The sequence below is a fragment of the Phocoena sinus genome, chromosome 15 (assembly GCF_008692025.1).
Source record: "Phocoena sinus isolate mPhoSin1 chromosome 15, mPhoSin1.pri, whole genome shotgun sequence".
In the NCBI taxonomy this organism is placed as follows: Eukaryota; Metazoa; Chordata; class Mammalia; order Artiodactyla; family Phocoenidae; genus Phocoena; species Phocoena sinus.
Window position 1 is genome coordinate 84,085,593 of NC_045777.1, and position 257,286 is coordinate 84,342,878.

Genomic DNA, 257,286 nt, shown 5'->3' on the forward strand with positions numbered 1-257,286 from the left:
GAGTCCACCTGCTGATGCAGGGGACGCGGTTTCGTGCCCCGGTCCAGGAGGATCCCACATGCCGTGGAACGGCCAGGCCCGTGAGCCGTGGCCGCTGAGCCTGTGCGTCCGGTGCCTGTGCTTCACAACGGGAGAGGCCACAAGAGTGAGAGGCCCGTGTACCCCAAAAAGAAAAAAAAAAGTAAAAAGAGGGCTTCGCTGGTGGCACAGTGGTTAAGAATCCGCCTACCAACGCAGGGGACATGGGTTCGAGTCCTGGTCCGGGATGATCCCACATGCCACAGAGCAACTAAGCCCATGTGCCACAACTCCTGAGCCCACGTGCTGCAACTACTGAAGCCCGCGTGCCTAGAGCTCGTGCTCCACAATAGAAACCACCACAATGAGAAGCCCACACACCGCAACAAAGAGTAGCCCTTGCTCACCGCAACTAGAGAAAGCCCGCACACAGCAAAGAAGACCCAATGCAGCCCAAAATAAATAAATAAATAATAAATAAATAAAATTTTTTAAAAAACGTAAAAAGAACTCTTACAATTCAATCGTAAGAAGATGAACCACTCAACTTAAATAATGGGCAAAAAAAATGAACAAAAATTGAACAAAAGAAGATATAAAAAGGCCACAGGTACGAGAGTAGATGCTGAACATAATTTGCCATCAGGGAAATGAAAATTAAAACCACACCAATATACCACTATACATCCATTACAATGGCTAAAATTCAAAAGGTTGTTGATGAGAAGGGGGAGCACCTGGTGAGACTCCCATTCATTGCCAGTGGGAAAGTAAAATGGTACAACTCCTTTGAAAAATAGTTTGACATTTAATCCATGACATAGCAATTCCACCCCTAGAGAAATGAAGACACATATGCACCCAAAAACGTGTACTTTAATGTTCATAGCAGCTTTATTCATCATAGCCCCAAACTGGAAACAACTCAGTGTCCATCAACTGGTGAGTGAATAAACAAATTATGATATATCCATGAAATGGAATACTATGCAGCAATAAGAAGGAATAAACTGTTAACACACGTAAACAACATAGAGGAAACTGAAAAGCATATGCTGAGAAAGACTTGTACAATGAAAACTACAAAACGCTGCTGAAAGGAGATATAAATCAGTGGAAACACATTCCATGTTCATGGATTGGAAAAGGGTATTGTTAACCTGTCAATACTACCCAAAGCAATCTACAAATTCAATGCAATCCCTATCAAAACCCCAATGATTTTATACATTTATTTATTATTCATTTTGGCTGTGCTGGGTCTTAGTTGTGGCACATGGGATCTTCGTTGCGGCATGTGGGCTCTTAGTTGCAGTGTGCAAACTCTTAGTTGTGGGATGTAGTTCCCTGACCAAGGATTGAACCCGGGTCCCCTGCATTGGGAGCGCAGGGTCTTACCCACTGGGCCACCAAGGAAGTCCCCCAATGATGTTTTTTACAGACAGAAAAAAGCCATCCTAAAATTCATATGGAATCTCAAAGGACCCCGAATAGCCAAAATAATCTTGAGAAACAAAAACAAAGCTAGAAGGGTCATACTTCCTAATTTCAAAACGTACTACAAAGTTACAGGACTCAAAATAGTATGGTACTGGCATAAAGACAGACATGGAATAGAAATAAACCTTCAAATACTTGGTCCAGTGAATTTTGACAAGGATGCCAAAACCATTTAATGAGGGAAAGGACAGTCTTTTTGACAAATGGTGCTGGGAAAAGTGGATATCCACATGCCAAAAAATGAAGTTGGACCCTTTTCTAACTCCATATACAAAAATGAACCAAAGACCTAAATGTAAGATCTAAAACTATAAAACTCTTAGAAGAAAACACAGCAAAATCTTTATGACAATGGGGCTTCCCTGGTTGCCCAGTGGTTAAGAATCTGCCTGCCAATTCAGGGGACATGGGTTCGAGCCCTGGTCCGGGAAGCTTCCATATGCTGAGGAGCATGGAGAGCCCGCTCTAGGAGCTGTGCTCTAGAGCCCGCGAGCCACAACTACTGAGCCTGTGTGCCACAACTACTGAAGCCCACACGCCTAGAGCCTGTGCTCCACAACAAGAGAAGCCACCGAAATGAGAAGCCTGCGCACTGCAGCAAAGAGTAGCCCCCCCCCGCCACAACCAGAGAAAAGCCTGCGCACGGCAATGAAGACCCAACACAGCCAAAGATAAAGTAAATAAATTAATTAAAAAAAAGAAAACCTACAATGAGATACCACCTCACTCCCATTAGGATGGATAATGTTAAAAAAAACAAGTAAATAACAAGTATTGGCAAAGCTGTAGAAAAACTGGAACACTTGTGCACAGTTGATGGGAATGTCAGATGGTGGAAAACAGTAGGATGGTTCCTCAAAAATGAAAACTAGAATTGCCGTATGATCCAGCAATTCCACTTCTGAGTAGTAGGTACCCAAAGGAATTGAAAGCAGCATCCTGAAGAGATATTATATTTGTACACCCATGTTCATAGCAGCATTATTCATAATAGCTAAAACATGGAAGTAGCCCAAGTGTCCATCGACAGATGAATGGATAAAAGAAACGTGATAATACACACAATGGAATATTATTCAGCCTTTAAAAGGAAGAAGATTCTGACACATGCTACAACGTGGATAAAACTTGAGGACACCATGCTAAGTGAAATAAGTCAGTCCCAAACAGACAAATACTGCATGATCACACATACATGAGGTACTTCGAGTAGTGAAAATCCTAGAGACAGAAAGTAGAATGGTCGTTGCCGAGGGCTGGGGGGAATGGGGAATTGGGAGTTATTGTTTAATGGGTATAGAATTTTGGTTTTACAAAATGAAGAGCTGTAGAGATGGATGGTGATGGTGGTTGTACAACATTATGAATGTATTTAATACCACTGCACTGCATACTTAAAAATGGTTAAGATGGTAAATTTTATTTTATATGTATTTTACCATAATAAAAATAACTAAAAAAATGAACATATGCTGAACTAAAGGAACCAGACACAAGAGTACATGCTTTATGATCTCATTTATCTGAAACTACAGAAAAAGAAATTCTAATCTAAAGTGACAGAAAGCAGATGAGTGGCTGCCTAGCTCCAGGGATGGGGGTGGTGGATTGATGGGGAAGGAGCACGGGGAGTATTTTGGAGTGATGGAAATAATCTCTATCTTGATTATGGTGGTGGTTACATTGGGCATATAAATCTGTCAAAACTCATAGAAATATACCCCTATACTGGGTGCATTGTGTTGAATACAAATTATACTGCAATAACATTGATTTTTTTTTTTAAGCAATGGGCCAGAATGGCAGGAAATTACTACTTCTGAAAGCAGACAGAGTTCAAGAATAATTTCCTCCATGGCCAGACTAATACAGCCTCATCTCGATAAAGCTGATGGCAATACTTACAGCTCTCGGGAACAAAGTGATGACGCACAAATTATGAAAACACAGTCCTCTGCTATTATAAATGATTTTATAGGTCGCAGGCACATTAAACTAATTGTAAACAGAAAATGAAATCAAGGGAACAGTGCTGTGATGACTCACAGAGGTGTATGAATTATACCACAGCTCTCTGGAAGGTTCAGAGTAAGCTGGTGTGTGTTTCACACCTTCTGCCCTATTGCATGGAAGTACAGCCAGTACAGTTGATAGGAATTTCCATAGAAGAAATTTCCATGCTTCTTCCCAGGAAAATAGCAAACCGTCACTTGACAATAATTTTGTCTGTAGTAGGTATCTTTTTCCCTTTCTGATTCTTGGTGCTGGTTAACATTGAAAGCAAAAAAAAAAAAGTGACTCCTCTTATTGATGTAGAACTTCATTTTTCCCTCAAACTAAAAATGTGGAGCAAAGATCCCTTTATTTCTGACTGGTCATTAACTATTCCATTCTTCTCCCTCTCTTTTTTAAGCAGGGAAGTTTTATTATCAAATGTAACCTTTCTACAAAAACTCAGTAGTATTGTAGTAAGTATTACTGCCTATCAAAGTCTTTCAGAGCTTTGGGCAGACAGCATCTTAAGGCAGCAAGTATAAAGAACTGTTTTTCTGAACTTCAGTGCCAGTTATCACCAACTTTCACACAAAATGGATTTTGTTTCTTATTTTTATTTTTCCTACTGCAGTTAAAAGTCCGTTGCTGGGGCTTCCCTGGTGGCGCAGTGGTTGAGAGTCCGCCTGCCGATGCAGGGGACACGGGTTCGTGCCCCGTTCCGGGAAGATCCCACATGCCACGGAGCGGCTGGGCCCGTGAGCCATGGCCGCTGAGCCTGCGCGTCCGGAGCCTGTGCTCCGCAACGGGAGAGGCCACGGCAGTGAGAGGCCCGCGTACGCAAAAAAAAAAAAAAAAAAAAAAAAAGTCCGTTGCTGGTCAGTGAAGAGGGAATGTTTGACTCTCAATTCAAGGTGTTAATCCAAGTAATGCAAAGTCAACAAAAACAGCAGCCATGTAAATCTGCATGGCATTGAGGCCAAGCTAAGGACATTATGAGTAACTCAGAGAAACACATGCATTCATACAGATGGCCAGTGGGCACATGAAAAGATGCTCAACATCGCTAATTATTACAGAAATGCAAATCAAAACTACAATGAGATATCATCTCACACTGGTTAGAATGGCCAACATCACAAAACCTACAAACAACAAATGCTGGAGAGGGTGTGGAGAAAAGGGAATCCTCTTGAACTGTTGGTGGGAATGTAAATGGATACAGCCACTATGGAGAACAGTAAAAAACTAAAAACAGGACTACCATATGACCCAGCAATCCCACTCATGGGCATATACCCTGAGAAGACAATAATTCAAAAAGAGACACATACCACAATGTTCATTGCAGCACTATTTACAATAGCCAGGACATGGAAGCAACCTAAATGTCTATCGACAGATGAATGGATAAAGAAGATGCGGTAGGGGACTTCCCTGGTGGTCCAGCAGTTAAGACTCTGCGCTTCCACTGCAGGGGGTTCGGGTTTGATCCCTGTTGGGGAACTAAGATCCTGCATGCCACACAGTGCGGCCAAAAAAAAAAGTTTTAAAAAAGAAGATGTGGTGTATATATATACAATGGAATATTAGCCATAAAAAAAGAATGAATAATGCCATTTGCAGCAACATGGATGGACCCAGAGATTATCATACTAAGTGAAGTAAGTCAGACAAAGACAAATACCATATGATATCACTTATATGTGAAATCTAAAATATGACACAAATGAACTTATCTTTGGTACAGAAACAGACTCACAGGTATGGCAAACAGACTTGTGGTTGACAAGAGGGTGGGGTAGGGGTGAGAGGGAGGGATTGAGAATTTGGGATTAGCAGATGCAAACTATTATATATGGAATGGATAAATAACAAGGTCCTACTATATAACACAGGGAACGATATTCAATATCCTGTGATAAACCATAATGGAAAAAAGTATGAAAAAGAATAGATATATATGTATAATGGATCACTTTGCTGTACAGCAGAAATTAACACAACATTGTAAATCGACTACTTCAATCAAATTTTAAAATAATAAATAAATGCCCACTTGCAATCAGCAAGGAGTCAAGCCTGCTGCTTGCTGTAAGGATTTGGCTTCATTGGCTCAAATTTTTCACTCCACCAAAATATAGGGCACAGGCCCACTGTCCAATCATGTTTGCTGAAAATACTGCCGCCTGAGTACAGACAAAGGTTCCCTGAAGTTGCTAGAAATTGTCTTATTTCTGACGGCTTCAGGATCACCAGACATCTTTCAAACACTGGGCTAGTACACTGTATAGTTCACAAAGACCTGAATGCCCACTGAGTAGTATGCCGGGGATGGCTGCGGTGCTCGTGGGTTCAAAAGCACAGAGGGCTGATAAATGGCAGCTTCAGCAGGAGTAACTGCTGCAGGAACTGGAAATGTGTAGGAATGGGGAGACAGGCGTGGGAACTTACATGGCGATGGGGATAAGTCACTTCGATTTAAAATGCCCCCCATTAACACAAAGCTCATCTCCTCAGCTGAACACTGAAAGACTTCATATCTGTTCTTTATGGGGGTTTTTTTGGGTTTTTTTTTGCGGTACTTGGGTCTCTCACTGCTGCGGCCTCTCCCGTTGCGGAGCACAGGCTCCAGACGCGCAGGCTCAGCGGCCATGGCTCACGGGCACAGCCGCTCCGCGGCATGTGGGATCCTCCCCGACCGGGGCATGAACCCGTGTCCCCTGCATCGGCAGGCGGACTCTCAACCACTGCGCCACCAGGGAAGCTCTTTATGGGTTTTTATGACACTTCTTTTTTTTTAATTTTACTGAAGTATAGTTGATTTACAATGTTGTGTTAGTTTCTGTTGTAGAACAAAGTAATTCAGTTACACATATACATATGATAATTCTTTTTAGATTCTTTTCTCATATAGGTTATCACAGAATATTGGGTAGAGTTCCCTGTGCTTTACAGGAGGTCCTTGTTGGTTATCTATCTTATATACAGTGGTGTGAGTATGTTCAGCTCAAGCTCCTGATTTATCTCTTCCCCCACATTTCCCCTTTGGTGACCATAAGTTTGTTTTTGATATCAATAAGTCTGCTTTTGGGCTTCCCTGGTGGCGCAGGGCTTTTCAGCTCTGCTGCTTTGTGGTTCAATGAGAGGCCGGTATGGGCTTATCTGTGACATCTCAATAAGATGGAGCAGCATCATTAAATAAAAAATAACAACGACAATTAACTGAATCTTTGGAAGCACGTCCCATCAGATGATACCACCCTCTTTCCTGCTATCTGCTGGCCAGCTGGTCATACCTTCTTATTCATTGATGATTTTAGGACCTGTCTTATTCTATGCTCTTCCCCTGCCATTTCTGACATCCTTTTAAATAATCTATCCACACCCAGGCCTCTTAGTTTCCTGATTCTTCCCCTTCAATGATCGAGACTTTCTCTCTACCTCAGTCACCCATTCTCATAGTCACACCCTAGGCTTCATCATTACCAACAACTGGATCATTTCCAAGACCTCACCTTCAAGCATCCCTCTCTTTGATACCCTCCTATGTCTCTAGCTTCTTTCTTTCCCCTGCATCTAAGCAAGTGGCTGGAGAAAGACCCACATCCTTGCTACATGGCCTCATTTTTTTTAATGAATTTTGTTTATTCTTTTTTTAAAAAATAATAAATTTATTTATTTATTTTTATTTTTGGCTGCGTTGGGTCTTTGTTGCTGCACGTGGGCTTTTCTCTAGTTGCGGTGAGCGGGGGCTACTCTTCGCTGCGGTGCGCGGGCTTCTCATTGGGTGGCTTCTCCTGTTGCGGAGCACGGGCTCTAGGCACATGGGCTTCAGTAGTTGCGGCACTCGGGCTCAATAGTTGTGGCTCGTGGGCTCTAGAGTGCAGGCTCAGTAGTTGTGGTGCACAGGCTTAGTTGCTCCGCGGCATGTGGGATCTTCCCGGACCAGGGCTTAGAACCTGTGTCCCCTGCATTGGCAGGTGGATTCTTAACCACTGCGCCACCAGGGAAGCCCTACATGGCCTCATTTTAAATGTATGATCCCAGAACTCCAGACCAGCAAGCCTCTGCATTCTGCTCGTCATTTCACCCTCCACTCTTTTTCCTTCACCAACCTCCAAGATCCTCTCCCTGACCTCACTCTCAGCTAACGGTCTTCCTTCTGATTTCACTGAGACTCAGTTCCATTGCATTGAGTCTCTGAGCAGCATTTGGCACTACTGATAACTCCCTTCTCAGGACATTTTATTTCCTTGACCTTGGGATACCACCCTCTTCTGGGTTTCCTCCTCTTTCACTGCCCTTTCCTTCTCAGCATCCTCCTCTAAATCCTAAATGCTCAAGTGACCCTGGCCTCCCTCAGCTGTCCTCTCTTCTCTATCTACAATCATTCCCTAGGTATAAGTATAGTCAGTCCTGAGGCTTTATATATTATATATGTCTTAGTGAATCCCAGTTTAAAGTCCCAGCCTCAGGGCTTCTCTGGTGGCCCAGGGTTAAGAATCTGCCTGCCAATGCAGGGGACACGGGTTTGAGCCCTGGTCCGGGAAGATCCCACATGCTACAGAGCATCTAAGCCCGTGTGCCACAACTACTGAGCCTGCGCTCTAGAGTCTGCGAGCCAGAACTACTGAGCTTGCATGCCGCATCTACTGAAGTCCGCACGCATAGAGCCCATGCTCCACAACAAGAGAAGCCACCCCGATGAGAAGCCCGCACACTACAACGAAGAGTAGCCCCCACTCGCTGCAACTAGAGAAAGCCTGCGTGCAGCAACGAAGACCCAACAGAGCCATAAATAAATAAATAAATAGATAGATAGATAGATAAATTTATTTAAAAAAAAATCCCCAGCCTCTGAGTTCTGTCTTTCTGAAGCTACACTCATAAATCTAAATTGCCTATTTTTTCATATATTAATTTTTATTGAATTTGTTAATGTTACAGTTTTTGCACGGCCAAACCATGCCTGAGAATTCAGAAAAAGAAATGGTACAACAGACAGCCTCGACTACAATCCTGCAGCCTGTAGAACAAAAACCACATTCACAGAAAGATAGACAAGATGAAAAGGCAAAGGGCTATGTACCAGATGAAGGAACAATATAAAACCCCAGAAAAACAACTAAAGTGGAGATAGGCAACTTTCCAGAAGAATTCAGAATAATCATAGTGAAGATGATCCAGGACCTTGGAAAAAGAATGGAGGCAAAGATCGAGCAACTAAGCCTGTGAGCCACAACTACTGAGCCTGTGCGTCTAGAGCCTGTGCTCTGCAACGAGAGGCCGCGATAGTGAGAGGCCCACGCACCACGATTAAGAGTGGCCCCCGCTTGCCACAACTAGAGAGAGCCCTCGCACAGAAACGAAGACCCAACACAGCCAAAAATAATAAATAAATTAAAAAAAAAAAACACCTTGATTCAGAGACTTCCCTGGTGGTGCGGTGGTTGAGACTCCGTGCTCCCAATGCAGGGGGCCTGGATTCATTCCCTGGTCAGGGAACTAGATCCCACATGCATGCAGCAAATGAGAGTTCACATGTCACAACTAAGACCCAGCGCAGACAAATTAATTAATTAATTAAAAAAAAAAACTTGATTCGTGTGTTTTGATAATTTCATAGAGCGGGTTGGAATTTTTAAATCTCCTGCAGGTCTTCAGAGTTCTATGCCATTAAATTACAGTTCCACATATTCATCTTAGTTCATTCCTCAATAACATAACTCCCAACAAAATTATGCTGGGAAAAATGCATGCTTTTCAGAGAAATGTGTGGCTCAAAGTCTGAGAGATTATTTGTTAAAAGATTTTTGGTTCCCAAATGAAGTCTTCAGATTAACCAAGAATCCTTTGTTTCTCAGTCATCAAGAAACAAAGGATCTACTTGCATATTGATATGTCTACTTGAAGGTCTAGTTCGCAATGTAACATGTGCAAAACATGTTCACTTCTCACTCCAACCAAAATCTATTCCTCTTGATTTTCCCCATATTTGTGAATGGCACCACCATTCACCCAGCTGCACAAGCCAAAAATCTTGTAGTTATCCTCAACTCCTTTCATTCTCTCTCACCCCACATCCAATCCATCTGCAAATCTCTGTTTTACCTTTAAAAGAAATCCCTCCTCCGACCATTTCTCATCACCTCCTCCCTGACGGTACTGGTCCAAGCCATGCTCTCTTATCATTTAGAATCCTGCAATAACTTCCTAACTGGCTTTCCTGATTCTGGTCTTGGAAAACACAAGCAAATCAACTCACGTCCCTGTTCCCAGTTCTCTAGTAGCTTCCCATCACACTTAGAATAAAATGCAAATTCAATTTAAGACCTACGATTTGGCTCCCGACCAGCTTGCCAAGCCCATTCCCTACCACTCTACGTCTCACTCACCGCACTGCCATGCAGCCACACAGCATAACGCTGTTTTTCTAACACGCCAGGCGTATTCCCATCTCAGGGCTTTCGGCCTTTGTATACCGTCTGCTTGAAGTGCTCTTCCTCCGGGTGGTAACCACAGCTCACTCCCTCACTTCATTTAGACCACACTATTATCCCCATCACTCTATCCCTTCTTTTGTTTTATTTTTCGTGTATGTGTGTGTGTGTGTGTGTGTGTGTGTTTCCAGAACACTTCCTGTCTAGGCTAGTATTTTAGTTGGTTAGTTAATTAGTTCACCAGTTATTGACTTCCCAATAAAACATAAGCTTCATGAGAACAGGGACAGTCTATGCCGTTTTGGCTCCAATTCCTAGACCAGTGCCTAGCGTACAGGAAGCCCTCCGAAATGTGTTGCATGAATGACTTGCCAAAGACAACGGATGCAAATAAATGCATATCCAGGAGATTTCCACGGCTGCCCGCTTCACGCTTCACGCCCTGGAGTTGAAAACTCCAGGGAGACAGTGACACCTCCTCACGGGGTTGAGGGGCTCTCAGTTCCTTTCGTCCTCCCGCCTAGTGGGGGAGTCAAGACTCAGCGGGCCGTGAGCCGGGATGGAGGAGCGGACAGGCGTCCCTCTCTATGGTGTTACTCCCCAGACCCCTCCTCCCTATCACCCGGCGTGCCTCTATGGTTCTTCCTGTCATTAGTCGGGAGGGGGCGCTGTGCGCAGGCGCGAGGTGACGCCGCGGCAGGGCCGGAAGGAGCGCAGCGGCGGCCTCGGCTGCGGCCACGAAGCTGTCGTGGTGCTCCTGCGGACTAGAAGCTGCGGCGACAGAAGCCGCCGAGCCTGCTTCGAGAGCCGGCGAGGTGAGTGGTGAGTAAGTGTCGGCCGCGGGGCGCGCCAGCTATTCGGGAGGCTCTGTGAGGCTAGTGGCGTCTCAGCCCGGCGCCTCCATTGAGCCCGTGGGTGAGGGTGGGGGCGGGGGCTCGTTTGTGAGGGGCGGCGGGGGGCGCTGGCCGGGCTCAGCCGCAGCCCCGACTCGAGCGAACCCGGGGCCGCGCGGCGCGCCGCCTAGCGCCGAGCGTCCGGAGCAGCGGGGCTAGCGGCCGAGAGGGAGCGATAGAGGTGCGGGCGGCCGGCGGACCGTCCGCCGCTCCCGCCGCTTCGGGAAGTTTCGCGGGCCGGTAAATCCGAAAGATCGAGTTTCCTCGGCGGCGCCTCACGGGAGGCGGTGGCCGTGGAGCCGAACGCGGCCGGGGGCGCGCGGGGGGGCAACATGCCGTGACTTTCATCTCCGACGCCCTGGTCCGGGCGAGGGGTGGCGGGGGGCTGACGGGCCGCGGTCCCAAACCCTCCCGACTCGGCTCTGGAGGGGCGTCTTCTCGAAAAGGCGGCCACTGCTGCCCAGCCCTCGTGAGGCCTCCCCGAGTGTGTCAGAACTCTGGGCAGCGCGGGGAACGCGAACCCGACAAATGTGCCCGGAGCGCCGAGCGGCGAACGAGGCCGGTCTTCCCGCGTGAGATGTGGCCCGAATACCGTGTGGGACGATTGTCGAAAACTTCGGGCCGCTTCAGTCCCGTGACCAAGCTCACCGAGTGCCTGCAAGGTCCCGGTGATGTCCGCTGGGCAGGGTTCCGACATCAGCGAGCCGAGGGCTCTGTAGAGAACTCGGATGCGTCGTGATAAGCGTCTGGGTAGGGTTGTCCCAGGCTTTTTAATTTTTATTTAGTTAGTTTTGACTGCGCAGGGGCTTTCTCTGGTCGCGGCGGGGTGGGGGGCTACTCTTCGTTGCGGTGCGCGGGCTTCTCATTGCGGTGGCTTCTCTTGTTGCGGAGCACGGGCTCCAGGTGCGCGGGCTCAGTAGTTGTGGCTCGCAGGCTCCAGAGCACAGGCTCAGTAGTTGTGGCGCACGGGCTTAGTTGCTCCGCAGCACGTGGGATCTTCCCGGACCAGGGCTTGAACCCGTGTCCCCTGCATTGGCAGGTGGATTCTTAACCACTGCGCCACCAGGGAAGTCCCTGTCCTAGGCTTTTTGATGCAAAGAGAAGATGACTTACCCTGCTGAGAGAGGGCTGGGCAGACTTTAGTATGCTGGCCTACTGGAAGACCTTTAAGAAATGGCCTTGCTTCGTTGGTGTTTTGTAGAAGTAATTTATTGCGGCTGGGGGTAGGGAGTGGTTGAATTTAAGGAAATATTTGGAGAGCCTGGGGCCAGATTTTGGACCTCCCCGTAAACTTAAATAGAGGCTTTAGATTTTTCTCCTGAAGACAGGCAGCAGTTAATAAAAGAGAAGTCTTGCAGCCCCTTTGGAGAAGTCTAATAAAGGAAGTTGAGATGTGAGTCTGGGAGACTGAAAGTTTATGAAACAGGATAGATGAGAGAGCCTGTGTTTACTAATTCTGATAGTTCCTGTTTAATGAGGGTTCACTAAATTCTAGGTTGTAGTTAGATCTTTACAGACAGCTGTCTTTAGCCAGATGCTGTTCTAAAGATTTTCCATATATTAACTCTTTGACGCCTCAGTGCTGTGGGTTTTGTCATTATTCTTATTTTAAAGAGAAAGAAAGGGAGGTGCTGAAAAATAGCTTACCTGGTTGCAAAGTTTGTAAAGGTTAGTCAGAGCTGGTACTTGAACCCAGTTTGGCTCCAGAGTTCATGCTCCTAATTATCCTGCTATACCTGTGAACTTCTTGTTTGTTCAAAAAGTTCTTCTGGAATGTTTACTTTTGCCAGGCTGTGTCCTATGTCCTGAGGCTGTGGCCTCTCCCATTGCGGAGCACAGGCCCACGGGCCCAGCTGCTCTGCAGCATGTGGGATCCTCCCGGACCGGGGCACGAACCCACGTCCCCTGTGTCGGCAGGCGGACTCCCAACCGCTGCGCCACCAGGGAAGCCCAGGAATGAATGTTTTTTTAGCAGAGGAGATAGATATTAATCATAGCTTCCTAAATTGTAGATTATCATTGTGGTGAGTACTTTGAAGGAGTGAGAGGTGTGTGAACAAACAGTGGGGTTAGTCCAGAAAGGTTTTTCTCTGAGGAGGTGACATTTAAGATGAGGAACTGAAGGATGAATACAGTTAATTTGGTCAAAGAGAGGCAGTGAAGAGGAGTAACTCAGCCAGAGAGAAGAGCCTGAAGTGGAAGGCAGAAGCATGGAATGTTCAAGGACCTGAGCCTTGGTGCCTGCAGATTGGTGAATAGGGGGAAGAGGTATGAGGTGGGGCTAGCTAGTCAGCAAGGGCCATATGAGGCAGTGTTTCACAGGCCATGGTAAGGATTTTGGTTCTACCATGATGAGATCTGTGTTTTTTTTAAAAAAACAAAAACTCAATGCTATGTGAAAATTTATCCTAGGGTGTAACCTGTAGACAGTATTGGGATAGAAGGGACAGGATATCACGAGTTCACAGAGGATTCAACTGTAAAAATATCATTGAAAACATTGATTTCTCCCCTTTGTGGATGAGTATATGCTTGCCTATCCATCCCAGTTTCTTTTTCTTTTCTTTCTTTTTTTTTAACATCTTTATTGAAGTGTAATTGCTTTACAATGTTGTATTAGTTTCTGCTGTATAACACAGTGAATCAGCCATATGTATACATATATCCTCATATCTCCTTCCTCTTGCGTCTCCCTCCCCTCCCCCCCCCCCACCCCCCCCCCACCCCCTAGGTGGTCACAAAGTGCTGAGCTGATCTCCCCATGCGATGCAGCTGCTTCCCACTAGCTAGCTATTTTATGTTTGGTAGTGTATGTATGTCCATGCCACTCTCTCACTTTGTCCCAGCTTACCCTTCCCCCTCCCCATGTCCTCAAGTCCATTCTCTATGTCTGTGTCTTTATTCCTGTCCTGTCACTAGGTTCATCAGAACCTTTTTTTTTTTTTTAGATTCCATATGTATGTGTTAGCATATGGTATTTGTTCTATTTTCTGACTTACTTCACTCTGTATGACAGACTCTAGATCCATCCACCTCACTACAAATAACTCAGTTTTGTTTCTTTTTATGGCTAAGTAATATTCCATTGTATATATGTGCCACATCTCCTTTATCCATTTATCTGTCGATGGACACTTAGGTTGTTTCCACATCCCAGTTTCTTTTTTTTTTTTTTTTTTTTTTTGTGGTACGCAGGCCTCTCACTGTTGTGGACTGTCCCATTGCAGAGCACAGGCTCAGGACGTGCAGGCTCAGCGGCCATGGCTCACGGGCCCAGCCGCTCCGCGGCATGTGGGATCTTCCCGGACCAGGGCACGAACCCGTGTGCCCTGCATCGGCAGGTGGACTCTCAACCACTGCGCCACCAGGGAAGCCCTCCATATCCCAGTTTCTGAACCAATTTTCAGTTGACAGTTGATGAAAAATCTCAATGTTATATATTAAACTCTGTAGCTTCCCCACCGAAAATTTTGAATAATTTTTGGTTTAAAACCTTTTGTATTGTAGAAAGATACTGATAACAGGATTTTTAGAGCTCTTTTAAACTGCTTAAACTCCAGACTAATTGTTTGCATATTATCTGTAATTATGGATGCTATTTTACTGTAGTTTTTTCATTTTATGTATTGAAATTAATATGCATTGCATTTTCTTATTCTGAACTCATCAGCTTCCTTGTTCTTTCTTAATAGTATCACCATCCTCCAGTCACCTGATCTCAACATCGAGGTCAACTTTGACTCCTTGTTTCCTCATGCCCTTCATGGCCAATTACATACAAAAATCCCATTGAATCTAACCTCTGTGGTCAGTATCTTGTATCTTTTCCTCCCTCTGCTTACTGTTACCTTTAGTTCAGACTTCACTGGCTCTTGCTTCCTGGGTTTCCTGCCACTAGATTACACACTGCAGCTAGGTTGATTTTCCTAAAGCACAGCTCTCTGCATTGCTTCCCATTGATTAGAAAGTAAACTTAGAGCTCTGCTTCACTTACCTGTTAGCAAACCACCTCCAAGCCTGGTGACTTAGTATAACGGTTTTATTTGTTGGCAGTTTTTTGAGTCAAGAAATTGGGAAGGACTCACCTGAGCCTTTTTCCCCCCACACGCATGCTGTCAGCCAAGGTGGCTGGGACTGGAGGATATACTTCCAAAATGGCTTCTTTATTCATACGCCTTGTCTGAGACTGCTGGAAGACTGGGTTCAGCTGCCCTTTCCCTCTTCATGTAGTGTCAGGGCTTTCCATGTGGTCTCTCCATCGGGTAGTCAGACTTCTTACATGGTGACTATGGGTTTCAAGAGCCCTAGATGGAAGTGCTGTTCTCTTAAAACTAAGCCTGGAACTGGCAGAGCATTAAGTTTAGCTTAAATATTGCTGTCTCCACTAAGCCTACTCTGACTGCCTGCCCTCTTTCAACTGGAATAGTCTCTGTATTGCACTAATGGGTTTATACTTTGTAGTATACTTAATTGTGTGCATATTTTCTCTCACTGATGGAAGTTCTTTGAAGCAAGATCCATGTTGGATTTTCTTTGTGTTCCCCATGATGCATAACACAAATTCTTTATACCATGTGGTGAGCCTGCAATAAACATTTGCCAAACTCTTGTAATGTATTTTAATTTTAAATGTTAATGTAAATAATACCAATTTAGTATATAAAAATATAAGGAAGCAAAAAATGTAAACCTATTACTTAGAAATAACCGTTATTAACTTTTCTGTGTTAATTTAATATTGATTACATATTAGTACAGGATTACAAAGAATGGCTACCTAAATGTTAAGATGAGAAACTAGTATTGGAGTTAAAAGCGATAATCATTTATAGACACTTAAAAAAATATGCTAGGAAGAGGTTTTGTGGGTGCTGATATGACACGGGCATGTCAGCTTCTCTCAGCCTGTGCCTGGCTCTTCTTTGCCCACCTTTCTCTAGAACATTCAAAGAGTTATTAACCCACTAAATTTGAAACATCCTTTATTACCCCAAAATCAGTGTTGCAGAAGTGATGGGCATATTTTTGGAGATTACTCTGGAAAACAGGAACACCACAAAACCCCAGGACCATACAGTATTATATTAGGAGCATCTGGAAGGAAAAGTGGAGAAGTGACATGAATAGAAGAATTGAGAAGAAAATGATTTGTTAGAGACAGACCCAAGGACCCTGGTCACAAGGAAGCAAAGATGCAGTTTCGGGAATCATAAAATTGTGTGAGAGAACCATGGGTGATTCCCATCTTTTCCCGACTTCCTTTGTTCTCCAAATTTTCTATAATGGTGTAATACTTTATAACTGAAGAAAATCATGATAAACTGATTGTTGTCGTGTAAGCCATGTTATTTGACTCTGATTGTATATGGCTATGATGAAGAGCTCCAGTCTCTGGCAGAAGAGTATGTTTTTGGAGCCACTCATTCATTCAACAACTGTGAGACTCTGGAAGTACAGCTATGAGTAAGACATAGTCAAGGGCATATGGAGAAAACAAAATGCGGACTCCTTCTCATCATGTGTTGATTCATTCATACAACGAAGTGAAGGGGATTAAAATAAAAGATCATTAGGACAGTTGTGGGAGGTGGAAGAGAAGATAGAAGAATTGTCATCCAATTTTCTTAAATTCTTATAATATTACTACATAAGATTCTCCACTGAGTAATGAAGTGATGAAATATATCCTAATTTTTAAGTTCTAATTTGGAAGCATTAATTGGTATATTTGACTGTAGAGTATAATCATAAATGTGTAAATGATTATTTGTATAATTAAAAGCAAGAGGTGACAACTGAAATATTCTTTTATGGGTGGCATTTCCTATTTCTGAACTCCACTTTGGTGTCTGATCAATAAGCAAAAAGACATACATAGCTTCTTGCTACTTCCAAAGGGAAAACGAAGTTTCTTATAGAAGGAAGTAAAAGTTTTACTGTGAATAGTTGTAATACTAGTGAAAAGTAGCTTGGAAGAGGAGAATAAAGTTCTCTCTCCACCCCTCTCCCCCCGTTTGGTTGTATTATCAACATAGTAGTAGTAGTAGTAGTAGTAAACACTGCATCTGCTGTTTCCATTTCACAGGTAATAATGTCATAATGTGACACTTGCTATTTGCCAGTCATTATGCTAAACACTTTATATACGTTTAACTCAATTAATTTTAAAACAAATAAAGGAATTAGGCCCAAGAGATTAAGCAGTTTATGCATAGGCACTGATTCACTAATTGGTGAAACCATGGTTCATACTTAGGCCATCTGCTCTGAGCCCAGATGAGAGGACTGAATGTCAGGGAGTTAAATGACCTTTACAGAGAAGCTAGTCAGGAGTAGAAATTTCATCATCAGTCTTCTTTTCTCACTGCAGCTTGGGGCCACTGTACTTGCCATTCATGAGGAATCTTGCTTTTAAAGCATCACTAGTAATCTGCTTAACTACAAGCTTGACAGTCTAACTAAATTAGATATAAAATAAATCACATTTTCCTTTGATTTCCAGTGTAAAATTGAAGGAACCTAGTTATGGTAAAAGAAGAAATAAGCTTGGTTATTGGAATTAAGTGTTCAAAATGCTTTTTAAAATTTAATTAATTAAATTTTGGCTGCATTCGTTGGGTCTTCGTTGCTGTGCATGGGCTTTCTCTAGTTGCGGCGAGAAGGGGCTTCTCTTGTTGCAGAGCACAGGCTCTAGGCGCCCAGGCTTCAGTAGTTGGGGCACGTGGACTCAGTAGTTGTGGCTTGCGACCTCTAGAGCACAGGCTCAGTAGTTGTGGTGCACGGGCTTGGTTGCTCCGCGGCATGTGGAATCTTCCCGGACCAGGGCTTGAACCCGTGTCCCCTGCATTGGCAGGCGGGTTCTTAACCACTGTGCCACCAGGGAAGTCCCAAAATGCTTTTTAAAAATTGTATTTGATGGGACTTCACTGGTGGTCCAGTGGCTAAGTCTCCGTGCTCCCATGGCAGGGGGCCCAGGTTCGATCCCTGGTCAGGGAACTAGATCCTGCGTGCCGCAACTAAGACCCGGCACAGCCAATTAAATAAATAAATATTTTTTTAAAAAATTGTATTTGAAAGAAAAGTACTTGAATAGGTGCAGTTGAAATTTGATACCAGAGCTCTTTCCATTATACCATGCTATTTATAAAATCAGTAGCATCATTATTGTTATTTCAAGTGAGATACTTAAACTTATGCTTGGGTTTATAATTTTTAAACATTGAGATACCTATGTTCAGTTATAGGTACCAGAAAATTCTGTTGTAATACTTAAACATAGTCTTGATATAAAATTTTATAGTATCTTAAGTTGGGAAAATGATGACATTATTTGACTATCTATAGACATCATATAATAAGCCAGGGTCTGGGGCCCACCTCCTCTGAAGTACATGATTTCTCACAGGAAGGCAAAGAAAATTGAGATTTTCTTAGGAAGAAAAACCTTGAGTGGGTAGGTTACAGATAGGATCTTGGAACTAAAAAGCCACTGTAGCAGTTATAATTGTCCCCCATTGGTTTGTTCTTACTGATTTTCATTCTTGTGATGTCTGTCAGAGTAAAGCAAGAAAATGGTTCAAAAATCAAACTACAGAAAGAAATAAAAGCAATAATTCTCTTCTCTTGACCCCCAAATACTGTTTCACAGAGGCAACCACTCTCTTTTTCCCTTAGGGTGACTTTTTTCCCTTATGGTGACTTTTTTCCCTCTAAGTTTTCCATTGTTAAATACAACACACACACAAAGAAATTTCACCCCAAACAGCTAAGTTTAGGCCTATGCCTAAACTTTATCTAAATGGAGGCATTCAGTATATTTTCTTTTATGTCTGAATTCCTTCACTCAACCATTATGTTTTAAGATCCATTCATATTGTGTGTGACTACAATGGCTTGATTCTTGATGCTGTGTATGTTTCAGTTGTATGAGCATACCTCAGTGTATTTGTCCATTCCATCATTGATATGAGTCCTTTTCAGTGTTTGGCTGTTAGGAATAGTGCTGCTGTGAACATTCTTGTGCATAGACCTGGTGCGTATAAGTGTACATTTCTGTAGTACAGATTTTACAGTGGATTGTTGAGTCTTCCAGGATTTATATTTTCCACTATAATTGATAAACTATCAAGGATTTTTTTTTTTTTTTTTTGCAGCATGTGGGCCTCCCACTGCCGCGGCCTCCCCCGTCGTGGAGCACAGGCTCCGGACACACAGGCCCAGCGGCCACGGCTCACGGGCCCAGCCGCTCCGCGGCACGCGGGACCCTCCCGGACCGGGGCACAAACCCACACCCCCCACATTGGCAGGCGGACTCCCAACCACTGTGCCACCAGGGGAGCCCTCAAGGATTCTTTTTTGCACAGTTGTGGTACCAGTTTCCTCTCCTACCAATAGTACATGAAAGTCCCCATTGCTCCAAATCCTCAGCAACACTTGGTCATCAATTTTCAGGCTTCTAGCAATCCTTATGGGTATGCAATATCTCATGGGAGTTTTTTGCCCTTTACAAATAAAACAATATATAAAACATGTATGGCTTAATGAATTATTATAAGGTGTTTGTATGTACTACTTAGGTCAAGAAGTAGATCATCCCCAAGCCTCCTCTATGCATGCTGTCCTGAGCATAATTCATTCCTTCCCCCTGAAATTAACCATTAGTCTGATCATTTTCTTGTATTTCTTTATGGGTTTTTCACCTGAGTGCATCCCTATATCTTTTAAATCTAGGGTTTCTCTTCCATTCCTTTAATTTTTCCTTATAATTTATCTGTTGTTGAACCTGAATCATTTGACCTGTTAGTTTCCCAGCGCCTAGATAGGTGTTTGTCAGGCTTTAAAAAAAAAAAAATCATTCCTCCCTGTAGAGCCATTTTAGACATTTTTTCCTGATTCTCCCCCATTAAATACTAAGGAATAAGATTTTGTTGGGTGGGATTGAATTTGGGAGGATGACAAACCATTGTAATATATAAGATATTTTTACCCCCTTGCAAAATTGCCCCCATTGAGAATACCTGATCTAGATGGCATACTTAACGGTGTAATTCAAAAATTTCGTTTTTCAGATAGCTTCTATTCTAAAAATTAGGCTGTGTCCAGATCTGATTGTTTCTGTCAAGACAGTAGATAGTGTTCTTTCCTCAGAAGGCAGTTATGTCTTACTGTCTCTATGATGTTAGAGTCAATGATATTCAATGTCTAGGTCCAGTAATTTTTTATTTTTTTATTTTTTTTTCCCGCTTGTGGGATCTTAGTTCCCTGACCAGGGATTGAACCTGGGCCACCAGAATGAAAGTGCTGACTCCTAACCACTGGAACGCCAGGGAATTCCAAGGCCCAGTAAATTACTGAGGGTTGCAAAATGGTGATATTTTAATTGAATTTTTAAATTAATACTACAGTAATTTTATAAAGAAATGATTTCCTCATCTGCTGTTTGGTTATCCAGTGATATAGTTTATATAGAAAAGGCAAGAAAATGCCTGATTCTTTGCCTTTGTTTTACCAGGTTTAAAGATAATGTATTGGTTGACCGTCATCTTCTGAAAATGACTTTTAAAAAATTATGAACACTTTCATTTAACATTTTCCTAAGATGTTTGTACCATATCAATTATTATCTTTACTGAAGTTCAAAATGTTCCATCTTTGGCCAGTGGAAGCCTCTTCAGGAATTTATTCTGACAGGATTCAGTCTTTGATAAGTAGTCTTTGATAGCTTCCTTGATATGTGATATGACAAGATGTTCCATGTTCATTCTGTATGATTCCTGCCCCAGACTTGGAATTAGTAATTTGTCCCAAAAGCCTTCATCTCTTTCGATGAGAAATAGTTTTTCAAATAATCTGGGCACTATGGATGTTCATTGCTATAAGCAGGTCTTGTTTGAAAACTTTTTTTTTTTTTGGATGGAAGTAAAATATTTTACGAGTTTATACTAATATTTATAATTAAAATTCAGGACTATAGTGGTTTTAGTTAACTTACTTTATTGCTTCTATATTATAATTCCTTTTTACCACACTAAGAATCGTGATTCTCAAGGACAGAGGGATTGATAGAATTAGAATATGCTATAACTTTGTTTTAACACAGCCAAAAGTGTCAAAATGAAAGTCTCAGAATGTCACCACTAGCATGATTACTGTAAACAACTTTAAAATCTTTCATATGCTTCCCCTCCCCATAATTTTTATAATTGTACTGTATCATTCAATCTCAGTTATAATTTAATCTTAGTACTGTAAGTAATTATGTATTTCATGTTTACCACTAGTCTTTGTGTCAGTGTCTCTCTGGTCGTTTTGGTTGCCTGAAGCTTGCTTTTCTGTTGATTCCTCAGGAAAATCTTGTAGGAAGTTCTTGTACATTGTTAAGTTTGTGCACTTTTTTCTTAAAATTAGTTTTGCTGGATATAAAATCTATGGCTCACGTTTTTTTCTAAAGTATCTTAATCTGTTTACGAGTGTCTTAAAGCATCACTGTAAAAATCTGTTAATAATCTTAATTTTTTCTGTTATAATTCTCAAGCCCAGATGCTAAAGGATTTTTTTCTTTCTTTCTTTAAAGTCCAGTAATTTTACTAGAATGTGTCTTGATGGTTGTCATTCTGGGTTGCTTTCCTTAGGTATGTACTGTGCTCTTTTGAAATGTAGCTTTAATATTTTTACTTCAGGAAAGTTTTTTTTTTTTCAGTTACAGTTTTTTGTGTTTTCTTCCCTTTCAGTTTATTCAAGAGCTCCTTTATCTCCTTTTTTCTATTTAAAATTTTCCTTTCACCTTTCAGTTCTCCTAAAGCAGTATGTGTTGTGTTTATTAACACTTGTGTTTCTTCTAATTTACTCTGCATTCCTAAAACACTTTATTTAATTTCTGTTTCTTTCCTGAGATATGTCACTTCATTTCTGAGTTTTTCTAGTTCTGATTTATGTTGTTATTTTATGTCTTATATTATTTTCTTAGTGACCCTTAGGTGGTTATATCTTTCTGGCATGTTGTTATTGTTTATAGGGATGTTTTGCTTCTTGTTTTTCTTACACCTTTACATGAGATTTGACATCAGTTCTTTTCTTTGTTTAGTGAAATTAGCTTTTTTGGATGTTTAAAAAAAATTTTTTTGGAGTATAGTTGATTTACAATGTTGTGTTAGTTTCAGGTGTACAGCATAGTGATTCAGTTATACATATACATATATCCACTCTTTTAAATTCTTTTCCCGTATAGGCCATTACAGAGTATTGAGTAGAATTCCCTGTGCTATATCCAGTAGGTCTTCATTAGTTACCTATTTTATATGTAGTAGTGTGTATATGTCAATCCCTGTCTTCCAATTTATCCCTCCTCACCCCCCTTACACCCTGGTAACCATAGGTCTGTTTTCTACCTCTGCAGCTCTGTTTCTGCTTTGTAGATAAGTTCATTTGTACCCTTTTTTAGATTCCACATATAAGCAATATCATATGGTATTTGTCTTTCTCTGTCTGACCTCCCTCAGTAAGACGGTCTCTGGGTCCATCCATGTTGCTGCAAATGGCATTATTTTGTTCTTTTTTATGGCTGAGTAATAGTCCCTTGTATGTATGTACCATGTCTTCTTTATCCATTCCTCTGTTAATGGATGCTTTCTTGGACTTTTAGAAGGAGATGTAGTTTAGGATAACTTTTTCTAACTTCACAGAGCTCCTCTTCATACAGTGTTCAAAATATGGCAGCTTGCTTTTTGAGACTTTTTGATTCTGTTCTCTGTTTTTATCTGGACCTAACTTCTCTTTCCTTTGTCTCTATCTTACTCAGTTTAACTGTTCCCAGCATTTTCTTCTCATAGGGCTGTGTCCTGTCAGGGAGCCCTGGTTGATGAGTTTCAAAACTTCATGGATCCTAGACTGCTATATCTTTTTCAGATCTTACAGGGTCAGGGCCTCCTTGCACTTACCCACTATTGAATTGAGCAAAACCGCTTCATAGTATTAGCTCCTTCTTCACATTGGCCTGTGTGCTTTCCAGTGAATTCCTGTCGGTTATTTGGGGTTATATATTGATACTATTCTCAGGTTTGAATGGTACCCTGTGCTTTCTGAGGCACCAGTGATGCTTCAGAAATTGTGTGGCTCTTGGTGGTTTGTCCTCATGTGCTTGCAGTTTGGAGTCTGTGGAGACTCCTTTGTTTTGTCTTGTTTTTGTGTAAACTGGAATTTTTGTAACCAGGGAATTTTTTTCTGTTTTTATTTGAAAATTTGGGGAGATTTAAAAGCTATGGTGCCACCATCACTGCCATCTTCCCAGAATTTATTTATTTGTATTTGGCTGCTTTGGGTCTTCACTGCTGTGCACGGACTTTCTCTAGTTGCAGCGAGTGGGAGCTACTCTTCATTGTGCGCAGGCTTCTCGTTGCGGTGGCTTCTCTTGTTGCAGAGCACGGGCTCTAGGCGCACGGGCTTCAATAGTTGTGGCTCACAGGCTCTAGAGTGCAGGCTCAGTAGTTGTGGTGAACGAGACTAGTTGCTCCGCGGCATGTGGCATCCTCCCAGACCAGGGCTTGAACCCGTGTCTTTCGCACTGGCAGGCAGATTCCTAACCACTGCACCACCAGGGAAGCCCCCATTTTTCAAGTTGTCTGATCCTTCTTTTCCTTTTTTTTTCTATTTTCAGTTAACATGTAGGAGTTCTTTATATTTTCTGGATAGGAACCTTTGTCACATGTATTGCAAATTTCTTTTCCCAGTGGCTTGCCTTTTCACTCTTAATAATTTCTTTGGTGAACAGAAGTATTTTATCTTAATGTACAATATTTCAGTCTTTTCTTTGGTGGACAGCCCTTTTTATTTCCTGTTTAAGATATATTTTCCAGCTCCGATTTGTGCAGGTATTTTCTTATGTTATCTTCCAGAAACTTTATTATTTTACCTTACCATTTAAATCAAGAGTTCACCTGAAATTGTTTTCATCTAAGGCATGAAGAAGAGGTCTAGTTCTTTGATCTTTCCTGTGCTCCCAAAATATAGTTTTCCAGTACAGTGTCATATAGTTTTAAAAATCATGTTTATCCATTGCTCTGCAGTGCTGCTTTTGTCATAAATCAGTCATCCATATGTGAATGAATCTATTGGTCTATTTTTCTCTTCTTTTGCCAATACCACATTGTCTTAATTATTGTAGCTTTATAATAATAAGACTAAATATCCAGTAGTATAAATTCTCCATGTTTTGTTTTTGTTTATGAATGCTTTACTTATTCTTGGTTCTTTACGTTTTCCTGTAAGTTTTAGAATCATCTAGTACATACCCATTTTTTAAATCTAAGGCTGTCTTAAGCTTGTAGACCAATTTGGGGAGAATTGACATCTTTACAAACTTGAGTCTTCCAACCCACAAATGTGGTATGTCTCTCCATTTATCTACTCTTTAATTTCTCTCAGTGATGTTTTACAGTTTTCTGTGTAGAGGTCTTACACATTTTTCATGTGTTCATCCCTGTTGATTGTTTTTGATGCTACTCTTTTAAAATGTGTTTTTGTCTAATTGTTTCATACTAGTTCATTTTTTGTATATTGGCCTTGTATCTAGAGATTTTGTTTTTCATTCATTCACTTATTCCAGTGGTATCTCTGTGTACAGTTACACATACAGATATACATAATTTTGTTCTCTTGTAATCTTCTAGTATCTTTATTGTTTTCTCTTTCATGTAATCGATCTGGAATTGATGTTGATGGGCGGTATAAGGAATGTATCAAGGCTCATTTTCTTCCCATATAGATATCCACTTGGCCCAGCAATGTTTATTGAAAAGGCCATTCTTCCCACTGCATTTCAGTAACACCTTTGTTTTTATGTGGGTGACCAGGTGTATGTGGCTGTGTTTCTGAGCCCTCTGTTCTATTTTTCTATCTTTGCATCAGTACCACAATCTTATCTGCAAATAATGCCACTTTTATTTCTTCCTTTCAACCTGATATTTTATTTTTTATTGCCTGACTCTGCTTGCTACAACCTCCAATACAGTGTTGATAAAAAAATGGTGAAAACTCTTCTCAGTTTCAGAGAGAAAGCTTTTCAGTGTTTCACTCTTCGGTGTGAGGATTGCTCTAGTGTTTTTGAAATGGCTTTAATTAGATGAAGGAAATTCACTTCCAGTACCAATTTGCTGAGAGATTTTAGTCGTGAATAGGTGTTAATCTTGAACACTTTTTTTTTTCAACTGCAGTGACTGTAGTTTTCTTTTATTCTAGTAATGAACGTTGCATTGCTTTGGTTAGGATTTTTCATTTGTGTTCATGAGAGATTCTAGTCTTTCTAGTCATGTTCTCATCACCGTTCAGTATCAAAATTGTGCTAGCCTCGTAAAATGATTTCAGAAATAATGTTTGCTCTTTTTCTGTTCTCTGAGTTTTTGTAATACTAGTTACATTTCTTCCTCAAATGTTTAGGAAACTTTACTGGGCTTGCTGTATACTTTGTGGGAAGGTTATTAATTATTCAGTTTCTTTATTTGACAGAGATCTGTTGAAGTTTAATTTTTTTGTTCAATTGTGGTAAATAGTGTCTCAAGGAGTTTATTTCAGTTAAAATTTCAAATTAAGTGGTATAAAGTTATTCATGGTATTTTTTTATATTGTAGAATCTGTAGTGATGTCTTCTTTAACATTCCAGGTGGTGGTAATTTGTGTTTTCTCCCTTTTTTTCTTAATCGTTCTTAATAAAGGTTTATCAATCTTATTTAATCTTTTTAGAGTTTTTTGTATGTTATTAATCTTTTTAGGGAAACCTTTTTGCTTTGATTTTTCTCAGTTTTATGTTTATAATCTGTTTCAGTTTCAGCTCTTACAAGTTTTTTCTGTGTACTTTTTCTGGGTTTAATTTACTGCTCTTTTTCTAACTTCTTGAGATCAAAGCTTAAATCAATGATTTTTGGGTTGTTTTTTCTTCTCTAAAGTATGCATTTGGACCTGTAAATTATGCTCTCAGCACTGCTTTAATTCCATCCCACAAATTTTGATGTGTTTTGTTTTCATTACCTTTCACTTCAGTCAAAATAGTTTCTAATTTTCAATGTAATTTTTTTAACCCATGGGTTGTTTAGGTTACTTAATTTCTAATACTTAGTAATTTCCAATTTTTCTTTTACTGACTGTTGTCATACAACACATGCTGTATGATTTCAAGCCCAGCACATTTGTTGAGGCTAGCTTTATGGCTCAGCATGTAGTCTGTTCTGTAAATGTTCCTGGTGCATTTGAAAAGAATGTGTATTCTGCAGTAGTTAGGTGGAGTGATCTATAAATGTCAGTAAAGTCAGCTGTTTGATAGTGCTGTTCAAGTCTTCTGTCCAGCTGTAGGTGTGGATTTGTCTTATTTCTTTAAAGTCTGTCAGTTTAAGCCATATATATTTTGAAACTGTGTTATTAAGTTCATACAGGTTTAACGTTGTTATATCTTCTGTGAGTTGACCTTATCTGGATTAAATCTCCCTACTCGTTTGTAATAATACTTGTAATATCCATTTTGTCAGATACTGGTGCACTCATGCAGTTTTTTATGGGTTTTGTAAAGAGCAGGGAGATAAAATAGTTAAAAAGAAAATTTCAACAGAGAACTAGAATTTATTTTTAAAAATCAGATGGACTTTTTATTGACGTATAGCTTGCTGTACAATATTATATAAGTTATAGGTGTACAATACAGTGATTTACAATTTTAAAAGGTTATATTCTATTTATAGTTATTATAAAATATTGGCTGTATTCCCCGTGTTGTACAATCAGTATATCCTTGTAGCTTATTTTATACCTAATATTTTGTACCTTTATTTCCCCCTACCCCTATATTATTGCCCCTTCCCCCTTTCCTCTCTCCACTGGTAACCACTGCTTTGTTCTCTATATGTGTGAGTCTCCTACTTTTTTGTTACATTCAATAGTTTGATGTATTTTTTAGATTTCACATATAAGTAATACTTTACAGTATTTGTCTTTCTCTGTCTTATTTCACTTAGCATAATACCCTCCAAGTCCATTCGTGTTGCTGCAAATGGCAAAACTTTGTTCTTTTTTTTTATGGCTGAGTAGTATTTCACTGCATAAATATACCACATCTTCTTTATCCATTCATCTTTTGATGGACACTTAAGTTGCTTCAATATCTTGGCAATTGTAAATAATGCTGCGATGAACATTGGGTTGCAGGTATCTTTTCGAATTAGTGTTTTTGTTTTTTTCAGATAAATACCCAAGAGTGGAATTCCTAGGTCATATGGTAGTTCTATTTTTAGTTTTTTGAGAAACCTCCATGTTGTTTTCCATAGTGGTTGCTTCAGTTTATATTCCCACCAACAGTGTACGAGGGTTCCCTTTTCTCCCCATCCTCTCCAACATTTGTTATTTGTGTTCTTTTTAATGGTGGCCATTCTGACAGATGTGGGTTGATATCTCTTTGTGGTTTTGATTTGTATTTCCCTGATGATTAGTGATGTTGAACATCTTTTCATGTGCCTGTTGGCCATCTGCATTTCCTCAGATGGACATTTTATAATTAAGAACTACGGTATCTGAAATTAAGGGCTTATTAGATGCGTTGTTAACGTTTGATGTTTGCTTTCTATCCTTTTACTTTAAATATTTCAGTTTTCTTGTACTTACACTGTTTATCTTGTAAAACACACTTAGTTGGGTTTCATTTATCCATTCTGATAATCTGTTTTTTAATTGTAGTAGTCTGTTTATGTAATATAATTTCTGATACAGTTGAATTTTTTAAAGTTGTACAGCATAATGACTTGACTTACATACATTGAAATGATTACCACGATAAGTTTAGTTAACATCCATCCATATAGATACCAAAAGAAAAAAGTTTTTTCTCCCTATGATGAGAACTTTTAGGGTTTACCTTCTTAGCAACTTTCAGATGCACCAGACAACAGTGTTAACCTTAGTCCCCATGCTGTACATTACATCCCCAATACTTGTTTATCTTATACCTGGAAGTTTTACCTTTTGACCACCTTCATCCAATTCTCCCACCTCTTGTAAACACAAATCTGATCTCTTTTTCTGTGAGTCTTTTTTTTATAGTTTTGTTTTTTTTTGTTTGCTTGTTTTTAGATTCCACATGTAAGTGAGATCATACAGAATTTGTCTTTCTCTATCTGACTTATTTCACCTAGTATAATGCTCTCAGGGTCCATCCATGTTGTCTCAGATGTCAGGATTTCCTTCTTTTTTGTAGTTGAATAGTATTCCATTTTCTTTACCCATTCATCTGTCAGTGGACACTTAGGTTGCTTCCATGTCTTGGCTGTTATAAATAGTGCTGTAGTGAACATGGCAGTGCAGATATCTTCAAAGTATCGAGATATTTCGTTTCCTTCAGATATATACCCAGAAGTGGAATTGCTGGATCATGTGGTAGTTCTATTTAAAAATTTTTGAGGAACCTCCATACTGTTTTCCTTAGTGGCTGTTCCAACTTATAATCCCACCAACAGTGTACAAAGGTTCCCCTTTTTCCATATCCTGCTAGCATTGTTATCGCTCATAACAATGAGTTTTTGAATGAATGATAACCATTCTGACAGGCAGAGGTGATTTTGATTTGCATTTCCCTGGTGTTTAGTGCTGTTGAGCACCTTTTAACATACCTGTTGGCCATTTGAATATCTTATTTGGGAAAATGTCTATTTAGGTCCTTTGCCCATTTTTAAAAATTGGATTATTTTGGGTTTTTTGCCATTGATCTCTGTGAGTTCTTTATGTATTCTGGATTTTAGCACCTAATTAGGGGTTATGATTTGCAGATACTTTCACCCATTCCATAGGTTGCTGTAATTGAGTTTTTAATTTACTTTTTGAAAAATGTTTTTTAGTGCCTTTTTTTGTTTATTTTATTTTAATTTTTCCGGTTTAATTTTACTTTTTTAAAATATACGTTCCATTTGTTCTTTGATCCTTTGCTGATCTTTTGTATGTTCTTTTGCAGTAATGGTTTGTTTGTTTTTTTGCCGTACGCGGGCCTCTTACTGCTGTGGCCTCTCCCGTTGCGGAGCACAGGCTCCGGAGGCGCAGGCTCAGCGGCCATGGTTCACGGGCCGAGCCGCTCTGTGGCATGTGGGATCTTCCCAGACCGGGGCACAAACCCGTGTGCTCTGCATCGGCAGGCGGACTCTCAACCACTGCACCACCAGGGAAGCCCCAGTAATGTTTTTTTTAATTTCTATTTTTCCTCTTCTGTTAGCTTTTTTATTTATTTATTTTTTATAAGTTGCTATAGATACACATTTTTATTTTATTTTTTTGACTGCATGGGGTCTTCATTGCTGTGCGTTGGCTTTCTCTAGTTGCAGCGAGCAGGGGCTACTCTTTGTTGCAGTGCGCGTGCTTCTCATTGTGGTGGCTTCTCTTGTTGAGAAGCACAGCCTCTAGGTGCGTGGGTTTCAGTGGTTGCAGCACGCAGGCTCAGTAGCTGTGGCTCGTGGGCTCTAGAGCACAGGCTCAGTAGTTGTGGTGCACGGGCTTAGTTGCTCCACGGCATGTGGGATCCTCCCAGACCAGGGCTCAAACCCATGTTCCCTGCATTGGCAGGCGGATTCTTAATAACCACTGCGCCACCAGGGAAGTCCCGTTCTGTTAGCTTTTTAGTTATTCTTTTTTCTTTTTATTTATTTATTTATTATTATTTTGTTGTTGTTGTGCTGGGTCTTGGTTGCAGCAGGTGGGCTTCTTAGTTGCAGCTCGCCAGCTCCTTAGTTGCCACTTGCCTGCTCTTTAGTTGCAGCACATGGGCTCCTTAGTTGTGGCACACAAACTCAGTCACAGCATGCATGTGGGATCTAGTTCCCTGGCCAGGGATCGAACCTGGGCCCCTTGCATTGGGAGTGCAGAGTCTTAACCAGTGTGCCACCAGGGATGTCCCCTTCTTTTTCTTTTTCTTTCTTTTTTTTTTTTAATTTATTTTATTTACTTACTTATTGGCTGCGTTGGGTCTTCATTGCTGCGCATGGGTTTTCTCTAGTTGTGGCAAGCGGGGGGCTACTCTTTGTTGTGGGACATGGGCTTCTCATCGCAGTGGCTTCTCTTGTTGCAGAGCACGGCCTCTAGGCACGCGGGCTTCAGTAGTTGTGGCACGCGGGCCCTAGAGTGTAGGCTCAGTTGTTGTGGCGCATGGGCTTAGTTGCTCCGCAGCATGTGGGATCCTCCCAGACCAGGACTTGAAGCTGTGTCCCCTGCATTGGCAGGCGGATTCTTTAACCACTGTGCCACCAGGGAAGCCCCTATTTTTCTTTTTAGTGGTGTTTTCACGATAAGCTTAGAATGCTACCTTGACCAGGTATGTGGGAAGAGTTTTGATATTCCCTCATTCTTAATGTTCTTTTTTTTTTCTTTTTCAGACTCTTTGGAACAGGTAGTCACCATGTTCAGATATTAGCAAGCACATAGCTGTATGTCTGAATTGGAAAATGGCAGAGGGAAACAACAATGAAGAGGTAATTCACTTGAACAACTTCCACTGCCACCGGGGACGAGGTAAGTGTTCTCACTTTCTCTCTTTCATCATTGCTTTTTCCCTTAATGTTACAGTTATATCGTCTTTGAAATGAATCTGTTCTGCACCATGTAAAACCCAGAGACGTTTCATTTTTATATCTCAGGACATCAGGTTTAAATGGACTCATCAGACTAGAATTTTGTGTTAAATGGTGATTCCTGCTGGCATGAATGGAGTTTAAGAACCTTCTATCACAAGTAGATTAGATCTTAAGAGGTAGGAGTACGGGAACTGTGGTAGTTCTCAGTTTTTGAAGGAATAGTGACTGCAGAGGAGTGCACCTCCAGGCCTGTGCATTCTGAAAGTACTGAATCTGCTGCTAAAGCACTTCTGGTCCCTCATACAATACTTAATTTAGTTTTTGCCAGAAGATTCTGGTTTAGCCTTACAAGGAATTTTAGGACGTGTATTCTTTGACTTTACAGTTTAAAATTAGGGGAAATTCATTCATTCATAAAGGAAAAGAGAGCCTACATTTCTCTAAGATTCCTAAATGCATATGAAATTTCCTATCAGATCGTAATTCACAGTTACATCTAGGCTAAAAGGAAAAACGTTATGCTGATGAGTAGGAAAAGATCATAAGTATAAATTCCATGGAAAAAGTTATACCATTTTTTGTGTGTTTTCCCATTGATAATATTTTGTGCTTATGAAGACTTTTTTTTTTTCAGCAGAAGGTAAATTATATATATAGGGCTTTCAGATAATTTAAAATAGAGCAAATTTTATTAAGCAAATAAATTGAGAAAAACAAGTTTCTTTAAGCTATGCAAATTATGAAAACAAAAGAAATACTGAATTTTTTAGGATTTTATTAATGTGTATTCTAACTTGGTAGTGATTGTAGCCATAATTTATTGTGATTTAGGAAGTTTTAAATCCTAGTTGTAATTTGTATGTATGATTATTTCCAAATTTTCTGAACATGTATATCAAATAAATGTTGTGATTCTTTTTTTAACTGGGTCTTAAATATACTTCAACAAAGTCTCTTTAAGAACAACTAATTTATTCTGGGAAATTATTGGCTTTAGAGGTATATTTTTCTTTTGGACACGTTTTGTGTATTTTGCACCTGTTGTGAAGAATTTTGTCGTGAGGAACTATACACATTTTAAGTGTATAGTTCAGTGAGTTTTGAAAAACGAATATACCCATGTAACCACCACCTCAGTCATGATGTAGAACATATCCAGAAAGATTCCTATATGTCCCTTTGCAGGTAGTCCTCACCCCACTCCTGAACTAAGGAAACCACTGATTTGCTTTTTGTCACTATACAGGTTCATATAAATAGAATCATACAGTGTTTACTCTTTGTCCTAAATTCTTCCGCACAGCATAATTTTTTTGATTCATCCATGTTGTTGCATGTATCAGTAATTCAATCCCTTTTAATTGCTGAATAGTATTCACCTAAAATTCTGTATCCAGTGAAGATAGCCTTAAAAATAAAGGTAAAATAAAGAAAAGTTAAAAGTACAAGAATAAAAAAAAAGATATATTATGCAAACAGTAGCCCTCAAGACAGAGCTGTTAAGTCTGTATATTATTAGATAAAGTAGACAATCCAGCCAGAAGTGTTAATGCAGATAAAGAGTTCTGGGAAAGATAAGAGTCTGGGAAGATAGAACAATTCTAATCTCTACAGAGTAGTAATATGGTATCAAAATATACAAAGAAAACATTGACAGAACTAAAAGGAGAGTTGGACAAATCTACAATCAAAATGGGAGATTTTAACATGTTTCTTTCAATAACTGAGAGAGATCAAGCACACAGAAACATTTGTATAAATATGGAACACTGGAAGAACACGATCAACAAACTGGACATAATAAACATATATGGGACTGCCACTGTACTCGGGACAGACCCGGGCGGCTGAAACCCTGTCTGCCCTCCAGGCCACGCACCAGGTGTTGCTGTCTCTAAGCTGAACCTGGTCACCTTCTTTGAGCAAAGGGCCCTGGAATGTGAAGAAAAGGAGACAACAGTTATACACCCAGATTGTGAGTACAGAGAGACCTTCAAGATGGCAAAGGAGTGAGACGTGGAGATCATCTTCCTCCCCACAAATACATCTACTTGTGGAACAACTCCTACAGAACACCTACTGAATGCTGGCAGAAGACCTCAGACTTCCCAAAAGGCAAGAAACTCCCCACGTACCTGGGTAGGACAAAAGAAAAAAGGAAAAACAGACAAAAGAATAGGGACGGAACCTGCACCACTGGGAAGGAGCTGTGAAGGAGGAAAAGTTTCCACACACTAGGAAGCCTCTTCACTGGCAGAGACGGGTTGTGGGGGGGGGCGGTGGAAGCTTCAGAGCCACAGAGGAGAGCACTGCAACAGGGGTGCAGAGGGCAAAGTGGAGAGATTCCCACACAGAGGATCGGTGCCAACCAGCACTCACCAGCCTGAGAGGCTTGTCTGCTCACCCGCTGCGGCGGGCGGGGGCTGGGAGCTGAGGCTTGGGCTTTGGAGGTCAGATCCCAGGGAGAGGACTGGGGTTGGCTGCATGAGCACAGCCTGAAGGGGGCTAGTGTGCCACAGCTAGCCGGGAGGGAATCCGGGCAAAAGTCTGGACCTGCCTAAGAGGCAAGAGACCATTGTTTCAGGGTGCGCAAGGAGAGGGGATGCAGATCACCGCCTAAACGAGCTCCAGAGACATGCGCAAGCCGTGGCTATCAGTACGGACCCCAGAGACGGGCATGAGACGCTAAGGCAGCCGCTACAGACACCAAGAAGCCTGTGTAAAAGCACAAGTCACTGTCCACACCTTCCCTCCTGGGAGCCTGTGCAGCTCGCCACTGCCAGGGTCCCGTGATCCAGGGACAGCTTCCCCGGGAGAACACATGGCGCACCTCAGGCTGTTGCTACGTCACACCAGCCTCTGCCACCGCAGGCTCGCCCCGCATGCTGTACCCCTCCCTCCCCCTGGCCTGAGTGAGCCAGAGCCCCCAGTCAGCTGCTACTTTAACCCCGTCCTGTCTGAGCGAAGGAACAGATGCCCTCAGCTGACCTACACGCAGAGGTGGGCCCAAATCCAAAGCTGAACCCCAGGAGCTGTGCAAAGAAAGAAGAGAAAGGGAAATCTCTCGCAGCAGCCTCAGGAGCAGTGGACTATATCGCCACACTCAACTTGATGTACCCTGCATCTGTGGAATGCCTGAATAGACAACCTCATTCCAAAATTGAGGCAGTGGACTTTGGGAGCAACGATATATATATTTTATTCCTTTTTCTCTTTTTGTGAGTTTGTATGTGTATGCTTCTTTGTGTGATTTTGTCTGTATAGCTTTGCTTTTACCATTTGTCCTAGGGTTCTGTCTGTCCGTTTTTTTAAATTACTTTTTAATTTTTTTATTTTTAATAATTATTATTTATTTTCATAACTGTTTTATTTATTTATTTATTTATTTATTCTCCCTTTTCTTCTGAGCTACGTGGCCCACAGGGTCTTGGTGCTCTGGCTGGGTGTCAGGCCTGTGTCTCTGAGGTGGGAGAGCCAAGTTCAGGACATTGGTCCACCAGAGACCTCCTGGCTCCATGTAATATTAAACAGCAAAAGCTCTTCCAGAGATCTCCAACTCAATGCCAAGACCCAGCTCCACTCAACGACCAGCAAGCTACAGTGCTGGACACCCTATGCCAAACAACTAGCAAGACAGTAACACAACCCCACCCATTAACAGAGAGGCTATCTAAAATCATAATAAGGTCACAGATGCCCCAAAACACACCATCGGTTGCGGTCCTGCCCACCAGAAAGACAAGATCTAGCCTCTTCCTCCAGAACACAGGCACCAGTCCCCTCCACCAGGATGCCTACACAACCCACTGAACCAACCTTAGCCACTGGGGGCAGACACCAAAAACAATGGGAACTACAGACCTGCAGCCTGCGTAAAGGAGACCCCAAACACAGTAAGTTAAGCAAAACGAGATGAGAGAGAAACACAGCAGATGAAGGAGCAAGGTAAAAACCCACCAGACCAAACAAATGAAGAGGAAATAGTCTACCTTAAAAAGAATTCAGAGTAATGAGAGTAAAGATGATCCAAAATCTTGGAAACAGAATGGAGAAAATACAAGAAACATTTAACAAGAACCTAGAAGAACTAAAGAGCAAACAGACAATGATGAACAACACAATAAGTGAAATTAAAAATTCTCTAGAAGGAATCAGTAGCAAAATAACTGAGGCAGAAGAACAGGTAAGTGACCTGGAGGATAAAATAGTGGAAATAACTACTGCAGAGAAGAATAAAGAAAAAAGAATGAAAAGAATTGAGGACAGTCTCAGAGACCTCTGGGACAACATTAAACACACCAGCATTTGAATTATAGGGGTCCCAGAAGAAGAAGAGAAAAAGAAAGGGACTGAGAAAATATTTGTAGAGATTATAGTTGAAAACTTCCCTAATATGGGAAAGGAAAGAGTTAATCACATCCAGGAAGCACAGAGAGTCCCGTACAGGATAAATCCAAGGAGAAACACGCCAAGACACATATTAATCAAACTATCAAAAATTAAATACAAAGTATTAAAAGTAGCAAGGGAAAAACAACAAATAACATACGAGGGAGTCTCCATAAGGTTAACAGCTGATCTTTCAGCAGAAACTCTGCAAGCCATAAGGGAGTGGCAGGACATATTTAAAGTGATGAAAGGGAAAAACCTACAACCAAGATTACTCAGCAAGGATCTCATTCAGAGTCGATGGAGAAATTAAAACCTTTACAGACAAGCAAAAGCTAAGGGAATTCAGCACCACCAAACCAGCTATACAATAAATGCTAAAGGAACTTCTCAAGGAAGGAAACACAAGAGAAAGAAAAGACCTACAGTAACAAACCCAGAACAATCAAGGAAATGGTAATAAGAACATACATATCGATAATTACCTTAAATGTAAATGGATTAAATGCTCCAACCAAAAGACATAGACTGGCTGAATGGATACAAAAACAAGACCCATATATATGCTGTCTACAAGAGACCCACTTCAGACCTAGGGACACATACAGACTGAAAGTGAGGGGATGGAAATGGAAATCAAAAGAAAGCTGGAGTAGCAGTTCTCATATCAGACAAAATAGACTTTAAACTAAAGACTATTACAAGAGACAAAGAAGGACACTACATAATGTTCAAGGGATCAATCCAAGAAGGAAGATATAACAATTGTAAATATTTATGCACCCAACATAGGAGCACCTCAGTACATAAGGCAAATGCTAACAGCCATAAAAGGGGAAATCGACAGTAACACAATCATAGTAGGGGACTTTAACACCCCACTTTCACCAATGGACAGATCATCCAAAATGAAAGTAAATAAGGAAACACAAGCTTTAAATCACACATTAAACACGATGGACTTAGTTGATATTTATAGGACATTCCATCCAAAAACAACAGAATACACTTTCTTCTCAAGTGCTCATGGAACATTCTCCAGGATAGATCATATCTTGGGTCACAAATCAAGCCTTGGTAAATTTAAGAAAATTGATTTCGTATCAAGTATCTTTTCCGATCACAATGCTATGAGACTAGATATCAATTACAGGAAAAAATCTGCAAAAAATACAAATACATGGAGGCTAAACAATACACTACTTGATAACCAAGAGATCGCTGAAGAAATCAAAGAGGAAATCAAAATATAGCTAGAAACAAATGACAATGAACACACGGCGACCCAAACCCTATGGGATGCAGCAAAAGCAGTTCTAAGAGGGAAGCTTAAAGCAATACAGTCCTACCTCAGGAAACTAGAAACATCTCAAACAACCTAACCTTACACCTAAAGCAATTAGAGAAAGAAGAACAAAAAAACCCCAAAGTTAGCAGAAGGAAAGAAATCATAAAGATCAGATCAGAAATAAATGAAAAAGAAATGAAGGAAACAGTAGCAAAGATCAATAAAACTAAAAGCTGGTTCTTTGAGAAGATAAACAAATTTGATAAACCATTAGCCAGACTCATCAAGAAAAAAAGGGAGAAGACTCAAATCAATAGCATTAGAAATGAAAAAGGAGAAGTAACAACTGACGCTGCAGAAATACAAAGGATCATGAGAGATTACTACAAGCAGCTATATGCCAATAAAATGGACAACCTGGAAGAACTGGAGAAATTCTTAGAAAAGCACAACCTTCTGAGATTGAACCAGGAAGAAATAGAAAATATAAACAGACTAATCACAAGCACTGAAATTGAGACTGTGATTAAAAATCTTCCAAAAAAGGGCTTCCCTGGTGGCGCAGTGGTTGAGAGTCCGCCTGCCGATGCAGGGGACATGGGTTCGTGCCCCGGTCCGGGAAGATCCCACATGCCGCGGAGCGGCTGGGCCCGTGAGCCATGGCCGCTGAGCCTGCGCGTCCAGAGCCTGTGCTCTGCAACGGGAGAGGCCACAACAGTGAGAGGCCCGCGTAAAGAAAAAAAAAAAAAAAAAAAATCTTCCAAAAAACAAAAGTCCAGGACCAGATGGCTTCACAGGCGAATTCTATCAAACATTTAGAGGAGAGCTAACACCTATCCTTCTCAAACTCTTCCAAAATACAGCAGAGGGAGGAACACTCCCAAACTCATTCTATGAGGCCACCATCACCCTGATACCAAAACCAGACAAGGATGTCACAAAGAAAGAAAACTACAGGCCAAGGTCACTGATGAACATAGATGAAAAAATCCTCAACAAAATACTAGGAAACAGAATCCAACAGCACATTAAAAGGATCATACACCATGGTCAAGTGGGGTTTATCCCAGGAATGCAAGTATTGTTCAATATATACAAATCAATCAATGTGATACACCATATTAACAAATTGAAGGAGAAAAACCATATGATCATCTCAATAGATGCAGAGAAAGCTTTCGACAAAATTCAACACCCTTTTATGATAAAAACCCTCCAGAAAGTAAGCATAGAGGGAACTTACCTCAACATAATAAAGGCCATATATGACAATCCCACAGCCAACATTGTTCTCAACGGTGAAAAACTGAAACCATTTCCACTAAGATCAGGAACAAAACAAGGTTGCCCACTCTCACCACTGTTATTCAACATAGTTTTGGAAGTTGTAGCCACAGCAATCAGAAAAGAAAAAGAAATAAAAGGAATACAAATTGGAAATGAAGAAGTAAAGCTGTCACTGTTTGCAGATGACATGATACTATACATAGAGAATCCAAAAGACGCTACCAGAAAACTACTAGAGCTAATCAATGAATTTGGTAAAGTAGCAGGATACAAAATTAATGCACAGAAATCTCTTGCATTCCTATACACTAATGATGAAAAATCTGAAAGAGAAATTAAGGAAATACGCCCATTTACCATTGCAACAAAAAGAATAAAATACCTAGGAATAAACCTACCTAAGGAGACAAAAGACCTGTATGCAGAAAACTATAAGACACTGATGAAAGAAATTAAAGATGCTACAAACAGATGGAGAGAAATAGCATGTCCTTGGATTGGAAGAATCAACATTGTGAAAATGACTATACTACCCAAAGCAATGTACAGATTCAATGCAATTTCTGTCAAACTACCAGTGGCATTTTTCAGAGAACTAGAACAAAAAATCTTAAAATTTGTATGGATACACAAAAGACCCCGAATAGCCAAAGCACTCTTGAGAAAGAAAAACGGAGCTGGAGGAATCAGGCTCCCTGACTTCAGACTATACTACAAAACTGCAGTAATCAAGACAGTATGGTACTGGCACAAAAACAGAAAGATCAATGGAACAGGATAGAAAGCCCAGAGATAAACCCGCACACATATGGTCACCTTATTTTTGATTAAGGAGGCAAGAATATACAGTGGAACAAAGACAGTCTCTTCAATAAGTGGTGCTGGGAAAACTGGACAGCTACATGTAAAAGAATGAAATGAGAACACTCCCTAACACCATACACAAAAATAAACTCAAAATGGATTAAAGACCTAAATGTAAGGCCAGATACTATAAAGCTCTTAGAGGAAAACATAAGCAGAACACTCCATGACATAAATCACAGCAAGATTCTTTTTGATCCACCTCTTAGAGAAATGGAAATAAAAACAAAAATAAACAAATGGGACCTAATGAAACTTAACAGCTTTTGCACAGCAAAGGAAACCATAAACAATATGAAAAGACAACCCTCAGAATGGGAGAAAATATTTGCAAATGAGGCAACTGACAAAGGATTAATCTCCAGAATTTACAAGGAGCTTGTGCAGCTCAATATCAAAAAAACAAACAACCCAATCCAAAAATAGGCAGAAGACCTAAATAGACATTTCTCCAAAGAAGATATACAGATAGCCAACAAACACATGAAAGAATGTTCAACATCACTAATCATTAGAGAAAAGCAAATCAAAACTACAATGAGGTGTCACTTCACACCAGTCAGAATGGCCATCCTCAAAAAATCTACAAACAATAAATGCTGGAGAGGGTGTGGAGAAAAGGGAACCCTCTTGGACTCTTGGTGGGAATGTAAATTGATACAGCCACTATGGAGAACAGTATGGAGGTTCCTTAAAAAACTAAAAATAGAACTACTATATGACCCAGCAATCCCACTACTGGGCATATACCCTGAGAAAACCATAATTCAAAAAGAGTCGTGTACCACAGTATTCATTGCAGCTCTATTTACAATAGCCAGGACATGGAAGCAACTTAAGTGTCCATCGACAGATGAATAGATAAAGAAGATGTGGCACATATATACAATGTAGTATTACTCAGCCATAAAAAGAAATGAAATTGAGTTATTTGTAGTGAGGTGGATGGACCTAAAATCTGTCATACAGAGTGAAGCAAGGCAGAAAGAGAAAAACAAATACCTTATGCTAACACATACATATGCAATCTAAAAAAAAAATGGTTATGAAGAACCTAGGGGCAGGACAGGAATAAAGACGAAGATGTAGAGAATGGATTTGAGGACATGGGCAGCGGGAAGGGTAAGCTGGGACGAAATGAGAGAGTGGCATGGACTAATATATACTACCAAATGTAAAATAGATAGTGGGAAGCAGCCGCATAGCACAGGGAGATCAGCTTGGTGCTTTGTGGGATGGGGAGGATGGGAGGGAGGAGGAGAAGAGATGGGGACATATGTATATGTATAGCTGATTCATTTTGTTATAAAGCAGTAACTAACACACCATTGTAAAGCAGTTATACTCCGGTAAAGATGTTTTAAATAAATAAATAAGCAAACAAACATATATTGATTGTTGCACCCAATGTGTTTACCAAAATTGACATTTTGAGCCACAAAACAAGTTTCCAGTTCCTGCACTGCTGGTGGGAGTGTAAATTGGCACAGACAATTTGGAAAATTGGTTGGCATTGTCCACTAAAATTGAATATATGCTTTCCCTGTGGCTCAGCACTTCTCCTAGAATGTACCCAACTGAAATGAGTCTATCAAGATACATATACAAGAATGTTCATAACATCATTATCCAAAACAGGCAAGACTGGAACCAACCCAAATAAATGTCTGTCAACAGAAGAATAAGTAACTTATGATATATTCATATAGTAAATTACATACAGCAAAGAAAACTACATACTGTAACATGCAACAACATGGATATATCTCAGACATGTTGTTTGCAAGGAAGCCAGAATCAAAAGAATGTATTTTCAGGAACTAATGTGAGTAGTTTAGGCTACTATTGTGCAGGAAATGTATTTACAAACGTTTGTGATGGTCACTCGGGTATGGGCCTTTTGTGTTAATTCATAGCCTTTGCTCTGTTATACTTTAAAATTTTAAAGTATATTTTTAAAAGCTAATGTGTTTATATGTGGTACGTTGGGGAGTATCTTGTAAACCATTGGGCTTCACTGTAAGGTGATAGGTTTAAAACCACCTTTTTCGCGGGGTGCCCCACGGTGGTTGTCTGTGTGTTTTTCTTGGGCCAATTCTTCCAGAGAGGAATCTACAGTGTCTTGAATGTGGAATCCAAGACTGTTTGCCAGCATTCAGGGAGCCAAGCAGCAGAAGGCAGCCAGGGTCTTACTCATTATGGCTGTTCCAGTGACACCCCTTTCCTCTCTTGGCGTGGTGTCTAGTGACTCGCTGCCTCAGTGGCTCTTCAGAATGGACCTCCACAGTGTGGGTCTTCTGGAATGGCTGAGTGGGAAGGTTGGCAAATCTTCTCCCCAAAATCAACGGTAAAATTAGACAGAATTGTCTAAAATAACCTTTGCTTTTTTTTTTTTTTTTTTGCGGTACGTGGGCCTCTCACTGTGTGGCCTCTCCCGTTGCGGAGCACAGGCTCCGGACGCGCAGGCTCAGCGGCCATGGCTCACGGGCCCAGCCACTCCGCGGCATGTGGGATCTTCCCGGACCGGAGCACGAACCCGCGTCCCCTGCATTGGCAGGCGGACTCTCAATCACTGTGCCACCAGGGAAGCCCTAAAATAACCATTTAAAGACTGGAAATGACCAAAGGCATACAGTAATTGAGAACAGTTATTCAGGAAATCTACGATTCTGCAACATGAATTAGGCCACCTCTGATTGGCCGCCCCCGCTGCAGTCTGTGGATTTGAGCCTTATCCACTCTTCTAGAGCTCTTGTCATGTGTAAATCTGCTGTTTTCCAGAATTTTGTTTAGATCTCTTGCTGGCTGTTATCTCCTTTTCTCTTCTTTGTGTACTTAAGAGGTTATACTTTTTTAAAGTTCCTTTACTATCATTTTAGTAGGGTTTCAGCAGGTGATGGTGATAATCACTTGGATTCATTATGCAGGTTTAAGAGAAATCCTCTATAATGTACTTCCGCCTGCCCTCAGTTCAGTTGGTTGTTTCTGTGTAGGTAGCATTGGACTTAAAATCAGGCAGCTTCCCTGTGTGTCAAGTACTGTAATAAACAAGCATTTTAGGTAATACAGCTATTTGAAGTAGGCAGTGTTGTTAGCCTTTCTTTAATGTTGAGGAAATGGATGCCTAAAGAAGTAAATAATGGCATCATATAGCTAGTATGTGGTAGAGCTGAGGCTGGAATCTGACCTTAGATCCCGTGGACGTACCTGTTTTAAACTACTATCTTGGCATTACCACAGTCCTGTTACAGGAATGAAATGAGATAATTGGTTTCATATTGCTTTTCAAGTTGTTGGGTAACATAAAAATACATGAGGCATTAACCTTGAGAAAAATATTAGAGCTTTAATGGAGGAATTATTAATCTGTGTTATCCAGTAATTCATATCAAACGTACTTTGTCCTCAAACAAATAAAAGGACTTGGAGACATTTAACAGAATTATTACATCTATCAGTAGATGGTTAGTTTAACTCTATATTTAAAAGGAAACAGGAAGGTTAAAGTGCTTACTGTCATAGATGATAAATGGGTGTCTGACTAAGACACTGAAATATGTTTGCGTAAGTGATACTTAAGGTTTGTGTCTAAGGTGAGCAAATTTTAATATTTTAAATATTAAGTGAAAATTTTCCTGTTTCTGAAAGTTTTTTCAGACCTATCAGTTTGAATAAAGCAGTGTTTTATATTCCTTTGGAAGAATAGAGGTGAGATGGGAGGCCATGATTTCACTTTTAAGAAATGAGCAGTCGAGAAGATTTTATCAACAGATTCCTCCAGTCTAGTATAAGAAAAAGTTGATAATCTTGAGCATAGTAATTGTCAGATTTTCTCTGGTGATTCCCAAAATGAATTATTGGCAAAGATCAGCATGGAAAAATGGCTCATTTTAATGCTTGGTTGCATGTGCTGCTTGAGGAGATAACACTCCAATAGCTGTAAACTTGGCTTTAAGCTTGACCCTTTTCATGCCAAAGTTGAATTAAAGGACAATGTGATTATGCCCACCTCCTCCTAACAGTGTTCTCTGCCTACTTTTAGACTGGATCAATCTCAGAGATGGACCCATCACCATATCTGACTCCTCTGATGAGGAAGGGGTTCCAATGCTGGTCACCCCAGCTCCTCAGCAGCATGACGAAGAGGACCTGGATGATGATGTCATCCTGGCGGAAGTGAGTTTTCTAAAGCTTAACGTGATGAGGCATATTGCAAGTTAATAATCTCATTCTTCAGCCACTCAGTAGTGGGTAGGGGCCTTATAGCAGCTGAGAGCACCTCTTGTGCTACACTTGCAGCACTATTCGTTGGCACTTGTTCTACATTTCTGGGAACAGCCTCTTTTATACCCTACCTGATGTCCCCTTAGCTTAGAAGTCAGAAGCTGTATGTTTTGGTCTATTTCTGGACTTAACTTCTGCACTATTGCTCTGACTCTTCATGTACTAGTCCACAGTGTTATAATTACTATGTCCTTATAATGTATCTTAATATCAGATAGTGCCCATCTCCCCTTATTACTCTATATTTTTCAGACTCATCCAGGATATTTTGTGCTTATATTTTAATGCAAATTTTAAGATCAGCTTTTCTAATTCCAAAAGATAGGTAGATAGTTTGTTTAATTTTAAAAATATTTTATTGTTATAGAAAGTTTTTATAATATTGACCCTTTCTAACTAAGAACAAGTTCTTTCAGTCTAACCTTTTATATTCCTCAGCCAGAGCATTTTGTATTTTTCTTACAGTAGATCTTAAACATTTTTAAGTTTGTTCCTGGTTATTTTATGTTTTCTCTTGCTTTTGTAAATGGCATCTTTTCTTCTGTGTACCTTTTAAACATTTTTTTAATTTAAAAGTCTGTTGGTTTTTATATTAATTTCATAATCAGCTTGTTTTTATTGTCTGTAGTCATTTTTCAGTTGACCCAAGGAATGGTATCTGGTCCATCTGTAAATAATGATACAGTTTCTTCCTTTCCAGTTTTTATACTTGTCTAATTATATTAAGTGATAAGTCTTCAAAATTTTTAAGTAATAGCGGTAATAGAAATAAGAAAAATAGCCACTGACATAAGTGGGAATACTTTTAATATTTCTTCTTAAGTGTGATGGTGACTTTTTGCTTGAGATACCATTTTTAAATTATGTTAAGGAAGTAGCTATCTACTTTATTTCAAGTTTTTATTAATGAGTAAATGTAGAATTCTGTCAAATTCAATCTCAGCATCTGTGGAGATTATTATATGATTTTTTAAAAATCTGTTAATGTGGTAAATTACTTTGTCTCTGGGCAGACTTTGCTTGGTAATGGTATTACAGTATGATGGTAATGTGCTATTAGATTCTATTTGCTAAGATTTATTTAGGGTTTTCTCCATAGATCTCAGGAGTGAGATTGGCCCATAGGGGTGTGTGTGTGCCTGGGCTGTCCTTGACAAATTTTTTATAAACATTATTCTGACTTAATGAAGACTCTAGAAGTTTTCTTTCTTTTTCTGTGCTCTGATAAAATATTTTAAATAATGTTGGAGTTACCTGTTCTTTAAAGATTTGGTAGAACTTACCCTAAAGGCATCTGGGCTATTTCTTTTCATGGAGGACGGTTGTTTGAAACTGTTTCAGCTTCTTCTGTGGTGATTGACATGTCTAGATTTTCTGTTGCTTTCAGTATCTGTTTTGGTCCCTGATATTTTTCTAGAAAATCATTTATTTCTTCAGCATTTTTTAATATATTTAATAGAGTTAAACAAAATAGCCTGTTCTTTCTACTTACTCTGAACCTATGGTTCCTCCATTTTCCTTTTCTATTTTAGTGTAGCTGTGGTTTTTTAGCCTTTTTCCTTGATTTGATGAGCTAACCATTATCTTCCCTCCTCCCTTCTTCTCCTCCATCCAGTCCTAAGAACTACTAACCACTTGTGTCTCTATAGATTTGCCTATTCTAGACATGTTATATGAACGGAATCATATACTATTTGGTCCTTTGTGACCAGCTTCTTTCTTTAGCATAACGTTTTCAAGGTCATCTGTAATGTAGGATGAATCGGTACTTCACTCCTTTCTATTGCTGAATAATATTCCATTGTGTGGATATACCACATCTTGTTTAGCCTTTCATCCATTGATGGACATTTGAGTTGCTTCCACTTTTTTGTGATTATGAATAATGAATAATGCTGCTATGAACATTCATGTAGAAGTTTTTCTGTGGACATATGTTTTCGTTTCTCTTGAGTATTGTCTTAGTCTATTTGGGCTGCTCTAACAAGATACCACAGACGGGGTAGCTTATGACAGAAATTTATTGCTCACACTTCTGCAGGCTGGGAAGTTCAAGATCAAGATTCCAGCATGATCGTGTAAAGGTCCTCTTCCTGATTCATAGCTGGCACTTTCTCACTGTGTCCTCACATGGTGGAAGGAGCTAGGAACCTCCCTGGAGCCTCTTCTATAAAGGCACTAATCCCATTCATGAGGGTTCTACCCTCATGACTTAGCACCTCCCAGAGACTCCCCTTACTGCTGCCATTACCTTTGATGATTAGGATTTCAACATATGAATTTGGAGGCAGAGGGAGTGGGTACATTCAGACCATAGCAGGTATATACCTAGGAATGGAATTGCTGGATCATAAGGTAAATCTGTATTTTACTCTCCCAGACTGTTTTCCATAGTAGTAGCACCATTTTACATTCCTACCAGCAGTGTGAGTGTTCCAGCTTCTCCATATTCTCATCAATAATTGCTGTCTATCTTTCTTATTACAGCCATCTTCATAGTTGTGAAGCAGTATCTCATTATGATTTTGATTTGCATTTCCCGATGGCTAATGATGTTGGCCTCTTTTCATGTGCTTATTGGCCATTTGTATATCTTTGGAGAAATGTCTATGCAGATCCTTTGCTCGTTTTTTTTTTTTAATTTTTTTTAATTTTATTTTTGGTTGCATTGGGTCTTCGTTGCTGCACGCGGGCTTTCTCTAGTTGCATCGTGCGGGGGCTACTCTTCGTTGCCATGCGTGGGATTCTCATTGTGGTAGCTTCTCTTGTTGTGGAGCATGGGCTCTAGGCGTGCGGACTTCAGTAGTTGTGGCATGTGGGCTCAGTAGTTGCGGCATGTGGGCTCAATAGTTGTGGCTCGCAGGCTCTAGAGCCTAGGCTCAGTAGTTGTGACACATGGGCTTAGTTATTCTGCGGCATATGGGATCTTCCTGGACCAGAGCTCGAACCCCTGTCCCCTGCATTGGCAGGTGGATTCTTAAACACTGCGCCACCAGGGAGGTCTCCCTTTGCTCATTTTTAAAGTGTGTTGTCTTCTTATTATTGAATATTTAGATATTCTGAATACTATACCTTATCAGATGTCTTAATTTGTGGATATTTTTTCTAGCTTTGTGAATTGTCTTTTTACTTTTTTGATAGTATCCTTTAAGCACAAAAGTTTTAAACTTTGAAGTTCAGTTTATCTCTTCCTTTGTCACTTGTTTTGGTATCATGTCTAATACTACATATGACCTATTTTAACCTTTTTTTTTGGCCACACCATGTGGCATGCGGGATCTTAGTTCCCCGACTAGGGATTGAACCCGCGACTCCTACAGTGGAAGTGTGAAGTCCTAACCACTAGACCACCAGGGAAGTCCCCCCATATGGTCTATTTTAAAGGCTAGTTCAGGCTTCCTCACATCATAGAAGCCTCAGCACTAATGCTTATTAGTGTTTTAAACTCTGGGGACTGTAAAGACTTTAAAACACTTTAACTCTATTTGTTTACCTCCCAACTTAAATACTGGGTTTTTTTTTTAATATATTTTAATTCTGTATACATTTTAAAAAGTTTATTTATTTATTTTTGGCTGCATTGGGACTTCGTTGCTGTGCGCTGGCTTTCTCTAGTTGTGGAGAGCAGGGGCTCCTCTTCATTGTGGTGCATGGGCTTCTCATTGCGGTGGCTTCTCTTGTTGCGGAGCATGGGCTCTAGAGCGCGGGCTCAGTAGTTGTGGCACACGGGCTCAGTAGTTGTGGCTCACGGGCTCTAGAGTGCAGGCTCAGTAGTTGTGGCGCATGGGCTTAGTTGCTCTGTGGCATGTGGGATCTTCCCGGACCAGAGCTCAAACCCGTGTCCCCTGCGTTGGCAGGCGGATTCTTAACCACTGTGCCACCAGGGAAGCCCCTGTATACATTGTTTTAAACCCTGTGTTTTATACAATCAGTATTCACTTTACCTTCTCCAGATATTTATCTTTTTATGTTGGTCTTCATTCCTTTCTGCATCTCTGGCCTTAAAACAGAGATTATTTTTACTCTACCTAAAGAACACTCTTTAGGATTTTCTTTATAGTAAATCTGATATTTTCGTTGAGTATAGAATTCAATGTGTCAGTTATTTTCTTTTAATACAAGGAAGATACTATTCCAGTATTTTTTGCTTCCATTTTTCTTTTATTTATTTAATTGAAATATAGTTGATTTATAATGTTGTGTTAATTACTGCTATACAACAAAGTGATTCAGTTATACATACCTATATTTTTTACTTTCTTTTCCATTATAGTTTATCATAGGATATTGATATAGTTCTCTGTGCTATTCAGTGGGACCTTGGTGTTTATCCATCTGGCTTCCATTTTTCTATTGAAAAGTCAGTCTTATTTTTTCCTTTTGAAAGTAGCGTGTGCTGCTGCTTTAAATTTTTATCTTTGTATTTGATTTCTACAGTCTTCCTATTGCTGTATCTAGGTCTGTTTGGATTTTTTTTTAATTATCCGGTTTAGATCTTCAGAAATGAAATCAAGCTGCTGTTCTGCTTGAATATTCGTATTTTATCTTCAGATATTGCTTCTTATCTCCCTCCTCTTTTTCTAGAACTTTAGTTACATAGTTGGGTAAAACCTTTTCACTGTATTATTCTTTTTTTTTTTTTTTTTTTTTTTTTTTTTTCACTGTATTATTCTTTATGTCTCCTATTCTCTTATCTAATTTTCAATCATTTTGTGTCTCTATGCATTATTCTGGCTATTTTCTTCTGACCTGTCTTTCCGTTCACTAATTTTTCTTTTCAACTGTGTTTATTTAAAATGCTGTGCACTGATCCATTGATTCCTGATCTCAGTTATCGTATTTTTACATTCTGGAATTTCCATTTGATAGTTTATTTTTCTTTCTTTGTAACAGTTTCTAGTTCTCTGGTGAAACTTTCAATCTAGTCTTTTATTTCCTTAAACATGCTAAGCATGTTATTTTAGAATCCATGTCTGATAACTTCACTATTTGAAATCACTGTAGATTTGTTTCTGTTGTCTGTTACTTCTCTTGGTTTTCTATTATGTTGCATCAACTTCTTATATGCCTGGTTATTTTTTGTTGAATAGTAGTATCACTATATATGAAAATTTTGAGGTTCTAGGTGATATTATCTTTCTTCAAAGAGGGCCTATATTTGTTTCTCAAAGAAGGTTTGGGAGACCAGGAAACTCAGATCCAGGGATTTAAACTATTGAAACTAGGATTCAGCTTCTGGGAGGTCCAGCATATTTCCGGTTTACCGTTACTTCAGTGGTGTACCCTTCAAGGAATGACCCTAGAGCTTGAGATTTACCAGAACTCCTCCCCATGGTGAGTTCTGAATTCTGATTTTGTGCACTTAGCTCCTCAAAAAAGATACCAAAGGTTTCATTCAATCTTCTCATTCTTCATCCAGGTCTGGGATTGGCAAATGCATCTGTAGAAGAAAAGTAGCTTATTTTGTTGGATTTCTTCCTCCTGGATCCTGAGGCCTTCAAGTAGATGTTTTGCTTTGATATTTTGACCAGGGTTTCTGCTTTTACTCAGTAGAAGGGTTGATCTGCATGGTCTAGCATGCCATTGCTAGAATCAGAAATCTGCTTTGGTGTCTTTGTCCATGTGCTTTCTGAATCCCAGTGGTGTAGTAACTCTTGATTGTATACAGGCATGTCTCATTTTACTGTGCTTTGCAGATATTGCTCTTTTTTATTTTTTTTAACGAATTGCAGGTGTGTAGCAACCTCGCACTGAGCAAGTCTTTTGGCACCTTTTTTCCAATAGCATTTTTAAAAATTAAAGATTTACATTTTTTTTTTAACGATAATGCCATTGCACACTTAATAGACTACAGTATAGTGTAAACATAACTTTTCTATGCACTGGGAGACCAGAAAGTTCATGAGACTTGCTTTATTGGGATGCTCGGTTTATTGCGGTGGTCTGGAACCAAACCTGCAGTATCTCTGGGGTATGCCTGTAGTTGATTATAGAGTTGGGTTTTGCCTAGTGGTTCTATTTAAAGAGACTTTTTTTTTTTTTTTTTGCTGTATGCGGGCCTCTCACTGTTGTGGCCTCTCCCATTGTGGAGCACAGGCTCTGTGGCCATGGCTCATGGGCCCAGCCGCTCCGCGGCATGTGGGATCTTCCCGGACCGGGGCCCGAACCCATGTCCCCTGCATCAGCAGGCGGACTCTCAACCACTGCGCCACCAGGGAAGCCCCTAAAGAGACTTTTAAATTAAATAGGTAAATTGATCTAATTTATATTTATTAATGTGACCATTATACTTTGTTTTTAGTTCCCTCATAGTGTTTAATATGCTTTATATTTTCATTGCTTTTAAAAATGATCTTTCACTATACTCCCTGGATTTTTGAGGTTTTATTTTATTTATATTGTGGGCATGTGTCCTTGCTGATAATTTGAAAGGTTTTTATCCTTAGGTTTTTTTGTTTTTAGTTCTTCTAGTACTTGCTTTTATACTTTCAATTGCTATCCTTACATATGTCCTTATATGTTGATTTATTAGCTTTAAGTGTATCTTTTGACCCTCAGCTTCTCCATTTCCCCTCCCAACTTTTGATGGTTACCTTATTTCTACAAAACCATGATTTAGAACATTTATATTAAATACCTAATTACTTCATTACTACTTTGTGTTCCTGCTTCTCTCTTCTCATTTCATTCACTGTGTAGTACTGATTTTATCATCTGTGTTGTTCATCTACCACTTCTTTTTTCAATAGTTAGGTATCTTAATATAATTTCTGTACTGGTTATTTTTTATCACTACTCAATGTTGAATGCATTTTAAGTTTTCCTGGACCAGCTCTTTGCAGGCATTTATGTTGGGGAAAGGCTCAGGCACTATTCTTGGCTAGCAGGAATTCTTCCTATGACAGAGGATATTGGGGTGGCAGCAGGTGGGGGAGGTGTGCTTACATGCACGTGTGCTTCTTTCTTTCTTACTGCCTGGCAGATACTGCCAGTTTCAGAGCAGCCCAGTTCAAAGTTCTCTCCCTCCTGCCTCACTGACAGCCTACCTCCAGCAGAGACGTGTGTCTTCCTTCAGTCTAACCTCAGAACATCGTTGCTGCCAAATGGAGTGGAAGTTCCCATTGTTCAAGCAAGGAGTTGGTTTTGCCCGCTAGGCCACACCACCTACTTTGGAAAACTCAGCCTTTCTGAAGCTTTCTCTGCCTTGCCTAAAATCTGGTTAGACTTCCCTCACTAGATTTATCAGCTCCTTCTCGTATATATTGTGATTTGGGATCGCAGATGTCTGCTGGTTTTATCAAAGATTTTCAGTTTTTTGTCTCATTCTCCTCTCTGGATTGGGGTAATTTCAGAGAAGAGAAGGATCAGAGGCATCTTTATTCTGCTACCTTAAAATTGGGCATTCTACTTTTTTTTTTTTTTTTTTTTGGCGGTACACGGGCCTCTCACTGTTGTGACCTCTCCTGTTGCGGAGCACAGGCTCCAGACACACAGCCTCCGCGGCCATGGCTCACGGGCCCAGCCGCTCCGTGTCCAGGACCGGGGCACAAACCCGTGTCCCCTGCATAGGCAGGCGGACTCTCAACCACTGCACCACCAGGGAAGCCCAGGGCATTCCACTTTTTACATTTATAAATAACATATGATTGTGTTCTCTATAGAAATTGAAACAATACAGATAAAACTGAAGTCTGTCTTCACTAGCCCCTTCTGCCCCAGAGGTTTCCCAGAGGAACTGTTGTCACTAGTTTGGCATGTATCCTTCCATATCTTTTTCTTTGAATTCATATGTATTCGCGTGTGCGTGTGTGTGTGTGTGTGTGTGTGTGTGTGTGTGTATACTTTTAGAAATGGTATGTTTATGTCTGTTTTGATTTTTTTAAAGAATAGAATCAGTCTGTGTATGTATTGTTTTGTAACTTTTCTTCACGTAGTAACGTTTATTGGTGATGTTTCCATTTCATTACATATAGAGATACCTCTTGGAGGGGTGGAGAGTTGGAGAGTATTTTGTAGAGCAGATAAATAATAGTTTACTTAACTATTTGCTTAGGAACAAACTTCAGAATGTCTCCAGTGTTTTTCTTTTTATGTTGCAAGCAGTGTGGCAGTGAATATGCTTCCTTTGGATACACAAGGGTTTATAGAATAGATATTGAAAAACGATAGTGACAAATCACAAGGATATACATTTTTTAAAAAATAAGTAATACCAAATTGCTTTCCTAAATTCACAAGCAATGAATGATAGTATGAGAGTTTTCCCACATCTGTACCAATGCTAACTAAAAAGTTGTCTAACTAAAAATTGTTTGCCAGTCTTGGGTGGGGGGTACCTTGTTTTAATTTGCATTTTGCTGAATTACTAATGAGATTTAGCTGCTTTTCGTGTGTCTGTTGAACGTTTCTCATTCCTCTACTGTGTTGTCATTCTTTCATTATTTTCTGTACTATGCAGTTACTTTTGTTTTACTGGTCTCAGGTGAAATTATGATTCAAACTATAAGTCATGCTTCAATCAATGAATGGCCGCTTTGATTCTTACAGTTACTATAGTGTGACCAAATTTCAATGTAAGATAAATGTGAAGAATAGGTCTCATGGGGGAGGGTGTTTTTGTTTTTGTTTCTTTCCTGTCCAACCTCAGAGGCTCAATATAAGTACATAGGGAGGTATAGACACAGGAAAAAAATTGAATTATTATTAAAATTTCATTTTTTCTTAGACAAATAAACCTCAGACATCACGACCCAATCTCATCAAACCAGCTGCCCAGTGGCAAGATCTCAAAAGATTGGGAGAAGAAAGGCCTAAAAAGTCTAGAGCAGCCTTTGAATCAGATAAGAACCGCTTTTTTTCTGTGTGTAACAGCTCGTTGTTTGGTTCTGGGGCACAGGATGATTCTGAGGATAACTACGGTGAATTTCTAGATCTTGGGCCTCCTGGAGTTTCTGAATTGATTAAGCCAAGTGGACAAACAGAAAGAGAACCCAAGCCTGGACCAAGTCATAACCAAGCAACAAATGACATTGTCAACCACAGAGCAGAGCAGAAAATCATTATCTTGAAAGAAGGTAGTCTTCTTTTTCCAGAAGGTGATCCTTTGGACACTCAGAACCAGTCATCTGAAGACTCAGAGACAGAGCTTTTATCAAACCTCGGAGAATCAACTGATATCCTAGATGACCAGGCCATCGAAGAAGACTGCTGGTTAGACCATCCTTACTTCCAGTCGCTGAACCAACAGCCCCGTGAGATAACAAACCAGGTTGTGCCTCAGGAGCGGCAGCCTGAAGTAGAACTGGGCCCACTGTTGTATCAGCATGAAGCCTCAGGGTCAGCTTTTCCAAGACCAGCTTTTCCAAGATCAGAACCCCAGCAGGATGGGATTCCAGGCCCTTCTTCTCCTCAGCCTGCCCATCCTCTGGAAGAGCTTGAAGACCAACAATTAGCAATAGATGATGAAGAGCCAGGTCCAGCCTTTCCACTGCAAGGATCTCAGGAGCCCAATTTGGAAAACCTTTGGGGGCAAGAAGCTCCTGATGTAGACCAAGAACTCATTGCACTATTAGTGAAAGAAACAGTAAGTTTTATTTTGATATGTAAATAATTATACACACCAAGTATACTGAGTTTCCTTTTATTGCAAAAGTATTATTTGTGCGTGTGGACTTCATTTTCTGAATTTCCTAGATTTGTAGACTAGAAGGAGAGAAACTGAAGATTTGAAAATTGAATCAGGATTCCTGAATGTATGCTTAAACCCTCAGCAAGCCCTCTGGGGATTCTAGCTGCAGATCATGGTTGCCCTCATGCTGTCATATGAGCAGTCCCTGCAGTTTTTAAAAAGGAATTGAGATAACTCCAAATTCAAACCCTTAAAGCAGGTTTATAAGATTACCTAGAGCTACACTGTCCAATACAGTAGCTTCATTTGGCTGTTTAAATTTAAATGTCTTACAATTAAATAAAATTTAAATTTCATTTCTGGTGGCACCAGTCATATTTTAAGTGCTCAATAGCCACATGAGGCTGAACAGCTACCGTGTTGGAAAGCACAGAATAGAACATTTCCACCTTTGTACCAAGTTCTGTTAGATAGCACTGACCTAGAAAGTCATACAGGGCTCTGTGGGCTGCTGTTTGCCTTGGAACAGTCTTTTAACCCTTCTTCCCCCAGGTTTTTTCATCTGGTCCACTAGATTGTGTGCTTCTTGAGGGTATACACTAGAAAGTGTTTTATTCGTCTTTAGACTTCCTTTGCTTGGGCAGAGATGTTCAATATTTATTGAAAGACTATAGAATAGACATGCAGAATGGGGGCAGAGGACCAGGTGATCTCTGCGTACCTTTCTAAATTCTATATTCTGTGTAGACAGATAAATCTGGGCACCTTGTGTGAAGGTTTAAGCCAGACACAAAACTGCTTTACAGTCCTTTTCTAGTCTTTAGTCATTTTATGTACTTTTTGCCATCTGGTTTTTATTGCAATTTGAAACCATACCAGGGGATGAAATATAAATAATGTTTTTTATTCCCTTCTAGGAAGTAAGATTTCCAGATGTAGCACATGGGTATATTGAGGAAATAATTCATTTGAAAAATTACTATGATTTGAATGTGTAAGTATACCACCACGCTTTTTTTCTTTCTTCTTTTTTATTGTGGTAAAATATACATAACACAAAACACTTTAACCATTTGTAAGTGTACAGTTCAGTGGCATTAAGTATATTTACATTTTTGCACAACCATCACCACCATCCATCTCCAGAACTTTTTCATCTTCTCGAACTGAACCTGTCCCCACTCCCTCTCCCAAGCATGTGCCAGCCACTGTTTTACTTCTGTCTCTATGAATTTGGCTTCTCTAGAGACCTCATGTAAGTGGAGTCACACAATATTTGTCCTTTTGTGGCTGCCTTACTTCAGTTAGCCTTATGTCTTTTTGAATCATCCTATTAGAAGAGTTTTAATTTTAGTCGTATACAGGCTGTTTTCTGGATCTTGTATAGAATCATGCATGGTTATAGAATTAAGATGTTTAGTTCATTCTTAGCATTGATACTACCCATGTTTTGGGTAGGATGTTAAAGATATATTCTTCTCTATATTTGTAACAAAGTATTCTGTAGCCACTCTGCCTATATAGAGAAAGGTATGGAAGTGTCTTCTTTAGTTTTCATTATAAAGATGATAAATATGTTTTTTGGGGTTTTTTTTTTTTGCGTTACGTGGACCTCTCACTGCTGTGGCCCCTCCTGTTGCGGAGCACAGGCTCCGGACGCGCAGGCCCAGCGGCCATGGCTCACGGGGCCTGCGCGTCCGGAGCCTGTGCTCCACAACGGGAGGGGCCACAGCAGTGAGAGGCCCGCATACCGCAAAACAAAAAAAATAATAATAAATAAAAAGTGTCCCAGGGCTTCCCTGGTGGCGCAGTGGTTGAGAGTCTGCCTGCCAGTGCAGGGGACACGGGTTCGAGCCCTGGTCTGGGAAGATCCCACGTGCCACGGAGCAGCTGGGCCCGTGAGCTACAAATACTGAGCTCTGCGCGTCTGGAGCCTGTGCTCCGCAGCAAGAGAGGCCGCGACAGTGAGAGGCCCGCGCACCGCGATGAAGAGTGGCCCCCGCTTGCCACAGCTAGAGAAAGCCCTCGCACAGAAACGAAGACCCAACACAGCCAAAAATAAATAAATGAATAAATAAATTTAAAAAAAAAAAAAAAAAAAAAAAAAAAAAAAAAAAAAAAAAGTGTCCCAAAGAATACAAAATGAAAAATAAATCTCTTTCCTCTTATACTCTTTCACCTCCTTCTAGTATGCAGAGGTGGAACAGTTGTAAATTTGTAAAGAGCAGTAGGTATTGAACTTGATCAGATTTTCGGTTGATTAACACAGATTATTTTAATTAAAGGTGGATACTAAACCTCTGTCCTCAAAGATTATATTCTGTACCGTAGAACTCAGGAAGGGTGCGAGTGGGAGCTGGCTGCCTTAACCAAGAGGGAAGGGCCCTCTTTCTGAGGTTAGCAGCCCAGAGGAAGTACTTTTTTCTAATTCATACAAAGGCACTGTGGGGCCATTGGCAGCCCTATCTCTCCCCCTCTGTCCAGAGGCAGGCACTGTTACCAGTTTTTTAAACCAAGATGGAATCAAGGTTTCAAATGTATTTATCTTTTTAGCTTTTTAATTTAGAACAGTCCCCCACTTACTTTTTTTTTAATGTTACTGATTTTTTTTTCCCCCTGTAATTTTTGAACATAAAAAGTTGAAAGAACACCCTGTATCCACCACCTAGGTTATTATCTGGCATTCTGCTGTAAGGAAGATTTTGCCTTTTATTTCTTGCGTGCTTTTTTTTTATTTTTTATTTTTTTTTTTATTTTTGGCTGAGTTGGGTCTTTGCTGCACGCGGGCTTTCTCTGGTTGATGTGAGCAAAGACTGCTCTTAGTTGCGGTGCGTGGGCTTCTCATTGCGGTGGCTTCTCTTATTGCAGAGCACGGGCTCTAGGTGTGCGGGCTTCAGTAGTTGAGGCTCTCGGGCTCTAGAGAGCAGGCTCAGTAGTTGTGGCGCACGGGTTTAGTTGCTCCACAGCATGTGGGATCTTCCCGGACCAGGGCTCGAACCCGTGTCCCCTGCATTGGCAGGCGGATTCTTAACCACTGTGCCACCAGGGAAGCCCTGTGCTCTTTTTTAAATCTCTGTAGACATAAAGGTTTGTATAAGTGGTGCTTTATAATTTTTTTCTTTTTGAAACTGAATTATCCTAAATTTGACCAGTAGGAGCTTCTTAAGATGCACTTGTGTCTTTTTAGCATGACTTCATTAGTCTTTGAGCACATCCTGGCTTTCTAATAGGCCAAGTTACCCCAGGCTTACCTTGAACTTCTCTGCCCAAAACCTGGAATCTGTCATTTCCTCCAAGAAACCCAGGTTTCTTAGAATGAGGATTGTTATTTATAAACTAACATCTTGGGGCTAAACTTGCTCATCATACCTACTAGCCTGTCATTACTTCTAGGACCTTTTTAAGGGACAAACCAAGAAAATAAGTTTTTTTTAAATCATGAATTTATATTCAAATTTTCCCATTCAAATTTAACATTAAAATTTTTTTCTCAATCTTTCTGAATTTTACATTTATGTGTTTTTTCTTCCACTAAAAACGTAATTTCTAATAACATTAATATATTTATTTTCTTTATCCTAAAATATACATAAAATAATTTTAACATTATAGTACCGATGTTACTAGTACTAATACCTCTACTGAGTGAAGTAAACAATGTTTTGTAGTTATTTTTGCACTTACGTATATTTCACTAAGGCAATACAGTTAGAATATAGACTGTGCTGGGCTGTAGATTGATGATGTTGGTCAGGTCTGGAAATTTTGTAGCCATTATCTCATTAAATAATTCTTTTGCCCTGTTCTCTTTTTCCCCTCTTCTGAAACACTTTTCTTCTAACCCTTGTCCATGATGGCTCTTAACATCATCTCTTTGTTTCTGAGATGCATTCCAGATGATTTTTCAGATCTAACCTCCAGCTCACCAATTGTCTTTTCAGTGGGGTATAATCTGCTAGTAAGTCCATCTGTTATGTTTTTAATTTCAGTTTCTATATGTTTTTCATTTCTAGTATTTTTATTCTTTAATTCTTCAGGCCATTCTAATAGTGTTTTATTTTTTGTTTGTATTTTTAATCACTTTAGGTCTTTAAAAACAAACATAACTTCTTTGTGTTCTGAGTGTGATCGTTCTGACACATGAAGTTCTTGTGAATCTCATTCTGTTGTTTCTCCTGGCCTCATGGTGTCCTGTTTCCCTTGCGTTATTTTGTAGATTTTGACTGTGAGCGCATTACTTGAGGTCTTGATAGAAACGGTTCCTTCAAGGAGGACTTGCTTTAACTTCTGTCATGTGCCTCAGGGCAATGTCAGTCTAATACTATTTTAGGTTTTGTCTGGAAGTTTTATCTTACCTGGGTAGTAAGACTTTAGTCCTGGATGAGGACTGGGTAATCACAAATTCTCAGGGGGAGTTTTGTTTTCCCATCCATCCACTCAGCATCAGTGTTAAGGCATGCTTTTCCATGTGGTCTATGAGCTTTGTCTCTTACCCTGTGTGCCCTGTGAAAACTAAGGGCTCATGTTTATTAGGATCAACAAATGCCGCCCTCAGGAAAACTAGCTTCTGTGTTTAGCTTATTTCTCAGGGGTGTCAGTTTCACTTAGATTTGGACTCTTGAAAACGCCTTACTAACTTAAACATTTTGGTGTACTTTAAAAGTTTTATTTTAATATTTCATTCAGCAGTTTTCAATTGGAGACTGCCTGGGTACTTAATTGGTACTTAATCTTCCATACTGCTGGAAGGGGAAGCCATTTTGTTATTTTACACGCCATTCATTCTTCTCAAGCCTTTCCTCCATATTCTGGATTGTGTATAACTTAATTTTTTTTATTTTTGAACTATAATACACATACAGAAAAATGCACAAAATAAAGATGCACAGCTTAATAATTTATTACAAATAAAACATTCATGTAACCACCACCCAGAAATCTTCAAAAAATAGAGCATTGCTGCCATCTTTGAATGCTGTATGAAGATTTCATGTAGTCTGTATTCTCTCGTGACTGGCTTCTTTCAGCATTATGTTTGTGAGATTCTTTCATGCTGTGCATAACTATAGTTCATGCATTTTCGTTGCTAAGTAGTATTCCACTTGTATGAAAATGCTGTAATTAAATTTTTCCCTCTACTTTTTTTTTTTTTTTTTTTTTGCGGTACGTGGGCCTCTCACTGTTGTGGCCTCTCCCATTGCAGAGCACAGGCTCCGGATGCGCAGGCTCAGCAGCCATGGCTCACGGGCCCAGCCGCTCCGCAGCATGTGGGATCTTCCCAGACCGGGGCACGAACCCGTGTTCCCTGCATCGGCAGGCGGACTCTCAACCACTGCGCCACCAGGGAAGCCCAGACTTGGCCTTCTTTACCACCCTGTTGGCTAGTGATACCTTCAAGTAGAAATTTTTTAATTTTGGTCTTGTTTCTCATCTTTGGGAGTATTGGTCTGCCATTACTAGAAGTGAAGGTGCTGTTTTATTCTAAGGTTTTAAAATATTTTCTTTTTAGTATGTAAACAACATGATGGCAACTGCATTATTTTTAATTAATAAACTTTAATTTTGGAATAGTTTTAAATTCATAGCAAAATTGAGCAGAAATATCTACATTTTTACAATGAAAAATATCTCTTAGACTTCCACTCAACTAAAGAACAACTGATTGATTGATTGATTGATTTTTGGCTGCGTTGGGTCTTCGTTGCCACACGCGGGCTTTCCCTAGTTGTGGTGAGTGGGGCTGCTCTTCCTTGCGGTGTGTGGGCTTCTCATTGTGGTGGCTTCTCTTGTTGTGGAGCATGGGCTCTAGGTGTGCGGGCTTCAATAGTTGTGGCACACAGTCTCAGTAGTTGTGGCTCGAGGACTCCAGAGCGCAGACTCAGTAGTTGTGGCGCACGGGCTTAGTTGCTCTGCGGCATGTGACATCTTCCCAGACCAGGTCTCAAACTCGTGTCCCCTGCATTGGCAGGTGGATTCTTAACCACTGCGCCACCAGGGAAGTCCAAACTGATTTTTTTTAACGTACCTTTTTAGTTCTTGGAATGAAAACCTAGTTTTTTTTTGGAGGGTAAATACAATTTTGGATATTTTTTCATGAAATAGTGTTATGTAAAAAAATACTTTCCATTTTTTATGGTGTTATTAGTGATTACCTTTAATAAAAATTATTGTATTGAATTTTCCTCTTTGTTAAATATTTTTCCTGTACATAGTTTCACTAGTGTTCTGATAAACATTCTGCATTATTCCATGTAGTACTTTTCCTTCTTTTTGTTATACACGGTATGCTGAAACCCTAAAAGTTAAGATTTGGGATCAGGGATTATAAACAGATTCATGATCCTTGAAACGTATTTCCAAAGAGCTTTCCAGGGAATTCCCTGGCAGTCCAGTGGTTAGGCCTCTGCGCTTTCACTGCGGAGGGCCTGGGTTTAATCCCTGGTTGGGGAACTAAGATCCCACAAGCCAGGTAGCGCAGCAAAAACAAACTAACTAACAAATAGCTTTCCTGTGGAGTTGTGCCAGTTTATGTTGCTGTTAGAGATGTATATGAATTGGTTTAATCATTCCTCAACAATATTGAGTAGTCATATTTTAACTAGGCATAAAGTAATATTTTAGTTGCGTTTCTTTGATAATTAGCTATGTACCATTTTTCATATATTTGTTTACTAATTGTATTTCCCTCCTGTGTAAATTGTTTACTCCTCTTGTCTCATTGAATTCCTTTTTTTGTTAATATTTTCCTGATTATGAAGCATAATGTTCGTTTATTTTAGAAACTATAAATGTATATACCTAGCACATTTAGTTACAGAATACTGATTTGAATAGGAAATACCAAGTAGTATTTTGAATAACTTATAGTAAATATTAAAGTAATCCTTTAGAAATTTAGTATACTATAATGTTTCCCTCTCATTCTATGGATGAATATATTATTTTTTAAATATCTGCAGAATTAGCCTTCAATGTAATATCAGTAAAGTGTGATCAAATTGACAGATTCTGTGACAGTTCTGTTCTCCTACCTCCTGAGTCTCATACATGTCATTTTTTCTAGGGGCTTACTGACTCTGTGCCTTTTGCATCACTGAAAAGCAAATATTCATCCTTAAACATAAATTCTTGTGAATTCCAAAGGAAAGGGAATGTTCAATAATGGTATTGAATCTTTTGAAACTTACAGTATGATTTTCCTGACACTGCTTTCCTTTCGCCCCTGGGCTGTTGAGACTAAGTTGTTAATTCTCAAAACTAAGTTGAATGTTGTTAATGTAGGGCCGAAAGGAGGCCCAAAGCAGAGTTGAGCAAGCTGGTATTTTGTGGGGCTGACTCTCAGTCACTTTGTGTGCAGTCTTTAAGTCACCTTTAGATGTAACCAGCTGGTCATTTTAGCAGGAGGGGCCTGTTCACCAGAGAACCTGCTGTGATGGTAACCTACTCTTTGACGCTTTAACTGAGACTTTTCACTTACATGTGATGCAACTTAAGTTGGATCGAGGCAGCAAACAACTATTAAAGAATAAAAGCTTGGAATATTAGCTTGGCTTATTTAGTGGGAGTGCTTTCTCGAAACCCTGTAACTTGTCAGGTCAGATCAAGCATGAAATAATATCAGTAGGTTGGCAGATTTGAGTTCTGACAGGCATTTCGATATGTGAAGTTTTTAATAGTGTTGAAAATATAAAATGAATTGCTAAGAGAAGAACCTCTAAAATGCGGCCGGGGGTGGGGGGGTGATTCAGAAATTATACCTACTGTTCTATAGGATGTACTTTAGGAAGTGCATAAAAATAGAACATTTTGAAGGATGAGATTTTAAAAACTAGGAACAAGTTTTACTACTTTCTTCCAACACCCTAGCAGATCATCTTCCATGCATCCCACTTAGGAGACCTCTGGCTTCACTCATGCATGGCTATTCTATTAAAGAAGATTCTTTATATTTGACCTTTTTATCTTTCCCCAAATTCCTGGTTTGGGGGCAGTTTGTTGGCCTGTGGTAGCCACACTTATCAGAACGTTACAAACAGGTAAGATTGGAATGGAGGAGCTATTCCACATCTGGTTTGTAGTATGTCCAGTTGTGCATGTTAAAGGGGTTGTTTGGAACTTCGTGCCTTTCTCCACAAATACTGGGTTCTTAACAATGAATGATTCTCAGGTTAGCCTTCAGGGATCTGTATAACCTGTGGTGCTCATCAGTTTGTACTGGAACAAAGAGTCACCATCAGTGACAATGCTTTAAATGGGAAATGTGCTCAGAATTCTTGACTAGGGGTGTCTCCGCTTGCTGCTACTGTAATATGGGAAAGGGGTTTTTCACTCTCCGGGCCTCTGGCATTATGTTCCAGAGACTGGGCGTGGTGATAGGAAGAGGAGAGCTTAACAATAAGAAGCATGGGACTCCTGGTAGTGATGATGAAGAAAAAGGTGTTGGGATGTGCTGACCGGTCCTGGAGTAGGAGGAAGAGGGGGCTTTGCAGTTGGGCTTTGTATTCCGGCCAGTGCTGAGGGCCCTGAGGGGGATTGCAAAAGAAGCATGCCTCCCTAGTTTTTAGTCCCCACACACTGGCCCTTGGTGAGAAGAGGAGCTGGAGGTGAGCACCTTTTCTCTGTCTTCTTCCTGCTAGACCTGTCTTAATTAGAGGCTGCGCTCCTGACACTGGACAGGAGAGACCTGGGGAGAAGGGAGTTGAGTGAGAATCATGGTGGGGCACCTTCGAGGCAGTGGAGTCATCTTCAGAATCTGCAGGAGCAAGGGAAGGAAGGTGGAGGAGACGGGAAGCCCCGGTTGCCCTGTAACTGGGAAGCTTTCTTGCTACTGAAGTGGCTTGTGCTGCATACCGCCAGGCTGTACTTGTCTGTGTGGAATCATCCCAGGAGTACCGTTCGTTGCTTCTTTGGTTGTTAGGGTGAAGGGCCTTTAGTTAACATTTGTAAATCTGGGTGGTGATACATCTCTCATGTTATCTTATTCTCTATATCCTTAATTTTGAAGTGTTTCATAGTAGTGATAAAAAGACAAGGTTGTTAGTTTGGTATGAAGAGAGTCTGCTCTTAAGCAAACATGGTCTGTTCCTTCAGCCTTACAGTAAACTGAGCATCCCTCAGATTGTCATGGGGATTTATTACCGTAGGGTTAAAAGAAGTATTAATGAATTAGTAGAAGGTCTTTTATGTTCCATTTATTAACTCTTAGAAAACTTTTTTTTTTTTTTTTGCTGCACGCGGGCCTCTCACTGTTGTGGCCTCTCCCGTTGCGGAGCACAGGCTCTGGACACGCAGGGTCAGCGGCCATGGCTCACGGGCCCAGCTGCTCCGCGGCATGTGGGATCTTCCCGTACCGGGACACAAACCCGTGTCCCCTGCGTCAGCAGGCGGACTCTCAACCACTGCGCCACCAGGGGAGCCCAGAAAACTATTTTTAATTGTGAATGTAAATACAAACTTTTCCCCATACAGTTCAACCAGTAAGAATTTCAGTGACTTCATTATATTGATACGCAACTAATAGAAAAACTTCAGAGTTTATATTTCAGTATGTATATTACTTTTTAAATTAGCAAGTAAAAATAGAGATTCAGTGTAACTGTCTTTTGTCTGTTTATTTGTTTTGTTTTTCTGATCTGCAAACATTTTAATTCCCTGATAGGTCGATTATAATGTGTGTCTAGAAACTTTATTTTCACACATTACATTTGAATCAATGGGCAGGTGTGGGATTTGGAAGCACTATGAAAGTAACATCATTTATTTTTGCAGACTTTGTAATTTTCTTCTGGAAAATCCAGATTATCCAAAGAGAGAAGATAGAGTCCTTATCAATCCCAATAGCAGCCTGCTTGCCAGCCAAGATGAGATAAAGGCAAGTTGTGCTCTTGTTTTGCAGTGTCTACTTGGAAATGCTCTGCTCTTTTCATCATTTTTAAGGGAATAAACTGCTTTGTCAAGACACATTTTTTAAGACAATCCAGGAAAAGAGGATTTCAGAATATATATTTTAGTGGGATTTCTCCATCTGAGTCACTTTGAATTTTGTATTTGACTTCTTTCATTGTAACTCTATCTTCCCTTCCCCACAAAGAATTAAACAAATCCTCCATATCTTTAATCCTACAAAGGAAGTTCCTAAGATAAACAAGAATTGGACCAGATTATTTGTATCATTTTAGGGTTTTTTTTAACATTTTATTATGAAATTTTCAAACATACAGTAAAGTCAGAAGGCTTTTCCATTGATTACCTATATATCCACCAGCAGGACTATTAAAAGTTAACATTTTACTATGTCCATTTTGTCACATGTCCATCCCTGTGTCCATCAGCACATTCCTCTCATATTTTATTTCATTATAATGCACTTCAAAGTAAATTGCAAAAACATCAATACACTGCCCCGTAAATACTTTAGCATGCAGATTATTGCCTAGAGTTTAATGTCTGTTTACAGTTTTTCTTTTTGTATAAGATTTATATACAGTACATACACCTGTGTAACCAAATCCTGTATCAAGATATAAAGTTTGGTTTTTAGAAATCTTAATCATTGTCTTCATTTGTGATCCAGACTAGCATTTAGTGTGTTAAGCTGTTGAAGGAAAGTATAGTTCAGAACTGCTTCACTGGGATCTGTTGTACCATCCTTCTACTTACCACAAATTCTTTTTGACTCTTTCTTTTATGTATGGGTATTACTCATTTTATTGCTCTTTACTTTTGTGCTTTTCAGATGTTACAATGTTTTTTACAAATTGAAGGTTTGTGGCAATCCTTCCTTGAGCAAATCTGTTGGTGCCATTTTTCCAACAGCATTTGTTCACCTCGTGTCTCTATGTCATATTTTGGTAATTCTCATAAGATTTCTGACTTTATTACTGCATTTGTCATGGTGATCTGTGATCAGTGACCTTTGGTGTTACTGTTGCAAAAAGATTGACTTGCTGAAAGCTCAGATGATGGTTAACATTTTTTAGCAGTACATTTTTTTTTTTTTTTTTTTGCGGTACGCGGGCCTCTCACTGTTGTGGCCTCTCCCATTGCGGAGCGCAGGCTCAGCGGCCATGGCTCACAGGCCCAGCCGCTCCGCGGCATGTGGGATCTTCCCGGACTGGGGCACGAACCCACATCCCCTGCATCAGCAGGCGGACTCTCAGCCACTGCGCCACCAGGGAAGCCCAGCAATAAATTATTAATTGCATCATGTACTTTTTTATTTTTTGTACATATGCTGTTGCACGCTTACTAGACTACGGTATGGTGTAAACATAACTTTAACTTTTCTTTGCATTGGGAAACCAAAATATTTGTGTGACTCGTTTTATTGTGATACTAACTTTATTGCAGTGGTCTTGAACCAAACCCGCAGTTTCCCTGAAGTATGCCTGTATTTTGTAGCTGGAAGAAAATTCATTTTTCTAAACACTTTGTGAAAAGAAAATGGCTAAAAAATTGGGTTCAAATCCCCAGCTATACTTTTTCATAGTTCCAACTAGTAAAACTAGTCTTCAGACTCCAGACAGACTGTTTAACCTCTCTGAACTGTCATTTCTTCATCTCTATTCAGGGTTGGTATCCTCCTTTAGAGTAATTATGAGTACAAGTCAGATTATTCTATTCTGTAGTAAATAATTCTTCAAATGATTTCCCCCTCGTAGGAAATGCACTGTCTGGCCTCTAATGTTGTGCCTCTCTCTCATTTCAGTTGCCTAAAATAGACTTTTTTGACTATTCTAAATTGGCTCCTCTTGACCAGCGCTGCTTCATCCAAGCTGCTGACCTCCTGATGGCCGACTTCAAAATGCTCAGCAGTCAGGACATCAAGTGGGCCCTGCATGAGCTCAAAGGACACTATGCAATCACCCGAAAGGTGCTCTACTCGGTCTTCCTGCTGGGGTCACACCTCTTGACTAACTACTCCTTCCCATGATAACAGAATGAAGAGTTCAGCTTGTGGAAATTGGCATGGTTTATGATGGTAAAGAGCTAAGGAGTTTGTCAGGGCGAAGGTAAATAGACAAAGGTATTTGCTGATCAGGAAGAACTGAATGAAAAGAAATACATATTAGAAGCAGGGAGGTTCTGGTTTGACCATAAAGACATGGAAGGTAATGAATTTTCCCATGGAATGCGGATGACTAGAGTGTAAAAGATGCATTTCAGTGCTATTCCTCCCTCATCTGCTTTCTGACTTGGAGCTGGCCACCACAGTCCTCCCCCAGATGGCTCAGTTAGCAGTTACATGTAGAGTCTGTAAAGGGCCCAGAACCCAGCTCTGCCCAGGGAGTGGTGGTTTGCCTCAGAAGCGAGTAGGCAGCTAACTGAAAGCTCTCGAGGTATTTTTTTTTTTCTTCTGGGCCCTAAATAAGGTTCCATGTAAGGGCCTCTGTTCCAGGGCTTGGAAGGGTGCTGGTCACTAGTGGGTAGCAGACGTGCTTCATTTAGTGAAGTCCATTGTACAGTGCCCGTTTCATGGCAGTCAGCCAGGATGGAAGAGTGAGCACCAGCAGGTCCTTGACTTGTTCCTCTTTCTCCTGCCTTTAAATCCGTTTCTCCTGCTGAAGTTCTGGTGATTCTCAGCAGACAGTGTGCTTTTCTTTCCAGAAGACAAGCAAATGTGGAGTTACTTTAACGGTTAAAACACCCACTGGGTCATAACCTGAAAGAAGGTGAACATTGGTGAATTTGCTGCGTGTAGGCCCCTTCCACCTTTAGATTGATAACATCTAGGCAGCTGGCAACAAACTCCTAATTGTAGGTTCATTTTAGGTAAAATTACTCTGAAGGGAACACAGAGATAGTGCCTTCTGTTTCTGAGTCTCATTCCCCATGCTAAAGAGGGAATGTCTGTACTGTCATTGAAAAATGAATGAGCTTCCCCCCCAAAATAACGACCTTGAGAAAGAAGGGGCTCTTTCATCTTTAGGCCCTGCCTGGTGTCTTTACTGACGCTTTGGTGCCTCACACCTTTTCTGAGCTCCCAGGGAGCCTAGATGAGAAGTAAGAGGGCAGCAGCAGGAGACAGCCCCTGTGGTCTGGGTGTGGGCTGGTCCTCATTGGTAACGTCCCTGCCGCCATCCTGAGATCAGTAAGAGTAACTGTGCTCGCACATGCTTCTCCCCACTGAAGGCCTACTAGTTATATGGGTGGGAGGTTGTAGGGCTTTGTGGCTCAGTTCTTGTTCATACCTTCCTTATCCTTTTCCTTGTTTTTCTGGCCCTTTATATTTTTATGGTGTCTGCTTGTTTTAGTGGGTAATTAAAAAATTTGCAGGATTTTGGAAAGAGGTGGGTTGGACTATTTGAATGAATGTAAGGTGTTTAAGGAGAAATAATGTTTGACAGAAGCTAATATCTGATGTGCTCAATCAGAAAGTCTCCCTGCTCTATGGACATGGTGCACAAGACTTCTGCCTTGTAGGAAGTTACACTCACGTGGACAGGGATGTAGGAAACACACCCGGAGATGCTTCCTAGTTTGAGCAATAGCATGTCTTCCCTGTGCCACTCCCCAAACATGATGATTGCTTTGGGAGGGTATGCTGACTGAAGACAAAGTCAATTCTCTGTGGATTTCTCTTTTTTTTACTTTTTACTATAAACATCAAACACATACAGAAGTAAAGATGATATTGTAAAAAACCCCTGCTTACTGTCACTCAGCTTCAGCAATTATCAGCTCCTGCCCAGTCTTGTTGTATTGTATTTCCACCCCTACACACTTCTCCCTCCCAGACTGTTGTGAAGTAAATTCCAAGCTTCATTTCATTTTTTTCATCCATAGGTATTTCAGTATTTATCTTTAAAAGATAAATACAAAGACAAAATAATTTTTAAAACACAATCAAAATACCATTCTCGCAGCTTAAAAATTAACATCATCAGATATCCAGTCAGCATTCAGATTTCTCTGAATATGTCAAAAATCTTTAGCTTGTTTGGTCATAGAGTTCCAAGTAAAATCTGTTTATTGCAGTTGATTGATAACTTCTTAAATCTCTTTTTAAAAATCTGTAAGCTCTCTCTCTTTCTTCCCCCTTTATTTTTCCTTACTGCCTATTTGTTGGGGAAAACTGGGTTGTTTTATCTTACAGGTTTTCACAGTCTAGATTTTGCTAACTGCACCCCTGCATTGTAATTAAATGATTCCTCTGTCCCCTCAATTTTGTATAAATTGATGGTTACATCTAGAATCTTGATCAAACTTAGGTTTGATTTTTTTTTCTCTCTCATGAATTTTAATTCTACTTCTGCCACTTGGTGTGTGACTTTGAACAAGTGTCTTAAACTTGCAGAGCTTCAGTTTTCTGTTAGTAAATAGTGGATGTCTTAGATGAGTAATGTGAGAATTAGATGAGATAATATATAGCAGGCCTATAACACAGTGCCTCACATATATCAAGTTTCAGTAACAAGTTCCCATCCCTTCACACTTCGCTCTGTGTGCTACAGAATAATTTTCAAACCATTTTACTTAACGGTTACTCAGTGCTATCTTCAGAGTTGGTCCTTAGTGTAGTACAAGAGCACAAGAGCCTTGCGTCGTTCGGCCTCCTTAGGTTTGCAGCGCTGAATTCATGCTAGAGAGGCCTGTGACCAGCAGGGCCCACTCTGATTTGTTCCAAGCCTGTCGTATGGAGGCCCAGAGTGCAGGAAGACTCTACCCGCATGTGTGTGCACTTGTGGATATTTTAGCTCCACTCTTTTTATGGGTGTATCCTGTGGGTGAGCTTCTTGGAGACCCCAGTGCAGCTGCAGTAATGTTTCTTCTGGTTGTAAAGTTCTGTAGGGACAGAAATGCTATCAGCACTAAGTGTTTTCAATGAATAACTTCTAAACTGGAGAGAACTGGTCATCCTTAAAATTCACAACAGGAACTGCTTCTTAAAATGAATGTTTATTTTTATCAAACTAATTAATTTCCATAGTTTAAAAAATCAGGGACTTCCCTAGCTGTCCAGTGATTAAAACTCTCTGCACTTCCACTGCAGTGGGTGTGGGTTCAGTCCCTGGTCAGGGAACTAAGATCCTGCATGCTGTGCAGCACGGCCAAAAACTTTTTTTAAATAAATAAAATACAATAGTGGCAAAATGCTCATTTATAATTTTGTAAATGGCAGGCTGAAGCCCCCTTTTTCATCCTCTTTTATATGTTTTTTTTCCTGGTATTTACCTCCACATTTATGAACATATTATTATGCTTGATTCATTTGTTATAGTTTACTCTTTATGGTAGATGGAGGTTCTAGATCTAACACACACTCATCTTTTAAATGCATACAGCTTTTTTTAAATCTGTTTTTAGAATTGTCATTGTTATGACTATGGAAATGTTCACTGCTAGGGCAAGTAATGTACTGTGGTAACGTTTCCTTTTTTTGAATTTTGTATTTTTCATAGAGTTAAAAATCACTTGCCTTGGTTTTTTCATTTGCTTTTTTTTGTTGTTTTGTTTTTTGACTCTGGGTAAATCTTTCCACACCCAACAACTTGAAAGTTGTTCGTATTCTAGTTTTGCTTATTGTCAAACCTGTCAGTTCTCATTTCTTTTTTTTTCTTTTTTTCAATTAAAGTGTACTTGCTGTACAATATTACATAAGTTACAGGTGTACAGTATAGTGATTCACAATTTTTAAAGGTTATACTCCATTTATAATTATTATAAAATACTGGCTATATTCCCTGTGTTGTACAATATGTCCTTTTTAGTTTACTTTATACCTAATAGTTTGTACCTCTTAATTCCCCATCCCTATATTTCCCTTCTCCCCTTCCCTCTCCCCACTGGTAACCACTAGTTCTCTGTATATGTGAGTCTGTTTCTTTTTTGTTATATTCACTAGTTTGTTGTATTTTTTAGATTCTGCATGTAAGTGATATCATGCAGTATTTGTCTTTCTCTGTCTGACTTATCTCACTTAGCATAATGCCCTCTAAGCCCATCCATGTTGTTGCATATGGCAACATTTCATTCTTTTTTATGGCTGAGTAGTATTCCATTGTATGTATATTCCACACCTTCTTTATCCATTCATCTGCTGGTAGACTCCAGTCTGTTCGGATTGTTCTTCATGCCTGCTGCATAGCTGTTATCTTGGGAATTCCCTTTGCCTTTTGACAAAGATTAATTTTCTGTATTCTAGATCCTGACAACTTTCTGTGTCTTCCTTTACACACTCATGTCATGCTTGACTGATGGTTCCACTGGGTTGAAAATTATTTCCCCTCCTAATTCTTCTCAATAATTCTGCCCCAGATGTGACTACCTCTTTCTTTCAGGCAGTTTGTTGAATGCCTGCCATAGGTCACACATTGGGAATGTCACGGTAAATATAGAGGTTCCCTTCCTTCATGGAGCTTAATGCTAGTGGACAGGGCCATCTTTTTTAACCCACCCCTTGACTTCTCTTCTCTGAGGTGGTCGTTCTCAGGGTATTGACTACCCAGGCTTCCTAGATTTCTCCCTCTGTGTACTTGAATGGTCATCTCTGTCTCCATGCAGGTAACATATCCCTGTCTCTGGACCTGACCTTTCTACCAGGCTCCACAGAGGAGTCTCTGTCTACTTCTCAGCTTTTGCATCATCACATGACCATTGTCGTGTTTTTAGGTCATCCCTTAAAAGAAGTTTGGCTGTTGTCAGAGATGGCCCAAAAATCTTACCAGACGGTATCCTTGATTCTCAAAACGAATACTTTGAGTGGGTATTTGATTTGTGAGTGTGAGCAGGCTGGAGGGAAAAGTGCCAGAAACAAAAAAAGGAAAATTTTAAAGATTTTTTCTTCATTGTCTGTTCTGTGTTCTTCCTGCTAGGTTTTTGGGGTACTTACTTTGTGGTAGTTACTGACTAGACCCTGAGGACACTGACATGCGTAGAATACAAATTAGCTTCTTTCCAAAGAGTTTTCAGTCTGTTTGAGAAGATTAAAGTTAAAAAAAAAGGCTAAAGCGATGTGATGAGTCTTATAAAATAGAGTGAATAAAGGTGCATGAGGGCACTAGGAAAGAAATGAAGATGTCATTTGAACAAGGTCTTAAAGATGCTTTCACTAGAGGGATAATATGTGAAAGGCTAAAAGGTAAGAAAAAGTAACTGTGATGCCTTTTGGTTGTGCAGGTATGAATTATAACTAGCAGGTCTCGAAAGGAAGGAATTCTGATTCTCTAATTTTATTTGTCTACTGGACCATTAGTCAGTAGGATAAGTAGGGAGTTACCTGGTGGTCTAGTGGCTAGGACTCGGCGCTTTCACTGCCGTGGCCCAGGTTCAGTCCCTGAGGGGAACTGAGATCCCGCAAGCTGAGAGGCACGACCAGAAAAAAACAAAAAAAGATAAGTAATGAATGTTAATATAACTATTAAGGTAAGATTTTGGAGGTGCCTTTAATTTTTAGGCAACATTTGTTTTAAGGTACAGCTTCCTGACAAGTATGAGTTTGTGTTCATATATATGGATTTTTTTTCCTGCTAACTAGAAACAGTATTAAATGGGACCAAGGTAATGACCTCAGTTCTTGCAGTCAGGAGCCTCTATGTTTTTTGTTTGTTTGTTTAATATTTATTTATTTGGCTGCACCACGTCTTAGCTGTGGCATGTGGGATCTTTTAGTTGCAGCATGCAGGATCTAGTTCCCTGACCAGGGATTGAACCCGGGCCCCCTGCATTGGAAGCGTGGAGTCTTAACCACTGGACTGCCAGGGAAGTCCCAGAAGCTTCTGTGTTTTATGACAGTGTAGTGTGGTTGAAAACCCAGTAGACTACCTACCAGTTATGAGCTCTGAGTTCACATTCCAGTAATCAGTCGCTGATAAATGACATCTACCGTTTAATTACCTCATTTTTAAAATGCAGATAATAATAACTTATCCTGCTTCCTTTCCTGGGTTTTTGCACATAGCCCTGGTTCAAGGGTGGGGTTTCACCTGTAGATAAAACTTGGTATAGGTTAGTAGTTTTGCAGCTGAGTACAAATATGTGACTTTAAGATTGGTGCCTAAGGGTTTGTGGGGAACACCTTGGGTAGTGGGACAGAAAGAAGAAACAGAAAGCAAGGGAGGAGGCACTGCAGCTGTGGAGGACGTTGATCCGGGATATAGAGAGGTGGCAAGATGAATCTTGCTGTTGGCCAGCTCTTGATGGGCTTTCACTGAAATCTGAGGGCAAGGTGATGTCAAAGAGAGGAGCTTTAGTTCCGAGACTGGCCTGACTTCCTATACTAGCTTTAATTAAGGTTTGACTGGGGGCGAGTTCCTTTCTCTAAGCCTTGCTTCCCTCTACTATAAAATAAATAATACCTCCCTCAGAGGATTGTTGTGAGAATTAAATAAGTAAGGACTTGAAAGGGCCACATGTAGTGCTTAGCTTATAGGAGGCGCGCACAACGAATGGTGATTCCCAAACTTAGGAGCTTTGAAAAGGAAGGGAGGTAGGAGGTAGATGAAGATGCAAGGGTGATCCTTAGGAATCATGAATTCTGTCTGGGAAACGCTGAACTGCCAGCATGCTGGGTGGGGCCTGTGAGACATCCAAGTAAAAGCAATTCATTGGTTGGCTGAATGGACAAAAAAGGTGGGAAATACGAACTGGAGAAGGGATTTTGAGAGTCGTCAGCATATGGAAGGTGACCGTACCAGCCTGGATGAAGTGTACCTAGAGAGACTGTCGGGTAAGAAGAGAGCCAAGGCTGCCTTGAGGACTCCCAACATGGAAAAACTAGGTAGAGCAGCAGGCAGCGAGGAAGGAGGAAGTCAGGAGAGTGGAGCAGGCAGCATTGTTCGTGCTGCTGAGAGATCCAGTGAGGTGAGGAGTTAGCCCCGCGTTAGGAAGATTAGCAAGTGAAAAGGTGGGGTAGAGGCCAGGTTAGAGGGAGTTGGCCGCTTGTGGGAGGCGAGGTGATGGAATGATGTACAAATTGCTCTTTTGATAAGTTTGGCTACAAAGAAGAGGAAGAAGAAAAGGGCTGATAGCTGGAAGAGGAAGGAGGTCAGGGAATGAAAGGTTTTCTTTTTTTTTAAGATGGCAGAGACTTGAGCACCTTTAAATGCCTATTGGAAAGATGTAAAAAGGGGGAGAAGCTAAAGGAATGGAAGAAAAGGGATTATCACTGGCATAAGAATTTTGCACTCCCGTGTTCAGTACAAAGTGGGGATGTGGGTGAAAGCAACGAGAATGTGGGGGAAGTGGAGGAGGGAGTGTTGACCAGGGAAACACCATGTAAGATGCTGCCTGTAAAATATAACTCGTAGCCATTTGTTACGTGATTTAACCTGTGCTTATTTAAGGACAGCTTCAGTAGTTTCTATTTTCTTGTGTACCTTTATCAGTAAGCATTTGGTTCTACCATTGTAGCAGTTGTTGAAAGAGAAAATGAAAATAATAAAATGCTACCTGTTTATTTTGCCTGCTGCCTTTTCTGGTAAGCCATGTAGGGAAGATAGCTGTGAGTCACAACGAGATTTAGGGATTGCCGATGTTTCATGTACTTTTTTTGTCCCATTTACAGCGGTAACCTTTCCCTTTCTCAATTTTTAGGCCTTTTCTGATGCCATTAAAAAATGGCAGGAGCTATCGCCAGAAACCAGTGGAAAAAGAAAAAAGAGAAAAGAAATGAATCAGTATTCTTACATAGATTTCAAATTTGAACAAGGTAATGGCCAAATGTGAGTGTTGCTGATGGTGTTTGCAGAGCCATCTGCTCCCACACAGCCTGTAAGGGGAGTCGTGGTGTGGCTGCTTAGAAATGCCCTGTCGAGAGAGAGTCATGGACATACACACACTAACAAACGTAGTAAGGTAGATAGCTGGGGGGAAGCAGCCGCAAGGCACAGGGATATTAGCTCGGTGCTTTGTAACAGCCTGGAAGGGTGGGATGGGGAGAGTGGGAGGGAGGGAGACACAAGAGGGAAGACATATGGGAACATATGTATATGTATAGCTGATTCACTTTGTTATAAAGCAGAAACTAACACACCATTGTAAAGCAATTATACCCCAATAAAGATGTTTAAAAAAAAAAAAAGAAATGCCCTGTTACAGCAGTCTGAGGAGTGTCACCGACGTGACTGCTCTGATGGCACATTGGTGTTTTTAGAAAGTGGCTACGTTTGTCATCTTTCTGTTTAGGATACACCATGACAGGAAAATTGTGTGCAGTGTTAGATTCACATGTGGAAAAGTGCTTGGGGACATTCTTCAGCTTGGGGGGAAGAGAGGTCTTGAAGGTTTGACAAGAATTAGCCTTTCACTACATAGTAAAAGCTAGACCAGTGATTGACTGCTTACTGCAGAGGAGGCACTTACACACCTGAGAGAGTAGCTTCTACACAGAAAAAAACCAAACAGCTCTTAAACTGCCACTTAAGCTGTTTATTTAAAATTCTGTTATTCATATTGATGAAGTAACTGCTGAAAGCTCTTTCAAAGAGGTTACTTCAGGTCTAACTCCCCACCCCCCGCCAAGGTAAACTTGCTGAATTTTGCAACAAATTTGATCTTAGTTGCTTGTGTCTGAGAGTCCACTTCAACTTTTCCTGTAGATTATGTCATAAATAAGAATATTTCCCTTTCCTTTTCTCCTATGTGTCTTTCTGTTACATCTGTAATTAATTTCATGACTTCAGGTGTGACTAAATGAAAAATCCATGAGATAGTTATAGAGTTGGAAAGTATTTGAATTTTTGAACTCTTCAGGATCTAAAAGAAAACGTCCTAGGCTCTGACTTCTAAGTTCGCCAAGCTACTCTGTGAAGCAGTGCCCTCCTGACATGACATTCTCACAGATCTGTGGCAGAATGGAAGTGGGGACAGTGTATAGGTGGTTTTTCATTCAGCTGAATTTATCCACAGTTAACTAGGCATCCCTAATACATAGTCATTCAGTATTTGTTTCTGACTTTCAGTGGTAGAGAAAAGAAAGTACCACTTCACAAGATGATCTACTCCCTTGCTGGTCAGCTATGTCTTTTAGAAAGTTATTCCTTTATATCAAGCCAAAAATGTACCTTCCTGGGACTTCCCTGGTGGCGCAGTGGTTAAGAATCGTCTGCCAATGCAGGGGACACGGGTTTGATCCCTGGTCCGGGAAGATCGTGCATGCCACAGAGCTACTAAACCGGTGCGTCACAACTGCTGAGCCTGCGCTCTAGAGCCCATGAGCCACAACTGCTGAGCCCACGTGCCACAACTACTGAAGCCCACATACCTAGAGTCCACGCTCCGCAACAAGAGAAGCCACCTCAATGAGAAGTCCACGCGCCACAACAAAGAGTAGTCCTCACTCACTGCAGCTAGAGAAAGCCCGTGCGCAGCGACAAAGACCCAACACAGCCATAAATAAATAAATAATTTGAAAAGTAAAGTTGCTCTGAAAAAAATTAAATACTTAGATGTGAATCTAACAATACATGTACAGGACTTATGATGAAAACTACAAAACAATGAAGAAGGAAATCAAAGAAAATATAAATAAATGGAGAAACGTACTGTGTTCATGGATTGGAAGACTCAGTGAAGATGTAAATCCTCCCCAAATTGGTACCATGCTTAATGTAATTTCTGTCAAAATCCCAGCAAGAATTTTTTGTAGATACAGGCAAGGTATCCTAAAATTATCCTAAAATTTATATGGAAAGGCAGGGTACTAGAATAGCTAAAATGATTTCTTTTTTTACATTTATTTATTTATCAGTAGTTTTGGCTCGAGGGCTCTAGAGCATAGGCCCAGTAGTGTGGCACACGGGCTTAGTTGCTCCGCAGCATGTGGGATCTTTCCAGACCAGGGCTCGAACCCATGTCCCCTGCATTGGCAGGCAGATTCTTAACCACTCCGCCACCAGAGAAGTCCCAGTGATTTTTAAAAAGAAAAATAAAGTGGGAGAAATCAGTCTACTGGATTTCAAGACTTACTACATAGCTACAGTGATTAAGACCAGGTGGTCTTGGGACTTCCCTGGTGGTCCAGTGGTTAAAAATCCACCTTCCAATGCAAGGGACCACGGGTTCAATCCCTGCTCGGGGAACTAAGATCCCACATGCCGCAGGGCAACTAAGTACAAGCGCTGTAACGAAAGATCCTGCATGCCGCAACAAAGATCCCGTGTGCTGCAGCTAAGACCCAATGCAGCCAAAAAAATAAAATAAATAAATACTCTTTAAAAAGAAAACCAGGTGGGCTTGGCAGAAATATAGACAGATAGATGGAACAGAATAGAGAACCAAAAACTGGTTTTCTAAATAATGAAAAAAAATGTTTTAATTTTTAAAAACTAGTGAGAGTAAAAAAAAAAAAAAAATCTAGAGTGAACAAGAGAAAAGAGGAAAAATAAAATGTATCAATGTATAGTAAATATTGATAAAATCAAAAGAGATTATCAAAAAGGTTTTTTGAGTAAATAGAAAATCTGGATGGAATAGACAGTTTTCTAGAAAATGTACATTACCAAATTAACCAAAGAAATACAAAAACTAAATCAGACCAACTGCAAGATTTGACGCTTGTCATTTTGTTAGCTTTTATTCTAAGTGTTATTTATTGTAAATCTAGGTACTGCTCTTTTCTGTCTTTGAAATTTTCAAAATAAAAAAATTTTTAAACATGCATGAAACACATGTGCATCTACCAGAATGGCTCGAATTAAAAACTGATGTCATCAGGTGCTGAGGACAATGTGGAGTGATTGAAACTCACATACATTGCTGGTGGGGGGAGAGTGTAAATTGGAACAGACACTTTGGAAAACTAGCACTGTTTTCTAAGCTGATCCAGCAATTTTCCTCCTTCACGTATTCTCAGCTGAGTTGCAGGCGTATGTATAGCAGCCCTGGTCATAATAACCCAAAACTGTAAACCTACCTGTCCTCAGTAGTGAATGCACAATAAATTGTGGTATATTCACACAGTGCAGTACTGACAGGCTAGGAGAGACCTTCCAGTTGGATTATAATAAGCAGGAGCGAGGGAGGGGTGGAGAGGAAGAAAGTCGGGAAGTGTGTGGAATGTTAGGGAATGGTACGGAGCCCAGTTTTCCCAAAGAGAATATGTTATGGGAAAGTCACTAAACGTCCTCTGTAGGACCAGGCCACAGAGGACTGGGATGGCTGCCTGGATTCCTAGCAGAACAGTTATCTGCATGACTTTGCATTGTCATTTATCTTCTAGGTGACAAAAAAATAGAAAAGAGGATGTTCTTTCTGGAAAATAAGCGGCGACATTGTAGGTCTTATGACCGGCGTGCTCTCCTTCCAGCTGTGCAGCAAGAGCAGGAGTTCTATGAGCAGAAAATCAAAGAAATGGCAGAGGTAGGAAGATGTGCTTGGAATGTGTTTCTGGGATTCTGGTTTGCTGTTAGGGCATAGTATAAAACTGTCTTGTAAGATTTGCCTTTTCTTTCAAGTGGTTCATTTGAATAAACTATAAAACTTTTAAAAGGAAAACAAAACTAGGTTTTGTAATGATACTGGCTGAAGTTCACAGTTTCATAAATCAGATTTATGTTAGAGAATTTTAATTGGAGCTTAGTAAACACATCTGTTTCACCTCCTTCACCCTCTAATGGTGGAAATTAGAGGAAATGGAGGAAAAAACAGAGATTCCATTTAGCTCTTTAATTCTTCCAAATATACTATCAAATGTGCAAGTCAACTGGAATATACATATGTTGGTTATTTAATACAAACAAATCTCGGAGATATTGCGGGTTCAGTTCCAGACCACCGCAATAAAGTGAATATTGCAATAAAGCTAGTCATATGAATTTTTTGGTTTCCCAATGCATAGAAGAGTTACGTTTACACTACACTGTAGTCTAGTAAGTATGCAATAGCATTATGTCTAAAAAAAAATGTCCATGCCTTAATTAAGATATACTTTTATTGCTAAAATATGCTAACCATCATCTGTGCTTTCAGCGAGTCATAATCGTTTTGCTGGTGAGGGGTCTTGCTTCAGTGTTGGTGGCTGCTGACTGATCAGAGTGGTGCTTGCTGAAGGCTGGGGTGGCTGTCCAGATTTCTTAAATGTGACAATAATGAAGTTTGCTGAATCGATCGATTCTTGCTTTCATGAATGATTTCTCTGTAGCATGCAGTGCTGTTTGATAGCATTTTACCCACAGTAGAACTTTTTTCAAAACTGGAGTCAGTCCCCTCAAATCCTGCTGCTGCCGCCTTATCAACTAAGTTTATGTGATTTTCTGAATCCTTTGTTGTCATTTCAACAATCTTCATAGTATCTTCACCAGTAGTTTCCATCTCAAGAAACCGCTTTCTTTGCTTATCAATGAAAAGCAACTCCTTGCCCGTTAAGGCTTTATTATGAGATTGCAGCAGTTCAGTTCTAATTCTAGGTCTCTTGCTGTTTCTGCCACATCTGCAATTAATTTCTCCATTGAAGTCATCCACACGTATTGGGATCAGCTTCTTCCAAACTCCTGTTAGTGTTGATATTTTGACATCTTCCCATAAATTATGAATATTCCTCTTTGCATGTAGAATGGTGAATCCTTTCCAGAAGTTTTCAGTTGACTTTGCCCCAGATCCATCAGAGGAATCACTATGGCAGGTATAAGCCTTACAAAATGTATTTCTTAAATAATAAGTCTTGCAAGTCAAAAATTACTCCTTGATCCATGGGCTGCAGAATGAATGTTTTGTTAGCAGGCATGGAAACATTAATCTCGTTCATCTCCGCTAGAGCTCTTAGGTGACCAGGAGCATTTTAGTGAGCAGTAAAGGAATATTTTGAAAGGAATCTTTTTCTGAGCAGTAGTTCTCAACAATGAGCTTAAAATATTCAGTAAACCATGTTATAAACAGATATGCTGTCATCCAGGCTTTGTTTCCATTTGTAGAGCACAGACAGAGTAGATTTAGCCTAATTCTTAAGGGCCCTAGGATTTTTGGAATGGTAAAAGGAGCACTGGCTTCAGCTTCAAGTCATCAGGTGCATTAACCCCTAACAAGAGAGTCAGCCTGTCCTTTGAAGCCAGGCATTGACTTCTCCTCTCTAGCAGTGAAAGTCCTAGATGACATCTTTCAATATAAGGCTGTTTTGTCTACATTTGAAAATCTGTTGTTTAGTGTGGCCACCTTTGGTTAATTATCTTAGCTGGATCTTCTGGACTTGCTGCAGCTCCTACGTCAGCATCTGCTGCTTCACCTGGCACTTTTATGTTATGGAGATGGCTTCTTTCCTTAAACCTCAGGAATCAACCTCAGCCTGCTTCAGACTTCTGCAGTTTCCTCACATTTCTCAGCCTTCATAGAATTGAAGAGAGTTAGGGCCTTGCTTTGGATTAGGCTTTGGCTTAAGGAAATATTGTGGCTGGTTTGATCTTCTGTTCAGACCACTGAATCTTTCTCCATATCAGCAGTAAGGCTGTTTCACTTTCTTATCATTGTGTGTTCATTGGGATAGCACTTTTAATCTCCTTCAAAAATTTTTCCTTTGCCTTCACAACTTGGCCAACTGTTTGGTGCCTAGCTTTTGGCCTGTCTCGACTTTTGACATATCTTCCTCACTAAGCTTAAATTGTTTCTAGCTTTTGATTTAAAGTGAGATGGGCCACTCTTCCTTTCATTTGAATGCTTAGAGGCCATTGTAGGGTTATTAATTAGCCTAATTTCAGCATTGTTGTGTCTCAAGGAATAGGGAGGCGGGAGAAGAGGGAGAAGGATGGGGAATGGCCAGTCAGTGGAACAGTCCGAACACACATGACATTTATCGATTAAGTTCACTCTCTTATATGGGTGCAGTTCATGGCACCCCAAAACAGTTGCAATGGTACGATCACCATAACAAATACAGTAATAATAATAACGAAAAAGTTTGAAATATTGCGAGAATTGCCAAAATGTGACCAGAGACATGAAGTAAGCAAATGCTGTTGGAAAAATGGCACTGATAGACTTGCTTGATGCAGGGTTACCACAAACTTTCAGTTTGTTTTAAAAAAAAAAAAGGTACTATCTGCAAAGTGCAGTAAAATGAAGTGTGTTTTCTAGACCAGCAACTCTCAAGTTTGCCCCATGGACCCCTGGGTTTCCCAAGACTCTTTAGGATGTCTGCGACGTCAGATCTCTTATCATGATAAGACGATATTTACCTTTTTCACATTGTTGAATTTGTACTGAGGAACAAAAGTAATGGTGCCTTAGCATGAATCAAGCCAGTGGCACCAAACTCTACTGGAAATCATTACTTTCTTCACCACCATGCACTCACATTTTAAAACACAACAAAAAAAGCCCATGTCGTCTAAAAATGTATTTGATGCTTTGATGAAGCAGTTGAAATTATTACTCTATGAAATTTTAACCCTTGAAAACATCTTTTCAATACTCTGTATGACAAAATGGGAAGTACAATTGTCCCTCCATATCCACAGGGGGTTGGTTCCAGGACCCCCACCACAGATACCAAAATCTATAGATGCTCAAGTCCTTTGTATAAAATGGCTTAGTATTTGCATATAACCTACACATATCCTCCCGGATACTGTAAATCATCTCCAGATTACTTACAACACTTAATACAATGTAAATGCTCTGTAAATAATTGGCAGCACACTGTAAATTCAAGTTTTTGGAACTTTCTAGAATTTTTTTCCCCCAAATAATTTTGATTCGAGGTTGTTGAATCTGGATGCAGAACCTGCATATATGGAGGGCCGAATGTATGCGTAAAGTGCTTTTGCTGCATACTGACTGACTATGATGGTTTTCTCAAGGAGAAATATTTGTAACATCGAATTGCAAGCTGCTGAATTAGGCCCTTCTCCCTACCCCCCCCAAAAAAACCCACCATATTTACTTGAAAAAATGACTGACAGAAAAACTATGATTATTCAAAATTAGGTATTTAGCAGGAATTTTCTCAAAACTGAATGAAGTGATTATTTATGTCCAATGATAAAATTCTGGATCTCAAACAGAAATTGGACTTTTGGAGAATTGTCATCTTGATCCATCCATCATAGAGTTACCTGTGACTGTATCTGTTACATTAAAATCTGTTAGTGTAGCTTGCAGTTCGAACAGATATTTCACCCATGCATGATTTTATCATAAACACCGGTTCACTGAGTTATGTAGACCTTCCAGATGTTGGCACATTTCACCGTATAGTATCAAAACACCACATTTGCTAATATCACTGCCAGCCTCATCAGAGGAGTGTTGAAGTATTGGCAAGATGGTTGTGGTCATCTTTTTGATGACCAAATTGTCCCTTCTTTGGCCAGTGGCGTCACCTTCAAGTTAGTTCCTCTGTCCTGGACCTAGTCATCTTTCTTTGACAGTATCCTTGCTTTCTGGCACATCTGGTGACCCAGGTTCAACTTCTGCTTTTCCTAACCTGGACCTGGAATCACCAACTTTTCCAAGGTGTCATATTTTCTTTTAGTGGAAGTTCATACTAAGATTTTTATTTCAACTTTGGTTTATAGGGTTTTTTTTACTTCTTTCATTTTATGTAAGCATTTCTTTTCTCTTATGCTGAAAATCTTGGCTCTTAATTACATTACCATAATGGCTTATTTCCTTTATCCTATGTTGTATACTTAGTAGATCCCAAATAACAACCCAGTATTATTACCAATAATATTGCTAAATACGGTCTAGGATTTATTTATAACTTAGATTAGGAATTTGAAATTAAAATATTATAAAGTTACTTGAAATAAGTGTGTGGTTATGCCATTAACTTGGTAAGCAAAGAAGTTTATTTGTTTCTGTTTATTTTTAAGTTTTAAGGAATTGGTTTTTAATTTCTTTTTCATTTAATCCTGTTGTTCAGTTATGTAAAGTATTTTTAAAGTCAAAACTATAAAACAAGGAACGTTCAGAGAGATCTAGCCTCTGTCCTGTCTGTCCTCCCCATGTCCTCTAACTCCCTCTATACATAAACCATTATTAATAGTTTTTGGGTTGTCTTTTCTTATTTTATGTAAAAGCATATATGTATATATATATATATTTTTAAACCTTTCTTTCTTATTAAAAGGTACACACTGTTCTACTCTTGCCTTTTTCACTTAACTGTGCTTCTTGGCAATGACTCCACAGCAATCCATGGAGATTTTTCTCTTTTCTTTTTAAAACTGCCTAGTGTCCCATTGTCTGCAGTACCAGAGTTGATTCAGTTATTCGCCTACTGAGGGACATTCAGAGTTGTTTCCAGTTTTTTGCTATTATAAATAGTGCCATGATAAATAACTTTGTGCATACATCATTTCATATTTCTGCCCCAGGGTAACTTTGGAATAGATTCCTACAAGTGCGATTGATGAATTGGAGTGTAAATACTTATGTAACTGTTATATGGTGCCAGATTCCCCTCCATGGTGGTTGTACTGTTTTGCATTCCCACCAGTAATGTACAAGAGTGCCTGTTTCCCACTAACCTCACCAACAGAGTATGTTGTCAAGCTTGGTTTTTACCCACTCAGTTTTTTTTGTTTGCTTATGCTATTCTGTACTCTTCATAAATGTTTTATGTCAGTCTTTTATTCCTTCTATATTTTGAGTCAGATTTAAGGAAGTTTCCCCATATATTTTAGTACTTACATGGTTTCCTTTTTCATGTGTAGTATTCTGATGCATTTTAAATTTACTCTCAGGTAACTTTTTAAACTACTAAACTATGTAACTGAAGAGATGACTATTAATAATAGGGTTTTTTTATGTTTATGAAAGTAAATGCTAAATGGTTTGTGGCATCTTGACTAAATTTGCATCTGCGTGTATGGTTTTTTGTTCCTCAGCATGAAGACTTTTTGCTTGCCCTGCAGATGAATGAAGAACAGTATCAAAAGGTAGTTAAAATCTCACCTAATCAATTTATTCTGGGTATTTTCGTTAGCTGTTTTCTCTTCTCACATTTCCTGAGCATTTTGATGACAAATTGGTTCCCGTATAACCTTAGCTGTTGATCTGCTGAGTTTGAGCTTCAGCTAAGTTACAGTCAGGTACTTAAACCATTATAGTCACTCTTGCTTCCAAATTGGATCAGATTTGGAGGGAAGATAATATTGTTAGAGTCGTGCCTCTGAAAAAACATTGCCTGGAATCCATTGGATAGACTCTTAGAGCAAAATTTAGAATTCACGTATCACTTATAGGGTTAGAAGGAAGAGATGTGTCTAACCTCAGGACCAGATGGCTTTTGTATGATGTCAGCCATCCTCATGTAGTGGCCTTTTCTAACATGGTAGAAATGGACTAGTGACTGGATCAGTCACTGCCCTTAATAAAAAGCGTAAGTTTTCTGGTACTCGCAGTACTTGAGATGCTGCTTTATATAGCTTCAGTAGTCACTTAAGATAAAGCTTGTGCTGAGTCGTGACCCCATCGCACTCTTGTCTTAAAATAAGGAGCAAAATCCAACATTTTTTTAAAATTTTATTTTATTTATTTATTTTTGGCTGCGTTGGGTCTTTGTTGCTGCGTGCAGGCTTTCTCTACTTGTAGCGAGCGGGGGCTGCTCTTCGTTGCAGTGCATGAGCTTCTCATCGTGGTGGCTTCTCTTGTTGCAAAGCACAGGCTCTAGGCGTGCGGGCTTCAGTAGTTGTGGTGCACGGGCTCAGTAATTGTGGCTCACGGGCTCAGAGCGCAGGCTCAGTAGTTGTGGTGCATGGGCTTAGTTGCTCCGCGGCATGTGGGATCTTCCCGGACCAGAGCTCGAACCCGTGTCCCCTGCATTAGCAGGCGGATTCTTAACCACTGCGCCACCAGGGAAGCCCAGAACTTTTAAAATAATATCCCTCATGCCGCTTGTCCCTGGCTGTTATGTTAACATCTGATTATAGATGTTACGGTTCTGCTGGTACCATGAAATTCATGAATATGGTAACTTTATACAAAAGATGATACCAAAGAATACCCCCAGAAAACATGAAAATCTCACTGTCTTTAGCTACGTATTAATATTTGTACTAGCATCTTAAGCTAGATTTATACAGCAAAAACAGCTCGGGCTTCCCTGGTGGCGCAGTGGTTGAGAGTCTGCCTGCCGATGCGGGGGACACGGGTTCCTGCCCCGGTGTGGGAAGATCCGCGGCTGGGCCCGTGAGCCATGGCCGCTGAGCCTGCGCGTCCGGAGCCACGGGAGAGGCCACAGCAGTGAGAGGCCCACGTACCGCAAAAAAAAAAAAAAAAAGAAAAGAAAACAGCTCATCATTGTTTTATGGCTTCTAGGGATTGCTTTTCACCTCAGAATGTACTTGGAGGTGGGGGAATATGAAACATGGCTGCCCCCTCTACTTGAGTGTAGGGAATTTCATGTGTGTTTCTGGTGGCTTGCAGGATGGCCAGTTGATTGAGTGCCGCTGCTGCTACGGAGAATTTCCATTTGAGGAACTGACGCAGTGTGCAGATGCTCACTTGTTCTGCAAAGAATGTCTCATCAGATATGCCCAAGAGGCAGTCTTTGGATCTGGAAAGGTAAGAACCATACAGTGTGTCCATACATAGGAAATATTCACAGAGTTTGAGGACACCACATTTATAGACAAGTGTAAATGCCTCATGGAAGTGCCTTTTCTGAGGTGATGTGGAACTCTGCTAAGACATGCTAATGTGTGTGATTCCTAGACAGCCTTTGATTTGTGTGATTATGTTGGTTTGAAGCACAGCAGATTTTTTTTCAGGGAATGGTTTAATTCTTCCATGCTCTCATGCCCAGCTCACTGGAGCACCAACTTATTCAGTTATCTTCTGTTTGAAATTAAAATGAAGGATGAACTCAAAAAGAGAATCTTGCAGGCTGTTTGAACATATGAGGCTGCAAATTAGTATTTTTTTAACAAAATTTTAAAAACATTTTATATAGTTGTATTAAAATGAATAATATTTTTAATTAATTTATTTATTATTTTTGGTTGTGTTGGGTCTTCATTTCTGTGCGGGGGCTTTCTCCAGTTGCGGTGAGCGGGGGCCACTCCTCATCACGGTACGCGGTCCTCTCACTGTCGCGGCCTCTCATTGCGGAGCACAGGCTCCAGACGTGCAGGCTCAGTAGTTGTGGCTCACAGGCCCAGTTGCTCCGTGGCATGTGGGATCCTCCCAGACCAGGGCTCGAACCCATGTCCCCTGCATTGGCAGGCGGACTCTCAACCATTGTGCCACCAGGGAAGACCCATAAAATGAATAATATTTTATACAAGATTATATTTCTCTGTCCAAAGTCAGTTTCTCTTGACACCAACATACAATATGGAAAGGAGTTTTTTGTCTTAATGAACACTTAAAAACCAAAATTGCTTTTCATAAATGCCCCACCAATAATCAAACCACTTGACATCAATTATTCTAAAATCAGTTGTAATTCAGTCAAGGACTGAGTAGCAGGGGTTTTTTTTGTTTTTTGTTTATAAATGTATTTATTTATTTTTGGCTGCATTGGGTCTTTGTTGCTGTGGTGGGCTTTCTCTAGTTGCAGCGAGTGGGAGCTACTCTTCGTTGCAGTGCGCGGGCTTCTCATTGTGGTGGCTTCTCTTGTTGCAGAGGACGGGCTGTAGGTGTGCGGGCTTCAGTAGTTGTGGCACGTGGGCTCAGTAGTTGTGGCTCACAGGCTCTAGTGCACTGGCTCAGTAGTTGTGGCGCATGGGCTTAGTTGTTCCGCGGCATGTGGGATCTTCCCAGACCAGGGCTCAAACCCGTGTTCCCTGCATTGGCAGGCGGATTCTTAACCAGTGTGCCACCAGGGAAGTCCCTTGTGTAGCAGTTATTGAGCAGAGTAGTTGTGATTAGCAGAATATAGGCATAGTTTAAAGATATTGTAAGTTCGGTTCCAGGCCACTGCAGTAAAACAAATATCACAATAAAAAGAGTCACACAACTCTTTGATTTCCCAGTGCATGGAAAAGTTATGTTTACACTATACTTTAGCCTATTAAGTGTGCAATAGCATTTTGACAATCCCCTTCCCTCCTACCACTCATCTCTGCCTTCCAAGAGGTTCGGAACTCCAGCTTTTCCACAGAGTGTAGAGGGAATCAACTTGCTTATCATGAGTATCTGCTTTTCAGACACTGAGCTGTGACTTTCCTCCTCTAATCTGCTAAGTGATTTATCTTTCCTCATCTACTTCCCATCTTCATATATTGTGGTTTAGGCTGATAGACGTCCTCTGGTAGAATCAAAGATGGACTTTGTGTTTTTGTTTCATGGTTTTCTTGTTTTGAGTGTGGTTTCTCAGAGAAGAGGGGACCTTTACCATCTCAGAGTCTGTGTTCCAAACCACGATTTATTTGCTTCCCATTGAAAGATGCATTTAACCACTGAGGTTTTTTTGTTTCTCTGAAAACTTGGTTAAATTTTTTTTTTCCCTTTGCCTCCTGACCGTATCATTCTAGTCAGAGCTCAGCTGCATGGAAGGCAGCTGCACGTGTTCATTCCCAGCCAGTGAACTGGAGAAGGTGCTTCCCCAGACCATCCTGTATAAATACTATGAGCGAAAAGCAGAAGAAGAAGTTGCTGCAGCCTACGCTGATGAGCTCGTCAGGTGAGTCCTCAGAGTCAGCGTGTCACTTGTCAACTTATTCCCTGTTAGGAAGACTGCCTGGGCCCTTTCATTGGTGATGAAAATTCTGTAACAGAGCTCTGTCTCCAGGTTTTCTGGCATTTCTTGCTTTTAAAAAAAGAGAATAATTGTATTCATAGAAAAATTTGCAGTTCGTATTTTTACCTACATTCCTTGGCACTTCTTAATCATCTGGCTTATAGGTACAGTCCTTGTGCGTTGGTTAGAGGAAAGATAACATGTGTAAGGAGTTCTCAGAGACGTATGTTAAATATTGAGTGGTTTGCACTGAGGCAGAACCCAGAATGGCACCTGCGTTTCCTGGTGAGAGCCAGCACAAAGCAGAGCCTCAGTCCATGTTTTAATGAAAAGTTAAGGAGTGAAAGGAGGTGTGGCTGTCCAGCTGAAAACTCCATCTCAGTATGAATAATCACATGGAACAAATCAGGCTTTAATATTCTGAATAATATTCCTTCTGCTGTTTTGATTCTAGGTGCCCCTCCTGCAGCTTTCCTGCTCTGTTGGACAGTGATGTGAAGAGGTTCAGTTGTCCCAATCCTCGCTGCCGAAAGGTAGGGAGGCAAATATTTTTTCTAGATTCATATTTGTATTATGGACTGCCTCTGTGGCACAGCTGTGTGCTGGGTGTCTGCATGCTGACCCATGAGGAGGATTTGAGTGCTCTCCTTTTCATGAAAGCAAGTGAAGATTGGTTCTTTGTGAGTGGCGGTTGACTTTGTTGCAGAGATGGGGGCCACTTACAGAATTTTAATCACGTAGCTCTGGATCCCTGTTTCACGCCGTCTGCCTGAAGGGCAGATGCTGCCGTGTAAGGTGTGAAGGGCTCTGTTTACTCCACTGTGCCGGTGTTTCTCGTGCTTGCTCCTCACCACCCTCTTGTTGTGCCGGTGTTTCTCGTGCTTGCTCCTCACCACCCTCTTGTGCTCAGATACTTCTTCTGTGTGTGCACATGAGCGTGCACACACTTCCTGCCACTTGAAAAGTCCAAGTGATGTTTCTTTGATTAAAGAATTGGGTGTCATGGTGGCATCTCTGTCACATGCGGTAGATGATTCACTCAGCTGTTCACATAAGGACTGACTGTGTCAGGTGAGACCAAAGCTGTCTAGTCGCCTTGCTGCTGAAAATCTTTCTTCCCTTCAGACTCCTATGCCATGAACTAAGAATGTCTTGAAATTTGTCAACCATTTATAAGCCACTTAAGAGTTTTTAAGGAATATAATATTGGCATCCACATAGACAAGTATGTTTTAAGCCATTTTCCTAAAATAGAATGATCAGAGTTGAATATTATAATACCTCCACCTTTTGGGGAGCGAAGAAAGTAGATATTGGAAAAGGAACTACACTGATAGACTAAAACCTTACCTATTTTGTTTTCAACATTAACATTTCTGTGTAAAATCTGGCTATTTTCTTACAATTGATGTATCCATTAGTAATTTGTCCCCACCCCAGGCTGTTGCTATAACAGATGTTTCAGTAGTCTCTGGAATCTTGGAACTAAGAAAGCAGACTCACTGACTGTCCTGTGTGCTTCCAGTGTGTTCAGCTCTAGAATGCCTGGGAAGGCAGTGCCTGAACTAAGATACAGAGAGCAAGGGAGGTAGCCAAGGGAAGAAAAGGGTGGGAGTAAAGTGAAAGTGAAGATGTGGAATGTTGTAGGTCCAAGGAGCAGTAGTATCCTGGACACTGACGTACTGGGAGTGTGAAGAGAAAGGCTTACGAGCTGGGAGGGGCCAGAGCCATGCAGGCCTTCAGCACCATTCTGAGGCAGGAGGATGGGGGAGTGAAAAAGCAGGGAGATCTGTTTGGCTGTTGAGTAATCAAGGTGAGGGATGCACATCACTGTCACCCCCCTCTGGAGTCTCCAGGAATTGCTAGTTTGAGCTAGGAATTATATTTCCTGGTATGATTCCAAATTAGACCTTGCCAATGAAAGTGCTCATATATGATTTGGAATGCCAGAGACAGTTACAGGAATGTATCAGGGTACTTATGAGTCTAAAACAGCATCCTGTGAGTATTTTGAGGATATCCAGCCTGGGATATCAGTAAAAGCCTCCTAGAGGCTCTTAAGATGCTAGGCAGAAAACCCAGATATTCTGCTTCCTCTCTGTGGGAGGAATATACTTGCCCTGCTGAACTTGGAGGGGGCCGTGTAGCTTCTTTTGGCCAATGAAATGGGTGAGAGGTCACTTGCAAAAACAGTGGTAAAATAAATGCTTAGGGGTGATGTCAGCAAGGTGGTGGAATAAGTAGCCCCAAATTCTCCTTCCCCCACAGAAACACTGATTCATCAATACATGGACCAGTTTCCTTTGTGAGAAATCTAGAAACCAGTTACAAGGCTCCTGCATTCCATACAGGGCAGTTAGCTGCATTGAGGCCTGTAGGAAAATTAGTGGAGCTCACTCCCCAGAGCCTGTCCCCCAGCACACATAGCACACATGGGAGGAAACACCTAACTCCTTGCTTCTCCTTGGGGAGGCAAAGAGCAGACTAGAACATACATCTAACATTCAGACTTCTCAGAGGGCTTACCCAAGGGCCTGGCTTATGTCTTTCCTGAATCTAAGCACCGACAGGAGGGAGCACCAGGTTTCAGATCCTCAAAAACAAAGGCAGTGGTTTGGACTAGCATACGCTCACTCACCTTTGCCCCTTTCCTTGGCTTAGTGTAGAAAGAGCAGAAGAAAACCCCCAATTCCCAGCTTCTGGTTAGGGAGGGGAAGAGTTGGAGTGTGCGTCCTCCAGTGTCCCAGCTTTTTGGGGTACTGCCCAAGGGGCTGGTTTCTGTCTCACTTGACTCAGCACTGACAGGACCCTGCATACTCTAGATACCTGGAAGCTTCTGAGGAAAAAAGAGCTGAGAGGCTTGCTGCTGCTACAAAGGACCCACAGTATAGCAGACAGAGGCCATTATGTCTCTGTGGCTTTTCCCTCCAGGAGAAAGGAAGAGTGGGACATACACCCAATGTTCTAGCTTTTGAGGGGGAGGGGGGAGCTCTTCAAGGGACTGGTTTCTCTCTTGCCCAACTCAGAGCACTGATGAGACCCACCATACGCTAGATGCCTAAGGTCTACTGAGAACAAAAAAGAGCTGGGCATCTTACAGCCCCTCCAGAGAACCTGCAGTACTGTAGATGGACACCAGAGCGAGCAAGAGATTACAAGCTCCTGAAAAAAAAAAAAAAGCCAGCAAAACCTCTCTGAATTGGGAATTTACACACATAGGTCCAGAGAAGGTGCATCCACAGAAGAGGTTTGAGAGTCCTCCATAATTTATAGCCCGACTGATTGGTAAAGGTTTTTCTCCGTACAGGGTCAGTCTAAAGACTGGGAGAGATGGCTGTTTTTCAAATGTATAGATCCTGACAAAGTAACAAGGCACAAGAAGAACCATGGTCTAAGCAAAGGAACAAAATAAATATTCAGAAACTGTCCCTAAAGAAATGGAGGTATGTGAATTACCTGATAAAGAATCCAAATAATCATCATGAGATGCTCAATTAGGATGGACCCAGACATTTTATAATCAAATGGTCAAAAGTCAGAGACAAAGAGAATTTTTTAAACAGCAAGGGAAAAGCAACTTGTCACGTACAGTGAGTCTCCCATAAGATTCTCAGAGGAGGGCTTCCCTGGTGGCGCAATGGTTAAGAACCTGCCTGCCAACGCAGGAGACATGGGTTCGAGCCCTGATCTGGGAAGATCCCACATGCCGCGGAGCAACTAAGCCCATGCGCCACAGCTACTAAGCCTGCGCTCTAGAACCTGCAAGCCACAACTACTGAAGCCCGCGTGCCTAGAGCCCGTGCTCCGCAACAAGAAGAGCCCACGTACTGCAACAAAGAGTAGCCCCCGCTCGCTGCAACTAGAGAAAGCCCGCGCGCAGACCCAATGCAGCCAAAAATAAATAAATAAAATAAATAAATTTATTGTAAAAAAGAGATTCTCAGAGCATATCTCAGCAGAAACCTTACAGGACAGAAGAGAGTAAGATGATATATTCATAGTGGTAAAAAAAGTAAAAGAAGAAACCCTGCCCATCAAGACTACTGTATCTGGCATAACTAAGTGAGGGAGGAATTAAGACCTTCCCAGATAAACAAAAGCTTAGGGGGTTCATCACCACTAGGCCTGCCCTACAAGAAATGCTAAAGGAAGTCATTTGAGTTGAAATGAAAGGATGCTAGATAGAAACACAAAAGCACATGAAAGTATACAGCTCACTGGTAAAGGTGGATATGTAGACAAACAGAATACTGTAACGTGTGTATATAATCACTTTTAACTCTGGTATAGAACTTAAAAGACAAAAGTATGGAAAATATATAAAATATGTTTATGGATACACAATATAAAAAGACATAATTTGTAACATTAACAGCATGAAATGGAAGGGAGGTAAGAGTAGAGTTTTTGTATGTGATCACAGTTGTTATCAGCTGAAAATAGATTATTATAAATATACACAGAAGAAAGAATCAAAGCATGTCACTACGAGAAATTCAATGAAACACAAAGGAAGACAGCAAAAGAGGAAAAGAGACCAAAAAGCAACAAGACATAGAACAACAAAATTACAGTAGTAAGTTCTTCCCTGTCATTAATTACTTTAAATATAAATGGATTAAAATTTCCAACCAAAAGACACAGAGTGACTGAGTGGATTTTTTTTTTTTTTTTTTTTTGGCTGCGTTGGGTCTTCATTGCTGTGTGCTGGCTTTCTCTAGTTGCAGCGAGCGGGGGCTGCTCTTCATTGTGGTGCGCTGGCTTCTCATTGTGGTGGCTTCTCGTTGCGGAGCACGGGCTCTAGGCACACGTTCTTCAGTAGTTGTGGCACATGGACTTAGTTGCTCCGTGGCGTGTGAGATCTTCCTGGACCAGAGCTCAAACCTGTGTCACCTACACTGGCAGGCAGATTCCTAACCACTGTGCCACAGGGAAGCCCTGGATTTTTTACTTTTTAATCCAACTATATACTGTCTCCCAAAGACTCACTTGAAATTTAATGGCGGACTTCCCTTGTGGCACAGTGGTTGAGGGTCCGCCAGCCAATGCAGGTGACGTGGGTTCAATCCCTCGTCCAGGAAGACCCCACATGCCGCAGAGCAGCTGGGCCTGTGCGCCATGGCTGCTGAGCTTGCGCTGTGGAACCTGCAAGCCACGGCTACTGAGCCCACGTGCCACGGCTGCTGGGGCCAACTCACCTGGACCACATGCTCCGCAGCAGAGAGCCCACTGCGGTGAGAGGCACATGCACCGTGATGGGGAGAGGCCCCCGCTTACGCAGCTGGGGAGGGCCCACCCGCGAGCAAGGACCCAACACAGCCAAAAATTAATTAATTAAATTGTATTTTAAAAAAGAAATTTAATGGCACACATTGGAAACAAAAGCATGGAAAAAGATATTTCATGCAAATGATAACCGAAAGAGGGCCAGGGTGGCCATTCTTATGTCATACAAAATAGTCTGTAAGGCAGAACTGTCATAAGAGGGAAGGACATTATATAATGGTGAAAGGATCAATTAACCAGGAAGATATAACGGGGATAAATATATATGCATCCATCGTCAGAGCACCCAAACATAAGAAACAAACATTGACATATCTGAAGGGAGAAATAGGCAATTCACTAATAGTGAATCGACACTAATCTACAACTAATAGTTGTAGATTTCACTACTCCATTTTTCAATCATAGATAGAACAAGCAGACAAAGAATCAGTAAGGGGGCTTCCCTGGTGGCGCAGTGGTTGAGAATCTGCCTGCTAATGCAGGGGACACGGGTTCGAGCCCTGATCTGGGAGGATCCCACATAGCGTGGAGCATCCAGGCCCATGAGGCACAACTACTGAGCCTGCACATCTGGAGCCTGTGCTCTGCAACAACAGAGGCCGCCATAGTGAGAGGCCCGCGCACCGTGATGAAGAGTGGACCCCTCTTGCCACAACTAGACAAAGCCCTCGCGCAGAAACGAAGACACAACACTGCAAAAATAAATTAATTAATTAATAAACTCCTACCCCCAACATCTTCTTTTTAAAAAAAAAAAAAATCAGTAAGGAAACAAAGGACTTGAGCAACACTATAAACCAAATGGACCTAACAGATACACAAAACATTCCACCCAACAGGAGCAGAATATACATTCCTCTCAAGTATACATTTTATAAGGCCAGCATCACCCTACTACCAATGCCAGACAGAGATACCACTGGAGAACTACAGGCCAACGTTCCTGACAAATGTAGATGCAAAACTCCTCAATAAAATAGTAGCAAACCAAATTCAACAGCACGTTAAAAGGATTATACACCATGACCAAATGGGATTTATCCCTGGAATGAAGGATGGTTCTACAGAAATCAATCAGTGTGATAGACCACATTAACGGAAGGATAATTATATCATCTCAGTTGATGCAGAAAAATCATTTGACAAAATTCAACACCCTTTCATAATAAAAAATACTCAACAAACTAGGAGTAGAAGGAAATTACCTCAGCATAGTAAAGGCCATGTATGAAAAGCCTACAGCCATTGGTGAAAAACTAAAACTTCTCCACTAAGATCAGGAAAAAGGCAAGGATCACTTTTGCCACTTCTGTTCAACCTTAGTACTGGAAGTCCTAGCTGGAGCAATAAGCGAGTAAAAGAAATAAAAGGCATTCACATCGGAAAAGGGACTTCCCTGGTGGCACGGTGGTTAAGAATCCTCCTGCCAGTGTAGGGGTCACGGGTTCGATCCCTGGTCCAGGAAGATCCCACATAATCGTGGAGCAACTAAGCCCATGCGCCACAACTGCTGAGCCTGTGCTCTAGAGCCACGAGCCAGAACTACTGAAGCCCGCACTCCTAGAGACCGTGCTCCGCAACAGGAGAAGCCACTGCAATGAGAAGCCCACGCACTGCAACGAAGAGTAGCCTCTGCTCACCACAACTAGAAAAAGCCCTGCACAACAATGAAGACCCAACGCAGCCAAAAATAAATGTTATTTTTTTAAAAAAAACCTGTTAGAACTAACAAATTCAGCAAGGTTGCTAGATACAAAATCAACATACAGAAATCAGCTGAGTTTTTATATGTTAACAACAAACAATCCAAAAAGGAAATTAAGAAAACAGTTCCATTTATAATAGAATCAAAAAGAATAAAGTACTTAGGAATAAACTTAACCAAGGAGGTGAAAGAAAGACTTATGCACTGAAAACCGCAAAACACTGTTGAAGGAAATTAAAGGAGATACAAGTATGTGGAAAGACATCCATGTGCATGGATTGGTTATTAAAATGTCATACTATCCAAAGCTATCTACAGATTCAGTACATTCACTATGAAAATCCCAATGGCATTTTTTACAGAAACAGAGAAAACAATCCTAAAATTCATATGGAACCCCAGTAGCCAGAACAACCTTGAGGAACAACAAAACTGGAGGCCTCACACTTCCACACTTCAAAGCATGTTGCAAAGCCACAGTGATCCAAACAGTATGTTACTGGCATAAAGACAGGCATGGAGACCGGTGAAACAGAATAGAGAGCCCAGAAATAAATCCATGCATATATAGCCAAGGGTGCCAGGACTACACAGTAGGATAGTCTCTTCAACAAGTGTTGCTGGGAAAACTGGATAACCACATGTAAAAAAAAATGAAATTAGACATTATCTTATACCATGTACAAAAATCAACTCAAAATGGATTAAAGACTTAAATGACCTGAAACTTATAAAATTCCTAAAAGAAAACATAGGGGGAAATTTTCCTAACATTAGTCTTGGCAGTAATTTCCTGAATCTGACACTAAAAGCACAGACAACAAAAACAAAAATAGACAAATAGGAATGCATCAAACTAAAAAGCTTCTGGGCAGCAAAGGCAACAATCAACAGAGTGAAAAGACAGCCCTTTGGAATGGGAGAAAGTATTTGCAACCTATTTATCTCATAAGGCATTAATATCCATAATATATAAGGAATTTCTACAACTCAGTAACAAACAGCAACAACACAAAAAACAAATATGGGCAAAGGTCCTGACTAGGCATTTCTGTGAAGAAGACATACAAATGGCTAACAAGTATATGAAAAGGTGCTCTATATAACTAATCGTCAGGGAAATGCAAATCAAAACCACAGTGAGGTATCACCTCATGTCTATTAGGGTGGCCACTATCAAAAAAAAAAGCAAAAAATAACAAGTGTCAGCAAGGATATGGAGAAATTGAAACCATTACAGGATGTTGGTGGGAACGTAAAATGGTACAGCTGCTATTGAAAATGGTATGAAATGTCCTCAAAAAATTTAAAATAAAACTGCTATACAATCTAGCAATCCCACTTCTGGATTTTTATCCAAAGGAATTGAAGGTAGGGTCTTGAAGAAGTATTTGTGCTACCACGTTCATTGCATTATTATTTATAATCAAGATATGGAAGCAGCCTAAATATCCAGTAGATAAAGAAAATATGGTCCATCCATATAATGGAATATTATTCAGTATTTAAAAAGGAGATTCTACGACATGGATGAACCTTGAGGACATTATACTAAGTGAGATAAGCCAGTCACAAAAAGGCAAATGCAGTACGATTCCACTGACAAGGCATATCTGAAGTAGTCAGTCATAGAAGCGGAAAGTAGAATTGTGGTTGCCAGGGGAGCAGAACTGGGGTGTTGCTGTGCAACGGGTATAGAACTTCAGTCACACAGGATGCAGTTCTAGACCTCTGCTTCACAGCAGTGCACACACAAGTAACAGTACTGCACGGTACACTTAGAATGCATTAATAGGGTAGATTTCGTGTTACGTGTTTCTTACCACAATTTAAAAGAGAGAGAGAGCATATGGTTCACTGTCTCTCTTCCTTCTGCCAAGATAGACATGTAGAAGTAAGTTTGTTTTGAGCGACTGAAATTTGAGTTTGTTCCAACAGCATAACCGAGCACATTCTGACTGGTACAGATCATGAGAACCACAAGTGACAATAGGGGTGGAGAAAAGGAAAGATAGTAGGGAGATAGGATTAGAAAGAGATTTTTGACTGTGGGGTTGGGGAGAAAGAAGCCCAGATGACTCACTTTTCTGGTTTGAGCCACTAAGTGGGTGATGATGCTATTCACACAAAATTGGAAATAGAATAGAAAAAGGTTCCAGGAGAGAAGATCAACTCTGTTTTGCACATGTTGAGTTTTGAGGGTGGAGGTGTTCGTATTCAGTAAGCGTACTTTTCCCCAGTGCCTGGCACATATCAGGTGCTCAGTGATTATTTGGGACATGACTAGGGTCAGGAACACAGGAGAGAGATGGGTTGCAGAAAGATTTTGGAGTCAGGAATAAGAAGCATTGAAAGGCGGGAGTCCTGGGGGAAGGCAGAGGGCAGAATGCAGGGAACTCAGGGGGGTTGGGGGTTGGGGTGAGGCCCTCTAGGAGTTAGGTCACAGGAGTTAGAGAATGCTGGCACCTAAGGATGCTGGCAGCATTTGCATTAGAGTCTCATCAAATTTATAGGTGAGTTTATAAGGAAAGTATTACCTTTAAAATGTTGAGTCCTGCTATCAAAGTTCAAAATAAGTCTTTCCAGTGATGCACATTTTTTTATGTCCCTTAGTAGTGCTTTACAGTGAAGAGAATGCATCATAAAGTGTTATACATCAGAACCTGACCCTCACTTGCGGACAACAGCATTCATGTTCTAGACTTGCTTTCTACCATTAGGGTAAGATCTGCAGCGTTTGGCTGCAGAAATAGAGGGAAATAAAGAAATAAAAGAAATAAAGGGAAATAAAGGGAAAACTGTCTCATGGGACCTGAGGCCAGTGACAGCCAGTTAAGGGTTACTGAGAAGTTCCCAGCTGTCCTTTGAAAAGGGAGAACTTAAAAGTAAAACGTTTGGGCTTCCCTGGTGGCGCAGTGGTTGAGAGTCCGCCTGCCGATGCAGGGGACGCGGGTTCGTGCGCTGGTCCGGGAAGATCCCACATGCCGCGGAGCGGCTGGGCCCATGAGCCATGGCCGCTGAGCCTGCGCGTCCGGAGCCTGTGCTCCGCAACGGGAGAGGCCACAGCAGTGAGAGGCCCGCGTACCACAAAAAAAAAAAAAAAAAAAAAAAAAAAAGTAAAACGTTTGATCCTTATTAGGAGCTATGGAAAGATTCGCCACAGGGTGGCACTAACACTCCGTGAAGAAAGGTTTTCTCTTGGGCATTTCAAAAGCATGTGTGTCTGCGAAACACTGTCCTGTAAGCAGAATTGACAGAATTCTTTTAGGTTTAGTACCAAAGCAAACCACTCTTTGCATTCAGAGTTTAACATCAAAGAGTCATTGTTTTTAGGACATATGCTTTTACCTTTTTCACTTGTACACATTCTCCTTATGACATTCTTTCTCTTCAGCTACATGGCTAAACCAACTGTTAATCCTTGAGGATTCCTCATCTTCAAGAAATGAGCCACAAGCTAATTTGGGCCCTTGTGAGACTAAGGGCTTCTGCTTCCTTACTGCAGTGTCACTGCTAGTAATCTAAACTCCAGTTACATTTCCGGGAACTTGTCACTCTGAGATGAGGCATTTATATTAATGCATTATCTGGAGACGGACTTGAATGCCTGGAATCATTCCCCTGAAATCCCTGAAGAGTTAGTAAGACACTGTATCTTTGATGAAATGGGGGGAGAGTCTTTGTTACATTGATATGATGAAATGCCTTTGTCAAGGCCCTCGGAGTCCTGTGTGCTCTCTGATAAAGGATTCATCAGTTTGCTTTCAATGTGCTGCTTTTAGGAGTGGATTGGATGGGTTTGGTGTGGGACTGCAGGGTGCTAGATTAAAAAGAGATTTGTAAGTGATACTTCTGGAATATCTTTTAGGGTCAGAAGCTTCCCTGTTGGGTCTCTTTCTAACTGTCTAGAACCATAACTTTGCTCCATAAACTCAGAGATATGTAAGTAGAGCTTTCCCGAAGGGTAACCAGGACCACAAGGCGGAGCTTTAAGAATACTCACGAAGCAAGTGCTATTAGGGAGACCATCGGGTGGTAAGACTGTAATCAGAGTAGCTGTGAAGAATGCCTAGTTTGGTGTCTTTTAGTGGAGAATGTGAAGTGACTCTGTAACCGCTCATCTTTTCCCAGTGTCACTTATATTTGTTTTTATGTATCTTTCCCACCTGCCAGCTTTCTTCTCTACTCATCTTTTTTATGCTTCCCAGGCACCATCCTATCCTTGGTAGCATTCAGTGTTATTGGCTCTGCAGCAGTAAAATATAACCAAAATTCACATCTGCAGTGAACCAGTTTGTTGCTAAAAACAGGCATCTGCAGCCGCCTGAAGTAGCTCAATGGCTGCGTGAAGAGAATGTAAATGAGCCTAGACCAGCTGTCAGTGCCAGGGCAGCTCCAGCTGTGACAGTGGACGGCTGGCACTTACTAGCAGCACTGTGATTTGAGGCCCAGCCGGTCAGCTGACTCGGGTGCTGAGCTCAGCCTTTACACTTATCTAGATGTGAATGAAGCTTGAGCCTCTTGTTCTCATTATCAGGAAGGACCTTTATTCAGGAAGTAACGCTGAGAAGAACAAAATGTCTGGGTAACAAAAGGATTTTTAAGTCCCCAAATGAGGGCTCCTTTACTGGCGTGGAAGTCCATGCTGCATAATGCAAGTCCAGAAAAGAAGTGGGGTGGTGTGGGAATTCCTTCTCAGGCATTTCAGCTGCCCCTGTTTCTCTCAAGGTGAGTCACTCCCTTCCGAGCCCGAGGGCTCTGGCTGAACAGCTTAAGAGCTCAGGCTGCAGTGGTGTGCAGGTGTGTCAGAAAGGGTGCCTTGCAGGACCTTAGGCTCCTGCAGGTCCCCATGGCCACCCTATGAAGTGGACACTGAAGTAAAATAGTGGAGCTGAGAACCCAAAGGGAGGCCTCCCTACCGCCCCCAAACAGTCCAGAGTGGATCCGAAAGGCCATCTCTGTGAGCCGTCCTCCCAACAAGCACTGAGTAGAGCTGGCACTGTAGCAGCGAGGTTTCAGGATTTAACTCTGTTTTTGTCTTAATATTTTTTTTCCACTTTTTAAAATTCTCCATAGTAAACAGCGTAGTGAGTCTGTTCATCATAGGCTTCTCAATCCTTGAAAGATTTTGGTTGATAACTACACACACTTCCTTACTTGACATCTTAACACATCAAACATTGTGTTTGAGAAGCTAGGTCTTCCAGTTGGGGGGTGTGTTTGTGTGTTTCCAAGAAGAATAAAAGCAAAGAAAGGCAAATATTGCTTACCTCTTCCCACCCTGCCTTCCCTAATAAAAGTCAAATAAAAACCATCTCTGCTGTTGTTTGCAGTCGTTACTTAAAAGGGAGATAGATATCCACCCAAAATAGGGAAAGGTAAAAATATGCATGCATTAAACTGAAATGCCAGTATGAATAAAACATTTATTTTTGCTTCCCCTCAACTGTACAGAAATAGTTTTTATTTTTGTACAGGCATACCTCATTTGATTGCACTTCACAGATACTGCATCTTTTTTTTTTTTTTTTACAAATGGAAGGTTTATGTCTACCCTGCATTGAGCAAGTCTGTTGTTGCTGTTTTTCCAACAGCATTTGCTCACTTTGTGTCTCTGTGGCACATTTTGGTAATTCTTGCAGTGTTTCAAACTGTTTCATTATTATTTGTTATGGTGATCAGTGATCTTTGATGTTACTATTGCAAAAAGATTATGACTCGCTGAAGGCTCAAGTGATGGTTAGCATTCTTCACCAATAAAGTAGTTTTTAATTAAGGGGCTTCCCTGGTGGCGTAGTGGTTGAGAGTCCGCCTGCCGATGCAGGGGACACGGGTTCGTGCCCCGGTCCAGGAGGATCCCACATGCCGCGGAGCGGCTGGGCCCGTGAGCCATGGCCGCTGAGCCTGTTCGTCCAGAGCCTCTGCTCTGCAGCAAGAGAGGCCGCAACGGTGAGAGGCCCACGTACCCCAAAAAAAAAAAAAAAAAAAAAAAAAGTTGTAATTAAGGTATATGCATTTTGTAGACATAATGCCATTGTACACTTAATAGTACATGGTACAGTATAGTGTCAGCATAACTTTTTGTGTGTGTGTGTGTGTGTGTGTGTGTGTGTGTGTGTGTGTGTGTGTGGTACGTGAGCCTCTCACTGTTGTGGCCTCTCCCGTTGAGGAGCACAGGCTCCGGATGCGCAGGCTCAGCGGCCATGGCCCACGGGCCCAGCTGCTCCGCGGCATGTGGGATCTTCCCGGAATGGGGCACAAACCCGTGTCCCCTGCATCGGCAGGCGGACTTTCAACCACTGCGCCACCAGGGAAGCCCTGTCAGTGTAACTTTTATATGCACTGAGAAATCAAAAAATTCATGTGACTCCCTTTACAGCATATTTGCTTTTTGCCACGGTCTGGAACTGAACCCATGATATCTCCTAGCTTAGGGGACTGGTAAGCGGGCACAAGCAGTGCCGCTCTGCCTGCTTGCTCTTGGAGGCTGGCACAGCCCCTCAGATTTCTCCCCTTGAAGCTCTCAGAGGTTGACTGCTGACTTTTCAGCAGATGGTGGAGTGCATTTCAGAGCCAAGGTGGTCCAGACACAGCTGTCAGTATGGACTTGGGGCCTGAGGGCAGAGCAGCAGCCTGGGCCTCGGGTTTTTGCCGACTTCCCTCACCCTCAGGAAATGAGCATTGCTCTGTCTTGCCCCCAGAGAACATTCTGGTGCTTCTTAATGAAGCTGCTTTAAAGGGTTAATATGTTGCCACCTTCTAGGAGACAAATCACAGAACTTCCTGTTCTCTGTAGAATGAAGAGGCTTTGCCTTTCTCCAGCAGCATTGCTTGGGACAAGTACTTTTTTTGCTGGGCTTTATTAGTAAGTTCTCTGTTTTGAGAGTTCTTTTTGAATACAGTTACGTGAGAAATATTCATGGATGCACTGCTCTGGGTCCAGCCCTGTGCTGGGTGCCATGAGTCTGTAAATATCAAAGAAATCCATGCTGTTGCTTATGAAGCAGCTAAGGAGACAGTCTGGCATAGTGGATAAGACAGGGATTTTGTTGTTAAACCTGCTCATGCTTTAATTCCAGCTCTTCCTCTTCTTGGCTTTGTGACCTAGGGTAAAAAACGTCATCTCCCTGAGCCACATTTTCTTTATCTATAAAAGGAGAACAGTTACACCTATGTCGTGGAGCCTTTGTGAAAAGTAAATGGCTTGTCAGTTTTATCTCAGTAAATCTACACCAGGGGGGTTGGGCGGGGGGGTGTTAAATGCCGTGATGTAGCTGAAGTGCTTACCCCACTGCCCAGCACTTCCTCAGTAAACAGCTGCTGTCTGTACAAGGAAGGCAGAGACTGATGCCGACAGTGTGTACAGGTGCAGTGCAGGCTCAGGTGAGGACAGGAATTCCTAGAAAGGAGGAACCTCTCCCAGGTTTGTAAAATCTTTTACCACAAGAGCAGAGTTCCCCTAAAGTGGGCAGATGTGAAGTCCCATCAGGGGACCAAAAGAGGACTCCTCACTTACCTTAATTTTTCAAATCACGTACTCAAAGATTTTCATTTCTTACTAGCATGCCACAATGGAAAGGGGATAGATTTTTGAAGCTAAATTTTTTGCTGACCGATATGTTCTGTCAGAAATAACCACTCTCAGTTCAGCCCGCAGTGTTCAAGTTGAGAGAGAACCCTGTTCTGCCCTGGGGAGAGCCGTGTCTTGAAGCAGGCTGCTCGCGGGTTTGCTCTCCATGTCTCAGTTGCTTGGTCTGCACCACTGCTGTGTCCCCTCCTTTCAGGTGTCTCCTTGATTTTTTTTTAACCCCTATCTAGAAGGATTGGCATCTCAGGGAATGATATTCAAAGAGATGAGTGTAAGAAGGACCCAGAAACAAAACTGGTAGTACATTTTGCTGGAGAACTCAGAATTAGTCACAAAGGGAATATTTTTAAAAGCGTTGGTTCGTCTCCATGATTCGTTGGTAATTGTCTTCCTGGCAGGGTGCTAACCTTGGAGTCTTGACCGTCACCCGCACGTGCAGTGCAGCGGGCAGCCCTGGGGGTTGGGGCTGCTCGCCTTTTGCTGTCCTCTTAGCAAACGGACACACCTCCTTGTCTGTCTTCTGTTGTTTTGGTCTCTACTAAGATATACTGTCTGTGGTGCTTAAAGAAAAAGATTCTGTGGGTTAATAGGTTTGTATGGGCACTTTATTAAAATAGGAACTCTGACCCTTTTTCATGGTTTTTATGGCCACCATTAGCCATTGCTTATCAGACTCATAGCGGCCTAACCCTGTTCACAAACCGTACGGGGATCAGAAGCTTTGAGTGCCTCTCTTTCTGGAAACCACATATTACTTGTTGAGTGCCTTTAGACGTTTTGCTAAAATAATGCATTTTCCTGTGCCTGTGGCCTCATCAAAGGAGAGATGCATTTTGATTCAAAATCTTTAGAAATCTCACATTAAAAATCCCTCAAGAATTGATAATCTACAGAATAGATTTTTATAGAGTCATTTGCCTCCTTTTTGTCTTTCACTAATTGTGTTACTAGGTGTCAGCATCTTAATTTGTTTTAGCGATCCTCATCGCGATGTCCTTGAGGAAGGAGTGTGTGTTGTGTGTGCATGCATGTGTGTGTGTCTGTGTGTGGTGCATGTATGTAGGAGAGCAAAGCAATAGTGTTCCCTCTTTGCATTCTCAGCACAGAGCACTGCAGGGCTTCCAGCCTTCCAGGTAGAAGAAAAATTGTTGCTATGGTAATAACACAAGCTCAAAAACACCCTGTATCCCCCTGGGTGTCTGTGTCAGGGAGGAGGAATGCAGGCAAGGGAAGCGGTAGCAGAGAGGAATGTTCAGGTAAAATCAGAGTGAAGCCTAGGCTAAAGCTGCCACTGGATGGAATTTCTTGTGTTTACTGTTGAATTCGAGGTCATTTTGTGATTGCTGTGTGGTAGCTGAGAAAGGTAAATGGTCTTTTACTCCCCAGTGTCCTCCCTGACTTGGAGACAAACAGAGAATGAGAAGGGCCTCTGTCATCTCTGTGGTTCCCAAAGGCCACATGACCTTCTCCCAGGCCACAGTTAGAAACGAGTGTGTGTGTCTGTGGACAGTGTACCGCTCCAAGTGGGACCGACCACCCAGACCTACAGCACCCACTGCCCTTCATCTCCAGTATAACAGGTTAAGGAGTCAGCCTTGCTGTCTCACTTGAAGCCAAATGGTAGCTTTTGTGCTCTGCGTCTGCATTACATGCTAATGTCTCTTGAGAAGATGGACTCAGAATCACCTTGGTAACTCAGAGCAGTGCTGAGAAACCAAGTGCAGTCCGCTGAGGTTGGCTTGAGGAGCACGACCAAAAGCTAGTGTGCTGCTCTGCCAGAAAGTCAGAGCCAATCTAGTCGGAGTTCCTTGAGGTGGGAGTTTAGCATCATAGTTACACCCGGCGGAAGTCACAGTACCTGCCAGCAGCGCTCTTGCCGGCTTTTAGGGGCTTTCTACTCCTTGTCCACTCAAAGTCACGCAGCTAGCAGGTGACAACATCAGGGTGACAACCCTGAATCACATCCAAGGTTTTCTTACTTATCATTGTTTGTGTGTTTTTAGGTGTGATTTTGGTGTGATCGTTGGTTTTTTAAGAGTCCTTGTCTTTTGGAGATACAAACTGAAATGCTTACAAATGAAATGATGTGTAGTCTGGGATTTGCTTCGAAATTATACTGGAAGAGGGAGGACGGGAGAGCAGGTAGGGTTTAGAGAAGCCAGGATTGGCTCTGATCTGATAATTATTAAACATGAGTGACAGGTACATGGGGTTCATTATATTACCTACTTTTGCATATATTTAAATTTTTTCATAATAAGTTAATTTAAAAAACAGAAATCTAGATGTGCTTGACTTTTCTATGTCTATGCTCTGACCTACTTTGCTTTACTACTTTGAGGGCACCTCACTCTTGGAAACTGGCAAGACCCTTCACTCAAATATTCTATTTCATGGTGTAGTCACTTTTTTAAGAGATGAAGAAAATCTGTAACATAACAGGAAAATGTCAGCAGCTATTTGTGAGAAGATTAAAGGGCTAGTCATCCTGGAGAAGGGAAGGCTGCATGTGTGTAGTTTCTCTCTTGGTACAAGATTCTTCCGTACAAGTGGTGGTGACCTGATGTTTTCCAACTTTCCTGAGAAAACAGACTTCAGCTGCCCATCAGGAATCCAAGATGGATCGCTAGACTATAATGTAACCAGTGAAACAGGTTCCAGGAGCCTGGGGCCCTGCGCGGAGGCTCACGTACAGCCCTCGACAGATTCTCCTTCCTCTAGGATGACTGGCAACATGCGGTCTAGCCTCGAGGCCGGGAGGGAGACCAGATGACCTTTCGAGTGTCCTTCCAGTCCAGAGTCTCTGATTTCTAGAATACTGAGGGCTTTCAAACTGGCATTGGCATTTGGTTTTCAAAGAGAAGTAGGCTAAGAGAATTTCTCAGATCAAATCCCTAAAGCCTCATAAAAGCACTTTCCAGTTTTATTTCCCATCAGAAGCATATATATGGAAAGCATTTTAAGTTTCAAAAGCTCCCTAGAAGCTGATCCAGATTCTAGCCCAAAGAGAGTGAAACAGATCGCAATTTTTTTCTTCTCTTGTCTTTGACAGCGGCTTATCCTTTTGCCTTCCTCTCCCCTCTTCTGTCACATTTTGCTGCTAAAAATCTCTGTAGCTCTCTGTCCTGTGACCACAGCCCTCTTTCTTCCAAGGCCCTCTTGCCTCCCTTAAAACCCTTCTTTTCTCCCTCAAGGCCAGCGCCCACTCTGACCTAACTTTATCTCTCCTGGCTTGGATCTTTTCTCCAGGTGGCACCCTTGCCCCTAAACCCTTCATTCTATGGCTCTGCCTGCTGTGCAAGTCCTTCCCTCTCTAGAGCTCTGGACTCAGTCCTTCCTAAAAAGCTTTGTCCAGCCATCATGCAGAAGCAGCCGACGAGGGTCTTGCCCCTTATCCTCCCCGATGTTACTTCCTTCTTCTCTGAACATGTTTGTGAGCCGCTCCCTCAGCCTAGACTTGTGCCAAGACAGGCGGGACATCACTGCTTGGTTGGAATCTGGTCATTCAGATACTTATTGAGCGCGGCCATGCCTGAAGAAATGCAAAAGGGGCAGCCGCAGCCCTAACCTAAGTTCTCGGCAGGGGAGGCCACTCCTGTGAAGACAGTTAAATAGTGAGATGGTGATGGTGACTGCTCTAGGGAGTCAGAAGAGCAGTCAGGAAATACTCCCTGAAAGAGCAGGGTCTTGGCCTGACTGGGACTTAAGGGGTGGAGATGGGGGACTGGTACTCTTGACACGAGCAAAACTGCATGAGTGGTCAGCCAGTAGACAAGTGTGACAGAGCAGGAGAAAATGGCACTAGGAGGATAAATAGAGCCCAGATTGAAGAGGGCTTTGCAAAGCAGAGTAAAGACAGTGGATCTGATTCTGGACACTCCAGGGAGCTATTTGCAGGCCTGATGTTGGGACAATGTGATCAAAGTGCAAGGAGGGTGGACCTTGTAGAGCCATGAAAGAGGAGTGGGAGTTGGGGAGAAATGAGATACAGAATGTTAGGGGAGCTGGGAAGTCTTGTCAGTTTAGTTATCGTAACGGGTCTGGTGCCACAAGACCTAGGATCACACAGTGCTCCCGTGGTCCTCGGTTAACAAACCCTCCGGTCCCAAAGCCCGTTTATGTAGTGCCTCAGGTACTTGCTGTGATTTTTTTTCTTCTCCAGAAGGCCTTGATGGGGTTGGATTGTCCTGAAGAAACACAGTCTTCTGAGGGCTGATTGGGGGCTGCAGCGGAGGGGCAGCAGCCATCAGGAGCGATGGTGGAGGCGCCAGCCCAGGGCCAGTGGTGGACACAGCCTGGGCACGGGTGTCCAGGAGGCTCCTTCCTCCTGCGGGGCTGTCCCGGAGCACAGCCCCTGTGGGTGTAGGGAGTGTAGTGTGGAGGGAGCCCAAAAATGAGACACTGGGCACATCCTTTAATAGCTGCTGCTTGGGTACAGTTCCGTACCAGTATGTTTGGCTTTTTTAGTCCTTGGGTGCTTTTTAAACATGGAAGAAACCACGTAACCATCAAAGTTTTTTCCCCACACATTTTAAAAGGCTTGTTTTCCAGCTGAAAGCATGTTGGATTAAGCTTAATTTCTCACTCAGATGGCTTAATTTCCCTAACTCCGATGTGCATACAGAGATTTGCTAAATTTTCCTTTTAACAGCACGCTTTCCCAGCTGCTGGGAGGCCTGCTTTTTTTCTGTGGGCCTCCTGACAGAAGTGCAAACCGTTTAAGGCCTTGTACCAACTGCTGTTTATTACCACAGGGACTTGGATATTGGTGTGTTTTCCCAGGAGTTGCATTTATCTGGGGTTTGTGGCTACTCTCCTGTCCCTCTGAGCCATATGGGAGGCAGGGACCAAGGTTGCGCTGGGCTGCAGTAAAAGCCACAGCCCCTCCTTCAGAGTGAGGTCACCTCCCTGCCCAGCTCCAGTCCTACATCCTCATTACGCAAGGAAGTGAAGTCTGTTCCTTGGATGCGATCTGATTGGAACCATGTTTTCTGGGACACCTCTGCTTAAATCTTTCAGCAGAGAACAAACAGCCTTTTTATGGCTTGTTTTGTAAAAGGTACATTTTCACAAGAATGAGGCTTGATACCGTTCATAAATAAACACATCCCTTTGCCGCCCAGGCAAAGGAAGAATGCATCTGGGAGCAGTTTGGCTGGGCTTTTGCGTTTCCCTCTCTGAATGCCTGGCGTGCACTGTCCATCCAAGGGTGGCTGAGGGGAGAACACTCTCTTGCTGCCAAAACCACAACAAATGACAACTTTCCGTTCTGTCATCTCTCTCCGCTCCACTGCTGGGCAGGCAATTCATTTTTCTACCATAAAAGGGCAACAAAGCTTGTGTAGAGCCGTGGTGCCTTCTGCACTGCAGTAAGAAAGCAGAAGACAAGCTGGGGAGAGGGACGCGTCGCAGTAGGTGCAGCAGGTTCGCCGAGCCCACATCGCTGCTTCGGCCAGGCTGCCGAGCAGCAGCCTCGGTTGGAGAAAGCAGGGCAAGGAAGGCCTCCCATCTACCTGGGTACCGTCGACAGCTCACGCTCGTCTACTGGGACACAAGTGTGTAGTTCAAACCTTGTTAGGGGGAACTGCACTGAGCCTGCCCAGGTGGTTCTATGTTACTGGCATTTGGTTCTCTCCATTTGTAATTGTAGGTGCTGGATTTATAAAGGGAATAGAGGGGACTCATATAGCCCATACATCTTCACTGTGCAGACGAAGAAAGGGGTTAAGTGCCAGGTTCACGCAGCTTGAGGAAACTATCACACTTTCGTCTTTTGGTTATATATGAACTTCGGGTTCAGGGATAGCTCTCTAACCTGTGTATGTCCTCAGTGGTCCATTAATGTACAGTTTGACTCAGTTAAAGGTGAGTCACAGAAGTCTTGACTAATAGAAATACAGTTCTTAATTGATGGGTTCAACCAGGGTTTAAAAAAATAGCTGTTCTTTATAGTGTTACCTGTAAAATCCATGGGTCCTTTAGGTGATTGTAAATAAATGTGCAAAGTCAGTAAAGGAATAGGTAGAAAGCAAACACTTAGCAATTTTGACAACATATAGAGCACTTTGGAGAGAAGGGCTGCGAATTTCCTGCCTCATGCAGCCTGGCAAAGGAACCAGGATACCAACTCAACACAAATTGAGCTACAGCACAGAAAACGCTGTTTCAACAGGAGCCCCACACCAGTCCATGGCCACTTGTGCAGATTGCTGCTCTGGGCCTCTGCCTTCTCTGTGGGGAGCAGCTGCTGCGCTGGAGAGAGCAGGTTCTCAGATTGAGCCAAGAGCAGTGCCCACATCTTTTTGCCTGGCTCCCTTGAAGATTTTCCTATAAAGAAGAACTGCGGGCTTCCCTGGTGGCGCAGTGGTTGAGAGTCCGCCTGCCGATGCAGGGGACACGGGTTCATGCCCCGGTCTGGGAAGATCCCACATGCCGCGGAGCGGCTGGGCCCATGAGCCATGGCTGCTGAGCCTGCACATCTGGAGCCTGTGCTCCGCAACGGGAGAGGCCACAACAGTGAGAGGCCCGCGTACCGCAAAAAAAAAAAAAGAAGAACTGAGATTTGCTTTGTCATTTAAACTTACCTTAACTCTAACTGCATGTCTCATTTCAAAGCGAATACTGGAACTGAACTGAGCACATTCCTAAGGGAATAAAAATCATGTCCAAGAATCTTGCTGATCTGGAAATTTGGGAGGAAAGCAAGGATTTTCAAGGTTAAATTTTATTACCCAGATAGTGCTGGTGGTCGGAGTAGATTCTGAGCTCATTGGCTCAGAATCAAAAGTTAACTCAGAAGTCATTCCTGAAAAAGAATATCACTGAGTAGAGATGGCAGAAACAAGCTCAGTGTGAATGATTGATTCAGTATCGCATACCTCAACCTTGTTGGAAAGTGTAAGACTAGTTTAAAACGTTATCCTTCCAGCAGATAAAGCAGTTGAGTAGTCAGTCTTCAAATAGAAATTTATACAATTCTTTTTTAGTATGACCTTTCTAAGTTCTTTATTTCTCAGTAGTGTAAAACTGAATATCTTATTAATCTATCAGAGAGCTAATTGGTATGTTTTTCCTTGGTGCTTCACAAGATCTTCACTGCCCTTGGAGTAAACAGAAAAATGCCCCGAAGAATTCATCTCCACTGTGCACCTCACACATTCTACCCTTGTAGAAACCTTGGAAGCCCTGGTTTTTTGGTCAGAAGCAGGAAGTGAATTTCATCTTCAAGAACAATTACTAATTCTTATTAAGTGTAATTTTCATAAGGCTAATTTCTCAAGCAAATAGCATTTCTTTCTTGGATTGAGTCTCTCCTTCCCCATCCATCACTCTGTGTATGCATGCATGCCTGGGCGTCCTGGCCATGTGGTGACCAGCTTAGAGACATCAGCCTGCTTGCTTCCTAATTTGGTCAGAGTATGCTTCAGGCAGCCTTGCCTAACTTAGAAAAACACAAACACAGGGAGTAGCTTTGATACAGCAAAGGGGAATTTCCTTTTATCAAAAGACCTACAGTTTGCCTCTTACTTCCTCTAAAAAAAGGAAGTAACACTTTGGGAGGCTGTAGCTTGCCCTGCAGTTCCCTCTTTACGCCTGCTTCTTCATGCCAGCTTCTTCCAGCTAGTTCCTGCTCTTTCCTCCTCATCCTTAGTGCCTCTCAATGTTTACAGTTTAATTTTATTCTTAAGGATACCCATTTTCCACTTGAATGTTCATCAACAGGGAACAGATTACATATGGACATTCATACAATGGCATACACCAGGGGTTGGCAAACTTTTTTTTGTAAAGGGCAAGATAGTAAATATTTTAGTCTTTTTGGACCATATAAATCTGTCAGAGCTGCTCAACTTTGCCTTTGTAGCTTGCAAGCAACCGTAGACAATATGTGAACAAATGAATGTGGCTGTGATCCAGTTAAGATTATATTTACAAAGAGAGGCAACAGAACAGATTTGACTTGTGAACCGGTACACCATAGCATTAAAGAGAATGACATGGGTCCAGTTGTGCCAATCTGGAGCTATCACCAAGATGTATTAAGTAAAAAAATTAAATAAAATAAAACAAGGTATAGAACAGTGGGTATTGTATGCTTATATCTGGTCTCACATGGGAGGAGGAGGAGATGGGTGCCAACATGTGAATAAAATCTGTGTGGAAGGATAAGTAAGAAATTGGTTACAGGGAATTGCTTTGGGGGAGGCTTACTCTGAGGGTAAGGCAGGAGAGGGGGAGTACTGTGTGCGTGTACTACTTTTCCAATTAAAAAATAACTGTACCCATTTTCATCAACCCAGTCATCTCTGAACTTTTAAAACAAAAGGATTTTATTTTATTTGTTTTTAGGGAACTTGAAAAGAATGATAGACATGTGATTTTAAAAACATGCTTGTATATTTTCAAACCCATAAACCTTTCTCCTGGATCCCTGTGAGGGCTGACTTCACCACCCTCAAAAGGAGTGCTTTGCCTCAGGTTGTAGGTGACGTGATGCAATTTTGTGGCCAGTGGAAAGAGCTGGAACTCTGGCAGCTCTGCCTTTCTTCTCGCTGGCCTTTCTGCAGGAGCCCCATCTCTAGCGCACAGAACATATGCTACCAGTGAGAAAACCTTGGCACAGAAGTCAGAGCCCTGTGGGAATAGATACAGCTTTCAGTAACTATGATTCAAGGCTGCTTCCAGCTGCTTCCTTTTCCCACAGAGACTATTTCTGACTAACAAGTAAGGATGGGTTCTGATTCACCCAAGCATTGCTATCACCGGCTTTTAAAATGTCTGGTTTTGGTTGTGAAACCAGCAGAGAAAGTTGTTACTTTCCTAGTATGTAAAGCAGTTCACTTTTGGTACGTGAGGGACAAGTGAAAGGTTGTGTCTGCTTAAAAGGTAATGTAGCTGCAAACAGCTCAGGAGTCACAGATGGCTGTCCACCTTGCTTCAGGGCCCCCTCCCCCATCTCCTAAGCAAATGTTTTTCAGATAGCCATGCTCATCCTCTCCCACTCCTAATTTGCAGGCTTGTTTGCTGTCATTCGGTTCTAACACAAAGATCTGTTTAGGAATGTTGGATATCGTACCTTTTGAAATCCCCCCTTGGAAACACGGTGGGATGGAGATTTGCAGAGATGGGGAAGCAGTTGCAACAACATCGTCTTCTGTCTCTTGCACTGAAGGAGTACCTGGCTGCCAGACTGGGACCTGTTCTGCATCACGTGTCTTGACTTTCCTGTAAAAGCTTAAGTGGGAAGGTACCAGTTTTGCTGAACAAGCAGGCATTGCCTTTTATAAGAGCAGTCATTTAAAACACCAGAAAGGTGATTGAAAGATACTGGCATAGTTTCCTCTGACCTCAATTTCATATACTGGTAACTCTTCAGTGCCTGAGACTTAGCACTGATGCCCTCCCCACCAGGTGGCCAGAGGCATGTGTCCACTGCAGAGGAGAGGAGAAACTATACTCAGCTTGATGAAGGACACTGAGAAGTACTTCGCTGTACATACTGCCCCTAAAGGGAAGCTGGACGTTTTAAAAAATAAATTTAAAACCCCCCATCACCTCTCTCCCCCACACCCTCCCTGCTTCTCTCTCTCTCTCTCTCTCTCTCTCTCTCTCTCTCTCTCTCTCTCTCGCTCACTCTCTCTCTCACACACACCATACACACACACCACACACACACACGCTCTCCTCTTCTGCCAACACCGCCTGCCTCCCCCCAGCTCTCCCCATTACTGCTTTTAACCTTGAAACCTCTGTTGCACATTTACGCATTCATCCTGTTCCTGCTCTTGCATTATTAATGGGCCTGGAGCAATCCAGCCAGAACACTGACATTACTAATTACTGCTTATAACCGAGAAGTAAGGAGCAGGGAGTAAAGTGGGTCACAAGACAGTGTCATAACAATAAAATACTGCTGTCAGGCAAAATTGCTCGTGTCGGTACTGTTTGTTGAGGGTAGAGGTGGATCTTCACCATAAGCCGACCCAGCAGAGACCCTGTTGGTGGGAGGGGAGGTGCTCTTAACATCACATCGGTCACCCCAGTCTCACTGTCTGTGCACAGGGTTAGAGAAGAGGGTGCGTTTCTGTCAGAACTTTGAAACATCCAAAACTCTTATCATGGCAGAACAACCCCTTTGAAAGCGAGCTCTTTGTGCGCTGGTGGTATGAGCCGGACAGGATTGTGTTAATGTGGCAGGAGAGGCGTTGCAGGGAGACTGCGGGGAACCGGCTTCCGCCCTCGCTTGGCCATGTGCCGTGTGCTGGCATCAGCCTTTCACCTCCAGGTCTGAGTCTGCCTACGTGAGTTAAGTCTCCCTCCAGCCCCCAGATCCCAGCTTCGTGCGAATGTGACACGTCGGTGTTGTTGGGAGATGTAAGCTTGGCAGAACGAGCACGTGCACTTACCTGAGGTACAAAAGGCTGGGCGGCAGAGCGTTACCAAAGGGCAGGGGCCAGCCGCCCCCCTTCTTCCCTGTGGAACGGAGCCCTGCTTATGCGAGGGCGTGTTTGGTTGACGGCCCCTGTGAGCTGGTGTAGTGGTTTCTGTGAGAGGTGAGGACAGCACCTCCTCCCGTTGTTGCTTCAGGGAGAGGAGAATTTCATGCCGCTGGAGCCGCCTTTAATGTCACCTGGGGAACCTTAGCAAACTGATCTGTAATCAAAAGCCTGCCCAGCTTCTGAGGAACACTGACCATGTCTTCTAGAGTAAGAGGAAGTAGAAAGGGACTTCAAAGGTAAGAGTAAACCGTAAGACAGTTGAGCTCTGCAAACGTGGGTTACCTGCCCCCTCACGTATCATTTTCTTGAACGCTTCATTTCTAAATTATTTTACTCAAGTGTGCTATCATGCAATCACAACCCTGAGTCCAGGAGAAAAGGAAAACTACTTTGAAATAATGTTTTTTAATTGTTGAAAAGCAGGAAAAACCATTTTGAGAGGACACAAAGCTTATATTTTTCTTGGAAAGAAAACAGCTTCACGAAAGTGAGCAGTTATTAATCATTTGATGGTAGAACTGAAAGGATGTGGGCTTCTATGTTCCCTGCTTCATGATCTGCCTCTCTTTTCTTTTTCTTTCTTTTTTAATACTAAAAATACTAAGAATTGAGAGAATGTAGGGAGAATGAATCATGGTTCTCAAAACTGAAAGTAAATCCTCTCGCTTTTCCCACATCTCACACACCAGCACGATGCTGAAGCAGGCCGCATGGGAGGGCAGGCACTCCTTCCAGTTCCACGCCCCCAGCTCTCCCAGTGGGCATGAGTGGTCCTGGTGGTGGTGCTACATCCCAGGAACTTATTTTGTCTTAAGGTCTTGACATGAGGGATGGAGCCATGGCAGATCCACTTAAGGAAGAAAGGTTGTTTCCTTAATCCAGTTCTTCGAATGTTTTCATTTGTTTGTTTTTCTGGTCTCTCAATCAACATTTGAATTCAGAATCTCTTAAATTTTTACTTTAAAAAGCAGTGATCTGGGAATTCCCTGGCCGTCCAGTGGTTAGGACTCAGCACTTTCTCTGCCGGGGCCTGGGTTCAATTCCTGGTCAGGGAACTAAGATTCTGCAAGCTGCACAGCCCAGAAAAAAAAAAAAAAAAGATTAAAAAACAGCGATCTGAAAAAAAAAAAAAAAAACAGCGATCTGCATAGTAATGTTGACTGTTGTCTTCATTTAGGAGCCTGAGTCATACTTTATCAAAAGCAACGCTTTTTGGCTTCCCTGGTGGTGCAGTGGTTAAGAATCCGCCTGCCAATGCAGGGGATACGGATTCAAGCCCTGGTGTGGGAAGATCCCACATGCCGTGGAGCAACTAAGCCCGTGCACCACAACTATTGAGCCTGCGCTCTAGAGCCTGTGAGCCACAACTACTGAAACCCATGCACCACAGCTACTGAAGCCCGCGTGCCTAGAGCCTGTGCCCCGCAGCAAGAGAAATCACTGCAATGAGAAGCCCACGCACCACAGCGAAGAGTAGCCCCTGCTCGCCGCAACAGGAGAAAGCCTGTGTGCAGCAACAAAGACCCAAGGCAACCAAAAATAGAATAAATAAAAATAAATAAATTTTTTTTAAAAATTCTTCTGTTGATAAGAAAGTAAGATGGATAAATTGAGAATTGGCCCACTGCTAGAGTAACCAGCAAAATTTTTCATAACCCATTCCAAAAAATAGATATAATATATATAGGAAAGATCTATAAGTACTGATCAGGAAATCTCTCCAAGAAGTGCACTTTCGAGTGCAAAAAGCAAGGTAAAATGGGTGCAGTGTGAGCTTTTTTTCTGGAATGAAACACAGGCTTTCACTCATTAGGCCTTTTTGTATTTCTCAGCATGTACATGTATTTTTTTTTTTTCTTTGACCGGTGTCCACAGAAATTTAAAAAACAAAAACTACCCCAGCATAGAATTCTGAGCTTCAGCTGACCACTTTTTCCCCTGACGTTCAGTCTGTTTGGAATGAACGGATCGGTAGCTCCTCCTTCTCTTTCTTCATGGTTTCTGAATATGTGACTGTGTCATATTAAGTAGTTTTCACCCTACTTCATTTACCGTCTGCTTATACTTTTCATAGCTTTTTACTCTACTTTTTCTCTCAATATAAAAATAATTGAAAGAAGGTAATCATTGCCAGAATTATCTCGGTTTTACACAATTCTGTGCTTTTAACAGTAGAATGAAAGCCTGGTGCCCTCGCTGGCCAGCTGTAGGAATCCAGGACTGGAAGCAGGAATGTCTTCTGTTAAGAATAGTCTCGTGACTCTTCCAGGAAAGCTTGGCAGAGCTTCAGACAATGTAGACAGTAAAGTTCCATTTTCTTCACTTGAACTGAAGTGCTCCCTCCGTCTGTTAGACCTGGAGCTGTGTCAGAAGTAAATGAAATTCACTAGGCAAAAACTTTTGACATTAAAATAAATGTTTTGGGGACTTCCCTGCGGTCCGGTGATTAAGACTCCATGCTCCCAATGCAGGGGGCACAGGTTCGATCCCTGGTCGGGGAACTAAGATATCCCACATGCCACTGGTGCGGCCAAAAATAAAATAAAATAAAATAAATGTTTTAAGTTTTCTCAGGGAACAGAACACAAAGACTTTGTTCATTGAACAAAGATCTGTTCTCTGATATTTATTTACTGCTCCAGTCACCTCTTTAGTTTCATTTCCAAAAGCCAGGACCTTTTATCAGACATAAGTAAAATTGTCAGAACAGCTGTTTTTTCCTGCTAGAAAACAGGGGAAAGAGTATGATAGGAAGTTAATTGTAGTGTAACTTTGAGAATCCTGGGCATAACCTATGTAAACTAGGCAAGTCCTTCAATTTCTAAGTAACATGGTTTCCTCATATGTGAAATGGATATGATGACATTCTCTCCGGGCTATCTGAGGATTGAAGGGAGGGATATTAGTAAAATTCTGAGACAGCACCTTTAATCTTTAAGTCCTTGAAAATGTGGGTAGGTCCATTTATCTTCTCCCTTCCCTCGGACTTGGGAAATAAACAAAAGACGAGGTTTTTACTGTTCTTGATTCCTCCTCATTTGAGGCATTTGGTTTCTCTGCTTCAGTCTTCTCTGAAACGATATTGCTGGATCACTTGGCTTCCTCCTCTGGAATGAGATCTACTTACCTTAGAATCTTTCAAGGGGCAGAGGAGCTTCACACAGACTTTTGGACCTAGAAGAAACTTTAAAATGTCATTTAGATCCACTGGTGTCAGTGTGACAATCCTTCCACAGTATCTTTGTCCAAAAATTAGATACGAGTATACTCTTTCTTTGGTTTCTGAAAACTCTGCCTCTTCCCTTAATTTCGAGGTTTTGATTTGAAACCTGGTATTCCTGACAGATATATTCAGTTGACCATGGTAATGAATCCAGTTGGAATAATCAGGGCTTCTGCTTTTGTTTTTTAAGATCTTCTATAGGTAAAATTCCTTTACCACAGATATCCCTGTCTTTGAAAACTTTGTTAAGTTTTCCAAACTCAGCCATCTTAGCTCAGGCTGCTATAACAAATTACCATAGACCGGGTGGCTTAAACAACCAGCATTACTTCTCACAGTTCTAGAGGCTGGGAAGTCTAAGATCAAGGTGCTGGCAGATTGAGTTCTGGTGAGGGCCCTCTTCCTGGTTTGCAGATGGACATCTTCTCTGTATATCATTACATGACAAAGGGCAGAAGGAACAGGTTCTCCTGTCTCTCCTTATAATGAATCCCATTCATGAGCACTCCCCGCTCATGGCCTTCAAAGGCCCTACCTCCTAATACCATCACATTGGGGGTTAGGATTTCAATGTATGAGTTATCCAAGGACACAGACATTCAGTCCATAACTCCAACTCGCAATGTTTTTAAAGAAAGAATTGATAACTACAGTTGCAACAGAACCAAGCAATTCAGACAAATCATGGGAGCCTTTTGTAGATGATTTGGTCTCCATTGTGACAGCCTTTCCTGGAGGCACCAACGGTTCTGACCAGTAGCACTTAATCAGAGAACTGATAACATTCAGACTGTAAACTGCTTACTGTGTGACTGTCAGCACGTCTTTTACTCTGATTCTCCTCATCAGAAAGATGGACGTGTAATTCCTACTCCACCTTCTCTCAGGGTGGCTGTGAGAAGCAAATGAGGTTCTGTGAGGTGAGAGCACTTTGACAAAGGAGTCAAGAGCTGTTCAGAGACCACGTGGCAGCAGTAGTGTTCTTGAGATTTTTGACAAGTACACGCTTTTTTAGAAATGGAAGATTGGATACCTTCCCTTCAAGACACACAGTATGTTGGGGTGACCAGTCTCTTTCATGGTTGATTATCAAAGAGAAGGTTAACCCTGGAAGATTGACACGAACAAGGAAATAAAGTAGAAGATCCCAGGAGAGCAGAAGCAAAGAACTTTTCCAAGATGCATGTGAGGGCTGCCGCCTCGGGATCCAGAGGGGCAAGGATCAGGGGAGAGTTAAAAAACTAAGTGGAGATTATCACTGGATAACTTATGTGGAGCCTTAAAAGTGAAGATGTTTATCGAGGCACATTTTTCTAAAGCTCAGTATGGACTGAGATTGTATCTGCGTTCTTTCTGCCATGTTTTTACAGTGTGCTTCACTAAATTTTTTACATAGTTTTCTACAAGATCAGTACTTAGAATGCATTATAATGCTGTGAATGTAAAGAATTCACATTTGAAAATGTTTTGCTTTTGTCCAAGCCTTCTTAACATACGTATTTAATTACAAGGCATGAGCGTTAATGGGGCTTTGAACATTTAAAGCTCTTTTCCTGAGATTAATTTGATTTAATTACTCCTGAGATAGATGTTTGCAGCCTTGGTGACTTAGCATTTGGATGCAGCTGTGAGAGAAGAGTGGCTAAACCATGACTTCTGTCAGGTTCAGCTTTTGGCTGTTTATTTCCCTCCCACTGCATACCCTTCCCTCTCATTTTCAGCTCGTCACTTTGTCCTTTTGGTTTTGGGTGGAAAGAGGAAAGGTAATAGAATTTGCCCCTGTGGAGTTCATCTTGTAGCTGGCTGTATTTTCAAAGTAGTAATGTTTAGTGTACATTCCTTAGTGTCCAGTAACAGAACAGTTTCTGTGGCCCTGCTCTCCCAGACTTAAAAAAGTCCTTCCTTGCACCCTGGGTCCTTCAACCTTGGTGGCCTATGGGGAGGGGAGGAGTAGGCCCAGGCCCACAAAAGAGCCCAGACCCCAGACGGGGGCCAGTGGGAGTCCCCCTCTCCTAACATTAGTCGCATCTAGTTCTGAAGGCGGAGGAGGTCCGGGAGCCTGTGGGGCACAGAGGAGGAGTGGCTGTTGAAGGTCACTGTACTCCTTTTCATCTCAGGCCACCTCCACCAGGGGAGCCACCCCGTGTCCACACATCTGCAGTGGGTGACAATCGGGGTGTTTCCTTGGTTCCTACAGCCCGAGTCCAATGAATGAAGGCTCACCCCTCTTTCTGCTGTGGTCTGGTTCCCTGTAGGAAGCAGAGTGTGGCATGAGCAGCTAGTGGCACGGGTGGAAGGGAGACAGAGTTCTGGCCAGCAGAAGCTGGCTTCGCCCGGTGTGGGACTCACCTCAGCAGTCCCCAGCAGCCTCGTCCACATGCGCCTCACAGGAACGGGTGTGGGGGTGGGGAGCAGTGCAGATGGCCCCATCAGGAGCCCACTTTCCCTTCTTGGGGGAGCTAAGCAAGGTGTTTCATTGACTTCTTTAGCCACCTCAAAAAAAAAAAAAAATAAGGCACACCATTTGATTTGCTAAAGGAAGGAACCATGCAAAAGTAAAAGCTTCGTTTTTCCTTCCTATTTGTGAGGTGCCTTTTGGACAGATGTTGCTTGGGAGCCCATTGGAATAGCTGTTAGGAAATCAATAGCGCCCCCTTTCTCCCCCTCTGCTCCATAGGCGGGGCACAGGCACCCAGGCCTGAGGGCAACTGGAGACACTACTCGACCACTCGGGGTGATCTTCGCTGTAAGCCAAGCTGGAATTTCCAGAAACCCCAGGGAGCGTTGTACAACAGGAGTGGTGGCTGGTGCTTCCTGCACAAGCAGGTCAGGGATAACAAAGTCTGGCAGTAGTTTCAACCTCAGGGTTTGTTTTTTTTTTTTTTAGTTTATTTGGTTGTGCTGGGACTTGGTTGTGGCAGGTGGGCCCCTTAGTTGCAGCTCAAGGGTTCCTTTGTTGCTCCACGTGATCTCCTTAGTTGCTTCATGCAAATTCCCAACTGTAGCATGCACATGGTATCCAGATCCCCAACCAGGAATCGAACCCGGGCGCCCCTGCATTGGGAGCGCAGAGTCTTAACCACTGTGCCACCAGGAAAGTCCCTCAGGATTTTTTTTTTTTTTTAATGCAGACTCCCACTTAGAAAGCCCAGCTAATGGAAACACATGTTCGGCCATCACAAATCAGAGCCAAACACTGGCCAGGCTGAACTGCTTCTCTGCCCACTTGTTCTTCACACATCACTGTCTACTTTTATCTAGGCCTTAACTCAGCCATGGCGGCCTTCTCACCATATGTCACTTGTCATATCATAGTGTTGCAATTTTTCTTTTTTTTTTAATTTATTTATTTTTGGCTGCATTGGGCCTTCGTTGCTGCACGTGGGCTTACTCTAGTTGTGGCAAGCGGGGGGCTGCCCTTCGTTGTGGTGTGTGGGCTTCTCGTTGCAGTGGCTTCTCTTGTTGCGGAGCCCAGGCTCTAGGCGCACGGGCTTCAGTAGTTGTGGCATGCAGACTCAGTAGTTGTGGCTCGCGGGCTCTAGAGCGCAGGCTCAATAGTAGTGGCACATGGGTTTAGTTGCCCCGCGGCGTGTGGGATCTTCCCGGACCAGGGCTCGAACCCATGTCCCCTGCATTGTCAGGCAGATTCTTAACCGCTGTGCCACCATAAACAAAAACTACCCCTGTCCCCATCCGGAATTAAGTTAGAAAATCCTGTCTCTCACTTGTCTCTGTAGTAATGGCCAGAGTAATTAGGCTATAAACTCTGCTCGGCTAGTCATGAGCTTTGTACAGATTCTATCCCAAGACACTAATATGATTGATTGCCACCCACTTCCCCCAATAATAACTGTATCACTCATTGATTATCTACTGCTGTGCTCAGCACTCTGAAAACTCTTACCAGCCCTCAGAGTAACCCTGAAAGGCATCATCATCATTCCCGGTTTACCAAATGGGGACACTGAGGCTCAGGGGTTAAGTGCACACCTGTAAATGGCAGAGCCAGGACTGAGGCTCAAGTGTCTGTTTAGAAAGTTCTAGTGAAGCAGTTAAGATCACAGTGCCTGAGTGCCTGTGACCCTGGAGTCTTTACAGGGAGAGTGGGGATAATGTGGTACCTGCTCAGGGTGTGATGAGGAGTGAGGCAGCACCACCAGGCTGTCTTGTTGCTACATAAGAACAGCAGCTGTTGGTTATTGAGCACACACATTTCTCATTTATGTTTACAGAAATCCTGCCAGGTACTTGTTTTCTCCGTTTTTGTTTCCCCGTTTTCTGTGGAAGCAGAGAGGCCAGGACTTCTCAGGGTCACACAGATGCCTCTGATCCTCTGCTCTGCCATGTGGTGCTGCACCTTTAGCTTGCAGGCTGGCATTTGCTTTTTGCCGTATGATTGTAGTCATTCCATATGTACACTGCCGTGCCTTGCTTTTTTACTCAACATAACGTAAGCACTTTTTGCATTCTCTAACCATGTGTAAACATGTGTCATGGGTGGCTGTCATTCCGTCAATCAGGTGTTCTTCAGCTTATTCCCATGCACCCCTGAGCTGGAAATGCAGGAGGCTTTCCGCTTTTTGCTGCTGCAAACAGTGCAGTGCACGGCCTTGTATGTAAAGCCTTCTCTTTTTTAGAATTATTCATGAGGATAGATCTCTAGAGTAGGACTCCTGGGCCCAAGAGAATCAATTTTCTTCTTAAGACTCTTAAGACGTAGTTCCAGATTTCTTTCCAGGGTTGTATATGGTTATCTTTCCTCCAGTACATGCTGCTTATTTTAAAAGGAAAAGTGTCATCTGTTCTTCAGCACAGAGACTGGCTGCCCCAGGCTGAACAGTGACACATGCTGCCTGGCTGCCCTTCAGAGAGGCACTGACACCTTTGAAGGCCTGCTTTGTGAAGTAGCCTTTGAGGTGATTCCGGAGGATTTCAAGACAAAACAGGCATTTTCAGAGTCCAGATTTGAGCAAAAGCAAGTATAGGCCAGCACATCGGTACAGAGTTTGTCCTGGCAGCGTGACACCCACTCTGGTCTCAGTTGTCCTTCTCTGAGTGGACAGTTGTGCTTGCATTTTAGTGCAGGCGTTTCTTAATTGTCCCTGCCGTGAGGAGAGAAGCTGCTGGGGTAAAGAAACAGCATGAGAAGAACCAAAACAAACCGATGGGGGCTTTCCTGGTGGCACAGTGGTTAAGAATCCACCTGCCGATGCAGGGGACACAGGTTCAAGCCCTGGTCCGGGAAGATCCCACATGCCACGGAGCAGCTAAGCCTGCGAGCCACTACTGAGCCCGCATGCCACATCTGCTGAAGCCTAGAGCCCCTGCTCCGCAACAAGAGAAGCCACTGCAATGAGAAGCCCGTGCACTGTGATAAAGAGTAGACCCCGCTTGCCACAACTAGAGAAAGCCCGTGCACAACAGCGAAGACCCAACACAGCCATAAATAAATACATACATACATCGGATGTGCCTGTGAAGCCGTCATTGTGAGAGTGGGCGCACGTGTTCCATCCTGGTTGCTGTTGACTCAGGGAGTTTGTCACCTTTGGTCACCTTTGTAGCATCCTTTTTTTAAAATTTATTTATTTTTGGTTTAGATTCTGGTTCTTCCAGCACTACAGGGTCCAGGCTAGCAGTGATTCTGGATTTAGGCTTCGGGAAACATGGGAGTGGGTGGGTTTGAGGTAGAGCTGAGAGGACTGGCTGGTGGGATAAGTGGGGGGGGGGGGGGGGGGGGTGAAGAAAAAGGAAGAATCCAGGGTTTTTGCTTGCACAGCTAGTGGGTGGTGGTATCCCTTAGTGATACAGAGGAGACTAAGAACAGCTTTGTGGGGAGGTGAGGGGATCAAACTTTGTGTTTCAGACGTGTCTGTGATGCCTTTTAGACCTCCAGGCAGAAATGTTGAAGAGCCAGTCGGATATGCAGGCCTACCACTTAGGGAAGCTGTCAGAGCCAGAGTAGAGCCAGGCACCACCGATCCTGCCTGCATGGGAGAGCCTCAGAGCCTGGCGTGTCAGCTGGGGAGGGAGTGGATGAGAGGGGACTGCTGGTTTTGCCTGGGAGAGTTGAGGAAACATTATAGAAGTGACTTTAGGATTGGACCTGGAAGGCTGCTGGGTAGCTAGGGCAGAGGAGTGGGGAAAGGCCTCCCAGAAGGAGACACAGCATATTTAAGGTGTGTTTCTGAGGGAGGAGTGGGGCGGTGGCCGGTGGTGAGCCATTTGGTGAAGGGGACAGTCCTTGTGGGAAGAGTGTGGGCGTCTTCTTGTTAACAATAGCAGGTCCATCCAGGGTGGGAAAGGGGATGATATGATCAAATAAAGGTTTTCAGAAGATTATTCTGGCAGCAGTTTGAAAAAAGGACTGAAAGTGAGAAGAGATTGAAGGCAGGGAGGGCAGTAAGAAGATAGCGTAAGGATGCAGCTCAGCCACACACAGGCAGTGCAGTGCAGTTAGCGCTGCTGCTTTCATCCTTAGAGTGATGGCGGAGCCACCGTGCTCCCTGCCCTGGGGCTCTGGCAGCTCAGCAGAAAGGTGGATATGAGTGGGCCAACGTGCTGTGTGGACAGTGGAGGTTCTGGCTTTATCGATCCAAGTGTGTTGGGAAGGCTGGCTCTTTATCAGTGTGATGGTCTAGCTGCTCAGGTTCTATCTCACCAAGGGCAATGCTAAAGACACGCCTGTTCCTGTTTCTGTAAGACCAGTTGTTTAAAATGCACACACTCACACTAATACTCTCTCCTGGTGGCTTTTTTTCCTTTTCTTTTTTTTTTAATTGTATCCTGCAACAGCACATTCCACTGGCAGATTCCACAACAGGAATGTTCTTTCACTTGCTTGATTTCAGTGGTTTGATTTTGTGGTCTGTTGCCATAGCGCCTGGAGCTAAGGCCTTATCAGATAACTGCGCATCTGGTGAAGACTTCAACTCCCAGGAACTGGAGGCAAGGAGAACTGTCAAGGGGCTCTCCGGTCAGCTCTCCCAATACTGGGAGGCCTCGCCCAAGTTCTGGCTTCCTAACAATCTGTTCCACCAAATACATCTCTTTAGTGTATCAGTAAATACACCATTTGTTTATATAGTATTTTCTCTGTGCTGCACCATTCTGGGGCGAAAGAATTTGCCCAGAGTCACTAGACAGTGGCAAAGCAGGTTGTTAGTCCAGCACTCTTCACTGGGGCTGGCTGGAACAGCACTGCCACTGCCTGCGTTCAAATCCCAGCCCCTCCACCAGCTAGTCGTGTGGCCTTACACAGCCCCCTTCACCCTCTGTCTCAGTTTCCCCTACTGTGAAAATAGGGAGGAGAATAGCCCCCTCCTGAGAGATTGGCTATAAGGATTGAATGACTTAATATAAGTAAGATGTGTAGTCCATGGGCATTCAGTGAATGTTAGCTGTTACTATTATTCATCCCACTGTGTATCTCATTTCTCTTACTCTTAGATTTGGCAACTTTACTAAGTCTTTTCAATATTCTATACTTGGTGGCTCCCATAAATTTCCCTGTGGCTCTTCCCAGGGTTGTTCCAGTCCCTGTGTGGTCAGGGTTATTGGAAAGTAACTGGAAGCCAACCATACTGCCCATGTTGTTTCCAGGTGCTCATCCTCCGCTCACCTGCGGCATCCTCAGTTTCCTCAGCAGTGTCTACGGACCTGGGTTTCAGTTCTTTAATGCGCTCATTGCTCTGTCAGTTCTCTCGATTTCCCTTTGCCTTTTAAGTGAGAGAAACCAGCTCTCACTTGGTAACCTGCTGTCCAAAAATAGGCTCTGCCACCTTCTGTATGAGGGGGCCTCTCCGACTCAAGTTATTGCTCTAGACCCCCCCCCCCCCCCGCCTCCCCCCATGGGGCAGGGTTTTCCTGCGGCTGTGTTTGGCAGGCATGAGGCCTGGAGGCCCAGGCTGTGATGATAGCGATGGCAGAGCAGCAGCTAAAAGGTCTGTTAGTCTACTGCTGGGTGCCGCCACCCTGTGGATACTAGAAGTGCAGCGTCTCATTCAGTCCTGTAACACTGTTACCTCTCCTTCATAGACGAGGAAACTAAAGCTGGGAGATGAGCTGCTAGCCCACGGTCACCATTCAGTGAGTGGCCGAGGAAGACCACCCACATCTGCCCAGAGCCAGTCTCCTGAGCACCAGGTTGTGTGGGGAGCCCAAGTTGCCTTAACCTCACTGCGCTCATCTGTAGAATGAGGTTAACTGTACATACTTGGTGAGGCTGCGATGCTGGCCAGAGGATATCTCGGGCAGATCTTGACCATGTTAGTTCCCGTCCTGAGACTGGGCACAAGCCTTAATGTTCTGTAGATGCTGTTTATTAAATGTGGATAAAAATATTTACGTTGCCTGAGCTCAGATGACGTAAAGCTGTATTGCGTATTTCTCTGCCGGTGGGTGTTTTCAGTAAATTGAAAGCCTTGTAGATGGCAGTGAGATGGGAAGGTTTCTGAGGACCATTTTCTTACTGGTCTAGTGAGGAACTGACAGTTACAGCAGGCAGTCAGCAGAGGGCCTCAGAGCCTCACAAATAAGCGCAGATTCTGGCCCTCTCAGGGAGGCCAAGGCCAGCCTTCTTTGGCTTCAGTGGGCGTGCAGTCAGGCAAGCCCAAACTGGAGTGCCCATCTCTGAACTTGGGAGGAAACTCCACCCCCTTCGATATCAAGATAGGGGCTAGGTGGAAGATAGAAATCACAGTTACAGAAGTACAGTTGCAAAATCTGGTGGCCTGCTAGTTGGGAATATGTGTAGTCTTGCTTTGAGGGTGGGGCGGAGGATTGTGTGGTATGCCATTGTATGTAAAAGAGGAACGCATCGGCTCTGCGGGAACCGGGAGGTGAACAAGAAACTATTTATCTAACTCCTTCACACCCCAGTATCCCCTTGCTCTGGTTTTTATTGGGTTCTGCTTCAGTAACCCGCATGGCCTCTGCATGTATAACCCCCTCCCTGGGCAGACTCTTTCCTGGGAAGTCCTGCATAACGCTTCCAGGATTGTGGACAGCAACTGCCGAGTGAAGTAATGACAGACACACCCGGAAGAGGATTAAGCTGTTTCGCTCTTAACCCTCAGTATTAGCAATTGAATGGCCAGATTCCAGACTGGTTATTAGTAATTTCTTTCTAATCTGAGGATCCTGATTATAGGTGTAGTGACAAGCTCTTGGAACAATGCCTTTATAAGTGCTTGTTGTTGTTATAGTCTACCAAAAACTGTATATCGACCTTTATTTTTATTTTTTTATGGTTTATTTTGGCCAAGCCACACGGCATGCAAGATCTTAGTTCCCCGACCAGGGATCGAACCCTGGCCTTTGGCAGTGAGAGTGAGGAGTCCTAACCACTGGACCACCAGGGAACTCCCCGTATATGGGCCTTTAAATCGTGGCCTGGATCTTACATTCATTCCCTTTTTTCCCCATGGATGTCCCTTTTTTTCTCCTTTATAGTGGAAAGCTTAGAAAAATGGCAAGAAAGCCAAAAGAATGCAGTTATATCACTAGCAATAAAATTTATCTCATGCTCACCTTTAGTGAATGTAGGAGGCATTCATTGCCTGTGCTGCACGTACAGTAAGAGCACATAGTGTTCAGAGGGCAGGGGAATCCTTGGTGACTCCTTGATTGATGCGTGGAAGTACATGTTCAGCAGTCTCTAAGTAATATGTGTTTGCCCTGAAGTGAACACCTTGACAGTTTAGAAATAATGCTAATACAAAATAAAATCATTTTCAGCTTTCCACACCTTATAATTACATCAGAGTACCCTGAAACTGTTGGGTGGGCAGGCCCCACTTGTGTGTGTGTGTTATACCAATATTTTACTTAAACTGGGCCGCTAGTTAGGTTTTCTTAGGAAGGTCATAGAACAGAACAGGATCTGGTTTGTTTTGGTTTGCTTTTGTTTGGCTTTGTCTTTAAGAAACAGTAACCCCTACCCACTGGAAACATAGACCTTGGATGAGAGTATTTCCGGCATTCACTGGTCCCATTTTGGAGCACCCCAGCTGGGTGCACACCTGGTCATAGGCCCAAGGTCAGCCTTGAAATAATAGCAGGGGACAATGGCTGGAGGGGAAGTACTTTGAACCTGAGGCCCAAGGAAGGCCAGTGGCCTTTCTGTCTGTCATGGTTCTCATATTGTACTGTTTGTGAGTCCTTTATTTCTTTACCACTTGCTAGGCCTAAAGTGCCATTCTTCTGCAAGAATAAGGGCTTAGATTAGACTGGCTTTTTCCAGCACAAGCCTACTCTTTCTAATTGTGCACCTGTCCCCCTTTTGTGCCCTCTCAGGGTGTCTGGGGTGCTGTTTATGTTCCAAGAGTGCCGTCGAAGCTGTGGTAGCCCTGCAGACAGGCAGACAGGACCGAAGCAGTAGGTCTGGAGCAGGCTGCGCCACTTTGTTCCACACAGAAATGCCATGTGGACAGAGGCTGCAGGGAAGCAGCTCACTGGCTCTGCTGCAAGTGCTGCTGGGAGATTTCCCCAGCAGCGGTTCTGACAGGGCTTACCTTGTTTCAGAGTCGTACTCATTTTTTGCACCTGCTGTCAACACTTTCACTGTCAGCTTCGTTTTGTGTTAAAATTTGCATAAATTTTTAAGGTATGAAGCTGGGGAAAAAAGCATTTCTTTCAGATAGTGGTGGTGCTATGAGCTTCATGATCTGTGTGGTCCTGCCTCTCTACTCCATCCACGGAGATACAGCCCAGAAAAGTCACTTCCCTTGCAGGAGCCTTAGATTCTTGTCTGTGACTCACTTGCCTCTGTGCAGGGGGTTAGGGATTGACAAGATGATGGGTGTGAAGCACCCAGTAGAGTAAGCAGTATATAGCAGGTATTTAATAAACGATGCCATATCTGAGTCTTTGAGAGTTGATACTTCTTCTTTACACGCTGTTATTTTAAAATCAAATTTTAACCTTTCAGTTAAATTGCGGGAGTTTTGCTCTGTTACATATGAAGCTAACATATGCAAACATTAACCGTTTTACCTCCACATTGCTTTAAAGGCTCCCTTCTTTGCGCTCCTACAAGTGGGTGTCAGCATTTCTTTGAACAATCTTCCCAAGGATTCCTTGACTGGCAGATTTTTCTCATAGCCTGTGATGACTTAGGGTTGTTTGGGTTTTTTCGTCTAAATCTAGCCGTGTGGAAGAATTTCTTCAGAATCTCTTATCTCCCCACTTCACCTGGTCGGACTTTCACTCTGGACTGTAGCTGTGGCCTCCTGCACTCAGTCTCCTGACTCTCTTGTCCTCCCTCCAGTATGCCCTATAATGTTGTCAGCCTTGCTGTTCCTTCACATCACCCAGTTAGAACCTGCAGTGGCTTCTAGAGCCCAGGCCTTTGACACTCTTCCAAAAGAAAGAAATCTGGCCTCTGCCTCCTGATTTCTCACAGACCAGACCAGGTCCTCCACGTGCCTGCCTCTGCTTGTGCACGTGCCTTCACCTGGACCATATTCTTCACCTCTTGTCCTGCTGTCTCCACAAAGCCCTCTCCAGTCCACACTGCTCTGTGGATCCACATTAATAAAGTAGATAAATTGGCAGGTAAATAGACAGGTAGGTAGGTAGGTAGGCAGGCAGAGGCCCTGTTTTATACTTTGGAGCTCCACAGAAGAATCTCAGTAACCACTGACTATTTAACCTGCTTCCCCCTCTCAGGTAGGGCTGGTGCCAGATGTAGTACTGCCCACAGGTGGGGTTTGACAGTTTAGAAATAATGCTAATACAAAACAAAATCATTTTCAGCTTTCCACACCTTATAATTACATCAGAGTACCCTGATGGGGTTTGGTGTTGGAGAGAATACATCTGTCTCAGCATCAGATTGTTCAGTAAACTGGTCTCAGGCAGTCCAGTTGGTGCAGAGCGGATACCCACACTGTGCATGCGTGTCCCCGTCCCACCATGAGAGTGGGTGGAGAGGCTGATAGATACCACCCCATGTCTCTTGTAAAGACAGAACAAACCTATAAATTGCAGCTTCTTAGGCCAAGGCTTAGGAAGTCTCAGCACTCCTGTAGATTTTCTGACCAGGGGATCCCCGGAGGTCAAGCGATAGGATCCAGAGAGAGAACCTCAAGCACAAAGCGCCTCAGCTTCTCACCTTCCATCCTAGACCCCGTACTCCCCGCAGCTCCCTTCTCCTCCACTCTCCCACCTCTCCTCGCAACCTGCCACCAAGTTCTCTCCAAATCTCTCCTCTGCCCTGCGCTGCTCGCCCGGATCACAGCAGCCTCCTCACAAGGCTTCCACTTCCAGTTTCATGCTCCATACCTGCACTGGAGTGATCTCCTGCAGAACAAACTTGGCCACGTTGTCTCCTGTTTAACACCCTCCATAGCCCCCACGGCTCTTAGGATGCACCTTAGGAGGCCTTACACATCTGGCCCGGGATCTAGTTGGCCTCACCAGACTCCTCTCCTGCACATCTTCCTTCTCCCAGCATCATGTTCCAGCCCCACACGACTTGAGTTTCCTCACTAGACCAGCTCTCTCACACCTCTGCTCTTTGTACTTGTTACACCCTCCACCCTCTCCTGGATGACTCTTCCTGAACCTTTGAACCTCAGCCAGACCCTCTCCTTTGTGCAGCCTTCCCAGGCCCCACCCCTCCCCTGAACAGCTAGAACACCATGTGACCCTTCTCTCTTGTCCCACTCTACAGTAGCCGATACCTGAACAGAAACACTGTAGGATCCACCTCTTAGCCGGCACCTATTCAGGACCTGGCATAAGCGTTTGTTTGGAGGAACAAGTTAGTCAGTCATGAGGAGTGGACACCACCACTCCCTGATGATCTCTGCTTTATGAGAAGACAGCTCTTTTCACAGAGGCCTTTTCCGAGCAGCAGTAACCATGAACTCTTGTACTTGTCTTGGGAGGGTGTGGGGGCCTGGGGAGAAAGGTGGAGAGGGAGCAGTGTCTTGATGGTTAAGGAAAACCACACATACCTTTGTAAAAAGGGTGGGGGCAGGGTGGAGACAGCCGGACCAGCTGGTGAGTGGCAGCAGTTCAGTAGCTGGATGAACAAACAAGCCTAAACCTAGAGCCAAGGTTGTGAATGTTTCCTTGGTGCCAGTGCTCATCCCTCAGCTGTGCCCGGTCCTAAATCTGGTCTGTAAAGTGCAGAAAACCCTACCCCCAGCACACGCGTGTGTGCGCACACACACACACACACACACACACACACACACACACCCCTGATGCAGCTCATAGCCATTTTCATTTAGTCCTCACCAACATTATAAACTATTTTTTTAGTTAGCTACCAATATATGAAATCAGATTTTATGTAAAATTTCAGATTTCTGGCTTCTCTTAAATTTAAAGCTTAGGCAAACTGAATCTCGCTTTTGATTGGCAGCTGTTGGTCACCACGATTGGTTATTTTCTAGCAGCTTGCATTACCTGCCACCCATATGGGCGTTTTGAGATTGCAGTTCCTGGTCTGCTGTAATCTCCTCCTGAAAGTCAGAGACAGAGTCTTGTTCATGGTTTTATTTCCACTTGCTAATACAGTGTCTAGCTTGCTTGATAAATATTTGTTGAAATCGATTTAATCCCACTTTAGTATCATAGCTATTTGTTGTTGTGTACTGGCAAGAAAATGCAGGGAGACGGATGCAAATTTAATTCAACATGTATTTTGTGAATTCTGGAAACCTCTTTTTATTCCCAGAAGATACATTGAGTCCGATTCCTGTTGAAATTGGTCAGTAGCATAAACTATCTCTTCATACTCTAAGCACCACATTGCGTTGAGGGGGGTGGTATATTCTGAGGATTACCATTAGTAAAGGTAGAAGTAACTGGTATAACTACAGGATTATTGGGAATTCCCTGGTCCAGTGGTTGGGACTTGGCACTTTCACTGCAGGGGCCTGGGTTCAGTCCTTGGTCAGGGAACTGAGAATCCCACAAGCCACGCGGCACGGCCAAAGAAAAAAATCATTATTCCCCCAAAGTCAACATGTACTTAGAGGCCCCACTTCCAGGAAGCCACGTGTTCATCTGAATGGAAAATAGATCAGTGGCACTCTCGGTTTTCGGGGACTTAGTCACAGTCTCCACAGCCTGTTCCCATCTGTCCTCCAAAAATCATGACTTAGAATTTCAGCATGAATGAAGAAGGTCAAAGGGCAGCAGTGTGTGCACAGAGGGTCAGGACCTCTCTAGATCCACCACCATCTAGTGTTTGATCACCGTTGAAGGCCACCCTGTTAATTTGCTAGGGCCGCCATAACAGAGTACCACAGATTGGCAGCTTAAACAACAGACATTTACTTTCTCACAGTTCTGGAGGCTGTGAGAGTCCAAGATCCAAGTCCAAGATCAAGGTGTTGGCAAGTTTGATTTCTTCTTAGGCCTCTCTCCTTGGCTTGCAGATGGCCACCTCCTCACTGTGTCCTCACAGGGCCTTTCCACTGTGAACGCAAATCTCTGCTGTCTCTCTATATGTCCAGATACCCGTCTTCTATAAGGACACCAGTCAGGTTGGCTTAGGGTCTACCCTAAGAGCCTCATTTCAACCTAATCACCCCTTTAAAGGCCCTGTCTCTAAACAGATTCACATTCTGAGCTGCTGGGGGTTAGGACTTCAACATCTGAATTTAGGAGGGAGCACAATTCAGTCCATAATGGCTGCCAAAAAAAAACCAGTGTCTTTTGTAGCCTGACTCAGGCCACAGAAATCAGGAGTGGTTATAATTGAGCTTACAACTGAGCCAGAGACAAATCTGTTACAGCTTTAGCAGATGTGTCCCCGTGTATTTCCAGGTTGTCCAGCCTTCCTCCAGGCACCTAGGGCAATTGCTGCTGAGCCCGAGGGGAGCAGAGCTTGGGGAGCCTGACAAAAGGCAAATGGCTTCTGGTGAAGTTTTGTCCTATTGTCCATCTGTTGTTTTGAGTAGTTGCTGTAAGGAAGGAATTAAGAATGAAAAACAAAGATACTGGCAGCACCAGAACAGGCCACCACTCTGGCAGCTCTCTGCAGGGTCGGGTTTTTACAAAATCACTAGGCCCTTCTAGGGGAGGGGACATGGAAGGGGGGCGTGAGTGACATGGTTCCTTCAGCTCTACCTTCCTGGGCTGGGCTTATCTTGCCTTCAAGGAAGGCTGTGGACAGGCTCCTTATATGGCCAAACACTACAAGTTCCCCCTCGGTACACCATATAACTGGAACAGAGAATTGGGGCCACAGATAAAGGCTGAAAGACAGCTTAAAAGAGATGAGAGGGAAGTCACATTTGCAACATATTGTGTTACGAGACCCATTTACAACACCTTAGCTGCACTTTTGCTTCCAAAGGTCACCTTTGGGTGTTTGAACAAGCAGAAAACTAATGAAAAAGTGGTTAAGCATTAGTGGGTGGTGGTTAGGCATGCTTTAGGGTCAAATGGTGAGGATGCACCATTGATTAGTTTCTCTCTGATCAAATAGTGTTTGAGATCGTGGTATACTAAGGTTTGTTTTATACTTGAGTGACTAACTGTACTGAAAATTTAAGTCCAAGAATAAGCAAACAAGAAAATAAGAGACCATTTGTCTTCATCAGCAGTCAGCTCAGCACTCTCAGCCGGTTCTGAATGTCTCCTTTTGGCAGCTTCCTCGACATGGCATCAGGCAAGCCCTGCTTCCCCGCATAGCTGGGTCCTTCCCTGCATCAGCAAGCAGCCTTTATGGGCAGGCGAGTATGTGCTCAGTGCAGATGGTTTATATACAGTCTTGAAGACCCTGCGCCGGCATTGTGTGTTTGCAAGGTGCTTTCCAAAATGCATTGTTCACCATCTCGTTTTCAATAACAATATTTGGCAAATTTGATAATAAATTTTAGACCTTGATTTACGAGCATAAAGAATTGTAGATTTCACTGTTGCTCCCTCCAGTCTCCTCACTCTCTCATACCTCTTTGTCCCCTACTGTTAAATATGTTGATGGCCTTTCCCTTGAAGCAAGATGGAGTGATGATTTCACGAGCATTGAGTAAACTCTGCAGTCCCCTTAGCCATGCTGAAAAGAACGGAGAATGAATATTATAGTCAGCTTCCCTAAAAATTGCCAGTAGTGAAAACTGAGCTACTAAAGAACCCATATTACCTGATTTTTTTTCTTGTCTGAATAGAGGTATCAGAAGGATCAGCAAAACCAAGACCTGTGTAAGAAGAGGCCAGGGCTTCTCAAACTTTACTGTGTATTAGAATCACTCAGTGATCTTGTCAAAATGCAAATCTGCTTAGTAGGTCTAGAGCGGAGCCTGATGTTCTGCATTTCTGACAAGCTCCCAGGGAAAGACAGTGTTGCTCATCCTCTGAGGAGCAGTAACTAGGTAACCATCCCCTGAATGTTCTCTGATGTTTTTTATACTATTATGTCCCACAGAACTAAAAATCATTGATTAAACTGCTCGTATTCCTAAGGGAAAGGACTAGTTTTCAGTTGGATAAAGAGTGACTTCCCTGGTGGTCCAGTTGGCAAGTCTCCGCACTCCCAATGCAGGGGGCCCAGGTTTGATCCCTGGTCGGAGAACTAGATCCTGCATGTGTGCCACAACTAAGAGTCTGCATGCCACAACTAAAAGATCCCATGTGCCACAACTAAGACCCAGCACAGCCTGCATAAAGAAAGAAAGAAAGGGAGGGAGGGAGGGAAGGAAAAAAGGAAGGAAAAAAAATTGGATAAAGAGCCATGTGGGCATGTGAGTTCAGTAGGGGTATAAGGACGATAGTATCTGAAGACATCAGGTGGATAGCGTACTAACCAAATACATAGTGTTTTACTGTTTCCTATAACAAAAATATATGAAAACTTAGAGTATAAGTGGAGTTGCCAAAGCATGTTAAGTGGGAGCATGGAGGGAGTGAGGCATTAGGAGGGTGACAGCACGAAGCGTTTCTGTATCGAGACAGGTCTCTATGTTCCTGTTTCTGTGCCTTTCGAGTTGGGATTCTTCCACTTGCATTTTTTATCATGCCCCTGTGTCAAGTTGACGGTTTTTCCTCCCTTTCCTGACCCTTCTATTCAGTCATATTGCTTGAGCCCAAGAGAGGCTTTTCTTTTTGTCACACTTAAGGAGCAAGGAGGGAAAGATTGAAAGCTCACCATTGCTGTTTACTCTGAGGAGGGGGTTTGTTTGTTTGTTTGTTAATGAGGATATGAAAAACTACTAGCTAGGCAGCCACTCCCTCCCTGCAAGCCTGCTGTATAAACGGCACTTGTGAAGCGGGTATAACTCTACCTCCAGATAAGTTCGAGGAGAAAACGTTCCTTTCAACACCAAAGGAAAGGGACTGTCATTGGCAACACATCAGCAATCCATGTCACTCTTGGTTTTCTTAACCTGCTTCATAAGAATTAAACAGCCCTTATTGTACCTCCCATTAATAGCAGAACAGAAGAAGGGAACGTGAAAGTACCAGTAAAGATCAGAAATGACTGCACCCTTTCAATTTTTTACCATTGTTCTTTCCTTTCTGGGAAGACAGTGAGGATTCTATCTCCTTAAGATGTACAGAATTTGGGGGCTTCCCTGGTGGCGCAGTGGTTGAGAGTTCGCCTGCCGATGCAGGGGACCCGGGTTCGTGCCCCAGTCCGGGAAGATCCGACATGCCGCGGAGCGGCTGGGCCCATGAGCCATGGCCGCTGAGCCTGCGCGTCCGGAGCCTGTGCTCTGCAACGGTAGAGACCACAACAGTGAGAGGCCTGCGTACCACAAAAAAACCCACAAAAAACATGTACAGAATTTGGGAGAATTCTGGGTTCTTTGCAGGAAAATCATTCTGAAAACCTTTGCGAGTATGTAGTCCCCTTGACTGCCATCCCTTTTCCAGGAGCTGACCGTGTGCCTGTGGGCAAGTTAGATGTTTATAAATGACCATTCGCTCCCTGGACAGTGAGGAAGGAAGGCCCTGAACTCTGAAGAAAAGAGCTTTGTGGTCAGGCGTAACCCAGGCAGAGTATTGCCAGGGTCCACGGTGGAAGGATTAGGCCCTCTGTTCAAAACATTGCCAATATGTGAAGCATAAAGAGAGCACACAGTTTGATAATTTCAAGCACTGCTGACTATACCCGGCAGTCTGCTTGGCCCCCGGTGGGCACTTAGTTGATACTTTAAGTGGATGATATCAGCATAGAATCTGCCCTGCAAACCTTATGAGCAAAAGAAAAAGAAAAGACAGACATACCCACACTGCACTGTGTGCAAATGTAGAAAACAAGCCCTGAGGAACGTCAGGCTGTTGCTGGTGCTCTAATTGCTGGGGAGTTAGAAACACAAATGGCAGGGGGTGAGAGGAGCAGCAGAGAAGCTGAGTCCCTGCTAGTGAGGTCAGCATTCAAAGAGAGAGCCTCTCAAGAATATACAATGGAGAAAAGACAGCCTCTTCAATAAGTGGCGCTGGGAAAAATGGATAGATACATGTAAAAGAATGAAATTAGAGCACACCCTAACACCATACGCAAAAATAAACTCAAAATGGATTAAAGACCTAAATGCAAGGCCAGACACTATAAAACTGTTAGAGGAAAACATAGGCAGAACACTCTATGACATAAACCACAGCAAGATTCTTTTTGATGCACCTCCTAGAGTAAGGAAATAAAAACAAAAATAAACAAATGGGACCTAATGAAACTTAAAAGCTTTTGCACAGCAGAGGAAACCATAAACAGCACTAAAAGACAACCCTCAGAAAGGGAGAAAATATTTGTAAATGAAGCAACTGACAGAGGATTAATCTGCAAAACATACAAGCTGCTCATGCAGCTCAGTATCACAAAAGCAAACAACCCAATCCAGAAATGGGCAGAAGACCTAAATAGACATTTCTCCAAAGAAGACATACTGATGGCCAACAAATACATGAAAAGATGCTCAACATCACTAATCATTAGAGAAATGCAAATCAAAACCACAATGAGGGGCTTCCCTGGGCAGTGGTTGAGAGTCCGCCTGCCGATGCAGGGGACACGGGTTCGTGCCCCAGTCCAGGAAGATCCCACATGTCGCAGAGTGGCTGGGCCCGTGAGCCATGGCCACTGAGCCTGCGCGTCTGGAGCCTGTGCTCCTCAACGGGAGAGGCCACAACAGTGAGAGGCCCGCGTACAGCAAAAAAAAACAAAAAAACCCACAATGAGGTATCACCTCACACTGGTCAGAATGGCCATCATCAAAAAATCCAGAAACAGTAAATGCTGGAGAGGGCATGGAGAAAAGGGAACCCTCCTGCACTGTTGGTGGGAATGTACATTGATAAATCCACTATGGAGAGCAGTATGGAGGTTCTTTAAAAAGCTAAAAATAGAACTGCCATATGACCTAGCAGTCCCACTACTGGGCATATACCCTGAGAAAACCATAATTCAAAAAGAGACATGTACCACAATGTTCATTGCAGCTCTATTTACAGTAGCCAGGACATGGAAGCAACCTACTGTCCATTGACAGATGAATGGTTAAAGCACATATATACAATGGACCATTACTCAGCATAAAAAGGAATGAAATTGGGTTATTTGTAGTGAGGTGGATGTCATGCAGGGTGAAGTAAGTCAGAAAGAGAAAAACAAATACCATATATATGGAATTTTAAAAAGCGGTACTGATGAACCTAGTGGCACGGCAGGAATAAAGATGCAGACCTACAGAATGGACTTGAGGACACAGGGTGGCGGCGGGGGAGGAAGCTGGGATGAAGTGAGTAACATTGACATATATACACTACCAAATGTAAAATGGATGGCTAGTGGGAAGGGAAGCTGCTGAATAGAACAGGGAGATCAGCTCGATGCTTTGTGATGACCTAGAGGGGTGGGATAGGGAGGGTGGGAGAGAGACTAAAGAGGGAGGGGATATGGGGATATATGTATACATACAGCTGATTCACTTTGTTGTACAGCAGAAATTAACACAACATTGTAAAGCATTTATACTCCAATAAAGATGTGGAAAAAAAAAAAAAGCCTCTCAGTGCCAGGCACCCTACCAGAGGTGACACCTTTTCTCATTTAATGCTTATACTACTACAGGGAGATCTGAAAGTGGTAACTCTTTGAGAAGAGACTGCTCATAGCAGTAAATAGCAGCAAATACTTCCTCTTTTTCTCCAAGCCTTCTGCTACATTGTGTTGTCTTTATTCCTTTCGTTGGGTTGGGTCAGCAGGTGGGGAGGGCGTGTGAGCTTTAAAAATAAAAGTGGAAGGAAATCCAATGGGATTTACCAGTTACCAGCACAGAAGTGTACCTGACACCACATCCCAGAAACCAGTACTTTTTTTTTTTAAGGGAGTTTCTGAAAACGAACTTCCTATATGTCATTTTTTTCTCCAATCTGTCCACCCAGCATGGTGAGCCATAAAATCCTTCTAACAGAGCAAGTCTGTGTGTCTGTCTCAGGGAAGAGGAAGAAAAAGGAAACTAGAGAGATTGTGTTGTCCTAAGGGGTCCAAAAAAGAGTGAGTGCGGGCCACATTCAAGGGAACAGGACAACAGACTCCACAAGGGAAAGGCTCACATGTGACCTCTACTTCCTTATGAAAGTCCATTTCTGAAGGGGAAAATGAACGTCATTGGAGAAAGAGTGGGATAGAGGGGTCAACAGGGAGGCGAGCCAGAAGATGAAAAAATGCAGACAAGTAGGGCCTGTCACAGGAGCGCGGGGAAAAGGCAGCCACTGAAGGGAAGTAATGAGAAGAATTGTTTTCCTCCCTGTGCTGCTTTAATGCTCTCATTGGCTATTTCCTACCACAACCCCTACCGCTCGTTCAGGAGCCTGTTCTCCTCCCAAGTTTTCCAGAAATCATTACCAGTTTCAGTATCAAAAATGGTCATATGAACTGTAACTACCAGTTTTAACAACTCTGCGGAGGATCTTTCTTCCTGTATGTATACTCTAAGGCCTGAATACCTTGCCTTAAGCCTAGCTAAAGATAGTATTGGTACTAGTATTGGAAAGATAGTATTGGTACACTCCAATTGGATATCCACCTAGGAGTTCCTTTTTCTGTAAATTAAAACTGAAGTTTTTAGTTCTTGGAAGTTGCTTCCAACTTGTGATCTTATGTTTCATGAATGATGCAATTCTAACCCATCAATAATTAACAAAATTTGAGCCAAGAATTATCTGAGTGTTATCTAGTGGCTGAATGGGCTCAAACTTGAGCCAGTTCTTGGTTCCAGGCAGCCTGACACTAGCAGGGCTTTGGATTCCTATCACTGTAGGACTCCAAAATGCCAGAAATTCTGTAGTGAACTGTGAAAGACATCAGCAGAGAGAAATGCAAGTAGGATGTGCCTCGGTACTCAGGCAGAGAGAGATGGGTGTGATGTTATTAAGTAGCCCGAAAGAGAGATTGCCAGTCCCTAAGGCATAGCAGTTTTACCCGCTCTCTTTCATTTGTCATCTTTCCATTTTAGAAACCTAATCTAGTGCCTTAATGACCCCCACCACACAGAAGCTTCCTATCTCTTCCTCTCTGCCCTGCATGCCACCCCTGGAGCACCCTGGGGCACTGATCTGTGCCCCTTTGCGTTTGTCCCCACTCGCCTTGGGTGACCTCATCCAAGCTGTCTTAAATGCCTTCTGCGTGCCAGAGCCTCATACATCTGGACTCCAGCCCCACCCCTCCCTGAGCTCTTAGCCTAACAAGTTCAAACCACACCGCCAAACAGTTCCCCAAATCCACCACATAAAATCTAAATCTCTCATGTTTTCTTCAAAAATAACTCCCTTCTCCTTGAGTCCTGGGGAGAAAACAAACATGATTACAATAATGTCCCCATTTTCTAGTTCATCAAATGAGGGAATACAGAGAAATCCAGGCTTCACTTGATTAATCCCATTATTAAACATGGCATTTGCTGTTACAGTTCCAGATACTATGTCTCTGTGATGTCTTCCTTTTGAAGTCTTGTTTTCTTGACAAGGGTTTCATAAAAGTACACTGACAACATCTCATAAACCGTGAATCCTAAAAATTTAAGATGAGTCTGATGAGACCTAGGCACCAGGTCGAAAAAGGCAGTAACATACCACATACCTGGTCTCCAGCTGCACTAACCTCATGGGTTGGATTTCGTGAGAAAGCCCGTTAATGAGAACTGACTATGTCCTCGTCAGAGAGGCTTGTTGTCTAGTAAAATGAGAAGACACGGCACCTGTCTCCTCCACCCTAGTATCTAAAGACTGTTGTTGGGTCTGCATGGCGCTCTGCATAGGCTGGAAGCTCCACAGGGAAACTGAACACAGAGTCAGGGGATTGACCTAGTACCCCCACAGCCCCCTCGCACTTGTCTGCTGAGGCAGAGAGTACCACTCCCCGTACAGTGTTGGCCCAGCAGGCGAAGATAACCCGGCTGGGAAAGGGCTGTAAGGTCAAGCCAGGGCAGATTTTGTAGTCATTGCCATTTTTGAGAAGAATTTTCCACAGTTGCCTTTTTTCATCTTCCACACTGAAATAGTGGCAGGAGCTAATCAGAAAAGCCTGTGAAGCATCCAGAATAGTTACCATCACAGTCTGTGATGCTTTGTCCTCCAAGGTGAGCCTAGAGATTAGCCCTCAGATCAGTCTATTTTTATTTGAGATCCAGTTCTAAAACACTTAGTTATCTAGTTTTCAACTCCTTAACAATAGATGGGGAGAAAGAAGGAGCATGCTGGGCAGTCATAGAAACAGCAGGAAAAAAGGGCGCCTCCTGAAAGCAAGGAAAAAACCGTCTATCCGAAACAAACATGAGGACTCCAAAGGCCCAGCAGCCTGGGGACATTCTGGGTAGGGACAGACTTGGTAGACTCCTTATGGCTCAGAGTGGCTGGCATACACTGAGACCATAACTGTGAGTCACCAAGAAAAGATTGAATTGTGTCCTCTTCACTCGAAGAATTTCATCCCAAGTGAAAAGTCCTGGTGTCTGTAAAGCTGTCCAAGAAATACAGAACCACATGTACCCTAGGATCACAGATTCTACAGGGTCCTCTTACACTTATCAGAACCCATCTTTCTGAGTATGTGCTGTTCTTATTATTTTGATTTTTTATTATTCAAGGTTTTTTCTAAAGTATTCTAAAACTCAGTCATATTTAGACCAAGTCAACGAAATAAATCCCCAGGCCTAACCAAAATAAAAGTATTAGTGAAAGATACACCCCAGAATACACCCACACTCTGTGCTTACACCCTGATCATCGTGCTTTGCTTTTTGATTTGCAAATATGGAGGTTAATCCAGTCCTTCTACAGCTGCTTTTAAATCCTAGGGAGGGTGGGGGCAGTAATAGCAGTTTGAGCCCAGGGTGTATGAATGGTGTGTTTTAGTCTTGGGGTGAGGACTGGAACCCCAAGTCCACGAATCTAAATCAGTCACACTCTCCACCTACGAGCACACCATCAGAACCAGCTGCAGAAGACCCCTCTTGTTTTACTGGGTTTTCTCCATCTCCAATCCCTACTCCTATCTCCTCCCCCTTAGACACCCATTTTAAATATTCAGTATATGTCCTTGGACATGTGTGTATCTCGAGAAAATAGAGTTCTATGCCTGTATGATTTTCATTTACATAAGTGATATGTGCTGTAGATCTCATTCTGTTCTTTTTTTCATACTGTTTTTGAGGTCTTTTCTGCGTTGCTTTTTGTGAATGTTTCTCCTTGCCTGCATAGCATCTTGTTATCCATTCTCCTGTGTACCGTAGCACCTCTCTACCATCCTAGACCTCTGAATGCATCCTTATGGGCCTGGGGAAGCAACCCTAGGTGGAGGTGGCCAGGCAGTTGACACACTCCAGCTGTACTCAGTGGTTCCCTTTGACAACACAGCCTCACCAGCACCTCACGTGGATTGACTTTCTGATTGTCGCCAGTCTGCTTAGTGTAAAGTGTTTTCATATACATTTTTCTGGTAACTTTTTTTTTTTATGGAAGTATAGTTGATTCATAATGTTTCAGGTGTATAGCAAAGTGATTCAGTTGTGTGTGTGTGTATTCTTCTTCAGATTCTTTTCCATTATATGTTGTTATAAGATATTTAATATAGTTTCCTGTGCTATACAGTAGGTCCTTATTGTTTATCTGTTTTATGTGTAGTAGTGTGTGTCTGTTAATCCCAAATTCCAAATTTATCCCTCCTACCTCCTTCTGCCTTTGGTAACCATAAGTTCGTTTTCTATGTCTGTGAGTCTATTTGTGTTTGGTAAATAAGTTCATTTGTATCATTTTTTTAGATTCCACATAAAAGCAACATCATATAATATTTCTCTTTCTCTGTCTGACTTAACTTCACTTAGTATGGAAGTCTCTAAGTCCATCCATGTTGCTGCAAATGGCATTATTTCATTCTTTTTTATGGCTGAGTAGTATTCCATTGTATATACACCACATCTTCTTTATCCATTCATCTGTCAGTGAACATTTAGGTTGCTTCTATGTCTTGGCTATTGTAAATAGTGCTGCTGTGAACATTGGGGTGCGGGTATCCTCTCAAGTTAGAGTTTTTGAGTAGTAGCATTGCTAGATCATATGGAAACTATTTTTAGTTTTTTAAGAATCCTCCATCCTGTTCTCCTTAGTAACTGCACCAATTTACCATCCCACCAACAGTGTAGGAGGGTTTCCTTTTCTCTACACCCTCTCCAAAGTTTATTTATAGACTTTTTGATGATGGTCATTCCGACTGGTGTTTTAGTCTTTGTGTTTTAGTCTTGGTGGTACCTCATGGTAGTTTTGATCTGCATTTCTCTAATAATTGGCGATGTTGAGCATCTTTTCACGTGTCTGTTGGCCATTTGTCTTTGGTAACTTTTGCAGTTGCACATCTCCCCTCTCATATCTTTAACCCATTTTTCTATCATATTTCTTATTTTATTTTTACTTCCCAATTTTTGCCACTTCCCTGTACATTCTAGACATTAATCTTGTTTCAGTTTTAAGTGCTCCAGATACTTCTAGTCAGTCACACATCTGTTAACCCTGGTCTATGGTGTCCTCCTTAGGATAAAACTACTCAGTTCAGTTGCTTCACCTTTGTAGTGGGTGCTTTGGGGAATTGTTTAAGAAATCCTTTCCTAACCAAAGAACACAGATATTTGCCTACATTTTCTTCTGTTAGCTTTAACATTTGAGAAAGTTTCTACGCCTTCCCTGTCCCAGAGAGCCTTACTGACCTGTGCAGCACAACTGTTAGTCCAGACCTCTTTGGGGATGTTTTCTCATTTTATTATAACTATATTCACCTCTTGGGCTCTTCTGGTAGGGCATAAACCATCCGTGGGGGCGGGAAGGAGGTGGAGGTACAGGCTCGGGGAGCAGCCAGGCTGCCTCCTGTGGAAACAGGCCACCGTGAGTGGCCTACAGGGTCTCCCTCTTTGGAAACCTTTGCTCATAAGGTGGAAAGCCTAGGTCAGAGACCTCTGTGAGCTGTCCTATCCAACGTCCACCAAAGGGTATTTTGAACCCTAAGTCCTGACCCTGGGTGCTGGTACCACTGCCAGCTGTACAGAATGCCCCCTGAAACTGCACTCCACCTTAGAATCAGAACTTCCACTGAACTACCTGTGATTGAGGTCTCTGCTTCCTCCTTCCTCCTGTGCTCAGACCTCACGGCTCCTCCTCTACCTGGGCAGCCTGTTGGAACCCCAGCTGCATAAATCTCCCAGCCTGTTGCCGGACCTGCCACTGGGGAGGGCTGCTGACTCAGGTGGTCTCCACTCCTTCTCACAGGCCTGGTGGCGGGGCCTGGTTTCTCTCCTTTCTGGCTTACAGTGCCTCATCACACCAGGCTAAAATACAAGTGAACAGTGTGTTCAAAAGACCTTTTTTTCTAACTTTGTCAAAGAAGAAAAAAACAAAAGTGTGCATGCTGTCTACTCAGGAATGCCCAGGAAACTGGGCAGCCTATTAGGTGAGGGACATTAATTACCATTTATTTACCCTTGAAGAGTAGTCATGACTGTCCTAGAGGAAAGCCATCAAGGCCAGACCTCGTAAGGAGGCAGTGCGGGGATCTGGGCAAGGTTTCTCAAAGCATAATCTGTAAGCCATGTAGCAGTGTCCCAAGAGGCTGCTCTATGTGCAGGTTCCTGGGCCCGCCCAGCACCACAGCGTTAGAATCTGCATCTTTTATTAGCAACCCCGGTGATTTTTGTGCACACAGAAAGTGAGTGCCAGGGTCAAGGGTTTTGTCTGACACTACTGATCCAGAAGCTGAATTTTACACTGACCCAAGCCAAATCCACACAAGATTAAAAGAGAAAACAGAATGCAGCTAGAGTCCCAGATGTAACTGCCACACAGACACTTAGGTTGGCCTTCCAGCACATGCTGTCTGTCCCCAAAGGCACATCTAAGAGGGAGCGCAAGGCAGGGGACAGGTCCAGTCATCTCATGGCTATTTGTCACGGCTGCAGGATGGTAGCTGTGACAAGGCCAGAGATACTTGAGCTGGCTGGTGCAGTTACCTCTTCTTTAGAGCATGTGGAGTCAGGCTGACAAATCCTTCGTTTCTTCTTTTTCTGACCTCAGGTAGCATCCTTCTGTTTCTCAGGTTGTGAGGCTGTTCATTAGGCTGTAGCACTCTTCTCCTTGGCCATGCCTCTCCTGTTTGATTTGTAGACTTGCTCCCTGAGCCCTTCTGCCACTTGTCTGTCTCCCGCAAGAAATACGTAGCATTTCCCGGTTTAACACTGAGGGCAGAGGGTCACCTCTCTCCAAGTTCTGGATTGTGAGTGGCCTTTATTGTCTGTCTGCCCCTCAACACCCCTGCCCAGCTAGCTAACACCATGAAAATATAGATGAGGTCTCGAAGCGTATTGTGGGAGGTACATCTTTTGGTTTTCCTGAAATCTGGAGCCTCCCTTCCAGGGCATGTTGACAGTGGAGTGAGAGCAGGGAAGAGCTGGCTTTGCTGGCTCTTCCTTCCAGGCCAGGATTCCCAGAAGTTCCAGGAAGCCCGGGAGTAGCCCTTTTTTTTTTTTTTTTTTTTTTTAATTTATTTATTTTTGGCTGTGTTGGGTCTTCGTTGTTGCGCATGGGCTTTCTATAGTTGCAGCTAGCGGGGGTACTCTTCATTGCAGTGCACAGGCTTCTCATTGCAACGGCTTCTCGTTGCGGAGCACAGGCTGTAGGCGCACAGGCTTCAGTAGTTGTGGCGCACGGGCTTAGTTGCTCCACGGCATGTGGGATCTTCCTGGACCAGGGCTCAAACCTTTGCCCCCTGCATTGGCAGGCGGACTCTCAACCACTGCGCCACCAGGGAAGTCCCCCAGGAGTAGCCCTTGGAGTGAGCACTGGGCTTGTTTCTGTCCAAGTTCTAACAATGTTTATTTTTGACAGTCGAAGTGACCTTTTATTAGATCCCCCACTTCATAGTACATTGCTTTGCTCCTGAGCCCTCCTGAAGACTGTTGTTCTACCTGATTCTCATGCATTGTTCCTCACTAAAGGCATTACCTCTAGGGTAAACTGGAGATGGGTCCATTTTTCAATTCCTCACAGCTGGTCCCTGGAAGAAAGAGCCTCTCTGATCCTTTAGAGAAACTTTTTGGTTCTTGAATAAATGAATGAATCCTAAGTTGATGGTTTTCAGACTGTTTTAACTGTGACCTATAGTAGGAATATATTTTACCATAGAACCAACACATGCATAAACACATACATGTATAACCAAAACAGTAGCTTTACAAAAAACAAATGCCTGACATGTGGATGCACTCTAGTATCTTCTTTCCCGTTCTAGTTTTTTTTTTTTATCATAATCTACTGAAATGATTTCATAACCCACCAATGGTTTGTAGTCCATAGTTTAAAAATCATAGCTGTAAGTAGCTGGTTCCACAGAGTTGCACTGTGTTGCGCATCCACCATGAGCAAACCCCTTTGGACAGGGCTTAGTCACAGCCTCTGCCCTCCCGCCCTTTCCGGTGAGCGCAGCACAAGGGAGGAGAGGCCCAGGGCCCAGGTGGAGGTGTGGCTCAGAGACCTGAGAACTCACCAGGAAAGGGGAGCCAGCAGATGGGGGTTCTTTGGGACTTAACTCACTCAAGTCCTTGTAGAGGGAATCCTCTTTAACCTGTTTACTCTGGGTACAGGCCAAAGTCCTTATCATTACCTCCCAGGCCCCAGACACCCTGCCCTCCTGACAGCTTACTGGCCTTTCCACCTCCCTTCTTGCTGTTTCCATGGCCTGGAATTCTTTCCCCCAGACATCACAAAGCTTACTTGCTTTCCTAAGTCTTTGCTTAAATACACCTTCTCAGAGAGGCCTTCCCCAACCACCCACTTTAAAATGATGAATAATTTCCCTTTCTGCAACCCAATGCTAACATTCTTCCTCCCTGTGTTTTTCTCCTAAGCACCTATAATCTTATCTCACTGTGTATTTTACTTATTTGACATATGGTATGACCTTCCCTCCATCCCCAGTAAATTCTCTGAAGGTAGGGGATTTGTATTTGTCCATTTTATTCCCCAATGCCCAGAGCAGTAATCAGATTATATTAATGTCCACCTCCTGGCATTGCCCCGGGTGTTACTTATATTGTCCCATTGGTTCTGTTAAGTGGACATTCTAGAGAACGTTATCAGTATTTGAACTTACATTTATTTCAGGAAACATTTACCTCCCACTTTTTATCTTAGAAGTCCTGGTCCCTATAGTATAGTAAAAAGCAGGCAGCTGTGGCCCTGCTGTAATGGGCTTTTCCCAGTCAGTATTTCTCAAGCATTACCCTTTTCCCAGGCAGCGTAAATCTCTTTAAGTCTCCGTACCTTTATAGCTTTCTGTCCCTAGAGGGCAGCATTAGCACAGAAACCAAGTTTATAAACCACCTATTCTGTTTTGTCACCTAATCCTGGTGGATCCAAAGGAAGGGAGTGCTTGACTTCTTTCTAATCTGCAGGAGTAAAATTTGGAGATTCCTTTTTTCAAAATCTGCTTCTGTGCATAGACATGGTAGGGTGTGCATCCAGTGCACACATTTTTTTAAATCTCCATAGTTTGTGTGTGTGATCATCAAAAAATAAGAACAGTATGGAATCTTCCCCAAAGAAACCTATTCCACAGTAATGTTGCCCAGAGCTGTTGCCGGGTCACACCCAGATTTGAATTTCTACATTCAGAAATCAAAAGGTTCTTCTGCCTCAGAGTGATTATTTACTTTGAGGAAAGAGAGTAATCCCCTGCAAGGAGAGCTTGGCTTCTTGTAGAGGCATGATGTAATCCAATAATTACAAGACATCATTTAAAGAATTAATGTTCAAATTTTGTTTGTCCTTTAAGAAAAGTGGGCCCAGGCATCATATACCCAGAGAAAACCATAATTCAAAAAGACACATGCACCCCAGTGTTCATTGCAGCACTATTTACAATAGCTAGGTCATGGAAGCAACCTAAATGCCCATCAACAGACGAATGGATAAAGAAGATGTGGTACATATATACAATGGAATATTACTCAGCAATAAAAAGGAACGAAATTGGGTCATTTGTAGAGATGTGGATGGACCTAGAGACTGTCATACAGAGTGAAGTAAGTCAGAAAGAGAAAAACAAATATCGTATATTAACACATATACGTGGAACCTAGGAAAATGGTACAGATGAAGCAGTTTGCAGGGCAGAAACTGAGACACAGATGTAGAGAACAAACATATGGACACCACGGGGGGAAAGTGATGGGGGTAGGGGTGTGATGAATTGGGAGATTGGGATTGACATATATACACTAATATGTATAAAAGGGATTGACTAATAAGAACCTGCTGTGTTAAAAATAAATAAAATAAAAATTTTTTTTTAAATAGTGATTAAGAAAAAAAGAAAAGTGGGCCCAGGCAGAGTGGACTGGTCTTGATGGGGTGAGGGGTGGGCAGGAGGAACCTGTGATCTGACCTCAGGTGGTAACTGACCTTCCAGAGCCCCTGGGTGGGAGAAGGAAAGAGCCAGGCTGACTGTGATTTTTTTTAATTTATAAATTTATTTATTTATTTTTGGCTGTGTTGGGTCTTCGTTGCTGCGCAGGCTTTCTCTAGTTGCAGCGAGCGGTGGCTACTCTTCGTTGTGGTGCGTGGGCTTCTCACTGCGGTGGCTTCTCTTGTTGTGGAGCACGGGCTCCAGGTGCACGGGCTTCAGTAGTTGTGGCACACAGGCTCAGCAGTTGTGGCTCGTGGGCTCTAGAGTGCAGGCTCAGTAATTGTGGCGCATGGGCTTGGTTGCTCCGCCGCATGGGGGATCTTCCCGGACCAGAGCTCGAGCCCGTGTCCCCTGCATAGGCAGGCGGATTCTTAACCACTGCACTACCAGGGAAGTCTTGACCGTGATTTTTGAGTCTTAATCTCTCTAAAGTAGAGGCTCGCACAAGCAGTATAGTTGGTGAAGCTCCTTTCATTGGAAATGAAGAGAGATCAGTTTCCACATATTGGAGCTATAGGAGAAAATCAACAAAGAATGTCTTATTTGAAATATATGCAGTGCTTTCTCAAGCACCATCTGCAGGCATTTGGCCACTAGCTTCTTGGTAATAACTGATCTGTAAGTTTTATGCATTAGGTTGGGGAAGGTGATTAGGGAGCAAAGAAAGGAACCACAGTGGAAAAGGTGTAGCCCGTATCCTTAAGGCATAAATTCTAAAGAATTAACTTGAAATTGTCTTACATATAGCTTGATTTTCTCATAAAATCATCATTATATTTTGTATAACTATAAAGAAAAAGATAAGATAGGAAGGAACTAATGTTCTTTTGGGAAGGGGTTCAGTTTACTAAGAGGTTTCATATGCCTTTTTCCCACGTAAAATGCATACGTCCCAGGAGTAGGGGTGGGGTTGTATTTGTAACTCTGTACGGAGAGGAATGTGCTTTGTCTTGCCAGCCTTCATCTCTCTGTAATTTTTCATACCTTAAGCCCCTTGCTTTTCTCAGACCTATTGTAAGGCCCTAGAAACCCAAAGATAGCTGAGACACCGTGTAGAACATTGTAAGCTCCTTTCAGTCAGGAATTTTGCTGGCTTACTCGCCAGTGTATCCCCATGTGGCACATAACAGGCACTCAAAGGATAACATTTTTTGAATAGATGAATCGAACCCTCCATTCCAAGCCTGTCTGTAGTGATCAGCAGGGCATAGTCTGTGCCTGCAAGGAGTGCTTGGCTCCTTGGAGATGTGATGTAACCAGATAATTACAAGACACTATTAAAAGTGCTACTGTGATAGAGTTGGAGCCAAGGGCTCCAAGAGTCCAGAGAAAGAGTGCCAACTTTTGCCCGTGTCATTTGGGTTTTCCAGAGCCCCCGGTACTTGAAATGAGAGCTGATGAGTAGTTGTTGCCAGCAGAGAAAGGACACCTAGGCAGAGCTTTGCGAGGTTGAGGGTGTTGAGCGTGTGGCACTGGCAGGAGGCCAGCAGTGCTGGCCTTGGGTGCTGGCTCAGGACGGACGCGAGACCTGGGACGGCTGTTTCTCTGAGCTTCTCTCCTTCTTCTCTCCTGGCTCACTTGACCATCCTCCATCCTGCTCCCACTCCTCTACCAGATACCCTTCAGGTTTGAGCTGACACGCCACCTCTGCGCAGGGCTGTCCTTCACACCTCTTTGCCCCTCACCTTGCTTTAGTTCCCCTGGGTGCTCCTTGTCTTCCTACAGACTAGACGTTTATCTGTTTGGCGATCCACCCACTCCAGCACTCCCAGAATGTAGACTCGGGGAGGGCAGGGACTTCATTTGTTCAGTGATCGTTTGCTGAGAACAGTGCCTGGTCCTCGTGGCAGCGCTCAGGAGGTATTTGTTGAAGGGGGCGAGGGAGGGAAAGTGAAGGTGTCCTTACTCCTTTCAGTGCAGAAATGGTCTGCACTGAATCACAGGGTTGGTGATGGTAAATCACCTCAAGCATTCTCACCAGCAGGTCTTCATGTATCCTAATCCTGGCCACCTTTGGGGAAGTGAGCGGCCAGTATTTACAAGTAAAGTTCCAGGGGCTGGTTGAGGGAAGGACCAGGTAACTGATATTTGGTTCTGGTGTGGAATACTCACGTTTTTACATCTAATGGGAATCTAAAAACACACTTCCATCAGTGCCCCGCCAGACATGCAACTGGCTGAAAGCGACAGGAACAGCTACTTCCTCACGTGTGTCAAGTCCAGGATTACTTTGTGATTAGCAGGTTCCTATCATTATCATTAATAAAAGGTGTCCTCGTGTTTAATTCTAGTCCATCCTGCCTCTTAATGGGTCATTCCCAGCTCTCCAGGAAACGCAGGGAAGCAGGCATCCTGCACAGCTGCAGCTCGGTGTCCACACCTTTGCTACCCTGACGCTTGGTTCTACGTGACCTCACTGACCTTTCGTCTGTGGTCTCCTTACACACGATGCCCATTGTAACCTCAGGGCTTCCAGTAAACAATGACCTGTTCTTGCTCACAGACACCGTGCTGGAGTCAGTGAGAATAGAGTGGGGAGTGTAAATGGATTTGAGCAGACTTGAGTCCATAGCTCTGTGACCTTAAACAAGTTAATTTGCCTCTCTGAGCCTTCCTTTCTCATTTACTTAAAAAAAAGGGGGGGGGGTGGATAATGGCCAGTACTTCCCTTGTAGAATTGCTGTGAAGACTAAGTGAAATGTGTGTGTAAACAGCCTGTACCAGAAGGTGTATATGTCTGAAACCTTGAACCAGGGTCTCGGGTGAGATCAGTTTCCACATATTGGAGCTATAGGAGAAAATCAACAAAGAATGTCTTATTTGAAATATATGCAGTGCTTTATATATGGATGTTCCATACCATATAGATGACATTTCAATGAGAAACTCATCTAAAGAGCCAAAACTGAAAAAAGCAATCTCCTTTTTAAAATAATAATGAAGTCCCTTTCTGAAATCGTGTAGGAAAAGTGGTCCTCTTATTCCTAACAAGAAAAGATAGGTATGTTGCCGTTTGCTGGTCACAGGTCAGCCTCACCTCTGCCAGGCTCAGCATTGGCACAGCTTGCTTCAGGAGGGAGGTTGTGGCCTTATGTGTGGAGGGCTGTGGAGGAAGTCTGCCCAAGAACTGAATCCAGACTGTAGGGCTTGTTCCCCTAAAAGTTATTTACCAGACCCTAGTTCAGTGAGGGGGTCACTGCAAGGTCCTACAACCTAGCAAGCCATCAGCCGCCAGAGTGATCTTTTGAAAATGTGAATTCGATCATTGCACTTCCCACCTATTTAGCCTGGCTTTCCAAACACCTCCCTCCAGCCTCAGAGGCTGCACCAGGATTCACCAGTCTACTCTCAGCTCTCCCCCTTGGGCTCCAGCCAATACCAACTCCCTCTGTGCTCCTTGAATGAGACAGGCCCTCACCTGTGCCAAAGCCTTCACACATCCTCTCCCCTCTGCCTGGAACACCCTTCCCCCGTATCTGGCTAACTCTGCTCATCCCTCAGGGCTCAGCTTCAACATCACATCCTCACAAAGCCTTTCCTGATCGCTGGGCTAATTTAACTCCGCTCTTCTACAGCACCCAGTGCTTTTCCTCTGAATGTTTCTGTCACAGTTGCAGCTGTATATCCAGTTTGTCTAATGTCTGTTTTCTTCAGCAGAACATAAGCTGCAAGAAGTTAGACGCTGAGTCTAACTTGCTTAATGCTGTATCCCCAGCATCTCATACAGCCCTCAACCAATGATAAAAATTCAGCAAATATTGAGAGTGAATAAGTAAGCTCGTTTAAAATTAAACTTCTCTTCTCACCTCTGCCTCCCACCCTCACTCAGATCTGCTCCTCCTCCTCCATCACTTGATCCAAGTCCATGTTTTCCCCAACCCAGTCCCATAGACTCTTCGGTTGCTGCTTAACTGTCCTCTTGCCTCTAGTCTCAGCCCCTTCAGTCCATCAAAGCATTTGGAAACGCAAGCCCAGGCAGGTTGCTGCCACGTCTGGATCCCTTCCGTGACTTTCTGATATCTAGGGTAGTAGATGGCACAACTTTGCCATTGCTCTCTGTATTGGAAAAAAATGGGTACAGCAGAATTCCCCCCAAAGTATGTATTTATTTATTTATAAATTATGTGTCTGTACTACTGTTGTAACATACATTGCAAAATATACAGAAAATTGTAAAGGGCAGGATGAAATAAATACTTTAAAATAATTTTATTTAAAAAACAATTTTTTTTTTTTTGCGGTACGCGGGCCTCTCACTGTTGTGGCCTCTCCCGTTGCGGAGCACAGGCTCCGGACGCGCAGGCCCAGCGACCATGGCTCACGGGCCTAGCCGCTCCGCGGCATGTGGGATCTTCCCGGACCAGGGCACGAACCCGTGTCCCCTGCGTCGGCAGGCGGACTCCCAACCACTGCGCCACCAGGGAAGCCCAAAACAAAACAATTCTATTTAATAATATGAAAACCTTTTGTGTTCGTTAAAATATTAACACTTTGAATATGTTTCATTGTTGAAATGTTTGATTGAGAGTCTGGTTCTACTTCTTTTTTGGACATGCCATGTGGCTTGTGGGAACTTAGTTCCCGGACCAGGGATTAAACCCACGCCCTCAGCAGTGAAAGCACAGAGTCCTGACCACTGGACCTCCAGAGAATTCCCTGGTTCTACATTTTACGTACTTTAATGGCTGTTGTAGCTGGGAAAGGCACTTCCCTAAGAGATGTCAGTCCAGATGTGAGGAGTACTTTATTGGTTGCCTGGATGTTCTCATCACTCATGATACTGTTGTATTTTAATTTTTGTTTGTTTTGGCTGCATCGGGTCTTCGTTGCAGCACGAGGGACCTTCTTTGCGGCGTGCAGGCTTCTCTCTAGTTGAGGCGCACAAGCTCAGTAGTTGTGTCGCGCAGGCTTAGTTGCCCCGCAGCATCTGGGATCTCAGGTTGCTGACCAGGGATCGAACCTGCATCCCCTGCATTGTAAGGCGGATTCTCTACCACTGGATCACCAGGGAAGTCCTCACGATACTGGTTTTATTCAGTCCCATGAAGACACCAGCTCCTCAGAGTCCTTGTCTGACTTAGCCCCACCCCCTTTGCTGTCTCTCGTGTGCTCGTGTGTGCGCATGCGCACGTACATGTGTACACTATTATACTTACCTCCACTGTGCTCTACTTGGTTTGCTCACATATCTGACTTCCTTGGCATCCTTGCCGTAGAGAAAATAGAGATCCTCAAATTCCCTTAGTGAAAGGAAAGAAAGCCCACTGATTCTGCCTGAGCTTTGACTTTGCCAAGCTTTATTGATTCCCAAGGGTTCCAGCATGCATCTCATTGTCTGTTTTCCTGTCTTAAAATCGAACTCTTTCTGGCTTTGGCTAGCATCCGTATGTCATTTGGGTCTTGAGGTGGGGAGAACCAGTGACTTTGACAGCTGGAAGACACATGTGGCCTGAATGCCCATAGCCCTGTGGCTTCTGGAGTATGCTAAGCACTTGTGAATGGTCAGGTGCCCGGGCCTCATCTTTTACTTAAGAGGTGTGAGGATTTACGGCCCCACCAGTTTTTGAGTACCTGAGATGGCAAAGCAGAGAGCTGGAATTTCAGAGATTTGATATGAATTGGCCACAGCCCCATACCCCATATCTTAGGCCAGCAGACTTCTCTCCCCTGGATAGTGAGTCTGGAAGTTTCACTGGAGGAACCATTCAGAAATAAGTGAGCAGTCTCTACTGTGTTCCGCTTCTGAGACAAGGCTGGAAGTCAAGCAGGAAAGATGCAGGATGCACAGGGAACCAAGAAACTTCAGAGCAGGCCTGGAGGGATGGCGAGCAAGAAGTGCAGAGTCTGGTGACTTGCTCGGACCCTTGGTCTCATCTCTCAGGTTCTTTGCCAGCAGCAGGAAGCCCTGCTATGCGTAGATGATGACCTGGACACTGTCTGCTAGTCTTTTAGGAAGCTGGTTCTTTGAAGAAATGTCAGCTCCCTGACAGGGTCATCTGAAACCAAACTTGATCTTCTGCCTTACCCAGTAAACATTATTTAAGCAGCAGAAAATGGATGAAGAGAAGCTGTCGAGTACTTTCTTTAGAGTACAAAGTTAAGACCTTAGTGAATAGTCAGAACACCTTGATGCATCTTGCGCACTAAAGGGCAACGTAAAACTTAACCAGAAATCTCTCTGATGTCATGAGGAACGTGGACTGGTAGCTGCTGAGTCAACCAGTGTGTGCGTGCCTTCCTCATCAAGAAGGAAGGAGCTGCCTTCTCTGTTGTATTTGGGCCGATGATGAATTCATCTGTTTCCTCCTGATCTGAAAATGCACGCAGGCGATGGGAAGCCTCTCCAATTAGATTTGACAGCCAAGATATGCATGTCCTTCATGTTTTGAAGTTACTTGTCAGCGTTGTACTCCACCTTCCAAAATGGTCCTTGGGACTTTCATTAACCTTACTTTGAAGAATTGATTATCTTCACGTTAGAAACATTGAAGAACATTTCTTCTGCCTAATATTGTTTAAGCATTTGTTGCATTTAGGAACAAAGCCTAGCTGTACTTGAGAGGAGAGAATTACAGCTTAGTGAAGTATACGCTATGTTTAGAAGAGAGGGTACGTTGTAAAGAAACAACACACAGAAAGGTCCAAATGTAAAATTCACCCAGCCTGCTATTTGCTTGCCTTCTTTTAATTGTGGGTTTCAATGTCTAACTAGCTAGTCTCTTCAAAAGACATTTCATTTTTATTCTCTGGGACCCCTCAGCCCTTCAGTGAGAAGTACATGCCTGAAAAACCACATGTGGACCTACAGGAGAGCCGCTGTGACATTGGAAGTAAGCAGTGGCTTCGTGGTGACCCCTCACAGCTGACTCAGCTTGGCCAGGTCATCTTGCTGTCATGGACCTGTGCCTCACCTAGAAAATGGGTTCTTCCCTTATGAAGAAGGTCCCATGAATTAATAACCGGATCACCAGGAATGCTGGAAAGCACTCTCTAAATGCCATGCATTGTTTCTAAGATGTTATTCCCGGTGGGTGGCTAGGTTAGCATTGTTTTGAAGGTTAAGATATAGATACTAGCTCATTTATTCTCCAGCTGTTGTTTATCCTCCAGTTTCCCAGAATAGTCAGGCACAAGGTCTTTTAAAAATGGGTTTTTTTTAAAAAATGGGTTTTACGCTGCTTTACGTTTGGATGTGTAGTAATGAAGTCAGTACTGATTTAGCTTCTGTTTACTGACAGAGATGTAGGTAGTGGACCAGAGAGCAGCAGACCAGGACCTTGGAAGCAACAGCATTTAATAGAGAATCTCTGATCAGCTCATCTCTAACTCCACCCCACCCCATGCCATTGATTGAAGCCTTTTTATGAGAGTTATTCAGGTTCTTAGTTCCTCAAGCAGTACATTTTATTTCTCTTTCTCTTTTAAAATTTTATATTTTAATTAGGTGTAGTACAAGATACAAAAGATACAAAGAGCTTACAGTAAGAAGTCTCACCCCACTTTCCAGCCACTCGGGACAATCAGTACTACCAATTACTTGGCTATCCTTTCAGGTTGATTTTATATATCACTGTATTCTCCCACCACCACCTTTTTTGATGTAGAAGTGGTAGTATCTTTACTATGTATACTACTCTGCACCTTGTTAGAGTCATCTCAGTGTATATTACAGAAAGTTCAGTAGTAAGTGGAGAATACAGAGGTAGGAGATGTTTCTAGAATTGATGTGAAGATATAATCTAGCACATCTTCTGGCGAGCTCTACCCCAGGTACTTCCAGATGCTAAACATGTACCCCCAGCTCCCTGCCTGACATCTCCACTGGGTGTCCCACAGGTCCCCCTGTGTCATTACTGCCAAGATCAAACTCGGGATCTTAACACCTGCCCTCCCTCCTCCCAAGCCAGGCCTTTTCCACTGTTCCCAAGCTCCATCCATGTCGCTGTTATCTTGGGTTGCACAAACCAGAAACCAAGGCATCAGGGTGATACCTCCCTCTCCTCATTCCCAGAGCCAGGTCGTCACCAAGCCAGCCAGTTCTACTTCCTAAATTTCTCTTAAATCAGTCAGCTTTCCTTCATGTCCTCACCTACTTGACCGGGGCCTCCATAGTCTCTCTCCTGAATGACTTTAATAGCTTCCTAGTGTCTTACACTTCCACTCTTTTCTCCCTCTGCTCTGTTCTCCACGCAGAATCATCTTGTAAAATCACAAACCTGCTCATGTTACTTCCATGCTTGACACCTTTCGATGCTTCCCTACCACTCTTAGGATAAAGGTCAAACTGATAATCACATCCTACAAAGCCTCACATGGACGGGCTCCAGCAGGCCTCACCGGGCCTATTTTCAATGCCTGCAGTCCAGCTACAGGAACCAAACTCGGCCAGTTTCATCTACTAGAGTCTTTCTCTTACTGTTCCTCTGTCTGGAATGCTATTCTCCTTCTGTTTTCTTTGACTCATCTTTCTGATCTCAGGCTCCACGTCCTCAAGCCTTCACTGTCGCACCAGGCCAAACAAAGCTGACACCATTTCTTCCTTCATTGTACTTATTAGGGTTGTGGTTTCTATTTATGGAAATTAAATTGCATTAATGTTTCTTTAAATTCCTGTTACTGATGTGAGATGGTTTCTGGCACATGTGAAAATATTTTATAAACTGTGAAGAGTCCTAGAATAAAAATTAGTAATTATTTTGAATTTATGTTTATAAATGAAGTTAAGCTATGGAGGATGATATCCATGTTTATGAGTGAGGGATGACTGAGGGAATGTCTCCCCTAAGGACCCCTATCTAGACTGTTCTTCACTTCAATTCAACACAAGTGGTCTGTGCCAGACCAACACTGGAACGCTGGGCAGAACCAGACCTCAAGCAGCTCACAGTATTTTATTTTTAAAAAACCAAGATCACATAAATTTATCTTATGTAGTGTTTCAGGTGACTCCTGGCATTTTAGAAAACCTTATAAACCTTGGGTGATGGGAGCGACACTTTCTTTTGATCCAAGGAGAGAAAAATTTCCCCATGCTTTCTTATAATGATTCTTACATCTTCTTTTGAGATGTATTTAGAAATATCCCTGCTGAAAAGGAGAGAGATCCTCTGAAAGAATCAAGCCAAGTGAAGCTTGTTTCGCATTCCCGATGGTTAAACAGAGACGTATATGGTGTCTACTCACCAAGAGCTGTCTTTGTGTCTCTCCTTTTTCCCCAGGAAACCTGTAGGAAGTGTCAGGGACTCTGGAAAGAGCACAACGGTCTCACTTGTGAAGAACTGGCTGAAAAAGATGACATCAAGTACCGAACATCTATGTGAGTAACATGATTCAGGGGGGCTTATTGACTGATTTGCAACTCCCCCATTAACCTGCCTTTTGGGCAGAGGGGACAGTGAATATTGTGGGAAAAATAAGCTCTGAAGCTACCCCAGGCTAGAATGATCTCAAGGAAGGGACCTAACCCCTGAGCCTCTGTTTCCTCATCTCTGCAGCCTCTTAGAACTATTTCTCGGTCAAATGTAACATAGTAAATGCCTGGCACGTATGAATTCAATAACTTTCGGTTCCTCTTCTCTTTACTGTTTAAATAAAATGTGTTATTACACATTTTAATTAACTTAATTTTGGCCGCGTTGAGTCTTCATTGCTGTGCGCAGGCTTTTCTCTAGTTGCAGCGAGCAGGGGCTACTCTTCGTTGCGGTACGCAGGCTTCTCATTGCAGTGGCTTCTGTTACCGAGCACAGGCTCTAGGCGCGCGGGCTTCAGTAGTTGTGGTTCACAGGCTCTAGAGCACAGGCTCAGTAGTTGTGGCGCACGGGCTTAGTTGCTCCGCGGCATGTCGTATCCTCCTGGGCCAGGGATTGAGCATGTGTCCCCTGCATTGGCAGGCAGATTCTCATCCACTGCACCACCAGGGGAGTCCCTTATTACACATTTTAATTAAGTCACATTGCACTGCTGTTGCTCATCTGTTTTCTGTAGGAGGCGGTGGCCTGAGACATTGAGTAGAATTACAACCTCCAGAATTCAAAATAACGCAGTCAGTAAGAAGAACATCACTGTATAGCACTCCTTACGTGTCTGGGCACTTTACAGCTATTAAATACATTGATTTATATAGTGCAGAAGTCTATTTCTCTCTCATATGATAGTCCAGCCCTGCCTGGCAGGTGGGGCAGATCTGTCCCATGAGGTCATTCAAAGACCTAGGTTTCTTGATCTCGTGGCTTCACTAAGGTGGTGTTCTTATCTGCATAATTGTGACTAGGTTGCAGCCACATTTGCACTCCAGCCCGTAGAAAAGGAGAGAGACAGAGACAAGTTGCCAGGCAGGCAGCTTCTAAGTTTTAAGTGAAGCAGAAATTATATATATTATTTCTGCTCATACCCTATTGGTCTAAACTGAGTCATATGGCCACAACCTGGCTCCAAGGCAGATACCATATATAGTTTCTAGCTGGCCGAATTTTACTCCAGCTTAAATTTGAAGGGTAAGGAGTGGGTTTTGTGACCAAGAAAATAAAGTGGGAAATGGCTATTTGGGGCAGTTAACAGTCTCCAGGTCTCCACCACAGATAGGTACTATTATCCTCATTTTACAGATGACACAACTGACACACAGAGAGCCCAAGTAGACATGGTCACACAGGTAGTAATTGGCGTAGCAGGAATTTGAACCTAGGCAAATGGCTCCATGACTTCGCTGTTTGCCACAGGTTTGGTAGGCAGAATAATGTTCCCCAAAGATGTCCCATGTCCTAATCTCTGGAACCTATAAATCTTTGGATATATTTCATTACATGGCAGTAGGGACTTTCCAAATGTGATTCAGGTTATGGAACTTGAAATAGGGAAGATTATCGTGAATTATCCAGGTAAATCCAGTCTAATCACATGACTTCTTAAAAGCAGAGTGAGCTTTTCTCTGATCAGACAAAGATGGAATGATGGACAAAGAGTCAGAGAGACACAAGAAGAATTTTACCTCCTGTTGCTCTTTGTGAAGGTAGAGGAAGAAGGCCATGAGCCAAGGAACGTGAGAGCTTCCAGAAGCAGAGAATAACCTTCTGTTTATAGCTGCCAAGAAAATGGGGACTTCAAGTCCTACAACCTCAAAGAACTGAATCCTCTGACATTCCAGATGAGCAGCAAACAGATTGTCTCCTAGAACCTCCAGTAGATAACATAGCCCACCAGCACCTTGATTTTAGTCTGATGAGATCCATGCTATACTTCTGACCTATAAAACTATAAAATAATAAATTTGTGTTATATTTAGCTAATAAGTTTGTGGTAATTTGTTATAGCAGCAATAGAAAATAAATTTTGGAACCAGAAGTAGAATGCTGCTGTAACAGATACCTTAAAATGTAGGAATGGGTTTGGAATTGGGCAATGGGTAGAAACTGGAAGAATTTTGAGAAGCATGATAAAAAAATACATAGATTGCCTTGAACAGACCATTAGTAGAAATACAGACATTGGAAACCACCATTGAGGACTCAGAAGTAAGTGAGGACCATTATGGGCAAAGCCTAAATTACCTGAGAGAACACTTAAATCACCATGAACAGACTGTTAGTAGAAATATGGACACGAAAGGCAGTGCTGGTGAGGACTCAGAAGGAAATGGAGAACATGTTATTGAAAACTGGAGGAAAGGGAATCCTTGTTATATAATGGCAGAAAGCTTAGCTGACTTGTGTCCAGCAATTATGAAGAAAGTAGAACTTGTAAATGGTGAAACGACATTTAACTGAGGTTTCCAAGCACAGTATTTTTTTTTTTTTTTTTTTTGTCTCTGCTGGGTCTTAGTTTTGGCATGTAGGATCTTTATTTGTGGCATGCGGACTCTTAGTTGAGGCATGCATGCGGGATCTAGTTCCCCAACCAGGCATTGAACCCAGGCCTCCTGCATTGGGAGCACAGAGTCTTACCCACTGGACCACCAAGGAAGTCCCCCAAGCACAGTATTGAAGAGTAGAAAATGCAAGTGGAAAGAGATAGACTGAGAGGAGAGCTGTTAACACAAAGGAACAGGTGGGACTTCTCTGCTGGCGCAGTGGTCAAGAATCCACCTGCTGGTGCAGGGGGCAAGCGTTCGAGCCCTGGTCCAGAAATATCCCACATGCCATGGAGCAACTAAGCCCGTGCACCACAACTACTGAGCCTGCACTCTAGAGCCCACGAGCCACAACTGTTGAGCCCGCGTGCCACAGCTACTGAAGCCCGCATGCCTGGAGCCTCTGCTCTGCAACAAGAGAAGCCACCGCAATGGGAAGCCTGTGCATTGCAACAAAGAGTATCCCCTGCTCGCCGCAACTAGACAAGGCCTGCACACAGCAACGAAGACCCAACACAGCCAAAAGTAATAAATAAATAGATTTTTTTTTTTTAAGGAACAGGCTTGATTGTTTCTGAAAATCTCATACTCTCCAGATGATAAAAGACCCTAAAATTAAGAGATTGACTGTCAGGAAAAGCATGCTCTAGAGAAAAAAACCAAGGCTGCCTTGAGAATGTCAGAGTGTTCAGTCACACAAAGGCTCTTTGAAGAGCCTGAGAGAGTGACTCACAGATCCCCTCAGTGTAACCAGGGAGCCTCTAGGAAACTCGGGCATTATCCCTCAGCCATCTAAGCAGAAGCCAAAAGTAGAGATGGGATTATCAAGGAAATATCTGTGAATGAGCTTCATGTCTTTTTTTTTTTTTTTTAATAAATTTATTTATTATTGGCTGTGTTGGGTCTTCGTTGCTGTGCACGGGCTTTCTCTAGTTGCGGGGAGCAGGGGCTACTCTTCGTTGCAGTGCGTGGGCTTCTTACTGCATTGGCTTCTCTTGTTGTGGAGCACAGGCTCTAGACACGCGGGCCTCGGTAGTTGTGGCTTGTGGGCTCTAGAGTGCAGGCTCAGTAGTTGTGGTGCATGGGCTTAGTTGCGCCAAAGCATGTGGGATCTTCCCGGACCAGGGATCGAACCTGTGTCGCCTGCATTGGCAGGCGGATTCTTAACCACTGTGCCACCAGGGAAGCCCCTGAGCTTCATGTCTTAATGGAATGAATCCCTGTGACATACATGGGAGACCCACAAGGTTCTTGAGAATTTTATATCAGTAGAAACACTGCCAGGTTGGACTGAAAGAGACAGTACAAAATGAAAGAAGTCTGTCAGACCCCCAAAATTCTATAAGCAGCAAACAGGCTGATTAAAAACTACTCAGCTGCAAACATATGCTACCTTTCTTGAAAAAGGAAGGATTATTCCTCTTCAAGCCATGAACAGAGCTGTGAGCCACAGAGGATTGTGCTCAGAGCTGAAATATAAGGGAGTTTGCCCAGCTGGATTTCTAAATTTATTAGGAATGGTGACTCCTTTTTTCCTTCCATTTTCTCCCCCTTTGAACCAGAATATCTATAAATGCTGTCCTAGGCCTGTCCCATCATTGTATTTTAGGAGCAGATAATTTGTTTCTTTAGTTTCCCAGGCCCACAAATGGAGAGGAAGTGTGTCCCATAGTGGATCATACCCAGAGTCTCATCTATACCTAATTTAGATGATGAAATTTGAGTTGATGTTATACTGGATGAGATCTTTGGGGTCCTTGAGATGAGGTCACTGTAGTTTGCATGTGGGATGGATATCAGTCTTTGGAAGCCAGAGGGCAGACTGTGTTAGAGAAGAGAAAATGGCCTCCAAAGATAATCCATGCCCTAATCCCCAGAACCTGTGGTTTGTTCTGTTTTGTTTTGTTTTTAATCTCACATGGTAAAGGGCTTTGCAGATGTGATTAAGGTTACAGTAAACAAAAGAAAACTAATTCAGCCACATACATAGTAATCACAAATACCACGCCAACTAGAAAAATCTGGTATCGCTTCGTCACATCCAGGCTTATCCCTGTCAGCCAGCCTTTATATTTTAGAGTGACCACCACCCTGACCAGTGGCATGGCCTTGAGTGATGAACATGTCAAAAAATGTTCTTTTTTCAAAGTCATCATCGTGTCTGGCAGTATTCTAGCAGTTGTGCTATTGCCTAAAACACTTTAAACTTCTCATTTGGAATTGTCTTTCAGCCGGTTTACGAGCCAGCTCCCCCCAGATCTGTTCTGGTTATTGTGGACATGTCATATCTAGTTTGAGTTGGGAGGAACGGATGATTTCTGTTGTTGCTGTTTGAGCCTTTGTTTTGCCTTGAAGAAGGATGTCTTATTCATGAAGTCAGTACAGATTTATTGAGTGCTCACCCTGGATAGCTGTAGTTAAGAACCTTAGGCAAATTTTTAAATCTTTCTGTGCCTAAATTTCCTTATCTGTAAAGTATAGAGCATACTCTATACTCTATACTCTACTCCAAGACTCGGTCACAGACCCAGAGATGTTTCTCAGAAGGAGAAGACTTGGTTACTTTTTTTTTTTTTTTTTGGCTACACTGTACAGATTTCAGGATCTTAGTTCCCCAACCAGGGATCGAACCCGGGCCTCCACAGTGAAAGTGCCACGTCCTAACCTTTGGACCACCAGGGAATTCCCAGAGTTGGTTACTTTTTGAAGCACAGCCCCCTTTCTGACTCTCCTGTCAGTTCCTGCTACGAGCTCTGTTCAGCATGTTGGTCTGCCGTAGACACTTGGAACACCACTGGGTCCAATAGCAGCTGGAAGACTTCTCTTGGTTTAGACCCTACTTAAACCTGGCCTTTTGTATCAGCAGTAAATGGATCAGAACCATGTATCCAGATGTGATATATGTTAATTCCAAAATCCAGAAAGGCCTCCCAAACGTCTGACTTCTTTCTTTGTGGTAGGGGATACAACATAACAGCAATGTGTGCGTACCTTTGGAAGGAATAGCCTGATATATATGCACATGACCTCCAGGCCACCAGAGATTCATAGAGATTAGAGATCTCTGTATTTTCAAGAGATCTATCTCCCACCTTCTGGCATACATACACCATATTGATGTATCGTAAAGTACCTGCTACTTCCTGTTAACTGGGTTCTATTTGCATGTCATTAGAATAGTGGTCCAGTGGATTGTCTGTTGGTTGACAGATGATCAAGGTCCTTGCCAACTGCTTCTGGTGTTCTCGGCTTATTGGTCAGAAAATAAAAGCATTTTCCGGATCATTGGCTGCATACCAGTTGCCAGAGGTTATGTTTATTTGCTCTGGTAAGAAATGACATCTGGAACAGCAGCTGCAATCAGAGTCAGCACCTGATTAGGCTTATAGTAATGCAGTGTTCTCCAAGACCCATTCCTCTATACAGTCCAGACAGAGAAGTAAAAGGAGATTTATTGAGAATCAGCACCCCTTGATGGTGGTGCCTCTCTCAAAGATGCTCACAGGAATCTGGTATCACTTTTTGTAGGCACAGGGTACACACAGGGAATCATAAGCAGTTTATTGCTAAATCATAAGATACAGCATAATAAGTGGTATAAGATGGGGCAGGTATTCCAGCAAAACTTGTACAAGAATGTTCGTTAGAAGCACTGTTTGCAATAGCCAAATGGAGGAAACAACCCAGATGTCCACCAACTGATGATGGTAAACAGAGTGTAGTATATCCATAGAGTGGAATATTATTCAGCCGTGGAAAGGGAATGAAGATATTTGGCTACACTGTGGATGAGCCTTCAAAACATGCTAAGTGAAAGAAACCAGTTTCAAAAGGCCACATCTTGTATGATTCCTTTTATATAAAGTATTCATAGGCTTATGGATATTTGCCTATGTACAGAATAGACAAAACCGTTAGAGACAGAAGGCAGATGAGCAGTTGCAGGGGAAATGGGATTGGGGAGAGTGAGTGCTTAATAGGTACAGTTTCCTTTGGGGGTGACGAAGATGTTCTGGAACTAGGTAATGGTGATGGATGCACAACGTTGGGAATATACTAAATGTCCCTGAATTGTACACTTTCAAGGAGATAAAATGGCAAATTTTATGTGCACATTATCACCAGAAAAATGCATGCACATGCTCACGGAGGAAAGCCACTTACGATTTTGAATAGTGTATGCTACAAGAAATAAGGACAGCTCCCAAAAGGAGTTTCCAACGTAATTAAATAGTGGTGAGAACAAATAATCATGGAATTGTAGGATCTTGATTGGTTATGTAGAGGAGGGCAGTGAGCCTTCCTGTTTGAACACAAGGTCAGTCCACACAGCTGCAGCCCAGGCTTCTCTTCCTTTCCTGTGAATGATCACATCCTGTAGGGCTGTTTGCTTCCTGCCTAGTTTAGAATCTTCTTGCCAAATCACCCTCCTCCCAAAAAAATCATCTATGATTTCTCCCCAGTCCCATTTCGCACTTTCACATTACTGCATAGGTGGTCACCACATCCCATAATAGCAGTCCTTTTATGGTACAGGGCCATTCTGGCCCTATCTAGTTCTGTTCTTTTGCAAAAACAAAGGACTTGAATAGATATCCTTGCAGTGTTGAGTAGCTATTTGAACATTATAACCATGCTGAGTTGTATGTGTTTTTCATATTCCTCCACCTTTTTCTTTTTTTTTTTTTTCTTCGGCACGCGGGCCTTTCACTGCCATGGCCTCTCCCGCTGCGGAGCACAGGCTCCGGACACACAGGCTCAGCGGGCATGGCTCACGGGCCTAGACGTTCCGCGGCACGTGGAATCCTCCCGGACCGGGGCACAAACCCGCGTCCCCCGCATCGGCAGACGGACTCTCAACCACTGTGCCACCAGGGAAGCCCCCTCCTCCATCCATTTCTCCCCCACCACACCCAGTATTATTTCACATTGGCGACTGACAGCTTGGTGGAACAGAGCAAGCAAATGCACCCTCTTCCTGGAAAGGACTATATAACCTTGGTTCTCTTTAGCCACTCCTCTCCCACACTACAGTCTAAGCAGCTGCTCAGGGAAGACGTGAGCCAGCCCCAGGCAGAGTGCAATGGCTTAAAGCCACACCTCAGTCTCCAGGGTGCGTGTACACAGAAAGTTTGTGCCATAGAAAATTGTAATTGTGTTTTGGTCACAGCTTTTCAGATTGGAAACTTTTTCATCAGAACCTTGTGAGTCTTGTTTGTTTTTTTAATAGTAATTTTGGGGACTTCCCTGGTGGTCCAGGGGTAAAGAATCAGCCTTCCAATGCAGGGGACACAAGTTCAATCCCTGGTCAGGGAACTAAGATCCCACATGCTGCAGGGCAACTAAGCCTGCATGCCACAACTATTGAACTCACACGCCTCAATGAGAGACCCCGCGTGCCATGAACTGCAGAGCCCACACGCCCTGCAACCCACACGCCACAACTAGAGAGGAGCCTGAGCACTGCAACGAAGAGACCACGTGCTGTAATGAAAGATCCCGCATGCCTCAACAAAGATCCCATATGCCTCAACTAAGACCTGGTGCAGCTGAAAAAGCGGGGCGGGGGGGGGGGGGGCGGGGGAATAAGTAAATAAAATAATAAAAAATAAAAGACAAGGACTTTATTTTAAAATAATAATAATTTTGAATATTTATTTTGGCTGCACCAGGTCTCAGTTGTGGCACATGGGATCTTCGTTGTGGCATGTTTAGTTGCGGCATACAGGATCTTCAGTTGTGGCATGTGGGCTTCTTAGTTGCAGCATGAGGACTCTTAGTTGTGGCATGCAGACTCTTAGTTGTGGCATGCGAACTCTTAGTTGTGGCATGCATGGGGGAGTCTAGTTCCCCGACCAGGGATTGAACCTGGGCCCCCTGCATTGGGAGCATGGAGTCTCACCCACTGGACCACCAGGGAAGTCCCAGAACCTTGTGAGTCTTAACATGGAACATTGAGAACTGTCTTCACAGTTGCTGAGCTAACTGAAATCATGAACGTGTGTACAGTGTTGACAATAATAAATTTACTTTTTTAAAACTTTTGTCTCCTTGACCTTGTTTCCTGTTCAGCAAAACTTAGAACTCATTTGTTCTTCTGTAACTTGAACTGGGTTTAAATTCTTTTCAGGCCAAAGTTCTGCCTGCCTTCATTTTGGGCCGTTCAAAGCTTAGACCTAAATGAAATGAATAGCAGCCAATTTCCTAATGTATTTTTCTATTTTTAAACACATATGATCTGGCTTCTGAGGAGCATTCTACAACAGTCTTCTAAATATCAGTAATTAAAATCACTTGCCTGGACTTCCCTCGTGTCGCAGTGGTTAAGAATCCGCCTGCCAATGCAGGGGACACGGGTTCGAGCCCCGGTTCGGGAGGATCCCACATGCCACGGAGCAGCTAAACCTGTGCGCCACAACTACTAAGCCTGCACTCTAAAGCCTGTGAGCCACAACTACTGAGCCTACATGCCACAACTACTGAAGCCCACATGCCTAGAGCCCATGCTCCACAACAAGAGAAGCCACTGCAATGAGAAGCCTGCACACAGCAGCTGGAGAAAGCCCGTGCGCAGCAACAAAGACCCGACGCAGCCAAAAATAAATAAATATTTTCTTATATATAATTTTTTAAAATATCTTTTATTATTTATTTATGTTGGCTGTGTTGGGTTTTCGTTGCCGTGGGCGGGCTTTCTCTAGTTGCGGCAAGCAGGGGTTGCTCTTCATTGCGGTGCACGGGCTTCTCATTGCGGTGGCTTCTCATTGCAGAGCACGGGCTCTAGGCGCACGGGCTCAAACCCTTGTCCCCTGCGTTGGCAGGCGGATTCTTAACCACTGTGCCACCAGGGAAGTCCTAAATGTATATTTAAAAAAGAAAAAAAAAAAAACACTTGCCTGACCACAGGCTCATCTGGCTACTCTTACTTATTAGCAGAAAAACTGGGAGCAGTGGAAGGAAGAAGGCTGCATTCCCTCAGCTTTAGGAGGGAGAGTGCAGATCAGAACTCATCCCCACATTATTACATTCTTTACAATGAAGCAATTACCTGGTTCCACACTGTGTTTGTACTTGGAGAGGAGAGAAGTTCTCGAGCAATGGGATGAGTCCTTCAAGGCTATCCATGCTTGGGGTCATTCATGCTCTTCTTGGTCTCAGCAGGAATACCTTTTGACTCCTTCCCATCAAGATGATACTTCTTCATGCCAGCTTGGGTACAAGCATCATAGCCTCTGCCTTATACTTTAAGGAACTCAGCACAGCAGAGGAAGACACACATAAGCAATTATAGGCAAAGGTGGCAAGTGTTATTTCAGAGTTATGAACAGCACCGTTAGAAGTAACTAATTCAGAAGTGCCAGCTCTTGAAAACAAGCCAAGACCTGTCATTTTGACTCTAGATATCAGTTAAAAGTGCTTCTGGAAACAAGTCGCCTCCCTGCAAGCTTCCCGTTGGCCAGGATTGAGTCATATGTGTGCCCATCCCCTAGCTGCAAGGGAGTCTGAGAAGGTAGTATTCCAACATGCCAGTTTGTCATAGGAGTGAGCTCTGCCAACAGGAAGAAGTCATAGGTGGCTATTGGATCGCCCCCAGCTGTGTCTACCCCAGCCCTATGTCAAGTATGTATTTAAAAACCTAAGATGTGTATGTAACTAAGGTTTACTGGCTCTCCATTATCCAGCTTTGTGTATATAAAAAAACATTGTTTAGGAAGACACTGAGTTTTTTCTCTCCATTTTAAGCCTATAGGGACTCCTATAACAAATAGAATAATCATTTTCTAAATACTAGATGCCAGGCACTTGCCCCAGGGTACCCTGTATCTTATCTGTAATCCTCAAAACACTATGAGAGGGCTTCCCTGATGGCGCAGTGGTTGAGAGTCCGCCTGCCGAAGCAGGGGACACAGGTTCGTGCCCCGGTCCAGGAAGATCCCACATGCCGCAGAGCGGCTGGGCCCGTGAGCCATGGCCGCTGAGCCTGCGCGTCCGGAGCCTGTGCTCCGCAACGGGAGAGGCCACGGCAGTGAGAGGCCCGCGTACCGCAAAAAAAAAAAAAAAAAAAAAAAAACACTATGAGATGTTAAAATTAATTAATTAATTAATTTTGAAAAACACTATGAGAAAGTTTGGTTCTCCCAATTTAAAAATGAGGAAACTGGGTCTCGAGGCAGTTAAATAATTTACCCAAGGTCATACAACTGAAAAACTGAAGCCAGTTCTGAGACTCCAAAATATAGGCTCCTTTTTTTGTTTGTTTGTTTGTTTGACTGAGTTGGGGCTTCGTTGCTGCGCAAGGGCTCTCTCTAGTTGCGGCGATTGGGGGCCACCCTGCATTGCAGTGTGTAGGCCTCTCACCGCAGTGGCCTTTCTCGTTACAGAGCATGGGCTGCAGGCACACAAGCTTCAGTAGTTGCAGCATGCAGGCTCAGTAGTTGTGGCTCGTGGGCTGTAGAGTACAGGCACAGTTGTTGCACACAGGCCTAGCTACTCCACAGCATGTGGGATCTTCCCGGACCAGGGCTCAAACTCGTGTCCCCTGCATTGGCAGGCGGATTCCCAACCACTGCACCACCAGGGAAGCCCAAAACATAGGCTCTTTTCACCCTTCGAATGTCACCAAAAGAGCCAAGCAGTCATTATCTGTGGAAAGAAAGAAAGACTTTAAGGTCCATAATGTTTTTCTTTCTTTTTCATCTTCCGTGCTCTCTCCAATCCTGTTTTCTTTTTTTTTAGTGAAGAAAAGATGACTGCAGCCCGCATTAGGAAATGCCATAAGTGTGGGACCGGCCTCATCAAATCAGAAGGCTGCAACCGCATGTCTTGCCGCTGCGGTGCCCAAATGTGCTACCTCTGTCGAGTATCTATCAATGGATATGACCACTTCTGCCAGCATCCTCGCTCCCCAGGAGCCCCTTGCCAGGAGTGTTCAAGATGCTCCCTCTGGACCGACCCCACTGTAAGTGAATGCATGGCTACATGTTGCTTTGTAGGGAAAAAGTATCTATAACGTAATATGACAAAAAGAGATTTTGTACATACATAACACATTTTGAATCCTGAAAAGATAGGGAACTGCATAGATAACTACACACAAAAATTGAGAAAGTAGCTAAAAAGCTACTCCTCAGAAAGCATTCTGCAACAGTTTATGAGCAAATTCTTTTAATCCTTTAGGGAATAAAATTTTTCTATGCCATTTGAAATACTTCCGAGGATAGAAAAGTAAACGAATGTTTTACATATATTGGTATAAAGCCAGCATAATGCTGATACCAAAACCTCTCAGAGGTAACCCTGAAAAAGAAATCTACAGATTTATCTCACTTACGAATATAGGTTTAAAATTCTTTAAATAAAATATCAGCAAATAGAAACCGTGACTGAGTGAGGTTGTTCCAGATGTGCAAGGATGGCTCAGTATTAAGAACTCTGTTAATATAACTTACCATATGATATCTTTAGGTGATAAAGACAAATACACTGATGAGGGTGACTATAATTTTTGTGACTTTCTGTTGGAATAAAAAAAAAAATCCCACAAGGACTCAGGGGCAAAAAATATACAAATCAATTTTCATTGCAGAGTAAAGGAGCTGTTACAATGGAGGATTCCTGGACTGAATGTCAATATTATGACATAGTGTGAGTGTGTGAGTGTTTGGTAATTGCAGTCATTGTTGCTTTTGTTGTGGTCATCCATTTACAATGCTTGGTGTCAGTCTATTCATCTCTTATAAGATTAAATACAGTGTGTGTGAAACAAAAATAAATACAAAACAATAAAATGCAAAAAGAAAAAAAGAAGACAAATACAGTCAGCCCTCTGTATCTACAGGTTCTACATCTGTGGATTCAACAAACCATGTATTGAAAATATTCAGGGAAAAAAATTTCCAGAAAGTTCCAAAAAGCAAAACTTGAATTTGCCATACACCAGCAACTATTTACATAGCATTTACATTGTATTGGGTATTATAAGTAATCTAGAGATTATTTAAAGTATACAGGAGGATGTGCATAGGTTATGTGCAAATACTACACCATTTTAAGGGACTTGAACAACACTGGTTTTGGTGTCCATGGGGGTCCTGGAACCAACCCCCTGTGGATATCTAGGGATGACTGTATCCGTTCTTGATTTAAGCTTTAACAGTAGTATTAGAAGGATACTTAATATATTTTATAAGCCCCATGTTTCAAAACAGTCATTAGCATGTATTTAATAATGAAATACATAGAAACATTCCCCAAAAAGTCATATATAAGACTATCACCATTATTTGTGCTATTCAGTGCAGTTAGCTGAGAGAATAAGATGAAAAATATAGATATTGGAGAAGATGATCACTAATGCTTATTGGACACCCACTGTGTGTCCAATAAAAAGTTCTAAGCACTTTTTTTTTGCGGTACGCAGGCCTCTCACTGTTGTGGCCTCTCCCGGCTCCGGATGCGCAGGCTCAGCGGCCATGGCCCACGGGCCCAGCCGCTCCGCGGCACGTGGGACCCTCCCGGGCCAGGGCACGAACCCGCGTCCCCTGCATCGGCAGGCGGACTCCCAACCACTGTGCCACCAGGGAAACCCCTAAGCACTTTTATATGTAAAGAAGAAAAGCAGGACTTCCCTGGTGACGCAGTGGTTAAGAATCCGCCTGCCAGTGCAGGAGACACAGGTTCTATCCCTGGTCTGGGAAGATCCCACATGCCACGGAGCAACTAAGCCCATGTGCCACAACTACTGAGCCTGCATTCTAGAGCCCAGGAGCCGCAGCTGCTGAGCCCACACGCTGCAACTGCTAAAGCCCACGTGCCTAGAGCCCGTGCTCCACAACAAGAAAAGCCACCGCAATGAGAAGCCCGCACACTGCAACGAAGAGTAGCCCCCGTTCACCACAGCTAGAGAAAGCCTGTGCACAGCAACGAAGACCTAGCACAGCCCCCCCAAAAAAAGAGAAAAAAAAAAAAGGCAAACCTACTGTTTTAAACCTGAGAAAAGACAAAATAATCAACTGAAAAGGCATCAGAAACAGTGAAAGATAGCTAGATACAAAATAGATATACACAAAAAAAAAAAAAAAAAAAAAATAGATATACAGAATGCCATTCACAGTAGCTATATAAATCGTGAAATACCCAGGAAATGAACTTTAACAAGAAGTATGAAGAAAACTATAAAACCGTATTGAAGGGCGTGAAGAGACTTGAACATGTGGAGAAATATGCTTTGTTTTTTTTATGTATATAATAACAATAAATTTCATTTATTTGTTTATTTATTGGCTGTGTTGGGTCTTCGTTGCTGCGCTCAAGCTATCTCTAGATGCAGCGAGCAGGGGCTACTCTTTGTTGCAGTACACAGGCTTCTCATTGCGGTGGCTTCTCTTGTTGCGGAGCATGGGCTCTTGGCACGCGGGCTCAGTAGTTTTGGGTTGCAGGCTCTAGAGCACAGGCTCAGTAGTTGTGGCACGCGGGCTTAGTCGCTCCGTGGCATGTGGGATCTTCCGGACCAGGGCCCAAACCCGTGTCCCCTGCATTGGCAGACAGATTCTTAACCACTGTGCCACCAGGGAAGTCCCAATAATTTTTAAGTTTGATAGTATTACTATTAGTCAGTTGTAAGTTGCTCTGTAAGGATGGCAATGTAGTATATGTGAGAAGACTTGTTCTACCAAAAAACAATTGAGCATAACAGTGGATAGATACCCTGCCAACTTGGAGCTAGCAAGGAAGCTGCACCATAGCCCGCGGAGGCCTGGGGATAGCCACTGACGAGTCAGCTTTCACTGGGGCAAGTGAGGATGACCTGGATAGTGGAGAAGCGCCTTGTCCCTCAAAGGGGAGACTTGGTATTACAGAGAGATTACTTATGTCCAAAGTAATCTACAAGTTTACTGCAATTCCCGTTTAAATTCAGTCGGATTTTTTTCCTTGAAAAATTACCTGTAATTTTGAAAGTGAGACTGATTTTTCCTGTGAAGCTGCACAAATCAAAATCACGTAGACTTGGGCTTCCCTGGTGGCGCAGTGGTTGAGAGCCCGCCTGCCGATGCAGGGGACACGGGTTCGTGCCCCGGTCCGGGAAGATCCCACATGCTGCGGAGCGGCTGGGCCCGTGAGCCATGGCCGCTGAGCCTGCGCGTCCGGAGCCTGTGCTCCGCAACGGGAGAGGCCGCAGCAGTGAGAGGCCCGCGTACCCCAAAAAAAAAAAAAAAAAAAAAAAAAATCACACAGACTAATGCAAGAATAGACAGATCAAGGGGACAAGGTAGAGACCAGGAACAGTCCCATAAGAATTTAATGTGTGACAAAAATATCATTCAAATCACTGGAGAAATTATAGATTCATCCATTCTTTGTAACTATTCAGTGTTGCCAGGACTAGTTTTCTTGGAGTTTACAGTCTATTAAGTTTAAAACAGAGATACTTCATGTGGTTGGTACTGTGTAGGAGCAGTAAGAATGATGCAGTGGAGGATGACAGGAGCCGGAGGGGGGAGTCATCTCTGCAGGCCTCTCTGAGAGGCAGCATTTACAGCGAAACCTGCATGCAAAGGAGGAGCGAGGCCGGCCAAAGAAATAAAACAATTCAGCCTATTCGTGGAACAGAAAGAAGGCTGGTGTGGTTTGCAGGTGGTGAACGAGGGGAGGGAGGTGAGAGAGGTGGGCACAGAAGCAGGCCGTGGGTCTCACTGAGTGTGCTGGGAGCTGTTGCAGGCCCTGAGTACACGAGTGACTTGGCCTAAGCCCCCATAGTTCGTTGCTAGATGGGACTGTGCTCAGAGTTACCACGGCTTTGGATTTTCCAGAGAGGTTGGAAATCTGTATTTTAATGTGAAATCTCCCAATTTTTGAAGATTGATCATTAATCCAAATCTAAAACACTGTTCTAGCTAGAACTTTATAAGTCAAAGATAAAAGTCTTGTTAGCCACCAATCTTTATCCCTCATATAGAACACCTCCAGTATGCCTGATAAGAAAAGGTGTCAGGGTCACAGGCTGGCCCCTGTTGAAAGCCACTGCAGGCCAAGCTGGTGGCCTAACCCTAATCCTCAGAACCCCCCACACTTTTGTTAAGCACTGAGTCCTCTGTGAAAACCCGGCATCTGCATGTCAGGAACGGAAAACTGGGCTGAGGGACCTAGAAATTGCTCTTATCCCACAGCTCCGTGACCCAGTAAAACCCTTAGCAAGCCTGCCCCCCTACCACTGAGGAAATAATTGAAAGAAAGGGGCGACTTTGGGATAAACAGTCATCCTTCTGTTGCTGGTTGAGTGGAGGGAGGTGTGGCCCACAGTGGGAAGTGCTCTCCAAGGTAACCCACACTGCATTTTGTGACAAAACTTCCCAGGCCCTGGCAGTTCCACAGACTCGGTTCCTCAGTCCCATCCAGCGAGCATACTGGGGGCCTGAGCATCTCTAGGAACTTGGTGAAGAAATAGGGTCCATTTCTTCAGCGGCGCTCCTAAGAAGCATTCCTCAGCCTGCTTTCCTCTCTAGAAGCAGAGAGCAGCGTGGGAGTTACCACGTGTGGCAGGGTGTGCGGCAGGCAGTCTGGTTTCTTCGCAGCCCCATTTTCCTTTCTGCTCTCTCTTGTTCTTCTCCTGCCACCTCCCTTTTCTTCCCACACATGGAATTGATTATAAACGTTTCTCTTGTTCTGTTACCTTGTTTCGGTGCCATAGCATGCAACTGCCCCTCATTTTCATGTTGCATTGTCATCTTCTACCCTGAGAAAGGTTCTGTACTTGCTCAAAATAAAGTTCGAAAGGAAGGTCAGGCAAATACAAATCCCTCCGATTTCCTCTGGTAGCCACAGCCAGAGATTTTGTTCCATTTGTCCCGTTCCCATCAAAACCGGGATCAGCCCCGTTTCCTTGATTCTCACCAGGAGACCGATTGAATTCCAACCCAGCATCTGTTGGGGCTTCTGGGAACACAAAGCCATTCAGAAGTTCAGGGAAACAAAGCATGCCCTGTCATCCAGCCTTTTCTCTGGCTTAATTAACCGGCAAGGCCAGGAAGAATCTCTCATTTGTCCATGAGGGAGTTATCCCTTCGTGGTTTGGAGAGAAGTTGAGTTTTCATCCTTAATGACTGGAGATTGCTTGGGAACTGAACTAACTGCATATTAGAAAGCTGTCAGTTATCTGTTAGTTGTCAGAAATAAGCTCAAAACATTCAACCAAGAGTCTTGTAAAAACAAGATTTCTTTTTAAGAAGGAAAAAAGAAAAACAGAAGCAAACCAGTCACAACAAACCACAGTTTTCTAGCTTAGGGGTCAGAATGCACAGCCAAATCACAACACATAAATGAACAAACATTATTTTGCAGTGGGGGAATGGTTACCCCGGGACTTTACTGGACCCATATGTGCTGACTTTTTTCTTGTCCGTGAGTGGTAACTTAAGGGGGTTAACGAGTTACATCTTAACTGTTAGAAGCCATGTTCAGAGCAGTCATCTGGCAGTCCGGATTCTGGAAGTGGGGCAAAATTCGTAAGAGCATTTTCTCTTTAATACAAAACAAAGTCGGTATTTATCTTGGGTTTTGGCTACCAGAAACTGCACAGAATTGTTTTCTACAACTTCTTCGTTTTTTAAATATAAGAATTTGAAGCATGTTCAGTTCAAATAAAACCCTAGGGCTTTAACAGCCAGTTTACAATTTGGCACCATTATCGTCTAGCCGTTTGGTTAAGAGAATTATTTATTTTTCTCAAGCCTGCAGTGGATTGAACCTGACATTAATATGTGTTAATATATTTAATTCTTTGACAGTCCTCTAAGGCCAGTGTATCATCCCAGTTTTACAAATGAAGAAACTTGCAGAAGATTGTGGTCAGTAAAAGGTGGCATGGGGAATTCCGTGGCGGTCCAGTGGTTAGAGCTCTGCGCTTTCACTGCTGAGGGCACAGGTTCAGTCCCGGGTCTGGGAACTAAGATCCTGCATGCCAAATTAAAAAAAAAAAAACGTGACATGTGTTGATCTCAGGTCTTCTGTTCTCTCAGCATCTTAAACAAAGCTGCTTTCTGCTTTCTCCCCTTAGTTGGCTCCAGCACCACCCAGCCTGGACCAGTGTCTGTCTTCCTGATGGGTCAGGGGCACGGAGGGCACTGGGCACCTTTGAGACCCTTGTTTGAGTGGCCTGGGAAAGGAAGAGGAAATACAAGTATTTCAGACACAGGGTTGAGGAGGGAAAGGTGGAGATCATTTTAGGGAGTATCTTCAGAAAGATATTCCAGAGTTTAGCTCGGGAACTAATTTTCAGTTTCAGGGTTTTTTCCTTAACTTCTAAAATTTACCTTCTGTGAAGAAGATGGTAAAGTGAACACCCATGTTGCCCCATCACTTAACTTCCACAGTTGGCCTTAGCATTTTATTTCAAGTCACTGTTTTAAACGCCATTGTTTCTGTTACAACATGGAGGCGGGACCACTTTCGCATTCTGCAGATGAAGAAAACAAGATTCAGGTCACTTGGTAAAACCAGGGTGCAAATCCAGGTCTTCAGCCAGCCGTTAGCTCCTTCCACTCCCCAAGTCTCCACTCTCTGTCTGGAGCAAGAGGTCACAAGTACGGGAGCTTGCCGATAGCTGCCCGCAGAGCCCCTGCACCCAGTGAGTCACGCAGGCCTCCGTAAAGGGATAGGCCCTCGCTGGACCCTTCCCCATTGAGCAAGCTGCAGATGGTAGAAAGGGGCCTTGACAGTGTCCCCAGTCAGGTTTAGATGTCACTAGAGGATTGTACCAAGGAGGGCCACAGTATGGCTCAGTCCAGTAAACATGGCATGTTGGCATGTGTCATGTTCAGCAGATGCCAGCAGGCCCCAGGCTGAGTGCTTGACCCTGACAGGAGTCCCAACATGGCCACACCCCATGCTGCCTCCAGGTCCCTGGGGGGAGCTCTAGACAGAAAGGTGTTTGCGTTCCAGGCCTCTGTGACCCGAGGAGATAGTTGCAGAAGCCAGCAGAGAGCCGTCCAGTCTTTGCTCCTCCCCAACACATTATCCAGACCACCTCCGCACCCCCTCCCCGGCCATTCCAGACCCCAGCTGCACAGCATGTGCCACTCCGGGCCGTGCTGCACCCTCCTCCCCCCAATTTCCTGTTGCAGGGGGACAGCTGGCGCTGGGGGGGTTAGGGTCTGGTGTTGCTCGGCGATCTGTAGCCAATCTGGGAATAATTTGAAACTAAATCCTCAGCTCTTTGGAAGCCTTTTATGAAATCATTGCAAGTTTATTAACAACAGCTGTGGCCATACATGACCTGGATCCCAGCCCCAGCCCCACCCCCAAAATTGCAGGAGGGAAGCAGCAGTTGACTTGCAATTCTCAGTCACCTTTTTACAGGGAGGAAAAGTTAAATGGAGAAGAAAAGTCACCACCCTCCCTTCATGGTCACCGGAGGCTGGCAGCAGGCAAGCAGGCTGGCAGCTCTGGTGTCCAGAAATGTTGAAGAAAACGGGCTCAAAAGGATGTTTAAAAGCCTCGCAAGAAAAAGCTGTGTGCTAAGTACTCAGACATTTATTTTAGGAACCTTCAGCCTGTGGCTGGCGATTGTTGTCAATATCTGATTGGTGGAAACCTTCTCTTTTTCCCTTTAACCACTTGCAGTTTCTCTTCCTTTTTCTCCCATCCAGACCCTGCTCCATGGGCAGAGCTGTGGGGCTTCATTGTTGAGGGACACGTTTTAAGGAGTTGGGGTTTGGGGTTGTTTTTCTCCATTAAAACCTCTCTGGTGAATTCTCCCTCACTTCCTGCCGGCAGCTGGCGTGCTGAGTCGGTGTTTCGGAGAAGCCGGGCCCCTGCCATCCCCCTCATGCTCTTGCCGTGCCTCACTCCCTACCCACCTCCATGTGAAGCAAGCGTGTCAGAGTCTTCTGTGTTAGGCCAGCATTTCTGTATCTTGCTGAGCTCAGAGGAATTCAGGGAAAGGAAATGAAATCCTCTCACTGTTAAGATGCAGCCCCTCATTTCTTTATATAAAGCATTCTTCCAGATCTGCTGGGCTGCAAGACTCCATGTCACTGTCTGCTGTGATCCTTTGTCCTCAGCACTGCATTTGGGGTGCACTGGCCCACTGTGGGTGCTACACATGTTCCTATCCCAGTTCTCATTACATTCAGTGGTGGTCTGTGGGGTTCACTTCTACTCTAGCCTGGCGTTTCCTTATGCTCAGTCTGAGACTTGCTTATATGCATATTCTGTGGATCTGTTTAAAGGTTTTCACCAAGATGAGGAGGGGCCAGAAAGAGGGCAGAAAAGGCCTACTGGGTCCATCTTAAACCCCGAGCCAAAGGCCAAGGAGAGGAATGCTGGGGTGGGCATGTTGCCCTTGGTGGACATTCACTAGGGCCTGTCGAGGTGTCCAGTGCAGTGAGTCCGGACAGAGTTGTCTTCCTCCCACAGTTACCCACTGACCAAGGCAGGCAGGGTATGAAGGGGAGCTCAGGTCTCAAATGGGCTCGGTTTAGCCTCCAACTTTGTTGGGGTCAGAGGGGCCCCTAATAGCTTGCTCCCAAGGCCTTTGGCCTCTGATTGCCTGCAGAGTCCAGAGCTGCCCAGGCTCCCCTTGGGGCTGTAAGCCCAGAAGCAGCAGCCTGGCCCTGCCCTGGTTCTGATTTCACTCTTCATCATCTACTTGGTGACCTTCAACACGTAACTGCCTTGTCAGAGCCTGTTTCCTCGTGGGTAGAATGCTGCCAGCCCCTTGTGGCTGGGAGAGACACTTGGAGAGCAGGCATGTGTGAACGAGCGCATTACACACAGGGAAGTGGGGACCTGAGTGTGCAGAGTGTGGCCTTCTAGAAGGGAACCTCAGGGATTTTGAAAGTGAGATGTGGATACAAAAACAACCAATGGAAATTAGGCCAAAATCTTCCCAGGAGTCATCTCTGGTGAGGAATTACCTTTCTTTTTTCTTTCTTTTTTAAATTTTTTTAAATTTATTTATTTTTGGCTGCGTTGGGTCTTCGTTGCTGCCCGTGGGCTTTCTCTAGTTGCGGCGAACAGGGGCTACTCTTCGTTGCAATGTGCGGGCTTCTCATTGAGGTGGCTTCTCTTGTGGAGCACGGGTTCTAGGCGTGCAGGCTTCAGTAGTTGTGGCTCGCGGGCTCTAGAGCGCAGGCTCAGTAGTTGTGGCACATGGGCTTAGTTGCTCCGCGACATGTGGGATCTTCCAGGACCAGGGCTCGAACCCGTGTCCCCTGCATTGGCAGGCGGATTCTTAACCACTGCGCCACCGGGGAAGCCCAACATCTTTAAAAAAAAAAAAAAAGTAATTCCTGGGACTTCCCTGGTGGTGCAGTGGTTAAGAATCCGCCTGCCAATGCAGGGGACACGGGTTCGAGCCCTGGTCTGGGAGGATCCCACATGCCGCGGAGCAACTAGGCCTGCGAGCCACAACTACTGAGCCCATGTGCCACAACTACTGAAGCCCGGGCTCCGCAACAAGAAAAGCCACCACAGTGAGAAGCCCGCACACCGCAACAAAGAGTAGCCCCTGCTTGACACAACTAGAGAAAGCCCGCGCACAGCAGTGAAGACCCAACACAGCCAAAAATAAATAAATAAAATAAATTTATAAATAATAAATTTAAAAAAAAAAGATGTTGGGGGTAGGAGTTCATTATTAATTTTGCTGTGGTGGGTCTTCATTTCTGTTCAAGGGCTTTCTCTAGTTGTGGCAAGCAGGGGCCACTCTTCATCGCGGTGCGCGGGCCTCTCCTTATCGTGGCCTCTCTTGTTGCGGAGCACAGGCTGCAGACGCGCAGGCTCAGTAGTTGTGGCTCACGGGCCTAGTTGCTCCGCGGCATGTGGGATCCTCCCAGACCAGGGCTCGAACCTGTGTCCCCTGCATTAGCAGGCAGATTCTCAACCACTGTGCCACCAGGGAAGCCCGGAATTACCTTTTTATTTGTGTTTTGTTTAACTCTTTTTCCCAAGATTGCTTTAATGTGTGTGAGAATCAAAACTCTGGCTTTTTGTGGAAGAAGGAGAAAATTCCATGGGACTCCAAGGTATACAGGTAACTTGGTAGCCTCATGAGAAAACATGTCAACAAGGCAAGGACATCTGGAGATGGCCTGGAACAGCGCCCAGGTCAGGAGCGATAGGCGACTCAGTTACCATGAGCCATTTAAGTCCTGTGGCCTCAGTGATAGAGCCTGGCCTGCACCTTAGGCTTCTGGTTTCTCCCCGAGCTCCCGGCTCCCACTCTGGGTGAGAAGGTTCTGCTGGCTTTGTCTCAAAGGCCAAGTGCTAGGGAGGCCAGTCAGAGACCTGACGTTCCAAGTGATGGCACATGTACTTCTGGGTGAGCTGACCCCAGGAAAATGGGAATTTTCCAGGGAAGTGTCCCCTTCTCTGCTGTACTGCTGGCTGTTCATCTCCTTGAGTAGAGGTGTTTTATTTTGCCCTATTCCCTTCTTTTATTCAGTGGAGAAAGGAGATTTCAGAGTTCTGCCCATCCCAAAGAGAGGGAACTCTTATATTTCAAAGAGAGCAAGATACACTCTTTCTAGAACAAAGCAGGGCCTAAAAATAGTCACCTCTGACAGTTCTCAGGGCAGGCAGAGTACTCTGGGCCCCTCCAGTCATACTGTTCCAGAAGCTTCTATTCAGAAACTAGTGGTTTAAGTGCTTAAGAGCTCAGGCTTTGAGAAGGCCTGGATTCAAACCTTACTATGTGTGGGACTTCCCTGGCGGTCCAATGGTTAAGACTCCGTGCTTCCAATGCAGGGGGCATGGATTCGATCCCTGATCAGAAAAAATATTTTTAAAAAACCTCAGTTTCCTCATTTGTAATATGGGGATTAATCAGTAGTACCTAACTCCTGGAGTTGTTATGAAATCTATGTGAGGTGCTTAGAACAGGAGCTGGCACACAGTAAGCCATTATTACTATCACTGTGCTTGGCACTTTATAAAAAGTGAGATAATTTGCTTCTCACAGTAAACCTGCTATGGAAATGATTAGGCTCCAGGTTAAGTCGTGTTGGGTAGAGGGGTCCCCAGGCCAAGGTCTGTGGAACCCCAAAGCTGGAGTCCCATCACACCAGCTGCCTGCCTGTTAGGAAGCCAGTGCTGCTTTAAGATAAAATTCACTACGGTGGGGGCTGCTCCAGCATGCCAGGATTTCCTGTAAGTGACTCAGGCCCTGCAGGGGGGCTGGAGGACAGTTAATTCTGTGATCCAGCCCACACACCCCTGGCCCTCTCGTCATCTTTTTTCCTCCTATTGTTCCCTGTTTCCAGCAGGTTAGGTGTGTCCTAGATTTGCAGAATGGCAAGACTTTTTCACAGGTGTTCTTATTCACCGTGAATGATGACACTTGGGATGCCTAGAATGTTTCCCAAGGGAACTTACCTCTAGAAAAGCCTTAATATCCCCATGTATCACTTATCCAACCCAAGAAGTGTTCTGATGAGGGACCAGTCCTCACGTGTTATCTCAAAATCAACCCTAAACCTACCTTCACTCTTTTTTTTTTTTAAACATTATTAACTTTTTAAATTGTGGTAAAGTAAAATTTGCCATTTTTAAAGTGTACAATTCAGTCTGCCTTCGCTTTTTTTTTTTTTTTTTTGCGGTACACGGGCCTCTCACTGTTGTGGCCTCTCCCGTTGCGGAGCACAGGCTCCAGACGCGCAGGCTCAGCGGCCATGGTTCACGGGCCCAGCCACTCCGCGGCATGTGGGATCTTCCCAGACCGGGGCACGAACCCACGTCCCCTGCATTGGCAGGCGGACTCTCAACCACTGCGCCACCAGGGAAGCCCTTCTGCCTTCACTTTCTTTTAATTTTTAAAAAAATTTTATTGAATTTTTTTATTTATTTATTTTTGGCCGCATTGGGTCTTTGTTGCTGCGCGCAGGCTTTCTCTAGTTGCAGTGAGCGGGGGCTACTCTTCGTTATGGTGTGCAGGCTTCTCATTGCGGTGGCTTCTCTTGTTGCAGAGCACGGGCTCTAAGTGCTCAGGCTTCAGTAGTTGTAGCACGCAGACTCAGTAGTTGCGGCACACAGGCTCAGTAGTTGTGGCACGTGGGCTTAGTTGCTCCGCGGCATGTGGGATCTTCCCAGACCAGGGCTCGAACTCGTGTACCCCTGCATTGGCAGGCGGATTCTTAACCACTGCGCCACTAGGGAAGCCCATGCCTTCACTCCTGACTTGAGGAATTTTAAATACTCCAGGGAAACTGCTTATGGAAGGAAATTCTACCCCAGATGAAGAAAAAGTCTTCCCCCTTAGAGTCTAACATATTTGGCTGAAAATGTAATTTTTATCTTTAAAAAAATACATTGAAAAGCGTTTTAGTTCTTAGTTTCGAAATATAGTGTCCTGTGACTCCAACCAGTTGGAGAAAGTTGAAATCTGAAACACTTAACCCATATTCTAGGTGTAACTAACAATTCGCTCATTCTTTATGGTAACAATCACTGCTCAAAATAGTTGAGTGCTGACATTTTCTTGTGAAATACAGACTGTATTTAGACCGTAAGAGCACTGCCTAACCAGGGAAAGCCAGAGCTTAAGGACAAATAGTCCTGAGTCCACTTAACAAATCAGGAGAGTGATCAGAGCAAAGGAAGGAAGGGAAGAGGCTCCAGGTGGCTCTCTTCAAAAGGTGAAGAGCTCAAGGCTCTAAGGCTTCTCCCGCCCCCCAACCCCGGAAGAGCTCTCAGTGGCGGCCTGGGAGTTTCTGCCAGCTCGTGGACCTGGCTGCTCTGTCCTCCAGAGAGCCGGCAGATCCGTATCAGGACGCTCAACTCACTCTTGCCTGTGCAAGTGCCTCAGACCTGCCTAAGGGAGTTCTTACATTGCATTTATTCAGGGGCGAACTTCTACCAGGAGCGTTGGGATTTATCACAGGAAACTTAGTATTGATCAAAATCGGTCAGATGCCCTGTTCATCCATACCCTTAACAGTGCTATAAGAGACCTGGAATCTTTTACTCAGAAGATTCTTCATTCTTCATTTATTCTGACAGAAATGTCACAAGACAGTCAGAAGGGAAAGAGGGGGTGGGGGTCAGGGGTTAGTCTTTAACGCTGTGAAATTACTCTTTAGGCCCATGTAGGATTCCAAAGTGGAATGCCAGCTGGAATTGTGATCACAGCACAAAAATAGAAGCTGCATGAGGGAAGGGACCAGGTCTGCCTTATTCTTAGCTGTACATCCAGTTCAGTGCCTGATGCATACTGGACACACGATACATATTCTTGAATGAAAGCATACATATACCCTCCACGTTTTCAAATCAAACGACAGGGACAGGGAACCTTCACAGTAGTTTTCTGTGGATTTTCTCCAGGAAAGGTATTTGAGTGACACTGCCTAGTCCACCACCAACTAACCATAACTTTGAACAACTTACCTGCTCTGGGACCTTACTTTCTGTGGTAGAAGGAAGTTAGAATGGCTGGTTTCTAAGGTGCCTTCCTGTGCCATCAGAGGCCTTAGGTGTCCCTCTGGGTACCGATGGGCATGACCACATTTAAGTGATGTGATAGAAGAGGGATGAGATAGTGGGGGTGAGGTGAGGGTGATGGTGATGTAGTACTAATAGTTATAATTAATAAATGACCAGAGGCAGGAAACCTCACTCATACCATAAAGAAGCCACTGAGAGAAATGTTAGGGCATCTCCCAATCTTTACCACTTTCTCTTGAAACTTTTCATCTTTCTGAAATCTTTATTCCTGCCATTTTCACAACTTTCCTGTCTTTAATGAGGAGTACTTGCTTTGTGCTGGGTCCTTTACACAATTGAGCTCATACGGTCCTTACAACAGCCCATTTTACAGATGAGATGCCCAGACTCAGATGTTCAGGAATTTGCCCAGGTCACTCAGTGAGCAGTGCAGAGCAACAGCTCTCCTACTTTCCATTTTTCTAGATTACTCTTTTTTTTTTTTTAAATCTTTTTTCCTAGGCTTGCCACTGGCACCAAAATGAAGATGTTTGCCAGCTCCTAATCTCAATAGTGGTAGAATTTATCTTGACATTCACATGGAAAGCTTCAGACTGCCTCCACCAAAGCCTGCTGCATTACTGGAGCCCTTAGTATTGATTGGCTTAGTGATTACTCTGTAGAGTAATAAGTTTCCTCATTTGGAGTGTTCACAGAGAGGCTGCATGAGCACGTCTTAGGGTTTTTATAGAGTAGGTGTCCAGTACACAATGAGTGAGCGACACTCGTGACTCCAGAATCAGGGAGGGGCCGTAACTGTCTGAAATCACAAGTTACCATCTTGGTTATGACATTGGTAACTGCCCATTGCCCAGCTCCACGCTGAGGCTGCTGTGCTCTCCCCTGGTCCAAGGTTTTCCAGGGGTTCTTTCCAGCTCATGCACTCCCTTCTGTGGCCCTCCGTTCACCTCCCAGAAGTGCCACGGGTGACGTCAGCCAGTCCAGAGCATCCAATCAGCATGAAAACTCCAGAGTTATCACTGGCAGTGTTCCAGCCCAGACCACACGGGCCATGTGGAGAGGCCTCGCCTGATGCGTCGCCTGGGGCAACACACGTTTCTAGCAGGCTTCTGGAAGTCCTGAAACTTGGCTTATGCTTCCCCACCCCACACTGGGCACCACTGCCCTTCTCCTTACTTCTTCCCAGTTTGACTGCCCTTAACTCCTGGAGAAGCTACTGCAAGACCCCAGGAAACAGGACACGCCTGCCTGTCTCTCGGTTTGATCAGTGCACTTGCCACGCTCAGGTTGTGGCTGCAGTGTCAACTCTGCTCTTTGTCGAGCCCCAGCTCGTGGCGGGTAGACGTTAAGTCCCATGCCCTCCGTGGCCATGCTGGTTCAGCAGCAGCCCTGCGGCTGGCAGCAAAGACATGCACCGTATTGGTGGTGTTTTCAATCCAGCGAGTGTCCTTTCAGTCCCCAGCCGTTTTGCAGGGCTGCTGAGGAGTGGGTTGAACCCCCAGGACATTACACAGAACAGGCATGGTTCAGGTTGTCTGTCCCGGGCCAGCAGCCCAGTTCACGGTGCCTGGGGCAGGTGGAGATGGGGGAACTGTATGTGGCACAGACCCCTGAGTTTCCCTGGTGAAGCCCACACATCTGCCTGAACCCAGAGCGCCTACTTGGCTCTGTCCCCAGGAGGGGATAATCCAAGTCTGAATTGCCTATTAGCGAAGCAGGCCTACCAAGCCTGAGTTTGAGAAGGGGAGATGGGGAGGTCTACAGGGGAGTTGTTCTTAGACTGCTGTGCCCTTCCCTGTGGCCCAGGCCACCGTTCTGCTGGCGGGATGCTGCTCCTTCTACAGCCCACCACTGTCTAGGAGCTAAAGGCCAGCTTCAGGCCTCAGCAGGCCTGCACAGTCTTTTGTCCAACTCAGTTCGGGGAGCCAGCAAGACTTCCGGGCTCTACAGAGAGCGCTTCTTGCTCAGAGTTTGTAGACTCAAGATCTGAAACTCCTCAGGCCCTGCCCCCTCCAGACTCACCCCCATACCAAACCCTTGGGTTATCAGTCTGCCCTCTTCGAGCCGTGGGAAGTTCTTACCTTACAGGTGAGTGAACAGAGCAGGCTCTCTTAGCCCAGCCCCCAGACAGCCACCTGCAGTGCACAGACCCGCTCCTTGGTCCCAGCCTTTCAGATGGGCTTCCTCGTGGGAACACGGTCTAATGATGAAGGAAGAAGATTCTCGGGGAACTGGGAATGGGTGGTATGCAAGCCCACGACCTCGCTGGTCAGCAGCAGGTCTCCGGCTTAGCCCCATTGCTGATCGGCAGCAAGCCGGCCTCCCGCGCGTTCTGGGAGGGCCTCAGCGCTGCATGGAGCTGGCTGAGAGCAAGCTTGTCATCTTCTTTCCTTTCTCCTAGGAAGATGATGAGAAGCTAATTGAGGAAATCCAGAAGGAGGCCGAAGAGGAACAGAAGAGAAAGAATGGAGGCAAGTGCTCCCCAAGACAGGCCCTGTGCTCACTCACTGCATGTGCACAGGGGAGGAGGGGACCCCGCTGCCGGCTTGCATCGGGATCCTGGCACTCCACCCAGCCAGGGACCACCGGGGAGTGCTGTCCCTCAGGTGGCCACTTATATACCTCACCCACATATCCACCTCCCTCTGGGAAAGGCCCTGAAAGCATAGACACAGTTTCAGCAGCTCCTTGATGGCCAGGAGGTCCCAAGGGGTGAGTTGGAGCTTAGGAAGCAAATAGAAGCGAAAGCAGACTTAAGACGACAGTAGGCCCCTCTGAGGTTACGGAGGAATGAAATGGAGTTTCTGTAAGTGGCCATCCACGCCCTGGCTCTAAAGGAAATTCTCTCACAGAAGCTCCACCTGTTCTGAGCTGGATCAGTCTGTCTCTTTCCAAGGTGATCCTTGTGGAGTGTGACACTCGGTGGGAAGTATGGTTTTGTCCTTGGTGATGGCTGGTTAGGGGGCTATGCACTCATGCGTGAACGCTACGTTTGGGGCTTTAATCGGCCTTATTCTGGCCTGGCCACCCCTCCTGTGTCCACAGGGAAGAATGATGCTGAAAGTTGGAGGTTCCCGGTCTGCCCTCATGCTCCAGGCTGTCAGCCTACAGCTCAGGGCCCCTGGGACCAGGATCAGGATATGCAGCTCTGGTCCCAAGCCAGATCCGAGCACAGTGGGATTTAACTGTTTTCTCTACTAAATCCCATCTTCTTTTCAGAGAATACCTTCAAACGCATTGGGCCCCCCTTGGAGAAGCCTCCAGAGAAAGTCCAGAGGATCGAAGCCCTGCCGAGGCCCGTCCCACAGAACCTGCACCAGCCACAGATCCCCCACTACGCCTTCGTGCACCCAGCCTTCCCCCTGCCTCCTGTCCGGCCCATGTTCAACAACTTCCCCCTCAACATGGGCCCCATCCCAGCACCCTATGTGCCCCCTCTGCCCAACGTACGAGTCAATTACGACTTCGCCCCCGTCCACATGCCGCTGGAGCACAACCTGCCTATGCACTTTGGCCCCCAGCCACGGCATCGCTTCTGACACCCAGGCCCCACCCCTCCCGGGAGCCCCGCCAAGCATCCTGTGCAGGCTGGGGCTGGATAGATGCTCCTTTGCCCCCAAGGCTGATGGCTGTGCCCATGCCTGCTAAGTAGGGATGACGGACTTGCCTGTCTAATGGATAAGCTGGATTTCTTCCTGGGAAGGGCCACTGCTCCTTGAAGAGTGATCAGCAGGCTAGTACCCTCTGGGTGCCCGTAACGGGATTGGGCCAGAGATAAGGGGGCAGCAAAACCCTCTTCCTGAAGAGTTCTGCCGTCCTAGCAGCCAACGTGGTGGCCCTGGGCCACAAGGTAGCCCGTCTCTATCACGTCCCTGCAGAAATAGATGAAGGGAAATGTTTGCCTCCATCCCCTCCCCCTGGCAGACAACAGAAGTCTCTCAGTTAAAAACCACGTAAGCCTTCCTTACCGTAGCAGTGTGATCCATAATAAAGTGAAGTAACAAGTAGTGCGGTTTCGAGAAAGCTGAGAGCTTGGCACCGTGTCGTGGAGGCCTGGTTCTTCTACCCCCTCGCTCTGAAGCCCACCTAGAGTGAGGTGCACCCCACTGCCCTGAGCCGGTTGGTCTAAGTGGCAGAGCGATGTCCACAGACCTGGGAGCGCTGCTCGGGTTGGGGTGGCTGTGGACCGTGTCCAAGTGCAGTACCCCAGGCCGCCACCACAGTGATTGTTCCAGGGTCTCGCTTCCCCTCTTGATCCTCTCGGATGAGACCACAGAGAGCCATTTCATGCAATGGGATGTTTGTAGTTTACCTAAAGAAACATTTGCCGTTTACTCACTTTGAACCTTCCCAGTTTTCTGTGGCCTCTACTAGAGTTTCTCTCCCTCGGTCTCTGCAAAGTCAAAGAAACCTGTTGCCCCGCGCCTGGCAGTTGAGGAGGGTGGGATGGTCCTGAAATTTTTGCCAACCACAAGATCCTTTTCAAGTAGCTGTGACAGAGGCCTGGTGGCTCTCCCAGGGAGCCGTGTTTGCCACCACCCAGGTAATGAACAGATTCTCCCCTAAGGTATGGTGGCGCTGGCTTTCCCCAGCAGGTACATGACCCAGGTTGTGCTCGGCAGCTACCTTTTCTTGAGGTCAGGTGAGTCTGGCTATGGGTTTGCTTGGGAGTCCCCGCCATGTTCCCAGTTGCCTTTTGCTGTCCAGCCCCAGCCAGGTGTTTGAGCCTCACCCCGGCCACCCACTCTGCAGTACTTCGTGCTCCAGCCCATGTGCAGAGCAGAGGCCTCAGTGGGGAATGAACCTGCCTGGCTCCCTGTGTTGGCCTCCGTTCCTCTTGCTGAAGCTCTGATGGCTATGGGGTTCCCCGAAGTTCACACACACAGACCTCAGAGAGGAGGGGACACACCCGGGACCAGGCATCACTGTCTGGTCACCCGTTGCCATCAGCCTCTCAGATGTTTTTCAGAGATTAAAATGGAGAGGTGATGTGCCACGTTGCCTGTTATTGCTGTCTTTCCTCTGGGTTTGGGGTTTGCGGATAGGCGGCCCCCTGGGCTTGGGGTGGGGGGCGCACGAAGAGAGGCTACACTGAGTCTCTGCTGCCAGGAGCCTTTCCCTGCCGGGCTTCCTGCCCCTGCCCTCGGGGCACAGCAACAGTATTTCTTCAAGTACCTTTAAAGCATGTTCCCCGTGCTTCCCCAAGGGAGGGTCCCTGAGGGCTGTGAACTGCCAGCAGATGTACCACCGGATGGGGAAGGTGACCCCAGGTGCTGTCAACCTGCCCCACTGGTGACAGTGCTCACCCCAGCCCACCAGAACCTTCTGGGTCTCTGACCCGATTCATCATCTAAAGAAGGAACCAGCTTCCATCTTTGCCCAGCAGCCCAGGGTACGTGGCTCCACGGAGGTCCTGGGGCAGCAGCAAGGACAGACTCTGGGCTGGTGTTGCATGCCCTTGACACTGCAGTCCAGCAACTGCCCTAGGACCTGGCATGCGAAGGTCCAAAGGTTGCCACACAGGAGGGAGACCAGAATAATTCCCCCAAGGCCAAACTGAAGACTTGTCTTTTGAGATGAGTTCTGGCTGTTTTTAGCCACACAAGGCAGCTAGGGAACCACTCCTGCCTTTCTGAGCCGAGGGCTCCTGATTGCTAACGTTCCTCCCTGAGCCAGGCTGTGGAGCGGCTCGCCGGTCTGCAGATGTAGCACAGTCACTTTTGCCTCAAGTTCTGACCCAGGCGTGAGCCCCCTCATGTCTGCAAAATGGCCCTGTAGGTGCCTCGTGTCTTGGAGAAGCAGTCTGTACTAGTGATGGGGTTGGGGAGAGAGGGCGCCATAACCGTCAGACAAACCAGTCAGTGGCTGCAAGATGCAAATGACAGGACACCCCCAGAGATCAGCCCCTGTCTGGGGGACAGAGCGGTCCCGGAGGCAGCCTGGCACCTTCCCCTCTGGGCTGCCTTGCTTGCTCCCTGGAGCGAGAGACTGCCCAGCAACAGTCCCATTCTTGCCTTAAAACTGGAGAGAGGAATCTAGTATTTGCACTTAGCAAAAGATTTTAAAACTTAAAAAAACATGTGCATGACCTGTCACTTTGTATAAAAATAGCAAAAACGATTCGTTTACTAAATTCTTTACCTTCTGGTAGTAAAAATACATAAAATAATTGTTTAAACTACTGTGTTATGTAAAAAGCCTGTACCATATGTAACTTGGTTTTTTGTAAATAAATGTTTGTGCAGACTGCTCTCTGGTTTAGTGTCTCCACACGGCCTGACCAGACAGGCCCCACGACCCCACAGAGTTACAGGGGCTGCTCAGACTGAAAGCCAGCGGATTCCAGGGGAGTGATAGCACTTCATGTAACACTGCTCACCCAGAGCGGAGGTCGGGATGCTGCTGGAGAGCTGCAGGATCTGATCCCAAAGGAGCCCCGAGGGGCTGGGCCTGCTCAGGAGGAAGATCAGGTGATCCATTATGCTAACCCTGCCTGGGTGGCTGCCCAGGTCGGGTTGGGCACAAAGGGGGTTTTTTATTTGTTTTTCAGTACAGAATCCCCTTCAAGAAAGTATGGTCAGCTCCTCTTCCAGGCCGCTGCCAGCAAGCCACTGACTCGGCCCTGGAGGTGGATGCAAAAGGGAGAAACCTCACTCAGGAGGCCAGTCCTGCGAACAGGGAGCCCCTAGGCAGTGAAGCTGCAGGTACACCACACTTCCTGCCACCTGCCAGGCCTGGAGGGTACCTTGGGCACGGGTGGATCACAGCACACTCGGGCTCAGATGTTGAGAAAGCACGCTATCCTCTTCTCCACTTGCAACTTTTTACTGAGTGACTTTTTTTTTTTTTTTTAATTGCACATCTGAAAAAGGTGTACCTGCATTACCAGCTTCTAAATCGGTGTATTTTAAATTTACCCATGCCATCTAGTTCTTGTTCCTGTACATGTTCCATATTTACGTATTTGCAGCAATATCATAGACTATTCTACAGTTTCCATCAGTAGATGAGTAATGTTTTTGCCCCACAATCTACTACCATCTTTTTTTCCCATCCTCCATTCAAGTAACCAGAGTCACATTCCTCCCTCTTTACCCCACTCGCCCTCCAGCACATTTCAACATGCACCTGCTTATCAGGGCTCTGGGCCTTTGTTGTTACAAAAGTGGTTTCATACTTTTGGCTGAAACTCACTTTTCTCTCTTTGCAGTCACGGAGTACCCTCCAGGTCTGTGGGTCAATATAGCTCTAATTTGTGCCTTTTATGCCTTCCATGATATTTCTTTGTATATATTTGCCAACCATTGCCCCATTAAAGAAAATTTGGATGCTTGCAAAGTCTTGCCACCACACACAACACCTCAGTGAACATTCCCTTTGATGTTGCAATAGATAAATTTCCAGCAGTGGAGTTGTGAATCAAAGAAAGGGGTGTGTGTGTATTTATTTTTTTAAGTATAGTTGATTTACAATATTGTGTTAGTTTCAGGTGTACAGCAAAGTGATCTGGTTATACGTATATATATCTAGATTTTTAAACATTTTTTCCGTTATACTTTTTTTACAAGCTGTTGAACATAGTTACCTGTGCTATACAGTAAATCCTTCTTGTTTATCTATTTTATATATGGTAGCATGCATCTGTTAATCCCATACTCCCAGTTTATCCCCCACCGCCTTCCCCTTTGGTAACCATAAGTTTGTTTTCTGTGTCTGTGAGTCTGTTTCTGTTTCATAAATAAGTTCATTTGTACTATTTTTTAGATTCCACATATAAGTGATATCATATGATTGTCCTTCTGTCTGACTTACTTCACTTCGTATGATAATCTCTAGGTCCATCCATGTTGCTGCAAGTGGCATTATTTCATTCTTTTTTATGACTGAGTAGTATCCATTGTATATATGTACCACATCCTCCTTATCCATTCATCTGTCGATGGACACTCAGGTTGCTTCCATGTCTTGGCTATTGTAAATGATGCTGCTAAGAATGTTGGGGTGCATGTATCTTTTCAAATTAGAGTTTTTGCCTTTTCTAGATATAACCCCAGGACTGGGATTGCTGGATCATATGGTAACTCTATTTTAAGTTTTTTAAGGAACCTCCATACTGTTTTCCACAGTAGCTGCACCAATTTACATTCCTGCTAACAATGTAGGAGGGCTCCCTTTTCTCCAGGTATATTTCAGTAGCATTGCCAGATTCCTCTCCTGCAAAGCTGTGTCAGCCCACCACAGGTGAGAGCCTTTGGCTGTGCTCTCGCCCCTCATTGGCACATCTTTGTGACCATGGTCCACCCTGCTGTCCTAAGTCATGCCCTCTGTAATCTGACCTCATGGAGACATCACTTCTATTGTCACCTCTTCCTTTAGGTAAAACTGCTTTTAGGTCAGGAGCATTTGTCATTGTAATGTCTAAACTTTTATTTTTTCCACCCTTAAAAAAGTGTCTTTTTTAAATATATTTGCCAATTGTAAATGTTTTTAAATGGAAAAAAAAATTGAAAACACAGAAAAGTATAAAGAAGAAGTGCTTTGTTACCCAAAGGTAACTACTACTAATATTTTGATGTGTTTCCTTCCAGTGTATTTTTTTTCTGTGATATATATGGTGTATTTCACAAAACCAGTAAGCCAGATGTGCAGATTTTCAGTCTGTCTTGAGCAGTAACAAGGTACGTATGAGCAAGTGCTTCTGAAACATGATTTTTAATTAGCTCCTTGTTTTATAACTTCTTGCTGCAGGCTCTGTTAGCATTCTCTTTGGGCTTATTAAAATCTCTTTCCTGAAGGCTGGTGCACAGCCAACCCTCCCCAGCCTGCTGGCCCTTTGTTCCCATGACCCCTGGTGGGAAATGGTCACATCTAAATCCCCATCTGTGTCATCCCTCTTAGTCAGGATTATGTTGGAGAACCAGTTCCTCTCCCTTCATCAGCACATTTTTGGCAAGGACTGATCACTGGCTTGGCTTGGCTTTGCCTTAGAAGGTGCCAGTTAAAACCCTCCTGGCATTTGTTGAGACGTGGGTGGATCTAGAGACTGTCATACAGAGTGAAGTAAATCAGAAAAACAAATATCGTATATTAACGCATATATGTGGAACCTAGAAAATGGTACAGATGAACCGGTTTGCAGGGCAGAAATTAAGACACAGATGTAGAGAACAAACATATGGTCACCAAGGGGGTAAAGCGGGGCCGGGGTGTGTGTGTGTGTGTGTGTGTGTGTGTGTGTGTGTGTGTGTGTGTGTGTGTGTGTGTGTGTGTGGAGGTGGTGGTGTGATGAATTGGGCGATTGGGATTGACATGTGTACACTGATGTGTATAAAATTGATGACTAGGGGCTTCCCTGGTGGCGCAGTGGTTGAGAGTCCGCCTGCTGATGCAGGGGACAGGGGTTCGTGCCCCGGTCTGGGAGGATCCCACATGCCGCGGAGCGACTGGGCCCTTGAGCCATGGCCGCTGAGCCTGCGTGTCCGGAGCCTGTGCTCCGCAACGGGAGAGGCCACAACAGTGAGAGGCCCGCGTACCGCAAAAAAAAAAAAAAAAAAAAAAAAAAAAAAATTGATGACTAATAACCTGCTGTATAAAAAATAAAATCCTTGCGGCACTGAGAACATGCCCCACGCCCTGCACACAGTGGGCACCTGTGCACGCACCACTAAATGGTACAGGCTTAGGCTGGGCCTCAGGAAGGCGCCACTCAACTGGGTGGGCTTGGGCTGTCAGGCTCCGCAGCAGTGGTGACAAAAAACATGCCACTAAAACACCAGACCGCGGGAACAGAAGACGCAGCAGGAGGCTCCCATGGGCTGGGGAGGTGGCCTGGAGGGGGTGCCTCCAGCCAAGAGGGTGGGGAAAGACCCCAACCTGGCTCCTCTTCATCGCCTAGGGCTTGTCAGTAGGTTGGGTGCGGCGACAGGGGGAGTAGCCTCCTGCCCCGCCGAGCCCTCTCTCCGGCCCTCTGGTTACTGGGCGTCGGATAGCAGAACCGGCTACCCTACCCTCCCCTCCAAGCCCCCACCAGGGCCCAACCGAGCTTCTCCCGCCCCGGAGCCAGCGGCCCCGTTCGCCCCGCCGCTGCTCCACCCGCTCCTCCGCGGCCTCGGCAGCAGGAAACCACCCCGAGCAAGAGAGCGCAATGGCTAGAAACCGCCGCGGGCAGCTTTGAGCCCTGCTGCGGTTTGTCTGAGACTGCAGCCCCGTAGATGGCCTCCCAGGGCCCCTCGCCCCTAGCGGCCCGAGCTTCCCCCCAGCACGACGCGCGGGGGCTGTCAAGGGCACCCCGGGGCCAGCGCACACAAACCACCTCGCGCAGCGCCCAGCGTGCCCCAAACCAAGCCCTGTGGCCCCCTGTGCGCGGCTCGCCTCTCACGGCTGGAAGAGGCGCCTGTGGGGGACTGTGGCCGCAGCCTTCTTAAATGGCTCTGTCCCTCCTTTCTCTGTTGGCCCCAAGTCTGGTCCTCTCTGTCTCTCTCTCTTTCCCCCCCCCCACCCTTTACTCATTTCTATCGCGTTTAACGCCACTTACCAAAAATACATATGATATAAAAACAAACAGAGAAACCAAATTGGAACAAAAGCGAAGCTATGATTATAAAATGAGCACAGCCCAGAGTTAGGGCTCTGAATCACCTCCACCAGGCGTCCTTGCCCAGTCTTCAAAGGCAGCTTCACCTCGCATGCTGAAACGCATGAGTTATAAGGGTCAATGTCTCTGTAAGACGGAGACATGCCCATAGCTCAAGGGAAGGGCACTGTGCAGGCCGAGGCACATCTCGGCGACCTGCTGGAGGCCCGGCTGCCCCTGTCCCAGGCACCCTGGGGGCCAAGCCTGCTCACAGCCTCAGACCTCGGGGAAGCTGACACCTCCCCCACGGACATACCCTTTCTCTCCCTTCTGATGGGGAGTAAGGCCAAAAAGGAAGCCTAGAGCGACCTTAAAGGCGGGCGTTCCTACCCAGCTCTGCCATTTCCTGCCTCTGAGACACAGCCCAGTCCCCTGACCTCTATCCTCATGAGGCACTAACCATCTTTGATTGATTCCCTACCTTTGGAATATTTTCCACAGTGCCTGCCTCCCTGAAATCCCAGGAGCACCATTCTGCCCAGCTCAACATCTCCAGCACCAGTTCAGGGTCTGGGGTGCTCAGGCAATAACTGTTGGAAGAAGAAATCTGTGAAATGAGGATAAAAAGACCCACCTCAGAAGGGGGATGTAGGGCATCAAATGAGATAGTGTATGTGAAGATGCAACCCGACCCACAGGAGCCACACAAATGTTACCTTCATTGTTTTTAGGATCAGAAAATGTGGGTGAGTGTTCCTTCCACTACTGGTATGGTGGGCAAGTCACCTGCCAGCTGGAGCATCAATTCCCCCATCTGTGAAGTGGAGGGGTTGGCTGGGTAGCCTGAAAAGCCCTCCCTGCTCTAATGGGCTGGGATTTTACAGGTGTCCTGATGGTGCAGATATCAAGAGCTGGGGTTATAAATCTACAGAGATGTTTCCCTAGAATGTGTTTCATACAATGATAATTTAGCATTATTCATATATAGCCAAAAAGTGGAAACAATCCAAATGTCCATCATCTGATGAATGGATAAACAAAATGGGGTCTCTCCATACAATGGGATATCATTTGGCCATACAAGAAAGAAGTCCTGACACCTTCGACAATGTGGATGAATCTTGACAACATGCTAAGTGAAAGAAGCCAAACACAAAAGGCTGCAGGTTGTGTGATCTCATTTATATGAATCAGCAAACTATACAGACAAAAAGTAGATTAGTGGTTGCTTAGGGTTGGAGGGGGCCATGGAGGGATAGGGGGTGACAGCTAAAGAGTGCGTGCCCTCTGCATTTGGAGCGAAGAGTCTTAACCACTGGACCGCCAGGGAAGTCCCTACAGTCTTTCATTTTGAGGTGATAAATTTATGGTGTGTGAATTATCACACAATAAAGCTGTTATTTTAAAAAAAGAGAAGGAGAAGAAAGAGGAAGGGGGAGGGAGGGAGGGGAGAGATACCACTTCTGGCCATGTGGAGTAACAAGGATGACTGGATTTACCCTTCCCCCTTAAATAACTAAAAAATCAGACAAAATATATGAAACAATAGTCTTCAGACAGTGGACAACAGGAGCAAAGTCAGTGACCCCTGAGACAAGAGAAACAAATGAGGTGACCTCTACAATTTCCCAGCCTCCTTTCTGGAGAGTTGTCCAGGCTGCAGCACAGGAACAGGAAGCCCTGGCGGAGACCAGTGGACTCCCAGAGTTGAGGAGAGTTGAGAATTTGGTGAGACCGAGAATCCGCGGAGCAAAAGAGCAGAAAAGAGGGGAGAGCTGCTCTAGGGGTCTGCAGAGGGGCCTCCTCTGTCTTCAGCTGACAACTGACGAGTTAATGCATGTGAGGACCCGGTGCCAGGCCAGGAAGTAACCAGCAGAAAGAAGCAGACTAAACGACCCACAGAGGCCACACAGCACTGGGAATAGTTCATGTTCCCCACAGCAGAGCAAAGAATCTAAGTGCATGGATCAGGGCTAGAATTCTCAGAAAGGTGTCGCCGCCATAGTGGGCATGAAAGGCTGAAGGGCTGCTTTGGCCCCAAACTTAAAAACAAGCCTCCAAACGATCAAGCTGTTCCAAGTACTTTAACGTCAACCCAGAGCAAAAACATGTGAAGCTAACAGACATTAAAAGAAACACAAAGAAAAGAAATTTGGACCTCCCTGGTGGTACAGCGGTTAAGAATCCACCTTCCAACGCAGGGGACGTGGGTTCGACCCCTGGTCAGGGAACGGGTTCGACCCCTGGTCAGGGAACTAAGATCCCACATGCCACAGGGCCACTAAGCCCATGTCACAACTAGAGAGCCTGCATGCCACAACTAGGTAGCCCACATGCCACAACTAGAGAGAAGCCTGACTGCCACAACTAAGACCCAACACAGCCAAAAATTAATTAATTAATCAATTAAGATATTTTTTAAAAGGAAAGAAATCCAGCATACAACAACATGAAAATCTAAATATCTGTCATCCGATCAAAAATTACAAGGCAGGCAATGAAGCAGGAAAATACAACCCATATTAAGGTTGGAAGAAAATCACTAGAAACAAGAAGATACAGTTAGTAGACAAGGATATTAAAACAGCTATTATAGATAGATGTAAATCGAGTCCCTCAAGAAGGCAAAAGAAGACATGAGCATGATAAAAAAAAAAAGGGGGGTGGGGGGAAACCCACCCAAATTAAACTTCTAAAGATGAAACTATACAATGTTTTATATTTAAAAAAAATAACCTGTGTGGAATTAATAACAGATTAGATACTACAGGGGAAAAAAGGAAAAAAAAAAAAAAAAAAGGTTACTGAACTTGAAGACAGCAATAGAAACTATCCAAAACAAAGAAACACAAAAAAAAAAAAGTGAAAAAAATAAACAGAAGGGGAAGGGTGTGCCAGACAGGGCACAGCCTACACCCTCAAAGAGGACAGCCTCTGTGGGGAGGACCTTGGCCCAGGTGAGTGAGGGGGCTGGCTGACCATCAGCCACCTTGGAGCCCCTTTGAGCACATCTGGAGCTGCAGGGACCCAGGGCCTCCTTGATTACCAGCTCTTTTTCTTTTTTTCTTTTTTTTTTAAATAAATTTATTTATTTTATTTTTATTTTTGGCTGTATTGGGTCTTTGTTGCTGCACACGGGCTTTCTCTAGTTGCAGCGAACGGGGGCTACTCTTAGTTGTGGTGCACTGGCTTCTTATTCAGTGACTACTCTTTTTGCAGGGCACTGGCTCTAGGCATGCAGGCTTCAGTAGTTGTGGCACATGGGCTCAGTAGTTGTGGCTTGCAGGCTCTAGAGTGCAGGCCCAGTAGTTGTGGCGCATGGGCTTAGTTGCTCGGAGGCATGTGGGATCTTCCCAGACCAGGGCTCGAACCCGTGTCCCCTGCATTGGCAGGTGGATTCTTAACCACTGCGCCACCAGGGAAGTCCCGGTTACCAGCTCTTTGATGAGACTTTATCTGGAGCCCTGGGAGATGTACGAGGTTTTTATTTACACCCCTCAAATCTGCCAGTGGTGCTTTGGGAAAGGAGGAAGCCCAGCAGGCAGGAGCCCCCAGGCCAGACACCCTGTGTTCCCAGTTAGCAGACTAACCCAAGCACAGTGCTGATGGCACACACCAACACACGTAGGACCCGGGTTCTCACCTCTCAGCTTGGCAAGAAGCTTCAAGAGTGATTCCCTCCACGTTGGGAAAAGTGTAAAGAAACACCCACAGCTGGGCAGGGGCCGGGGGGAGCGTCTTTTGGGGAGGCCATCAGACTATATCTATCAAAATGTCAAGTGACCCAAGAATTTTAATCCTTCCGGGAATTTACCCCAGAGACTTGTAAAAAGGCTCCTACCCACCGTTGTTCCATTCAGCCATGTTTGTGCCAGTCATGACAGATGAGAAAGGATGTGAACGTCCATGAGCAGGGGACGAGGTAGATAAGACAGGATGTCACAGGGCTGAGCGTGAGAAGACAGAGTGAGGTCTGTCTGGACAGATAAGGAAAACCGGCATGTGTTAGGTGACAAGTGAACGGATGGAGCAGTGGACGCATACGATGCTGCGTGTGTCAAAAAATAAAATAAAACCCTCGTGCACCATTGCTGGGAATGTAAAATGGTGCAGCTGCTATGGAAAACATTATGGCAGTTCCTCAAAACATTAAAATTAGAATGGGGCTTTCCTGGTGGCGCAGTGGTTGGGGGTCCGCCTGCCGATGCAGGGGACGCGGGTTCGTGCCCTGGTCCGGGAGGATCCCGCGTGCCGCAGAGCGGCTGGGCCCGTGAGCCGTGGCCGCTGGGCCTGCGCGTCCGGAGCCTGTGCTCCGCCGCAGCGGGAGAGGCCACAGCGGTGAGAGGCCCGCGTACCGCAAAAAAAAAAAAAAAAAAAAAAAAAAAAGTTAAAAAAAAAAAAAAAAAATTAGAATGGCCACATGAACCAGCAATTCCACTTCTGGGTCTATGCCCAAAAGAATTGAAAGCAGGGCTTCCCTGGTGGCGCAGTGGTTAGGAGTCCGCCTGCCAATGCAGGGGACACGGGTTTGATCCCTGGTCTGGGAGGATCCCACATGCCGCGGAGCAACTAAGCCCGTGGGCCACAACTACTAGAGCCCACGCAACTAGAGCCCATGCTCCGCAACAAGAGAAGCCACTGCAATGAGAAGCCTGCGTACCACAACGAGGAGTAGCCCCCGCTCTCTGCAACTAGAGAAAGACCGCAAGCAGCAACGAGGACCCAATGCAGCCAAACATAAATAAATAAATAATTTAAAAATTAAAAAAAAAAAAACAAAAACAGGGGGACTTCCCTGGTAGTCCAGTGGTTAAGAATCCACACTTCCTCTGCAGGGGGCATGGGTTCAATCCCTGGTCAGGGAACTAAGATCTCACATGCCATGCCGTGCAGCCAAAGAGAAAAAAAAGAATTGAAAGCAGGGTCTTGTACACCTATGTTCATAGCAGCATTATTCACAATAGCCAATAGATGGAAGCAACCAAAATGTCCACTGACAGATGGGGCATACCAATACGATGGAATAGTATTCAGCCTTAAAAAGGAAGGAGATGCTGGCACCTGCTACAGCATGGATGAACTTTGAGGCCATTATGTTGAGTGAAATAAGCCACTCACAAAAGGACAAATACTGTGTGATTCCACTTGGATGAGGTCCCTACAGTATCACATTCATAGAGGCAGACAGTATAAGGGTGGGTGCCAGGGGCTGGGGGAGGGGACAGAGTGTCAGTTTTACAAATTGAGAGTTCTGGAGATTATGGTGGCAATTAGATGATGGCACAACAATGTGGATATTCCTAACATCGCTGAACCATTAGAAATGGTTAAGATGGCAGCTTTTGTGCTAGTGTATTTTACCACAATTAAAAGTTATTTAATTAGTTAATTGGAATAAAATAAATACAACGGGGGTCATGATAATAAGTGCATGACAACATAGGCCGTAGCAGCCCTGTCGGTGCCCCTCACATATCCCCTCAGCTCCCCCTCTGCAGCAGAGGTGCTGCCTTCGAACCCCCACGCCACCCTCTGCCCCCTGCCCAGCAGTCCCCCAGCTGCAGGCACGCATCCGTCCTGTCCACACTGGGGAAGTCCAGAGTACAGCTTGGCGCTCTGGAAAGCAGCCCACCATGATGGAGAGGTGTGGTGGTGACAGGCCTGCGTCTCTGCTCCTCAGGGAAGGCTCTGCAGTGTGTTGTCCTGATCTCCTGAACCACCCAGAGGGGTTCAGGGCCCGGTGCCCACGGTGCTGCCCTGCCATTGCCTGCCTTCTCCCCTCCTCTCCCTGTCCCCGGGTCACCTCCAAAGTAGTCACTTGGCCTGAACGCTTATATCCATCTGTTTCTGGGAGAACTGATGACTTTGAGTGCCTGTGTGCCGGTACATACTTGTCATGTTTGTTGATTTTTTTTTTTTTTTGGCCATGCTGTGCGGCATGTGGGATCTTCCCCAACCAGGGATCAAACCCGCGTCCCCTGACGTGGAAGCGCAGAGTCTTAACCACTGGATCTCCAGGGAAGTCCTGTTATGTTTGTTGATTTTTTTATTGAAGCATAATTGACTTACAACGTTGTGTTGGTTTCAGGTGTACAACATAGTGTACATTAGATTATACATATACATAGTATACATTACACTAATGTACTATATACGTTACAAAATGATCACCACAAGTCTGGTTACCATCTGTCACCATACAAAGTTATTACAATATTATTGACTATATTCCCTATGCTGTACATTTCATTCTGGTGATACTTATTTTGTAACTGGAAGCTTGTACCTCTAAATCCCCTTCACCTATTTCACTCATCCCCCCAATCCCTCCCTTCTGGCAACCACCTGTTTGTTCCCTGTGTCTGAGTCTGTTTGTTTTGTTATGTTTGCTCATTTGTTTTGTTTTTTAGATTCCACATATAAGTGAAATCGTATGGTATTCGTCTTTGACTTATTTCACTTAGCATAATACCTCTAGGCCCAGCCTCATTGTCGCAAATGGCAAGATTTCATTCTTTTTTATGGCTGAGCAGTATTCCATTGTGTGTGTGTGTGTATGTGTATGTGTGTGTGTGTGTGTGTGTGTGTGTGTGTGTGTGTGTATCACCTCTTCTTTATCCATTTTTATCCATTCATCTATTGATGGGCACTTAGGTTGTCTTTATATCTTATTATTTTTTTTTGTGTGTGGTACGCGGGGCCTCTCACTGTCGTGGCCTCTCCCGTTGCGGAGCACAGGCTCCGGACACGCAGGCTCAGTGGCCATGGCTCACGGGCCCAGCCGCTCCGCGGCATGTGGGACCTTCCCGGACCGGGGCACGAACCCGTGTCCCCTGCATTGGCAGGCGGACTCTCGACCACTGCGCCACCAGGGAAGCCCTGTCTTTATATCTTGACTATTATAAATAATGCTGCTATGAACACTGAGGTAGATGTATCTTTTCGAATTAGTGGGTTTTTTAAAAATAAATTTATTTATTTATTTTTGGTTGCGTTGGGTCTTTGTTGCTGCACGCGGGCTTTCTCTAGTTGTGACGAGCGGGGGCTACTCTTCGCTGTGGTGTGCTGGCCTCTCATTGCAGTGTCCTCTCTTGGTGCGGAGCACAGGCTCTAGGCATGCGGGCTTCAGTAGTTGTGGCACGTGGGCTCAGTAGCTGTGGCTCACGGGCCCAGTTGTTCCACGGCATGTGGGAATCTTCCCGGACCAGGGCTCGAACCTGTGACCCCTGCACTGGCAGGCTGATTCCCAACCACTGCACCATCAGGGAAGCCCCTTGATTTAGTGATCTTCGGGTAAATACCCAGGAGTGGGATTGCTGGATCATATGGTAGTTCTATTTTTAGTTTTTTGAGGACCCTCCATACTGTTTTCCATAGTGGTTGCACCAATTTACATTCTCACCAACAGTGCATGAGGCTTCCCTTTTCCCTAAAATTCCTCTCCAACACTTGTTATTTTTTGTCATTTGGAGAATAGCCATTCTGATAGGTGTGAGGTGGTATCTCATTTTGACTTTGATTTGCATTTCCACCTGTTAGGTTTTTATATAAAAATTCCAGTTGCACCACGAACTGGGTGTGTGACCTTGAGCAAGTCACTTAACCTCTCTGTGCCTCAATTTCTGCACCAGTAAGTGGAACAACAACAGTACCTACCATGCGGGGCTGTTACAAGGTCTGTATTAATTTCCTGGGGCCACCGTTACAAAGTACCACAGGCTGGGCGGCTTAAACAAAAACATATATTAGCTCACAGTTCTGGAAGCCAGAAGTCTGAGATCAAGGTATCAGCAGAGTTGATGTCTCTTGGGCCTCTCTCCTTGGCTTGCAGACAGCTGTTTTCTCCCCCTGTCCTCACATGGTCATTCCTCGGTGCCTGTCTGTGTTCTAATCCCCTCCTCTTTTTTTTTTTTTTTTTTTTGGCTGCGTTGGGTCTTCGTTGCTGCACGCAGACTTTTCTCTCGTTGCGGCCAGTGGGTGCTACTCTTCCTTGCGGTGCGCAGCCTTCTCGTGGCGGTGGCTTCTCTTGTTGTGGAGCACGGGCACAGGCTCAGTAGTTGTGGCACACGGGCTCTAGAGCTCAGGCTCAGTTGTTGCGGCGCACAGGCTTAGATGCTCCGCGGCATGTAGGATCTTCCCAGACCAGGGCTCGAACCGGTGTCCCCTGCATTGGCGGGCGGATTCTTAACCCCTGCGCCACCAGGGAAGTCCCTAATCCCCTCCTCTTATAAGGATACCAGTCATATTGGAGTAGGGCCCACCCCAATGACCTCATTTAATTTTAATCACCTCTTTAAATACCCGATCTCCACAAACAGTCACATTCTGAGGTACTGGGAGTTAGGATCTCATCATATGAATTTGGTGGGGACACAATTCAGCCCATCATAAGGACTAAGTGAGGTAATAAAGGGCTTTGTACCTGGCACATAGTAAGGGCTATATTCCTTAAATAAAAAATAAGATTTTCTGGGGGCTGCCCTGGTGGCACAGTGGTTGAGAGTCCTGCCTGCCGATGCAGGGGACACAGGTTCGTGCCCCGGTCCGGGAAGATCCCACATGCCGCAGAGCAGCTGGGCCCGTGAGCCATGGCCGCTGAGCCTGCACGTCCGGAGCCTGTGCTCTGCAGCGGGAGAGGCCACAACAGTGAGAGGCCCGCGTACCGCAAAAAAAGAAAAAAAAGATTTTCTGGAAGAGTATAAGTAACTTCAGTGTTACCTCTGGGGGGAGGACTGGGGCTGGGGCACCCTTTGACTTTATACTCTAGGTATTTATTCTCTTAATTCTTTTTTTTAAATATTTATTTATTTATTTGGCTGCGCCGGGTCTTAGTTGCCGCACACGGAATCTTTAGTTGTGGCATGCAGGATCTAGTTCCCTGACCAGGGATCCAACCCGGCCCCTGCATTGGGAGTAAGGAGTCTTAACTGCTGGACCACCAGGGAAGTCCCTATTCTCTTAATTCTTTTTTTTTTTTTTAATAAATTTATTTATTTTTTTGCGGTACGTGGGCCTCTCACTGTTGTGGCCTCTCCCGTTGCAGAGCGCAGGCTCCGGACGTGCCAGCTCATTGGCCATGGCTCACGGGCCAAGCAGCTCCGCGGCATGTGGGATCTTCTCGGACCGGGGCATGAACCCATGTCCCCTGCATCGGCAGGCGGACTCTCAACCACTGCGCCACCAGGGAAGCCCTGATTTATTTTCTTTGACTGCATTGGGTTTTCTTTGCTGTGTGCAGGCTTTCTCTAGTTGCGGTGAGTGTGGACTACTCTTCGTTGCAGTGCGCGGGCTTCCCATTGTGGTGGCTTCTCTTGTTGCAGAGCACAGGCTCTAGGCGCGAGGGCTTCAGTAGTTGTGGCTCGTGGGCTCTAGAGTGCAGGCTCAGTAGTTGTGGCACACTGGCTTAGTTGCTCTGCGGCATGTGGGATCTTCCCGGACTAGGGCTTGAACCCGTGTCCCCTGCATTGGCAGGCAGATTCTTAAGCACTGTGCCACCAGGGAAGTTCCTCTCTTAATTCTTAAAGTAACAATAATGATAGTAATAGTAAACCTTTCAGAACAGCTTGCCCAGTTCCAGGTTCCTGGAAGGTGGGTTTCCCTTCCCCTTCTGGGGGTCAGGCCTGGACTGGGGGAAGGGGGCGGGGAGAGGAGAGCAATTTCTCTTCCCCCCATCTCCTCATGGAGAATCAGCCTCCTCCTGGTTAAGTTCAGGGGCCCCACTAAAGGGCTGGGGCTTCAGGCCAAATGCTCAGCTCCAGCCCACCCTTCCCAGGCCTCCTTCTGCCTGGGGAGACCCCATCTGTTTGTTCCCTTCTTGTTTCGCTGCCCCAGAGGTCTCAGAGCCCCTCCCCCATCTGACAGTCTTGAGGCCCAGGGAACCAGCTGTCCGTCACTCAAATGAGGGAAACTGAGGCCAGAGGGTCCCCAGGAAGTCCAGAGTGGCGGGGGTCCCTTTGTAGCCTCACCTACCTTACACTTCAGTGTGAGATATGAGCCCCAAGGTCACTGGAGGTCACCTCTCATACTTCTCAATTCTGACAGAGGCCCTGGAGGAAGCAGGGCCCAGCCAGGTCTGGGATATCCTCCACTGAGGTCTCCCCAGAAATGAACAGGGGAGGAGCCTGAGCTGGGGAGGGCAGGGGGCTTGAAGTGTCCTATGGAGATGCACCTGGGAAGTTGAGGCTTCCCCCCACCAGGGGGGACCACCTGTGTCCTGCTGGGGCTGGAGCCCCCAGCAGGGCTTGGGGTCCCACCCCAAGACAGACCTAAAGGACCAACCTGTGGAGATCCCAGTTTACTCTGGCCAGGCCACATCCTGGGGACTGCAGCTGCCCCCATCTGCCCAGCCTCCGGCAGTCCTGCCCCTAACAGGGAAAAGAGCCACGGAAGGGAAGAAGGTCTGCCTCTCCTTCCTTTTTTCTTCCTTACAAGTTTAATTGAATGTTTTTCCTTCTGACATGATCTTTTAGGCTCACAATTAACCCCAACGAGTAGCTTGGAGCACTGGCTGCAGCTGCCCAGACTCACTGGGCATTTCTCTAGGCCTTGATGTCCCCATCTGAGCAATGGGAGCCTGGACTCTTGCTGGCCCTCCATGGCAGGCTTGGGGGGAACGCAGCCTCAGAACTGTGGGGCCCACTGGCCCCTGACCCAGCTGGAGGTGAGAGGAGCTGCAGTCAGGGTCTGGGAAAACCGAGGGGAACGGAGTCCCCAGGCACAGTGGTTGGAAGCCTGTGGGCTGAGTCAATGCAGGCTGGTGAGCAAACCGTAAGCCCTTTGTTCCTGTGGGCTGGTCCGTGTGCCTGTGCCTGCGTCCACGTATGTCTGTGTGCATGCGTGTTGTGTGTGCACTGGGCTCCTGTACATGCCTGCACGCGTTCCTGTGTGCACTCACCCATGCCTGTACACAAGCCCGTGTGCGTGTATGCAGGATCACAGTGACCCTTGTGAACTGGGAATGGCTGAGGAAGAACCGCATCCTTTGCTCTGGAATCCGCGCCCTGGGGGCCCCAGAGCCAATTCTGACGGGGGGCACCTTTCGACCAGGACATGGGGAGTCCCGGTGCGTGCGCAGGAGTGAATCTGGTGGTCCCCACGGTGCTCCATTTGCGCCCCCGGGAGTGTCTGCCGCCTTCCGGTAACGCCTGTCGCCTCCACGTGGGCCTAGAGACAATGGCCTCACTCAAATCCACTCTTCATCCGGGACCCAACCAGGCCCCGCCCCAAGGTTCCTCCCACCTGACCTTTGCTTGTGCGGTTCCCTTGCCCTGGTTGCCTTTCCTGTCCCTAGTATTGGGTTAGGCCCCCCTGCTCCCTAGGTGTGATCACCTCCCCCACCAGCCTTTTCGCCTCATTCGCGGGGTGTGTGTGGGGCGGGGGAAGAAGCCCCTGTAACGCGCAGGCACTTGCTCTGCGCCCATTTCTGCAGAACGCGTGGAATTCAGAATCAGTGCCTGGGCCTGGCTGGGAGGATGCGGGGAGGGGTGCCTGCATCATTCCAGGACAGGTCATTCCTGCTCCTGGTCAGGCGCCCACCCCGGGCACCGCAGGGAACCACCTCGCTCAACCTCGCTCAACTGCCCAACTGGGGACCCCTCCCTGAGCCCCTTCCAGGGCATCCCCATCCCTACAGCCTGGAGGAGCTTGGCTCCGGAGGACTCATCTGTTCCCTTCCACGTCACTGAGACTTTTCTGGCTTCCAGCCTGGCTTTAACAGTGGTGGAGGGTTGGCCGCCAGGACCCCGCTGAGAGCCCGACGTCCCCTTTGTAGCCGCCATCTGTGCTTGTCAATCTCGAGACTCCCGCCCCCAGGGACCACCAATCACAGCGCAGGCATCCCAGTTTCGTCATCAGCAGCCAATCAGCGCTCCTGCTGACAGCTCAGGCCCCTCTGGTCCCGCTGCCCCCGCAAGATGGCCACACGCCCAAGTCTATCTTCAATCACCGCCCACTTACTGGACACCCACGGGGCACCCCGTTCCACCCTCAAAGCTCTGCCTCGCTACTCTGAACCTCAGTCTCCTCCTCTGTAAGATGGGAACAGGTATGCTCTGGGTAACATGATACTGCAGAGAAGGGCCCAACCCAGCGTCTGCCTCTCTGGAGTCCCTGCAGGGCTGACCACCTGGAGGTCTGCCAGGGGCCACGACCACAGGGTGGGCTCAGGACCCAGGTCCCCCCTCGAGGTTGGAAACTTCCTCAGCTTCTTATCTGCCAAATAAGAGAAGTGCCTCCCCTCCTCCCCCAAGCTGGGCCTAGGGGTCCTGTTCTCATGAAGGCATCCTCCCTGGACTCCAAGCTTAGCTCATCCAGCTGACTTCTCCCAGGGCCTGTGCCCACCTCTACCCGGGCCTGTCCTCCAAGGGCGCCCAGACAGCACATCCAGGTCCCAAGGGGCCCAAGCCTGCTGTGTTGGCGTGTGGATGGATGCACACAAGGCCCCTTGCAGTATGGAAAGGGGGCACCCAGGCACCGTACCTCCAAGCTCGTCAAGGCACACGCGCCAAGGCAAGACGAAGTCCGCTCTGCTGGTTTGTGTGGGCCTGACCTCTAACTCGGAAACCTGCAGCAGGAGGGTTCCCAGGCCCACCCCTGCCACCTGCCTTCACCCCCAACACACACACACACACAACCTCAGGGGTGCAGACTTACGTTAACTTTATTTTGCTCTTTCCAGTCTGAAGCTACTATCATGGGCATTTAGAGTTATACAAATGACACTTACAAAAAATAAAAGACCAAGACACCCAGAGTGAGATGCATGGTGGACACTAACCAGAGGGGAAGGGAACTGGCAGGGGCGGGGCTAGGAGCCAGGGACCAGGGGGCTTCCATGGGGCTCCCGGCTGAGGGCGACGCCCAGCTTCATCCTGCCGAGACCTGGGAGTCCAGTCAGAAGAGGAGCACCGATCACACCAGGGGCCCTGGCTGAGGCGGTGAAGGGCCCAGCACCACCAGGTGGGGACACAGGCCTGGGGCCCAGGCACATGGGAGGGAGGGGGCCGGTGAGAGCCCCCTGGGAAGGTGGAGGCAGGTTCTCCACTAGTGGGCGGAGGGCACTGAGGCCCGGAGATGCTGTCTCAAGACTACCCCCCCACCAAGACCCCTTGAAGACCACCCATGGCTACAACCAGGCTTGCCTGGGGCTCCTCCAGCAATAACATTTCACTGAAAAAAAAAAAGTTACTGATTTGGTCATTTTCTGCTTCCAGTCAGGCCAGAGTGAAAGAAAAGAGACAGGAGCAGGACCCCCGGACCACAGCAGGATGTGTGTGCAGTGGCCAGGCCCAGGCGGCCACCAAACCAAGCCTGCTCCACTCACAGGGGCCTGGAGCCAGCCCCGTCCTGTCCACCAGCTGTCCTCCTGACAACACAGGGATGGCGCCCCAGGGGGGCCACCAACAGGCCTGGGGCAAGAGCTTGGCTCCCGGGAAATGGGGGAGGGGGAGGTTCAGGAGGGGACAGGAGATTCCAGTTACACACCCCGCCACTCCCAGGAGCTGAGATCGGGAAGGCCTCCCAGCCCCCCACTCCTCCTCGGCCTCTTCGGGGAAATAAGGCTCAGAGTTGTCTGAGGTCAGAAGAAAGAAGTTCCAGCCTCGCCCAGGGCAGAGAAGAGAGAGCAGAGGGATGTGAAATCCCTCCAAGGACCAGGTCACAGCCTCTGACCTGCCCAGGGGAGGCCACGTGGGACAACAGGTGAGGGCACCATTTGCTCTGGGTTTCCAGTTTGAAAGGCAAAGGGGCTCGCCACCCACAGCAGAGCCCACCTGGAGAAGAGAGTTAGCAGGGCGGGTTGGGCAGGGTGGGGAGGGGGATGCCGGCGGCGGGGCCCTAGTACTCCCACAGCGTGGTGGGGTCGATAGTGTCAGCGCAGGCCTTTAGGACCCCCGCGTGGTCCCCCTTCAGGTAGTGCCCGCCCACCTTGATGGCCACCTTGTTGTAATCACAGAACTCGAAGAAGAAGTCCACAGGGCTGTCGCTGCTGCTGGTGACGGAGGAGTCGTTGCCCACCATCCAGTACTTGCCTGTGGAGTCTGGAGCAGGGGCAAGGGGAGGCCCCGTCAGGCCCTGCCTGGGCTCTGCTCCCCACCCTCCAGTCATGGCTTCCAGAATGGGGGTGGGGTCTGTTACATCCACCCAAGCCTCGGGCCCATGCTGGACTGGAGTCCCTTCCCCCGCCTCCCACCAGAATTTTGGTCCCATAACTCGTGTGTGACCCCTTCCCCGCCCAGCCTTTCCAGAATCCCGTCTCCCTCTCTAGCTCTATCTGGGGTGGGCCGGACATCTCCCTCCAGTACAGACAAGAGGGGAAGGGGCTACCCCGCCCCCAGCCTAGAGCCTCTGGTGTCCAGATGGGGCTTGGGCCAGGCCACATCACAGGGTGGCCAAGCCGAGCCCCAAAGCCAGGCTCAAGTGGGGCAGGGGTTTGCTCTCCGTGTCCAACATTGGCCCCCTGAGCCCAGGGGGCCCCACCCGGCACTGCCCACAGGAGAACCTGCCTTTGATGTTGTAGGCACCGTCTCTGAACTCCAGCTGGAAGACGTCGTAGTTGGAGCGGTTGGCGTCCAGGGTGCCTGTGACCTTGCGGCAGCCAATGAAGCCGTGCTCCCCACGGAACACGATGATGGGGCGGTTGATCAGCTTCATGAGGAAGAGCTCCGAGTCCCCTGTCCCAGGAGGTGGAAAAGAAGTGAGCCTCATGGGGTTGGGCGTGGACACCCGGGGTGTGGCTCAGAGAGGGAGAGCGGGAGTCTGGGGTCACACAGCATGCCAGCCCTCGGGTGAGGCAGGGTGGTGCCAGTTTGGGAGGATGCCCAGCACAGGGCAGGCTTCGGGTGGGGTTCGTAAGTGACCATGGCATACAGTTAGACCCTCCAGGGAACAAGGGCTTGAGGTACGCCCCCAGGTGGCTACCTGCTGTCTCCACCGAGGCAGCCAGCTGGCCGTTCTTCTTGGCCGTCACAAACTTGCCATTGGACGCGCGCAGTATGATCCTCCGATCACGCCACTCAATGTCAAAGTAGCAGCTGGCATCCCTGGGGGTGGCGGGACAGGGTCAGGCAAGGCCGCCCCACAGGAAGGCCAGCCTGGGCGAGCGCGGGCAGTGGCAGGCGGGCAGCGGGGCACTCACTTGGTGGAGGCAGTGGACTGCACACCCCCGGTGGCCGTCAGCGTCCAGTACTTGCCCGAGTGGGTGCGGAAGGCGCACTTTTTGGTATCGCGGTCGATCTCCAGCTGGAAAGTCTCTTGGTCGGTCTCTTCGTCCTGATTGGCCGACAGGTCCATACCTGCTGGGAGAGCCTCCAGCTAGTACAGGGACCCCCACGCCCCCCCAGTGCTGGCTGACCCTCAGCCCTGCCCGCACACACCAACACAGCAGGGGGCTGCTGAGACCCCACAGTGCGGCTCAGACCCCTCGGCCTTCACGTCAGAGGGCGGAACCCAGGATCCCAGGCAGGACAAGTCAAGGGCCAAGGCCAGCTAGGTCCATTTACACATCACGTTCTCTGATTACAGAAGTAATACCTTCCGACAAACCAAATGCAAAAAGATATTGTTAAAAAAAAAAAAAAAAGATATTGTAGAACCAACTGGGAGACTCTCAACGTGGTCCAGGATTAGAGAGCATGGATTAATTATTGTTAATCACGCTGTCACTAAGTAAGAAAATGGCCTTGTCTTTTAGAGATACACACAAACATTTTGAGATGAAATGCCCTGATGTCAGGGATTTGCATTAAGTACAACCAGAAGCTATGAATAAAGGGACAGGGAGCTAGTGTGGCAGAATTTGCAGCTGGGGGAGTCGGAATATGGTAGCAGCTCATGATATCCTTCCTGCTTCCGTATACGTGTCAAGAGAGTCATAGCACACGTTCCCTTCAGGGAATTTAGAAAACTCTTAAAAGCAAATTCACACACACCCCCATGCCCACCACACCCCCAGAACGCCACCGTGAACGGCGGGCGACCACACACTCCTAGCCTTTTCCCCGTGCGCTCACATATGCATTTTCTTGACCTTCAAGTGCATGCATGCTACAGACCTCGATTTGCAAATGATCTGCCTAACACCTTTACACGTTTCCACGTCCCTAAGTCGTCTGTGAAGGGGGTGGCTTCCGGGGTCTTGCTCCCACAAGCTGCAGCCATGTCGTTTTGCACATCCGTATGGACTCCTCCAGATAAAACCTGAAGTGGGATCTTTCGTCCCAACAAGTTCACATCCCCAAGCGCCATGGATCCTAAGGGCCTCAGCAGCAGGGTGAGTTGGGCCTTGAGGCCTTTATGAAGCCGGGATCAGTGGCGGGCGGCAGGTGTCCTTTTAGATGAGATGAGGCTGGCGAGTGGCAGAGGCTGGCGGGTGGCAGAGCCTGGGGTCTGAGCACCCCAGGCCCTCCCCCAGGACCCATTCTTAGTTCTCCAGCCACCACCCAGAGGGCCTGAAAGGTGTCAGCCCCATGCTAACCGGGTCTCGTGTCCCATGTCAGCGCCACCCCATCACAAAGGAGAATGAGGCAGAGAGGTGGTGCCCTTGCCCAAGGTCACCCAGAGAGAAAGCTAGGGGTCCAGGGCTCTCGGGAGGAGAGATGGGCAAACTCAGGCCTCCTGCCACGCCCTCTCCCCCAATCCTCCCTCCACTCTGTGGACTGGTGGATGTGGCCTCCGCGGGTCACTCTGAAGCAGACCCTCACAACGCTTGGGCTTGACCCTCCAGGCCCCCTGGGTCCCCTTAGCCACAGTGTCAGGGATCTGCTGACTACTGAGGCCCCGGGGGTAGAGGTGAGCTCGATCCCCCATCACGCCCCAGTGAAGCACGGGGCGAGGGTCAGCAGGGGCCGGGCCTTCTGGGTGCCCGAGCCACCCAGAGGACGACCATCCTCAAGGCCACACCCAGGAGCACAATGTGGGGCTGGGCTCCACCCCGCTCAGACCCCGCCCAGCCGGCCTGCCTCACCCGCTGCTGCAGAGCTGCCACCCCCAGCCTGCCCAGCCACGTGGCCCCACCTGCCCGACACGTGGCAGGCCGGCTGACGGGAAGGAAAGAACAGACGAGGAGGAGCCCCGCCGGGCACACCTCAGCAGCAGAAAAGACAGACAGGGCTCCCCAGAAAGAGGGGCAAAGGGGGCAGGGAAGGGCCCAGAGTGGCAGTCAGATCTCTAGCACTGACCAGCCTACCTGACATAACAGAGGCTCGCCAGCCTGCCCCGAGGACAAACACAGCAAGCGCAGGGGCTCCTTTTCAACGAGGCTTTGGTTCCTGAGAGCTTAGCCAGCCCTGCGCTCCTGCGGACAGCCCTGGACTTGAGTCCTCCCAGCAATTCCACAGAGCTATTTCCAGGAACAAAGGGAGGCTCTGCAGCGCGGGTACCTCCTCAGGGCCACACGACCACCACCACCTGCTCAGCCACTCAGACCCCGTCCTGCCTGGGTGTGTCCAGTCCTGGAACTGGTTTCATAAACAGGCCCAGGGGCTTCCCTGGTGGCGCAGTGGTTGAGAGTCCACCTGCCGATGCAGGGGACACGGGATCGTGCCCCGGTCCGGGAAGATCCCACATGCCGCGGAGCAGCTGGGCCCGTGAGCCATGGCCGCTGAGCCTGCGCGTCCGGAGCCTGTGCTCCGCAACGGGAGAAGCCACAACAGTGAGAGGCCCACGTACCGCAAAAAAAATAAAAATAAATTAAAAAAAAAAAACAGGCCCAGGCCAGCCCGCAAGGTATGCAAAGCCGGGGCCAGGCGCCCTCGAGTGCCTCCCCCCCACGCAGCCTCAGTTTCCCTCTCTGCCTGCCAAAAGGGCCCGGTCTGAGATGGAAAGGATTTAGCAGCCCAGTGCCAAGTAGACACCAGGTCTTCCGCCCGCGATAGGAAGGGGTGGGAAGAGTATCCCCTCCCCATTCCAGTGGGGTAACTCCTGGCTCCAAGGCCCTGCCCAGATGGGAAAGGCCCCACTTGGAGTGGGGCCTTGGAGTCTCTAATTAGAGCTCGGTTACTATGGGAACAGGGTTCTCTTCAGGATTTTTCTTTTCATCAACAGCAGCACAAAAAACCTGAGTCACAGGCCCACAGGAGCCCTGAGGAGGCAGGAGATGAGGGAGCTCAACAGAGCCCATGGGCACAACCCCCCGACCCGCTCCAGAGAGCACAATTGAGACACCGGGCCCCGGCATGTCCCCCCACATTGTGGCTTTCCCCATCTCGAGCCTCTGAGCCATCCTGTACAGTGGCTTGGAGGGGGCATCCCCTCCCTGCCAACACACTTCATGATCCCCATCCCCCTCAGCCTTAGCAGTCCACATATTCCCCTGGCTTGTTCAAATCAGGCACTCTCCACCACCCCCATTCAGTTTAAGGGAGGGGGCCCAGAAGCATCTGTGGCCTCACCTCACCTCCCCTCTTCCCAGTCAGCTCTTGCCACTACCTGACCACTTTAAATCCCTACTCCGTCCTTACACAAGCTGTTCCCTGGGCCTGAAATGCCCTGCCTCATCAGGAGAACTCTTACACATCCTGCAGAGCCCAGCCTGACCAGCCCTTTCTCAGCCAGCCAGCCTCACCTTTGAGCGGCTGGGACTGGGCACTTCCTGAGCATGGAGTCCCCAGGGCACAGCTGGCCAGATGCAAAGAGGCTGTGAGACCAGGTGGGAAATGTGGTGAGGCTCTGCCCAGGGTCTGGCTGGAGCCCAGGGCAGGTGAGGCTCCAAAGTAGCATGAGTACTGCTCCCTCAGTGGCCCTGCCATCCTCCATCCCTGCCCAAGCCATGTCCTCACCTGTGTGGTCACAGCTACAGCACTTCCCAGGACCTGGGACAGACATGTGCCATCTGCCTTGTCACATCAGCTCTTGGGACCCCCACTCCCTGTGGCCGATCCTGCCTCTAATGTAGGCTGTGATGGCCTCCTCCCAGAAATACAGTCTGGCCGACAAGAATGTGCCCAGGGCAGCCCTGGGCGAGCCCTTTACAAATGGGGAAACTGAGGCCAGAGAGCAGGCTGCAGCTTCAGCAGGGAGCACCCCACCCCCACCAGACCCGGCCTACGGGGATGATGATTCACTTCCCCCAGCCAGCTAAACCCAGGATGCTCCTCCTTCCTGGCTGGCGTTTCCCAACATGTGTCGGAAGCACAGCTGAAGCCTCCTTGCCACGCAGGCCTGTCCAAAATGGCCTCTGCAGACACACCCCCCAAGCCCATGCCGGCTCCAGGTCCTCTGGTCATCCTCCACACCACAAAGAAGACCCGAGGTCAGCCAACATCAGAACGAGATGAGGACCCCAAAATCTGAGGCCAATGTAGCTCCAATCTTTGCTCCCAAATCTCCCTTCCCTTTAAACGCACAGATGAGCCAGCAGCTCTCCTGGTGCAATTTCCGTCTCCTCCTGCCCCATCAGCTTGAATCACACCATGACACCACCAACGAGCTTTACTAGAAAGGAGAGGGCACCTGCCCAGGCTCACCAGTGCCTGCCAGGAACACCCCCAGGATCTCTCTGCTCCTTTCTGGTGCCAAGGGCTAGGGCCAGGGCCATGCGTTCCTGCCACACCTTCCCCAGGGCAGGTGCTAGATGCAGCCCAGCAAGCATGGAGCATGCCTGCATTGATGAGCACCCAACCTAGGTCCTGTGGCCCTGCCGGCTGTTCCAGTCCCATCTACCAACCTCACAAGCTTCTCTTCAGCCACCCTGGGCTTTCTGCTCCTTCCTGCCTCGGGGCCTTTGCACGAGCTATTCCCTGTACCTGCAACACTGTTCCACACACCTGATACATGCTACCTTCTATTCATCCTCAGGTCAGGTCAAGTGTCCTCCTCAGAAAGGGACCTCCCCCATCTAATCTGGGACCTTCATGTACTTCCTGGACCCCCAGACCTTTGCTTGACACCTCTGGGATGTTCCTCATGTCCCAACGAGAACACTGGGCCCAGCAGGGAAGGATCCAGGAGATGCCCACGTGCTCACCACTCAGGCCTCAGCATGTCTCACTTGGTAGGGGCTCAGTGTTTGCTGAATAGGTGGGGAGTCCTGCCCCACCTCGTACTGTGTGAGACTGGAAAGGGGAGGACCTGTGCCCCAGAGGCTGGGAGGCATCAGGGGGTCCAGATAAGAGCTCGTTCTGGAGTCAAACCCAGTTCTTCTTGCTGCTTACTTGCTGTGTGATCTTGGGCACATGGCTGCTCCTCTCTGGGCCTAAACCTGCCCATCTGCAGGATGGAGGAAATACCACCCACTTCAATCAGCACACTCGGGTAGGAAACTGCCACCCGGCTGCAACCTCCTTGGCAGAGCCGGATCAGGAGGGTGGCCGTCAGAAGGAAGGGGGTGGGGGGGACTGGGCTCCCATCCAGCCATCTCCAGAGGCTGGGGCCCAACTTCCCGGCTGGGGGAGCCAGACACCCACAGGTTCCCCCAAAGGAGGGGCGAGGGCGCCAGAAGGAAGAGAAGCCGCCTACGGGGAGAATCTAAGAAGGGAAAGAGGAGGGTTCACTTCTGGCGCGCAGGCCAGTAGGAAATGGCCAGGCCAGCGGGAGGCCCCGGGAGAGGACGCATCGAGTTGCAGCCAGTTGTTCCAGGCGGGAGTCTTGGGGGTGGGTTCAACCGAGGGTAGGGGGGGCTTCCCGAGGGTGCCGGGCTGGCGTCTCCGGGCTCAGGCTGAGACCGCTCTCTGGCTCCCGCAGAGCAGAGGGTACAGGCCAGGAGACGCGCGGTGGGCGCGGGGCGGGGTGCCTGGCGGGGCGCCATCCACGCCACGCCGTCCCGGGGCTGGGGCGCGAGCAGGGAGGCCGCCTTCTGGGGCGGCTTCGGACGGGGCACTGGGCCTAGGGGCGGCGCGGGGGGTCCTCAGCAGGGGGTACCCGCAGAAAGTCGATTCCCTCCCCCGCCCGGCCGCATCTGGTTTTCCCATCTGCAGAGACGGAGCAGGACAAAGGGGGCGAGGGAGGGCCTTGTCGACGAGCCCGCCCCCCTGCTCACAAAGGCCGCGGCCTCGAGCGCGGGGCGGACGCGGGAGGAGGGGCTGGGGGGGGAAGGGCAGACACTCTGGGCACCCCTCTCCAGCAGAGGCCAACCCCTCCCAGCAGCCAGCGGAGGTGGAGAAAGGCCCGGAGGGAGGGGAGGTGGAAGCGCACCCTGCGGAGATCAAAGGCTACCCCCATCCCGCCCGCGAAAGGCGGCCTTCATGGAGCGGGGGCGCGCCCCGCGCCTGTTGCGACCCCTAGTCTCCGCCCTGGAACCAAAGGCCCACTGCCGGGGGGAGGGGCACGAGGAAACAGGCGAGGGGCGTCCCCTCCCCACGGGCTAGGCCCACGGATGCGAGGGACGGATCTGCGCGCGTAGGGAGGACCCAGATCAGGCCGAGGGTTCGGAGGGTGGCACAAGGGGCGGCGTCTAATCGCGGCCTAGGAGCCCCAACCTCAAGGCGGAGTGGGGGCTATGCAGCGGCCCCCAAGGATGGGCAAAGCCCCACCCCTCGCCCCTTCCTGGGGATCGGAGCGCAGGTCCCCGCGGCGGGGTGGGGTGGTCCGCGCGCCCAGCGGGGGCGCACCGGGCGTCGCTCAGGATTGCAGCGGCGCCGCGGGCGAGAAAGGGCGGGAGGCTGCGGGGACTGGGGTGGGGTTCGCTTTGTGCATGGCCCAGAGAGGCGGGGGACGGCGTCCCCACTCACCCTGGCGCGTGGACACGTTCCTCTCGTTGGCCGCCTGCAGCACGACCTGGGCGCAGCTCTGTTCCAGGGCGAAGAGCTCGTCCTTGCCCACCTTGGTGGCCTTGCCCGCCTTGAGCGTGCCGCTGGGCCCCGACGGCGCCAGGTAGCGGCCTTCGCAGTCGCGGAAGGCCACCTTGCCGGAACGGAACTCGAGCGTGTAGCCGGTGGCGGGCTCGGGGTGCGCCACTAGGCGCCCGTCGTGGCGCAGGAAGCGGTGGTCGGCCGTCTGCAAGCTGTAGCGCTGGTCCTGGAAGGCCAGCGTGATGAGCGAGTCGACGCCCCAGGGCACGTCGCGGTCCACTGCGATCTCGTCGGCCGGCCGCGCGCTCAGGTGCGCGTAGCGCTTGCGGGCCAGGCTGTAGATGGTGACCTGGGGGTGCATGGCGATGTGCACGCTCCACTTCTCGGCCGGCGACACGGTCTGAGCGAAGCACGACAGGCGGTCCTCGGTGCCTCCAAAGTAGCGCCGGTGCGCCTCAGACTGCAGCGACCAGCGGCCGTCGTCGTGCGCCACGATGAGAAAGCGGCAGTCGGCACTGGGCACCTCGTGTTCGCAGGTCACGTTGCCATCCTTGTCCGCCGCCAGGTAGCGGCCCAGGTGGCTGCGCAGGCACACGGCTGCGCTGCCCGCCTCGTCGGGCGGCTGTTCCAGCGTCCAGATCTGCTTCTTCTTCAGGCTGCTGGCCGACGCATTCACCTTGAACCCGAACGTCTCGGCCGTCAGGTACTTGTTGCTGCAGTTAATGAGACCGAACTGGATCTGCAGGGCCTCGGCCGTGCCGTTGGCGGTCATGGTGGCGGCGGGCGGGAGGCCGGCGCGGCCCGGGAGGTCGGTGGCGGGTCCCAGCGGCGGCGCCCTGCTCCTTTGTTCAGCTGCCGCGGCCGTGCGCTCACCCTCAGCAGCGCTTTACAAAGCCGGCCCGTGGCGCCCGAGCCTCTTTATAGGCGGGGTGACGTCAGCGTCGCGAGGTCCCGCCCCGGGGCTCGCCGAGGAGGGGGCACCGGGGCCCAGGGAGCGAGCTGAGTCGCGCAGGGTCTCGGAGGGGCGCGGGTGGGGGCTGGGCTCGCCGCGTTCCCTGCTCGGCCGGCCTCTGCAGTCCCACCTCTTCGGGCCGCCAGCCCCCTCCCCGCCAATGCCAAGGCCTCGCCCTCGCAGCACCGCAGCCTGAGGACTCACCCAGAGCACGGGACCCCTCGGAGGCCCCGCACCCCAAGCTCAGCCGGGAGGAAGGCCGAGCCAGGTTTGAGGTTGTGATAGAAACCGCAAGACCACAGAGCACATCAGTACTAGGGCGGAGCGGCCTGGAGGCTCCTCAGAGGAGGCGGCTTTAGAGCAGAGCCTTGAAGGAGCTGAGAGGGGACCCTCCAAGGGCCTGTGGGCGGAAGAGTGGGGGGCAGGCCAGGAGCTGGGGAGGGGCCTGCAGACCCCAACTCACCCAACCCAGGCCTTGCAGCCTCCAGAGCGGGGGCTGGGGTTCCCCGAGGCTTCCCTCCCAGGACACTGCCCTGAAAGCCACCCAGACCCTTCCCTGTGGCCCAGGCACCCAGCCGGGCTGGCCCAAATAGGTCTCCGTGGTAGTGGCTGAGACAAGTGGCAGTGTGTCCACTCTGAGGATGCAGAAGCCACAGGGTTCTGGTGAGGTTCTCCAGGCATAGAGTGAGCAGCGTGCGCTTTTACTGAGCAGGTCAGAGTCGTGCTCCGGCTCAGGCAGTACAGCCCCGAGGGGCGGAACCCAGGTCTCCAGCCCCAGGGGCCAGCGTGCCTCCCACTTGATACCCACCCCCAGGTCCCCACTGTATTGGACGCAGAGCCTGGCACACAGGAAGGGGCGACGCTGGCTACAGCCCTCATTTAGGACCTCAGCTCTCCATCCTCCTCCGTCAACGTGGATCTTCCCTACAGATGCCCACCCCCGCCCCTGTAGAGGAACACTTCCCTTTTCTGAGCATCTCCAAAGGCCAAGACTTTTGCTGGGACATTCCCCACATGCCAAGCAGGCCCCTGGAATGCCAGCATGACCACAGGCTGCCCACAAGGTCTCGAGGCCAAAGGCAGAGGGCACTGAACTAGCTCCTGGGCCGGTTGGTCTGTGCCTGTGGCTCCCCCCAGGCAACCTCCTCCAGTGATTTTTATCTTTCAGGGTAATTTTGTGTTACTTTCCCATCATTTGGGTCAAATGGGTTTACTGGCAGGTCCTTGAGCCCCAGGCAGGCACTGCCCACAGCATCCCCTCCCACAAAGCTCACCTCTGGAGAGATGAGAAATCAAGTGTCTCTTTTTGAGGTCATCTAATAGACTTGAAACCCAGGGTCTCGCTGACTGTGTGACTGTAGGCAAGTCACTTAACCTCTCTGAGCCTGTTTCACCTTTTGTAGAAGAGATTCAAATCCCCCATCTCAGGGTTGTCTGAGAGTCCCTGAGGGCATGGAGCTCAGCAGACACGGTCCCTGGCCCCCCTCAGAACCCATTACAGTCCCCAGAAAGCCCTAGTAAGGGAGACCCCAACCCTCTGGCCAACTACCAAGGCTCCGAGGAGAGGGAGCTGAATAACTGAAGGTTGGGGGTCCATGCTGGCAGCAGGACTGGAGTCTGCTGAGACGTGCCTGCTGGGATGGGGGCTGGATGGCACCTCCCTCCTGGCTCTGCAGCTCCCCATTCTGACCCGAGTCCCCCTCCTACAACTTAGCAGCATGGAGGCCAGGAAGGAGGCTGGGGTTGGGGGCTCCTGCCTCTCAGTCAGGCCAGGAGTGGGAGCGGTTCCAGGCCTTCCCAGGTGATGCTTTTGACAGAAAGACTGGTGAGCCCGGCTGGGTATGGTGGCAGCCAGGTTTCCTGCATCGGGCTTCCTGGGCTCAAATGCACATCCCTGGTTCGTGGTTTTCCCATCTCTAAAAAGGGCATAATGATAGCACCTGCCCCAGGAGAGAAGCTGAGAGGACAGAAGGAGCTGTGAACGGGACTGAGGGGGCTCCCGGGACGTGGCATTCGGTTTTCAAACCAGGAAGGTCTTGGGCAAACAGAGACAAGTTGGTGACTCCACACATCAGGCACCTAAAAAACAGTGCCTGGCACGTGGTCAGTGCTCATAAATGCCAACTGGTCCTGGGAACTGTCCTGGGGACGGGCCAGACTCCCTCCAGCCCCCAGGGTCACCAGGAGTCCCCAGGACCCTAGTCCCGTAGTCAGAGCGATGGTGAAGTACAAAGCTTTAGGATCAGTCGGCCAGGAGTATGAGCCTTGTGCCGATTTGCTGAATAAATTAAAATCAAATGGAGCAGTGTGGGGGAGGGCACATAGAAAGGGGACCTTGGATTTCCCTACAGATGAGGGCAGTCCAGGTCGAGTGAAGTGTTGGGGAAAATCAGGTTAGTCCTGAGACTGGGGGCAAGGGGCGGTGTAGGGGTGAGTAGATGAAGAGCTGAGGTTCGTTTCAATAGGCGTGAAGCTAAATTAGTATATTTAATTTTTTTCTGAACAGACAATATATTCACATGGTTCCAATCTCCCAAACCCTAAAAAGGCTTTTGTCCTCCCCCTCCCCCCATTCCCACCCACTACCTCCATAACTGCTGTTAGATTGTCTCCCTTTCCGTGAACTTCAAAGACAAGCAAACCTGCATCTGTATTCGTGTAAATCTCTACATCTTTAAACAGTATTTTCAATCCTGCTTTCTTACTTGCATCTGAACCCAGTCTCTGCTTCAGTACCTGAGTGCCTTCCTTGTTCTCTTTCACAGCTCTGTAATGTTCCACTGCATGAATGTGCCATTTATTTAACTACTGCCATGTGGATGGACACTTGGGTTGTTGCTGTTGATGCCCTGCTTTGGCCAGAACCTCCTCCCAAGAGTGATGCCCTCAACCACAAACCAACATGTGTTCATGTTTCTCTTTACCCAGCAGGCACCATGTAAAAAATTAAGGCTGTCCAGTCTTGGCTTGAATGCCTCTGGTGATGGGGAGCTCACTCTGTCCTCTGTCCAAAGCCAATATGGGTGATACGTATTTGCCTTGTTCTAGCTTGGGAGGAGACTGGGGGGTGAGGGAGCCCTGGCCCACAGCAGCTGCTGGGAAAGAGGGGTCTCCTGTGTACAGGGAAAACTACCAGATGGCTGAGTCTCATGACCATAGATCTTTGGATGAGGGCAGAGGGAAGCATCTCAGTTTTTTTTTAAATTATTATTATGATTAATTATTGCTGAAAAGCCAATATAGGACCAAAATCTTAGGTCAGTTTGGCAAAAGAGCATTTTCAAAACTCCTTCCCTGCTCTGCACCCATGTTCCCGCCTCTTCCCTTCCCCGAGTCTCAGTTACACTGGGCACTTCTGTGTCCAGTGCAGTCACATGGTCCTGTCTGCAGGCTCCACCTTGGGTCCCTCTGGGGAAGGACAGGAACACGGACGCTGTGTCCCTGGGCCCCACGGGAACCCAGGCGCCACCTGAGCTGCCTGGAACAAGGGCATGGCACGGGGAGAACGGAGGTGCTTGGCTGGGGCCAGGCCTGAGCCGCTCCCAGGCTGGCCGCCGGGCGCCCTCCTGCCTGGTCTGGGCAGGAAAATGAGGCCACCAGGAAGGGCTGCTCAGCTAGCCCTGAACCCAGTTCCACGAATGAGGATTCTGAGCCACAAAGACTCAGACTCCTCCCTCGTCCAGCAGGCTTGGAGAATTCCCTGTGCCCACCCACCACTGATGGGCAGGGGCTTCCTGAAATGACATCCTGGGGTGCATCCCAGCACAAAAGCCAAGGAGCAGAAGCTGGAGTCAGGAGGCCTTGACTTGGCTCCCAGCTCTGACACACACTTGCCATGGGACCTTTGACAGGTTACTTCACCCTCAGTTTCCTCACCTGTCAAATGGAAATAATAATACATGCAGAGTTCCTCATGGACAACACAGAGGTAGGTATAAAAATGGCACAGTGTTTGTAAAAGCAACAAACAAACGTCTTTACCTGTCAGAAACACTCCCTAAAGGAACCTCCCTGGCGGGCCAGTGGTCAGGACTTGGCACTTTCACTGCTGAGGGCCCGGGTTTGATCCCTGGTCAGGGAACTAAGATCCCTCAAGCCATGAAAAAGAACTCCCTATGAAATGACATGATGCCTGGGTTTTGCCTTAAACCATTCCAGACAGGGTGGTGGGCACATGGGGTTGCATTCCGTGAGTCTCTCTATTTTTATTTTTTGGCCATGCCTCGTGGCCCCGACCAGGGATCACACCCGGGCCCTTGGCAGTGAAAGTGTGGAGTCCTAACGACGGGACCGCCAGGGAATTCCCGAGTCTCTCTACTTTAATAAATGTTTGGACATTTCCATGATAAAAAGTTTTGGACAAGGACACTAAAAATAAAAAATAAAATACCCCAGTCCTCCCTTCCCCCCCAAAAAAGATAGTGGTGGTGGGGAATAGATAGGATGTAATGATTGTGCCAGCAGTGACGGCACGAGAAGAGACAACATACTGTGTTTTTTATGTCTGCCTGAACATGTTCGTAACAGTAATGAACCCTGACATTCTGACCCTTCATCTTCGCCTGTGCCTTAGTCCTGTCTCCTGTGTGTACTGTTTCGTTGTTTGGACCTCATCCTGCCAGCCCTCTCTGTACCTTTATTCAGGAATGTATTATGTAGGTAGAGGTGGAGAGGTGATAGGTAGATGATAGATGATAGATAGGTAGGAGATATTGATAGATATTTAGATAGAGAAGTGCATAGCTTTATTTCTGAGGGTTTTGTTAATTTGGCTTTTTTTTTATTTTATTTTTTGCTCTGCATCTTACTTACATCCCATGATGACTTGGCCCAGTGAACGCCCCCCACCCCCTCCATCCCCAGGGCTGTTTCCACCCCATTCTCTCTGGCATGTGGAAGGTCATCAGATTCCTACTAGGCTGTCACATTGACCTGACGTTCCAGGCTTGATCCCAGGGGCAGATGCCTGCCTGGACTAGCTGGGCCCTGACCTGTGCCTGTCCCGGAGCTGAGCCCTCTCACCTGGGCTGGGGCAAAGCTGCGCTGCCCAGGGTCTCCGGCACCTCGGGCTCCCCGTGGCTTCTCCTCGAGGAGGTCTTCCCAAGCCCCACTTCTCCCAGCCGCCGAGACCCCGGCCCCAGCTCTCACCACTCCTGGGGTCACTGGTGCTGGGCTCCGGTTGGGAGGCGGGCATTAAACCACTCACAATCACAGGCGCTGCAGGCACTGTGCCGAGGGCTTTATATGCTTTAACTTTCCGACAACCGGGTGTCATGCCCACTTCACGAATGAGGAGGAGGAGCCTGAGCGGCGGAAGAAGCACAACCAAACGGAAAGGAGATTGGTGCCTGCGGGGCCCGGGGGACGGGGAGCGGCTGCTTAATGGGGACGGAGTGGGGGGACGACAGTGTTTCGGAACTGAGTAGAGGGACTTCCCCGGCGGTCCAGTGGCTGAGACTCCACGCTTCCACTGCACGGGGCGAGGGTTCGATCCCTGGTCGGGGAACTAAGATCCGACATGCTAAGCAGTACAACCAAAAATGTTTAAAAATTAAAAAAAACAGAACTAAGTAGAGGTGGTGACTGCATAACATTGTGAACGCATATACTAAATGCCACAGAATCGTGCGCTTTAAATTTTTATGTTGTGTGAACTTTCCCTCAACTTAAAAAACATCAATCAATCTTGGGGAAAAAAGAACATAAGCAAGTCACGCAGCTAGGAGTGACAAAATCAAGCCTTAGGCTGTCTCCCATTGTCCCCCGCCCCGCCCCCAGCACCTCCCACTCCTTGCTGGGGCTCCCCCTTCATACCAGCTTTACAGTCTCACACCCTGTCTTTTGCCTGCCAGGATCTCAACGCTGGAAACCTCCTGTCACACCTGACCAGGGCTGCCGGCTTTCAGGGCATGGGCCCTGCACTTGGTCTTGACTGTTGTCCAGGGACCAGCGTTTGAGGCCCCTCGAAGCTTCAGTTCCTCGTCTGCAAAAGGACAGGATGTGACATCCTGGGAGTTTCCCGCCAGCATCACTTAGAGCCGTGAACAGGGGGCTCCCTGTCTTCTCTGAGCCTCACTTTCCCTTCTCTCAAAAGGAGGTAAGTGTGTCCCAGGCATGTGTAAGAGGCCGGAAGGGCCATCCACGTTGCAGATGTACAGATGTCAACGGCCCAGCCCCCATAGATGACCGGCCTCGGGGCCCAGAGCCTGTGAATGGTGTCTTTGTTGTTCTGCCCCTGTGGCCCCTCGAGGCAGCCTGGTACGGCCTGCATCCCTGCATCCCTCGCATCCCTCACGAGTGCCCTAAGTGGGAGTAACCGATGGACAGCTGTGCCTTCCGGGGCCACGGGCCACACCCCAGCACTGTCGGGTCAGAGCCAAGGAGGGCAGGACCAGCTGTCACCCCATCTCCAGAAACATCTCTGCCAATATGGGTCCAGGGCCGCCAGGTTACACGTAGGGAAACTGTGGCTTGGACAGAACAGCGAGGCTCTGGTCCAGCTTTTAGGAGGGACATGCAACTCCCAGGGGCCCAGTCTGTGGCTCTTCTCAGATTTGCCAAGAGATCTGTGACACCCCCTCCTGCCCCTAAATTGTAACCCTTCTAAGTCAGGAACCAAACCTGTGGGTGCCCACGGCGTGGCCCACGTAGTGAGCTGTCCTGGGCGGTGGGGGAGACCCCAGAGTTAGCCGTGAGGTCCAGGAGGGCCCCCAGGAGGAAGTGGTGGCCACGCTGGGTGAATAGGAATTCAGCAGGGCAGAGCCAGGCTGGCTGGAGCAAAGGTACAGAGGCTGACCTGCCCCGTGTCTGTTACCAAAAACGCGTCCCTACAAAGCATTGCTATTTCTGTCGTCCTGGACCAGGAAGCCCCGAGGGGAAGGCCTGGATTGGCCTCAGCGGGCAGCTCAGAGGCCGCACCTGGCCATCCACCTGACAGTATGGCAGGTGCTGGACCAGCTCTGAGCCCCGAGTGTGTTCTGTAAAGTGAGGCTGTGGTGGCAGTTGCTTGGCAAGTGCCTGGCTAATTAAGAGGGCATTAGCACCCTGGGCAGAAGCCCTCTCCTGCCAAGGCATCCTTGCCAGGAGCAGGGCCGATTCCCTGGCCGTGCCAGGCCTCTGCTAAGCCCCACCTGGCCGCCACCCCACTCCTGCTCCTCAGGGCCTGCGGCCGACCTTCGGGGTCCCCCCGCCCCTCCACCGGTGCCCGTGAACCTCCACAGCACAGGCCGGCCTCTGGCCTCAGGCCTCAGGCCCCGTGTGTCAAATGGTGTGTTCATCCATCCTCCCCGAGCCTGCGCGGAACCCTTGCTACATAACGCCCGTAAGTCCAGGGGCATCACGGTCACCTGCGAGGAGCGCGGTGCCCGCTCTTCCCCCACCCAGCGGGCTCTGAGCGCTATTCTGATTGACTTCTGACGCCTGGGTGGGGAGAAAGAGTGACGAGCACCTCCACAGGGACGGCAGCCTCGCCCGCCTCCTCCATTACCCCCAACTCATCCACTGGGGCATACCGGCAGCTTCCTCCACAGCAAAGCTGGCCCCACCTGCCCCGCAGCTTAAAGCTCTCTCACGGCTCCCCAGTGCCCAGAGCCCTTGGTGGTCCAGCCTCTGTCCATCTCTCCTGCCTCGCTCTCCTCCTCTCCCTGTTCTCCACCTGCAAACCCCTGCTCGTGCAAAAGACTCACCTCAAACATTCCCCATCTCCTCTGGGGAGGCCCCCAGTGTGTGTGGGGGAAACCCTGGTTCTGTTCCCACAGGTCCAAGCGTCCCAGGGGTCAAGGCAGGCATATTTGTGCAGTGACGGAAGTGTTCTGGAACCTGCTCTGTCCGATACGGGAGCCTCAGGTCACACATGTGGCTGCGGAGCATTTGAAACGTGGCTTGTGTGACCGAGGAACCTTTCATTTTGCTTCACTGTGCTTCGCTTACGTGTAAGAAGCGCAGGTCCCGGCACTTCTGCTGCGGCCTGGGTAGCCCGCGCCGCCCCGCCCCGCCCCGCCCCGCGCCGCCCCACCCTGGGAGGCTAGAGCAGAGTTTGGAGCTCGGAGGGATATCCCACGAGTTGACAGATGTGACAACAAGCGTCCAGTGCCTCGGCCAGTTGTTGGTGACTTGCCTTTTTTGCCCTCCCCCCTCACCGGCGGCCAGGGCTGTGTCTCCCCACCCCCGACTCCAGTGCCACAGCTGCAGCACCCATGTCAGGCCCTGCAACATGCAACAAATCCCTGACACATGCATCCCTGAGGCCCACCCAGCAGCCAGGCAGCCCCAAGCAAGACAGAGGGACCCAGAGGCAGGAGGGGTGGTGTGGCCCGGACACCAGACCCTCCCTCACCTTCCCTGCTGCCCAGGCCTTTCTTGGCTCAATCCTCCGTGGCCCGGGGACCTTCCCCGACTCCAGACCCTGACAGTTCCACAAGTGGGCACATGGCCTCCGACCAGCACTCTGGCTGCTTCCCCGAAAGAGCCTGGGGCGGAATCTGCATAGCATTTCGGGAGCGCCAGCTGTCTGGGGAATTCCAAATGCTCATACAGGGAAGGGGAACCTTTCACTACGTGCCTGACTCAGGGGTCCTGCCGGCCCCTCTCTACCCCACCCTATGCATGTCCAGCCCCTTCATGAAGCCCACCTGCTCTCCTCAACCTGGGGTCTCCTCCCAGGGCCTCCGTGTACAGCTGGGGTCGGGGGAGAGCCAACTCAAGGCCCCTTAGACAAGCCCTGTGCCCCCGCTTGGGGGCTGTGTCAGCCTGGAGGAAAAGAGGCTTTTATTCTTGCCAAAAGCCACAGCCCCCAGCCAGGGCACTTTTTAGCCACCCAGAGGAGCACCTCTTTCTAATTCACACAAAGGCTCTATGCAGGCCGGCAGGATTCTGTCCTCACCCACCGTTCCCTAGGCCATTCATGGATCCCTTTGGAAACACTGTCTTTCAGTCATGAAATCTTCACGGCAAATAAAACACACAAACAACCAACCAAAAAAATTGGGAGTTCCCTGGTGGCCTAGTGGTTAGGTTCCGGGCTTTCACTACCGTGGCCCAGGTTCAGTCCCTGGTCGAGGAACTGAGATCCTGCAAGCCTTGCAGGGTGGCCAAAAAAAAGAAAGAAGGAAAGAAACTTGACTCAACTGGATAACTATCAGTAACAAGTCCAGTAATTATGGCAAGAAATAAGAAGCCCTGAAGAGGGGAGTTTCCTGGGTTGGGTAATTCTGATAATAGCTGGGAAAGGACCCTGGAACTTCCCCTACTCCTCTCTCTACCATCCTTACTGAGTCAGCTTTACTCTCAGGCTGAGCCCCTCAGAGTCACAAAATGGCTACCAGGGTTCCAGACATCACATCTCCCCAGCATCATCTAAACTAGGCTTTTGACAAACCCCTTCTCAGTATCATGTTTTTAAATGCATAAGACAGAATACGTAGCATTACAAAGGAAGCCAATTACATTCAAATTGTCAACCTGTTGTTTACTTGTGTTGTGCTAATATGGACTTTCTTCTAATACATTAAATAATACCTAGTGGTGGATTTAAGAACTACCACGACTTGAGTCCAAACGACATTCTGAAATTTCTGCAGTAGAGGTACTGTGTTCTGAAGCCCTCGGTGACAGTGTTGGTGGCAAAACCACAGGCCCTTCTGGGGTTTGCTGTTCCCAATCCTAAAGGGGGGAAATGCTGAGCTCAGTCAGTGATGCTCAGGATGTGATTGTTTTCTCATCCGAGTTCAGAGACTCCAGACTCCCTAACTCCAGCAGCTCTCTGTGGAAGGCTGTTTTTATAAATAGAAGAGACCTTTCCCAGAGCCCTCCTGCAGACCTTCCCTCACTTCTCTTAGCCAAGCTGACAACGTGCTTCTCCCCAAATCCACGCCCCATAGAATGACTATACGGTCCAGCAATTCGACTTCTGGGTATAAGCCCCGAAGAACTGAACGCAGGGACCTGAACAGGTAGCTGCACACCCACGTTCACAGCACCGTTTATTCACAGTAGCCAAAAAGTGGAAGGAACCCAAGTGACCATTGACAGCTTTTTTTTTTTTTTTTTTGGCCACGCTGAGCGGCTTGTGGGATCTTAGTTCCCTGACCAGGGATCGAACCCGTGCCCCCAGCAGTGGAAGCGTGGAGTCTTAACCAGTGGACCACCAGGGAAGTCCCACTGACAGCTGAGTAGATAAACGAAATGTGGTCCATCATACAATGAAATGTCATTTAGCCTTAAAAAGGAATGAAATTCTGAGACCTGCTACAACGGGGATGGACCTTGAGGACAGTAGGCTCAGTGAACACGGAAGGACAAATACGGTAGGATTCTGCTTATATGAGGTCCCTGGAGGAGCCACGCGCAGAGAGACAGAAGGCGGAATGGTGGTGGCCGGGGGTTGAGTGAGGGGGAAAAAATAAAACAAAGAGAACTCACTGCTGCGTAACCTGTGACTTTCTCTGACGCCACAGTAAGGAAGATGGCAAAGTTCTGGAACAGGACCGACACGCAGGTGGATGGAATAGAAGATTGAGCCCAATTGACTTATCCAGTCATTTGATTTACACCAAAGGTGCCAATGAAATAGAGGTCGGCACACGGATGGGGCAACAGTCTCCGAGCAGGGCTGTGGGCAGCTGCAGCCGCCGGGGTGTAGGCCCTTGCTCATCCTCTAGCTTCCTTTCTCTCTCGAGCCTCAGCGTTGTCCTCTGTGAAATGGGTACCATACTGCCCACCTCAGAGGGCCGTGGGGAAATGTCCTGAAAAATATATGTGTCCACGGGAGCCTGCAGGGCAGGAGGAGTTCAGGGACCACCTGGGGTTTGGTCTGGGGTGCACGGGGGCGGGGTGGGGGGAGACAGGGTGGTGGAGAGGCCGGAGCCTGCAGGTCTGTGCTCAGGGTTTATCCTGGGAGTGCTGGGGAGCTATGGAAGGTTTCAGTGGGAGTGTGGCGTGCTCCTGTTGCCGCCTGGGGAAGACAGATGGGAGGAGCAGGCCCCGGGGCTGAGATGGGCAGGAGGTGCCGTGTACAAGAGGGTGAGTCAGCATGCTGGGGCGCGGGGGCCTCGGAGCCCCACATCCCGAGGGTCACGAGGACCAAGCAGGGCCCAGAGGATGTGCTCAGAAAGCAGTTTCTGTTTTGGGGGAAAGAACTTTGACACCGTCTGAGGGGCTGGAAGGGGGCAGCATGAGTAGGACCAGACGGGCACCTGGGGGAGGGTCACAAGCCTGCTCAGATCAAGGCCTCTCCACGCTGGCTGGGACCCCACAGTTCCTTCCGCCTCCCCCCTGCCGTCCCCAGACTCCCACCGCCCTCTAGCCCTCACCCCACGAGGCGGTGACCGGCAGGAAGGCAGCGGAGGGGAAGACGGGGTGCGGAGGCTCTGGCTGGGCCCTGGCAGGCACCATGCAGTGGCCAGCGGGCTGTAGTGTCCCTTGCCTTGTCTCTGGCCTAGTTATGGATTTTTTAATAAAACCTGTGCAAGGCAAAACGCTAACAGGAATGCCTTAGAAGCCAGTGTCTCCGGGCACCCCAGGGTCTGCGCACAGTGATGGTGGAGGCCATGTTGAGCTGATTCCTGCAGCATCAATGTCACTGAGGAGCCAGGCTCAGAGCACCTCTGGGGGCAGAGGGACGGAGGCCCCTCCCTACCATCTGCGGTGCCCCCCAGCCCTGGGTAGGAGGGTCTCCGTCCACTCTGAGCAGCGCCTCTTCAAGGAGGACAGTGGGGCTCAGAGAGGTGCAGTGACTTGCTCAGGGATGCCCAGCTAGTCCGGGAGGGGTCCCAAACCTGTGCTCTGTGAGGAGACCTCACTCGCGTGCCCCCAGTGCCTCAGTTTCTCCTCTGTTCCCAGATGAGTGCTCCAAGTCTCCGTAGATGGGTTTCCTGGGGCTGCCATAACAAATTACCACAAACTAGTTGGCTTAAAACAACAGGAATTTATTTTCTCACAGTTCTGGAGTCCAGAGGCGGAAGTCAAGGTGTCGGCAGGGCCGTGCTCCCTCCAGAGGCTCCAGGGAAGGCTCCTTCCTGCCTCTTTCGGGCTCTGGTGGCCCCAGGTGTTCCTTGGCTTGTGGCCGAATCACCCCATCTCTTCCTCTGCCTTCACAAGACCTCCTTCCTGGCGTCTCTCTGGGTCCCAGTCTCCCTCTCCTTTCTCTTATAAAGACACCAGCCAATGGATGGAGGGGCCGCCCCCAACCCAGGCTCTCATCCGAGATCCCTAAATAATGACACCTGCCGAGATCCTATTTCCTATCCTAAGGTCACATTCTGAGGTTCCAACGGGAAATGAATTTGGAGGGGGTCACAGTTCAACCCAGTCCAGTTCAGATGTGGGCCTCGCTCAGGTGCCCCTTTCCCTCTGCAGCCCCTGGGAGCCCCGGCCTCATTCCCGCCTCTTGAGGGCTGCTCCAAGGCAAGGACCGGCTGTCGTGGTGGCTGCAGCATCTTTGTGCTCCGCCCAGAGTCTGGCTTGTTAAATTCCCCATGAGGGTGCAGCAACTCTACCACCACGATGACCCCACAGATGGGAAGGAGCGCTTGCTGGGTGACTCCTTTTAGGAAGTTCAAGAACAGTCAAAGCTAGTCGGGGAGGTGCTGGCCAGGTGGGGCTCCAGGGGGCTTCTAGGAGCTGGAAATGTTCGGTATCAGCCACAGATGTAACTTTAAATGTTCCAGCAGCCTCATTAACACGGTAAAAATAAACCAGTGAAATCAATTTTAATAATATATCTTATTTAACCCATGAGTATGCCCCAAATATGATCATTTCAATATGTAATCAATATAAAAGTTACTGAGAAATTTTTAGGTTCTCCTTTCCCTCCAAACTAAGCCATCTGGCCCACCTACACTCCGTCAAGCCGCACCTGGCCCGCTCCCACCACAGGCTGACATCCCGGCTGGACACATCTCAACAGACACATACTTGTACTCAAGGTAGGTGCACTTTGCGTTTGAAGAAAGAGAGAAAGAGAAATAGATGCGGGGCGGGGGGCGAGGGAGGGAGGAAGGAAGATGTCCTTGAGTGACTGAGTCCCTGAGTCAGGAGGGGGGCTCTGGTGACCGACCAGGCACAGCCTTCGGGCCTCCCTTCCACGAAGGTGCAGAGTAATGGGGACCAGAGGCCCTGGAGGCTGTGGGGAGGCCATCCTCGGGGAAGCCCCCTTCCTCCAGGCAGCTGCCAGAGGCTGTGATTCCACTGGGCCCCCATCCAGCCCCTTATCTCCCTCAGCTGGTAGCCCATTGTCTTGGAAGGAAGGGAAGGTCAGGAGAGTCCCGGAGGCCCCTGCCCTGCCCCACCCTCCCCCAGGCTCCCCCACTCCACCCCACTCCACTGGCCCCTGGAAGCCCCAGACCTCCTCCCAGGACAGCACGAAGATGAGTGGGGAGGACCCTGCATCACGTTAAACTGAAAGGAATTGCGTTCTTTAAAAACTGCACGCTTGGCGTGAGTTTTCAAGATAAAGCGAGAAACAGAGAAGATCTCTTCCTTCCTCTCCCCTTTGCCCCTTCTTTCATTTCCCTTCTGGAACAGCTGAGTCCTAAAGCCACTGGCTGGGGCAGAGCAGGGTAGGTTTCCATGCACAGGGTGGAGAGGCCTCCCATGGGGGGTGTGCAGGAGTTGGGTGGCCGGCTTGGGGACATGAAGCCAGGTGGCAGAGGGTGGTGGCTGTACCCTGCATTGACCCTGGAGGTGGCAGGAGGGGTTGGATTCTCATGTTCAGGAGAAAGAATCGAGAGGCCCCAGCAACGAGCCCGGGAAGTGGAGAGAGTAGGAGGGGGCTTCCTCCAGGAGGGCAGGACCACTGACTGGCTGAGGACAAGGGGACAGCCCTGACCCCTCACCTGGAGATGTACCACATGCCTCAAGTTTGAATCCAGGGGTCCTGGCCAGTGTTCCCACCACTCGCCCACCCTCTCCCAAAACTTCAGAAGTGCCATCAGCTTTGAAACAGTTTAAGGTGTTTCTGGGAAGCGTGAGGTCCTCAAGCCCACCCACACCCCTTGCTGGTCCTTGCTGGGCACTGGGAGGCTCCATCCCCGTCCCCCTCTTCACACCATCCCTGCCCAGGCATGGCCCGAATGTCCCCTCACACCCACGCTTCCCGGGGCAGCCTGGACCCTCACCCCAGCTTGCCCTCGTGGCTCTTCACAGTGCTGCATGTCCACCCCTACTGTGTGCCTGGCACTGGCAGGGTCTCATCTAATCCTCACAGCTGTTACCAACCCATTTTACAGATAAGGAAAGTTTCAAGGAGGCAAAACTTGCCTGCGAGGGGGAGGTGGGAACAAAGCCTATAAACGCTCTCTAGACACCACTGCCACGTTTTCTTGCTAAAATCTCCTCCTCCAGACAAGAAACCTTAAAACTAAATATGTGATTTGCATTTATGGCTTCATTATGTATCTGTTGGATCGTGCTGTTGTTTGGGATCGAGCACATCACTGATAAAATAAAATTCTGAACAAAGAATCTTGACTCCATTAAAATGGCTCACGTTCTGACCATAAACAGTAAATAAATCAAATCAAATCAAATCCCCTCCCTCAGCCTGCAGGCGACCCTTCCCTGACTTAGCTGCCCAGTCTCAGGTGTGCAGGGAGGAAGGGGGGGAGGAGGCACCGATGATCACACCGTCCACAGCCCTCTCCCCCCTCTTCCCACACCTCATTATTTTTTTTTCCGGCTACTCCTGACTGCTGTGTGACTTGGCCCAGGCTACCTACCCTCTGTGAGCCTCAGTTTTCTCATCTGTAACAGCTTCACAATCAAGTAACTCGAAATCGGTGAGTCCACCCACCCCCACCTCAGCACGAAGGGCAGGGAGGGGAAACAGCGGAGTGACAGAGTGGCGGGGCCTAGAGGGTAAGTTCCTAGGTGGGAATGGAGCCGGGGCGGGGGGGCGGGGCGCGAGGTCTGGGTAGGGAGACCCGGGTTTTCCCAAATCGGAACCCCCCAAGGCCTGAGTCAGCGCATCTGGGGCTCACAACAACCTCGACCGCAGTTACTATTACAACCCCCAGGCTGTGACTCAACCGGGCCGCCTCGGTCGGGGCGAGAGCGGGGCTTGCAACATTGGGACCCAGCCCCCCCAAATTCCTTGCAGTCTGCGGTGGGGGTGGGCTGAGCGGGCCCCTTTCTTTGTGCGGGCGGGAGGGCGCGGTCTAGCGGAGATGGACCAATCCGGGGAGGCCCCAGCTCTGGGAAGCCAATGGCGGGGCTGTGGCCGGGGCGTGGGCGGGGCCTGTGGGAGAGTGGGCGGGGCTCCTGCTACCTGCTGTAGTTGAGGTTCCTTTGGGGTCCTGCAGAGGCCGTCGGGTGCCCCAGGGGAGAAGGAGGGGCTGGGGAGAGGGGTGCCACGGGGGGAAGGGGCCTGGGATCCAGCAGTGGGATCAGGGCGAGCAGAGGCCCCGCCCGCGATGGGGAAGCAGGCCCCTGACTCTGGACGCGGCTAGGAAGGGGGCGCCCCGGGGTCCGCGAGGCCCTGCAGAGCCACGCCCGGACCGCCCCAGCGGATCCCGCGCCCCCCGGGTCCCTCCTCCCTTTGCAACTCCTGCTACCCGATTACTTCTCGAACCGGCTGAGTCCCGAGACGGCCCTTCCCGTCCCCTTCCGCGAGCAGCCTCCCCTCCCCCCTGGTTTCCTGCTGGCGGAGGCGGCAGTTAGAGCAGTAGGAGGTTTGGGGAGCTTGGAGGCTTCTGGTAGGGCCTGAGTGGCTTCGTTCTGGGTGTGGTTTCCGGAGTCCTGGGGTTGGAGCCCCCTCACCAAGGTCCTCCGGCTGCATCCTCACCCAGAGCCCCTTCCCCCCTCCACACCTGAGCTACTGCACCCGCTGCCAGCCAGACAGTCCCCAAGCCTGGATGATTACACCAGCCGCAACCCGCCTAAGGGATTTCCTTGTCAATCTCCTCTTCTCCCTCCATTGTTCTTCCCTGGGCTCCTTCCCCACATCCATCCCTCCCCTTCTTTTTAGGGACAGTCCAGGTTTTCATTCCACTCTCTGCTTGTTCTCTCAACTCCTGAGCCTTGGGCCAACCCCTACTCTCACCTCCCCATCCAGGTCACCTCCTCATCCAAGTCATCATTGCTCCAGGGATGGGCCTGTGACCTAAACCGCCCAATCTGGAGAGCCCCCAGGACATGCTTGGCACCCTGGCCCAGAGCACTGCTGTTCTACTCCAAGTCACTATGGCCTATGGATGTGCCACCTGGACCTGCAGCAAGCATTTGGCCACCCTGTACACAGAGCTGACCCATGGAGAAGACAATGCTTAGAGAGACAGAAATTGAGCCAGAGCCCTGATCATACCATACCTCACATCCCATTACCTCTAGACAGCTACAGAAGCCAGTATTTGTTGTTCTAGACAAGGTACGTTGGTATTTTCCATTTCTTGCAACATGAAGACCTAGAAATGAAGCCCACAGAAGGACTGCATTATGTGTACGGGGCCCACCTAAGGATTATCTAATTCTCTAGGAAACTTCTGTTTGCCTTGCTATTACTTTTTGTTTTTTTAAGATTTATTTATTATTCATTTATTTATTTTTGGCTGCGTCGGGTCTTAGTTGTGGCACGCGGGCTTCTCTCTAGTTGTAGCCTGCGGGTTTTCTCTTCTCTAGTTGTGGTGCACAAGCTCCAAGGTGCGTGGGCTCTGTAGTTGTGGCGCGCGGGTTCCAGAGCGCTTGGGCTCTGTAGTTTGCGGCAGGCAGGCTCTAGTTGAGATGCGTGAGCTCAGTAGTTGTGGTGCACGGGCTGAGTCAGTTCCCTGACCAGGGATCGAACCTGGCGTCCCCTGCATTGTAAGGCGGATTCTTTTCCACTGGACCACCAGGGAAGTTCCCCTTGCTATTTACTTTTTTTTTTTTAATATATAAATTTATTTATTTTTGGCTGCATTGAGTCTGTTGCTGCGCGCGGGCTTTCTCTAGTTGTGGTGAGCGGGGGCTACTCTTCTCTGCGGCATGTGGGCTTCTCACTGCGGTGGCTTCTCTTGTTGCAGAGCATGGGCTCTAGGTACACGGGCTTCAGTAGTTGCAGCACACAAGCTCAGTAGTTGTGGCTTGCGGGCTCTAGAGCACAGGTTCAGTAGTTGTAGCATGAGAACTTCAGTAGTTGTGGCATGCAGACTCAGTAGTTGTGGCTTGTGGGCTCTAGAGCGCAGGCTCAGTAGTTGTGGCACACGGGCTTAGCTGCTCCGCGGCATGTGGGATCTTCCAGGACCAGGGATCGAACTGGTGTCACCTGCATTGGCAGGCGGATTCTTAACCACTGCACCACCAGGGAAGTCCGTACTTTTTAATTTATATATAAATTTTATTTCTTTCTTTCTTTTTGGCTGTGTTGGGTCTTCATTGCGCACGGGCTTTCTCTAGTTGCGGCGAGCAGGGGCTACTCTTCGTTGCGGTGTGCGGGCCTCTCATCGTGGTGGCTTCTCTTGTTTCGGAGCGTGAGCTCTAGGTGCGCGGGAAGCCCTGAGCCTTTATTTAAAAGTAAACAGCAAGGGCTTCCTTGGTGGCGCAGTGGTTAAGAATCTGCCTGCCAATGCAAGGGGCACAGCTTCAAGCCCTGGTCTGGGAAGATCCCACATGCTGCAGAGCAACTAAGCCCAGGAGCCACAACTACTGAGCCCATGTGCCACAACTACTGCAGCCTGCGCGCCTACAGCCCGCAGTCTGCAACAAGAGAAGCCACCGCAATGAGAAGCCCGCGCACTGCAACGAAGAGTAGCCCCCACTCGCCGCAACTAGAGGAAGCCCGGGCGCAGCAACAAAGACCCAATGCAGCCAAAAATAAAAATAAATTTATATTAAAAAATAAATAAATAAGGGCTCAAACTTGAAGTTACAGGTTAACTTGTGGATTTGTGTCTGAGATGAAAGATAACGCCAAAGGTTAACTCTTAGTTGCCCAAAAGGATATGAGTCAGGTTTGGGCAGCTTTTGAAATCAAATTTAGGAATCTTATCCTAGCACTTTTAATGGACTATGTAAACCCCAGTTCCACAAATGCTCTTTGCGTGAATTTTACCACCTTACTGTTTCCTCATTAATTAATGAGTTGAACTAAATCTCTCACAAATGTTCATGTTCTAATTATGTGAGAGTCATGATCTTAGCTTTTCAAAAATCATGCTTTGACACCTGCCTGCCAGAACAGGGTCTTTCTATCTCCCGACCTTGATCAAGTCTGGGCGGGGTGGGAGGTCAAGGCCTGGTTCTCCCCAAGTGCTCACCCCTCACCACTGCTGCCAGGTCAGAGTCACTGCCCGGCCCACCTTAGCACCTGTGCCGAGACCTCCTTATTTATGCCTTTCTGACCTAAGAAGCTTGGAAGGTGCTCCTCGTCCAGCGCCCCACATACGCCGTTCCTGATCTCCATCTGCCAGGGAATGTCCAGCTGCTACTGGCATGCAGGTTCAAGCTGAGGCCCCAGATTTTGTCTCAAGGGCCCTGGGGAGCTTCGGATAATGTTAGGTTGGAAGCAGACAGGCAGGCCTACTGTGTCCCCAGGCTAGGCACAGCCCACAGTGACCTCTCAGTATCTGTCAATGCCAGAGTGAAATGCCAGTGGAGCAAGGACACGATGCTGAGACAAAATGTGGCCAGTCCCAAGCTGGATGAGGCTAGGACATCACCCACCCCATCTACTCCACTTGCCAAATTCCACCCTCTTACCCGAGAAATGAACTTGTTTTGTTCTGTACTTGTTGGAACCAGTCCCACCTTCCAGCCTAGAATTCCCTCTCCCCTCCGCTCCACATTCTCCTCACTTTTCAAGGCCCTATTTAAATCTCCCTGCTCAGATAAGCACCCCAGGCACTTCTCACCTGTCACCCCGCCAGAACAGAGACCTCTGGCCCTGCTCTGGACCCCCAACTCAGAAAGATGAGGCGAGTTCAGTCATAACTTGACATATATATACATATATGTCACATAAATACATATATGTATTGACTCTTAATTTTGCATTTTTTGAATGCAGTACTTTTGGCTGGGGGCGGGGGTGTCCAAATGGCTTCTCAGTGGATCTGGGGTGGCTTCCCGAGCAGCCCCTTCTCAAGGACAAGTCCAGCCCCGCCCAGCTTGGCTTGGCAGGCGCGTCTCCAGTGCCACCTGGAGGCCGCCAGGCGCCCCGCAGCCCGATCGGGCGGTGGAAAGGGCAGTGGGGTCCCTGTGGGCGGTCAGATCCTGGGCGGGGTCCTCCCTTCTCCGGCCCCGAGGAGGGAACAGGCCGTGTGTTTTGTCTTGGTAGTGGGGGACGTCTTCCCTAAGGACGGCAAGTTGGAGCTGGGCCATGCAGTACACTTATTAATTCGCCTTCTCAGTCCAGCCACCCCGGGGTGCAAGGCCAGAGCAAAGGTGGACCGCGCGCAGCTTACTCTAGCAAGCCTCGTTCTTGGGGTTGTTGTACCCGTTTTATGCACTGGAAAACTGAGGCTCATTCTTAGAATATTTGCGCCACAGCCCCAGTCCAGTGCTCAGACCTTCTTAACTCAAGCCTGCCCTGGCTCCCCCTCGGAAATGCCCAGTCTGCCACATGCGACTTTAAGCTAGAATGCCTGCTGACTGAACGATTCCCTTTATTTAGAGGAAGAAGTTAGTCCCAGAGAGGCCCTGATCCGTTTGACTCACTCAGGAGTCCGGACTGGGCCAACTCTGCTCCCCAGCCCCCGGCCAAAGGCCTGGGCTCCCCCCGGGGGCTGAAAAAAGAGCCAGCCTCCACCGCACCCCAGTTCCTTCCAGTCTGCCCCACCCCCACCCAAATCCGGGCTCAAGGATGGAGGTTCCAGGAGGATGGGAGAAGTCCCGCCCCGCGCCAGGTTTCCCGCTCCCTCCCTCTCTCCCTGAATCCTCCAGCTGTACGACCACCGCCGCCCCGCTTTACTCCGCTCCCGCTGGCGCTTGCGCAAGCCAACAGGGATAGGGTGGAGAACTCCAGGGTGGGTGTGCGCCGCCGTCAGCCAGAGCTTGGGGGTGGGGCCTCTGCTCGGGCACCGCCCCCTCCCCAGACTATTTGGAGCATCCCTCCCGCCCACACCCAGCTCCCAGGAATTCCGCTGAGTCACTTCCGAGGCTGCAGCTGCAATCACGGTGAAAACAATAAGCGTCATTCAATTCACTAGGCAGCGGCCCAGCGCTCACCTGGGAGGCTTGGCCACTAGCCTGTTTAAACGCCTCTACGTGGCCAACGAGGCCTACCCCACCTCATCCCCTGCCGTTCTCCCCTAGTGCCCCTGCCGTTCTCCCCTAGTGCAAGTGGCCACGCAGCCTCCCGCCTCAGGGCCTTTGCACTCTCTGTGCCCTCAGCCTGGCACACACTTCCCCGGGGCATCTGTAGCCTGTGCATCCTCCCCATGGTCACTGCCAAGGCCTCTGCTCCCGTGGGGATGTGTCAGGGAAGAGCGAGGGAGCATCTACGTGCCTGACCCGCAGATGTTCGTGTGGGCATTTGTATTGGAAAAAATGTGCAGGTGCAAACTGCAAACCGGGAGCGCCACGCGCTGCGTGGTGCAAGTGGACAGGTGTATGTGTTCGTCTGACCGTGTAAGAGGCTGCCCTGGGCAACGTGGGGACGGGTGCGCCGAGCTTGCATTCCGCGAATCCCCCCCCATCCCGGATGTCGGTCTCGGAGCTATTGTCTCCCAGCTCCAAGCCCACCCTTCTCAGCGAGGCTCCGGCTGAGGTCTGTAAACTACGATTCCCAGAATCCCTGGCCGACCCGGAATTCCTGCTGGGTTCGGCCAATAGGAGGCGCCGGGGCTCTTAACAGTTTGGGTGTTGTGGGTGGACTCGTGTGGCTGCGTTTAGCATCTGAAGATACTTAGGGCGACCCTTCTCAGAACCATGCTTTTTTTTTTAATTTAAAACAATACTTATTTATTTGGCTGCATGGGGTCTTCTTTGTGGCATGCGGGATGGGACCTGGGCCATTGGTAGCGTGGAGTCTTAACCACTGGACCACCGGGGAAGTCCCAGAATCATGCTTTTAAGAAAAGATTTAAGACTTTCAGTTGTGTGTATTGTATTCTGTATTTTTTTAAGTTGTGGTAAAATACACATAAAATTTGCCTTCTTAGCCCATTTTAACTGTACAGTTTAGTTAAGACGGCCGCACTATTGTGAGACAGCTCGAGAACTTCTTCATTTTGCAAACTTGAAACTCTACACCCAACAAATTCCCCTTGTCGCCCTGCCCCCAGACCCTGGTAAAACACCCTTCTACTTTCTCTTTCTGTTTGACTACGTTAGCTGTTTCATGTCAGTGGAATCATACAGTATTTGTCCTTTTGTGGCTGTCTTATTCACTTAGCATAATGCCCTCAAGGTTCATCCACCTTGCACCATGTGTCAGAATTTCCTTCCCTCTAAAAGGCAAAATCATATTCCATTGTATATATGTTCCCATTTTGTTTATGCATTCATCCATCCACAGACAATGAGAATCATGCCTTTAAGTGCATAAAATAAAATGCATAGAATTACAAAGGAATGTACAAAAGGAAACTATCAATCGCAGTTGTCAACAATTTGAAAGCACAAATGTGTGATACAGTAACTGATAAAAGTACTTCTTTATTAATGCATTAAATAACATATCTCAAGCCTAGAAACTCGAGACTGTGGGGACTCCAGTGGGATTTCTGGTCCACCAGACCTGGAGTTTTCCAATTTTATAGCTCAAGTGATACGTTAGTATGTGGCCCATCTACTTCATTCCTAAGAACACCACGATCCATTAGCCTCCATCAGAAATTCCTGCAAGAAAAAAAAAAAAAAATTCCTGCAGGCCAGAACTTTCTGGAAATAGCTCCATCTCTGTGTAATTTGCTCACCTTGTCTCTAGAGCTTAAGGGTCACCGCTCAGCCTCTGCCGTTCGGGGTGCCATCAGCCCCCTGAGATCAGGAGCCCATGGCAGTGCAGCACCACCCCCTCATGCCAGCCCACAGAGCATGGCCGCTGGTGCCTGGGGATGCTGGCGCTGCCTCGCCGCTACATTTCTCAGAGACATGCAGGCCACACGTGACAAATCACTCTCTTCTGATTCTTCCTTCAATTATGCCTGGGAAGTTCTGGCACATCTGCCTCACTGAATGTAGACCACTGATGGGATGCAACTTCAGACAACAGACCAAGCAAATTGTTGGAGGCCCTTTCAGTTGCACCAGCTGACACATTACATTCTGACTCCCTGGGATGCACATTCATGCCTGTAAATCCAGCCCAATCCAGTGTCACAGTGCCCCAGTGTCACCCCCACGGGCCTAATACCTGTAGAGTCCATCTCCATAGAGCCCCAGGTTTCTGTTGATGGAAATTAGCAACATTTGTCTCTCTTGGAGTATAAGCTGTTTCCTCCGGGTCAACTTTGACCTCTGAGCCCCTGGGACATGCTGAAATCTGACCCTAGTTCTGGGGCTGAAGGCCACAGGGATGGTGGAGCTAAAGCCTGTAAGAGGTTCCCTTCAGGTGAGGGTGTTAAAGCACCTTCCAGCCAGGGAAGGTTGGATTCCTCAGATACTGCAGGAGGGGCTGCTTTTGCCAGCCAGGGAGGCTGAGAAACCCAGATTCTCAGCTTCATCTGTATCCACCCAGGTGTGCAGACTCAGGGTGCCCAGTTCCATCGTGCACTCGTGTGCATGAGAGGTGGGCATGCCTGGTACCCTCTAGACCTCAGTTTCCTCATCTGGAAAAGGGGGAGAGAAATGTCCGCCCCAACAGTGTGGCTGGGAGGCTGCAGCTGGAGCGTTTGGTGGGTGGATGACGGCTGGGCCGTGGGGCAGCTAAGGACACTCCTCTTGCCTGATACTTTGCCATGGCCACTTCTTGTCCAGCAAGGCCTGGGAGAGGCAGGGCCTGCGGAGGTGAGGGAGGGTTGGGAAAGGGGTGCCATGAAGGGGGGTGCCTATGGAGGTCTGGGCCCTACAGGGAGAATCCAGCCAGTCCCTAATCCGTCGTGTGGGGACATCACAGGTCCACCTGGCCAGGGAAGAAAATGTCCCCACTAGAGGGCACCCGAGAGCAGTGTCTTCCCGCTGGTCCTGCCCTCCGGCATGCCCCAGCTGGCTGTCATTCACTTACTCCTCTCTGCTCCCCCAACCGCCCCCAACCCCCGCTTCCTTGAGCCCCCACCTCTCCTTCCTACTCCCAGGGCCTCCCCTTCACTTGGGCTGCTTCATGCCCGCTACCTACTCTGTTGTCCCCTGGCCACACTTCTGTCAATTCTCTCTTGTTCATACCTGCCCTTCTCAGCTGGGTCACCTTGGCCCAGTCACTTAACCTCACTGCATTTGGGGGTCTTCCTTCCCCGTCAGGGTCATGATGGCTTTCATCAGAGCACCCGGATGCAGTGCCCACCGGTGGGTGCCCCTAAGTCATGGGAGGAAAGGCAGACTCTCCTTCTGCTTTCTCTTCCCTGTTCCTTCCCGAATGCCCTTTCTAAACCCCCACGCCCTCCCCGCTTCCTCCCTGCTGGCTAGGCTTGCCCACAGCCCTCTGGAGCCCTCTGCGCTGTGCTCCCAGGGCAGGGCTCCAGGACTCACCGTCTGGCACCCACCATCCAGTGTGTCCTCACCGCCACGGAGGCTGCCTGTGGCCCCGGCCACCTGGAATCTGAGGCCAGGGGACCTGCAGGCCCGTGTCCCGCTGAGTATGCTGGCCCTGAGCCTCACCTGGAGTGACCCTCGCCCCAGGGACAGGACAGTCAGGACAGGACAGGACAGCAGGGCATGGGGTTGGCTGGCCCCATTTGTCAGAAACACAAGCCTTTCCAGCCAGGCCAGGCCAGGCCAGGCCATTAGCCTAAGGGAGCTATGGCCTAAAGACCTTCCCACCCTAGGCCCATACCCCAGCAAGTCCTTCCTTCTCCCAGGGGTGCTGAGGAAAGGGGGAGCCCCACACCCCCAGCCCCCTTTGTCGAGCACCTACTGTGTGCCTGGGGCTCACATTCAACACTTTGCATGCCCCACATCGTATAGTTCTAATATACTTGCCCCAGAGGGATTACTGATTGGCCCACTGTACAGAAGAAGAAACTCAGGGTCAGAGAGGTTGACCACCATGTCCAACTACCGGCTCTGCGCTTCCCCCTCCCTTCCCCCCGCTCCTTTTTGAAAAGCGTGAAATATTTCGAATGTACAGAAAGGTATAGAGAGGAGTATAATGCACCCCCAGATCCGGTAATTATTTCACTATATTTTCTTCAGTTCTGTTTTCTCAAAGAAATAGAGGATATCAGAAGCAGTGGATGCCCACCCTTCTGCCCCCTCCCACCTCCACCCTGAAGCTGTGGTGGCCCCTTCCCTTCTGTTTCCATGGCCTTTGTTCCTACCTACGTGTCCCTAAACGATAAATGGGAGTGTCCTGTGTGCGCATTCCTTTTTACAGTCTGTATTGGGGTGTAATTTACCTACAGTAGAGGTCACCAGCCTCGGGTGTACAGCTGGGTCCTGAGTGTACTGCAGTGGGGTCACCACAAATTAGCACACAGGACTTTTCCATCCCAGGATGGCTCCCCACGCACCGCCCCCTATAGCCTCCCTCCCACCATCCTGACTGCTGTCACCCTCAGTTAGCTTTGGCTGTAAGGGGCCTGAACCAGACAGCCTAAGGCTGCTCCATCTGGGTGCTTCTGGCTAGTTACTCCTGACTTTGCACATATTTCATCCCATACCCTTCTTATCCATCCCTGCTCCTGAGGGCCAGTATATTGGTGGTTTCACAAAGTGTTTTTACATTTTACAAACTCGACCTGACTGCCTTGCACTTTTCTCCCCGGGGCTTCGCTTAGATTGATCTGGGCAGTGACCTCGGCCTCCCTCGCAGGCATCTTCTGGAGGTCACCCTGCGGGGCCCAGGCGCCCGCCCGCCCCGGCGCCAGACTGTCCAGCAGCTCCGGGGTTAAAGCGCCGCAGACCGACTTGGCTGGGGGCGGGGTGGTGGCGTCCGCGGCGGGTCCCCAGCCCGGGACCCCCCAGGCCAAGCCTCCCAGCCTCCCCGAGGGCGTCCCACCCCAGGGCCCAGCCGCTGCCGGCCCTTTTGAGAAGCGCGTACGTTTCGAAAGGCGCAGCCGCACCTCGGACCCCTCCCGCGCCCCTCGGCACACGGGAAGTTCAGGGAGGAAGCTGAGCGCGGCGCGCGCCGGGCGGCCCGCGGGCCGGATGACTAAGTTTGGCCGCGCGCCCCGCCGCCGGTTGCCTTTTATGGCGGACTCGCCGGCAGCGGACGTGGCCTCCCGCCCCCCCCCCCCCCGACCGAGGGGCTGAGGGCACGACTGCGAGGGGCCGGGCGGCGGCGGGGGGTTGCGGGCGCTTCCCCGAGGGCCGACCATCCTCTCCCCCCACCTCCCCCAGCCCACCCCTACCCCCAGCTGGCCAGGCCCAGCCTCCCAGATTTACCGAGAGGGAAACTGAGGTGCGGGGAGGGGTGGAGCCCTGCCAAGGTCACATCGCACCACGGCGGGGTGGCACCCGATGACACCCAAAGGCCCTGCTTCCCAGCCCAGGGCCGGGACAAAGATGACACACTCCCAAGGGCGCGCAGCTGCATTTATTGAGCACCCACTGTTTGTCTCCCGGCCTCCAGATTTCTCGGCTTCACAGCAGTCCTTTGAGAGCGGGTTTGGGTCCGCGAACCACAGCCCGACGCAGGCTCTCCCCGGAGGGGAGAAGCAGCTCCCCTTTGGTCCTCCCCCTCACCTGCCCCTGGCTGGCTGTTGTACTTTACGTTTGCGGGGAGATGAAAATCATCTCCCCGTTTAACAGATGGTAGACTGAAGCTGTGAGCCCCAGGTCAGGGAGCTAAGTGGCAATGCGAGGGGCCTGACGTAAGTATGTCTGGGAGCAGGTACCCCAATCCTAGGGGCGTCAGAACTCACATACGCCCCACACGAAATAGAATTCCTGTGCGTCTGTGCGGAGCTGAGTCGCACCGCGACCCTCGGGGCACGTGTATGGTTTCCTGCTGGTCTTCAGTCCCCGCCCCCGGCCCTGCCACGCTGTGGGCCTCCGTTTGTTCAAACGCAAAATGCGGGGGGTACAGGGGGTCCGGTTTGGAGTGGAGAGCACGCTCGGGGTGATGGTCTGGGAGGAGAGAGGCAGGGATTTAGAACACCCGGGCGCTGGGCCGTGCCCCCCTCCCAACCCGGGGCGCTCAGGCCCGCGACAGCTCCCTGGGGGGAGGGGCATGGGGGGGCAGCCCAGGCAAACCTCAGCGGCGGCCGGGCCTGTGAGGCCAGCGCCCCCTCCCCGGGCGCTCCCAAACCTCGCCTTTTATGGAGAGGAAGTTGGGCCAAGTGGGCCGGGCCGGCCCGAGGGTAGGGGTGGGGACCTGGAGCTCCGGCCCGGCCCGCGCTGGACACGCACTGGGAGCACCAGGCTTATCTCCGAGCGGCCCTGGGACGCGGGAGGCCCCGAGCCACGGCCACGTGAGCCGCGCGGGCCTGGGAACGCCAGATAATAAACACCCCACCCCGGCCCCCAGCGGCCGAGCCCAGGGGAGGCGGAGCCTCCACCTCTGCCGGCCAAGCCTGGCCCTGGCCTTGGGCTCCTACGACCTGCCTGGGGATGGGTCAGAGCACACTCACCTTGGGACCCCAGACAGTTACCTACCTGAAGTGTCCAGATGGGCTCCCACCCTCTGATCTGACTTAGACACACCCCCTCCCCACTCCCCTGACCTGGGAGAGTCAGGGGCTCTGTCCTGCAGCTCAGTGTCTCTCGGTCCAGACTCCCAACAAACTTCTCCTCCACCTTCAACAGCCACCAGCTCCAGCCCTGGCCACTGTACGGGAGGAGGGCCGGGATGGGCTGTGGGATTCTGGGAACCCAGTATTCCACCACATCCGTGTGGTCCGGAGTCCAGCTGGGACCCTGCAAGGCTGGTTTGAGGCCACTGGGCTCCATTTCGCAGGTGGGCACAGAGGCCCAGAGACAGCAGGGTGTGATTCAGGGCGCTGCAAACGTTCTGCTCTTCTGTCATGGGGCCTCATGAACCCCGACCAGAGGGTCTGGACACGGGGAATGCTGTCCCAGCTATGCCCGAAGAGATTCTCATGAGTCCCCCCCAGAAATCGCCAGGCCTTGGAGGCAGTTCACAGGCCCGAGGAGCTGAGCGGCAGAAGATGGGAATGCCGCAGGGCCTGAAGACCCTCGTCCAGCCCTGCTGCAAATGCTCCGTGACACCCGCACAGTCCCCTCCCTCCTCCGGAGTCAGCAAGACCTGGCCAGGAGTCCTGGCGCTGCCCTTCCTAAGGGTGGGGGCCCCTAAGGTCTCTAGGTCCATAGTGGATACTGCCCCTGCCCCCAGGCCTGGGGTGACATTTCAGTGGAGGATAGGGACAGGTGGGCGGAGGTGTGCTTGTATATTTTCAGATTCCTGAGCTGGAAGGCTGGCACCACACCCTGTACACCCTCCGGGAAAGGTGACTGTCATGATTAAGTCTAGATATGCCTACAAGTGCCCCTGGATGACAGGGAGAGGCCAGATTCCAGCCCCTGCACTTTGTCCTTTGCTCTCCGGTCATAAGGACCCTGGGAGTGGGCTAGGGCAGAACCAGGATGCTTAGCTTATCAGCTGATACATGAACACCTTTCTCCTCCTCCCTACAACCCCCCCACCCCCTCCCCCAAAACCAACCATGAGCAGGTACCACAGAGAGGCCACTGGCCCCCGGTTCTTCCCTGGAAACAAGAGCAGTTGTAACCACAGCCCAGCAACTCCGTGTTTTTTTTGTTTTTTTTGGCTGTGCTTACATGGCATGCAGGATCTTCCCAGACCAGTGATCGAACCCGTGCCCCCTGCCTTGGGAGAGCGGAGTCTTCACCACTAGACCACCAAGGAAGTCCAGCTCCGTGGTTGTTTTCGTTTTTTGTTTATTTAAATTAATTAATTAATTAATTTTTGGCTGTGTTGGGTCTTCGTTGCTGCACGTGGGCTTTCTCTAGCTGTGGCGAGCAGGGGCTGCTCTTCGTTGCGGTGTACGGACTTCTCATTGCGGTGGCTTCTCTTGCTGCGGAGCACGGGCTCTAGGCGCACAGGCTTCAGTAGCTGTGGCACGTGGGCTCAGTAGTTGTGGCTCGCGGGCTCCAGAGCGCAGGCTCAGTAGTTGTGGCGCACGGGCCTAGTTGCTCCACAGCATGTGGGATCTTCCCGGACCGGGGCTGGAACCCATGTCGCCTGCATTGGCAGGCGGATACTTTTTTATTTTTTAATAATTTTTAAAAAACATTTATTTCTTTCTTTATTTTTGACTGGGTTGGGTCATTGTTGCTGCACGTGGGCTTTCTCTAGTTGCAGCGAGCGGGGGCTACTCTTCATTGCGGTGCGCGGGCTTCTCATTGCGGTGGCTTCTCTTGTTGCGGAGCACAGGCTCTAGTCGCGCGGGCTCAGTAGTTGTGGCTCGTGGGCTCTAGAGTGCGGGCTCAGTAGTTGTGGCACACGAGCTTAGTTGCTCTGCAGCATGTGGGATCTTCCCAGACCAGGGCTCAAACCCGTGTCCCCTGCATTGGCAGGCGGATTCTTAACCACTGAGCCACCAGGGCAGCCCCAGCTGCATGTTTTTGGACCCCTCAACTTACACTCTGGTTTCGTCCTTCCAGCAGCCCCACACAGTTTTTACCCCCTTTTTTAAAAAAGTTAATTTATTTTTTGGCTGTGTTGGGTCTTCTCTGCTGTGCGCGGGCTTTGTCTAGTTGCGGCGAGCAGGGGCTACTCTTTGTTGCGGTGCGCGGGCTTCTCACTCGGTGGCTTCTCTTGTTGCAGAGCACAGACTTTAGGAGCGTGGGCTTCAGTAGTTGTGGCATAAGGGCTCAGTAGATGTGGCTCACAGGCTCTAGAGCACAGGCTCTGGAGTTGTGGTGCATTGGCTTAGCTGCTCCGCAGCATGTGGGATCTTCCCGGACCAGGGCTCCAACCCGTGTCCCCTGCATTGGCAGGCAGATTCTTAACCACTGTGACACCAGGGAAGTCCTCACCCCCATTTTACAGGTGAGAAAACCGAGGCCCTTTGCAAGTAAAGTGACTTGCCCAGAGTCACAGAGATGGCAGATATGCCCCCTCTTGCCATCTTTCCCTGGTTGTGTGTGACCTTGGGCATGTCCCCTCACTCCTCTGGGCTTCACCTGGATTTGGGGAAACATCAAGGCCCCTGCCTCGTGGGGCAGTTAATGGGGAGTGAGCAGGACAGGGCCTGCCTCCTAGAGGCTCATGAAGGGCATCTGGGCATGTAGCGACAGTCGGTCCCAGCTGGGGGCTCACCACCTCACCTCCTCCAGGTAAGCGTGGCCCTGCATGAACGTGAGTGAGCTGCATGCTCCCCATACCCCAGGCAGGTCCCCAACCTCGACTGTCAGCTTTGCTACCCACAACTTAAAACGTCATGATGAAAGCTGCCCTTCCTGCCTCTTGGGGTTGCCATGGGATAAAATCAAATCATAGAACATCAGAAAAATGAAAGAGTATCACACATAGGTTATTATTCTCATTACTATTATTATAATTATTTGTATAGCGCTAGTATTTCTAATACAAACTTCTCCTTGGCCAGGGACAGACAGAAATCTGAAATCTGAGGCTACAGAGTTTGTTTTGGAGCCTCCTGGGCCCTTTCATAATGTAGAGCCATCTGCTGAAACATCAGACATGGCCCTCCCCTCTCCCGCTCCCCCACCCTCTATAGCTCCCCATTACAATTGCGGACAAAGTCCCAGCTCCTGAGTTCATGCCAGTCCTCTGAGAACACACCCACCCCAGGCATCCTGGGCGCCAGCAAATCTCCAGACCTAGGAAGCACTTTCCCACCTCCTGGCTGAGTTCCAAGGCTACATTCTTGCTGTGTGGCCCTGCATCTTGCTTTCCTTCTCTGGGCCAAGGTTGAGGCTGACTAGGAGAGGAAGGGGTACCTGACAGCTTTGGGGGAGGGCAGCACAGAGGCCCTGCAGCTGTCGCCTGTTGCAGAGTTCTAGTTCCTTGTTTCCAGCCAGTTCATTGGTGAGTGTCATGGTACCCCCAGCGCTGGACCCCAGAGGCTGGCCCCGTAAACTTGCGTCTGCAGGGTGTCCAACTTCCAGGAGGGCCCGTTTCTTGCCCTTATGGGCTCCAGAACCCAAGCTTAACCCAGCTATTCGAGCCTAGCTCTGACCCTGCCTACCTCAGTCTCCCCACCTGTACAATGGGACCTGAATTCAAGGCCCAGTACATTCCTTCCAAGGGGTAAGGACTCACAGCCCCCACTGAGCTGTGCTAAGAGCGCTCCACGAACCCCATGCCCACCCCAGTCCTGCTCACCCAGTTGGGGTCTTTCTCAGATGGGGCCTCCATGTACTCTACTGAGTGTTGGCCAGAACAAAAATGGTGTTGAGTCCAGATCTCCCCATTAAGGTTTCTATGGACTCAATTTCCAAAGTTCCCAGCCACATCAGATATTTGCAGTTCTCCCAACATACCTTCTGTCGAGCCCCCTCTAAATTGTCTCCTTTGTGAACTCCTATTCATACTTCAAAGCCCAGCCAAAAAGACCCCTCCTGTGGAAAGCCTTGCTTGATACTTGGGCTGGGTTGCTCTTCCTCCAGTTCAGCTCCTCACACGTTCAGGATATCAAACAGTTGTTTTCCCTGGAGACTTCCGGAGAACAAGGCTCAAGTCTGACCTGTGAGTGATATCAGACACTGGGTGAGTCAGCTGCAGCCCAGAGACCTGAGGACTTCTTGTGACACCCAGCCTCCCATACACCCCTCCCGTCAACATCCGCTGGAAGGTGTGAGCCCTGAGCTGGCCAAACCCCTTCCTCCCCAGGCCTGTTCCTCATCAGCTTTGGCAGTCCTGGGACATCATTCCTGCTAGGGCTGTGCCCACACCCTCCTGGCACAGGGTGTTCACACCCTTGAGAGCCAGTACATCCATTCCTGCGACCTCTGTCCCTTCTGTAGAGAACTGGATCCATCCATCTTCCCTTCCTCCCTTCCTTTCTTCCATCTGAAGATAGACGCCCAAAGCTGGGGTTTCCCTGGTAGAGCAGTGGTTAAGAATCCAGCTGCCAATGCAGGGGACATGGGCTTGAGCCCTGGTCCAGGAAGATCCCACGTGCCGCGGAGCAACTATGCCCTTGCGCCACAACTACTGAGCCTGCGCTCTAGAGCCTGCGAGCCACAACTACTGAGCCTGTGTGCCGCAACTACTGAAGCCCACGCACCTAGAGCCCATGCGCCACAACAAGAGAAGCCCCCGCAGTGAGAAGCCCATGCACTGCAACGAAGAGTAGCCCCCGCTCACCGCAACTAGAGAATGCCCGCACGCAGCAATGGAGACCCAAAAAAAGAAAAAAAAAAGAAGCCCAAAACTGTACTGACTATACACCCTGAGATGGGGATCCCACAGTGATCAAAACAAATGTGGTCCCTGCCTTTGCAGCATGGAGGGAGAGAATAAACCTATGATCACACAGATACACCGAATAATCGGCTGTGACGAGCATGACAGAGAAGTGCAGGACCCAGGAGAACCCTGCCCTTGTCTAGGGATCCCCCTGGACCAGGTGATGTTTACACCGAGCCCTAAAGGATAAGCAGAACTTAAAGAAGCAGAAAGGATGTGTGTGGGAAGAAGGGTCCATTATAGACAGACAGAACAGCAAGTGCAAAGGCCCTGAGGCAGGCGGGAATTTGGTGCTCTAAGGGCTAGAGGCCAGCATGTCTGGAGTGTAGAGTGAGGCTGGCGGGAGCGGGGGGTGGGGGTGGGGGGGACGGGCAGCCACACTCCCAAACTAGCTGCCGTCTAGGCAAGTACGCACATTATCATCGTGCAGCTACTTGAATTGCCACAAACTGAACACTCACACGTACCCAGCACCCAGATCAAGAGACATGTGCAGGTCACTCCGTCACATCCTTTCCAGTCGGTCCTCCCCAAAGGGCACCGTTGGCCTGACTTCTGCACACAGATCATAGAGAATCTGTTCTTGCGTGTGAAGTGGGATCTCACTGTGGTTTGCATTTGCATCTCCCGGATGACCCGTGATGTCAACACTCTTTTTATCTTTCCTGGCGATGTGGAGATTTGGGTGGCCTCTTGTTTGAAATACCCCTTCGTGGGAATTCTCTGGTGGTCTAGCGGTTAGGACCCCGCACTTTCACTGCCGTGGCCTGGGTTCAATCCCTAGTCGGGGAACTGAGATCCCACAAGCCTTGTGGCATGGCTAAAAAAATATAAATAAATAAAATGCCCCTTCAGGTCTTTTTCTCATTCCCCTCCCTGCCTTTCCCCTCTCTTTCTTGCCCAAAGGCTATACCGGTACTCTCTGGTGGAAGAACAATCCAGAAGGAGATGAAGGCTCCCTCCTCCCCACAACCCACCCCTCTTGGGCCCTGCTCTGTGTGTGACAGGCCCGGAGACCAGGGAGAGGCACAGCGCTACACATGCGCACACATGTCCCCTGTTGGAGCCCCCGCCCTTCCTGCAGCCCCCCAGTAAGCCTGGGACGGACCAGGCGCGGTACATGGCCTTCGTGTCACAGAGACACAGTACGCCTGGCCCAAGTCGCCAGCAATGGCCACCCTGTACTGGCTCCGAGCAGGCCCAGCTCCAACGTGTCTGTTGGCTCACCTGTCCCCTCCCTACAGCTCTGCGATGTAGATGAGTGAGTTTGCCGAGGCTGCCAACACACAACCTGCTCAGCTCTGTCCCCAGAGCGGAGATTTCAGAGCTGGACACAGAACTTTCCACCCACTTCTGCAGTCCCCTGCCTACGTGTCTGGGAGCCAGGATGACCCAGCCTGGGCCCTGCCCTCCAGGGTCCCCCCACCCACAGAGAGGGAGCAACTAGGGGTAGACAGGAGGCCCCGAGCCAGGGCCTTTGAGGGACCTGGAGTCCTTCTGACTCAGGGAGGGATGAGGGACCAGGCCCTCATCCTCGTCAGGTGCACGTCAGCAGGGCTGCGTTTGGCCAGACCTGGACCACCAGGACGGTGTGTGCTTCCTGCCAGAAGGAGTAGGTCTTGCACGGCTTCTGGGCTGTCTCAGCAGGTCGGCTTTAGAGCCATCTTGGCCGAGCGGGATCCTGTACCCATCCTGGACAGACCAGCCTGGTACTCCTGGCAGAAAACTTAGCATCCTCCTCGCCATCCTGGCAGCATACAAAATGCGAAGCCCCAGCCCTCCAGGCCTGGGCTCTGGCTTGCCCCATGTGCTGTGTGATGCTGGGTGAGACTCTGCCCATCTCTGGGCCTTGGTTTCCCCTTTGGTAAGTAGGCCGGTGATGGTCACCTTCCAGGCTGTCTGTGACAAGCCCCTGAAAGGTCAGGAAGGCCCACTCAGATGGCACGATCCACACTCGGTCCTGCTGCCCCTGGTGGGCTCAGGGGTGCCGAGTCCCTTTCCGAGGACATCCAGGGGTGAGGGATAGAACTGAGTCCTACTTAACACAGAGCCTGAAAGTGGATCAGAAAAGGAAAGACCAAGGTCCCCAAAAGACGGGACGCTGAGCTGACCGTTCTGTGGGGCCTCGCGGCGGGAAGAGGGTGCTATGTTCTTTCCTGGGGTCCCCAGCTGCTCTGGGGCTCCCTTCGCTCTGGCTTAGCTAAGAGGGCACAGCATGCAGCCCCCTGGCCCTGTGCACAGTGGGTTTATCGCTGAGTCCTACCTGGGTCTGGACCAACGCCCCAGCCTGGCCACTACGTGTTCTGGGTCATAGGCGTGGGCACACGTGTCCTCAGGTGCACCTGTGTGCCCCCAGTGCTAGGGGTCTCAGCAGCCCGGATGACTCAGACAGCCCAAATTACTCACTGGGGACCTGGAAAGCGGAGGGAACAGGGTTCAGGACTGTGTCCCAGTGGACAGTGCAGGCCAAGGGGAGGGGCTGGTCCCCCGTCTCCCCGGCAGCTGGCACAGGGCTGGGCGTAGGGGAGACATCAGGAAGCTCAGGCCATGGGGCCGGCTCAGGTTCCTGGCCAGCCCAGCCGGAGGCTGAGATTTCTGGCCGAGGAGGGCCTGGTTACACGGCTGCGCGGCCCAGCCGATTGGGTTTCCACTTGGATGGGCCCCAGGCCCCAGGCTGGAGGAGCCAGCGCTAGCTGAGGAGGGCCCCACGGGGGGCCCCAGGTGCGCCCCACGGCCAAGCAGGGAGCCCCCTCTGCGCTGCCCACTGACCACCCTGAGCCTCGGTTTGCCCACCTGAGGACAGCAGTCCCCTGGAGGCTCAGGGACTCAGGGGGCCCCCTCGAGACTGGCTGTGGGCCTTTGCGCTGCTCCAGCCCAGACTCCTGGGTTCCGGTAATCAGTAATTGATTCTCCCTCTCACTGATCTCAGCTGGCTCCTCTGAGAAATGGGGAGATTCCTGCTTGGCCGGCAGGGGCGCGGTGAGCTTTCTGTGTGCGCAGGCGGGTCTGGCTCTGCTTCGGCGGGCCCTTGGGGACTCTGCCTTCCCTGTCCTGTCGCGGATGCCGCTGAGGATGCGGGCTTCGCCCTGAGGTAGGTGAGCCTGAGGCTCCTGAGTCACCTCGGCCCCACCCACCCGCCTGCACTTTCCCAGCACCTCCCTTCCCCCTTCCTGTTCCCCTTTCACTTCCTCCGGCCCCTCCAGCTGGGGAGCTGTACCACTGCTCCCCCAGCTCCTAGGGCATTTCGGAGCCCCTGGCCCAGCCAGGAAGGGAGCCGGAACAAGGCCACCCAGCCAGGAAGGGGCTGAGCCCCCACCAGTGGCCCCAGGCGCCTGGGATGGGAGAGCCCACGTCACTGACTGCTTCTGGTCCCCCTGGGGCCAGACGCCCCCCTGCCCCTTTTCACAGCCCGGGGACAGAGGCCTGAGGCGCAGGGTCCCCGTGGCCTCCTGTCTGTGCCATTCCCATGGGCATGTTTGCCAACACTCTGGGGCGTCAGGCCCAGGAGCTCCAGAACCCTGCTTGGCCTGAACTTGAAATTGCTGCTGACCCCACCCCACGTGGTCCAACCTGTCCCCCAGCTTCTCAGGCCTCTGTCTGGGGAACCAGAGGAACCTGGCATCTGAGGGATGTCTTGGTTGCCAGATGACTCGGAGCAGGTCACCACCCACTCCCGGTGGGCTGAGGTGGGCCCAGGTGAGAAGTGGACCTCAAAGGCCTCCTGGGACCACAACTGGGGCAGGGGGCATGAGGCCAGATGCCCCCAGTCTGTCTGGACGGCTGTCACCCCAAGGGGCCTCTGCCTCTCAGCACTCAGGGTCTGCCTGGGTCACCTCGGTTCTCATCTGGAGAATGGAGACAACTAGCCCTCCCAGCTGAAGGCTCCAGGGACCAGCAGAAGGGCTCAGCTGGGTGTGTGTAGTGGGGGAAGCCCAGGGAAACTTACGTCTATTTCTGAAAAACTCAATCAAATAAGCAAGGCTGGGAACTCCCCAGGAGGGTGGCGTTTCTCTGGGTGCCCTGGGGGACAGGAAGAGAGAGGGTAGTTTTTAAGGATTTTTAAAAACACTCCCAAGAAGTGTTGGAAGTTCCCAGTTTCTCCGGGGCAGGGATCCCCCTCGGGCGGATAGCTCTGTCAGGGAGGACAGGAGGCCCAGGGCAGGCTGAGGGGCTGGAGGCTGCCCAGTGACAGCCCTGGGAGAGACTCTGGCTAGAGGCCAGGCCAGGATGGGAACCAAGGCCCTGGCTGACGCCCAGGAGAGCACACAGGGCCCAGCCCATCCTTCCCTCCGGGGCCCCCTTCAGCTGGCTGGGCACCTCCTCAGAGGGCCTTCCCTGACTCCCTCCTTCCCGAGAAAATCCGCTGCTTTCCTTCTTGGGCATCAGCACTTGTTCTCTTTGGCTCTCTCGTTTGAGGTCTGTCTCAGGGATCACACCTGCTTTATTCCGTGTGTTGTCTGGTGCTCTTCTTCTCTGGAAGCACGTCTGGCTGGTCGGTGCTGGTGTGTGGAATGCAGGAGCAGTGTGATCCAGGATGTTGAGCTCCTGCCTGTGCTCTTGCTGTGTAATCCTGACTGGGTCAGTTCCCCTCTCTGCGCAGGAAAGCTTACTGTTGTTATGGTAGAGGAGGGAGGAAGTCATAGCCGACTTCCTGGAGGCGGCAGCCCAGAGCTGACCCTGGAGGCAAAGGCACCCCAAGCCCAGTCCCTCCCAGGACCTTAGGAATCCAGAAGTCCAGAATTGCCTCTTGAGACCATCCTGGGAGCAGGGGACGAGGGCAGGGGAAAGAGGTGGTGACAGCGTACAGGCCTGGGGCTCAGGACCCCCTGTTGTGTAACCAAGGGCCAGTGGCTGTCTTCTCTGGGCCTCAGGAGATAAGCACTGAGGACAGAGGTGGGACCCAAGAATTTAGACTTTGGAACAGCCTTTGGTCCCAGTCCCTGAGGACACTGCAGGGGACACTGCAGAGGCAGTGAGAGGCCTCCAGGCCCTACACCTGGAATCCCTCACACCGGACTCCAAGCCCTCTTCCAGCCTGGCCTCAGTTTCCTCATCTGTAGCAAGAGGTGTATTTGCTAGAATGCCGCCCATCAGTTGCTCCTCACTGAGGACCCACAGTGCGCAGGGGCTCTGCCCTCCTGGAGCCAACAGTCTAAGGTCTTCCTAAGGTCTCCCCTTCTCTGTCCTGCCTCAGTTTCTTCCTCTGAAAAATGGAGCTTGGTTTCCCCGTGGGTCAGGGCAGCAGTGGGGCCCGAACACCCAGAGCAAGGCGGCCGGGTGGCCAGTTCTGGAGGAAGGCGGGGAGTGGTCCTTTGCTATGGGCTGTAAAGGTCGCCTGGCCTGGAGGCCTCTCAGGGAGGGGAACCGCATGAGGAAAAAAAAAAGCACCAGAAAGGCAAGTGAAGTCCCCATTGGCTGAGCCGGCTAAGGGCCCCGGGGGCTGTGTGCCTGCCCCAGTGACAGCTCTGAAAACTCCCTGCAACGGCAAAGAACCTGTTCACTTCCTCTCCGGAGGTCTCCTCCCTCTTCCTCTGTCCCCTCCACTTCCTCTTTTCCTCCTCTGGCCGCTGTCTCTCTTCAGCTCCTTCTCTCCCGCTAGGCCTGCGGCCCCCACCCCCCACCCCTCCACCTTCCCAGGGTCCTTTCTCAGGGCCTAGGACGCCCAAGCGGTCACTTATTCATTCAACAGATCAGAGCCCTGGGGAGGGCATGGTGGGTGGAGGTGGATGGGCCAGAGACCCGAAAGGGCTCAGAGTCTGGTCGGGGAAGCCCTGTTATAAGTGCCGGCCCTGTGCAGTGGTCTTTGGGGGGAGGGGGGGTATGCTGCAGATGCCAAAGGGCTCCCTCAAGTAGGGGCCTTCTGGGATGGGCCTTGAAGGATGCATAGGAGACTCCCAGCTGCCGCAGACAGAGGGCCGGGAGTAGTGCAGCCTGAGCTCGGTGCTTCTACCCCTTGGCCAGCCCCTGGTTGAGAAGCAGCGAGGTGGCAGCACAGGTCCTGCTTGGGGACCAGCCTTGCTCTCCATCCCATGTAGCTGCCCGGAGCCACCAGAGTCTCCCACGCCTTGGTCTGCAGCCCTGGTCCCAATCTGTCCGGCACCCACCAGGCTCAGTGAACAGCCCGGAGCAGCCCTCATCAGCCGGCAGCAAAGAGGGTCACCCCCCACCCCCCAACCCCCCACCACAGCTCCTGAATCACAGGGTTGGCAGGTCCCAGGGTGGCTGGCTGGACGCCCGTGAATGAGACACACAAGGCCAGGGACAGGGCAGTCCGGCCCCTGGGAAGCAGGGAGTGGACGGGCTGGGAACATTTGCCCAGGCCCGGGGCGGGGCTGGGGGAGCCACCGAGAGCAGATCCCTGGGAATTCCGCTGGCAGGTGGCTCTGAGCCCGTGGGCTCTGCTGTGCGCTGGGAGACGGTCACCCTTTCTACCTGTTTGTGGCCTCTGCAGCCTTCAAAGAGCCCTGCCAGCACTAGCCTCCTGCAGTGGGCTGGACCACGCTGCCTCTGCCCTGGCCAGATTCCACCTCCATATATGGACGAATCTTTTGCTGGTTTCAACACACGCTCAGTGAGCACCTACTATGTGTAGCAAAGACCTGGGCAGACCTGGGGTGCCTGGACACAGACCACGGGCAACAGGCCAGGGCCCCTACCCGGACCACCCTTCCCGTTTTCCCTTGTGTGAAAATTCAGCTCGTCACCACCTCTGAGAAGATGGATGCGTGCTCCTCCAGGTTGGGCCAGATTCCCCTCTGGGGGTTCCATGGCCTCCGGGTTTCCTTTTACCACACAGTGACTACTGTCGGCCACCCTCTGGGTGGCAGGCTCTCCCTGCCGGCCTGACACTTCTCAGAGCAGGGAACCACCCAGAACACTGTGGGGCACCCAGGTCTGCCCCAGGGTTTGGTGGAGAGACCCAGGGCAGGAGCAGGTGCAGTGGGAGGGTTTCCTCTGAGGGCAGCTGGCCTTCAGCTACTGTCACTGCCGCTCCACCCCTCACCCTCACTCCTCTCTGGCACATTATGTGTCCTTCCCCAGTCCTTGGTGGCCTCCAGATGGTCCAGGAGGGCAGTTCAGCTGTGGGCTGCACATGACAGACAGACGATGGACGCTGGGGCCCAGGCCCCAGAGCTGTGACAAATGGCCCTGCCTGCCTGCGCCCAGCAGTGGTTGGCAGCTGCCCGGGTTGCCGGCTATCAGCCCAGGCTTGGCCTTGGCTGGGTGTGACCAGGCAGCTCCGAGGCAGCCCAGCTCCATGGGAACAGTTTCTCTGCTCTACAGAGCCCACCACTCCCCAGGTCTGCAGCAGGGGATGTTTGGAGCCCTTCTCACAGGGAACTTCTAGCCGCTGGCCCCTGGGGGGGGTGGGGGGGCTGCCCTGTCCCTGGGGACTGTGGTCTTGAAGCCCCTGTTAAATGGCCACCAGCCCCCCTGACTCCCCCATGAAACACCATAGGCCTCAGTCCCAGGTCTCTTGAGTAGTAATGTGCCCCCATAGCAAACGGAGACCCCCACTCAGCAAGCTCGGCACCCCCAGTCAGAGGCCCCCTGTAATCCAGGCTTTCTGGGCAGTGGAGCTAATGTGGACAAGGGGGATGACTCGCTGCCCACCCCTCTCTCCCCAATTGTTCCTTAAGTATGCGCCCACAGCAACCAGGCACCCTCGCATCTGTGCTGACCCTTGCCCACCGGGTCGCTCACTGCTCTGGGGCATCCACACCCGGAGGGTCCCGGGGTGGGGGGACCCGGAGAGACAGGCAGGCCGGGTGCAGGCCTGGCCACGCGGGGCCAGACCGGGCACTGCTCAGCTGGGCGGCGGCCCGGGGCTCGCACCCTACGACCCGCGGGCCCAGCACCCAAAGCCAAAACTCTCTCTCTCCCTCCTCTTCCTCAATCTCGCTCTCGCTCTCCACCAGTCCATCTCTCTCTCTCTTTTTTTTTTTTTTGCAAAAGGAGGGGAGAGGGGGTAAAAAAATGCTGCACTGTGCGGCGAGGCCGGTGAGTGAGCGGCGCGGGGCCAATCAGCGCTGGCCGTTTCGAAAGTTGCCTTTTATGGCTCGAGCGGCCGCGGCGGCGCCCTATAAAACCCGGCGGCGCGACGCGCAGCCACAGTCGAGACCGCGTCCACTCCGCCACCACAGGCCCCTCGCCCTCGCCGCTCCGCCTTCGCCGCCGGTCTACACCGCTACCAGGTAGGGCCCCGTGCCGGCCGGGCCGCTAATGCTCTGGGCCCGCGCCTCCTCCGGGCAGGCAGCGCGCGATCCCGGCCCCGTGGACGGCCTCTCGGCTGCGGGGAGTGGACTCATGCGCTCCTCGCTCGGGGCCGGAGCTGCGCTCGCGGCGCGCTCCCAGAATGTTTCCGTTGGGACCGCGCGTCTTTGTCCGAGCGGGCGGCTCGCTCCGCCGGCGGGACGGCGGGGCAGCGGGGCAGCGGGGCAGCGAGGTGGCGAGGCGGCGAGGCGCGAGGGTGGGTGGGCGCGGCGGGGCAGTAGGGCCGGGTGGGGGCTGGGGACACCAGTGCGCGTGCGTGTGCGCGTTAGGCTCGGGAAGCGAGGGCGGGGCGGCCGGCCGGAAGGGGTGGGGTCGCCGCGGCGCGAGAGCGCCTGCGCGCACTTCCTTGCGCCGCCGGCTCCCGCGGGTGTGGCTGCTGAGCGTTCGCCGGGTGGTGCTTTTTGGGCGGGGCGGGGCCGGCGCCCGGTGTAGGGGGGCGGAGGCCTGGCTTCCTGCCGCGAGCCGCGGGGCCGCCTCCAACCCGCGTTTGCCTTTTATGGTAATAACGCGGCCGGCCGGCTTTCTTTGTCCCCAATCTGGGCGCGCGCCGGCGCCCCCTGGCGGCTCGAAGGCGCGGTGCGCCGGAAGTGGGTAGGGCGGGGGCGGCCGCACGGCTCATGGTCCTGTTCTCCCCGCAGTTTGCCATGGATGACGATATTGCTGCGCTCGTGGTCGACAACGGCTCCGGCATGTGCAAGGCCGGCTTCGCGGGTGACGATGCTCCCCGGGCCGTCTTCCCTTCCATCGTGGGGCGCCCCCGGCACCAGGTAAGGCGCCCGCCTCGGGTCTGACTTGGTGGGTGGGGCTCCCCTCTCGGGAGCAGGGGGAGGCCTTCGGTTTTCTGGGTGAGGGTCGGTGGGGCAGTGCCTGAGCTGAAGGCGCCTTGCTCCTCCCTCCGCAGGGCGTGATGGTGGGCATGGGGCAGAAGGACTCCTATGTGGGCGACGAGGCCCAGAGCAAGAGAGGCATCCTGACCCTCAAGTACCCCATCGAGCACGGCATCGTCACCAACTGGGACGACATGGAGAAGATCTGGCACCACACCTTCTACAACGAGCTGCGTGTGGCCCCCGAGGAGCACCCCGTTCTGCTGACCGAGGCCCCTCTGAACCCCAAGGCCAACCGTGAGAAGATGACCCAGGTCAGTGGCCCGCCGGCCTCGCCTGGGCGCCACCCCCGCACCCCGTTTCTTGCCCTTCTTTGTCACGCCCTTTCTCACTTGTTCTTTCTTCTGCCATTTTCCTAGGACTTTCTTCTCTGACCTGAGTCTCCTTTGGAACTCTGCAGGTTCTATTTGCTTTTTCCCAGATGGAATCTTTTTCTCGTGTTTGCTTTTCTGACTAGGTGTTGAAAGCATAAAGTGCTGTGGGTGTAGGTACTAACACTGGCTCGTGTGACAAAGCTGACGAGGCCGCTGTAAAGTGGTCTTGGAGTGTGTATTCAGTAGGTGCACAATAGGTCTGAAGTGAATCCCCGTCCTGGGAGCCCCAGCACACTTAGTCATGTTCCTTGCACTCTTTGCATGTTCCCAGTCTGGCCTCACTGCTCCCGGTGGCTTCCCAAGTGTGACATGGTCCGTCTCTCCGTGCAGATCATGTTCGAGACCTTCAACACCCCAGCCATGTACGTGGCCATCCAGGCTGTGCTGTCCTTGTACGCCTCTGGCCGCACCACTGGCATCGTGATGGACTCCGGTGATGGGGTCACCCACACGGTGCCTATCTACGAGGGGTACGCCCTCCCCCATGCCATCCTGCGTCTGGACCTGGCTGGCCGGGACCTGACGGACTACCTCATGAAGATCCTCACGGAGCGTGGCTACAGCTTCACCACCACGGCCGAGCGGGAAATCGTACGTGACATCAAGGAGAAGCTCTGCTACGTCGCCCTGGACTTCGAGCAGGAGATGGCCACCGCGGCCTCCAGCTCCTCCCTGGAGAAGAGCTACGAGCTGCCCGATGGTCAGGTCATCACCATTGGCAACGAGCGGTTCCGCTGCCCTGAGGCTCTCTTCCAGCCTTCCTTCCTGGGTGAGTCAGGAGGTCTCATGCCCGCCCCGCACGAGGGTCACTCTGGCCACACTGGAAGTTAAGTCTGGCTTCTCTTTCTCCTCAGGCATGGAATCTTGTGGCATCCACGAAACTACCTTCAATTCCATCATGAAGTGTGACGTCGACATCCGCAAGGACCTCTATGCCAACACGGTGCTGTCTGGCGGGACCACCATGTACCCAGGCATCGCCGACAGGATGCAGAAGGAGATCACCGCCCTGGCTCCCAGCACGATGAAGATCAAGGTGAGTGCCTGGCCTGAGCCGGCCTGGGCACTTGGGGGGTGAGATGTGGCTTTGGTGCAGGTGAGCGTGGTGGTCGTCAAGGCCAGCTGCCTTGCTGTAGGCCCCTGGTATATACCAGGGCTGGGACCGCCAGAGCCCTTACTGTGCCTTTCTCTCCCCAGATCATCGCTCCCCCTGAGCGCAAGTACTCCGTGTGGATCGGCGGCTCCATCCTGGCCTCGCTGTCCACCTTCCAGCAGATGTGGATCAGCAAGCAGGAGTACGACGAGTCTGGCCCCTCCATCGTCCACCGCAAGTGCTTCTAGGCGGACTCTTAGTTGCGTCACACCCTTTTCTCGACAAAACCTAACTTGTGCAGAAAACGAGATGAGATTGGCATGGCTTTATTTGGTTTTTTGTTTTTTTTTTTTGGTCTTTTTTGATTTTTTTTTTTTTTTTTTTTGCGCTTGACTCAGGATTTAAAAACTGGAACGGTGAAGGTGACAGCAGTCGGTTGGATGGAGCATCCCGAGTTCTACAATGTGGCCGAGGACTTTGATTGTACATTGTTTTTTTTTTTTGTTTTTTTTTTTAAATAGTCATTCCAAATATCATGAGATGCATCGTTACAGGAAGTCCCTTGCCTTCCCAAAAGCCGCCCCACTTCTCCCTTAGGAGAAGGGCCAGTCCTCGCCCGAGTCCACATAGGGGAGGGTGATAGCATTGCTTTTGTGTAAATTATGTACTCCAAATTTTTTTTTTAATCTTTGCCTTAATACTTGTTCTTTTTGTTTGTTTTATTTTGAATGGTCAGCCATCGTGGCCCCCCTTTTTGTCCCCCATCTTGAGATGTGTGAAGGCTTTTGGTCCCCCTGGGAGCGGGTTGAGGTGCGGAGGTAGCCAGGGCTTACCTGTACACTGACTTGAGACCAGTTCAATAAAGTGCACACCTTATACACGTGGCTTGTGGCTGGCGTTGGATGTTGGGGAGAAGGCTGGGTCGCTGGGGGTGCTTTGAGGTGCCTCTCACCCTGAAGGGTCTGGGATTGGGTTATGTGGGAGGAATTAGGGATTCTGGCCTGTAATCCTGTTTAAGTGAATTCCCCGCCTGGCCCTTGTTCCCCTCGATTTCTCGCTGGGTTCTGAGGTCCAGATGCTGGGAGAGTGGGGAGCTAGGGAGGTGTGGTCCCTGTACCCACCTCGTAGAACTGGGTGGGGACCTTCGTCTCTGTGGGTGCCGCTTCCTCACTGTTCTCTTGGGATAGTGGGGTCTCCCAGACCACAGGCTTTGTCCTTGCCTTCCCTTCAGTACCTGCGGAGAACCAGGGGCTCTGAGGTTGAGGGCGGGGCCTCAAATTTAACACCTGCCCACTCACCTGGAGTGACCCCCATGGAAGGGACAGCGCCACCCATCCGAGGCCTGTGGGCGAGGGGATGCGGGTCGGCAGAGATGGCCTTAGTTGGTTCTGGCGGGGGAAGGGGGGGGTTATGGCTTGAGGCCTGCATCCTTCTGACCCGGAGGGTAGACGTCATCCTTTATTCTTGGTGCCCAGTTTCAAGTGCAGATCTGGCCCAGGGGGAAGCAGCCTGGGGGTTGTGGTCAGTTTGGGACTCTTCTCCCAAGCCTGGCTGGCCTCCACTCTGCTAGAAGCTGTGGTTGACATGGAGGGAAAGTGGGTGAGGCCTCTCCCACACTGCCAGAGGGAGTGAGATACGGAAACTGGCCCCCAAGTCAGTCCAGATTTGAGGCCTTGGGGGACCCTCTCCCCTCCATGAACCTGGGGCTTCCCCAGGGCTCCGCTGGGGACGGTGGGAGCTGTGGCCTGTGAGGATGGGGCGACCCACTGCCTCCCATCTTAGGGACAGTGCAGACCCTCGGGCACCTTTTGCGCAGCACCTTGGGGGTGTGTGGTGGGAAGAGGGCTGTTCGACCTCCTGGTGGCTTCAAAAACCAAAGGGGAGCCCACGGTCCCTGGGCTAACCTGGGCAGATTTTCCTAGGTCAGTACATGACACAGCATGGTGGGTGCAGAATGTGATATCTGGAAGGTGTTCTGTTCCCCAGGGCGTTGCCCTCTATCACCGGGCCCAGAGGAAGAGCACTGAGGATCCTTCGCCCTGATCCTGTGCAGTCTTAGAGGCCTGCGAACCAGGAAGGGAAGTCCCTCCTGGGTCAGTTGCAGCTCTTTTGATCTAATACAGGGATGGTGGTCAGCCCTGGGCTCTGGGAGCTGAGAGCAAGTTTCCACCGATAAGAGTAGAGTACCTACTCTGTGCTGATGTCTTGGACACAGAGCCTACCCTGGAGGAGCTGTCAGCCTGGAAACTCCCCTCTCTCCCTCCCTCCCTCCCTCCCTTTCTCTCTTCCCCGCTTCCTCCCTCACGCTATTTGTGCTAGGCATTGTGCCACGCTATGGGATGCAGTGGAGAAGAAACCAGGTGTGTTTCCCGCCCTCACAAGGTGCCCAGCTTACTGGGCAAGACAGAATAAATAGGAATGTACAAGTACCAGTGGTGATAATGAGAAGAAAGAGTAGCAGCTGCGTGTGGTAAAGAACATAGGGTCGGTCTGGGAAGATGGAGACATTCATCATGTTGATGCGTGATGGTGTCACGGGTGTAGATATACATCAAAGCTCATCAAAGTACCTCAGTGAAGCTGAAAAAAACCTAAGAAATACAGGTTAAAAAAAAAGGAAAAAAGCAATCATCATTTTGCCTTTTTCCAATAAATAAGGTAATAAAGGACCATAACCCTGGCTGATGGGGGGATGGGGGGATCCGCGGCTCTTGATCAGGAGGCTTTTTCAGACGGCTTCCTGTGGGAGGGGTGCGGGAGCTGGCCACACGACAGTCCAGTCGCTTGGGCAGGTGGAAGTGTGGGTGTGCATGTCTCAGGCAGAGGCCCTGATCGACTGAGGACAGAGGCCCGGGGATGAATGGGAGGGTGGATGGGGCTATGTGTCTTTTCTATGTGGCCCTGGGAAGTCGCGTTACTGTCCACATGCCCATCTGAGAAATGGGAATGTCAGTAACAGCTGGAGGGTGCTGTGAGCAGGTGCTCCCTCAGTCTTTTCCTTTGAAAGGAGACACACACTTGACCCTTCAGGTGCTGCTGCCTTCCTCGCGGCGCCACAGCTGGGCTGATCATCTGGGCTAAGCCAGAGGGTGCTGCATTACCTGCCGCCTTCCTCTCAGCACCCATCTTACAGATTAGGAAACTGAGGCTCAGGGAGGACAGGTGCGCTGGCCCCAGGTTACCCATCTTACAAGTGAGGAAGCTGGAATTTGACCCTAATACCTGTGAAGCCCAACAGGGCAACGGGCCAGAAAAGGCAAGGTTCAGCCCAACACAACCGTCCTCTTGTTTTACAGAACTTCGGCTTCTCCACTCTGACCCTCGAGCTACCTCAGCCCTGGGCCAGGAGGCTCCTTGCTTTCTCAAGTGGCTGGCTCCCCCGTGAGGCCGCTCTGACCGCCTGAGGTTCACCTTCTTAAGCCTCTGGAACCGTCTCTCGCTGGAATGTCGCTCCTCTGTGAAGCACCTCCTGCCTGGATGGAACTGCACCCTAACAGGTGCCCTGAGGGGAGGGGAGTCTTGGTAAGTGCGGGGGCTCAGAACCCTGCGTCGTTCCCTTCGTCCTGACGTGTATTCCTGGATCCCAGCAGTGAGGACACAGGGAGGATACACGGATGCTCGTGGTGGCACTGTTGCAGGCCGGTCATCTTCTTTGGGGGGACCTGGGGCTGTGAGGCAGCTCTGAGGGGCCAGTGGCAGGATTGGAACTCACCCTCTAGCCTGGAATCACCCAAGGGACTCGGGAGCTGGGATCATTCAGGGCCACGGTTGGCGCCTTCATTCACGCATTCACCTTATTCACCATTCAACTTACATTTCAAGCGGCCACGCAGTTCTAGAGGGAGGGGGTTCAGCAGTAGTATTGCGACATTGTCCCTGCCCTCATAGGGCTGCCAGTCTTTTTTTTTTTTTCTTTTCCCACTGCATCACACGGCTTGTGGGATTTTAGTTCTCCAACTAGGATCCAATCTGGGCCCTCGGCAGTAAAAGCGCGGAGCCCTAACCACTGGACGGCCAGGGGCTTCCCAGGGCTTCCCCTCTTGCTGCACTGTCCCCTAGGGGGCCATGAGCCACACGTGGCTATTTATATTTATATTAATTACAATTAAGAATTTGGTTCTTCAGTTGCACAAGTCACATTTCAAGTGCCCATTGGACAGCACAGGTATGGAACATTCTCAACCTTGTAGAAAATTCTAGGGGATGGCACTGGACTGGTGGGAGGACAGATGTGGACCAAAAACTCATACTGATGGCTCTTAATTATCCACTGGGATAAATGCCTTCAAGAAATACTTGGAGGAATGGTGACAGAGAATAATGGAACAGTGACCTGGGTGGGGGGAGGGGAAGGTTTTCTGTGGACGGGATGTTGAGAAATGAGTCAGAGTTGGGCTGAGAGCCACCTGACAGAGGCAACAGCACAGGCAAAGGCAGAGGGAGCGCCTTCAGGAGTGAGCAGGTCAGGTGTACGTATTTCAAAAGTAATAAAATTTAATTTTTAGAGCAGTTTTAGGTTCACAGCAAAATTGAGAGGAAGGTACTGAGATTTCCCATACATCCCCGGCTTGCATAACCTCCTCCACCATCAACATCCCCACTAGAGCCTGAGAGCAGAGTAGAGTGGTACATGTGTTCCCACTGATGAAACCTACATTGACACATGGTATCACCCGTAATTTACCTTGGAGTTCACCCTTGGTGTTTACATTATATGGGTTTGGACAGGGATCCACCATTACAGTATCATACAGAGCAGTTTCACTGCCCTGAAAATCCTCTGTGTTCTGCCCATTCCTCCCGACCTGGTCTCCCTAAGTCCTGGCAA

General features: G+C 47.2%; 3 protein-coding genes and 1 long non-coding RNA gene across 16 annotated transcripts; 2 read left to right on the forward strand and 2 right to left on the reverse strand.

Moving 5' to 3' along the window:
* Nucleotides 1–10,623: 10,623 nt before the first annotated feature.
* RNF216 (ring finger protein 216) lies at nucleotides 10,624–183,470 on the forward strand. Of its 8 annotated transcripts, none has more exons than XM_032607108.1 (17): nucleotides 10,624–10,768; nucleotides 30,232–30,367; nucleotides 42,300–42,433; nucleotides 51,438–52,124; nucleotides 53,087–53,163; nucleotides 61,938–62,040; nucleotides 63,877–64,041; nucleotides 71,703–71,817; nucleotides 75,328–75,467; nucleotides 80,930–80,980; nucleotides 82,470–82,607; nucleotides 84,521–84,669; nucleotides 85,181–85,259; nucleotides 152,157–152,254; nucleotides 163,520–163,742; nucleotides 179,622–179,691; nucleotides 180,440–183,470. In XM_032607108.1, exons 2-17 carry the CDS (start codon nucleotides 30,301–30,303, stop codon nucleotides 180,757–180,759), a joined length of 2,616 nt encoding a protein of 871 aa, XP_032462999.1. In that variant the 5' UTR covers nucleotides 10,624–10,768; nucleotides 30,232–30,300; the 3' UTR covers nucleotides 180,760–183,470. The 8 variants fall into 8 exon arrangements, with proteins under 8 accessions (XP_032462999.1, XP_032462993.1, XP_032462998.1 ...); XM_032607102.1 differs by having other exon boundaries at nucleotides 10,636–10,768; nucleotides 51,267–52,124; XM_032607107.1 differs by having other exon boundaries at nucleotides 10,639–10,775.
* Nucleotides 183,471–200,433: 16,963 nt separating this feature from the next.
* FSCN1 (fascin actin-bundling protein 1) lies at nucleotides 200,434–210,408 on the reverse strand. The gene is made up of 5 exons (XM_032606902.1): nucleotides 209,456–210,408; nucleotides 202,927–203,083; nucleotides 202,710–202,831; nucleotides 202,295–202,462; nucleotides 200,434–201,829 (listed from the first exon to the last, which is right to left on the reverse strand). The coding sequence occupies exons 1-5, from the start codon at nucleotides 210,285–210,287 to the stop codon at nucleotides 201,627–201,629; spliced, it is 1,482 nt and encodes a 493-aa protein (XP_032462793.1). The 5' UTR covers nucleotides 210,288–210,408; the 3' UTR covers nucleotides 200,434–201,626.
* A 29,532-nt stretch (nucleotides 210,409–239,940) lies between these two features.
* Nucleotides 239,941–243,510, reverse strand: LOC116739536. Its single transcript, XR_004345615.1, has 2 exons — nucleotides 242,298–243,510; nucleotides 239,941–241,105 (listed from the first exon to the last, which is right to left on the reverse strand). It is a non-coding gene; the product is annotated as an uncharacterized LOC116739536 (long non-coding RNA).
* Nucleotides 243,511–249,893: 6,383 nt separating this feature from the next.
* Nucleotides 249,894–253,342, forward strand: ACTB (actin beta). Of its 6 annotated transcripts, none has more exons than XM_032603887.1 (7): nucleotides 249,894–250,025; nucleotides 250,743–250,871; nucleotides 251,006–251,245; nucleotides 251,696–252,134; nucleotides 252,220–252,401; nucleotides 252,563–252,753; nucleotides 252,857–253,342. In XM_032603887.1, exons 2-6 carry the CDS (start codon nucleotides 250,749–250,751, stop codon nucleotides 252,704–252,706), a joined length of 1,128 nt encoding a protein of 375 aa, XP_032459778.1. In that variant the 5' UTR covers nucleotides 249,894–250,025; nucleotides 250,743–250,748; the 3' UTR covers nucleotides 252,707–252,753; nucleotides 252,857–253,342. The 6 variants fall into 6 exon arrangements, with proteins under 6 accessions (XP_032459778.1, XP_032459779.1, XP_032459780.1 ...); XM_032603888.1 differs by having other exon boundaries at nucleotides 252,563–252,660; XM_032603889.1 differs by lacking the exon at nucleotides 252,563–252,753 and having other exon boundaries at nucleotides 252,220–252,405; nucleotides 252,891–253,342.
* The last annotated feature ends 3,944 nt before the right edge of the window (nucleotides 253,343–257,286 follow it).

Coding starts and splice junctions, on each gene's coding strand:
- FSCN1 (XM_032606902.1), bottom strand. CDS start 210,287: ATGACCGCCAACGGCACGGCCGAGGCCCTGCAGATCCAGTTCGGTCTC. Junction 202,832..202,926: donor CAGTCCACTGCCTCCACCAA/GTGAGTGCCCCG, acceptor CGCCACCCCCAG/GGATGCCAGCTGCTACTTTG. Junction 202,463..202,709: donor TGCCTCGGTGGAGACAGCAG/GTAGCCACCTGG, acceptor CTCCTGGGACAG/GGGACTCGGAGCTCTTCCTC.
- RNF216 (XM_032607102.1), top strand. CDS start 30,301: ATGGCAGAGGGAAACAACAATGAAGAGGTAATTCACTTGAACAACTTC. Junction 53,164..61,937: donor AATTACTATGATTTGAATGT/GTAAGTATACCA, acceptor TTATTTTTGCAG/ACTTTGTAATTTTCTTCTGG. Junction 80,981..82,469: donor ATGAAGAACAGTATCAAAAG/GTAGTTAAAATC, acceptor GGTGGCTTGCAG/GATGGCCAGTTGATTGAGTG.
- ACTB (XM_032603885.1), top strand. CDS start 250,187: ATGTTTCCGTTGGGACCGCGCGTCTTTGTCCGAGCGGGCGGCTCGCTC. Junction 250,277..250,742: donor CGGGGCAGCGGGGCAGCGAG/GTGGCGAGGCGG, acceptor TTCTCCCCGCAG/TTTGCCATGGATGACGATAT. Junction 252,402..252,562: donor CCAGCACGATGAAGATCAAG/GTGAGTGCCTGG, acceptor TTCTCTCCCCAG/ATCATCGCTCCCCCTGAGCG.